The sequence below is a fragment of the Heterodontus francisci genome, chromosome 1, assembly GCF_036365525.1.
Source record: "Heterodontus francisci isolate sHetFra1 chromosome 1, sHetFra1.hap1, whole genome shotgun sequence".
Classification (NCBI taxonomy): Eukaryota; Metazoa; Chordata; class Chondrichthyes; order Heterodontiformes; family Heterodontidae; genus Heterodontus; species Heterodontus francisci.
Window position 1 is genome coordinate 114,191,576 of NC_090371.1, and position 220,665 is coordinate 114,412,240.

General features: G+C 44.3%; 1 protein-coding gene across 1 annotated transcript; it reads right to left on the bottom strand.

Annotated features, from left to right (window-relative positions):
- Positions 1-19,267: 19,267 nt before the first annotated feature.
- zdhhc2 (zinc finger DHHC-type palmitoyltransferase 2) lies at positions 19,268-208,540 on the bottom strand. Its single transcript, XM_068056501.1, has 13 exons — positions 208,492-208,540; positions 146,837-146,863; positions 143,362-143,456; positions 134,350-134,470; positions 126,404-126,473; positions 122,794-122,826; positions 99,134-99,254; positions 78,263-78,395; positions 55,504-55,630; positions 49,537-49,629; positions 48,351-48,466; positions 46,600-46,675; positions 19,268-19,325 (listed from the first exon to the last, which is right to left on the bottom strand). Exons 2-12 carry the CDS (start codon positions 146,856-146,858, stop codon positions 46,635-46,637), a joined length of 972 nt encoding a protein of 323 aa, XP_067912602.1. The 5' UTR covers positions 146,859-146,863; positions 208,492-208,540; the 3' UTR covers positions 19,268-19,325; positions 46,600-46,634.
- Between the last annotated feature and the right edge of the window lie 12,125 nt (positions 208,541-220,665).

A 220,665-nucleotide genomic window follows, 5' to 3' on the forward strand; every position in this document is an offset into this window, starting at 1 on the left:
AACAATTAACTGGAGAAGGTGGCTCCACAAATATCCCCAACTTCAATGATGGGGGAGCCCAGCATATCAGTGCGAAAGATACGGCTGAAGCATTTGCAACAATCTTCAGCCAGAAGTGCTGAGTTGATGATCCATCTCGGCCTCCTCCTGAAGTCCCCAGCATCACAGATGCCAGACTTCAGCCAATTCGATTCACTCCGTGTGATATCAAGAAACTACTGAAGGCACTGGATACTGCAAAAGCTATGGGCCCTGACAATATTCCGGCAATAGTACTGAAGACCTGTGCTCCAGAACTTGCCGCGCCCCTAGCCAAGCTGTTCCAGTACAGCTACAACACTGGCATCTACCCTGCAATGTGGAAAATTGCCCAGGTATGTCCTGTACACAAAAAGCAGGACAAATCCAACTCAGCCAATTACTGCCCCAACAGGCTGCTCTCAATCATCAGTAAAGTGATGGAAGGTGTCATTGACAGTGCCATCAAGCGGCACTTGCTTAGCGATAACCTGCTCAGTGACCCTCAGCTTGGGTTCCGCCAGGGCCACTCAGCTCCTGACCTCATTACAGCCTTGGTTCAAACATGGACAAAAGAGCTGAACTCAAGAGGTGAGGTGAGAATGACTGCCCTTGACATTAAGGCAGCATTTGACAGAGCATGGCATCAAGGAGCCCTAGCCAAACTAAGGTCAATGGGAATCGGGGAAAACCCTCCGCTGGCTGAAGTCATACCTAGCGCAAAGGAAGATGGTTGTGGTTGTTGGAGGTCAATCATCTGAGCTCTAAGACATCACTGCAGGAGTTCCTTAGGGTAGTGTCTTAGGCCCAACCATCTTCAGCTGCTTCATCAATGATCTTCCTTCAATCATAAGGACAGAAGTGGGGATGTTCACTGATGATTGCACAATGTGCAGCACCATTCGTGACTCCTCCGATACTGAAGCAGTCCATGTAGAAATACAGCAAGACCTGGACAATATCCAGGCTTGGGCTGATAAGTGGCAAGTTACATTCGTGCTACACAAGTGCCACGCAATGACCATCTCCAACAAGAGAGAATCTGACCATCTCCCCATGACATTCAATGGCATTACTATCACTGAATCCCCCACTATCAACATCCTTGGGGCTAACATTGACCAGAAACTGAACTGGAGTAGCCATATAAATACTGTGGCTACAAGAATTGTGGGGATGTGGTAGGGAATATGGGATTAATGTAAGATTAGTATAAATGGGTGATTGATGGTCAGCACAGACTTGGTGGGCTGAAGGGCCTGTTTCAGTTCTGTATCTCTCTATGGCTATGTCTATGTCTAAGAGCAGGTCAGAGGCTAGGAATCCTGCGGTGAGTAACTCACCTCCTGACTCCCCAAAGCCTGTCCGCCATCTACAAGGCACAAGTCAGGAGTGTGATGGAATACTCTCCACTTGCCTGGATGGATGCACCTCCAACAACACTCAAGAAGCTCGACACCATTCAGGACAAAGCAGCCCGCTTGATTGGCAACCCATCCACAAGCATTCACTCCCTCCACCACCAACGCACAGTGGCAGCAGTGTGTACCATCTACAAGATGCACTGCAGCAATGCACCAAGGCTCCTTAGACAGCACCTTCCAAACCCGCGACCTCTACCAACTAGAAGGATAAGGGGAGCAAATGCATGGGAACACCACCACCTGCAAGTTCCCCTCCAAGCCACACAGCATCCTGACTTGGAACTATATCACCGTTCCTTCACCGTCGCTGGGCCAAAATCCTGGAACTCCCTTCCTAACAGCACTGTGGGTGTACCTACCCCACATGGACTGCAGCGGTTCAAGAAGGCAGCTCACCACCACCTTCTCGAGGACAATTAGGGATGGGCAATAAATGCTGGCCTGGCCAGCGACGCCCACATCCCATGAATGAAGAAAAAATAATGATGTGTGACCATTTATGCTGCTGCAAGCATTTATATCAGGCACTAATATGACATTTCTTATCCCTCCACACGCCCCACACCCCTCGCACCCCACATTGGTAAATTGGGTGCATAAGAAATGGCAGTTGGAGGTGGGATTTCTACTGGGAACCAGTTTACATTATTTAACTTGAACTGAACATCGTAAATTCAGTGGGGTCATTGCTCGTTTGGATAGGCAATTACATATCCCTCCAGGGAGGCATTCCAGATATTTTGGTATTTTATCCTTAGGGTGATGCACATTGTTGCTGTGATTGCTATATATCTCATTGCTTTTTTCATATCAGAGAAGCGTAGGGCCTTGTCACACCAGAAGATACACTTTTTTTGCTGTTGGCAGTAAAAGCTGACCGTGTTTGTGTATTGCGTATGTGGTAATGGGCAGTGAGCATTTGGGTCTAAGGTTGTGAGATGGATCACAGCCTTTGAGATATTCCAGACCACTTTGCAATCTCTCGATCAGTGAGGGGTGGAACTTGTAGAGGGGTGCAATACATTTGGTACAAGACATTGGGCTGGATTTTAACAGCCAGCTCAAAAAATGGCAAGCCGCACACGGCAAAGAGCTGCCATGATCTCACGCGGTGGCTCATTTAAATAGCTGTGGTGGCCTGCCATTCCGCCCCCCTCCCAATCTCGTGGAGGGAACGGGCTGTCCATCTCAGGCAATGGAATCAGCTGCCTCTGTGCAGGCGTGGTGCCATTTTTAAAGGGCCACCAGCCCTGCCGGTCAATTTGAAGTTTTATAGATACACTGTTCCGCACATCCCCAAAATTTATTAAATAAATTTATCATGCCCCTTTCCCACCCCCCAAATAATAATTACATTAACTATTTGTCCTCTTCCTTCCCCCCCCCGCCTCAAAACACACCCTTTAAACCTGACTTTCCCCTCCCCACACCCACAGTCTGCTCAAAGTTTAAAGATCACCCCTTACCACCATCCCCGACACCCATTACACTTATTTGACCCCATTCCCACCCCCTCCCACCCTGAAAACCTTAACTCCTTCCCCCTCCCCACCAGTGTCACACCGGCTTTCCCTGGACGGGGAATTGAAGGCGCTGGAGTGCCGGACACCGCACTGAAGATCATGGCGGGCCGGCAAGATTGAAGGTAGGTTCATTTAAATTTATTCATGTCATTAATTTAAATATTGAAATCCAGGTCCCATCGCCTAGCGGTGAGGGGGCTGCCACGGAGTCTCACTGCCGCCAGGAGGATCAGGCTGGTCCCTGTCGGCGTAGCCTCCGTGGTGAACCATCTTTCGGCACCCCTGCCCCCCTCCCCCACCCCACGGAGCCCTATGTCGAAGGCTTGGTAAAATTCAACCCACTGAGTTGATTTACTGCATCTGGCAGTTGTGAGCGTCTGTCTCTACACTTGACCCTATTCCCTTTGTAATTATCTGGCACCCAAGGTATTATTGAGTACGATATTAGCATTAAATAAATAGCTTGTTTAATTACTAAATAAAATTAGTAAAAGTATGGTCCAAAGCAGAGAGGTAAGTTTTTTTTTTTTAAAATGCATGAAGAAAGAACTGCACATAACCCAGTGGTCACAATCAAAACAAACATGTTTTTATGTTGGTTGAGTAGTTTCCAGCATTACAGAGCATGGCAGACAGCACATCAACTCCCATGTATAATATATGTTTTGTAATAATACAAATGCATACACAAAATACTTCATTAAAATCCATTTTAACAACAAAATGCCACAGCTTGCACTGATTGTTTTTTGCAATCAAAACAGAGCAACACTTTTTATTAACAAGCAGAAGTTCTGACAACAAAGCTTTTTATCCCGAAAAAAGAAAATTGAGCTGGCTGAAATAATGGATACCAACATGCTCAATTTGTCTTCACTGCTCTGTTTTATTCTGCTTTCTGTAGGGAATTGTCTTATAAATTAGATTAGAAAAGGAAGGTTTTAAAAAATAACATGACTCTTTAGTATTAAGTACATTGTCTCAATATTTTCTAGGTACCTTTATCTGTTCATGAATGGAGGGAAAATTTGAATATCTGAATGAAACATGAACTACACTTTCTTGCTCTCCAACTTCTGCAGTTTTGTCATGCAGTTAAGATCCATTGATTTAGACAATCTGGCTGGAATACTCCATTGATAACTATTTTTAAAAATAATGGATTAAAAGTTGCACTTTTCAAAAGCTTACAGTATTTTAATTAATAGATTTTATTTCGGTTTGTACCAAAAATATCTTTTGATGTAACCAGCATATGAAAATGGTACACGTATTCACAGCTTGTGCTAGTTGCCTTGCGGAGGTTTCCTAACAATATGATTGTTATAAACAGTACAATAAATTTGGGATTGTATTGTTGCAAGTCAAAACAGATTTTCTCAAATATTATGAACACCGATGTGTGAAATTACCAAATCTCCCCATACTTAAACTGTAACTTGTGACAGTAAAATTGCAGTGAAAGTCTTGTATATAGCTAATGCACAAAGCATGAAGATACAGCAATTCAGCATTATGGAAAATGTATTGAGATATTCTCCACATTTAAGGAAGGATATACTTGCATTGGAGGCAGTGCAGCAAAGGTTCACTAGATTGGTCCCTGGAATAAGGGAGTTGTCTTATGATAAGTGACTGAGTAAATTGGGCCTATATTCTCTGGAATTTAGAATAATGAGAGGTGATCTCATGGAAACATACAAGATTCTAAAGGGGCTGGATAGGGTAGACACAGAGATTATTTCCGCTGGTTGGGGAATCTAAAAAATGGGTACAGTCTCAGGATAAGGGCCGATCGTTTAGGATTGAGATGAGGAGAAATTACTTCACTCAGAGGGTTGTGGATGCTCCATCGTTGAATACATTTAAGGCTGGGTAGACAGATTTTTGGTCTCTCAGGGAATCAAGAGATATGGTGAAGAGGCAGGAAAGTGGAGTTGAATCCTAAAATTAGTCATAATGGTTTTAAATGGCGGAGCAGGCTCGGCGGGCCATATGGTCTACTCCTGCTCCTATTTCTTGCGTTCTTGAGTATGGACCACAAGTTCATTTTTTGAGGCAGGGAACAGTCTGTTTAGGTAGTACACTGTGCTGGAAGTTAGTTTCAGAATTATTGTTTTCATTATTTCATACAAAATGGGAATTAATATCATCAAACATTGTTTTCGAAAAAAATCTGAAATTATTAAATGTCAAATAATGGGTCTTACTTAATTAGACTTGCGGAAATGCAACATGTGTTTAACTCTTAAGTTGATAGTCTGCACAATAGATTTTAATAAGTGGTCACATTGTTCTACAAGAATAGAGCCTTCCTGTTCAAAATTTCAACATTGGTGGGGTTTGGATTTTTTAAAAAAGGTATAGTTTTTAAAATTCCATTGAAGTCAATTGCTCCTGAGATATCCATAAATCATGTGCTACCCCTGCCAGGAAACATGGCACAGAAATTTGGGCGCACCTATTTTGGGCACATTAGGCAATCTCTGCACCTTAATCGTAGGGTCCGAGGCTGTGCTAATATTGGGCCGTGGGCCTGATAATAATGGAACCAGTGTGGCAGTGAGAACTTGCCAGTGAAGTGGAGTACAACATTGGGTAAGTGAGTCTGTGGGTTGGGGATCCAGGCTGGGGCCAGTTTTTAGGAGTTGGGTTGGGGATTGTGAATGCTGAGTTGGAAGATCCAAGTTACACTACATATTGCACCTCCCATTGAATTCTGCAACAAGAGTTCTGTCCATTTGCGCCTGGATGCATGCACTGGACTTCAATCCTTGACTGGGCAAATACTTTTAAAGTTCTGAGTGTGCAAGTGGAAGTATCTGCTTTATCCTAACAGTAAAATGTTGAAAAATATATTCATAAAGTTACAAGTGATCTATCAGACAACCTGGGCATTTTAAAAAAATACAGCTTTGCATTATAACTCTATTCCATTGTAAACTACAAATGATGTGAAATTATCTGTCGAGGTGGTTTTAGTACATTGGGAACAGATAAAAGGCCTGACTCAGAGGTTAAACGCACACAAAACAATTCTGTATTTTAAGCTTTTTTTCATGGGATGTGTGTGTTGCTGGCAAGGCCAGCATTTGTTGCGCATTCCTAATTGCCCTTGAAAAGGTGATGGTGAGCTGCCTTCCTGAACGACTGCTGTCCAGCTGGTGTAGGTACACCCACAGTGCTGTTAGGAAAGGAGTTTCAGGTTTTTGACCCAGCAACCATGAAGGAATGGCGATATATTTCCAAGTCAGGATGGCGTGTCACTTGGAGGGAAACTTGCAGGTGGTGGTGTTTCCATCTTTCTGCTGCCCTTGTCCTTCTAGGTGGTAGAGGTAGCTGGTTGGCAGGTGCTGTCGAAGGAGGCATGGTGAGTTGCTGCAGTGCATCTTGTATATGATACACACTGCTGCCTCTGTGCACTGGTGGTGGAGGGAGTGAATATTTAAAGTGGTGAATGGGGTGCTGATCTAGCGGGCTGCTTTGTCCTGGATGGTGTCGAGCTTCTTGAGTGCTGTTAGAGTTGCACTCATCCAGATCAGTGGGGAATATTCCATCGCACTCTTAACTTGTACCTCGTAGATGGTGGACAGGCTTTGGGGAGTCAGGAGGTGAGTTACTCGCCTCAGGATTCCTAGCCTCTACCTGCTCTAGTTGCCACTGTATTTATATGGCTACTCCAGTTCAGTTTCTGGTCAATGGTAACCCCCAGGATGTTGATAGTGGGGGATTCAGCAATGGTAATGCCATTGAATGTCAAGGGGAGATGGTTAGATTCTCTCTTGTTGGAGATGGTCATTGCCTGGCACTTTTGAGGTGTGAATGTTACTTACCACTTAACAGCCCAAGCTTGAATGTTGGTCCAGGTCTTGCTGCATCGGACATGGGCTGCTTCAGTATGAGTCGTCACAAAGGGTACTGAAAATTATGCAATCATCAGCAAACAACCCACATTTCTGACTGTATAATGGAGGGAATGTCACTGATGAAGCAACTGAAGAAGTTGGGCTTAGGACACTACCCTGAGCAACTGTCCTGGGTCTTAGATGTTTGGCCTCCAACAACCACAATCATCTTCCTTTGTGCTAGATATGACTCCAACCAGTGGGCAGTTTTCCCCCGATTCCCATTGATCGTGAGGGTGGCCCTGAAGCTGCACTATTGATTTGTTCTGAACTGTTGCTTCGCTGAAAGTATAGCAGGCTTGGCACTCTTGATTATTTTAGGGGTAATGCTGTCCTTTCGAGGGGCTTTTCCACTGGCTAGAGAATCAATGGCATCACTGAGTTCCGATTTTGTTGGTTGTTCGTCCAGCTCATCCATGACTGGCAGAGACTGGGCTGCATTGATGGCGGTCTCAGTGACAACATTTTCCCTGGACTACAGTTCTAGGTAGTGCTCCACCCAGCAGTTCATTTGCTTGTGTTGGTCAGTGATCGTGTCCCCTGATTTAGACTTGTGGGGGACGGTCTTCCTGATGGTTGGCCTAAAAGCTCTCTTAATGCCATCATACATTCTTCTGATGTTTCTGGTGTCGGAGGCCAGCTGAATACGACTGCATAGGTGTTGCCAGTAGTCATTTGCGCAGTGCCTGGCTGTTCTTTGTGCAGCGCTTCTGGCTACTTTAAGTGGTACGGATGTTAACTCGCTGGGGACTTTCTTGTAGTTCAACAGTGCAATGCGCTTAGCGGCTATGACAGGTTCCAGCTCTTCAACGTGAGATTGAAACCAGTCTGCATTCTGCTTCACATGTTTGCCAAAGGTGGTCATTGCTGAGTCATGGATGGCCAAACATCATCACCCTCTATAAAAACAAAGGTGACCGCGGTGACTGCAACAACTACCGTGGAATCTCCCTGCTCAGCATAGTGGGGAAAGTCTTCACTTGAGTAGTTTTAAACAGGCTTCAGAAGCTGGCTGAGCATGTCTACCCTGAGGCACAGTGTGGCCTTTGAGCAGAGAGATCCACCATTGACATGCTGTTCTCCCTTCGCCAGCTGCAGGAGAAATGCCGCGAACAACAGATGCCCCTCTACATTGCTTTCATTGATCTCACCAAAGCCTTTGACGTCATCAGCAGATGTGGTCTCTTCAGACTACTAGAAAAGATTGGATGTCCACCAAAGCTACTAAGTATCATCACCTCATTCCAAGACAATATGAAAGGCACAATTCAGCACAGTGGCGCCTCATCAGACCCCTTTCCTATCCTGAGTGGCATGAAACAGGGCTGTGTTCTCGCACCTATACTGTTTGGGATCTTCTCACTGCTACTCTCATGTGTTCAAGTCAGAAGAAGGAATTTTGCTTCACACAAGATCAGATGGCAGGTTGTTCAACCTTGCCCATCTAAGAGCGAAGAGCAAAGTATGGAAGGTCCTCATCAGAGAACTCCTCTTTGCTGACAATGCTGCATTAACATCCTACACAGCCGGGTGTCTGCAGAGACTTATCAACAGGATTGCGGCTGCCTGCAATGAATTTGGCCTAACCATCAGCCTCAAGAAATCGAACATCATGGACAGGATGTCAGAAATTCTCCATCCATCAATATCGGCGACCACGCTCTGGAAGTGGTTCAAGAGTTCACCTACCTAGGCTCAACCATCACCTGTAACCTGTCTCTCAATGCAGAAATCAACAAGTGTATCGGAAAGGCATCCGCTGCTATGTCCAGACTGGCTAAGAGAGTGTGGGAAAATGGCGCATTGACACGGAACATTAAAGTCCGAGTGTATCAAGCCTGTTGTGTCCTCAGTACCTTGCTCTACGGCAGCGAGGCCTGGACAACGTATGTCAGCCAAGAGCGACGTCTCAATTCATTCCATCTTCGCTGCCTCCGGAGAATCCTTGGCATCAGGTGGCAGGACCGTATCTCCAACGCAGAAGTCCTCGAGGCAGCCAACATCCCCAGCATATACACCCCACTGAGCCAGCGGCGCTTGAGATGGCTTGGCCATGTGAGCCGCACGGAAGATGGCAGGATCCCCAAGGACACATTGTACAGCGAGCTCGTCACTGGTATCAGACGCACCGGCCGTCCATGTCTCCGCTTTAAAGATGATTGCAAACGCGACATGAAGTCCTGTGACATTGATCACAAGTCATGGGAGTCAGTTGCCAGTGATCGCCAGAGCTGGCGGACAGCCATAAAGGCAGGGCTAGAGAGTGGCGAGTTGAAGAGATTTAGCAGATGGCAGGAAAAAAGACAGAAGTGCAAGGGGAAAGCCAACTGTGTAACAGCCCTGACGACCAACTTTATCTGCAGCACCTGTGGAAGAGTCTGTCACTCTAGAATTGGTCTCTATAGCCACTCCAGGCGCAGCTTCACAAACCACTGACCACCTCCAGGCGCTTACCCATTGTCTCTCGAGACAAGGAGGCCAAAGAAGAAGAATCATGGTTAGTTTTATCTATTTAATAAATCTAAGATAGCACACACCAACCAGGTCCTCCTCATTCCATTTATAAGCAAATTATCTGCTAAATAATTACAAATGTAAATCATTGATACCTATAAGTAAAGAAACATATATTTATTTAACATTCCTGTGACATTGTTCGGGTACTCTAGGACTAGGATCATGGTTTCCAATGCTTACTGCAACCTATAATTTGTGCACACTGTAATATATTATTTACTCAAGCAAATATCACATGACCAACAAAGTTTTAAAAAAATCACTTTTAACTGAAAGTAAAAGATACATGCTTCATAGATGTAATATTTGAAATACTATTTACCATATTAGAAAACGTGCTTAAAAATGCAAGTTTTAATGATTTTGTGCTTTGCCCCCCAAAATCTTTTATTTGCAGTTATTTACAATATAAAATTGTATGCCAACCTCTCATGGTAAACTTGCATTATTTACTTCAGATGTTTATTTGTTTATTTTCCTCCTTGCCTGAATGCCCTTTCCTCAATTATTCATATGTCAATAAAAGTGATTCGATAGTTCTTGCTGAAGCCATTGGTGGCATAACATGCAGCAAGGAGTATCCTTGGCCAGGGTCTTGACCAGATGGTTATTCACCCTGGTCTGGGTCTGACTGACTGACTCCAGCCACAACATCCTAGCTCAATGTCAAATTGTCACACGAATATCCTCTTTCAACCCTGGCACATCAATCCCCCTCAGCAGCATAAAAACCTTTTATTCAGCCAACAACTAAGACAGTAAAATAAAATAAAATCTTTTTGATTTCCCTCCCCCCACTCAGTGCTTGTACCTTAGTTATTTGTAAATTTTCAATCTGATTGTAATGTAACCTGGATTGTTGTGGTACATACTGGCGATTCTAGTTCCAGAAAAGCAGAATGACAATTACAATTCCCATGATGCAACTATCATCTCTCTTACATTAAATTTGTTTGAAGTGCCCAACAAACAAATTTCAGGTGAAATTGCCAATTGCGCAACTGCAGCAAAACTTAATTCCTAAGCCACAGGTAGATGGGATTATTTTCTTGGAGGCATTTTTCATAATAATTAATTAGTTTAATTTGTTTAATGCAGATTTAAGTTCGTATATGACTACATTTTAAGCTGAGTTGGAAACCAAGATTACAACTGGAATCACTTGGAAAAAATAAATTAAATAATTTAATTGGTTCAAATTGCAGTGTTTAAATTGATTGCTTTTCTGTGGAGTCTCTCATGATTTGTACTTCAACGAATATGGTTCTGTTCCTAGTTTCAGCTAAGCAAAAAAGTGTGATACTTTTTTTTTCTCATTCCAGCCAAATTCAATGCGCTATCCACAGAATTATTGTGTAACTTTCTAGACACATACCTTTAAAAAAAAAACTCTAGAAAGATATTGGACCCATTTTTTCTGTTTGCAAGACACATCTGATCAATTTTCATGGTTGGGACTCATTGTCATTCCATTAGAGAGCTACCAGTGTATTTGGCACATGGAAGGACTGACAGCAGGTGGAATGATTTTTGTGGGGTGAGGAGCAGTATTTCTAGGCCCATAAAAACTGTTACAAGAACTTACCTGCAGCATATTTTGAATGTTCTGCAGAGGTCTGCTTCAGGATCTGGTGGTTAGGCTGCTCAATGTCCAGAACCAATAGGCAGAGCTTGTATGGCACACAGTCCAACCGTTAATTTTAAACCCTTCTGGTGTCTGATTTAACTCCTCTTTCACCATTGCCTGGGTTGCATCTTCTTTCTTAGCAAAGACATATGCAAAGTCTTCATTTAATACCTCAGCTATACCCTCTGCCTCTATGTGCAAATCACTTTTTTGGATCCTAATCGGCCCCAATCCTCCTTTTACCATCCTTTTGCTATTTATATGTCTACAGAAAACTTTGGGATTCCCTTCTATGTTAAGTGCCAGTCTCTTTTCATACTCTCTCTTTGCTTCTCTTATTTGCTTTTTCACTTCCCCGCTGAACCTTCTATATTCAGCCTGGTTCTCAATAGTATTTTCTACCTGGCATCTGTTGTAAGCACACTTTTTCTTTTTTATCTCAATCTCTATCTCTTTTGTCATCCAGGGAGCTCTGGATTTGTTTATCCGACCTTCCCCCTTCGAGGGAACATACCTTGACTGGTATGACTTGTGCCCGAACTACCTCTTCTTTGAAGGTAGCCCATTGTTCAGCTACCATTTTCCCTGTCAACCTTTGACTCCAATTTACTCATCCTAGATCCGTTCTTACCCCATTGGAGTTGGCTTTCCCCTAATTAATGAATCTTAGTCTGGATCGTTCTTTCTCCTTTTCCATAGTCAGCCTTAACCTTCTGATACAATGATCACTGTCCCCTAAATGATCTCCTAATGACACTTGATCCACTTGGCCCACCTCATTCCCAAGAACCAGGTCTAGTAGTGCCTCCTTTCTCATTGAACTAGAAATATACTGCTGTATCAAATTTTCCTGAACACTTTCTGGGAACTCTTGCACCTCAATGCCCTTGACACTACCACTATCCCAGTCCATGGTTGGATAATTAAAGTCCCCCATTATAACTACCCTATAATTTTTGCATCTCTCTGTAATTTCCTTGCAAATTTGTTCCTCTACATCCTTCCCACTAGTTGGTGGCCTATAGACAACACCAAGCAAAATAATTGCACCTTTTTTGTTCCTTAGCCCTAGCCAAATAGATTCTGTCCTCGACCCCTCTGGGGCACTCTTTTTCCAGCACAGCAATGCTCCCCTTAATCAATACGGCCACCCCTTCCCCTTTTTTCCCTTTCCTCCCTTTCCTGAACATCTTGTGTCCAGGAATATTTCACACCCACTCCTGCCCTTCTTTGAATTGGGTCTCTGTTATTTTTTTTTATCCATTCATGGGATGTAGGTGTCACTGGCCAGGCCAGCATTTATTGCCCCATCCCTAATTGTCCTTGAGAAGGTGGTGGTGAGCTGCCTTCTTGAACCGCTGCGGTCCATTTGGGGTAGGTATATCCACAGTGCTGTTAGGAAGGGAGTTCCAGAATTTTGACCCAGTGACAGTGAAGGAACGGCGATATAGTTCCAAGTCAGGATGGTGTGTGGCTTGGAGGGGAACTTGCAGGTGGTGGTGTTCCCATGTATTTGCTGCCCTTGTCCTTCTAGTTGGTTGAGGTCACGGGTTTGGAAGGTGCTGTCTAAGGAGCCTTGGTGCATTACTGCAGTGCATCTTGTAGATGGTACACACTGCTACCACTGTGTGTCGGTGGTGGAGGGAGTGAATATTTGTAGATGGGGTGTCAGTCAAGCGGGCTGCTTTGTCCTGGATGGTGTCAAGCTTCTTGAGTGTTGTTGGAGCTGCACCCATCCAGGCAAGTGGAGAGTATTCCATCACACTCCTGACTTGTGCCTTGTAGATGGTGGACAGGCTTTGGGGAGTCAGGAGGTGAGTTACTCGCCTCAGGATTCCTAGCCTCTGACCTGCTTTGTAGCCACGGTATTTATATGGCTACTCCAGTTGTTTCTGGTCAATGGTAGCCCCTAGGATGTTGATAGTGGGGGATTCAGCGATGGTAATGCCGTTGAATGTCAAGGGGAGATGGTTAGATTCTCTCTTGTTGGATATGGTCATTGCCTGGCACTTGTGTGGCGCAAATGTTACTTGCCACTTATCAGCCCAAGCCTGGATATTGTCCAGGTCTGGCAGCATTTCTACACGGACTGCTTCAGTATCTGAGGAGTCGTGAATGGTGCTGAATATTGTGCAATCATCAGTGAACATCCCCACATCTGACCTTATGATTGAAGGAAGGTCATTGATGAAGCAGCTGAAGGTGGTTGGGCCTAGGACACTACCCTGAGGTACTCCAGCAGTGATGTCCTGGAGCTCAGATGTCCTGGAGCTCAGACCTTTGCGCTAGGTATGACTCCAGCCAGCGGAGGGTTTTCCCCGATTCCCATTGACCTCAGTTTTGCTAGGGCTCATTGATGCCATACTCGGTCAAATGCTGCCTTGATGTCAAGGGCAGTCTCTCACCTCACCTCTTGAGTTCAGCTCTTTTGTCCATGTTTGAACCAAGGCTGTAATGAGGTCAGGAGCTGAATGGCCCTGACGGAACCCAAACTGAGCGTCACTGAGCAGGTTATTGCTAAGCAAGTGCCGCTTGATGGCACTGTTGATGACACCTTCCATCACTTTACTGATGATTGAGAGTAGGCTGATGGGGCGGTAATTGGTTGGGTTGGACTTATCCTGCTTTTTGTGCACAGGACATACCTGGGCAATTTTCCACATTGCAGGGAAGATACCAGTGTTGTAGCTGTACTGGAACAGCTTGGCTAGGGGCGCGGCAAGTTCTGGAGCACAGGTCTTCAGTACTATTGCCGGAATATTGTCAGGGCCCATAGCTTTTGCAGTATCCAGTGCCTTCAGTCGTTTCTTGATATCACACGGAGTGAATCAAATTGGCTGAAGTCTGGCATCTGTGATGCTGGGGACTTCAGGAGGAGGCCGAGATGGATCATCAACTCGGCACTTCTGGCTGAAGATTGTTGCAAATGCTTCAGCCTTATCTTTCGCACTGATGTGCTGGGCTCCTCCATCATTGAGGATGGGGATATTTGTGGAGCCACCTCCTCCAGTTAGTTGTTTAATTGTCCACCACCATTCACGGCTGGATGTGGCAGGACTGCAGAGCTTCGATCTGATCCGTTGGTTATGGGATCGCTTAGCTCTGTCAATCGCATGCTGCTTACGCAGTTTGGCATGCAAGTAGTATTTGTAGCTTCACCAGGTTGACACCTCATTTTGAGGTTTGCCTGGTGCTGCTCCTGGCATGCCCTCCTGCACTCTTCATTGAACCAGGGTTGGTCTCCTGGCTTGATGGTAATGGTAGAGTGGGGGATATGCCGGGCCATGAGGTTACAGATTGTGGTTGAGTACAATTCTGCTGCTGCTGATAGCCCACAGCGCCTCATGGATGCCCAGTTTTGCATTTCTAGATCTGTTCGAAATCTATCCCAATTAGCACGGTGATAGTGCCACACAACACGATGGAGGGTATCCTCAATGTGAAGGCGGGACTTTGTCTCCACAAGGACTGTGCAGTGGTCACTCCTACCAGTACTGTCATGGACAGAAGCATCTGCGGCAGGCAGATTGGTGAGGACGAGGTCAAGTATGTTTTTCCCTCATGTTGGTTCCCTCACCACCTGCCGCAGACCCAGTGGAGCAGCTATGTCCTTTAGGACTCTGCCAGCTCGATCGGTGGTGGTGCTACCGAGCCACTCTTGGTGATGGACATTGAAGTCCCCCACCCAGAGTACATTTTGTGCCCTTGCCATCCTCAGTGCTTCCTCCAAATGGTGTTCACCATGGAGGAGTACTGAGTCATCAGTTGAGGGAGGGCAGTAAGTGGTAATCAGTAGGAGGTTACCTTGCCCATAAATGACCTGATGCCATGACACTTAATGGCGTCCAGAGTCGATGTTGAGGACTCCCAGGGTAATTCCCTCCCTACTGCATACCACTGTGCCACCACCTCTGCTGGGTCTGTCCTGCCGGTGGGACAGGACATACCCAGGGATGGTGATGGCAGTGTCTGGGACATTGTCTGTAAGGTATGATTCCGTGAGTATGACTATGTCAGGCTGTTGCTTGACTAATCTGTGGGACAGCACTCCCAACTTTGGCACAAGCCCCCAGATGTTAGTAAGGAGGACTTTGCAGGGTCAACAGGGCTGCATTTGCCGTTGTCGTTTCCGGTGCCTAGGTCGATGCCGGGTGGTCCGTCCAGTTTCATTCCTTTTTATTGACTTTGTAGCGGTTAGGTACAACTGAATGGCTTGCTTGGCCATTTCAGAGGGCATGTAAGAGTTAACCACATTGCTGTGGGTCTGGAGTCACATGTAGGCCAGACCAGGTAAGGAGAGCAGATTTCCTTCCCTAAAGGACATTAGTGAACCAGATGGGTTTTTACAACAATCAACAATGGTTTCATGGCCATCATTCGACTAGCTTTTAATTCCAGATTTATTAATTAAATTCAAATTCCACCTTCTGCTGTGGTGGGATTCGAACCCATGTCCGCAGAGAAATACCCTGGGTCTCTGGGTTACTAGACCAGTGATAATACCACTACGCCACCACCTACCTATATAGTTACATCATCATATTCCCACGTGTCAATGTGCACCTGTAACTCACCAACCTTATTCGCAATACTCCTTGCATTCACATACATGCACAGTAACCCTGATTTTGACTTTAGCTAACCTCAATTTTGATAACCAGCCACTTATGTGGTAATCTTCCCTTCCCGGGACACAGCCTCTTCCTTTCCCAAGGCCTGATGCTGATGCCACAACCACCAACACCCTCCCCACTACCCTTAGGCTTCCAGTCCCTCCCTGGCATCTGATGCCCCAAACCCTTTGCAGCCTTCATTTATTTGAGGACCACCATGATGCAGGCAGGGGGCTGATCTTGCTTTGCTCCTTCTTGGTAAGCTCCTCCCACACACGATGTTAATGAGGCCCAAGTCCCAATATTGCAGTCTCCTTGGACCTCACCATTCAGTTGCAGGGATTGTTTCTGCGCCCCTCCCCAGTTTGGTGAAAAATAGACGCACTCTAATTTTGAAGCCAATAAATGTCAGGGAATCGATGTCTATCTGATTTCCAAGCTGAATGACAAACTTGATGCACAGTATAACAACAAAAGAAGAATGGGAATTAGATTATAAGAAACAGATGATACAAATAAAAGCTTTGAGGGATGGAAGTTTAAATCCTTATATAATTATACTTTTAATTACACTGTTTTCATTACGGGAGATTATTTTAAGCAATAACATTTATTGGAGGCACTGATCTTCTCGGGTGATAAGACACATTTTAACACAGGCATGCTTAAATATGTGTCAAGACTGCATCGCTATATTTGATGTTGTAGTAAATATGAACTTAACTGCCATCAGCTGTGTGATGATTTAAGATGGCCATTTATCAGGCACATTACTGAAAACACCATCCCTTGTATAACAAAGATTTTCCTCAGCCTCATTAAACTCTAGGAGCTGGATCTTACAGACCCCTTAGTGTCGGTTTTTGTGGCGGGGAGTGGCGGAAAATGTCTCCGGGAGAGGGCCTCCATGCACCCCGACACCAGGAAGGCCCGGCCTGATATTGCCGGCAGTGGTGAGGCCTCATGGCGGCACCCCCACCCGCCGCTCGGTGATGGCACCCCCAATCTGCATATTCAAATAAATGTAAATGAATGCATTAATTATACTTGCGTCCCAGCCTGAGTTCCCGCTCCGATCGTTGGCCCGGTAGCCGTCATTCCTGCGCCTTCGTATCCTCATCTGGGGAAACGAGGCAGAACACTTGTGGGGAGGAGGTAAGTTTCTCAGTGCGGGTGGAGGGGGAGGAATGCGGTCAAAGTAACATCATTGGCGTAGGGGATGGTGGGAAGGGTTTGAGGTTAAAGTTTATGCACTTTGCGGGGGATAAAGGTCTGGTGGACAAGCTAAGTGTTTTGAAGGAGGAGAGGGCAAGTAATTAATTTGTTATTGGGGGGTGGGAGAGGGGCAGAAGAAATGTCTATTTATTTTTATTCCCTTGCACTTTAAATAATTAAATTTATCAGTAGGGCTCAAAGCCCTTTATAAATTTCCAGGACAGACAGCCCGCCCCCTCCACGTGATTGCTGGGGGGGGGGGGAAGGTGGTGGCGGCCCGCCCCGGCTATTTAAATGAGCCGCTGTGCTTAGGACCGCGGCGGTTCCGTGACGTGTGGCCCGCCCCATTGATTTAAATCGGCGGCGGGCTTATAAAATTCAGCCCAAGGTTTTAGTTAACTTTACTCCAGCCATAATTCTTTTTCTCTGTAGCTCATATCATATGGCTATTGTTATAGTATTTTCTCTGCATTTGTATATTTTTCAATGCAGTAAGTTGTTAAAGAATGTAACAAAGCTGAAACACTACGTGCATTTTTAGGGTCTTTAACCTTAGACACAAGAAGTTTGTTTTCATTGATATTTGAAACAGCACTGTATTGAGAGTACAGATTATACCACCAATTTCTACAATACTTGACAAGATGCACAATACATCATGTTGACGTCACTGATTTTTTTTTTTACTATACCATAACGTTACCCATTCATTTTAATGGGTCAGTGCCAGCAATACCAGCTGAATAACTAAACCATTTTTCACAGAAAAACTCCATAGTGCAAAATGTTTCAGCATAACACACAATCAGAAAACTAATCTGGCTATTACATTCATTCCAATGGCACTGTACCAACGTCACTCACCTTTTCCAACTGAGAATTGTATCTGCCTTTATTTTAAAAAACTGCAACTCCAGCAATACACATCCCTCAAAATTGTACCTACTTTTATATCAATCAAGTTGAATACGCTATAGTAAGATTGAATGATTGTGTTTGTTTACTGACCTGTTTTAAGATGGAGATGAAAGAGGGCTTTACACATTATGTTCTAAAAAAGCAACCAGCAATACAATAAAACCTAAATAAAAATCACTGTTACAGAACTGTACTGTAGCTTTCATCACAGAGTGAAAGCCTTTCATCCCAGTTACCTCAGTCATTTCTGGAATTTATTTCTGTAAACAAGTTGGGGAGAAAATAAAAGGGGTTTAAAATTTTAATCTGGTATTGGAACACTGCCGAACCATATCAAAATTGAGCAAACTAGATATTCCAATAATTTGTTTTAAATGGCTTACAACACTGAGCCCCACTTTTAATGAAGGCACTGTGAGGGGGCAATTTGTGCTTTTTCTACTTCATCTCCTCAACAAAGCATTTTCTGTATTTTAAGTCACTTTGTGTTAATCATGAAAAGGGCAATTTCATGTCACGTGCCTATTATGATGTGAAAGTGAATGGTGCACCATTCACTTCGTTCACTCAACTAGAAGTTTTATAATGGTGTACACATACTGTGGATATATCATGCTGACTGAATAACTTTTGTAGTGGTGGGGGGGGGAGGCCTATTTTCAAAAGGCCTATTTGTACCCACATTCATAAATTTTAAAGTAGTGAATGCCACAGTTGGGGTACATAAAACGTGACATTAGAAATAAAGCATAGTACAGAATACTGCAGTCTACAATATCTTTTAAAATAGCTGCATGTTTTCATCCTGCATCGTTCTGGCCCTATAGCCAGCAACTACTGCAAGAAGCTTTCAGCAAGACTGTAAAATATCTGCCACAGGAGAAGTTCAGGGAGCAATATCCCACAATATTATTTTCTTGCCCTAAACTTTTGCAAAAAATTTCAATATGAGCCCCATAGTGTATAAATGAGAGGCATATTCATATGTCATCTATTTTTTCTTAAATGTCACTGCTTAAAATTTCTAAGTTTAAAGTCCATACTTCCTATGAAATCCTTTACATTGCCTGTTAAAGGAAGCAGTTAATTTCCATTAAGACACAAAATGTTTTCACATGTACTGTTCCCAAAGAATATGTGCAAGTCAGCCCTTGTAAATATTGTATGATTTGATATGGAAATCAATGCAATACTATGGTATGAGCCGTAATACAACCAGTGTTGTTTTCGCACAGTTTCAATGGGTAAGGTACCATTTTTTCCCTCAGAAACCTCATACCTGCTGCAATGCCAATTATGCTTGCTATAAACGTTAAGCATGTTTTGTTAAGCAAATGCATTTGGAATAGAATTATATTCTCCATTATACATTTAAGGGTGACTGCACCAATATGTTATATGTGTTAAGCAGTGATAGTAGGAAAGCCAATTGGTCATGGGAATATTTCCTTTGGAGCATGCCCACAGAGGCACAGACATCTGACAGAGATGGTGGGCAGGTGAAGGTTGGGTTCTTGGAGAATGTTTCTTCCCAGAATTTCCTCCATTAGCAGCTGAACCTAGGGCTAAAACAGAGACAGTGTATTTAGATTTCCATAGCATCACAATGGGGTAAGTTTTCGTCTTCAACAACCTGGTAGAGCAGATCGCCTACGTGTCACAGAACCTATCTGTTCCACTCGACCAGATCACTGCTGAGGTGGTGAAGGCAAAAATGTAACCTTATCTCTCACATCAATTTCCTCCAAACTATGATGTATAAATAGAAATAGAGGAATTTTTTTCATAAGCTTATATAGCTTGCCCGGAAATTAGTGCCACCAATTTGCTCCATTCCATCTCTGGTTAGCAGAATAATCATCATAATACGATGATGTGTCCTCTAGGTTATTATAATATTTTATCAACATTTTTACTATAACATTAGATGTCATTCTCAATTATACTGACACAAATGCTGTTGAGCTAGTCTAAGGAACTGTTGAAACTGTATGTGGTGAATTTTGTTGAGAAAACAGAGAATCTTTAAATAACCTCTCAAGTCGCCTTCATTTTAATGCAGTCATTGGTCCCCAGATTTGCAATAATTGCCTGCTGCACCTCTTTCAGGAACATACCCAGAGGTCTGGAAGGTGGGTTTTTAGGTGGGTGGGGGTGGGGGGGGGGGGGTGCAGGGAGAATCGTGGTGGTGGGGGGGGGGGGGGGGTGCAGGGAGAATCCGCCATGGAACTCTATGCCGTAATGCTGTGTTCCCATTCTGTCAGAGGTGGTGAAGTGCCGGTATTTACATATGTTAAACACTCTTTAGCATACATCTGAATGTAATTCATAGCGATCTTACCAGGCGTTTGCAATCTTGTGTTGGGTGCGCAGCACTCGTGCCTTCAGCTTCGCGTCTCCTCAGTGACTCGAAAGGGTAATTCACTTTAACACTGCTATCTGGGGGAAGTGGTTGGTGGGAAGAACCCGCCAACTGCACTGTTTGTGAAAGGGGAAGAAACCATGATCAGTGGCCTTTGATCCTGTTCCAGGTGGTTTTTGAGTAAAATGGCTGTAACCAATTCTAGAGCTTCAGGCCAGGGAGTGCGTAACATCGTTCGGGTGGTGGTGAAGGACAATGAAGGAGGGGAACCTGTTGATCATACCTTCTTCATTAAGAAACTCCTTATCGCTTGCTGTGGATTCCAAGCTGCAGACGTCTTCTGCCTGCAGGACTTCCCCAGCAGTAGATATTTCGACGTGATGTTCAAGAATGTGGTGGGATGCATCAAGCTCCTGAAGGTGTTCAAGGAGAAGGGAAACCAGGTGCTGCTGTTGATCCTCACAGTGGAGCCACTCTTCACACTGCCGTCGTAACGCGACCGGGTGGTAGCATTCCACCTCTATAACCCCCAATGCTCCTGTCATGGATGTACTCACCTTCCTCGTCAGGTACGTCGAGGTGGCCGGCAGCAGCACTGATGTCAAGGACCCATTTTGGATTTGGACCAGCAAGCAGCAGGTCACGGTGACCTTGAAGGTTGATGCCAACGGAGCCATCATCCATCCTCCCTCCAGCTTCACTATCCGGGGAAGTCGAGGCTTCTTGGTCTATGTGGGGCAGCCCAGAGTTTGTCGCACGTGTGGCAGATCTGGTCATGTGGCGGCCAACTGCAGAACAGTCGTCTGCAAGAGTAAGTGCTGCAACCTGTGCGGTGGGGCAGGCCATTTCTACAAAACCTGCCCCAAACACTGCCTCAGTTATGCTCAGGGGGCAAGGTTCAAGGAAAGGCTGGGAGAAGGAATGGTGAACGCGTCTGGTGCTAGGAAGGAGACAAGCAATCTTCCCCGCATTTAGGAAAGTCTACCTGAGAAGGAGAAGAAAAGGGAGGCAGCTGCCACTAGTGACCCAACACCTACCCCTTGCCCGGAAACCCCTCCTCTACAGACAGAATCAATGGAGGAGGAAGCAGTAGATGGACAAACTGGTCAGTGGCAAGTGGTACAAAGGAAAACCACAAAGAAGAAACCTCCAAAAAAGGAACAGGCCACCACCCAAACCAGTGGCAAAAGGAGGCTACCGTCTGAGACAGACTACGGCAGCTCCTCCTCATTGGACGAGGAAGGGCTGGAACGACAGCACCTGCAGAAAAAGTGGCAGAACTTAAAGGAGCTGGAAGATAAAGCCCCCCAGCTCCGTTGCACTGGAAGCTGTGATGGGCCCAGTGCACCCCAAACCCAAAGCGCCGAACCCAGTGAGATGCCCAGCGCACCCCAGCTCCGGGATACTGACAGCAACGAAGGGTCTGGCGCACTCCAGCTCCGGGAAGCTGGGAGCAGTGATGTCCTTGAGGAGGAACAGAGGGGAAAGACACCAACAGCAGAGGACAGTCCAAGCCTTGCTGCCTACAAGACCTCCCCCTGATGTCACCCCAGGAGAATAAACCCCCCATGAGTAACGAGGAGGAGTTTCTGAGCCCAACGAATGTGAAACAGCTTGTGTACAATATGGGTATGCAGGAATATACCCGAGGACTGGGACTAGCAAAGCCACCTGATGTGGGAAGCAATACCCAACTTTAAAATGGGTATAAAGATTGTTTTGATTAATGTGCGTAGCGTTAAATCCACTATGCGATGTGTTTCGACCTTGGACTACCTCGCCAAGATCAAAGTCAACCTGCTGTTTCTGCAGGAGTGTGGAATACCACACCTCAGCAGCTACAGGCAATTGTCGCGATGGTGGTCGCATGGGCCATCAATCTGGTCAGGGGGAAATGATTCCCGTTCTTTGTCTTGGGTATTCTGCTGCGGGGAGGCAACTTCATCATCTCCGAAGTAGAGGTATGTAAAGGAAACCCGGCGCGAGCCCGAATTCCGGACCCGGCAGACTGACCCGACCTGAGCCCGACACATCATCGGTACCCGTCGAGGTCGGGTCAGGTGGCAGGCCTTTACATCAGTAAATGGGTAAAGGCCTGCTACCCAACCTGACTCCGACGGCATGTGTCGGGTTCGGGTCGGGCTGGGTTTCCTTTGCACACCTCTACTCCGAAGTTAAGGAGGTGGTGGGCGGTCGCCTCCATGTAGCAGATGTAATGTACAACAATGCTCCACTCCGGTTGATCAACGTGTACGCCCCTGCTCAATGCAGCGAGCGGCTGACTGTCTTCCAGCAGCTCCCACTGCTGCTGGCGACATCCAGGTCGGTCATTCCAGGCGGTGACTTCAATTGCATCATTAATGCACCTGGACGGTCCGGCAGGGACGACAGCAAACTGGACGCTACGTCTAGATTCCTAATGGAAACAGTAAAAGATTCCAAGCTGCATGACGTCTTCAGCAACCCTGCAGATGGAGCGTAGTGTAGATACACCTGGTCAAGACTGGACGAGTCTGCCCGTTCCAGGACTGACTTCCTGTTTGTGTCCTGTGCTTTCACGGTCAGATCCACCAATATCAGGCCGGTGTTCTTCTCTGACCACTGCCTCCTACTGGCCGACTGTCACTTACAGGATGACCAGCGGGTTGGCAGGGGGACATAGAAACTCAATGCTACTGCTAACCCCAGCGAACGTTGAGGAACTCAAAGGGGATTACAAAGGTTGGAGAACTGTGAAACCCCTCTTTGAGTCTCCAGTTCACTGGTGGGAAGCGATCAAGCAGAACATCAAGAGGTTCTTTATCTCCAAAGGTGTTTAGAGGGCGAGAGAGAGAGACAGAGGGAAATGTCCCGACTCCAGAAAAGAATGCAAAATCTATTCCGGCTGCAGTTGACGGGGGTCGAGGTCAAGGAGGATCTCCAAGAGGTGAAGAGCCAGCAAGCCTCGCTCTTTGTCACGGAAGCCTCCAAGATCATCTTCCGGTCCAGAGTCTCTGTTGAGCAGGATGAGATGTGCTCGCGTTTCTTCTTCCAAAAGATGTACACACAGAGCTCTGTGATCAGCAGCCTGAAGGAAGAGGATAGCTCGGTAACGTCTTCACAGTCCAACATACCAAGGCTAAGCAAATCCTTTTATGCTGGGCTGTATGACATGAAGCCCACGCACAGCACGGCCTCCCAGTCTTTCCTGTCATCTATCACGGAAGTCTTAGATGACAGCATGCGGGGAAAACTGAACAAACCGCCAACTCTGGATGAGCTGACAAACACCATCAGGTCCTTCAAGACGAGTAAAACTCCTGGAAGCGAAGGCTGACTGGTTGAGTTGTATTTGGCCCTGTGGGACTGGATCGACCCAGACCTGCTGGAAGTGTACGAGAGTATGCTTCTGGTCGGCAGCATGTCAGAATCCATGAGGAAAGGCATCATCACCCTCATCTACAAGTGGAAGGGGGAAGAGGGTGGAAATCAGAAATTGGCAGCCTACCTCACTGCTTAATGTTGAAAACAAGATTCTGTCCAAAGTCATCGCCAATCCGGTCAAGTCTGCTCTGGAGTTGGTGATTCACCTTGACCAGACCTGTACTGTACCTGGCAGGAAGATCTTTGATAATCTTGCGTTAACTCAGGGATACAATTGCCTATGTACAGGACAGGAGGGTGGACACCTGCCTCATCAGCTTGGACCAGGAGAAGGCTCTTGACAGGATATCGCACACCTACATGATGGACGTGCTCTCCAAAATGGGGTTTGGGGAGGGAATCTGCAACTGGATCAAACTGCTCTACACAAACATCAGTAGCGCAGTCTCAATGGGTGGGAATCAGAAAGTTTCCCGATCCAATCTGGAGTCAGACAGGGCTGTCCTCTCTCCCCTGTCTTATTTGTTTGCTGTATCAAATCTTTTGCTGAGTCCATTAGGAAGGATGCGGGCATAAGAGGGGTAACAATCCCAGGCAGCGGAGGTACTCGGGTAAAAACCTCCCTGGACATGGATGACATCGCTGTCTTCTGTTCGGATCCGCTGTCCATTTGCAGACTGATGAGCATCTGCGACCAGTGTGAACTGGCCTCGGGAGCCAAAGTTAACAACGGCAAGAGTGAGGCCATGTTCTTTGGGAACTGGGCTGACCGATCCTTTGTCCCCTTCGCCGTCAGGTTAAACTACCTGAAAGTGCCAGGAATATGGTTCGGTAGGGCCAGGGCATGCGCCAAAACCTGTAAAGAGCGAGTAGGCAGGGTACACCATAAACTGAGCATGTGGGAGCAGCTTCTCTCTCCATTGTGGGTAAGAACCTGATCATCAGGTGCGAGGTACTCACGTTGTTGCTGTATGTGGTGCAGGTCTGGCCCATACCCCACTCCTGCGCTGTGGCGGTCACCCGAGCCATTTTCCGCTTTATCTGGAGATGCAAAATGGACTGGGTCCAGAGGGACACGATGTTCAAACCTCTGGATAAGGTCGGAAAAAAAGTACCCAACATCGCCTTCATCCTGATGACCACCTTTGTGTGCGGCTGCATCAAGCTGTGCGTAGAACCCCAGTGTGCAAACACCAAGTGTCACTACGTGCTGAGGTTTTATCTGTCCCCGGTGTTGCAAAGGATGGGTCTGGTCACATTGCCGCGGAATGCTCCATCCAGTTGGACCGTGCCGTACCACCTATCCTTTGTGGGAAAGTTTCTGCGGGAAAACACCTTTGACCACCAATCCATCAGGCAGTGGTCTGCACGGAATGTCCTCAAGGCCCTACGGGAAAAGGAGATGGTGGATCCTGTCGGATGGTTCCCCGAGCAGACTGCCAAAGTCATTTGGCAGAATGCCTCATCATGAGAACTTTTAAACAAGCACCAAGACGTAGCTTGGCTGGTGGTGAGAAGGGCCATCCACGTCAAGTCCTTCCTGCACGCCTGGAGTCTCGCCCCCTCCGCACGCTGCCCTCGAGGTGGCTGTGGTGAGGAAGAGACTGTTGCCTACCTCCTTCTGGAATGTGTCTTTGCAAAGCAGGTGCGGAAAGAGATGCAGTAGTTTTGTTGAGGTTTATCCCAAGCAGTTCTAACACAGGAGTCTGTGCTCTATGGGCTGTTCCCAGGGGGGGACACCGAGATAAACATCAACAATTGCTGGAGGACCATCAATTTGGTGATAGACGCCCTTTGGTCTGCCCGAAACTTGCTGGTCTTCCAGCGCAAAGAGTTGTCCACGAATGAGTGTTGCAGACTGGCACAGACCAAGATCCAGGACTACGTGCTGAGGGACGCACTAAAGCTTGGGGCAGCGGCTGCAAAGGCTCAATGGGGAAAGACCACTGTGTAAGGTCCTCACGCCATAGTGAACTGAGGGGCTGGACCCATGGGAAACCCCTCGGGCTGTATACACCAAAATGGGTTTGCTGTAAAATGTACATGGCATGTAAAATGGAATGGAAGGGTTGTGAGGCAACTCACTCCTGTATTGAAGAAAACCGATTACCTTTGCACTTTTTGGAATGTCAACCTGGTGCTGTTTTAGAACATAGAACATTACAGCGCAGTATAGGCCCTTCAGCCCTCGATGTTGCGCCGACCTGTGAAACCATCTGACCTACACTATTCCATTTTCATCCATATGTCTATCCAATGACCACTTAAATGCCCTTAAAGTTAGCGAGTCTACTACTGTTGCAGGCAGGGCGTTCCACGCCCCTACTACTCTCTCTGTAAAGAAACTACCTCTGACATCTGTCCTATATCTATCACCCCTCAACTTAAAGCTATGTCCCCTCGTGTTTGCCATCACCATCCGAGGAAAAAGGCTCTCACTATCCACCCTGTCCAGCCCTCTGATTATCTTATATGTCTCTATTAAGTCACCTCTTCTCCTCCTTCTCTCTAACGAAAACAACCTCAAGTCCCTCAGCCTTTCTTCGTAAGACCTTCCCTCCATACCAGGCAACATCCTAGTAAATCTCCTCTGCACCTTTTCCAAACATTCCACATCCTTCCTATAATGCGGTGACCAGAACTGCACGCAATACTCCAGGTGCGGCCGCACTATTTTGTAATTTTTCCCCCCCGATTTTTATGAATAAAGTATATTTTTGGGAAAAAAAGAGGGGGGAGTTGGGAGAACTCTGCAAGTGGTGTGTCTGTGAAGGGGGTGGGGTTGGGTGAACTCGGCAAGTGTAGAGGTGGTTTTCTTTCAGAAGACCAGTGCAGGGCACTGAAATGCTGTTGGTTTGCTCATAATGGCTTGCACTTTTGGAAATGTTGCGGGTCCAACATCAATCCATACCATGGAGCTAATGTAGGCTTCCCGTAACCAAAATTCAAACATCTCTTTGCCAGATAGGTAAATTTAATGTTTGTTTATGTTTAGAGATACAGCACTGAAACAGGCCCTTCGGCCCACCGAGTCTGTGCCGACCATCAACCACCCATTTATACTAATCCTACACTAATCCCATATTCCTATCATATCCCCACCTGTCCCTATATATTTCCCTACCACCTACCTATACTAGGGGCAATTTATAATGGCCAATTAACCTATCAACCTGCAAGTCTTTGGCATGTGGGAGGAAACCGGAGCACCCGGAGGAAACCCACGCAGACACAGGGAGAACTTGCAAACTCCGCACAGGCAGTACCCAGAATCGAACCCGGGTCCCTGGAGCTGTGAGGCTGCGGTGCTAACCACTGCGCCACTGTGCCGCCCATTTGGAAGGAAGCTGAAGGACCAAAGAGGATAGAGATAGGTATGATTCACCCTGTTATCCTGGATCCCTGTGCTGTGCTGAGGCAAATCCTCCAGACGCGGGCCTAAGAGGCAGCTGCAAAGCAAGAGAAGTCTCCCAGACGTAAGCAGCAGCAGCCAGGAATGCAATGAAGAGCACAGATACAAAAGCTAGTATATAGAACTCGCCTGACATACCTGCAGCTGTCTGAGCAGAACTGCCACAGAAGACTGTGGCTGTCCAGAGAGGCCATCACAGAATCAATGACGATTTGCGACCATTGGGTTTTGGTGATCACCCTATGCCTGTGGCCCTGAAGATCACTGTGGCTCTAAACTTTTATGCCTCTGGATGATTCCAGGGATCCAACAGTGATGTATTGGTTCTTTCAATCTGCAGTGCACTGCTGCATCAAGGAGGTAACCAATGCTCTGTTCAGGATGGCCGGCGACTAGTACACTGCAGGACAGACCCCGAGAGTCAGGCCGAGAGGGCCATTGGATTTGGAGCCATTGCGGGATTCCCACAGATCCAAGGTGTGATCCAATGTGGTCATCAAGGCTCCCAGGACCAACCAGCTTCAATAGGGTTTTCATACCATTAATATGCAACTTGTATGTGACCACAGAAAGCGCTTCCCACAAGTGTGCACCCGCTTCCCAGGAAGCTGCCATGACTCATTCATACTTCGGCAGTCCCTGGTGCCATATCTTTTCACCCCCCCCCCCCCCCCACCCCACGCTCGCCTCCAAGGGTGTTCTTGGGCATAATGGCTACCCATTGAGGACATGGCTTCTGACGCCTGTAAGGAACCCCAGCAATGATGCGGAAGAGCATTACAACACTTGTCATGGCTCCACTAGAGCAAGCATTGAGCTGGCCATTGGTATGCTGAAGATGAGGTTCCGCTGTCTCAACAGATCTGGTGCAACCCTTCAGTATTCCACATGGAAGGTTGGGCATATCGTTGTGGTCAGCTGTGTTCTGCATAATGTAGTACTACAGAGGGGGGACGCATTGCAAGAGGAAGACGTGGGAGTATGAGACTTCCTCTGATGAAGAGGGCACATAAGGCCAAGGAGCCATGGAAGAACCTAGCAGAGTAATGGAGGGCAGGCATATTGAGCATTGTGCAGGGGAGGCAAGGCAGAGCTTTATAATGGAGCGTTTCCAAAATCCATGAGTGCAATAACTATACTTCTGACACAAACTCACCCTCCTGCATGCAGTATCAAGTTTTTTGCCTCTGTACTATCTTCCCCTCCAGCATGAATGGCAACATCCAATTCAGCCAGTGCCCACGTGACATAATTTGAGTAATGAAACAATCATGCTCATTCGCAAGTTAATGATGTCAGTGGTCACTTTGCCAACGGAGTAAAGCGTTTGAGGGGATTGCCGGAGTCACAATCACGCCATGGTGGAATGTGATTATCCATCAATCAAGGCTGAAGATTGGCACCAATGAACTTTTAATGACATTAAACATGAGATATCTATTTCACCCGTGAATAGCCATGTGTGTCAAGGTGTCTTTTTTATACGTTTGCGTGTGCTCCTGTGTGGTACATCCCCTGCGACAGTAGATGGACTGGAGGCAAGCTGCTGATCATGATACCCCTTGGCTTGGGATGACTTCAGCAGGTGTCCTCTGGGTGCCTGAGGCCTGGAGGGCCCCAGCTGATGAAGGCTTCCTGCTCTGGTGCAGGAGTGCACTCATGCGTCGTGGCTGCTGGAGCTTGACTCACTGGCGGAGGGGATGAGGAGCCAGTGTGCACACTTGAAACGCCTTGAGGGGAGACCCGAGATGTGGAGCGTATCCGCTCCTCCTCCCTCTCAAGGATCATTGGAGCCTCACTGCTCACCGGAGAAGGATTTGGAGCTGGATCATGCTCCAGCCTCCTGGACCTTCTCTCGTCCTGCCACTGCTGAGCAAACCTCATGGCCAAGGCGTAGGTTTGCAGGACATGGTGCACCTGTGGAATGAGGCTCTCCAAGAGGGTCGCCAACCTCTATGGATGAAGCCATGCACTCATATGCTTGGGACATAACAGCAGTCTTGGCATGGATGGAGTCTGCTCAAGGCTATGCATGTCCTCTGGCATCTCCAAAAGATGTTCCCTAATCTCTCCCTGCAATTCCAGCATATTCTGTGCTGCTGACACCAGAGGTTCATCATCAGCCTGGGGCTCAGCCTGGGCCTGGAGACCCACAGTCCTCCGACTGTCAGAGGCCTCAGCTGCCTCAGCCTCAGCCAGCTGGTCGAATGCGTGTGTTGTACTCTCACCAGCTTGTGACCCTGATTGTAAAGCTGAATGGATTCCCACCGAAGTGAAAGTAACTGCGCTGGTGGAAGGTGCAGGAGAGTCATGGAACAGTGCATCCTCTGAGTGATCCTCGTCCTCAGAGGTTGTCGTCAGTCTCTCGGGGTTTGTCGTTTCCTGTGAACACAAGAAATAGGAGCAGGAGTAGGTCATTGAGTCCTTTGGCAACCTGCAAGATACAATGAAAACAACATGTTGGGGTAAGGCTACACATATCCCATTAAGGACAGCATGCCAGAGCTAATTCACCATGATAGTTGCATTTTTATCTGATCGACAATAATCACACTCTTGCGCTGGGACCCCGAGCTCCACATCTGAGATGGCGCGTCCACTTTGGCTCCCAGCTTGTTCCAGTGCTTCCTCTTCAGCTTGACTTAAAGGACGCAGGTCGGGCACTCTGCCACTGATCCTGGCCGCCTCCCTCCTGTTATAGGCCCTCTTCTCCTTAAAGATTAAGGATGCAGATATTGAACATTGTCAAACATCAACATCACCTTTCTACTAACATGGGCACCTCATCAACACCTGGGGGCATACTGACTCAACTTGTCATGGCTCTAACATGGTCTGAGGTATTAACGAGGGAGACTTGTTTCACATATGCAGCCAGGCATTTGCCATCAATCTGCTATGTCCTTGCTGTCTTTGAAATGGCAATGAGACCCATGTGGCATGCCATTTGGTGACAACTAGATCACAACAATTGATTTTGGAATGTGCCACTTAGCTTTGCTAAACACAGTAGGTCATTGACCCTCTTCCTACACTGGACCCAGTTTTGTCGGGTGACCCCACGGCTGCTGGCCTCCTCAGCGACCACCGTCCAGGCTTGCTTGATCAAGCGGGAGGATCTCTTTTTGCCATTGCTGGGGAAAAGGACTTCCCATCTTTCTCTTGCAGAATGGAGGAGAATAAACAGGGAGGCATCACTGAATCGTGGGGCTAACCTTGCTTGGACCTTCGACATCATCAGAAGAATGCCCAGTGGGGCGGCTGGCTGGGTTTTAACTTTTTGGAACAGCACAGATGTGTTGCTTCAGTGAGCTTCTATAGATTGCAGGGAGATAATGAATTAAGGGCTGGCAAGCTTTTAAAGATGGTGCCAGCACCTGGTCCTACATCAGGTGACGCTGTGAACACTGACTCCATTTCTGCCCCCGCCAGGTGAAGGGGGGTGGGGAACGGTGGGTCCATTATGCAAAATGGTCGCACGCCATGTAATCGCGGTGGCACAGCCGATCACTGGACAAGTGGGAGCGTTGCCATTTTGCACAACCATGATCATAAAATTCAGTCAGAGTTCTTCACTGAAAGGAAGTTCTGGCACTTGATTCTAGATGTATACCTACCCTGTAGATCATAGTCAGCCACATGTTGTGTGAGAAGAAATGAGCAGCAGCCCATTAAGAGATGTTGCACTTCAGATTTCCCATATACCTTGTGCCATAGTGCTCCTGAGTACCTTGGAAATGTGCAGGGAGCATATTATTATGGTAATGAGCTGATTCTAGTGTGCTCAGCTCCATGCTCAGAACTGCAGGTGTGCACCATGATCTCAAAACAATTTTCCCCACAATTGGGAAATTGTCCCGAAAGTGCTGACAGTTTATTTCCCTGTAAGTGATTGGTAGATGTGTGTTTCATGTTTTCCCTTCCATATCTCTTCTCATGCTAATTCTCAGTGTTTCTCTCACGAAGGGATTATAAATTGACAGACAAGTCACTTGGGATTGAGGTGGCCCTGCTACTGCCTCTGACACATCTGATGTGGTGGGTCTGTTTGCTTTCTTTTTTATTATTCATTCATGGGATGTGGGCGTTGCTGGCTAGGGCAGCATTTATTGCCCATCCCAAATTGCGCTGGTGAGCTGCCTTCTTGAACCGTTGCAGTCCTTGGTGTAGGTACACCTACAGTGCTGTTAGGAAGGGAGTTCCAGGATTTTGACCCAGCAACAGTGAAGAAACGGTGATATAGTTCCAAGTCAGGATGGTGTGTGGCTTGGAGGGGAACTTGCAGGTGGTGGTGTTCCCAAGTATCTGCTGCCCTTGACCTTCTAGGTGGTAGAGGTCACTGGTTTGGAAGGTGCTGTCAAAAGAGCATTGGCGAGTTGCTGCAGTGCGTCTTGTAGATGGTACACACTGCTGCCACTGTGCGTCGGTGGTTATGGGAGTGTAGGTTGAAGATGGTGGATGGGGTGCCAATCAAGTGGACTGCTTTGTCTTGGATGGTGTCGAGCTTCTCGAGTGTTGTTGGAGCTGCAGCCATCCAGGCAAGTGGAGAGTATTCCATCACACTCCTGGCTTGTGCCTTGTAGATGGTGGATAGGCACTGGGGGAGACAGGAAGTGAGTTACTCGCCGCAGAATTCCCAGTCTCTGACCGGCTCTTGTAGCCACAGAATTTATGTGGATGGTCCAGTTCAGTTTCTGGTCAATAGTAACCTCCAGGATGTTGATAGTGAAGGATTCAGAGATGGTAATGCCATTGAACAGCAAGGGGAGATGGTGAGATTCTCTCTTGTTTGAGATAGTCATTGCCTGGCAATTGTGTGGTGCGAATGTTATTTGCCACTTATCAGCCCAAGCTGCAATATTGTCCAGGTCTTGCTGCATCTGGAAACGGGCTGCTTCAGTATCTGAAGAATCGTGAATGGTGCTGAACATTGTGTAATCATCAGCGAACATCCCCACTTCTGACCTTATGATGGAAGGAAGATCATAATAAAGCAGCTGAAGACGATTGGGCCTAGGATACTACCCTGAGGAACCTAAGAACATAAGAAATAGCAGCAGGAATAGGCCAATCAGCCCTTCAAACCTGCTCTGCCATTCAATGAGATCATGGCTGATCTTCTACTTCAACACTATTTTCCTGCACTATCCCCGTATTCCTTGATGTTTTTAATATGTATAAATCTATCGATCTCTGTCTTGAACATGCCCAACGACTGAGCCTCCACAGTCCTCTGGGGCAGAAAATTCCAAAGATTCACCACCCTCTGAGTGAGGAAATTCCTCCTAAATGGCCTGCCCCTTATTCTGAGACTGTGTCCTCTGGTTCTGGACTCCACAGCCAGGGGTAACATTCTTCCTGTGTCAACCCTGTCGAGCCCTGTAAGAATTTTGTATGTTTGAATGAGATCACCTCTCATTCATCTAAACTCCAGAGAATAAAGGCCCAGTCTATTTAATTTTACCTCATAGGACAATCCCTCCATCCCAGGAATTAGTTTGGTGAACCTTCATTTCACTCCCTCTATGGCAAGCATATCTTTCCTTAGATAAGGAGACCAAAACTTACACAATACCCCAGGTTCTCACCAAGGTTCTATATAATTGCAGTAAGACATCTTTACTCCTATAATCAAATCCTCTTGTAATGAAGGCCAGCATACCATTTGCCTTCTTAATTGCTTGTTGTACTGTTAGCTGTTAGTGACTCACGAACAAGGACTCCCAAGTTACCTTCTGGGAGACCACTTAGCTTCTGGGAGAGCAGCGGACAGGAGCAGACCTGCGGGAGGAACACGCCGCGGGGAGCAGTTAAATATAGCCCGACGATCACGGCCTGAAGCACTTACCTTCCAGGAAAGTAGCAGACAGGAGCGGACCTGCGGGAGGAACATGGAGCCGGGAGCAGTTAAATACAGCCTGAGGATTGCGGCCTAAAGCACTTACCTTCTGGGAGAGTGGCGGACAGGAGTCCAGGCATGCCTGAGTTTGAAAAAACAAATGAACAGTGATATCACAGGAAATCTGCAAGGTGATTGATTGGTGAGTAACTGCTGTTAGGGAGTATCAGTAAATAGTTGGGTTAGTGCACTACTGTTAGGGTGCGTGTGTAAATAGCTGGCTTATAGCGTCTCAACAACTGGCAGACTAAAAAAACAGTATAAATTATGTATTAATTATAAGGAACAGGTGAGTAGCTGGTGAATGTTATTTTTTTTCTGAGCAAGGTTTATTTTAACTAAGTGTTGATTATTAGTAGGATTTATCCGTACTAGTAACGTTTTATTAATAATTCTAAGGTGTTGTAGTATTGGTAAGGTTTCTTTTTTAGCAGTAGAAAAGGGTCAACTAATAAATAAAGGAATGGCAGGGCTACTTCAACCTCAAGGGTGCACCTCCTATGCAATGTGGGAGCTCCGGGATACTTCCCGTATCCTGGAGAATCATTTGTACAGGAGGTGTTGTCAATTGCAGCAGCTCGAGCTCCGGGTTTTGGAACTTGAGCGGCAGCTAGCGACACTGTGGTGCATTCATGAGGCTGAGAGCTACGTGGATAGCATGTTTATAGATGTGGTCACCCCACAGCTTAAGAGTATACAGGGAGAGAGGAAATGGGTGACCACCAGATAGTCCAAAAGAATCAGGCAGGTAGTGCAGGAGATCCCTAAGCACATCTCACTCTCCAACAGGTATTCAGTTCTGAATACTGAGGAAAGTGATGCTTCACCTGGGGAGTGTAGCCAGAGCCAAGTCCACGGCACCACGGGTGGCTCAGCTGCACAGGGGGTACAGGGAAGACTGGAAGAGCCATAGCGATAGGTGATTCAATAATCAGGGGAACAGATGGGCGTTTCTGTGGCCGCTGACGTGAATCCAAGATGGTATGTTGCCTCCCTGGTGCCAGGGTCAAGGGTGTCACTAAGCAGCTGCAGAGCATCCTGAAGGGGGAGGGTGAACAGCCAGCAGTCGTGGTCCACATCGGAACCAACGACATAGGGAGAAATGGGGATGTGGTCCGGCAATCAGAATTTAGGGAGATAGGTAAGAAATTAGTAAGCAGGACCCCAAAAGTAGTCATCTCTGGATTACTCCCAGTGCCACGTGCAAGTGAATATAGAAATAGAAGGATCATTCAGATGAATGCATGACTGGTAGATGGTGCAGGAGGGAGGGCTTTAGATTCCTGGAACATTAGGACCGGCTCTAGGGGAGATGGGACCTGTACAGTCTGGACGAGTTACACCTGAACAGAGCCAGTAAATCAGTGTCAGAGCAGTGGGAGGCATTCAAAGGGGAGATTCAAGGGGTTCAGAGTAAGCATGTTCTCACAAAGAAAAAGCGTGAGGTAGCCAAATCTAGAGCCCCATGGATTTCAAGGAGCTTACAGGGTAAGATAATGCAGAAAAGGAAAGCTTATGTCTGACTCCGAGAACGCAATACGACAGAAAGCTGAGAGGAATATAGAAAGTGGAGAGGTGAAATCAAAAAGGAAATTAGGAAAGCAAAGAGAGGGCATGAAAGATTATTGGCAAGTAAAATCAAGGTGAACCCAAAGACGTTTTATCAATGCATTAAGAGTAAGAGGACAACTAAGGAGAGAGTCGGGCCCATAAGAGACCAAAAAGGTAACCTATGTCTAGGGGTGGAAGATGTTGGTATTGTTCTTTGCGTCTATCTTCACAAAAGAGGGGGACGATGCAGATAGTGTAGTTAAGCAAGAGGGGTGTGAAGTATTGGATGTGATAAACCGAGGGAGAGAGGAAGTATTAATGGGATTAGCATCCTAGAAAGTTGATAAATCACCAGGTACGGATGAAATGTACCCCAGGCTGTTAAAAGAAGCAAGAAAGGAAATAGTAGAAGGTCTGACCATCATTTTCCAGTCCACACTGGATACAGGTGTGGTGCCGGAGAACTGCTAACATTGTATCTCTGTTTAAAAAGGGAGCGAGGGATGGACTGAATAATTACAGTCAGTCTAACCTCAGTAGTGGGCAAACTATTGGAATCTATTCTGAGAGACAGGATAAACTGTCACTTAGAAAGGCACAGGTTAATCAAGGATAGTCAGCATGGATTTGTTAAGGGAAGATCTTGTTTGACCAACTTGATTGAATATTTTGAAGAAGTAACAAGTAAGATAGATGAGGGTAGTGCAGTTGATGTGGTCTACATGAATTTTAGCAAGGCTTTTGACAAGGTCCCACATGGCAAACTGGTAAAAAAAAAAAAATATCATGGGATCCAGGGAAATGCAGCAAGGTGGATACAAAATTGGCTCAGTGGCAAGAAACAAAGGGTAATTGTTTTGTCCAGTTCTGATGAAAGGTCACTGACCTGAAATGTTAACTCTGCTTCTCTCTCCACAGATGTTGCCAGACCTGCTGAGTATTTCCAGCATTTTCTGTTTTTATTTCAGAGTTCCAGCATCTGCAGTATTTTGCTTTTATTAAAGGGTAATTGTAGACGGGTGTTTTTGCGACTGGAGGGCTGTTTCCAGTGGCGTTCCGCAGGGCTCGGTACTGGGTCCCTTGCTTTTTGTGGTATATAGTAACGACTTGGACGTAAATGTCGGGGCATGATCAAGAAGTTTGCAGACAACACAAAAATTGGTTGTGTGGTAGAAAGCGAGGAAGATAGCTGTAGGCTGCAGGAAGATGTTGATGGTCTGGTCAGATGGGCAGAAAAGTGTCAAATGGAATTCAACCCGGAGAAGTATGAGGCGATGCATTTGGGGAGGTCAAACAAGGCAAAGAAATACACGATTAATGGGAAAATACTAACAAGTGTAGAGGAAGTGAGGGATCTTGGAGTGAATGTCCACAGATCCCTGAAGGTAGCAGGACAGGTCGATAAGGTTGCTTAGAATGCATTTGGAATCCTTTCCTTTATTAGCCGACGTACAGAATATAAGAGGAGGGAGGTTATGCTGGAATTGTACAGCACAGACACGATGGGCCAAGTGGCCTCTTTCTGTGCCTTAAACATTCTATGATTCTATTATTCTAAGTCCCTTTGAAATTCAACACTTCCCAGCCTTTCACCATTTAAGAAATGCTCTGTATTTCTGTTTTTCCGAGCAACGTGGATATGCTCACATTTCTCCACATTGTACTCCATCTGCCAAATTTTTGCCCTCTGGCTTAGCCTCTCCAAAAGTCCTTTAGGGAAGGAAATCTGCCTCCTTACCTGGTCTGGCCTAAATGTGACTCCAGACCCACAGCAATATGGTTGACTCTTAAATGCCCTCTGAAATGGCATAGCAAGCCACTCAGTTGTAGCAAACCACTACAAAGTCTAAGAAAAGGAATGAAATTGGATGAACCACCCAGCATTGACCTAGGCACCAGAAATGACAACGGCAAACCCAGCCCTGTCCACCCTGCAAAGTCCTCCTTCATAAGATCTGGGGGTTTGTGCCAAAGTTGGGGGAGCTGTCCAACAGACTAGTAAGCAACAGCCTGACATAGTCAAACTCACAGAATCATACCTTGCAGACAATGTCCCAGACACCACCAACACCAACCCCGGGTATGTCCTGTCCCACCGACAGAACGGACCCATCAGAGGTGGCGGAACAGAGGTATACAGTCAGGAGGGAGTTGCCCTGGGAGTCCTCAACTCCAGACCCCATGCAGTCTCATGGCATCAGGTCAAACATGGACAAGGAAACCTCCTGCTGATTACCACCTACCGCCTCCCCTCAGCTGATGAATCAGTGCTTCTCCATGTTGAACACCAATTGGAAGAAGCATTGAGGGTAGCAAGGGCACAAAACGTACTCTGGGTGGGGGACTTCAATGTCTATCACCAAGAGTGGCTCAGTAGCATCACTGCTGACCGAGCTGGCCGAGTCCTAAAGGACATAGCTGCTAGACTGGGTCTGCGGCAGGTGGTGAGGGAACCAAGAGGGAAAAACCTACTTGACCTCCTCACCAATGTACCTGCCACAGATGTATCTGTCCATGACAGTACTGGTAGCGGTGACCAATATTGAGATAAATCTATGTCTGAAAAGACTTTATAACTTCTTATTCCTCCTAACCCTCATGCACACACACATATTCAAAAACTAGTTAACCGGTTCTAAAATTGTGTTTTAAATTGGAGCTGTTTCTTCGGAATAATAAAACAACTGGGTTGTAAGTCCTGGTTGGTTACTTTCCCAATTTGTGAGGTTTCCCAGAGTCGAATAGTCAGTTGCCACTCGTGGTCTCCAGGCGAGTTTGATGAACTGCCTGTAATGGACAGTCATTCACAGTAGTTCAGCTGCACTAGGCGTCACACAGATCTTTCAACAAGGAGTATAACAACAGGTCTATTTAGATTTCGAATTAGCAGTCTATCAGTAGAAACTTTACTGAGTTTCCAGAACTCCCAGAAACACAAAAGACAACAGAACTTCACTCCTGAAGCAGAGACTTCTTGGAGATAGGAGTAAAAAGGAATTTGCTACCTTAATAGTGCAAATATTCCTTTCCAAGGGTCTTTTCCTCTTTAGGCGAAACATAGCCTGTAGGCCAATGTAGATTTTCTGCTGAGAGAGACAAATTCTTCCTTCCTTCAGGAGAGCATGCTTCGCTGGTCTGCCCTTTCAAACTGGTTCCAGCCAATCTTTACACACAGTCTGCTGTGAACTCTCTCTCTTGCTATTGCTTAGGAAACAGGCTTGCAGCTTACACACTGTTCCCAGAGAATACAAAAACTGCCCTCAGTCTTAAAGGCACACTGACCCCCTTTAGTTTTTAAACAGAGAAAAAAAACCACTTCCATGACAATATCCAACATCGTGTACTTCCACCATGCTAAATGGGATAGTTTTCGATCAGATCTAGTGACTCAAAACTGGACTTCCATGAGGTGCTGTGGGCCGTCAGTAGCAGTAGAATAATAGTTAACCAAAATCTGTAACCTCATGACCTGGCTTATCCCCCACTCTACCAATACCATCAAGCTGGGGGCCCAACCCTGGTTCAATAAACAGTGCAGGAGGGCATGCCAGGAGCAGCACCAAAAGACAAGGTTGAAGCATTTGCATCCATCTTCAGCCAGAAGTGGCGAGTGAATGATCCATCCTCCCGAGGACTCCAGCATCACAGATGCCAGTCTTCAGACAATTCAATTCACTCAACGTGATATTAAGAAATGACTGAAGGCACTGGATACTGCAAAGGCTATGGGCCCTGACAACATTCCGACAATAGTACTGAAGACTTGTGCTCCAGAACTAAGTGTGCCTCTAGTCAAGCTGTTCCAGTACAACTACAACACTGGCACCTACCCAGCAGTGTGGGAAATTGCCCAGCTATGCCCTGTGCACAAAAAGCAGGACAAATCCAACTGGCCAATTGCTGCCCTATCAGTCTACTCTCAATCATCAGCAAAGTGATGGAAGAGGTCGCCGACAGTGCTATCAAGCGGCACTTGCTCAGCAATAACCTGCTCAGTGACGCTCAGTTTGGGATCTGCCAAGGCCACTCAGCTCCTGATCTCAGTACAGCCTTGGTCCAAACCTGGACAAAAGAACTGACCTCAAGAGGTGAGGTGAGATGGCAGTGACTGCATCTGATATCAAGGCAGCATTTGACCTAGTATGGCATCAAGGAGCCCTAGCAAAACTGGAGTCCATGGGAATCGGGGAAATCTCTGCTGCTTGGAGTCATTCCTAGCATAAAGGAAGATGGTTGTGGTTGTTGGAGGTCAATCATCTCAGTCCCAGGACATCACTGCAGGTGTTCTTCAGGGTAGTGTCCTAGGCCCAACCATCTTCAGCTGCTTCATCAATGACCTTCCACCCATCATAGTTCAGAAGTGGGGATGTTCGCTGTTGATTGCACAATGTTCAGCACCATTCGTGACTCCTCAGATAATGAAGCAGCCCATGTCCAAATGCAGCAAGACCTGGACAACATCAAGGCTTGGGTTTAAGTGGCAAGTAACATACGCGCCACACAATTGCCAGGCAATGACCATCACAAACAAGAGAAAATCTAACCATTTCCCCTTGATGTTCAATGAAATTTCCATCACTGAATCCTCCACTATCAACATCCTGGGGGTTACCATTGACCATAAACTGAACTGGACCAGCCACATAAATGCTGTGGCTACAAAAGCAAGTCAGAGGTTAGGAATTCTGCGGCGAATAACTCACCTCCTGACTCCCCAAAGCCTGTCCACCATCTACAAGGCACAAATCAGGAGAGTGATGGCAACACTCAAGAAGCTCGACACCATCCAGCACAAAGCAGCCCATATGATTGTTTATGGATGGGGTGCCATTCACTCCCTCCACCACTGACACACAGTGACAGCAGTGTGTACCATCTACAAGATGCACTGCAGCAATGCACCAAAGCTCCCTTGACAGCACCTTCCAAACCCGCGACCTCTACCACCTAAAAGGCCAAGGGCAGCAGATGCATGGGAACATCACCACCTGCAAGTTCCCCTCCAAGCCACACAGCATCCTGACTTGGAACTATATCGCCATTCCTTCACTGTCTCTGTGTCAAAGTTCAGGTACTCCCTCCCTAACAGCAAAGTGGGTGTACCAACCCCTCATGGACTGCAGTGGTTCAAGAAGGCAGCTCACCACCACCTTCTCAGGGGCTATTTGGGATGGGCAATAAATGCTGTCCTAGCCAGCGACGCTCGCATCGCATGAACGAATAAAAAAAAAACTGCCATTCAAAAAAATGGCCCAACTATTCTGACTCTGTTTTCTGTCCATTAACCAGTCCTCATTCCATGGTAGTGTATTACCCACACTCCTGTGAGATTAACCTTGTTAATTATCGAATATCTTCTGAAAATCCAAATATACTACATCCACTGGTTTGCCTTAATCACCCTGCTAGTTACACCCTAAAAAAAACTATAATACAGTTGTTAAACTATTTTTCTTTCATAAAACCATGATGGCTCTGCATAATCATATTACCAAAAGATATTACCAGCATGCAAAAGAAGTTTATTTCTTTGGGCTTCACTTCAGAACACTGTGGGCTCATAATGTGCTACATGGAAGATTGTAGTTTCAATAAGCCGTTGCGAAAGAACATTTTAATCCTATCACTATCACATCTAACCAGAAATTTAGGACAGTCACTATTTTCTCACATTCTTACTTGGTTTATGCATACCAAGAAATTGTTGTTACTCTAGAGGGCTGCCAAAATACCTTTACTGTGTGTTGTAATTAGCAAGTGTAATAAAACTAAGAGCACTGATTGTTAAGTGGGGAATCCACCAAACCCCAATCTTCACATGTGCAATGCCCCGAACACACCATATGAAGGAAATGAGAATTGTAGCTAAAGTTCTTGCATGTCAGGATCGAGAACAGAACGGTTACAGTTTCTCACAGCTTGGCCACGCATAGGCCTGAATTTTATTTGGGTGTCGCGCTCTGTGGTGGTGCCCTTTGAACTTGGCTGCTTGCCTGCATTCGCCGGCCGCCGCCGAACACCCACGATATTAATCATGGGGGCTCATTTCCATACAGGCTACGCACCGTCCCCCCAAATATTACATGATGGGGAGGTAGGACTGCCGGCTCCGTGCTGCACGCCGGCACAGCTGCGAGTCATGGGCTGGGGCCCTATTTAAAGGGCAGCCATTACAGCAGCTGTGCCTGCATCCAAAGAAGATACCTGTCACAGAGCGTTACATTGAAGGGATATTTCGTTATGGTGAGACAGCACCATACCAGGGCGGCACCACGGTTCAGTGATGCCTCCCTGACCGCCCTCCTCCAGGCTGTGCACGCAAGGTGGGAGGTCCTCTTCTCCAGCGATAACGGTGCTGTGCCAAAAAGCGGGAGATTGGGTGGGGAGGGAATAAGTGCCATGAATGGTGCAATGTATGACACAACCTACTGTTGTCCGGTGCTCAGGGAATGGCACCTCATGAGTAGCTCACTCAGAGGTGCACATCAAGAATCCCCCACCTTTGTGGCCAGCAACTGTCTTTTGACATGTGTCGTCCTGTTGACATGCCATTGTTAATAGCTGCCCCCTTGCCCCTCCAGGCGAAGAGGGCCCACAATTCGAGGGAGTCCTCCCACACTGGAGGAGGTCCTGCCAATCTGCTTAGACTGACGGATGCCGAGAAGGAGGCCCTGTAACTGGCACCAAGGCAGCAGGTGTGCTCATTCGGGCAGATTGACATCGGGCTCCAAGGTAAGCAGATGTCCAATTGAAATGAAAGATCTGCACTGTGGGTTGTTGGTTTGGTAATGCAATGCTGCTGACATTGTGAAGTTACATCAGAACTGACAACGTCCTCTTCCCATTGTGTCTTCCAGGTGAAAGAACAGAGTCTAACCCGGCTATGTGCATGCCATCCACCATCTTGGAGGAAGAGACATTCTCCGATGAAGTAGGGTCCCATGACACTAATGCATCTTCCACCAGTGCAAACACTGTCACCTCGGTGATTATCTGTTCGGCCTTAGAGTCTGGGTCACAATCTGGTGAGAGCACTGCACACGCGCCCGAGCAGCTGACTGAGGCTGAGACAGCCTTGGCCCCTGACAGTTAGAGGCCTGTGAGTGGCCAGACTCATGCTGAGCCCCAGCCTACTGATGACCCTCTGCTGTCGACAGACCAGGGCAGGCTGGAGCCATTGGATACGTTATGGCAACTGTAGGTGGAGATGCCACAGCCTATGCGCAGCCTTGAGCGGACGACGGGAGAGTCTATCCACGCCATCACTGCTGCCATGTCACAGGCATATGAGTGCTTGGAGTCATCCATTGAGGCGGTGGCGGCCCTTGTAGTGACCTAGAATCAATCAATACGCTCAGATCTGCAATCTCTTGCCGCTACCGTCACATCCATTGAGCAGTGGCTGTGCGAGAGAGGGACCAGGGGCATGGAGAATGCCCCTGCTCCTGGTCCCTCCCGGGAGGGCAGAGGGGTTCCAATGAACCCTGAGATACAAGAGGCGAGCCAGCGCACCATATCTTGGGTCCCCCCTCCAGGCGATTCCAATATGAATGCTGGCGCCTCCGCCCCTCTGCCTGTTGAGTGCAGCTCCAGCAGCCGTGACAGCTGAGGAGGGTTCTGTGATGACGCAGGATCCCCCCCATCCAGCCCCGGCCCTCCAGGCCTCGCGTACACAGTGGACGACCGCCGACATCATCCACAGCCAAGGGGCAATCAGGTCAGTAGCCTTCCTCCAGTCAGGCTGCTAGCGCAGAGGTTGCACCGAGAAGGGGCACCCCCAAGCATTTAAAAAGAGACCACTGACACAAATGGGAATGCACGGGTGTCACAGCAATGTAAATAATCATTGCACTAAATTTTATCCACTTTGCGTGTCCTGTTTTCCTCTGTGCATGATGCGTGCCAGCATGTATTGCCAATGTCACATCCCTTGCTCCGTTGGCCCTCCAGGAAAGCTAATGTATACAGTCAAATCATTACCATGCCACCATAACTCATGAGCCTCTAAACGGATGCAGTGACATGTAAATTGGCTCAGTAAGTTGCGGGCTCTAATGGTTTACAACAACATGCTGTAGATGTGGACTGTCGTACAGCAGGTGAGCGAGGCTGATGTGTGGCTTTCCAGAGCTCATGTCGGCTCATATGGAGCAGAGAGCCTTTGTCGGCTCAGGCACTGCCGTTTATCCCTAGATCCCTGCTAGCCCTGCATGCGGAGCCTGGGTGGCATCTGCCCTCCCATGCACCTTCCTGTTATAGGTCCTTATTGTCTTCATAGACTGTGGATGAATTTAGCTGATGTCTCTCTTCATCATTCCAGGCCTTCCCCCTATTGGGTGCGTATTTGTACAGATCACCGCAAGCAGGAAAGAAAGGTCATGTCCTTTTTGGCCCATTGTACAGGGCACCACCCTATCTATCCAGGCATCGGCTGCGCATTTGGAATATGCAGATCTCCTGCTCAATGGCAGATCTTTCAGCTCAGTGGCTGGCGTTTTTTTCACTCCTCTGCAGCAGTGATGGGGTCTTTCACTGTTGTCAGAAGCCATGTCCGCGAGGGATAGCCCTTGTCTCCAAGAAGCCACCCCTCCATATTAGCCAATTCAGTGAACAGCGGTCGCAGCTGGGACTGGCGCAGGACCCAGGTGTCGTGGCAGCTGCCTGAGAAGCAGTCATAGATTTGCATGAAGCATCTCTGGTGAACATGTACCAGCTGCATCTAGATTGACAGCATTCCTTTAATGGTAACATCTACCGGTAGTAGCCTGGCGGGAGGCCTGCTGGCCACATGGGTGCAGTCTATGAACCCTGAGGCCTATGGTTCTCCAGCAATGGTACCGAACAGCCTTATGGGCCTGGCTGGGAGAATCCGTCCTGAAGAGGACATGCTCCCTGGCCCTCCAGTGCAGGGCATCGGTGACCTCCCTGATGCAGCAGTGCACTGCTGACTGTGTGACCCCACAAAGGTCTCAGGTGGGCCCCTGAAATGCTGCATAGGCGTCAAGCTTAAGAGCCGCTGCCACTACGAGGACCGCAGGCATAGGATGTCTATTGAAGCCCATGGGCTGTAGGTCATCCTTGAGCAGGGCACAGAGACGCATCACCACCCTCTCTACATGCGCAATTGCCACTGACACTGGTGCACTGTCATCCGATGGCATGTCTTGTGGGGCCTATAGATGAATGGCGAGCTCCCCTTGGAGGCTGCTGCTCACGTCCGGGGGCCTCTACATGAACTACACCTGCCTATTGATCTTGCCTCTGGCCTATACGGATCCTCAGGAGAAGAGGATTGCACACTGTAGGATGAGCCAGTTCCATTTCTATCTGATAGATAAAGTTGAACCCTTCATTTATTGGAAGATTCCTAACAGGGCAAGGATTGGTGTTAACGGGTACATCAGGTGCTAACATGGATCAACTATGTGCCATGGCATTGTTCATCTTGACCAAAACTTAGAGTGGCACAGCATAACCACATCAAAATCCTCCCAGCTGCATCGATTGCCCCCACCATCCATATAACGTTAACGCTCCTACTTTTTCTGGCACCCTCCCCACACACACGGATGGTCAAGATCTCCCTCTAGTGCGATTGCCATAGAGTGCCATTGCTCCTTCACAAACACAAACAAATGCAGACTGTACACTGTTTACAGAGGGAGGGTACACAGTACCTCCCTTCATACCTAAGCTGCACTTTCACTCCAGTAATCCCAGAGCCCCTCCCTCTTCCCTTCCAGTACGCAGTGAGACCCCTGAATATCAGAACTTACCATCGGTAGCAAAACCTTCTGCCTCTGAAGACCCACCGGCTTTTTTGTTCGGGAATGGAATGGTACAGGACGTCTGCTCATTCAAAGTAAAATCCGGAAGTGTCCACGGAGAGGCGGCGGCTGCATAATTTGCCGAGGTAAGTACTATTTTGAATATGGTAATTGGGGTGCCGCCGGCGAGTGGCTGGGGGGCCGCACCAAGATCCCTCCCACCGCCGGTAATTTGCGGCAGGCCTTTCTCGACATCGCAAGTCGAGGCGGGCATCTCCCCTCAGAATTTTCCAGCCCCCGCACCATGAGCCGCAGCGCTGAGGGGCTGGTAAAATACAGCCCATAAAGTTCACTGTAAATGGTTTCCCTTTCATAACTCTCCTGAATTTGTGGAGGAGAACAGGCAAGCATAGAAAAGAGCCAGGAATGTCAGATTGCAGCTGTCCAGATTTGTCACCATGCTGCCCATTGCAACTACATTTCCGGGTCTGACTGAAGAGCACTGCTTCTGGTGGCTCAGATTTAGCATGGGATGCAATTTTAAAATGTGTTATCTGCTTCAGGAACATATGCAGACAAACTTGCACAGAGCACTGCTCCAACCAAACGCCATTAAGATTCCAAAGGCCCCCTATGTTTGTTTGTCCAACCTCTTTCAAGCTAGTGCAAAGGTTATCAGATGTATCAGTCAATTTGCTGTCAGAGTTGCAGCCAACCGTCAATTCCATTCCCAGTCAGAAAAAAAAAAATCACAAGGTTTACATGAAAGATATGCTGGGCATCAAAATGTATTGAAGCATTGAAAATGAACATCAAGTTTGGCCATAGAGTGTTAGTTAGAAGGTCCCTGAGCATCACTGATAAACAATATTGTCATTTAAAGTCAGATATTCAACTCTGTTCTTGCCACCCTTAACATGCCTTTACCTATGAACCTATCTAACTACTTATTTTTTGCATAGAGAAAAAGGTCACTATGGCAAAACTAAAAAAAATTCCTTTTCCTATTCTAATGTTACATTTAGATTGCTTTTCTAAATTCCAAATGAACTCTCCAATTCTCTTTGACACAAGCAGACATTAATAGAAATAAAGTTGAGGGAAGTTAAGATGTCTAAGGCCTGGAATTTCCTTGGGGATAACTTAGGCAGAAAATTAGCAGAACAACTGGTATAAATGGCTGAAAATTGTACTGACGCTATTTTTCTGGGGGTCCTAACCAAGATCAGGACAACTCCTGTAAAAATTCAGGGCGAAAATTTGTACATAAATTGAAATGGCACACAATGGGCTGGATTTTAAGAAGCCCTCGTATGTGATCCGTGGCGGGGGGACCCTGAAGATGGCTCCAGATGAAGCCCGCCACGGACCTCGATGCCGGCAGGGCCCATCCCGTCATCCTCCTGGTGGTGGTGAGGCTCCGTGGCGGCCCCCACCCCGCCGCTGGGTGACAGGACCACAATTAACATATTTAAATCAATAAAATGAATTCATTTAAATACACTTACCTGAGATCTTGAGGGCCTGCTGCAATCGCCGGCGCGGTGGCCGGTCCTCCTGCACTTTCAGATCCCCAGCCAAGAAAACGAGGCATGACACTGGTGGGGAGGGGGGAGGGGGGGTGCGAGGAGGTAAGTTTATCAGTGTGGTGGGGGGAATGGGGTCAAATACATGTAATGGGTGTAGGGGATGGTGGGAAAGTTTGAACCCTAAACTTTATGCAGTTTGGGGGGTGGGGGGGGAGGTAAGAGTTAAGTATTTTAGGGAAAAGGGCAAATATTTTTTGTAATTATTATTGGGAGGGGTGAGAAAGGGGCACAAGAAATATATTTATTTAATTTTGGGGAGTTATTTCTTTAAAAATTTAAATATGCTGGCAGGGCTTTAAAAATGGCGCCAGTGCCTGTGCACAGGCATCTGACACCATTGCTGGGGTGGACAGCCCACCCCCTCCACCAAATTTGGTGGGCGGGGGGGGGAAATGGGCTGCCCCAGCTATTTAAATGAGCTGCCGTGCTTGAGATTGCGGCGGCTCTTTGTTGTGTGGCTTGCTCGGGCAACCTGTTATTTTCTGAGCTTTCCGCTGAGATCGACATGTTTACGGACTTCTATGTAGGTTAATAGAGAAACATCGAGGCTATGAACTTACAAGTGGCTTCTGCTGATTTTATGTTGAAATCACAACAGGCAATCAGGAGAATCCAAGTGGAAATTCATGGCCTGAAAGCTTAACAAGTTTTCTACAAGGTGATAGTGATATTCAATAGGCAAGCCCTCTACCAGCTGTTTATATTCCTCCACTCTAGCAATGTGCTGTCTGGAGCTAAAAACCTAGAATTCTCAGTTCCATTGCACAGCAATGTGCACAATTTGGTGGAATTGATGGATTACCAAGACGTTCTAACATTCTGTACAAATATTATGACCAATGTGGACTAGTGATGGACAGTGCACAGTTATGATGCCATTTTGCTCGTCTACTTACATTTGCCAGCTGTTAAATGTTTGCTTGAAGAGCATCTAGGTCTCATTCTCTATGACCATGACAGGATTGCTCATACCTATAAGTTAACAACCAACTAAAAGGTCAGTAATGTAACATGTAATTTCTAATCATGCGTAAATTTATTTCCTGCAATTATTGTGGGACTTCCAACATCTTATATCTCTATACCCCACAGTACAAATATTTGAGCAGTTTGTGGAGTTTGAGGAAATAGGAAGCCAATATAGCAAATACAATTTTCCTTTTCAAAATTATGTATTCATAGCTGTAAAGGTTCCACAAAATAGAATTTAGTCTTCGCTAGAAATCCTAGGATTCCTATAAATAAGTTTTTAAAAAAAGTAAATAAACTTGGAACTGAAGTTGCACTGTGAGATCCTAGTGTAACCTTCCTCAACATGATGCAGTGAGGCAAAAAGATGGGGTATGGTGTGTTTCCATAGTGTGGTCAAAGGATGGTGGCAGTGCACTTGTACCTTTTGTGATGAGCTGTGCTGCTCATGAGCAGCTATTGGTAGCTGCTGTCTGCCCAGCAAGAATTTATCCCTCGCTTGCCAGTTGTGTGATAACCAACAATGACTATACTTCTTGGGGAAGAGGTGACTTCATAATAACATGACTGACGATGGAAGTCTGAAACAAAGTCATCCCTCTGTGGCAGATTTGTTAATCGGGTTTAGATACATTAGGAAGGGTTTCAAGCAGAACGACGATGAAAATTTCATGCCCTTTGGTCAAAGTTATGAAGAAATACCCAGTCAACAAACTTAATTACCCTAAAGAAAAGAAAACCAGGGAAGAACAGCTTAATCTTGTTTCTATATAGGTTTTTAAAATAGTGAAAAGTATAGATGAGGTAGAAACAAGAAAACAATTTATCACAGACAATGAGCATTGGTATAAAATATACCAGCATAAAATTTATAAGCCTTGAGCAATGATAGAGACCAGGAAAACCCCTTTTTGCCTTTATTGTGGAAATGTGAGACAAATTCCCAGAGAAAATAACTGATACAGCATCAATCCGCACCTTTAAAATACAGCTGAACTGATATTAGCTAATAAGTGGGATAGAGTCAGAGATATTTAACAATATTTGTTTTTTTTTAGGCAAGGAAACTAGTGTTCCCTACAGTAGGGGATCACGAATGATAGAACAATATTCTGTGGATCTGGTATCAAGTGGGCTTCATAGGGTGAATGGCCTTTTCTCTCTTTCGATTTCCTTATACCTAAAACAACAGACCCACAGCACTGCAGAATACTGACCAGTAAGCCTGATTCACTAATGAAACTTAGAATTGTAGACCTGTCGCTGGGGGCTGGAAATCTTCCCACATAGCTTTAGATAATTCTAAAAGAGACAAAACAGCTTTCACAAAAACTGTTGGCTGCTTCAGATTTCCTTTTTTGTGTAAAAAAATAGAACCTAATCACAACATGTTAAATAGTTATTTGCCCCCCAATAGTTGCCAAAGTAACTATTTTTTTGCACTTTGTTTTCATAAATTTAATTTTTATGATTCTAAAATGTCTGACCCTTTGCAGTCCCTCATACAGAAGACCTGTGGGTATAAACTAGTCAGTTTACTCACTTGAGCAATGATCAGCAGTGCTTCAGCCAATCCATATAAAAAAATTGCAATTGTATCAGTATTTTTTGTTTCAAACCAATATTGTGTGCTTTAGTTTTTGTGAAGTTATTAAATAGTAAAGTTCCAAACACTCACCAAGCTTGCCTTTCTCATCATCAGAAGCTCCTTCAGACCATGTTTGGCCACTACCGAGTAGATGGTTCTGGGACTCTCGTAACGGTTTGGCGGGAAATGGATGACCTTCAGTAATACTGTAAACCAGGCAATTAAAGAATTAGTTCACTATGTGGTAACTCCCTTGAATCAGTCTCTAGGTTACTGCACAATCCCAACACTCAGTAAAATTCACTCACTACTACAATGTACCATGTGTACTATACTATGAACTGTATACTATGGAAGTAATGACAGTAAATGGCAGAACCCTTAGGAGTATTGACAGGCAGAGAGATCTGGGCGTACAGGTCCACAGGTCACAAAGTGGCAACGCAGGTGGATAAGGTAGTCAAGAAGGCATACGGCATGCTTGCCTTCGTCGGTCGGGGCGTAGAGTATAAAAATTGGCAAGTCATGCTGCAGCTGTACAGAACTTTACTTAGGCCACACTTAGAATATTGCGTGCAATTCTGGTCGCCACACTACCAGAAGGACGTGGAGGCTTTGGAGAGGGTACAGAAGAGGTTTACCAGGGTGTTGCCTGGTCTGGAGGGCATTAGCTATGAGGAGAGGTTGGATAAACTCGGATTGTTTTCACTGGAACGACAGAGGTGGAGGGGCGACATGATAGAGGTTTACAAAGTTATGAGCGGCATGGACAGAGTGGATAGTCAGAAGCTTTTTCCCAGGGTGGAAGAGTCAGTTACTATGGGACATAGGTTTAAGGTGCGAGGGGCAAAGTTTAGAGGGGATGTGCGAGGCAAGTTCTTTACACAGAGAGTGGTGAGTGCCTGGAACTTTCTGCCGGGGGAGGTGGTGGAAGCAGGTACGATAGCGACGTTTGAGGCATCTTGACAAATACATGTATAGGATGGGAATAGAGGGATACGGTCCCCGGAAGTGCAGAAGGTGTTAGTTTAGGCAGGCATCAAGATCGGCGCAGGCTTGGAGAGCCGAATGGCCTGTTCCTGTGCTGTACTGTTCTTTGTTCAATCAAAGAAGAACTGCATAGAATAATAATCTTACAAAATGGTGGTTTATATCAAAGTTAGAAAACACAAAGACAAATATTTATTTGTGCTTATAAAAAAAATCATCCAGTTATGAAAAAAAAATCAACTATTTTTACATTGAAAAAGCATGGCAATCAATAAATAATAATTACTTTTTGGCAGTTGAGTTGTGAGCAGATGGAGTAGAGGGTTGCTCTGGATCCTGATTCACCAAACATGTTGGGAAGGAACAACCATCACCCAGACTGCATATGGAAAAAAGCTTATTTTATTTCACTTTTTCGAAATGCATAATTTATCACCTTTTAATTCAGAAAAGACATGCAATAATTTAACTTCGTGTCAGTGTTTAATACAGTACATTATCTTGATATTTTTGCTGTAATCAACGCCCTTCTTAACAAATGAACAAGCAGTGTGTTTATTCTTTAGTAAACAAAATTCTCTCAGTAAGCCCACTGCCCAGTGACCCATACAGACCAGAAAGATCCCATGTCCAATCACAAACCTGTGGTGGGTTCGCTGATCTTATTTGACTGGAAGAGCAGTAGAGCTGGGAATTCCAACTTTCATGTACGATTCTTCAATCTGCGCTCTTGGTGGGCGATGCTCTGTGCTGGAAGTCTTGTCATGCAAATTTACCCTTAAACCTCTAGATAACTTGTGAAGGAGTTGCCTTTCTGCTGGTTCTGCAGAAGTGTTAAGCACACACTCTCTCTAATTGTATAATGATTAGGGTGCTCAGGTTTTACTGACTTGACAAAAACACTAATGGTAAGCCTTCGCCTGCACACCTCAAATGTGGAACCTTGCCCACCAGGAGTGTGTATCTGGAAACCAGGAATATACAGCCCTCAATTTTCTGTCCATTAAAATCAGTTTCCAGAAAATTGTGGGTTGCAATCCTGCGATTCTCAGCTATAAACTGCACTGGGATCAGTAGAAAATTTACCTTCCAATAATTATCTTGAGGAGGGCGTCTCACTCTGTTTTGCTTTCTTAGCCCTGGATTTAAATGACCAAACTTGTAAGGGCCAGTCTTCCAAATATATAAAACCAGCATGCAGCCTTGTCCAAATGGGAGCTCATGTTGAGAAATCACAGAGCACTCCCTATGATTTTACATCCATCCACATCATGATTACACATCATCAGTCTCTCACAGTTGTTGTCTGTCTGGCAAAAATGGTAACTCAGGTTGCAGTAACATGGTACCAAGGTTGTTGTGTTTGCCTGTTCTTAGTACTGTGGTGAGACAACAGTTACCCATAGAGCAAAACAAAAAGATGCCTAGAATTTTCACACTGCTGCTGTGAAAATGTACAGTAGCAGCAGAGGGATGTTAGGATGTTATGTTACATCAGTGGTTATGTAATTAGGCTTATGCTCATCTTAAAGAAGGGAGATAAATCATGCTGTGGAAATTATCGAGGTATTTCCCTCTTGTCCATAGCGGGAAAATCCTGACACACATTCTCCTGAATTGCCTACTTCCTGTGGTTGAGGAAATCTCCCAGAGACACAGTGTGGCTTTAGACCTTCCAGAGGAACCTCCGACATGGTCTTTGTGGCCAGACAAATCCAAGAAAAATATCAAGAACAACACCAGGAACTCTTCATTGACCTGACCAAAGTATTTGACTCAGTAAATGGTGAGGCTTTGTGGATTGAGTTCCAAAGATTTGGATGCCCAAGAAACTTCATCACAATCCTGCAATTGCTCCATGATGATAGACTGCAACTGTTTTAAGTGGGAAATCTGAAACAGATGCCTTCAAAATCCAGACCGGGGTCAAGCAAGGCTGTGTGATAGCCCCCATACTATGTACAATCTATCTGACGGTGGCTATTCAATTCATCAAAGACCAGCTGCCCTCTGGTGAGTATTAAATACCGTCTAGTTGGAAAACCCTTTAATCTCGTGCCAAAACTAAAGTGACCACCATAGATATACATGATCTATACATGAGTTTACGGATGACTACAGTGTTGTTGCCCACTTTGCACCAATTTGCAAGTCACTCACGATCTCTTCAAATCTGTATTGTTATGAGCCTGTAGTTTTTTTCCTCTGGGAAATATGTGGTGTGTCTTTAAGACAGCAAAGGATCAGTACTGCTTTAAAAATAAGAAGGCCTCTGGAGTTACCGAGAAGGTGCATTTTCGGTGCCTTGGATACAGCCATTCGGAGACTGCGATTCAAAGAATGCATTCTGGTTACCTGGCAGCTGTCATTCAGGGACCAAGCAGCGTATATGCAATGTTGCAATTATTTTTTGAACTGGCTTTTTAGTTGAGACAGTCTGTTCTATCAGAATACAGACAGACAGCTGGTGTTAGCACCTGAAAGAAGAGCTCTCAGCCATTTAAACTGAAGGAAGAGAATTTAGTCTGCTTATTTATTATCTCTCAAAATTCTAAAAAAAAATGACAAGCCAAAACAGAGATCTCTGATAATTTAAACTGAAGGAAGGGAAGTTAGACGGTGACTATCTTTTATCCCTCAAAATTTCTAAAGTCAGATTGATTCTATTGAAAATGTTTGCAAGTTGTTAACTGTTGAAATCCATCCCTGGAGAAGGAAAGCATCACTTACTGCTGGAATTAGACTACAGACTGTTCTACTGTTGAAGAACCTTTTTTGCCGCATCGGTCGGCTGTCAGGACTTCAAGCAACCTTGGACTTTTTCATCTCCAGCAGGAACGTAAATTTGCAAGAACTCTAATTTTTCTATTTTAAATGTTGTTTCATTCTTTGTTGTGTTTAAGAATTTAGTTTTTCGAACTAAACAGTAAATTTGTTGGTTTAAAGACATCTGGTTTGGTTAGCCTCATTCGGGGATTAATAGATGGTACAATTTGGCTGGGTCTTTCTTTAATTTGGAAAGTTGCAATCTGTGGAGGAACGGGATTGAATCAACAGTGCATTTTTCCCACCACAATCAGAATCGTATATTTTGATTGGGGGCTTTGACTGGAGCGGTCGTTCGTAATAGTATACAAGAGACTCAGCCTGTCCTTGAATATTGCCAAAACAAAACTCATACATCAACCCACACCTGGTCTGCCAAATATTCCACCTCCCATATATGTTGAAGGAGAGACTTTGGAATATGTTGAGCACTTCCCATACCTTGGCAGCCACCTCTCTCAAAAGGCCACCATTGATGAGGAGATCCAACACTGGATCAGCTGCTCCAGCTCAGCCTTCTACAAACTACAGCAACGAGTGTTTGTCAACAAAGACCTCTGAAAGTCAACAAAAGTCCTAGTGTAGTGAGCAGTTGTTGTCACCGCACTCCGGTACTGCAGTGTGACCTCGACTGTGTATCAGCGACACACAGGACTGGATTTTGTGCTGGAGGTAGGGCTCCCGGCGCCGGGCTGAAAAGGCGGGGAGATCTCCGCCGCTGCCTTTTTGTGACCCCCACGCCCACCACCCCCACCACCCCACGCACCCCCCCCCCCCCTCCCCCCGGAGAGATCCTCCAATCTTTTTTTGAATTAAAATTTCAGGAGGCAGGACAACCATCCCTTTAAAGACTTTAAAGGGACGGGGATCCCACCTCCAAGAGCTGTCGAACAATCTGAGGGCTGGCAGCCCTCAACAAAAATACATAATAGGGGCCTGGGGTGAGCGGTGGCCACTGCTGGTACTGCAGAGGCCTCGGACCCAAGCCCAGCACTAGAACCCCAGAACAGAGGTAGGTGAGAATGGGTCACCGGGGCCAGTCCGGAAGGCCCTGGCGAGGTGGGATAGTCATGCAATCCAGGGGGAGGGGCGTTCCAGGGGTAAAGTTGTTCCCAGTAAAGGCCTTCTCGGTTATACAATTGAAACCTGACCCGGGCCTGACCCAACCACATCTAACCCGAACCCGATCTAGGCCCGAGTCTTTTGGTTTTTTTCCTGCGCCCGACCCGACCCGACTCGACTACCGGAAATTAATGACGCTTACTCTTACTTCCCTTTCCCTCCCTGATCAAAAGGCAGCACTGCCACAGTGTCCGACGCGGCCCAACCCGAGCCGAGCCCGAATGCCGGATCTGGAAGAGCAACCCGACCCGAACCTGACACATGTCGTGTCAGGTCCTGTCTGGTTCGGGTCGGGTAACCATGCCCTAGTTCCCGGTGGCGTCCTCCATGGGCCACAAATTACCAACAAAGGAGGGACACCCCCCCCCTCCACAAGCCTGCTGGGAGGGCGCCTCATTTTACAAGGTGTTCCCCACCCCCCCCCCCCCGTCACCGGTAAGATCCCAGACGTTCTGGGCAGGAAGGCCATCATCAGGAAGATTGCTGGGCAACGGGCTCTCCACCCTGCTGCCTCCCCCACCACTCGGCGCCATACTCCATGCCCACCCACCTCCGGCCCGCCTCAGGGGGTCTCACAAAATCCCGGCCAAATAGAAATTCCACCAGCAATGTCTCCACCACATCATCTGGATTCAATGGGAGGACCGTTGAACAAACGCAAATGTCCTTCTTGAAGCCACAAGCATTCAGGCAAAACTCCTGCAAGACCAACTTCGATGGACAAGACCGTGTCTGGATGGCTCAAAACCATCTCTCCCACCAGGTCCTGTTTTCTCAACTCGCAAATGGCTAGCGTTCCAGGGGAGGACAAAGAAAACATTTCAAAGACACTCTGAAACTCTCTTTGAAGCGTGGCAACATTAACATTGATGACTAGGAAGAGCTTGCTACCAATTGTTCAAAATGCGATAACTTGTCCATCAAGCTGCATCACACTTTGAGTCCAAATGCCTTAATGATGAGGCAGAGTGGCGGCAGAGAAGGAAGGAAAAGGAAGCAAATCCTGCACTCCGGATTTCAGTACCTTGTGGGACATCCTGTCCCCTGTGCCTAAAGATCTGCGGGTCAAGAATCGACCTGTTCAGTCACCTGAAGACCCATGGCAGAAACTCGCGACCTTCAATAGATGTCACCCTCGAACCGAGGGACAGCTGCCGCCAACATGTAATTAGGTTTATGCTCCTACTTCTAGTAGTTAGCTTGCAGTGAATGGTTGTTTGGAAAGGTGTTGAGGGGGAGGGGGAGAGAAAGGAACTCATAATTTCTTTTGCTATGAAATTGTAGTCCTAATTTATACCAAATTACTTCCTCCCACCCTGCTATTCTCTCTGGCATAGAGGCATTGAGTTGGCTTCTGCCAAAAACTCCACTCGTTTACATAGCTTCCATCCCCTTCCCCAGCCAGTCGTTCAGGCTAAGCCAGACCATATGAACCCTTGGTGACTCATCTGCACTACTGCTATGCTTTAAGGCTCATATCCAATCCATCACCAAGCCCATTTACTTCCACCTGTGAAACATCATCTGCCTCTGGTTTATTTTGCCACTACGCAACCCTTATCCATGTGTTTGTCTATCCCCATTTATCTAATGATTGACCTCCCCCCATAAACATCAACTTGCTCAAAACTCAGCCAGCAGTACCCAGTTCATAGTAAATCCAGTCATTCAGCACCCTATCCTCACTGATCTGCATCAGCTCCCTCTCCCCAAACAAACTGAAATTAAAATCATCTTCAAATTTATCTACAGCTCCAACCCACCCTAACCGTGCAAATTTTATTCTCCAACTCTGGCCCTCTGTGTATCCCTCCCTTCTATCACCTCACCATCATGGCAGTCTTTTCAGCTGCTCTCCCTACAACTCTTTGCAATTCTCTTCCTAAACCTCTCTACCACTTCATTTATGCTCTGCTTACTTAAAAATCTTTTTTCAAACCGATATTTTCAATTAAACTTTAGGTTGCCTCTTCCAACTCAGCTTTAATTCCTTTACTTCTCTTGTTGCCTTGGAATGTTTTCTGTATTGATGGCAGCATATAAGTGGAAGGAGTTGCTGTTGATCAGAATCTAACTAATCAATAAAGTCACTGAACTGTAAATGCCATGTTATGTGATTGTGTCACTGTTTAATGGAAGTCTACTGCAAAATAATAAAGCAAAACTAATAGACATAATAAATAGATTGTAAAGAAAAGGTTTAAGATTCACTGCAGTTTTAAAATGTTCTTTTTCATGATAATGCAGTCTTCATTCTGAATGAATATGTTTCAAGGATATGGAAACTCAGGAAAATGAGCAGTACCTCGTAAAGACAGGCAGCAACCAGTACTTCTTTTCATCTCCAAATACCTGCTTCATATTTTTGCTGCAACCCAAGCTAAACCCGTTCTTGTCTGGCCCATGTCGAAACACAGGTGCTCTGAAGGCCTCTGAAACAAAATATTACTAATTATAGCATTTGAATCGTTTTTAAAACAAAATAAAGTATTTCCATTCTTTTAATGTCACTTGGAACACTATCCCTCATACTCTGAGGTTTAACTGCAGAGTTAATCATCACATGATCACAAGAGAGATACAGTTGAGGAAGGCTATTTCACCCATTTTAGTTTAATCAATCCAGAAATAACCTACAGTCCCCCATCAGAGCAACTATTTGTTTCTTAAATCAGTCCAGGGTTCTTACCTCCATTATGATGTCTTTCTAACTTTGGCACATCAGTCTTAAATTTTCTTGTTACAATAACAGTATTAACAGCAACTTACTGTGCTTTAAACTTTACAGTTCAAAGTCAGAATTGAGCAGTAGTAGGGGTGGGGAGGGAATTAGTGGAGATGCCTGAAGGGACAGTTGAAGAGATAGATCTTAAAAGGGTTTTTGGTATGTCAGGTGAGGCAAGACAGAGAGGATTAGGGAAAGAGTTCCAGAATGGTTGAACTCTCTGTCACCAATGGTAGGGCATTAATCACAACAAATCATTTGGCTTATTACTTAGGCTGACATAACACTACTGATTAAAATCACTTCAGCCATTGCATTCTTGTCACAGTTAGAATATAAAAGACCTTTTGTTACTTGATGTGTAGGCAGAGACAAAAGTCTTTATGTCTACTGAGGGCACACTCGGAACATTACCGTAACATTTGCTCCCTGTGTTAATTTTGTCGTTTTCAAGCGACGCCTCATTGAAATATTTTAAGCAGGCCATTTGTCCTGTGAGCTGCCAGCAACATTAGAGTTACAACTGGTGTCACAGAGAGAAATCTCACCATTGCAGTGTTCATCCTGATCAGCAAAAATCAATCTGTTAACTCTGGCTAGCTTCAACAAATGAAGCATTTTGCATTAATTATATATCACAACTAACACTGCTTACTTCACTTGGAATCAAATTTTACATTAGTATGCAATGGAAATAAAGAGTTAAACATTTCCCCTCAGTGAATTCAGAAATCCGAAGGCAAAAAATTTGATATTTTTCAAGTATTTCATAAATTGAATTCCAATTTATTTTATCACTTCAGTATGCTATTTATTGAAATATGTTAAATGGAAAATATAGTACATACAACAAATTATTTATAAAATACATTATTTTGTCATCATTGCTGCTTTACTCAATATAAACCACAATGAAATATTGCAGATTGTGGTTAAGTGATAAGGTACTGATTCTGTTAAAAGTGTGCATTCATTTTAAATGTATTTTATTTTATTTTTGAGATACAGCACTGAAACAGGCCCTTCGGCCCACCGAGTCTGTGCCGACCAAGGCCCACCCATTTATACTAACCCTACAGTAATCCCATATTCCCTACCACCTACCTACACGGCAATTTACAATGGCCAATTTACCTATCACCTCCAAGTCTTTGGCGGTGGGAGGGAACTGGAGCACCCAGCGAAAACCCACCCGGTCACAGGGAGAACTTGCAAACTCCGCACAAGCACTACCCAGAATTGAACCCAGGTCCCTGAAGCTTTGAGGCTGCGGTGCTAACCACTGCGCCACTGTGCCGCCCATTGCGCCACTGTGAAGAAGTGGTCAATTTAGAGCCCTTTATTCAGTGGCTCAGGGAGGGAATTCTGGACCATGGGACCTCGGCCGGTAAAGGTACAGCCATCAATGGCAAGGTAAAAGGAGAGGTTGATGTACAAGAGACCAGAGTCAGAGGGAAGGGAAGTTTGAAGATTGGTTGTAGGGTTAGAGAATGTTACAGAGATAGGGAGAGGTGAGACTATTAGGCATTTAAATAAAAAAGGTTTTTAAACATTAAGATGGAAATTTGAGGCAATTGGGACTGTAGGGCAACGTCGGGCAAAGATAATTGGGAGTGGGACTTGGTGTGGAACAGGATAGGGGAAGCAATGCTTTGGAGGAGCTGAAATTTATTGAGGGTGGAGGCTGGTAGGCCAGCCAGAGAAGCAACAGTCAAATTTGGAGGTGACAAAGACACGGATGAGGTCATCAGAAGCAGATGTACTAAAGTAGCAGTTAGAAGCAGGCAATTTTACTGAGGTGGAAATAGATGGCCTTTGCGATATGTGGTGAAAGCCCAGCTTAGGGTCAAACAGGACACTGAATCTGTGAACAGTCTGTTTCATCCCATGACAGTGGCTGGGGAGGAGGATGGAATTGGTAGTAAGGTACAAAGTTTGTGGCAGATGCCTTCAGTCTTCCAAGTGTTTACTGAAGCTCATCCAACACGAGATATCAGACAAGCAGTCTGACAATGCAGAGGCAAGGGAGGAGTAGAGCTGGATATTGTCAATGCACATGTGGAAGCTGACACCATATCTGCAGGTGATGTTGCCAAGATCAGTGTAGGTCAGAAAATGAAAAAGGGAAGAGGTAATGGCATACAGGCCTGATTGGACAGATTCAAACAGAGAGTTGTGGGAAAGATAGATGGGCATGGATTAGGGAACCCACAAATATAAATAATGGGGAACAAAACTCATTTCCACTTCTGGATCCAATGTCAGCATCATGTAACTTTCATGAATTACTCTGGTAATTCTGTGTAGTGGCATTCGAAATGCATTCAAAAATAACATTTACTATTTTGTTACACATAGTGGCCAGGGAAGTTATTTCCACATACAGGTAGATGGTGGATAAAGCTGCCTCTAATCTGTCTCACCATCTGCTTCAATTCACAACACAGAAAAAAAAATCCAATATTACCAAAACGAGAATAGTATTTCCAGTCCCAACATCCCTCTGAGCTACACCTGACTGAAATTTTCAATCTAGGACTTATGCAGTCAGACAAGAGCTAAGGGCTGTTAAATTGATGACAGTTGTGACTGTTGCGTCAGAATAAGGTGAACTTTTGTCACATTGATTTGGGCTGATTGAAAACCAGTCCCCTGAATTGACAGTATTATGTGCTAATGCACTGCATCATCCAGTTAAACCAAGTGAGAGCAAGTTAAATTTAAATTTGCAATGAAATAACAAAAAAACCTCTGGAAAATTCAATTTTAAAATCATCAACAGGAGGCACATTTCTGATTCCACTGCTTATTCTCAACAGCAGTCCTATGCTAAAAGGAGGAGCGACGGGACAGGCTAGGTTTCCAATAGAAATTACATCTCTTGTTCCAGAAATAAGAGCCTTTTGGGAGGAAATGCAAATATCCTTGTCATTTTAATCCTCTCTCTTCCGAGGGGGGGCATAACTGAGATAGAAGTTTCCATAAAAAATGAATGTGTACTTGTTTGAAGGACTTGCAATGATGAGGAAAAGGCAGGAAGGATGCACAAGATACTTGAGTCAAAAGAATGGAGCATGTGGGGAAAGATATTGGGTTGTAAAAAGCAAGTTGGGTGAAGTCATGGAGGGATTTAAAGAACAGGATGAAGATTTCAAACTTAAGGCATGAGGAAATGGAAAGGCAATGTGCCTTGGTAAGGATGGAGTGATGGGAAAGCAAGACTTATTGGGGCACTGTGAATGAGCAGCAGAATTTTGGGCAGTTGTATTTTATGGTATTTATGCCACTTCCCATTGTTCCCATGGCTCTGTCACTGAAATTACAGTGGATGAGCAGGAGAACTTCCTCAGAAACTCATCCTTCTTCCATTGCATTCCGTGATATGAAAAAAAAGATCAGGTGCAGCAATTTAAACAGTTTAGTCACAAACACAGTTCCCATTGTGTTTCTCTGCAGGTAAAGAGTGAATGAGAATCAATGTGTAAATGTGTTTTAAAATTTGTCATCTTCTGTTTTTCCATTCTTTTTAATGAAACACATTTAAAAATGGCATTTCATGCCTCCAAGGAGGGTGAAGGTGATATGATTTTTTGTTATATTATGAGGATTTGTGCATTAAAACTTAAAAAAGATTCCATAGATGCTGGAACACTTTTTTAAAAAACAGGTCATCAGAAGGTCTTTTGGACTAAGCTTGTAAACAACAATTACTATAAGAATCAAGGAGTGCTAAAAACAAGCCCTACTGGAAGGCACCTGGCTTCAGATAATTACCAAGCAGGGGTTTTTTTTGACTTGGGGAAAGATGTTTAAAAAGATGTGACAGGTCAAGATTTATATGGGTCAGGAGGTTTGACTTCTGAGATGTTTTTGGTTTCACTTTGGACAGGCAGCTGGTGATATGAACAATGTTAAAACAAACAGTTGGAAATAGCTTGCCAAGGGAGCAAGTCCCAACTCAGTCTGTTCTAACTATTTGAAAAGCCTGCCAGTTTTTCATCTCTTTGAGAAGCTCTGAGAAACAAGTGTAAGAAACAGACTGAAACTGTTGCTGCATTTTTCCTGGAAAGCCTGCCAAAACTGATCTTCAAAGTCGCCAGACAAGAACTGTTCTAGGAAGATCCCAGTGACAGCTGTCTACATGTACTTGGGACGCCAAACCAAAACAAAGGACATCTGACATCTTTCCATATCTTTTCTTTTTTTCCTTCAAGAATAGCAAGTATCTGGCCAAAGTACTCATTTTGCCTGTTGTTTTATAATAGAGCTCTAAAGAGTAAATCTCTTTATTTTTTCAGTTAACCGGTGTATGTTTGTGTGAGTGTGTGTGAGGGGCCTAAGGTAAAAAGGGAACTTTTATATTTCAATCTGTGTGTTTATGCTTTGCTTCATTATTGGTTAAGACTTGTTTTTATAATAAACTGATAATTTTGTTGTTTAGTAAAGAAACCTGGTTGGTGTATTTTATTCTGGGATAAAAATAGAGTCTATGATTGACCGTATCGATAACTGGGAAAATTTTTTAAAAATATGTTGTGACCTGTGGGGAAGTGGGACTAGAAAAGCAGTGCACTCTTCCCGCCTCGGTCTTAACAACGTGCTGAAGAGTAACTGTTTCCCATGGAAGTGTACTAAAGAGAATCAGTGCCTTCAGACAGGAAGAGAATTTCAGATAAAAGTAGCTTTTAAAAAACCTTATACCAATCTGTATAAGTCAGTAAAACAGGCCATGGTCTAATAATGTAATTAAAGTTATGAAATTGAAAATTAAATCCCAATCTTGTGCACCTGCAGGCTAGTTAGGCTGATTCAAATACTTTTTTCACCTTTTCCTTAATTCTCCCACCTCCCCACAATTTGAGGGATTCCTCAGCTCCTGGTAATGTGGTTAACATAGTGGATAGGAATGTGCATCCACCTAGGATGGAAAAAGATTTGAGTTTTATGATAAGGTAGAAGTTTTAAAAGCAAAATTATGGAAGTTATTACTACCTGGTTTCTGTCATAATCCTAAAGTTATCATCACATCAAGTTTAAAACATGGTTTATACAAGTTTTATAAAACTTAAAAAATTAGCACTGCTTGTAAAAAGATTATAAACAGTAAACCAACGACTCTACTGCTGAGTGCTGGAATTTGATTACTTTGATTTCAGGGAACACGAAAGCTGTATTCTGTCAACAAAAGTAATTCACACTGAATGCTGTTTTGCTTGCTAGCTAGCTAATACAGTTGTACTGCTCTCCATTGATGTTTGTATGCCTAGGTACTTTATTTATAGGAAGAAATGTGTTTTAAATCAGACTGTGTTTTGATGGCATTAGTTTGAGCTAAACGCTTTATACACAGATTAATTGCCCCCACGTCCGTGGCTGAGTCAATAATTTTATCAAATGTCTGTGGTGCAACATGCTAATGCCTATCCCTGGCGTGCACAGAGGTGATAGGGGAATGGGACTTAGTGTGAGTCAAGAAACAGGCAGCAGAGTTTTGGATGACCTCAAGTTTACAGAGAGTAGAATGTGGGAGACCAGGCAGGAGTGAAATGGAATAGTCAATGAAGACACAAATAAGGTTTCAGCAGATAAGCTGAGACAAGGGCGAAATTGGGTGATGCTACGGAAGTGGAAATAGGCAGTCTTAGTGATGGCACGAATATGAGGTCAGAAGCTAATCTCAGGACCAGATGTGACACCAAGCTTGCAAACAGATTGGTTTAATCTCAGACTGTTGCCAGGAAGATGGATAGAGTTAGTAGCTAGGAAACAGAATTTGAAGCCATTGTTTTCAGTTCCCACTCCAGTCTTCCCAATATTTTAATTGGAGGAAATTTCTGCTCATCCAGTACTGGACGTGGAATAAGTAGGCTGATAATTTAGCAACAGTGGAGGAGTTGAAAGAAGTGGTGGTGAGGTGGAGCTGAATGTTGTCAGCATACATGTGAAAACTGCGCTGTGCTTTTGGATAATGTTGCTGAGGGAGAGCATGTAAATGAGAAATAGGAAGGATTAATGTTGGATCCATTTATCAAGGTAGAAATGCTGCAGGAGCAGGTTTCATCCTTTGCAAAGACTGTAGTTGGGAGCAGAATAACTGGCAGGTGAGATTGGAAGAGCAGGGAATTCAATGAGACGGCACAAAAAGGAATCTGAACAATTGTGATGGCAGTGCTGCCTCGTCCAGCCTTGTTTAATGAATGGCAAAGTGAACATTCTGCTATTTGAAGTGGGTACAAAGAAGCTCACCCTCACTAGCATTCCAGAGTACCCTCCTGCCTGCTGGAGGTGACAGCCAGACTGAGCACTGTCTAAAGTGGCTGCTCTATCTGGAAACAGATGTGGGAGAAGATGGCAAGGTGAGACTAACCAACTGTACCAGGTACCAAAGTGGAGGCTGTCAACCTGTTCCATGTAAATTATTTAATTGCATCCCATCATTCTCAGGATGCAGTGTACAATCAAAGATTTGCCACACTCTCATCTTCTCCGCTTTGCTTTGTAAACATTGCAGACAGCTGTGACCTATTGAACTTTGGGAAATGACGAATGTGGCAATATTGGGCAGGCAATGGCACTCAGCTTTTCGATGTTGACATAAACAGCATAGACCTACTGATACTGCAGTGCTAGGTGTAACTTTACCATAGGCAAAACATTTCAGGGTAGATGTTATCTTACCAAGCACGGTTACTACGGTCCCTATGTCGTAAGTTTACTATAGATGACAAAGCTTTGTCCTGCTGACCTGGAGCAAGCAGAGAGTCACTCAATTCCAGTTATACTTCTGCTCTCCCTACACACAGGAGTGGGGAATGAGCCCCACCATTCTTTCATTTATGCTGGAGGCGGCTGAGAAGGTCAGCAGCAAGATTATTGTGCCCTGTAGCTGGATCCAGTGCAGAAAGTGTTCTAACAAACTACCCAGGTCAAGGAAGGTGAGTACAGGTGCAGATTCATCTACTTGCTGTAGTGCATAACCTCCATTCCACTCTTCTTGTTAAGTGCACTCCAACATGTTACTCCTTACACCCACTTAAGTTTGAACAGACCCCATTGTTCACTTTGTATACATTTCCTGGCCTCCTCATTTATGCATCCACCTCTGCCACTCACCCCAATCCTTATGCAATGCGATTCATCTGCCTGATAGTCACCCTCACCGAATGTACTGCATCCATCAGGTGGACACATGCCTTACAGTCACTCGTAGGTCTGTCATTCCTCCTTGCAGGAAATGTGAGCACAAAACATGAGGTGGGGGAGAGGACTGGAGGTGGCTGCCACAGATGGTGCAGCTGACATCAGAGGAGGCTACACTGGAGATCAGTGCAATCTCTACATCCATGACCATCGGAGACCCTGGCCACCCTCAGGAAACCTGGCTGCTAAAAGGAGATGAGCACTGCTACATGGAACAGATAAGTGTTTTTCCAACAATGCTTGTGGGCCAGGAGAAGTAGGAGTGCTGCCCCCAGCCCACCGAGCTAACCTGCTTCCCCTCTGCACGATCATCAACCACCCACCTCCCAGGTTCGAACTTCCTCAACCCCTATTCTGCCCCAATGCTATCACTGCTTCAGCAGCAGGTTTCTTATCTGTTCCTGGCCTGTGACCTTCTCCAGAATGTTCCCTGCCTGATAGGGGAACCTGCTGGAAAGAAATGACACATACACAGCAGAAGCCTGGATTTCCTGACCACAACTCCTCCCCCAGCTCAGAAAACCTGCCTCAGTCAATGTCAGGCCAATAGAGTGCAAAAGCAAAGAAGTTATGCCAAATCTTATAAAACACTGTTTAGGCCCCAGCTGGAGTACTGTGTTTAATTCTGGGAACCACACTTTGGAAAAGATGTTAAGGTGAGAGAGTGTAGAGGCGATTTACAGAAATGGTACCAGGGATGAAAGAGTTCAGTTACATGGTGAGACTACAGACTAGAGAAACAGGGGTTATTCTCCTCAGAACATAGTAGGTCATCATCTCCAGGCCAATCCTGCTTAGCTAGACTCTCCAGTCTGTGTCCCACTATCACATGCTGCACTTGTTTTGAACTAACTTGGCATATATGATACAAAAGTACTCTGCTTGACTCTTGAGTACTGGTCTGTTGCTCTCTCATTCTCTTTTCTCCAACTCCCAGTCATGGTGATGAAAGGCTACTGTGAGAATGGGAATTGTGACAGCCAATGCTCTTGCTCTGTTTGAATTGTGAAGGCCCAGCTGCATAGGGAAAATCTGGTGTTCATACTGTTCCATCATCGATGAGTAGTTTTAATTTCATTGCAAGTACATAAATGGGGCTGTTGGACCAGGAGACTGGCTGGAGAGAACAGGAGGGTGAGACCAGGCTAGGAACAGAAATTTTGATAAGTTCAGGCTTTTCAATCTTCTCCGTGCACTTTGATACACCATGGCTGCAAAATTCGCTAAGCCCTGAAAACTGGCACGGAGATCACATGTGCGATTAAACTGCGCCTGTTGCTTCCACCGCAAGCAGCATGCAAACATTGTGCTGCTTGCTCATTTACATGATTGTGAGGTTAAGCCAGCACTTAGTGTGCCGTTGAGTGGCTGCATGTCTGAGCATGGAGTGCAAAAGCAGTAGATGCTAGCATGAGTTAAAGCTAGCATGCACTACTTGAAGCTAGTAGAATGTTGTATAATGTTTTTGGGACAGTTTCTTGGAGCAATACATTGTGGAGGCAACTAGGGATAAAGCTATCTTACCTAGAATTGTGTAATGAAGCAGGGTTAATTAGCAATGTCATAGTAAAAGATCCACTGGGAAACAGTAATCATAATACCACTGAATTCTATGTTAAGTTTGAAAGTGACATGCTCCAATCACAAACAAGTATCTTAAACTTAAACAAAGCCAATTACATAAGCATGAGGGGAGAACTGGCTAAGGTAAATTGGGTAAATAGACGAAAAGGTATGGCGGTAAATGAACAGTGGGAAACCATTAAAGAAACAATTCAAACTGTTCAACAAAAATACATTCCTTTGAAAAATAAAAACTCAGCATGAAAGACCCACCCGTTGCTCACTCAGGAAATTAAAGATAGTATTAGATTAAAAGAAAAGGCTTACAATGTTGCAAGTAAGATCAGCAAGTTTGAGGATAGAGAGTGTTTCAGCAACCAGCAAAGAGCCACCAAAAAGTTGAAGAAAAAAGGAAAAAATAGAATATGAGTAAACTAGCCAGACTGTAAGAGCTTTTATAGGTATATAAAAAGGAAGAGAGTCGCTAAAGTAAACATTGGTTCTTTAGAAGCAGAGACATGAGAAATTATCATGAGGAATGAGGAAATGGCAGAGGCACTGAACAAATATTTTGTGTCTGTCTTCACAGTAGAAAACACAAGTTCCATACCAGGAATAGACAGTAACCTAGGGGCTAAAAAGAGTGAAGAAATTAAGGAAAATCATATCAGCAGAGAAAAAGTATTGGGGAAACGTAAAGGACTAAAATCTGACAAATCTCCAGGATCTGATAGTCTATGCCCTAGGTTTCTAAAAGATATAGCTGCAGAGATTATGGATGCACTGCCCATGATTTTCAAAAATTCTTAGATTCGGGAACAGTCCCATCAGATTGGAAGTTGGCAAATGTTACACCACTTTTCAAGAAAGGAGGGAGAGAAAAAACAGGGAACTACAGGTTAGTTAGCCTAAAATCAGTCATTTGGAAAATGCTGGAATCTATTATTAAGGAAATTTTAACAATGCACTTAGAAAAGCACAGTATGATTAAAACAAGTCAACATGGTTTTACTAAAGGGAAATCCTGTTTGACAAATTTATTAGAGTTTTTTGAGGATGTAACTAGTAGAGTAGATAAAGGGGAACCACAGAACCATAGAAAAATTACGGCAGAAGGAGGCCATTCAGCCCATCGTGTCAGTGGCAGCTGAAAAAACTAGCTACCCAATCTAATCGCACCTTCCAGCACTTGGTCCATAGCCTTGCAGGTTACAGCACTTTAGGTGCATGTCCTGTAGATGTAGTGTACCTGAATTTCCAAAAGGCATTTGATCAGGTGCCACACAAAACGTTAATAGGCAAGATAAGGGCTCATGGAGTTGGGGGTAATATATTACCATGGGTAAGTGATTGGTTAACAGACAGGACGCAACAAGTGGACATAAAAAGGGCATTTTCAAGTTGGCAGGCAGTGAATAGTGGAGTGCTGCAAAGATCAGTGCTGGGACCTCAGCTATTTACAATCTATATTAATGACTTAGATGAAGAGACAGAGAGTAATGTATCTAAGTTTGCTGATGATACAAAGATAGGTGGAAAGGTAAGCCGTGGGGAGGACACGGAGAGGCTGCAAAGAGATATAGACAGGTTAAGTGGGTGGGCAACAAGATGGCAGATGGAGTATAATGTAGGGAAGTGTGAAGTTGCACACTTTGGTCATAAGAATTTATAAAAGCAGAATACTTTTTAAAACATGTGAAACTTGTAAATGTCGATGTTCAAAGAGACTTTGGTGTGTTTGTACAAGGAATGTAGAAAGTTAACCTGCAGGTACAGCAAGCAATTCAGAAGGTAAATGACATGTTGGCCTTTATTACAAGGGGATTGAAGTACAGGAATAAGGAAGTATACAGGTTTTGATGAGACCACATCTGGAGTACTGTGTGCAGTTTTGGTCTCCACATTGAAGAAAAGTTATACTTGCATTGGAGGTAGTACAATGAAGGTTCACTAGATTGGTCCCTGGGATAAGAGGATTGTCCTGGGTGTTTTCGTACACCAGTCGCTGAAGGTAAGCATGCAGGTGCAACAGGCGGTAAAAAAGGCAAATGGTATGTTGGCCTTCTTAGCGAGAGGATTCGAGTACAGGAGCAGGGATGTCTTGCTGCAATTATACAGGGTCTTGGTGAGGCCATGCCTGGAATATTGTGTGCAGTTTTGGTCTCCTTATCTGAGGAAGGATGTTCTTGCTAGAGAGGGAGTGCAGCAAAGGTTTACCAGACTGATTTCTGGGATGGCAGGACTGACGTATGAAGAGAGATTGAGTCGGTTAGGATTATATTCGCTGGAGTTCAGAAGAGTGAGGGGGGATCTCATAGAAACCTATAAAATTCTAACAGGACTTGACAGGGTAGATGCAGGAAGGATGTTCCCAATGGTGGGGGAGTCCAGAACCAGGGGTCATAGTCTAAGGATATGGGGTAAACCTTTCGGGACTGAGATGAGGAGAAATTTCTTCACCCAGAGAGTGGTGAACCTGTGGAATTCGCTACCACAGGAAGCAGTTGAGGCCAAAACATTGTCTGTTTTGAAGAAGGAGTTAGATATAACTCTTTGGGTCTAAAGAGATCAAAGGGTATGGGGCGAAAGCGGGAACAGGCTACTGAGTTGGATGATCAGCCATGATCATAATGAATGGCAGAGCAGGCTCAAAGGGCCGAATGGCCCACTCCTGCTCCTATTTTCTATGTTTCTATGTTCTATAATGAGAGACTAAGTAAATTGGGCCTATATTCCCTGGAGATTAGAAGAATAAGAGGTGATCTCATTGAAACATCTAAGATTCTAAAGGGGCTGGATAGAGTAGAAACTGAAAGATTATTTCCACTGGTCGGGGAATCTAAAACATGGGGACACAGTCTCAGGATAAGGGACCGATCATTTATGACTGAGATGAGGAAAAATTAGTTCACTCAAAGGGTTGTGAATCTCTGGAATTCTTTACCCCACAGGGTTATGGATGCTCCATCGTTGAATACATTTAAGGCTGGGATAGACAGATTTTTGATCTCTCAGATCAAGGGATAGGGCGAGCAGGCAGGAAAGTGGAGTTGAATCCCAAGATCAGCCATGATCGTTTTGAATGGCAGAGCAGGCTCGATAGGCCATATAGTCTACTCCTGCTCCTATTTCTTTTGTTCTTGTGTTCTCGTCTGCACTTCTCAAAAGGGAGGTGCATTTTGGCTTTTTTTTATTCTTTCATGGGATGTGGGCATTGCTGGCAAGGCCAGCCTTTGTTGCCCATCCCTAATTGCCCTTGACAACTGAGTGGCTTGCTGGGCCATTTCAGAGAGTAGTTAAGAGTCAACCACATTGCTGTGGGTCTGGAGTCGCAGGTAGCTCAGACCAGGTAAGGACGGCTGCAGCAGGTGCTGGAAGTTAACCTAAAACTGAATCTGACCTAGGAAAGACACAAGAATGGCATAACAAGGAAGAGAGCATGCTTCAAGCTCTTCCAGCGCTGTGCTGGAGGCTTTGGTGCAAGAGGTAAAGGAGGAGGAGAAAGGCCATCTATCTATAGGGGGCCAGACAAACTTTGCGAAGGCAGTGGAACTAGACAGGTGTGGCGGTCAATGCTAGGGGTCTAGCCCCAAGGAGCTGGATGCCGTGCCACCAGAGGTTCAATGACCTCACAAGAGTGATCAAAGTCAGTGATTGTATCTACCAACTGCACCACTAGCTTCACACTAAAGGCCTGCTACCCGACCCGAACCAGACGGGACCCGACAACATGTGTCGGGTTCGGGTCATGTCGGGCCCCTCTTCCTGTTCCAGCTTGCGGGCTCGGGTTGGGTCGGGCCGGACACACACAGTAAGTGCTCTGCTGGTAAGTATTAAAAATATAAAAACTTACCTGAACTGGGAGTTTGGGACAAAAATGAGTCTGCGCAGTGAGCGACTGACATCACTAAGACGTCATCACGCATGCACTGCAGCTTCATGGAGCTTCTGAGTTGGAAGGTAAGTAAAGGGATGGTCGGGTCGGGCAGAGTGGGGGCGGGCTCAGGTCGAAATTGGAGGGACTTGGGCCGGGTGGAGCTTGGGTCCGCTGTGGATCGGTCGGGTTCGGGTCGGGTTCTTTTTCCCGACCTGAGCAGGCCTTTACTTCACACACTGCTCAATGCACCACTCCCCATCATTCACCTACCAGCAATCTCTGTCAGTCATGACTCATACCTCACATTCATAGCTTCACCTCACCATCACACACTTAGTATTGCGACAAGCCTCACAAGCGCATCTCACAATTTGCATTAGCTGCCAACTATTCGACCATGACAGCCATATCACTCAAAAACATTGCACCACAGTCAATGACACACTTTCCTCTCTCTTGCAGGTCCAGGTGGTGTATAACTGGAAGCAGCAGGAACTAAACAGAGCAGGACAGGCACGGCTACATGTCCTAACCCCCATGGAGGAGACAGTGCTCGCCATGAGTGCAGCAGTCATGACTGAGGCTGTGGTTAGCAGTGGGGCTGAAACCATCAAAGTTAACAACGTGATGATAACATATTTTCCTTCTCACTTCCCACTCATTCCACAATCTCTTCTGATTTACAAGCTGCAGATGGTGTAAGCATGCATCTCTTACTCTCCCCAACCACAGCCCCTCCCCCCTCCCCACCCCACCACCCACCACAACACCTGTGCCTTTATTCTTTCAGATACCTGAGACCTGCAACCTGGCCAGGCAATGGAGGAAGAGTAAGAGGTGAAAGAGCAGGAAGACAGCCACCAGCTCAGTGACTGTCACTGCACGTACTTTAGAGGACAGCTTAGTGGTGGGTTTTGCACGTGGTGAGACACTGGGCAAAAGTGGCCTGCAGGTAGGGCAGGAGGAAAGGGTAATACAGATGCCAGCTCCCTGGAGGGCAAAGTCACACAGAATTTCTGCTGCTCAAGACTTCTGAGAAGACTTCCTGCATGAGGCCTTTAATGGGCCTACAATAGAAGGCTAACTCCAACCAGCGTACTTCTGACCCAACCAGGATGCAGAGACTGATGGCCCATGTCTCAGATTCCGTTGCAGCAAAGCAGAAGCCACCGAACATCTGGGTGCTGCAATCATGATGTCATGCAAGTCAGCTTGCTGTCACGCAAACTCCGACTGCTGCACTCACATGGTATGACATGGTTTGATTTATAAATGTGGCTTGGACTGTTTATTTTGCCGTGGCTTTTATTTTTGCAATGTGGCCAAGCAGACACTGTAACAAAAGGAAGGCAAGATATGGGACTGTTGATGAATGGTAAATTGGGGTTGTGTTTACTGGTATCGCAGTCAGATGAGTTGAGCACAGACAGCCCAGCCAGAAAAGGACTGTGTTGTTTACCTCCTCCTCAGCTGGTCACCATACAGTTGGTTTAAAGGCTGTGCCCTCATGATAGCGAGGGTGTGCTGCATGCAGCAGACCATTAATCTTGACACACACTCTGCTGTGTACTGCAGAGCTCCTCCAGAGTGGTCCAGGAGCAGGAACATTGTTTCAGCACCCCGACAGTCTGCTCTATCACATTTAGTGGCAGCATGGCTTTCGGTTTATTGTTACGACCTCAGAGAGATTGTTAACGTGAAAAATACAAAACTCCTGCTCCTAATTTGTAATGTTCGTATGAACCCCCAGACCAATTTAATGAACTACACGACAAGATTTCATGTTTTAAGACTTTTATTATAACCAATAAACTAAAATAAAATCCCTAATTAACCAATTGGTACTTTGTAAGTCACTGATATCCCAAATTACAAATAAAGGTATTTTCCTTCTTCAAAGTCTTGAAAACTTCACACCACACTTATACTTTACACAGTCCTTCTTGATGACAAAATCCTTTGCAGTTAAAAGTTCCACACTCCTCCCAGTTGCAATGGGTTGGATCTCCCAGACTTTTCAAAAAGAAAGTGATTATTGACAATGCAGCCGACAACTGACATCATCAGACTGCGCCAATCTGCAGACACGCGCAAGTTGGCTCCTACTCTCTACGCATGCACTGCGTTCCGCATTGCCAGGACTGGTTGGCGCATGCGCAGATGATGTCATTGCGTAACGCAGGCAGAGAGCGGGGGTGGGGGGGAGAGCGGGGAGAGGTGTGCTCTCTGCCTCCCCCCCCCCTGCCCACTCGCTTCCCCCTGCCCACTCGCTTCCCCACCCCCCGTCCCCGCCTGTTCCCTCCCCCCCCCCCCCGCCCACTCCCTCCCTCCCTGGCCCGCTCGCTCCCCAGCCTGCTCTCTCCCTCCCCAGGCCCTCTTGACCCCCTCCCCGGCCCGCTCGCACCCCTCCCTGGCCCGCTCGCCCCCTTCCCCGGCCCGATCGCCCCCCTCCCCGGCCCGAACGCCCCTTTCCCCGGCCCGATCGCCCCTTTCCCCGGCCCGCTCGCCCCTTTCCCCGGCCAGCTCGCCCCCCTCCCCGGCCAGCTCGCCCCCCTCCCCGGCCCGCTCGCCCCCTTCCCCGGCCCGCTCGCCCCCCTCCCCGGCCCGCTCGCCCCTTTCCCCGGCCCGCTTGCCCCCCTCCCCGGCCCGCTCGCCCCTTTCCCCGGCCCGCTCGCCCCCCTCCCCGGCCCGCTCGCCCCCCTCCCCGGCCCGCTCGCCCCTTTCCCCGGCCAGCTCGCCCCCCTCCCCGGCCCACTCGCCCCCCTCCCCGGCCCGCTCGCCCCCTTCCCCGGCCCGCTCGCCTACTGTCCCAGCCAGCTCGCCCGCCGTCCCGGCCTGCTCGCCTGCCTCCCAGGCCCACTCATCCTCTCCCTCCAACCATTGTGTGCTGCCATGTGCTTAGGTTGCCTTTGTGTGATAATTTCAGCAGCGTCATCTTTAGTCCTGGCAGCTGCCTGACGTTGCAGACTGTGACGTTTTAGTGGCACAGGCTGCATTTGCGCTTGTGCCACTGCAGCGCCACATTGTGGTTGTGTTGTCAGCAAATGCAGCCTTTCAAAAATCAATATTCTCTTCCCTCACTTCTCCAAGTACCTCTGAGCTGGACTTGTGTGGATAATATGATTTCTGGTGATCCCAGGGTCCTTTACGCCTCCACAAGCTTCATCTCTCAAACATGTTTGAGTTTTCACAGCCTTTCACTGTGTATCGAAAGAGCAGGCATTCTCTCTCTCTGTCTCTCTCTCCAGCTGTCACCACTGGGTATCTTCTCTTACAGCTTGTCATAGAGTCATAGAGTTATACAGCATAGAAACAGGCCCTTCAGCCCATCGTGTCTGTGCATGCCATCCAACACCCAATTATTCTAATCCCATATTCCTTGGCCCGTAGCCTTGTATGCTATGGCGTTTCAAATGCTCATCTAAATACTTCTTGAATGTTGTGAGGCTTCCTGCCTCCTCCACCTCTTCAGGCAATGCGTTCCAGATCCCAACCACCCGATGGGTGAAAAAATCTTTCCTCAAATCCCCTCTAAACCTCCTGCTCCTTACCTTAAATCTATGCCCCCTGGTTCTTGACGCCTCCACTAAGGAAAAAGTTTCTTCCTATCTAACCTATCAATGCTCCGCATAATCTTGTATACCTCAATCAGGTCCCCCCTCAGCCTTCTCTGCTCCAAGGAAAACAACCCTAGCCTTTTCAGTCTCTCTTCATAGCTGAAATGCTCCAGCCCAAGCAACATCCTGGTGAATCTCCTCTGCACCCCCTCCAGTGCAATCACATCCTTCCTATAGTGTGGTGAAGAGAACTGTACACAGTACTCCAGCTGTGGCCTAACTAGCGTTTTATACACCTCCATCATAACCTCCCTGCTCTTATATTCTATGCCTCGGTTAATAAAGGCAAGTATCCCAGATGCCTTCCTAACCATCTTATCTACCTGTGCTGCTGCCTTCAGTGATCTATGGACAAGTACACCAAGGTCCCTCTGACCTTCTGTACTTCCTAAGGTCATACCATCTATTGTATATTCCCTTGCCTTCTTAGTCCTCCCAAAATGGATTACCTCACACTTTTCAGGATTAAATTCCATTTGCCACTGTTTTGCCCATCATACCAGCCCATCTATATCGTCCTGTAATCTAAGGATTTCCTCCTCACAACTTACAACACAACAATTTTCGTGTCATCTGCAAACTTACTGATCATACCTCTGATAATCACGTTTAAATCATTAATGTACACTACAAACAGCAAGGGTCACAGCACCGATCCTTGCGGTACACCACTGGTCACAGGCTTCCACTCGCAAAAACAACCCTCGACCATTATCCTGTGCCTCCTGCCACTAAGCCAATTTTGGATCCAAAGAACAAACAAAGAACAAAGAACAGTACAGCACAGGAACAGGCCATTCGGCCCTCCAAGCCTGCGCTGATCTTGATGCCTGCCGAAACTAACGCCTTCTGCACTTCCGGGTCCCATATCCCTCTATTCCCTTCCTATTCATATATTTGTCAAGATGTCTCTTAAACATCACTATCTATCTGCTTCCACCACCTCCCCTGGCAGCAAGTTCCAGGCACTCACCACCCTCTGTGTAAAAAACTTGCCTCGCACATCCCCTCTAAACTTTGCCCCTCGCACCTTAAACCTATGTCCCCCAGTAACTGACTCTTCCACCCTGGGAAAAAGCTTCTGACTTTCCATCCTGTCCATGCCGCTCATAACTTTGTAAACCTCCATCATGTCGCCCCTCCACCTCCGTCGTTCCAGTGAAAACAATCCGAGTTTTTCCAACCTCTCCTCATAGCTAATGCCCTCCAGACCAGGCAACATCCTGGTAAACCTCCTCCGTACCCTCTCCAAAGCCTCCACGTCCTTCTGGTAGTGTGGCGACCAGAATTGCACGCAATATTCTAAGTGTGGCCTAACTAAGGTTCTGTACAGCTGCAACATGACTTGCCAATTTTTATACTCTATGCCCCAACCGATGAAGGCAAGCATGCCGTATGCCTTCTTAACTACCTTATCCACCTGCGTTGCCACTTTCAGTGACCTGTGGACCTGTACGCCCAGATCTCTCTGCCTGTCAATACTCCTAAGGGTTCTGCCATTTACTGTATACCTCCCACCTGCATTAGACCTTCCAAAATGCATTACCTCACATTTGTCCGGATTAAACTCCATCTGCCATTTCTCTGCTCAAGTCTCCAGCCAATCTATATCCTGCTGTATCCTCTGACAATCCTCATCATTATCCGCAACTCCACCAACCTTTGTGTCGTCCGCAAACTTACTAATCAGACCAGCTACATTTTCCTCCAAATCATTTATATATACTACAAACAGCAAATGTCCCAGCACTGATCCCTGCGGAACACCACTAGTCACATCCCTCCATTCAGAAAAGCACCCTTTCACTGATACCCTCTGTCTTCTGTGACTGAGCCAGTTCTGTATCCATCTTGCCAGCTCACCTCTGATCCCTATTGACATCACCTTTTGCACCAGTCTGCCATGCGGGACCTTGTCAAAGGCTTTACTGAAGTCCATATAGATAACATCCACCGCCCTTTCCTCATCAATCATCTTCGTCACTTCCTCAAAAAACTCAATCAAATTAGTAAGACACGACCTCCCCTTCACAAAACCATACTGTCTCTCGCTAATAAGTTTGTTTGTTTCCAAATGGGAGTAAATCCAGTCCCGAAGAATCCTCTCTAATAGTTTCCCTACCATTGACGTAAGGCTCACCGGACTATAATTTCCTGGATTATCCTTTCCACCCTTCTTAAACAAAGGAACAACATTGGCTATTCTCCAGTCCTCTGGGACCTCACCTGTAGCCAATGAGGATGCAAAGGTTTCTGTCAAGGCCCCAGCAATTTCTTCCCTTGCCTCCCTCAGTATTCTAGGGTAGATCACATCAGGCCCTGGGGACTTATCTACCTTAATGCTTTGCAAGACACCCAACACCTCCTCCTTTTTGATAATGAGATGACTGAGACTATCTACACTCCCTTCCCTAGGCTCATGATCCACCAAGTACTCATTTAGTACCTCACCCATTTCCTCTGGCTCCACGCATAGATTCCCACCTCTGTCCTTGAGTGGGCCAACCCTTTCCCTAGTTACCCTCTTGCTCTTTATATATGTATAAAAAGCCTTGGGATTTTCCTTAATCCTGTTTGCCAATGACTTTTCATGACCCCTTTTAGCCCTCCTAACTCCTTGCTTAAGTTCCTTCCTACTGTCTTTATATTCCTCAAGTGCTTCATCTGTTCTTAGCCTTCCAGCCCTTACAAATGCTTCCTTTTTCTTTTTGACTAGGCTCACAATATCCCGGGTTATCCAAGCTTCCTGAAACTTGCCAAATTACCCTGGATCCCATGGGTTCTTACCTTCTTAACCAATCTCCCATGCGGGACCTTATCAAAAGCCTTACTGAAATCCATGTAGACTACATCTACCTCTTTACCCTCATCGACACATTTTGTCACCTCCTCAAAAAATTCAAGTTAGTTGACACGATCTCCCCCTGACAAAGCCATGCTGACTTTCCCTGATTAATCTCTGCCTCTCCAAGTGGAGATTCATCCAGTCCCTCAGAATGTTTTCCAATATTTTCGCAACCACTGATGTTAGACTTACCGGTCTGTAATTACCTGGTTTATCCCTACTACCCTTCTTGAATAATGGTACAACATTCGCCGTCCTCCAGTCCTCTGGTACCTCTCCTGTGGCCAGAGAGGATTTGAAAATTTGTGTCAAAGCCCCTGCTATCTCCTCCCTTGCCTCACATAACAGCCTGGGATACAGCTTATCTGGGCCTGAGGATTTATCCACTTTTAAGCCCGCTAAAACAGCTAATACTTCCTCCCTTTCAATGCTAATATGTTCAAGTATATCACAATCCCCCTCCCTGATCTCTACACCTACATTGTCCTTCTCCATAGTGAACACCGATGAAAGGTAATCATTTAAAACCTCAGCTATATCCTCCAGCTCCACATAAAGTTTGCCACATTGGTCCCTAATGGGCCCTATTCTTTCCCTGGTTATCCTCTTGCCCTTAATATACTTATAAAATGCCTTAGGATTTTTCTTTATCTTGCCCGCCAGTGTTTTTTCATGTCCGCTTTTCGCTCTGTTAATTACTTTTTTAAGTGCCACCCTACACTTTCTATACTCCTCTAGTGCCTCCACTGTTTTCAGCGGTTGGGATCTGCCGTAAGCTTCCTTTTTTTTTGCTTATCCAATCCTCTATATCCCTTGACATCCGGTTCCCTGGACTTGTTGGTCCTACCCTTCACTCTGAACTCTTACTATTTCCTTTTTGAATGACTTCCATTGGTCTGATGTAGACTTTCCTACAAGTAGCTGCTCCCAGTCCACTTTGGCCAGATTCTATTTCATCATACTGAAATTGGCCTTCCCCCAATTCAGTACCTTTTTTTCTGGTCCATCTTTGTCCTTTTCCATAACTACCTTAAATCTTGTCTTGAGGCCGCACCCCAAAGGTTCCCTTCTTACAGCTGGTCAGAGGCCACAACCGTTGATTCCTGCTCTTACAGTCCCTTTTTCTCCAGAAAGTCTGTTAAATTTATCTGGACTTAGAAGTCAATAGTTCACTGTTCTGCTCCAAAATGCAGAGACTATAAGTTTATGTGCACAAAGACACTCGGGCCTTTTCATTGTCCGCAGGGTGTTTAGTTTAGATTTTTAGTTTAGAGATACAGCACTGAAACAGGCCCTTCGGCCCACCGAGTCTGTGCCGACCATCAACCACCCATTTATACTAATCCTACACTAATCCCATATTCCTATCACATCCCCACCTACCTATACTAGGGGCAATTTATAATGGCCAATTAACCTATCAACCTGCAAGTCCTTGGCATGTGGGAGGAAACCGGAGCACCCGGAGGAAACCCACGCAGACACAGGGAGAACTTGCAAACTCCACACAGGCAGTACCCAGAATCGAACCCGGGTCCCTGGAGCTGTGAGGCTGCGGTGCTAACCACTGCGCCACTGTGCCGCCCCCTGTTAAACCTGCCTGGTTGATTTGCATGTTCTGAATTACCGATTGCTTGTTTCATGACCCAAAAGTCTGGGAGGGCGAAACCCATTGTTATTCAGGTGTTAGCCCTGCAGTCTGTTTTTAGAAGACAGTCTTTGATCTGTATTCTGTTATCCTGGTAATCTTTCACAGAGTGGAGATGAGGTCAACTGACCTTCTGGACTCCATCTTGAACTTTTAAAAATCACAATTGTTAAGACATAATCATGTTACAAGATCCAGCACTCATAACAACATGGATGTTGCCCAAGTGTGTATGAGTTGTTTGCCGGAGTCATGAACCATGCCATTAAAGAACAGCCCGTATTGCCCAGTAGCCACCCTCTGGCTTGCTGTGGTGGCTGAACGAAGCCGGCACAGCCGACTGCGAACATAGGGATTAGAAGCAGGAGTAAGCCACTCGGCCCCTTGAGCTTGCTCTGCCATTCAATAAAATCATGGCTGAACTCAGTGTAACCTCAACTCCACATTCCCACCTACCCCCGATAAGCTTTCACTCCCTTGCTTTTCAAGAATTTATCTACCTCTACCTTGAAAATATTTAAAGACTCTGCTTCCACTGCATTTTGAGGAAGAGAGTTCCGAAGACACATGATCCTTTGAGAAGAAAACATTTCTCCTCATCTCTGTCTTAAAAATGGGCGATCTCTTATTTTTAATTAGTGACCCCTTGTTCTAGATTTTCCCACAAGGGGAAACATCCTTTCCACCTCCACTTTGTCAAGATCCCTCAGGATCTTACATGTTTCAATTAAGTCGCCTCTTACTCTTCTAAACTCCAGTAGATACAAGCCTAGCCTGTCCAATCTTTCCTCATAAGACAAACCAGCCATTCCAGGTATTAGTCTCGTAAACCTTCTCTGAACTGCGTCCAATGCATTTACGTCCTTCCTTAAATAAGGAGACCAATACTGTACACAGTAATCCAGATGTGGTCTTACCAATGCCATTTATAACTGAAGCATAATCTCCCTACTTTTGTATTCAATTCCCCTCACAATAAACAATAACATTCTATTAGCTTTCCTAATTACTTGCTGAATCTGCATACTAATCTTTTGCGATTCATGCACTAGGACACTCAGAACCCTCTGCATCTCAGAGCTCTGCAATCTCTCACCATTTAGATAATATGCTTCATTTTTATTCTTCCTGCCAAAATAGACAATTTCACTTTTTCCCACATTATACTCCATTTGCCAGGTCTTTGCCCACTCAATTAACCTATCTATATCCATTTGTAGCCTCCTTATGTCCTCTTCACAACTTACTTTCCTACCTATCTTTGTGTCATCAGCAAATTTAGCAACCATACCTTTGGTCCCTTCATCCAAGTAATTTATATAAATTGTAACAAGTTGAGGCCTCAGCACTGATCCCTGTGGCACACCACTCATTACATCTTGCCAACCAGAAAATGTCCCACTTATTCCCACTCTCTGTTTCCTGTTAGCTGCGCAGAATGAGGACACCCCACGACTGCTGCCTGGATACTGGGCATTGACCTGCATGATATGTTGCATATGGTTGCACACCTCTTGCATAATAATAATCATTTAAGTGATCTTCACAATCATAAACACTTGTTGAAAAGAAAATTCACAACATCTTACCGAGAGTAGACCTGTTTTTACTGACTAACCAGCAGTGATATCCAAACAGAGAAGACAGGCTGATGGAAAACATTGCAGCTGCAAAGAACAGGAACATGATGTGGAACTTAGCTTGGGTATCTGGCAGGCCATTCTGGAAACAAAAACACAAACATAATAAAATACGATGGAAACACTGAAACAATTTTGTATCTCATATAAGTAATTTTGGGGCTGCATACTGCAGCACAAAAACAAAATACTGTGGATGCCAGAGATTTGGAATAAAGAGAAATTGCTGGAAATACTCAGTAGATCTGGCAGCATCTGTGGAAAGAGAACATTTCAGATCGATGACCTTTCATTAGAACTGTTCAGAATGAACTCTGTTTCTCCTTCCACTGATGCTGCCAGATCCTGCATTTTCGGCATTTTCTATTTTTTCTGTTTTTACTGAAGACATGATTTGCTTTCATTTGTTTTCCACCTTTCAAAGGCTTTAGGGAAACATGAACAAGAGTAGACCATTCAGCCCCTCCAGCTTGTTCTGCCATTCAATTATATTATGACTGATCTGTACCTCAACTACATTTACCAACTCCTGATCCATATACCTTGCTATTCTTACCTAACAAAAATTTATCAAACTGTTTTGAAAATTTCAATTGACCGAGCAGCCACATCCTTTGGGGTGAGAGAGTTCCAGATTTTCTTTGCCTTTTCTGTGAAAAAGTGCTCCCTACTGTCATTTCTGAATGACCTAGCTCTAGTTTTTAGATTATACTCCTTTGTTCTGGATTCCTCCATCAGACGATTATAATATTTCTGTATCTCTTCCTTTAAAATTCCAAACAACACAAGGGATTACAAGCCAAGTCTATGTATCTGGTCTTCATAATTTAACGCGATAAATCTGAGAGCAGCCTGGGTCTGACTATCCCTGCTCCCCTCGCTATGGGGAAGTGACAAGGATGAAGTCAGAAGCTCTGCAGTTATTAGTGTGAAGGAAGAGGTGAATCTCACCACTGCCATGATACCAGAGCACTGCATATTTGTTTACATAATTAATTAACAGGGGCATTGAAAAGTAGTTATAAATATTATGATCAACTTGTGTTTTCATAGAATCATAGAATGGTTACAGCACAGAAAAAAGCCATTGATTAAAGCCATTAAAAATTGATTAAAACCCTAATTAACTAATTAATTAATAAGTAGAGTAACTAAACCAGAGGGAGGAGATTACTGTATTAGTTAGCATTTAATATTTATAGTAGAAATCTAGCACTAGGGACTATATAGTTAATTCTAACATAATTTAGTAAGGATTTAAGAAGTATTTATTTAGTTTAAATTAATTTATTAATTAGTGCTAGAAATGTCAGTTAGAGGGGTGAAGTGATTCACCTGTGAGATGTGGGAGGTCCGTGACGCTTCCACCGTTCCGGACGACTACATCTGCAGGAAGTGTACCCAGTTGCAGCTCCTCACAGACCACATGGATTGGTTGGAGCAGCAATTGGATGCACTTAGGAGCATGCAGGTGGCGGAAAGTGTCATAGACAGGAGTTTTAGAGACGTGGTTACACCCAAGGTGCAGGCAGATACATGGGTGACCGCTAGAAGGGGCAGGCAGTCAGTGCAGGAATCCCCTGTGGCTATCCCCCTCTCGAACAAGTATACCGTTTTGGATACTGTTGGGGGGGAATGGCCTATCAGGGGAAAACAACAGCAGCAGCCAGAGCAGTGGCACCACGGCTGGCACTGTTGTTCAGCAGGGAGGGACAAAGCGCAGAAGAGCAATAGTTATAGGGGACTCTATAGTCAGGGGCACAGATAGGCACTTCTGTGGACGTGAAAGAGACTCCAGGATGGTATGTTGCCTCCCTGCTGCCAGGGTCAAGGATGTCTCTGAACGGACAGGGAGCATTCTGAAGGGGGAGGGTGAACAGCCAGAGCTTGTGGTACATATCGGTACCAATGACATAGGCAGGAAGAGTGACAAGGTCCTGCAGGGGGAGTTTGGGGAGTTAGGTAGAAAGTTAAAAGACAGGACCTCTAGGGTTGTAATCTCGGGATTACTCCCTGTGCCACGTGCCAGTGAGGCTAGAAATAGAAAGATAGTGCAGCTAAACACGCTGCTGAATAGCTGGTGTAGGAGGGAGGGTTTCAGATATCTGGATCATTGGGATCTCTTCCGGGACAGGTGAGACCTGTACAAGAAGGACGGGTTGCATCTAAACTGGAGGGGCACAAATATCCTGGCTGCGATGTTTGCTAGTGTCACTCGGGAGGGTTTAAACTAGTGTGGCGGGGGGTGGGAACCAGAGCTGTAGGACAGCAGGTGAAATAACTGAGGGGGAACTAGTAAATAAGGCCAGTAAGACTAAGAGGAAGAGCAGGCAGGGAGATGTTGCTGAGCACAGCGGGACTGGTGGTCTGAAGTGCATTTGTTTCAATGCGAGAAGTATAACAGGTAAGGCAGATGAAATTAGAGCTTGGATTAGTACTTGGAACTATGATGTTGTTGCTATTACAGAGAGTTGGTTGAGGGAAGGACAGTATTGGCAGCTAAATGTTCTGGGATTTAGAAGCTTCAGGTGGGATAGAGGGGGATGTAAAAGGGGTGGGGGAGTTGCATTACTGGTAAAGGAGAATATCACAGCTGTACTGCAGGAGGATACCTCGGAGGGGTCATGCAGCGAGGCAGTATGGGTGGAGCTCAGGAATAGGAAGGGTGCAGTCACGATGTAGGGGGTTTACTACAGGCCTCCCAACAGCCAGTGGGAGGTAGATGAGCAGATATGTAGACAGATTTTGGAAAGATGTAAAGGTACTGGACCTGGTATTGGGGAATGAGCCTGGCCAAGTGGTCGAAGTCTCAGTAGGGGAGCATTTCGGGAACAGTGACCATAATTCCGTAAGTTTTAAGGTACTTATGGATAAGGATAAGAGTAGTCCTCGGGTGAAGGTGCGAAATTGGGGTAAGGCTAACTATAACAATATGAGGCAGGAACTGAAGAATTTAGATTGGGGGCGGCTGTTTGAGGGTAAATCAACATCTGACATGTGGGAGTCTTTCAAACGTCAGTTGATTAGAATCCAGAACCGGCATGTTCCTGTGAGGAAGAAGGATAAGTTTGGCAAGTTTCGGGAACCTTGGATAACGAGGGATATCGTGAGCCTCGTCAAAAAGAAAAAGGAAGCATTCGTAAGGGCTAGAAGGCTGGGAACAGCCGAAGCACTTCAGCAACATGAAGAAAGTAGGAAGGAACTTAAGCAAGGAGTCGGGGGGCTAAAAGGGGTCATGAAAAGTCATTGGCAAACAGGATTATGGAGAATCCCAAGGCTTTTTATATGTATATAAAGAGCAAGAGGGTAACCAGGGAAAGGGTTGGCCCACTCAAGGACAGAGGAGGGAATCTATGTGTGGAGCCAGAGGAAATGGGCGAGGTACTAAATGAATACTTTGCATCAGTATTCACCAAAGAGAAGGACTTGGTGGATGATGAGTCCAGGGAAGGGAGTGTAGATAGTCTGGGTCATGTCGTTATCAAAAAGGAGGAGGTGTTGGGCGTCTTGCAAAGCATTAAGGTAGATAAGTCCCCAGGGCCTGATGGGATCTACCCTAGAATACTGAGGGAGACAAGGGAAGACATTGCTTGGGCCTTGACAGAAATCTTTGTATCCTCATTGGCTGCAGGTGAGGTCCCAGAGGACTGGAGAATATCCAAAGTTGTTCCTTTGTTTAAGAAGGGTAGCAAGGATAATCCAGGAAATTATAGGCCGGTGAGCCTTACGTCAATGGTAGGGAAATTATTAGAGAGGATTCTTCGGGACATGGTTTACTCCCATTTGGAAACAAATGAACTTATTAGCGAGAGGCAGCATGGTTTTGTGAAGGGGAGGTCGTGTCTCACTAACTTGATTGAGTTTTTTGAGGAAGTGACGAAGATGATTGATGAAGGAAGGGCAGTGGATGTTGTCTATATGGACTTCAGTAAAGCCTCTGACAAGGTCCCTCATGGCAGACTGGTACAAAAGGTGAAGTCACACGGGATCAGAGGTGAGCTGGCAAGGTGGATACAGAACTGGCTCGGTCATGGAAAACAGAGGGTAACAGTGGAAGGGTGCTTTTCTGAATGGAGGGCTGTGACAAGTGGTGTTCTGCAGGGATCAGTGCTGGGCCCTTTGCTGTTTGTAGTATATACAAATGATTTGGAGGAAAATGTAGCTGGTCTGATTAGTAAATTTGCGGACGACACAAAGGTTGGTGGAGTTGCGGATAGTGATGAGGATTGTCAGAGGATACAGTAGGATATAGATCGGTTGGAGACTTGGGTGGAGAAATGGCAGATGGAGTTTAATCCGGACAAATGTGAGGTAATGCATTTTGGAAGATTTAATACAGGTGGATAGCATACAGTAAATGGCAGAACCCTTCGGAGTATTGACTGGCAGAGAGATCGGGCGTACAGGTCCACAGGTCACTGAAAGTGGCAACGCAGATGGATAAGGTAGTCAAGAAGGCATACGGCATGCTTGCCTTCATCGGTCGGGGCATAGAGTATAAAAATTGGCAAGTCATGCTGCAGCTGTACAGAACCTTAGTTCGGCCACACTTAGAATATTACGTGCAATTCTGGTCGCCACACCACCAGAAGGACGTGGAGGCTTTGGAGAGGGTACAAAAGAGGTTTACCAGGATGTTGCCTGGTCTGGAGGACATTAGCTATGAGGAGAGGTTGGATAAACTCGGATTGTTTTCACTGGAACGACGGAGGTGGAGGGGCGACATGATAGAGGTTTACAAAGTTATCAGTGGCATGGACAGAATGGATAGTCAGAAGCTTTTTCCAGGGTGGAAGAGTCAGTTACTCAGGGACATCGGTTTAAGGTGCGAGGGGCAAAGTTTAGAGGGGATGTGCGAGGCAAGTTCTTTACACAGAGGGTGGTGAGTGCCTGGAACTTGCTGCCGGGGGAGGTGGTGGAAGCAGGTACGATGGCGACGTTTAAGAGGAATCTTGACAAATACATGAATAGGATGGGAATAGAGGGATACGGTCCCCGGAAGTGCAGAAGGTTTTAGTTTAGACAGGCATCAAGATCGGCGCAGGCTTGGAGGGCCGAATGGCCTGTTCCTGTGCTGTACTGTTCTTTGTTCATTCGGCTCATTGTATCCTTGCCGGCTCTTTGCAAGAGCAACTCAGCTCATCCCATTCCACTGCCCTTTCCCCGTCGCCCTGCAAGTATTTTCTCTTCAGGTACTTATCTAATTTCCTTTTGCAAGCCACGATTAAATCTGTCTCCACCAAACTCTCACGCAGTGCATTCCAGATCCTAACCACTTGCTGCATAGTTCTTTTGAATGGTAATGAAATTAGTCCCTTGATTGAGTTACTGAACCTAAGAATGTGAATGAACATACACCACTGAATTTACACACTATCTTAAGGACCCTTAATAATGGCATCTATTTACATCAGTTCAGTTTTCTCATACTATTGTGTTCAGTTACTCAAGACATCAGTCGTCAATGTTGCTAGTGTTCACGTAAGTATTCTAAAACTACCCAGAAATAGGCAGAAAAATAATACTCTTCAGCCATTTCATTTTAAAAGTAATACTGATGGCACTGTGCAGTAGTGAGATTTGGGCTATCTCCAAATTACCCTCTTACTGAGCTCGCAATTGCTGTGGCTAAAATGTCTAGTGAGGCTAGATCTTTCCATAGTACAATTGTGGGTGCAGGAGAGTCACCCTTCTGTCACACCTGAGAATAATTTGGAATGACACAGGTGAAAGTTCTGTAGCAAGTTAGCCATATGCTATTTTAGGCAAAAATGTGCAAGCTAGAGAAACCATAGAATGGAAGATAAACCACTGGAGGAGTCTAACTCAAGAAACAGTGCAATGGTGAAAAGCAATGAACATGGTCACACAAAAACTAACATTGCATTGCAGCATCTGAAGGTTACCCAGACGCATTATTGTGGAGAAATCAGCAACGATTTTGATTGCACTAATCTCGAGCCTGTGTGCGTTGCATTGAACACTTTGGCAGGAAGAATAGCAAAGCAGATTATTTAAATGTAGCGAGACTGCAGAATACTGGGGTACAGCGGGATCTGGGTATCCTAGTGCATGAATCACAAAAGGTTAGCATGCAGGGACAGCAAATAATTAGGAAGGCAAATGGAATGTTAGTATTTATTGCAAGGCGTGTGGAGTACAAAAATAGAGAAGTCTTACTACAAATGTACAAGGCGTTGGTGAGACCACACCTAGAGTACTGTGTACAGTTTTGGTCTCCTTATTTAAGGAGGAATATACTTGCATTGGAGGCAGTAAGAGAAGGTTCACAAGGTTGATTCCGGGGATGAAGGGGTTGTCTTGTTGTCTTATGAGGAAAGGTTGAGCAGGTTGTGCCTAAGGAAGGATGCACTCGCCTTGAGGCGGGGGGGGGGGGGGGGGGGAGGGGGATCGTGCAACAAAGGTTCATTCAAAGGTTCATTAAATTGATTTCTAGGATTAAAGCACTTTCCTGTGAGAAGAGATTGAGTAAAATGGGCCTATATTCTCTAGAGTTTCGAAAGAATGAGAAGTGATCTAATTGAAACGTATAAAATTCTTAGAGGGCCTGACAGACTAGATACTGAAAGGCTGTTTCTCCTGGCTGAAGAGTCTAAATCTAGGTGTCACAGTCTCAGGAAAAGGGGTCAGCAACATAGGACTGAGATAAGAAAAAATGCATTCATTCAAATCTTTGGAATTCTCTACCTGAGAGAGCTGTGGATGATCAATCGATGAATATATTGAAGACTGAGATCGATAGTTATTTGGGCACTGAGGGAATCAAGGGATATGGGGATAGGGCAAGAAATTGGGGTTGATGCAGAAGACTAGCCATAATCTTATTGAATGGCAGAGCAGGCTCGAGGGGTCTTATGGCATATTCCTGCTCCCATTTCTTATGTTCTTATCTTAAACAGCTGGAAAACAGGCACGAGAACCAATTTCTCCCACATAGTCACTGCTTCAGTACCCATTTGTGGGAAAAAATGTAATGTTTGAATAAAGCTGCATCAATAATTTTCTTTCAACTTCATTCTTCTAGTAAAAAACCTGAATGAATGCCACTTGCTACAGATTTGGCAACCACTGAAACTATGCTATTAACATTTTCAAAACCTTTCAAAATTTGAAACCCTCTATTAAGTCTCTCTTTAATTTTTATTTGCTAGTTAAAATCTATACAGTATTTACTAGTTAAAATCTATACGGTATTGACCCACCAGTTGTCCTCTCTACTGTCACGATTCGCTGCAATACAGCTAGAATCAGTGACAAGTGGTGAAACTGACAGCTCCCAAACTTGGGCAAGCAGGCAAGGGAAACATTTCCAAACCTTCAATATGAGCATTAATGCTGTTGGCTGGTGAGTAAGCAATGCATCTGAGCTAGGAAAGTCTACAAATCTGTTTGTGGAATTAACTATGGAAAAAAACAGAGTAGAGAAAAGCAAGAAGCAATGTAAGGCAACCCACAAAAAACTCTGAAAACAGGTGCTATAAAGATAACTGAAGAGAAAAAGAGAGGAAGAGTAAGTTATAAATGTGCAAGTCACTTTTCTAGTAAACCACTGATTTTTTTCTGTTTCTATACATAGAAATTATATAAATGGATTAAAAAGTATTCTACAGTGATAGGGATTAGACTCCAATTAGGGATTAGACCTGCTGAGTGTCGGGAACCTACAACACAAAATTATGCTCCTCCAGCCCGCAATTTTCCAGCTAATATCTTTAAAGGATGCAAAATTGTGGGCTGAAAGTGTGTAAATTTGTGATACATAGACACAAACAGGAGTTTTACCCCTTGGTTGGTTCAGACTTCAGTTGTTGCACTGTCACTAGTGTGTGTACATAGAACAATATACAAGAAAGATAGCATTATCTGGAAATGTTGCAATTAATTGAATGAGAAATATCAACTCAGGGAAGTAAACAGTTTCAGATAATTGAGATACATCAATCCAAGCAATTTAGCCATTTACTTGGTTGACCATTAAGTACTGTTCATCAATATCTGTATTGTAAGAGTATATTTTACCCATGTAGATATTATTTAGAATGACCAACTGGAAATATCTTGAGATTCCCATAAACATAAGCTGTTCCAAATCCTCTGCTGCCCATGTCCTGACTTGCAAAAATCCTGTTCACCCATCACGCCTGTGCTCGCTGAACTACACTGGCACCTCAATTTTAAAATTCTCATCCACGACCTTGCCCCCTCCCCATCTCTGCAATCTCCTCCAGCCATACAACACCTTGAGATATTTGCGCTCCTCTAATTCTTGATTCTTGTGCATTCCCGATATTAATCACTCCACAGTTGGTGGCCATTCCTTTAGCTGCTGAAGCTCTGAGCACTGGAATTCTCACTCTGCTTCTCTACCTCTCTTCCTTCCTTTAAGATGCTCCTTAAAATCTGCCACTTTAACTAAGCTTCTGGTCATCTGCCCTAATATCTCCTTATGTAGCTTGGTGTCAAATTTTGTTTGGTAATGCTCCTGTGAAGTGCCTTGGCGATGTTTCACTACATTAAAGGCGCTATATAAACGCAAGCTGTCATCACCCTCTATAAAAACAAAGGTGACCGCGGTGACTGCAACAACTACCGTGGAATCTCCCTGCTCAGCATAGTGGGGAAAGTCTTTGCTCGAGTCGCTCTGAACAGGCTCCAGAAGCTGGCCGAGCGCGTCTACCCTGAGGCACAGTGTGGCTTTCGTGCAGAGAGATCGACTATTGACATGCTGTTCTCCCTTCGTCAGATACAGGAGAAATGCCGTGAACAACAGATGCCCCTCTACATTGCTTTCATTGATCTCACCAAAGCCTTTGACCTAGTCAGCAGACGTGGTCTCTTCAGACTACTAGAAAAGATCGGATGTCCACCAAAGCTACTAAGTATCATCACCTCATTCCATGACAATATGAAAGGCACAATTCAACATGGTGGCTCCTCATCAGAGCCCTTTCCTATCCTGAGTGGTGTGAAACAGGGCTGTGTTCTCGCACCCACACTTTTTGGGATTTTCTTCTCCCTGCTGCTTTCACATGCGTTCAAATCCTCTGAAGAAGGAATTTTCCTCCACACAAGATCAGGGGGCAGGTTGTTCAACCTTGCCCGTCTAAGAGCGAAGTCCAAAGTACGGAAAGTCCTCATCAGAGAACTCCTCTTTGCTGACGATGCTGCTTTAACATCTCACACTGAAGAATGCCTGCAGAGTCTCATCGACAGGTTTGCGTCTGCCTGCAATGAATTTGGCCTAACCATCAGCCTCAAGAAAACGAACATCATGGGGCAGGATGTCAGAAATGCTCCATCCATCAATATTGGCGACCACGCTCTGGAAGTGGTTCAAGAGTTCACCTACCTAGGCTCAACTATCACCAGTAACCTGTCTCTAGATGCAGAAATCAACAAGCGCATGGGTAAGGCTTCCACTGCTATGTCCAGACTGGCCAAGAGAGTGTGGGAAAATGGCGCACTGACACGGAACACAAAAGTCCGAGTGTATCAGGCCTGTGTCCTCAGTACCTTGCTCTACGGCAGCGAGGCCTGGACAACGTATGCCAGCCAAGAGCGACGTCTCAATTCATTCCATCTTCGCTGCCTTCGGAGAATACTTGGCATCAGGTGGCAGGACTATATCTCCAACACAGAAGTCCTTGAAGCGGCCAACACCCCCAGCTTATACACACTACTGAGTCAGCGGCGCTTGAGATGGCTTGGCCATGTGAGCCGCATGGAAGATGGCAGGATCCCCAAAGACACATTGTACAGCGAGCTCGTCACTGGTATCAGACCCACCGGCCGTCCATGTCTCCGTTATAAAGACGTCTGCAAACGCGACATGAAATCGTGTGACATTGATCACAAGTCGTGGGAGTCAGTTGCCAGCATTCGCCAGAGCTGGCGGGCAGCCATAAAGACAGGGCTAAATTGTGGCGAGTCGAAGAGACTTAGTAGTTGGCAGGAAAAAAGACAGAGGCGCAAGGGGAGAGCCAACTGTGCAACAGCCCCAACAAACAAATTTCTCTGCAGCACCTGTGGAAGAGCCTGTCACTCCAGAATTGGCCTTTATAGCCACTCCAGGCGCTGCTTCACAAACCACTGACCACCTCCAGGCGCGTATCCATTGTCTCTCGAGATAAGGAGGCCCAAAAGAAAGAAGTTGTTGAGTGTAAGACTCGCGATCCACCTTATTTCATAGAGTCGTACAGCATAGAAACAGGCCCTTCGGCCCACCGCGTCCATGCTGACCAGAATGCCTATCTATACTAATCCCACCTGCCTGCATTAATTCCATATCCCACTATGCCTTGCTCATTCAAGTACCTGTCCAGATGCCTCTTAAATGTCGCTACTGTTCCTGCCTCCACCACCTCCTCAGGCAGCTCATTCCAGATATCCACTATTCTTTGTGTAAAAAATTTACCCCTTCGATCCCCTTTAAACCTCCTCCCTCTCACCTTAAATCTATGCCCTCCAAACCAGGCAACGTCCTTGTGAATCTTTTCTGCATCCTCTCTAGCTTAATCACATCTTTCCTGTAGTGCAGCAACCAGAACTGCACACAGTACTCCAAATGCGGCCTAACCAATGTTATGTACAACTGTAACATGACGTCCCGACTCTTGTACTCAATACCTCGGCCGATGAAGGCAAGCATGCCACATGCCTTTTCACCACCTTTCCCTGTCTACCTGTGTTGCCACTTTCAGGGAACTATGTACTTGCACCCCAAGGTCTCTCTGCTCAACAACACTCCCCAGGGCCCTGCCATTCACTGCATATGTCCTGCCCTGCTTTAACTTCCCAAAATGCATCACTTCACACTTGTCTGCGTTAAATTCCATTTGCCACTCCCTTGCCCACTTTCCCAGTTGATCTATATCCTGTTGTAACCTTAGACAACCTTCTTCACTGTCCACTATACCACCAATTTTGGTGTCATCTGCAAACTTACTAATCATGCCCCTTACATTCACATCCAAGTCATTAATATATATGACAAACAGAGGGCCCAGCACCGATCCCTACGGCACACGACTGGTCACCGGCCTCCAATCTGAAAAACAACCCTCCACAACCACCCTCTGCCTCCTATCACCAAGCCAATTTTGTACCCAATTTGCTAGCTCACCCTGGGTCCCATGTGTTCGAACCTTCTGGACCAGCCTACCATGTGGGACCTTGTCAAAGGCCTTGCTAAAGTCCATGTAGACAACGTCCATCGCCCTGCCCTCATCAATCCTCTTGGTCACCTCCTCGAAAAACTCAATCAAATTTGAGAGACATGATTTCCCACGCACAAAGCCATGCTGACTATCCCTAATCAGACCATGCCTTTCCAAATGCATATAAATCCTGTCTCTCAGAATCCCTTCCAATAACTTTCCCACCACTGATGTAAGGCTTACTGGCCTGTAGTTCCCTTGATTATCCCTGCTGCCCTTCTTAAATAAAGGCGCAACATTAGCTATCCTCCAGTCTTCCGGTACCACACCCATGGCTAACGATGATACAAAAATCTCTGCCAGGGCCCAGCAATCTCCTCCCTTGCTTCCCATAGCATCCTAGGATACACCTGGTCAGGCCCTGGTGATTCATCCACCTTAATGCGATTCAAAACCTCCAACACCTCCTTCTTTGTAATGCTGATATGCTCCAGGATATCGGTGTTCCCTCTTTTGAACTCACTAGCTTCCATGACGTTCTCCACGGTAAATACGGACGAGAAATATTCATTTAAGACCTCGCCCATTTCCCGTGGCTCCACACATAGATTGCCACACTGATACTTAAGGGGACCTACTCTCTCCCTAGCTACCCTTTTGCTCTTAATATACTTATAGAATCTTTTAGAATTCTCCTTTATCTTATCTGCCAGGGAAATCTCATGGCCCCTTTTCGCCCTCCTAATTTCCTTCTTAAGTGTAGTCCTACATCCCCTATACTCCTCGAGGGACTCGCTCGATCCCAGCTGCCTATACCTGACATATGCTTCCTTCTTTGTCCTGACCAGACCCTTAATATCCTTCGTCAACTAAGGTTCCCTAAACTTGCCAGCCTTGTCCTTCCATCTAACAGGAACATGCCGGCCCTGAACTCTTCCTATCTCACTTTTAAAAGCCTCCCACTTGCCAAACGTCCCTTTACTTGTAAACAGCCTCTCCCATTCAACTTTTGAGAGTTCCTGTTTGATGCCATTGAAATTAGCCTTCCCCCAATTTAGGACTTCAATCTGAGGACCAGTCCTATCCTTTTCCATAACTATCTTGAAGCTAATAGAGTTATGGTCACTGGTCCCAAAGTTCTGCCCCACTGACACATCAACCACCTGCCCATCTTCATTTCCTAAGAGGAGGTCGAGCGTATCCCCTTCTCTAGTAGGGCCATCCACATACTGCTTCAGAAAACTATCCTGGACACACTTAACAAATTCTTCCCCATCTGATCCCTTAGCACTAAGGCAGTCCCAGTCATGCTTGCTTTATATTTTTTTAAAACAGGGATCTCAAGATAATTGAAGTCCTTGGGTAACAGAACCTACTTTAGGAAGACCCTATATGTTCTCAGACTGTGAAATGTCTGGAACTGCCACAGTGCCACTCACTGGATACTATGACACTCTAGGCAGCTGAAACAAAAACAGTTATAGGTTAGAAAACCCTACATTTACAGAGGCAGCGACTGCAAAAACATAACTACTGATGCCACAGTATTTCAACATTACCAACTGGACAGAAAATTAGCTTTTCAACAGATGTGATGCTGTATTATAGCTCAAAACATAAATGCAACAACATTTTGCTAACTACATGACTAATCAGTTTCCATCATGAAAGATGCGACTGATCAAGCATTTGGATTCCTACCCAATTTTCCTTCAGCCGCTTAATTAGAATTTCATCCTTGAAAAGAGATGAAAGGAAATGGTGGGAAGTCAATAAAATAGAATGAATAAAATGAACTTAACAAAATAAAGAAATAGCCAAAGAAAATGCCTGAACTTGTAACAGTTTAATAAAATACTTGCATTTATATAGCACATTTTACGACCTCAGGACATCCCAAAGTGCCTTACAGTCAATGAAATACTTTGTAAAGTGTAGTTACTGTTGCACTGTCGGAAATCCAACAGCCAATTTGTGCACAGCACATTGCCATGAAGAGCAATGTGACAATGACTAGATAATTTGTCTTTTGGTCTTGATTGAGCAAGAAATAAATGTCCAGGATGTCAGGGAGGCCTCCCCTGCTCTTTTTCAAATAGTACCATAGGATCTTTTATGAGAGGGCAGACAGGAACGATGGGGGGAACAGAACAGGAGCGAGTCACAGAGAGCAATACAGCTTGTCGAAGTAAAAGCTTTTTCAACTACACAAGCCTGATTACTATTAAGAATTTAAGGTACCAGAGTGCTTCACATTGCTGAAGATAATAGAATTCCTTGTAAGTAATACAATAAATACAATTAACACTGTTTATAAGGTTACTATTTACACTACCTTGCATTTAAAATATGGTGCACTGAGCGAGGGGCAGGCTCAATGGACCAGCTGATCTTTTCCTACCTTTTGTGCTTCTATGATTCTGGATCCAGAAAAAAAAGTATGCATCCCAAACCATAAAATCATTTCCCTGTTTTCATATTGTCAAATATCCACAATAGTTTCTTAGGGGAAGTATTTTTTCATTCAAGATAGCCTGTCTAACTGTTGAAGAAAATGGTGGTCATAAGGAATTAATTTAATTTATTAAACCATGAATAGGTTAATTTTCTTGCTAGGTGCTCTGATTTAGGGAGGCATCCATGCGTGGCCCAGTAAGCTCCATTACAGATAGCTGAAAATTCAAACTGAGATGGTACAGATAGGATGAGCCAATTGATTTAGTTATGCTGTCAACCACTTTAGTATCAAGAAAGCCAGACAGGATATGAGAAGGTAGTTGCTGAGGGTGAAGGGGTCAAAGGTAGTCTTTTTTTTTTAAGGAAGGGGTGAAGATGCCAGATTTGAAGGTTGTGGGGGGTGGACCTGTGCTTGTGCTAAGGGAGTAATTTGTAACATCAGATATTACTGGGGCAAAGTGAGGTAGTTAAGTGAGTTGAGTGGTGAGAGGATCAAGGGAGCAGGAACTAGTTCTCATGGAGAAAATGAGCCTGGTGAGATCTAAGCAGGAAGACTGATAAGGGATCAGTGCCAGGGCTGAGAAGAAGCTGGGGTGGGGGATGGGGTGGTGGTTGCAGGGAAAAGGGAGGACGAAGAGTCTATGGCAGCTAAGCTTATCTTGACAACGTTTATCTATTTATTTATTGCACTTTTTGACTTACTATAAAACTATCCCAGCTTTTCCGTGTTCTATTTTTAAAACAACTTATCACAAATCACAAGCAACAAAATAACTTAGACAAGTTTTCAAATCATTCCAAATCACTGGTACTGAGAACTTAAAAACAGCAAGTTGCCAGAGTCACAACACAGCTCTGAGATGGTGATACAACTGTGCAGCACCAAACAGGAAAACAGTGCCACCAAAGTTGGATCTGCTGCCCCTGGGGAACATTCCTGGCCAGTCTGACATGCAAGTTCTGCTTCAGAATTATTTTAACAACTAAAACAGAGCTTAATGGGCCCCCGGGAGACAGGCTGGGAGGCATGTGGGCCCACAGAACAGCGATGGAAGGTGAAGGTGGAGGAGAGGACCAGTCACACTGCAATTAAGTCAGGGGCGGGAAAGGTCAAAGATGGCTCTCCTGCCCAGAGCCCAATTGAGGCTCTTAAGTGGCCAATCACTAGCCACTTAAGAGTCTCTTCCCGCTGCTGGTGGAAATACACCAGTGGCAGGGGGCCTCCGCCGTGCGAGGAGGATGCCATGTAAAACAAGATGGCCACCCTATGGCCCTGGGGTGGAATGGGGGGGTCCTCCTCTGTCGACAATCGGCGGCCACAGAGGGTCCCCAGTGGCAAAGGCTGCTAACCCCTCCCGCCCTCAAAGACCAACCTCAACCGGCCCCCCACCCCACCCCTCGCCAAGGCCTGCCGAAATGGCCCCAGTGACCCACATCACACTTAGTTTGTGACCAGGGCACCAGCGTGGAGCCTGGTACCAACTTGGTGTTGTACTGGCAGTGGCCACTGTTCCTCTACTACTAGAGAATATAATTAAGGATAGGGTGACTGAATACCTTAAAAACTTTCTGCTGATCAGAGAAAGTCAGCATGGATTTGTAAAAGGGTAGCTATTACGGTCAAGGATGGAGGGGTCCAAGGGCTTCCCTCTTTTCCCTCTCCTTGTTTGACCACAACAGGTTTAATTCTTTCTTGAAATAGATGTACTGGTCAATTCAGTAGTTGTTTGATTACTTACATGCTATGATCATAACAAGAACCAATCAGAGAGGTTTTCTTGAGTTTAAAAAAGAAAGAGGTTAACTTTATTGTACCTAAACCAAACTAATGAAAATAATAGGAGAGAGAGAGAGGGAGAGAGAGAGAGATCCACTTGGGTCTGCACGTGTCTGAGTCCAGATGCTTCACCTTGCTGCTGCAGAGAAACGCAAGCTTAAAACCACAGATGGGGAGGGGCTTGTCACATGACAGTCACTCAGTGATTCAAGCATAGTCGTTAACAATATTTCTTCTTGCTAAAAGAAAAAGAACAAGCAGTTCCCTTAAACTTCCTGGATCTTGGTTCTTGCTGGGATGAGCAGACATTTCGCCTCTCTCCTCACAGGCCTTGCAATGTAGGATATAGTGCTGCAAATTAGGTGGTCATCTTAAGTTGCTAGCAAAATCATCTTTTATGTTCTTTTTCAAATTTCTTTAAAAATATATAAATTCAGATCTCCAGTCAGTAGATTAAAGAAAATTATTATTCGACAAAGCAGGTTGGCATGACAGTAGGTGAAGCCTGACAAACTTGTTAAAATTTTTTGAAGAGGTGACTGAAGTAGTGGACAAGGGAATGTCTATGGAAATGGATATGATCTCTCATAAGATACTGTTAACTAAAGCTGAAGCCCATGGAATTGAAGACAAATTATTGACCTGGTTAGGAAACTGGCTGAGCGGCAGGAGACATAACATAGGGTTATTGGTCGGGTACTCTAAATGGCAGAATGAGATCAGTGGTGTCCCGCAGCGATTTGTGTGAGGGCCTCAACTAGTCACCACAATTATTAACAGCTTGTTAACAGTGGAAATCCTACTTGAGCCCCAACTGCATGGACAATGATCCTTAACATAAGAGTATGCATTGGCCTATGATGGGGTGGGAGGGGCAGCCAGAAGTCCTGCTCCACTGCTACTCATCCCAAGCCTTTTGTTTGCCAATTCTCCTGTAGTGTAGGTCAACATGAAATCCATACGGAGATGAAGTGAAGCACTGCTTGAGACCAGGAGTGCCCAAAATTTTTATCTTCATAAACACTTATCTGCAAACCATGGAGGCTTGCAGGTCAAAAAGTTTGAATGAATGCTTCCATTTAGTTTACATATATATCGTGTTGCTGATAATCACAACTCCAAGGCCTGGATCTTCTTCTCCTGCCCCCAGGAGCGGTGGCAGCTGAGGAAAATGGTGGTCGCCACACACGGGCCCCGCACCGCTGCAATCTTGCGTCCGGTGGCTACTTTGCACATGCATGGCGGCCTCCCCCCTCAATCATGTAGCGGGGCGGCCTCGGCGATGCTGTTCACGGCGTCACCTGATGAAGGAACAGATGCTGGCACCATTTTTAAAAGGCTGCCAGCCCTGCAAACAGCACAATATAGTGCAGAATTGACCCCTTCCCCCCACCCAAAACAGTACATAGTGCACAGTTGACCCATTCCCCAGGCTCCCCCATACAATACATAATTACCCCTTCCCCACCTTGGTGGCAGCAGCTTTCCCTGGATGGGAATGTGAAGACGCATGACAGCCGCACGTCATGCTGAAGATTGGGAACTGAAGGTTAGATCGCTGCAGGTTACATTTAAATTAATGCAATGATCTAATTAGCATATGGAAAGCAGGGTCCCGGTGCAGAGCGGCAGAGGGGCCGCCATGGAGCTTCCCCGCCGCTGGGAAGATCATGCCCGGCAATCCCAGCATCAGGTTCCATGGCGGCCACTGCCGCTCCGAACCTCTGCGCCCCCCCCCGCCAAACCCTGCCATGAAACCGATCTCAGACTGGGAACAAAATCCAGCCCCAAGAGCTGTTAGTAAGGACTTGTCAACAAATGAAGAAACTGTGCTAAAAGCACCCTGTTCCACATTTCCATGCACAAAAAACTGGTGTGGTCCAGAAGCTATAGTGTAGATGCCCCTTGCTTCATTTCTACACTGCTGTAACAACAAGCAATGTTCCACATCACCCAACTGAATTGCAACATCAATTTTGTCTAGCATTGATTATTTCTGCAATGTTTGTGAAATTACTTGCAAATCTATGGTTACCAATTTTAAGTCACATTATGAATGTAAACCAAAGACCAAGCCTCATACTGTTACATGAAAATAACATATGAATCAACAATGTACAATCTTTGTTTGATAATCTCCCTTTAGCAAAATGGCAGTAGTACAATCAACTTTTTGCAAACTCCCACTAACAGACAGATTTATTTTTAGTACAAAGAACTTGAACAAAATATTGGTAAAAATCCTAGAATCTTGCAGTAAAAATAGAATTTGACTTATTCACTCACTGTAAAACCAGTAGTCTTTGTCCGTGCTTCTCGCCATAAACTTGGATCCCTAACCACTGACTCCATTCCTCTCCCTGGCAACTGCCTGAGCCTGAACTAGACTGTTCTCATTCTTGGTGTCAGATCTGACCCCGAGATGCCCTTCCGACCATATGTCCATGCCATCACTATGACCGCCAATTTCCACCACTGTGACATCGCCTGCTTCTGCCAGTGCCTCAGCTCATCTACTGCTGAAACCCTCATCCATGCCTTTGTTACCTCTAGAATTGACTATGCCAGTGCACCCTTGGTTGGCCTCCCAAGTTCTACATTCCGTAAACCTGAGGTCATCTAAAACTCTGCTGCCCGTATCCTTACTCGCACCAGGTTCCAATTACCCATCATCCCTGTGGGGCTGACCTACACTGGTTCCTGGTTAAGCAACGCCTCAACTTTAAAATTCTCATTCTTCTTTTCAAATTCCTCCCTATCTCTCTAATCTCCTCCAGCCCTACAACATCAACCCCCCACACACATGCACCCTGAGATATCTGCATAAATTTAATGTGATTGGTAGAAGGATTACAGGGGACATGAGGTCAAACTTTTTCACCCAGAGGGTGGTGGGTATCTGGAATTCACTGCCAGGAATGGTGGTGGAGGCAGAAATTCATCTGCGACCAGTTCGAACTGGCCTCGGGTACCAAAATTAACCACGGCAAGAGCGAAGCCATGTTCTTTGGGAACTGGGCTGACCGATCCTTTGTCCCCTTCACCGTCAGGTCAGACTACCTGAAGGTGCTGGAGATATGGTTCGGAAGGGCCGGGGCATGCACCAAAACCTGGAGGGAGCGAGTAGCCAGGGTACACCATAAGCTGAACATGTGAGAGCAGTGATCTCTCACCATTGTGGGTAAGAACCTGGTCAACAGGGGTGAGGCGCTCACGTTGTTGCTGTATGTGGCGTAGGACTGGCCCATACCCCACTCCTGTGCCGTGGCGGTCACCCAAGCCATTTTCCGCTCCATCTGGGGATCTAAAATGGACCGGGTCCGGCGGGACACCATGTTCAAACCTCTGGATAAGGGCGGGAAAAATGTACCCAACGCTGCCCTCATCCTGATAACCACTTTTGTGTGCGGCTGCATCAAGCTGTGTGTAGATCCCCAGTATGCAAACGCCAAGTGTCACTACGTGCTGAGGTTCTATCTGTCCCCAGGGTTGCAAAGGATGGGCCTGGTCATATTGCCGTGGAACGCTCCATCCAGTTGGACCGTGCCGTACCACCTATCCTTCGTGGAAACGTTTCTGCGGAAAAACACCTTTGACCACCAATCCATCAGGCAGTGATCTGCACAGAATGTCCTCAAGGCCTTACGGGAAAAGGAGATGGTGGATTCTGTCGGATGGTTCCCTGAGCAGACTGCCAAAGTCATTTGGCAGAATGCCTCATCACCAGAACTTTCAAACAAGCACCAAGATGTAGCTTGGCTGGTGGTGAGAAGAGCCCTCCCCGTCAGATCCTCCCTGCACGCCCGGAGTCTCACCCCCTCTGCACAATGCCCTTGAGTGGCTGTGGTGGGGAAGTGACGTTGCCCACCTCCTTCTGGAATGTGTCTTTGCAAAGCTGGTGTGGTAAGAGATGCAGTAGTTTTTGTCGAGGTTCATCCCAAGCAACTCTGTAACACAGGAGTCTGTGCTCTACGGATTGTTCCCAGGGACGCACACTGGGATAAACACCAACTGCTGCTGGAGGACTATCAATTCAGTGAAAGACGCTCTTTGGTCTGCCCGAAACAGGATGGTCTTCCAGCGCAAAGAGTTGTCCATGACCAAGTGTTGCAGACTGGCACATTCCAAGGTCCAGGACTACATGCTGAGGGACGCACGGTAGCTTGGGGCAGCCGCGGCAAAAGCTCAATGGGGAAAGACCACTGTGTAAGGTCCCCCCCACCAAGGTGAACTGAGGGGCTGGATCCATGGAAAATCCCTCGGGCTGTATCCAGAAAATATGGGTTTGCTGCAAAATGTACATGGCATGTAAAATGAAATGGAAGGGTTGTGAGGCAACTCGCTCCTGTATTGAAGGAAACTGATCTCCTTTGCACTCATTGTATTGTCGACTCGGTGCTGTTTTGAACTGATTTGTAATGTATTTTTTACAGATTTTTATGAATAAATTATATTTTGGAAAACAAAGGTGGTGGAGGCAGAAACCCTCAACTTATTTAAAAAGGTACCTGGACATGCACACCTGAAGTGCTGTAACCTGCAGGCTATGGACCAGGTGCTGAAAGGTTGGATTAAGTTGGGCAGCTAGATTTTTTAGCTGGCGCAGACACGATGGGCTGAATGGCCTCTTTCTGTGCCATAATTTTTCTATGGTTCTATAGTTCGTCCAATTCTGTCCCCATCAGTATCCACAATATTAATTGCTCCACCACTGGTGGCCGAGCCTTTAACTGGAAAGGCCCTAAGCTCTGGAATTCTCTACCTAAACCTTTCCACCTTTCTTTGCACCTTTAAGATGCTCCTTAAAACATACCTCTTGACCAAGCTTTAGGTCATCTGCACCAATATCTCCTTATGCGACCTGGTATCAAAATCTGTTTGATAATGCACCTATAGTGCTTTGGGATGTTTTACGATATGAAAGGCACTCTATAAATACAAGTTGTTGCTGTAGTAGCCCTGGTCAACTGTCACATTGCTTTTTGTGAACTTGGCTGTGTGAAAATGGCAGTTTACTGTATTGCAAAATAATACATGATAAAATGCTTTAGAAATGCTGGATCTTTTAAGAATTACTTTTGGCCCGTCTTGTTTTTATTTGCAACCAATGTTTCTTTTGCCCTTGTACTACTTCTAATTATCATCTTGCATATCTTCAGCTGATTTTTTTTATGGCTTCTAATGCTCACCACTTCTGTTCCATTGTATATATAACTAACATATCTACAGATGTTAGTTTTAACTTTAGCAACTTCAACAGCTCCTTCCACACCTGTAACCTTTACCACCTAGAAGCTTGAAGCTTAATCATGTGATTGAATAGATGTTACATATAAATTTTTTAAAACTGCATCCTTTAGTAGAAAACCAGAATAAATTAGGATAAATGTATAAATGTGTTAAACTTACCATCCAAAATTTGATAAAGTACTGCAGATCAGTGGCAGCAATAAACACACAGTAAAGCAGGGAGTAAGCCAAGAAAAGGAAGAAAAACTTGTAATTGGAGAATCCAACGCAATTGTTCACCCTGTAAACAAGGAAAATGCATCAACTGTCACATTTAATTCAGAGTGCTAAACTTACTAAAGAATGAATGACAGCAATGTAAATAAAAATCGGGATGTAAAACCGCCTGTCAATTCGCTATCAGCTGTTTTACGTTATCGCACAAACTCAAACTCTTCCCATGTTGTCTCTCTGTTTGTGGCTTTGGCAATATGTCTACTGGCTCCAATTGTGAAAAGTTCTCTGGCTCGCTGTGATAACCTTGAAATGATTTTTACCATTAACTTTGTGCTTTCCCAGATTTCCATATGATTACTGAAAATTTCATGTTTAGGATACTTAGAAGCATAAACCATAGAAAAGTTATGGCACAGAAAATGGCCATTCAGCCCATTGTGTCTGTGCCAGCTGAAGAAACTAGCCACCTATTTTAATCCCACCTTCCAGCACCTTGTCCGTAGCCTTGCAGGTTACAGCACTTCAGGTGCATGTCCAGGTACCTTTTAAATGAGTTGAGAGTTTCTGCCTCCACCACCATTCCTGGCAGTGAATTCTAGACACCCGACATGCTCTGGGTGAAAAGGTTTTTCCTCATTCTAATTCTTCTACCAATCACCTTAAATCTGTGCCCCCCTAGTAATTTACCTCTCCGCTAGGGGAAGTAGACCATTCCTGTCTACTCTATATAGGCCGCTGTCATGCAGGCCCCCATCTGCCAAGAATGAGGCACACATTATTTCGCCAAACGAACATTAAAACTTAAAATTGCTGCTGGGGAGAAAAGAGGGCCTATCACAACGAATTGCCAGGCCCCTTGCCGGAAAGACCTTTTTTGCATAGTAACAGACAAAGGGGCCACTCCCTGCTTCAATTTAATACACAATGGACTTTTGATTACCAAATGTTGAAGGTGGAGAGGTTAGCATTCCAGGTTAACTGCTCAGATGGCCGAATACACAAACAGACATGGTCAGACCAGTTTAATCACATGACTGAGTGTTGGAGTTTTTTTGAATTTGAACTTGCCACAGAGAATTTGAACACTGAAAGCTGTTTTCTCCTGGCCTGAAAAGACCTCTGTCCTGTCTGCTCTCATCTCACTCTCACCAGCTTCGAAAACCACTGAAAGCACAGGAACCCCAAGACAGAAAAGCCTCCTACAGTGAACAAAGTTTAAGAAGAATACTGGGCTCCAACGAAAAGCAAGAACTACCTGCAAAAGGACTACAGTGAGCTCAAAGCACAGTAACAGGAAACTCTTCTGATATTGCCTCAAACCTCTCTATTTTTTCTTCTGCTCTCTTCTGTCTTTACTTACATGTATGTTTCATGTATGCATGCTAGCGTTGGGCACGGTGTGTATCCGTAGGCGTTAACTGAATTAGAGTTTAAGTTTTAATAAATTTCACTTTTCTTCTTTAAACTTAAGAAGGCCTGTTTGTGCTAATTTCTTTGCCTTATAATTGGAAAGCGGTGAACCTGGATTCACCAAGGGGGAGCTTTAAACACAGTATGTTTAAAAATTAAACCCTGTTACAATAAGACCAGGTGAAGGCTGAAAGGGACCCATAGAGACCTTTCTCACTTGGTCGTAACAGAAATTTGGGTGCTTGCGTCTGGAATTTTACCCACAGACAAACGAGAGAAATTGGAAGTGGGAAGCCAAATTGTTCCCAATCGAAAAAGAGAAAGATTAATACAGGTTTTCTTGTGCTTGCGTGTGATTGAATACTAACATGTCTGCAACTGAAGCGTCTAGCTCTCCAAGCCAGGGTGAAGTAATTTGGGATAAGTTAAAAGCACTGTCTATGGAGGAGTTGAGGAAAATGGCTGAGCAGTGTCAGATCACTGTACGTGCCAAGGCTAGAAAGTCTGAACTCCTAAGACTAGTGGCCAACCATTTTTCCCTTGAATCTGAAGAAGCAGAAACAGACTTAGAAGCAGAATCCGACAGGGTAGTGTTAGCAAAGATACAATTGGAACAGAGGAAACTTGAATTAGAAGAAAGAGTAAAAGAGAGAGAGGCAGGAGAGGGAGAAAGAGAGAGCCTTCCAGATGGAACATTAAGAAAATGAAAGACAGGAGAAGGAACAGAGAGAGGACAGAGAGAAAGAAAGACAGGAGAAGGAACAAGAGAGAGAGGAGAGAGAAAGAGAAATAATATGCCAGAAAGAATCCGAAGAGAGAGAGCTAAAGCTGCTTGAGTTAACTAGGGGGTGACAGAGTAACCCCAGTGAAAGCATGGTCAATATGGAGGAGTATAGGGGCTGGGTACAAGATTGCTAAAATTTGCTCAATTAATTCCAAAATTCAAAGAGGAAGATGTGGAAGCGTTTTTTGTGTCTTTCGAGAAGCTGGCAAGGCAGCTAACATGGCCAGCTGAGACCTGGTCTCTGACTGCAAAGCAAGCTAATTGGAAAAGCCCATGAGGTTTATTCCTTGTTGCCAGATGAGAGTTCATCAAATTATGAACTGACCAAAAATGCTATCCTTGGGGCATATGAATTAGTACCCGAAGCTTACCGGCAAAAGTTTAGAACCCTTAAAAAGCAAGCAAATCAAACTTATCTGGAGTTTGAAAGAAGTAGCTGGCTTTTCACCAGTGGCTGAGGGCTCTTAAAATACAGCTCAGCTATGAGACACTCAGAGAAGTAATTCTGTTCGAGGAATTTAAAATCCCTCTACCACTCTCAATAAAAACTCATGTAGAGGAGTCGCGGGTTCAGGGAGCCTGGCAAGCGGCTGTTTTGGCCAAAGTATTTGCTTTAGTTTATAAGCCGGTTTCCCAGGGGAGAGCCTTTCCTAATCACCCCACAAATCTGAAAAAGACAAAGGGTGGGAGGGTGATATCCGCCCAGGCAGTCCTGAAAGAGAAAGGAAAGCAGGAGACACAGGGTACCTGTTCCAGCCAAAAAGGAAGATGCTGTGAGCAAGAGTGAGACCCGGAGACTTGTGTGCTTCCATTGTAAGAAGGCAGGGCATTTACAAGCTGACTGCGAGAAACTAAAGGGAAAACCGGTAGAGTTAATCAGGGCACACCCGCTCATTGAACAAGAAGACCTGATAGAAAGCACAGAACAAGCTGTGGCTTTAACTGCAGTAAGAGTGCAATCCAGGCTATGGCCAGTGCAGGAAAAGTTAATAGGATTCCTGAAGGTTATCAGGGCTTTATGCCTGAAGGGAAAGTGACCCCATATCCCCAGAGTGGAGAAAACAAGCTCATAGTAATTCGCAGGGACACAGGGGCCACCAGATCCCTTTTACTGGGAAAAGGCTTGACCTATCTCTCAGAGAGAGCAGTGAACACCAAACTGGTGGTGAATGGGAATGGAGGGCAGTGTATGCCTGTACCTGTACACCAGGTGCACCTGGAGTGAGACCTAGTTTTGGGACCGGTAACCGCAGGGATGGTCTCTAGTTTGCCTATGGATGGTGTTGACCTGCTCCTAGGTAATGACCTCGTGGGGGTGAAGGTGGTAGCTGCCCCCCTGTAGTGAAAGAAAGACCGCAGGAGGTCAGAGAGACAGGGCAGTGGCAGGAGACGGTCCCCTGCAGAGTCCCTGTATGTGTAGTGGATCAGGCCATGATCAATCCAGCTCCCCCAGAGGAGACTGCATTGGCACTGCAGGCAAATGACCATGAGGTCTGCCTGTCCAAGACTTTCTTTGGAAAGTGCGGAGGCCCAGGGAATGAATTAAATGGATTTTCCTTAGCTGAGGCTCAGAGAGTATTGCGAGAGTTAGCAAGGCTGCCCAGTCTGATATTGAAGCAGCGGGAATCCCTGATTGCTACTATTTAAAAAATGAAGTACTGATGAGGAAATGAAGTCTGCCTCACAGACCTGAGAGCAAGGAGTGGACAGTAGTTCAGCAGTTAGTGGTACCACAGAGGTACCGGAGAGAAATATTAAGAAGGGCCCATGAGACTACAGTGGCGGTACATGCCGGTATACGAAAGACCAAAGCCCGCATAAGACAGCAGTTTGACTGGCCAAAACTCCACAAAGATGTGGTGAAGTACTGCAGGAGTTGCCACATGTGCCAGGTTGAGGGGAAACACCAACCTACAGTGAAACCTGTACCCCTAAGTTCTGTACTGATATTAGGAGGATCCTCCAGCAGAGGGCTGGTGAACTGTAAGGGACCCACACCGAGAACAAAAGGGGACAGGCAGGCACACGGCTGGCAAGTTTAGAAAGAGAAGGAGAAAAAGTGACCAAGAGGGCAGGTTAAAGGAAGTCCGGGAGGAATCCCGGATGAAAATCCCTACTGTCTAGTCAGCCAACCCCGGAAAATGTGAAAAGGTAGACTCCACATCCTCTTATGTAAATGCAGACTCTAGAAGCACCCCACCAGAGTTGCTAATAGCATTTACAGGAACTAGCAGAGACAAAGAAAGACCTCTAGGGGGCAGAGAAACTGTGAGGGTGATGCTCCACCTAGTCGAAGTGCCACAGGAACGTGCAGCCAAGTTTGCACAAATACCTACAGGTAGCTACAGAGAACCAATGGGAGATTAACAAAGAATCCTACCCCACAGTCAGAGGAAAAGGGAACCACGCATCCCCTGAGGTCTAAAGTCTTTGCATGACTCAGTAAGTTCAGGATCGACCCGCCCAGTCCTAACTCTCCTGAAAGAAAAAATGACCTCAACAGGAACAAAAGCCGTAGGCAGTTATGGCAATGGGCAAACTGAAGAAAATCTTCCCTGAAGAACCACATGACTAGTGGGATGCAAAAAAAAGGGGAAATTAAAGCAGCACTAGCACCCAGAAAAGACCATTTTAATCCACTTGCCTGGATGGGTGCAGCTCCAACAACACTCAAGAAGCTCGACACCATCCAGGACAAAGCAGCTCGCTTGACTGGCACGCCATCCAAAAACTTCACACCCTCCACCACCAACACACAGTGGCAGCAGTCTGTATCATCTACAAGATGCAGTGCAGCAATGCACCAAGGCTCTTTAGACAGCTCCTTTCAAACTTGCGACCTCTAACAACTAGAAGGGCAAGGGCAGCAAATGCATGGGAACACCACCACCTGCAAGTTCCCCTCCAAGTCACACACCATCCTGACTTGGAACTATATTGCCATTCCTTCACTTACGCTGGGTCAAAGTCCTGGAACTCCCTTCCTAACAGCACTGTGGGTGTACCTACCTTACATGGAATTCAGTGGTTCAAGAAGACAGCTCACCACCATCTTCTCAAGGGCAATCAGGGATCGGCAATAAATGCTGATCTAGCCAGCGATGCCCACATTCCATGAATGAATAAAAAAAAGACTTTAAGATTGATGAATGAATGGAAATAAATGAGAGAAATGCATGGTTTTTCTTTCTGTATCTCATATTTCTCTCAAACCTTATAATGACATTTTTTTTCAAATTGCATTCCATTCCCCTGGCTGTGAGGTATCATGCAGGCCCCCATTTGCCAAGAATGAGGCACATATTATTTTACCACATGAACATTACAACTGAAAATTGCTGCTGGGAAGAAAAGAGGGCCTATCACAAGGAATTGCCAGGCCCCTCACTGGAAAGACCTTTTTTGCACAGTAACATACAGTACTTGGAACGGACAAAGGGGTCACTCCCTGCTCCAATTTAATCCACAATGGACTTTTGATTACCAGATGTTGAAGGTGGAGAGGCTAGCATTCCAGGTCAACTGCTAAGATGGCCGAATACACAAACAGATGTAGTCAGACCAGTTTAGTCACAAGACTAACTGACTGTTGGATTTTTTTGAATTTGAACTTGCCACAGGGAATTTGAACTCAGAATCCTGTTTTCTCCTGGACTGAAAAGACCTCTCTCCTGTCTGTTCCTACCTCACTCTCACCAGCTTTGGAAACCATTGAAGGAACAGGAACCCCAAGAGAGAAAAATCTCCTACAGTGAACAAGGTTTGAGAAGAATACTGGGCCCCAACGAAAAGCAAGAACTACCTACAAAAGGACGACAGTGAGTTCGAAGCACAGTTATAAGAAACGCTTCTGATATTGCCTCAAACCTCTCTACTTTATTTTTCCTTCTGCTCTCTTCTGTCACTATTTGCATGTAGTATCGCGTATGCATGCTCATGTGGGACGCAGCGCGTATCCGTAGGCGTTACCCGAATTAGAGTTTAAGTTTTAATAAATTTCACTTTTCTTCTTTAAAGCTAAGAAGGCCTGTTTGTGCTTATAATTGGAAAGCAGTGAACAAGGATTCACCAAGGGGGGAGCTTTAAACACTGTGTTCAAAAATTAAACCCTGTTACAATAAGACCAGGTGAAGGCTAAAAGGGACCCCTAGACACCTTTCTCACCTCGCCGTAACAGCCGCTCATAATTTTTTACATCACAACTAAGTCATCCCTCAGCCTCCTCTGTTCTAAGGAAAACAACCCTAGCCTATCCAATCTTTCCTCACAGCTACAATTTTCAAGCCATGGAAACATTCGTGTAAATCCCCTCTGTACTTCCACCAGAGCAATTATGTCCTTCCTGTAATGTGGTGACCAGAACTGTACGCTATACTCCAGCTATGGCCTAAGCAGTATATTTTCCAGTTCCAGCATTCCATCCCTGCTTTTGTAATCTATACCTCGGCCAATAAAGGAAAGCATTCCATATGCCTTCTTCACCACTCTATCCACCTGGCCTGCCACCTTCAGGGACCTGTGGACATGCACTCCAAGGTCTCTCACGTCCTCTACCCTTCTCAATATTCTCCTGTTTATTGTGTATGCTCCTGCATTGTTTGCCCTCCCCAAATGCATTACCTCACACTTCTCCGGACTGAATTCTATTTGCCACTTTTCTGCCCATTCAACCAAACCATTGACATCGGATCAGGTCTAAGCTCTGCAGTCCTGCCACATCCAGTCGTGAATGGTGATGGACAATTAAACACCTAACTGGAGGAGGTGGCTCCATAAATATCCCTATCCTCAATGAAGGGGGAGCCCAGCACATCAGTGAAAAAAATAAGGCTGAAGCATTTGCAACAATCTTCAGCCAGAAGTGCCGAGTTAACTATGTGTGATATCAAGAAATGACTGAAGGCACTGGATTCTGCAAAGGCTATGGGCCCTGACAACATTCCGACAATAGTAATGAAGACCTGTGCTGTAGAACTTGCTGAGCCCCTAACCAAGCTGTTCAAGTACAGCTACAACACTGGCATCTACCCTGCAATGTGGAAAACTGCCCAGGTATGTCCTGTACACAAAAAGCAGGACAAGTCCAACCCGGCCAATTACTGCCCAATCAGCCTACTCTCAATCATCAGTAAAGTGATGGATGGTGCACTGACAGTGCTATCAAGTGGCACTTGCTTAGCAATAACCTGCTCAGTGACGTTCAGTTTGGGTTCTGCCAGGGCCACTAAGCTCCTGACCTCATTACAGCCTTGCTTCAAACAAGAGCTGAACTCAAGAGGTGAGAGTGACTGCCCTTGACATCAAGGCAGCATTTGACCGAGTATGGCATCAAGGAGCCCTAGCAAAACTGGAGTCAATGGGAATCAGGGGGAAAGTTCGCCACTGGCTGGAGTCATATCTAGCGCAAAGGAAGATGGTTGTGGTTATTGGAGGTCAATCATCTCAGCTCCAGGACATCACTGCAGGAATTCCTCAATGCAGTGTCCTGGGCCCAACCATCTTCAGCTGCTTCAACCTTGATCTTCCTTCAATCATAAGGTCAAAAGTGGGGATGTTCGCTGATGATCGCACAATGTTCACTATTCGCGACTCCTCAGATACTGAAGCAGCTTGTGTAGAAATGCAGCAAGACCTACACAATACTCCACCTTGGGCTAATAAGTGGCAAGTAACATTTGCGTCACACAAGTGCCAGGCAATGACCATCTCCAACAAGAGAGAATCTAACCATCTCCCCTTGATATTCAATGGCATTACCATCGCTGAATTCCCCACTATCAACATCCTGGGGGTTACCATTGACCAGAAACTGAACAGGACTAGCCATATAAATATTGTGGCTACAAAAGCAGGTGAGAGGCTAGGAATCCTGCAGTGAGTAACACACGTCCTGACTCCCCAAAGCCTGTCCACCATCTACAAGGCACAAGTCAGGAGTGTGATGGAATACTCTCCACTTGCCTGGATGGGTGCAGCTCCAACAACACTCAAGAAGCTCCACACCATGCAGGACAAAGCAGCCCACTTGATTGACACCCCATCCGCAAACATTCACTCCCTCCACCACAGATGCACAGTGGCAGCAGTGTGTACCATCTACAAGATGCACTGCAGCAACGCACCAAGGCTCCTTAAATAGCACCTTCCAAACCTGTGACCTCTACCACCTAGAAGGACAAGGGCAGCAGATGCATGGGAACACCACCACCTGCAAGTTTCCCTCCAAGTCACACACCATCCTGACTTGGAACTATATCACCATTCCTTCACTGTCGCTGGGCAAAATCCTAGAACTCAGTGGCGCAGTGGTTAGCACCACAGCCTCACAGCTCCAGGGACCAGGGTTCAATTCTGGGTACTGCCTGTGCGGAGTTTGAAAGTTCTCCCTGTGACCGCGTGGGTTTTCGCTGGGTGCTCCGGTTTCCTCCCACCGCCAAAGACTTGCAGGTGATAGGTAAATTGGCCATTGTAAATTGCCCCTAGTGTAGGTAGGGAATATGGGATTACTGTAGGGTTAGTATAAATGGGTGGTTCTTGGTCGGCACAGACTCGGTGGGCCGAAGGGCCTGTTTCAGTGCTGTATCTCTAAATAAATATAAATAAATAAATAAACTCCCTTCCTAACAGGACTGTGGGTGTACCAACCCCAAATGGACTGCAGGGGCTCAAGAAAGAAGCTCAAGATCTTTAAGGGCAATTTGGGATGGGCAACAAATGCGGGCCTAGCCAGCGACGCCCACATCCCATGAATGATTTAAAAAATTGTTCTGGAATTTACAGTTATCCTTCTATTAAGTACATGGCCAATTTTTGTGTCATCTGCAAAGTTCCCAATCATGCTTCCCACATTTCAGTTCAAATCATTAATATATACCACAATCCTGAGCCCTATGGAACGCCACTGGAAACTGCTTTCCATTTGCAAAAACATCCATCAACCATTCCCCTTTGTTTCCTGTCACTGAGCCAATTTTGGATCCAAATTGCCACATTCCCTTTTATGCCATGGGCTTTTACTTTTCTGACCAGTCTGCAATGTGGGACTTTGTCAAATGCCTTACTAAAATCCATGTAGACTAAATCCACTGCACTACCCTCATCAATCCTCCTTGTTATTTCCTCAAAAAATTCAATTAAGTTGGTAAGACACGACCTTCACATAAGAAATTCATGCTGATGATCCCTGATTAAATTGTGCCTTTCTAAGTGACTGTTTATCCTATCAGAATTGATTCTAATAATTTGTCCACCACCGATGTCATACTGACCAGCCTATAATTATTTGGCCTATCACTCACACCCTTTTGAAACAATGGTACAACATTTGCAGACCTCCAATCCTCTGCTACCTCGCCTGTATCTAGTGAGGATTTGAAAATGATCCTCAGAGCATCTGCTATTTCCTTCTTGGTTTCCTTTAACAGCCTGGGATACAATCCACCCGGCCCTGGTGATTTATCTACTTTCAAGGATGTCAGACCCTCTAGTACTTCCTCTCTCATTATGCTTATATCTACTATTTCACACTCTTCCTCTTTAACTACAATGTCTGCATTAACTCTCCTTTTTGAAGACAGATTCAAAGTAGTCATTAAGAACCCTGCCCACATGTTCTGCATCCATGCATAAGTTACCTTGTACATCTCTGATAGGCCCTACCCTTTCCTTAGTTATTCTCTTGCTCTTAATGTACTGATAAAACATCTTTAGGTTTCCCTTGATTCTACCTGCTAATACTTTTTCATGTCCTCTCTTTACTTTCCTAATTTCCTTTTTTACTTCATCCCTGCACTTTCTATACTCAAGGTTTTCAAAAGTATTACATTTTTTGTGACTGTCATAAGCTTTCTTTTTCTGCTTTATCTTACCCTGTATGCTTCTAGATAGCCAGGGGGCTCTAGATTTGGCAGCACCACCCTTATTCTTTGCGGAGACATGTCTACACTGTGCTTGCAGAATCTCACTTTGGAATGCCTCCCACTGTTTTGCCATTGATGTTCCTTCAAGTAGCTGTATCCAGTCCACTTTCACCAGATCACCTCTCAGCTTCATAAAATTTGTCTTCCCCCAATTTAGAACTTTTATCCCTGTTCTATCTTTGTCCTTTTCCATAATACTGCTAAATCTAACTGCATTATGGTCACTATCTCCAAAATGGTCACCCATTGCTACTTCATCCATTTGCTCAGCTTCATTTCCGAAGATTAAATCTGGAATTGCACCCCGTCTCGTTGGGCTTGTTACGTGCCAGCTAAAAAATTTCTCTTGGATGCAGTTATAGAATTTTGTGCCGCCTGTGCCCTTCACACTATTTGTATCCTAGTTGATATTAGGGTAGTTGAAATCCCCAGCTACTATTGCCCTACTGTTTTTGCACTTAGAAATCTACCTACATATTTGTTCTCCTATCTCCCTCTCACTATTTGGGGGTCTATAGTACACTCCTAGTAGTGTGGCTGCCTCTTTTTTATTTCTGAGCTCATCCGATATGGCCTCATTTGATGATTCATTCAGCATATCAACCCTCCTCACAGCTGCAATTGATTCTTAAACCAGTAATGCTACACCCCCTCCTTTTTTATCCACCTCTCTATCCTTCCTGAAAACTTTATATCCAGGTATGTTGAGCTGCCACTTTTGCCCCTCATTAAGCCAAGTTTCCGTTACAGTAATAGGAACATAGGAGCATGAGTAGGCCATTCAGCCCTTCAAGCCTGCCCCGCCATTCAATATGATCATGGCTGATCATCCACTTCAATGCCTTTTTCCCACACTATCCTCATATCCTCTCCGCTTATGTCATTTGTATTTAGAAATCTGTCAATCTCTGCTTTAAATATACTCAATGACTGAGCTTCCACAGCCCTCTGGGGTAGAGAATTCCAAAGATTCACAATCCTCTGAGTGAAGAACTTTCTCCTCATCTCTATCCTAAGTGGCTTCCCCCTTATTTTGAAATTGTGTCCCCTGGATCTAGACTCCCCAACCAGGGGAAACATCTTGGCTGCATCCCTTTAAGTCTTTTGTAGGTTTCAATGAGATCACCTCTCATTCTTCGAAACTCTAGAGAGTATAGGCCCAATTTCCCCAATCTCTCTTCATAGGACAGTCCCGCCATCCCGGGAACAAGTCTGGTAAACCTTTGTTGCACTCCCTGAATGGCAATAATATCCTTTCTAAGGTAAGGGGACCAAAATTGCACACAGTACTCCAAGTGCAGTCTAACCAAGGTTCTATACATTTGAAGCAAGACTTCACTACTCCTGTACTCAAATCCTATTGCGATAAAGGCTAACATACCATTAGCCTTCTTACCTGCTTGCTGCACCTGCATTGTAGCTTTCAGTCACTTATTGACAAGGACACCCAGGTCCCTTTGTACATCAACACTTTCTAATCTCTTACCATTTAAGAAATACTTTGCACATTTATTCGTCCTACCAAAGTGGATAACCTCACATTTTTCCGCAATTATATTCCATCTGCCACATTCTTGCCCACTCACTATGTTTGTCCAAATCCCCTTGAAGCCGCTTTGCATCTTCCTCACATCACACATTCCCACCTAGTTTTGCGTCATCCACGAACTTGGAAATACTACATTTGGTCCCCACATCCAAACCATTGATATATATTGTGAACAGCTGGGGCCCAAGCACTGATCCCTGCAGTACCCCACTAGTCACAGCCTGCCAATGCAAGAATGACCCATTTATTCCTACTCTCTGCTTTCTGTCTGTTAACCAATCCTTAATCCATGCCAGTACATTACCTCCGAACCCATGTGCTTTAATTTTGCTAACAAACCTCCTCAGGGGGACTTTATCAAAAGCCTTCTGAAAATGCAAGGATACCACGTCCACTGACTCCCCTTTATCAATTCTGTTAGTAACACCCTCAAAAAAACTCCGACAGGTATGTCAAACATGATTTCCCATTCATAAATCCATACTCACTATGCCCAACTATTATCCAAGCATCCATTTAATCATATCTTTTAGAATAGAGTCTAGCATTTTCCCAACGACTGATGTAAGGCTAACAGGTCTGTAATTCCCTCGCTCCCTTCTTAAATAGTGGGATGACATTTGCGACTTTCCAATCTGCAGGAACCGCTCCAGAATCTATAGAATTTTGGAAGATGATTACCAATGCATCGACTATCTCCATAGCTACCTCTTTCAACACTCTGGGATGTAGAATATCAGGTCCCGGGGACTTATCAACCTTCAGCCCCATTAATTGCTCCAATACAACCTTCTTACGAATACTAATTTCCTTCAATTCCTCATTCCCCCTAATCCCTTGGATCTCTAATTCTGAGAGATTTCTTGTATCTTCCTCAGTGAAGACAGACACAAAATAATCATTTAGCTGCTCAGCCGTTGCTCTATTCCCCATTATAAATTCTCCTGACTCTGCCTGTAAAGGACCCACATTTGTCTTAGCCAAATGTTTCCTTTGTACGTACCTGTAGAAGCCTTTACAGTCCGTTTTTATATTTTTTTACCAGCTTACGTTCATTTTCTATTCTCCCTTTATCAGGTTCTTCGTCCTCCTTTGCTGTATTCTAAAATCCTCCCAATCCTCAGGTTTACTACTATTTTTGGCAACATTATCGGCTTTTCTTTTAATCTTATACAGTCCTTAACTTCCTTTGTTATCCACGGTTGACTGCCTTTACTTTTGGGGTTTTTGTGCCTTGAAATAATGTATAGTTGCTGTAAACTATGTAATATTTCTTTAAAGACTATCAAGTGCCTATGTGCTGTCATACCTTTTAATGTATTTTCCCAATCCACCTGAGCCAATTTGCCCCTCATACCTTCATAATTTCCTTTGCTCAAATTTAACACCCTGGCTTCAGGTTAAACTACCTCACTTTCAAACATAATGTAAAATTCTATCATATTAAGTATCATATCACTCATCCCTAAAGGTTCATTTACAACAAGATTATTAATTAGCCCTTTCTCATTACATAATACTAGATCAAAAATAGCTGTCCTCAACATACTGCTCTAGAAAACCATACCTATCACACTCCTGAAACTCACCTTCACAGCATTTGTGCTCATTAGGTTTACCCCGTCTATATGCAGATTGAAGTCACCCATGATTACTGTATTACCCATGCCACATGCTTCTCTAATCTCCTAATACCATGGCCCACACTACCACTACTGTTTGGTGGCCTATAAACAACTCTTACCAATGTTTGTTGTCCCTTGCTGTTTCTTAGCTCCAACCAAACAGATTCCACATTTTGTTCTTCCGATGTGAGATCCTCCCTTACTAATGTACTGATCCCATCCTTTATGATCAGCGCAACACCACCTCCTTTTCCTTTTTGCCTGTCCTTCCTAAATGTTGAATTTCCTTGAATATTCAGTTCCCAGTCTTGGTCACCCTGTAGCCATGATTCCGTAATGGCAATTAGATCATACCCATTTACCTTTATTTGGGCCTTTAAATTATCTACCTTGTTGTGAATGCTGCATGCATTCAGGTAGAGTGCCCTTAACCTTGTCTTCTTGACATTCTGCATTCTAAGCCTAGTTGATGCTCGCCTTTGTTTCGGCTGCCTTCTAATGTCGCTTGCTACTTTTCTACCTCCTATTACCAGCTTTACTTCCTTCCAATTTGAGTTACCCCTCAGGTTCCCATCCTCCTGACAAGATAGTTTAAACCCTCCCCAACAGCACTAGCAAATCTCCCTGCGAGGATATTAGTTCCGGTCCTGTTAAGGTGTTGCCCATCCATCTTGTACAGGGCCCAACTGCCCCAGAACCGGTCACAATGCCTCAAAAATCTGATGCCCTCCCTCCGACACCAATTCTCCAGCCACATGTTCAATCTATCCTCCTATTCCTATGCTCACGAGCATGTGACATTGGAAATAATCCTGAGATTACTGCTTTGGAGGTCCTGCTTTTTAATTTCCTTCCTAACTCCCTAAAATCTATTTTCTGGACCTCATCCCTCTTCCTACCTATGTCATTGGTACCAACGTGGACCATGACCTCTGGCTGTTCACCCTCTTCCAGAAGGATGTCCTGCAGCCGCTCTGTGACATCCTTGACCCTGGCACCAGGGAGGCAACATATCATCTTGGAGTCACGTTTAATGATATCATGCTGCGATGTGTCTATCTGTGCCCTCAGCTCATCGGCTTTATTTGCTATACGCCTTGCATTGAAATAAATACCTTGTAACACTGCCAAATTCCTATGCTGCACAGTTTTTAACCTTTGCTTCTTCTGTCTTTCAGAGTCACTTGCTAATTTTCTGCCTCCCATTGACCGCTCTGAATTTGCCCTATCTGAAACTGCCCTCAGGTTCCCATCCCCCTGCCAATCTAGTTTAAACCATCCCCAACAGCACCAGCAAACCTTCCTGCAAGGATATTCGTCCCCGTCCTGCTCAGGTGCCATCCATCGGGCTTGTAGAGATCCCACCTTCCCCAGAACCTATCTGAAACTTCCCTCAGGTTCCCATCCCCTTGTCAATCTACTTTAAATCATCCCCCACAGCACTAGCAAACCTTCCCTCAAGGATATTCGTCCCGGTCCTACTCAGGTGTAGGCTGTCCGGCTTGTACAAATCCCATCTTCCCCAGAAACGGTCCTAATGACCCAGAAATCTGAAGCCCTCCCTCCTGCACCATCTCTCCAGCCACGCATTCATCTGGTGTATTCTCCTATTTCTATACCCACTAGCACGTGGCCTTGGGAGTAATCTAGAGATTACTACCTTTGAGGTCCTGCTTGCTAATTTCTTTCCTAACTCCCTAAACTCAGCTGCAGGACCTAATCCCTTTTTCTACATATATCGTTAGTACCAATGTGGACCACAACCTTGGCTGTGCACCCTCGCCCTCCAGAATGCTCTGTAGCTTGGTGATATCCATGACCTTTGCATCAAGGAGGCAACATACCATCTTGGAATCACGTCTGTGACCACAGAAATGTCTGTCTGTTCCCCTAACTATAGAATCCCCTACCACTATTGCTCTCCTGTCTATTCTTCTCCTTCCCTGCACAGCTGAGCCTCCCATGGTGCTCTGGTCATGACTCGCTGCATTCTCCAGAGGAACCCTCTGTCCCATCGATACTCAGAACTGAATACCAGTTAGAAAGTGGGATCCCTCCAAAACTCCTGCACGACCTGCCTTGTCCTTTTGTCTGTCTGGCAGCCACACAGTCCCTTTCTGCCTGCGCTCTCTTAAGCTGTGGGGTGATCACGTCCTGAAACGTGCTATCCACGTATCTCTCATCCTCGCTAATGCACCTCAGTGACACCAGCTGCTCCTCCAGTTCCAAGATTCGGCACTCGAGTTTTTGCATTTGGTGGCACTTTTTGCACATGTAGTTATCCAGGACGTGGATAGGGTCCTGGAGTCCCCACATGGAACAGGGTGTGCATTCAAAATATGTGAGCAGCCCTGCCACGCCTCGAATTATTTTTATACTGTACTATAATTGGAATTACAATGAGTACAATGAGTAACATTTAATTAAATATTTATAATACATCAGTTTTTCTTGTTTACCTGTGAAACATTGTAATAATCCAAGGACATCATACAGAGTGAAATAAAATTACAGCTGTATGCTACAGTTCCAATGCCAACATTACCTTTTGTTGGAGTGGTGGTATGGGTCCAATCTTGCAATTCTCAAAAAGGCACCTTGGTAGTACCAGTCATTGTGAATAACTCTGTCACTGGATACTCAGTGAGAAGGAGGAAAGAATCGCAGGGATCAGTATTATACCCCCACAATGGGCTGCAGCAGACTGCGGGGAACGGTGAAAAATTAAGGATTGTGAAATGCAATCCTAATCTACTGAGTATGCGCCTGCCTCAATTTTTAAGGCAGTGGTTTGTGAGGTGTGCCTGTGTCCCACCTCAGAGAGGCTGGACACTGCATTACAATATTTAAATCAGACTCCCACAGTGTAGTTGGGAACAAGATTTAAATCTAATAGCTAACAGCTAAGATTCCCAGAGTCTGGGAACACAGCATTGGAATGGAGACAGGAGCAGCCGGCTACTGAAGCTAAGTGCTTTTTAGCCTTGTGACCCAGAATGACAGGATTGCTCCTCCCAAACCCTCAAGCAAACCTTACGCCAATCGCGATCTCTACTTTGTCACAATCAACCAACTCCCACCTCCAATCTTTGGTCACCTGCCCTGCAAGTTTCCGACCCCCCCCCCCACCCACAACTCCAATCTTTCCCTTCCTCCCTCCCTACATCAAGGTTCTGACTACCGCCACCCCCTGCAACCTCCATGAACCCCCAATCTTTCCCAATTGCCAGGGACTGTCGCCAATGGTACAAAAAAATTATAATGAGGTCCTGCCATTAAATCCCTGGGATTTCCGGATGAGCACAGTCCCCCAACAGCATGTTCCCCAGCTCCTTCCCTGCAAATATGGAGGCACAGCCCCTGAAATTCCAGGAAACCAACTGCATCGCTAGATCAGGGCACAACACAGTTCCTCCGAGGTTATGTCACCAGCTGAAAGCTAGTTTGGGTCCTGTTTCATCCTTTTGAAAGGCTCCAAGCCAAAGGGGATTGATTACTTAGGAACTGAAGATTAGGGCATTTTTTCCCCCTTTGGCAGAAGGCTTTCAGCATGGAGATGGAGCAGTTGTTAGCTGACAGGAGATCAAATTTATGAAATGTTATTCCACTTCTACTCTCTTATTTCTCAACAACAAAAACAACTTGAATTGTACAACAACTCCAAGTAGGTCAGGTGGGCATACATTGCCAGTGGTCGTCAAGGTCACCACAGCCCTGAATTTCTTCACCGCCGGCTCCTTCCAGGGATCTGCTGGTGACATCTGCAGGATTTCACAATCTGCTGTGCACAAATGCATCTCCCAGGTGACCAATGCCATTTTTGCCAAGGCTGCCAACTGTGCCACTTTGCTAATGATGAGGCCAATGAGAACATAAGGGCTCTCGCATTTACTGGATTCTTACAGGTACACGGAGTCATAGACCACATACATGTGCCAATCAAGGCACCCTCAGATCCACCAGGAGTACTTGTCAATTGGAAGGGATTCCACATCCATCAATGTTCATCTGTTCTGTGATCACTGGAAGGTTTTCATATGTCTGTCCAATATATATTGGAAGCTGCCATGATGTCTTCATAATGCACCAGTCACATCTCCCACAGATCTTCGCATCTCCAAAATCAGTCAGCAAATGGGTCCTTGGTGAAAAGGGTTACCCTCTGAGGCTGTGGTTGATCAATTCTTCTGAGGAGCCCTACCACTGATGCAGAGGAAAGATACAGCCGGAGCCACATGAGCACAAGAGCGGTCATTGAATAAGCCACTGGGTTGCTGAAGATGCAACTCGGGTGCCTCGACAAATTTGGGGTGACCTTCAGTATGCACCAGCAAAGGTGTCCAGAATAGTAGTGGCCTGCTGTGCCTTGCACAACATAATGCAGCAGGGACGACTGGAACTGCAGGAGGAGGAAGTTTTTTTTTATTCATTCATGGGATGCGGGCGTCGAAGGCCAGGCCAGCATTTATTGCCCATCCCTAATTCCTTGAGAAGGTGGTGGTGAGCTGCCTTCTTGAACCGCTGCAGTCCGTGTGGCGTAGGTACACCCACAGTGCTGTTAGGAAGGGAGTTCCAGGATTTTGACCCAGCGACAGTGAAGGAACGGCGATATAGTTCCAAGTCAGGATGGTGTGTGACTTGGAGGGGAACTTGCAGGTGGTGGTGTTCCCATGTAATTGCTGCCCTTGTCCTTCTAGTTGGTAGAGGTCGCGAGTTTGGAAGGTGAGGACTTCTCTGTGTCCTTGGAACAGGAGTAGGATGAAGAGCAGCCTGATGTGGCCAGGGTCCTGCAGCAGCTCACCTACCTGCTAAAGATGCCCACAATGGACTGGGACAAGTGTGGTTCAGATTACTTGAGTATGTGAAGCCTTATGGCACACCAATGCTGAACCCATCACCCACCTCCAAAATCAAATCATCCCACAGTTAAGAATCCCCTTATCACATTCACACCCTTTGCTTGTCTTCTACTCTGGTCATCTCCTCAAGGCTGATGGCCATTTGACAGGCAAGAAGCAACAATGACTGGGCAACGGAGATTTGAAATAAAGTTTATGCTTGATCAACATTTTCAAAACTATTAGTATGGTGACATTGTTACGAACAACCAAGTAAATCCTCTTCTGAAGCTAAAACATCTTCCTCTTCCATTTCCTATTAATTCTACGTGGTGCTACTGCTTTGGCCTCAGCAGAGCTAGAGACAGGCTGATCATTCCCCTGCTTTGATAGCTGAAATGCTCTTGGCTGATGTTCTCTATGATTTGGAGCCTATGATGCCTCCTGCAAAATACTGCCCCACAGGCACCTGTGCAGGGGCAGACTCAGTCATCAAGGCAGGATGAAAATGTGGAGCTTTGACTGAGGGGCGGTGGGGAGGGGGGAAGGCGGTGGCAAGCGATGAGAACTGGGAGCACCTTGAGCAGAGTACCCACTTCCATATGCCCTTTCGCGATCTTCCCTCTCATGGAGAAATAGCACTTCCCTGCTAGCAAGAGCTGGGGAGCACTTGTCTGTACATCAGTGAGGTGCTAAATGGCCCATGGCGCCGGAAGCTTTGCCTCCAGAACAATGGAGGATTGCTCTCAGGGGTGGGGGGAGGGGTGGGAAAAGGCTGAGGCAGCTTTCCCCTTGCCTTTTTGGCCTGGCGCTGGAAACCTCGCTCCCTCCACAAGATCCCAGCCTGAGTGTGCAGGCCATTGATCAGAGCCAGCATGCACTCGGTTGCCTACCACCTCTGATGCTTCATGCAGGTGGCCACTCTTTCCATGGAGATGGACATCAGCACAAAGGCCTGAGACATCCTGACACTGCACTGCTCTCCCTGTCTTTAACACGTGCTCCTGTTCTCTTGTAATGTGCAGCTCACCATGTGACAACCTAGTTAATTCTCTTCGAGGCCTCACCGAGGTGTATCTGCGATGGTGGAAGGTGCACATGAGTCGTGTGAAGGTGCTTCCTCAGAGAACATGATCTCCTCTGAGAACTCCTCAGCCTCCTCCTGTACTAGCTCAATTGTCACAGAAACTATGGGAGATGAAAGAGATGAATTAAAACTGACATGGGGAAAGGACCCAACGTCATCATTGTACAGTTGCTCCTGTTTCAGCTAGTGATGGCAGCAAATTGAAATTAGTGATTGTTATGTGTCATGTGACAGTGTAATATGTAATTCTGTCACCAGGTATCTGGGAGACCCCCATCTCTCCATCACTAATGTTCATGCACTCTGCTACCCTGTCGATCTCCATGGCTTCCACCTCTGCAGTGGTCAGAGTGGAGGGCCAGCCCTGGTTCTCTGCCTCTCTCTGGTGTTCTGTGCCTTCTCCTCCTGCAAGGAGAAAAAGTGGAAAGTTAGAAGTGTCAAAAATGGATTGTGTGAAGGAAATGGAACAAGAACACTTGTGGAGGATGACTGTGATGTGGCAATTAGGTGATGGTATCAGTGTTGGCTGTTCTGATGAGGATGTGAGGAGGTGCCTCAAGAGAGAGGAATGGGTAAACCTACGAGGTGTGTTGGTCTGAGAAATGCTGTCCAGGCTGGGGAATTCAGAGTGTGGGGGTTGTCACTTAAATGTGGACCTTTCCTGTCCTAAGGAGGTCACTGAACCCTTGCAGCACAGAATTCAGCTGCTAGGGAACGCACTTCTGTATCTCACTTCTTCAGCTACTTCAAGCCGTGCCTTTTTTGTTTGAGAGGCTGGCTTCTTCCTCCTGTCCACGGTGAACAGTACCTGGGCACTCACAGCCTGCAGTATGACCTCCAAGGAAGCATCAGAGAACATGAGGGATGGTGGGGAGGAGGCAGGCAGCTTTCCTACATTACACATCCATCCTTACGCTTGCTGTATCCTCAGTAACAGATCTGCAATGGAGTCATTCTGCAATGGGTCCCTTTAAATAGAGATCCTTCAATTGACAGGTGGGGGCCATCATCATACACAGAATGTCTGATTGGTCGAGAAACCTGATTGCCATAGCCGAGTTAAAAAGCCATGGCAAAGCCGGCTCCATGAACGATCGTATTCCCAATCCGCTGGTGCCACATCAAAGGTTACTACTCAAAATAAGAGCTTATGGTACAGGGGATCACATATTAGCATGGATAAAGGATTAGTTAGCTACCAGGAAGCAGAGAGCAGGGATAAATGGGGCATTTTTGGGTTGGCAAGATGTAACTAGTGGAGTGCCACAGTGATCAGTGCTGGGACCGCAACTATTTACAATCTATATCAATGACTTGGATGAAGGGACCGAATGTATGGTTGCTAAATTTGTTGATGACACAAAGATAAGTAGAAGAGTAAGGAGAGTTGTGAAGAGGACATAAACAGTCTGCATAGAGATATAGATAGGTTAAGTGAGTGGGCAAAAATTTGGCAGATGGAGTATAATGTGGGAAAAGTGTGAACTTGTACACTTTGGCAGGAAGAATAGAAAAGCACTTTATTATTTATGTCACGAATGAATGCGAGCCCCCTTGCAAATTATGTTGTGCATTTGAGTATTAATGTCAACCACCATTTTATACAGCATGTTTTAAGTTTGTTCTTCTGTGTTCTGGTTGTCAAAATGGAGCAGAGAGGTCAGGTGGGACAGCCACGTGAGAACAGTCTAGCTTAACTTGTGTGGACTTGAAACTGTAACCGTTTGTGAGTACAGCCTGTCCTCTATTATATAGCTGCCATGTGCTAGAGACACATCTCCCTACAAGAAACCACAGCCTGTCTTGAAGCTGCATTGACTTTTCTCTCTAAGGCATTTTCAACAAGAAAAATTAAAGAGAAGCCACACTTTGAAAAATCTAGAAAGAAACAAACCAAGTCAAAGACAAGCTGCAGTAACAGCAGAAAAGGTCTGATTTCTACCAGTTTCCTCTCCATCTAAAATAAGATGACTTCAGCAATTTAGTTGACTCCATTATTACCTTTGAGAGTGCAAAGAAAAGTAAATTTGCAAGAGAAGAGATATCTCCAACAGCGCCTCCTCTATTCAGCATTTCTAATCCTTGATTTCCAACTTTTGGACACTTTTTTTTGATATACATGGACACTAGTTTTAACTGAAATCCATATTAGCTAGTAGTTAAGATAAGTTTCTATTTAATAAATGTCCTTGCCTTTTATTTTTATGCCTTTAACCTTTCCCTGAATGCTTGTAAACGTGCGTGGCGAAGTTAAATCCCTACCTGAGTTTAAGGGTGTTTTAATAAACCCTACCTCTTTGTTTTAACTTTAAAATCCGTGTTGTTGAAGTGGTCATTTATTATTAGGGTTTAAGGGAGGGAAAGAAATTCAATCACTAATCTAGTTACGGATAGGTGGTTGAAAAAACAGGGAAATTTGATCAGAGGAAAAAAATTAACTGCCTGTTTGTAAACATTTAAATGGAGACAGATTGCAGAACTCCGTGGTACAGAGAGATCTGGGTGTCCTGGTACATGATTCACAGAAAGTTAGCATGTAGGTACAGTAAGTGATTAGTAAGACAAATTAAATGTTGTCATTTATTGCAATGGGAATGGAATACAAAAGAAGGGAAGTTTTATTACAGTTTTACAGGACATTGGTGAGACTACGAGCTGAATTATATTCTCCCACTGCCGGGAGCGGCGGCGGACGAAAAAAAATAGCTGCCGCAATCTAGCACACGGCGGCCCATCTGCATGCGCTAGGCAGCCCGCCCCCCCGAAGTCACGTGGCGGGGGTGGGCTCTGCGACGCCAGCAATGGCGTCAGCTGCCTCTGCGCAGGTGCCATTTTTAAAGGGCTGCCAGGCCTGCGGTGATGGATGTAAGTTGTCTCCGTTTCCCCCCACAACTGCAACAAAAAATAAAGTTTGACCCACCCACCTGCCCCTCCACTACACCAGAAAAGCCCAGATTACCCCTTTTCCATTCCAACTGCACTAATCGGGCCTGGCAATCCCAGCGTTGGGCTCTGTGGCGGGCTGCTGCCAGTGCAATCTTCTATCCCTCCTGGCCACAGAGCCCGATATCGTGACCTCAACAAAATTCCAGTCCGCATCTGGAGTACTGCGTATAGTTTTGATCTCCTTACTTAAGAAAGGATATAATTGCATTTGAAGCAGTTCAAAGAAGGTTCACTCGACTGATTCTTCGGATGAAGGGGTTATCTTATGAGAAAAGGTTGGACAGGCTGGGCCTGTATCCATTACAGTTTAGAAGATTGAGGTGTTCTTATTGAAATATAAGAGATCCTGAGGTGACTTGACAGGGTGGATGCTGAGAGGATGTTTCCCTTTATGGGAGCGACTGGAACTCAGGGGACACAGTTTAAAAATTAGGAGTCTCCCATTTAAGATGGGGATTAGGAGAAATTTTTTTCTCTGAGGGTTGTTAGTCTGTGAAATTCTCTTCCCCAGAAAGCAGTGGAGGTAGGGTCATTGAATATTTTTAAGGCTGAGTTAGATAGATTCTTGATTGACAAGGAAGTCAAAGGCTATAGCAGGTAGATAGGAAAGTAGAGTTGAAGTCACAATCAGATCAGCCATAATCTTATCAAATGGCAGAACTGGCTCGAGGGGCTGAATGGCCTACTCCTGCTCCTAATTTGTATGTCCATATGTATGGTGACCACCACCACCACCCCCAACAAGCGCACCCATTAATTAAAAATTCTACTCAATGGCTTTGGTATACCCAACGTTTAATTAGAGGAAATTGCTGCTCCTCCACTACTGGAAGTTGGACAAGCAGTCTGACAACATAGACAGTGGAGGGGTTGAGAAAGGTGGTGATGTAGTAGAGTTGAATGCCATTAGTGTACGTGTGGAACTTGATGTCATACCTTCGGATTATGTCACTAAAGGGCAGCATGTGAATGAGAAGTAAAGGGGGGGGTAAGGATAGACCCTTGGGGAACTCAGAGGTAAAGGTGCAGGGGTGGGAAGAGAAGCCTTTGAAGTACGTTCTCTGTCTATGACTGGAATAGGTAAGAGAGGAACCGGGCAATGTCAACTCATGTTGACTTTGATTAGGGCCATTTCTGTGTTGTGGCAGGGATGGAATGCTGATTGAAGAGATGCAAATGGAAAGATAGGCATGGATTTGGCAGGCAACAATATGTTCAAGGACTTTGGAGGTTGGAGATGGGATGGGTGGGGGGGTGGGGGAATGATGAGTTTTGAAAGGTAGGGGGACAGTACCCGAGGAGAGGAAACTGTTTACAATGTTTCAGCCTACAATATGTAAATCTCAAAATTCTGAGAAATTGCAGTATCATTGTGGAGCCGTGCCATTTGATGAAGGAGCCAGTATGAGACTGACTCAATGCAAAATACCAAAGCTTTTACATACCAAGGGCAGTGATGGTCCATCTTCAAAATGCATCTGTTGAAAAAGAGAAATCATTGATTTTAATATTTTATAATAACCAGTCGTATTGGGGATCATTGTCTGAATTTCTACTGCCAGCAGGAAACCTCACACATTGGCAGTGCATATCAAAAAAGGACCCTGCTGTGCGAATGTTAACAGCTTATGCTAAAGCTGGTCCAAAATAAAAGTGTTTCAGAGGTCTGATAAGAAGGGTGGCTCAATCGTGGCTTACAAAAGAAATTAGGGATAGTATTAGATCCAAGGAGGAGAAATATAAAATGGCCAGAACAAGCAGCAAACCTGAGGATAGAGAGCAGTTTAGAATTCAGCAAAGGAGGACAAAGGGATTGATTAATAGGAAAATAGAATATGAGAGTAAGCTTCCAGAGGACATAAAAACTGAATGTAAAAGCTTCTATAGATATGTGAAGAGAAAAATATTAGTGAAGACGGGGGAATTTATAATGGGGAACAAAGAAATGGCAGACCAATTAAATACATACTTTGGTTCTGTCTTCACAAAGGAGGACACAAATTACCTCCCAGAAATGTTGGGGAACATAAGGTCTAGTGAGAAGGCGGAACTGTATGAAATCATTATTAGTAGGGAAATGGTGTTAAGGAAATTGATGGGATTGAAGGCCGATAAATCCCCAGGGCCTGATAATCTACATCCCAGAGTACTTAAGAAAGTGGCCCTAGAAATAGTAGATGCATTGCTGGTCATTTTTCTAAATTCTATAGACTCTGGAACAGTTCCAATGGTTTGGAGGGTAACTAATGTAATCCCACTATTTAAAAAAGGAGGTAGAGAGAAAACAGGAAATTATAGACTGGTTAGCCTGACATCAGTAGTGGGGAAAATGCTGGAGTCCATTATAAACGATGTAATAGCTGAGCACTTGGAAAACAATGACAGGATCGGACAAAGTCAACATAGATTTACGAAAGGGAAATCATGCTTGACAAATCTACTGGAATTTTTTGAGGATGTAACTAGTAGAATAGATAAGGGAGAACCAGTGGATGTGGTGTATTTGGACTTTCAGAAGGCTTTTGATAAAGGTCCCACATAAGAGATCAGCATGCAAAATTAAAACACATAGAATTGGGGTAAGGTACTGACATGGATACAGAACTGGTTGGAAGACAGGAAACAAAGAGTTTGAATAAACGGGTCTTTTTCCAAGTGGCAGGCAGTGAGTGACTTGTGGGGTACCGCAGGGATCAGTGCTAAGACCCCAGCTATTCACAAACTATATTAATGATATAGATGAGGGAATTAAATGTAATACATCCAAGTTTGCAGATGACACAAAGCTGGGTGGGAGTGTGAGCTGTGAGGAGGATGCAGAGAAGCTCCAGTGTGATTTGGACAGGTTGAGTGAGTGGGCAAATACATGGCAGATGCAGTATAATGTGGATAAGTGTGAGGTTATCCACTTTGGTGGCAAAAACAGAAAGGCAGATTATCTGAATGGCAATAGATTGGGAAAAGGGGAGGTGCAGCGAGACCTGGGTGTCCTTGTGCACCAGCCGCTGAAGGTAAGCATGCAGGTGCAGTGGCAGTTAAGGAGGCAAATGGTATGTTGGCCTTCATAGCAACAGGGTTCGAGTACAGGAGCAAGGATGTCTTGCTGCAATTATACAAGGCCTTGGTGAGGCCACATCTGGAACAGTGTGTCAGTTTTGGTCTCCTTATCTGAGGAAGGATGTTTTTGCTATGGAGGGAGTGCAGCGAAGGTTTATCAGACTGATTCCTGAGATGGCAGGACTGACGCATGAAGAGAGATTCAGTCGATTAGGCTTGTATTCGCTGGAGTTTAGAAGAATGAGAGGGGATCTCACAGAAACCCACAAAAGTCTAACAGGACAGGACAGATTAGATACAGGAAGGATGTTCCCGATGGAGGGGGAGTCCAGGACCAGGGGTCACAGTTTAAGGATAAGGGGTAAGCCATTTAGGACTGAGATGAGGAGGGATTTCTTCACCCAGAGAGTGGTGAACCTGTGGAATTCTCTACCACGGAAAGCAGTTAACGCCAAATCATTAAATATATTTAAGAAAGAGTTAGATATAGTTCTTAGGGCTGAAGGGATTAAGGGATATGGGGAGAAAACGGGAACAGGGTACTGAGTTTGGATGATCAGCCATGATCATAATGAATGGTGGTGCAGGCTCGAAGAGCCGAATGACCTACTCATGCTCCTATTTTTTCTATGTTTCTATGAAGCAAAACATGGTTATGAGTTCCACATGAATCAGTTTATCCTGATGGTAAACAAGCAATTTGGTGCTGAATGATATAATAATTTAAATAATTAGCAGCCTTGGATAATGCACATGTGCCAATGGAAGCCTTTCAATTGCATGCCCAGGAGCTCAGATAATTAATATATGAGGTAACTGATCACAAATCTTACGCACCAAAGGTCAACCTGCATTGAGACTTCACTCTTACTGAAACAAGATGAGAAAAACCCAAGTGTCCTATGCCCCTTCTAAGCATGTTCTTGAATAACAGCATCTTGGCTGAAGTTGGCTTCCAATAGGATATTCAGGCACCAATATGAATCAACAGCTAGGACAAATGGCTCTTCTGCCTTCTAACCAGTACCTTCAAGATCTTCTTTTGAGATAATAAAAGCTATAATAGCGTAACTGGGAGCATCCATCAGCATATCCCACTGGTTAGCCTATTGTTCAAGGTAATGGTTAAAATGAACTAGGTCGCCAAGAGAGACCAAGATCCCACAACACTATTTGAAGAAGAACAGGAGAATTCTCCCCAGTGCCCAGGTAAATTTTTATCCCTTAATCAATTTCACTAAAATAGATTATCTGGTCATTATCTCATTGTGGGACCTTGTTGTGCACAAATTGGCTATAACTATTCCTGCATTACAACAATAGCTACACCTCAAAAGTACTGCACTGGTTGTAACAAGCTTTGGGACGTCCTGAGGTCATGAAAGTAGCTAGATAAATGAAAGTACTTTATATTTCTCTAAATGAAAATGGTGCATAATTTGTGTCAAACCAGCACCAAAACCTTCTGCTATGCTCTGTTGCAACGTTTCTAGAAACACATTTCTATTCTGTACCTATTTATAGCAGTGCAAGAACAACTTCATTCAGACAATTAAAATTACACCCAATTTCTTCCTGAATCTTTAGTCTTGAGTGAAATGTACTCTTCCTGCCATCTGACCCCGTAATATCCCTATCCAAATATTGTCATGTTGTAGAACACTGATCTTTCTCTCATGTTGCTGCATGGCTGCTATAATGGTGACTACCAGCAGTGCAAATCTAAGCTTAAACAGTGACTCTAGTGGGAAATGCCCAACGAAGTGAATAATAGTACATAGTGAATGAGAAATTCCCTATTATGTGTCACTCTGGCAGTCAGTTGAAAAAAAATTTATAATACTTTATGGCAGTGGAATTGTTTAATCAGTGTTTCCTTAAAAGGCAGTATATATGCAAATTCATATGATAACAGATATCATACATCACCGACAAGAGAAACCAGAAAAATGTATGCTGAACTGTTAGAAATGTTATAAAATGTAAATAAATGCTTACTTGTCACAGACTGAGCAGTGATGACAGCGATCTGGCTTCACAAGTTGACATCTGTCGCAGTATCGAATTGCTTTGGAAACAATGCTATACGTAAGATATGGAACAAAAATCTGGGCAAAAATAACACTACAGATACTTGTAAAAACATGTCAATCCAACTCATCACCTTCCTTAGTGTCATTGCTTTGAAGTAGGGGTCTTGATATTACACAGTCTGATGCTTATTGTATTTATACAAAGTTCATGTGTCTATACTTTGAATAAAAGAGCTAACCTCTTTACCTGAAAAGGTTAAATGGGTTATGACTTCATCAAAATAGATGAAGGAATTTTGTATGAATATATTAAGCATTTAAAAGCTGGTACTGCACAGTATAATTTCAAAGCGAGAGATGCAAGTCACCGGTGCAAAAGTCCACCCCCACCCCAAGTCGGTGGGTGGTTGCTGAGCAAACAAGATTAATAAAAAAAGCAAAATAATGTGGATGCTGAAAATCATTTTGCTATAATCTTTTACACCTCCTCTGGACCAATCTTTTGTTCCTTTACTTGTCCTATAACCATCTCCTTTTGCCATCATTCCTTCTGTCATTTAATCACTCCTGCCCTCCACTCTGTCACAGACCTTTCCTGTTATTTTTCCCTTCTCCCCTACCACCATTTCCTTGGTTCTGTACTTGCTTAAAAACTGTTACTCTCCAACATCTGCCAATTCCGATTAAGGCCATTGACCTGAAGCGTTAACTTGTTTCCCATGCCACAGATGCTGCAGGCCCTGAAGATTAATAACAAAGTTATTAAACTACCAAGTCAGTCCAAATGGGATGCATCCTAGTTTGCTGAGGGAAGTTGGGGTAGTGATAGCGAAGATCTGACAATTATCTTTCAATCCTCCTCGGCTTTTGGAGTGGTGCAGGAGGACTGGATGTCTGCACATTTTACATCTTGTTCAAAACAGGGGAGTGGGATAGTCTGGTAGCTACAGGCCAATTAGTTTAACATGAGTCCTGGGAAAACTAATAGAGATGATGGTCGAAGACAAAAATAATTCTCACTCCAAGAAGCATGGGCTAACAAGGGAAAATCAACATGGATTTGTTAAAGGCAAATCATGTCTGACTTACCTGATGAAGTAACAGAGAGGGTTGATGAAGGTAGTGCATTAGATGTGCTTATTAGGATTTTCAAAAGGCATTTGAAAAGATACCACATAACAGATATTTGGAAAATAGAAGCACATGGCATTAAACAGATGGTGGTAACTTGAGTACGTAATTGGCTGAGAGATAGGAGGCAGAGAGTAGTGGTGAATGGATGTTTTTTCTGAGTGGACAGAAGTATGCAGTAGGATCCCCAGGGCCATTGCTTTTCTTGATGCATATAAATGACCTGGACTTGGATCGAGGGAGTACAACTTTGACCGTTGTGGATGATGCAAAATTTGACAACATAGTAAATAATGGCATTACAATCGTTGAATCCCCCACTATCAACATCCTGGGGTTACCATTGACCAGAAACTGAAATAGAGTAGCCATATAAATACCGTGGCTACAAGAGCAGGTCAAAGGCTAGGAATCCTGCGGTGCGCAACCCACCTCCTAACTCCCCTCGGCCTGTCCACCGCCTCCAAGGCACAAGTCAGGAGTGTGATGGAATATTCTCCACTTGCCTGGATGGGTGCAGCTCTAACAACACTCAAGAAGCTCAACATCTTCCAGGACAAAGCAACCCGTTTGATTGGCATCCCATCCATAAACATTCACTCCCTCCACCACTGATGCACAGTGGCAGCAGTGTGTACCATCTACAAGATGCACTGCAGCAAAGCACCAAGGCTCCTTAGATAGCATCTTCCAAACCCGTTACCTCTATGATCTAGAAGGACAAGGGCAGCAGATGCATGGGAACACCACCACCTGCAAGTTCCCCTCCAAGCCACACACCACCCTGACTTGGAACTATATCGCCGTTCATTCACTGTCACAGGGTCAAAATCCTGGAACTCCCTTCCTAAAAGCACTCTGGGTGCACCTACCCCCCATGGACAGCAGCGGTTCAAGAAGGCAGCTCGCCACCAGCTTCTCCAGGGCAATTAGGGATGGGCAATAAATGCTGGCTTAGCCAGCGATGCCCACATCCCCTGAAAGAATATTTAAAAAATGAGAATAGTAGCAGATATCAAGAGGACAGAGACAGACTGGTGAAATGGGCAGACACACGGGGCTGAATATTAAGAGCGTGCCGTCGATCTTGACGACGCACTTCAAAGATAGCGGTACGCCCGCGTGGGCCGCCCCTCATGGATCCGCCATGATATTTTGCGCGGTGGCTCATTATCATGGAGGGGGTGGAACGACCACCCTTGATGACGTAGAGAGGGCTGGCACTCCGTCCTTGGCAACGGCATCCAGCGCCACTGCGCAAACACTGGTACCATTTTTAAAGGGCTCAGGGCCTTTTGGAATCATTAAAAATTTTAAAGTGACAGAATGCTGAAAAATAAAGCTAGATATTTATTCACATTCTCAATTCCCTCTCCCACACCCACAATGAGTAATAAATATGTAAATTGTCCTCTCCCAAAAAAAAACCTTTTTTCAGGTCTCGAACTTTCCTCCGCGAACTTCATAACCTTTGATCCTCAACCACTTCCCACCATCCCTAGAACCAATAGGAAGAGTTCTCCCTGCTTCAGCCCCCTCCTGCCCTGAAAATTTCACTCCTCGCCCTTCCCCAGCAGTGTTCCGCCTCGAATCTCCAAACAGAGATCTGAAAGCATGCGACTTCTGGCAACCAGCCGGAATATCGGCATGGGATGGCCATCGTGGAAAGGTAGATAACTATCCAGTGATTAACATAGATTTTTATATTGAAATTAAGGTTTCGTCGCTGAGTGGTGGGGGGCGGGGGGGGGGTGCAAGAGCAGAGGAACCTAGGTCTGCATAGTCACAAATCGTTGAAGGTGTCAGGGGAAGTTGATAAGGCAGTGAAGAAAGTTTATGGGATACCTGGCTTTGTAAATAGGGGCATTGCATACAAACACAAGGAAGTCTTGCCAAAACCTTACAAATCTCTGGTTAGGCCTTAGTTTGAGTGAGAATTTTGTACATCTGGGCACCACACATGTCAGGACCTTGGAGAAGGTACAGAAGAGATTTACCAGGATGATAACAGGAATGAGGGAGTTCAGTTATGTGGAGAGATTGGAAAAGGTTCTACTTAGAGCCGGGAAGATTAAGAGGAGGCTTAACTCTAAAATTATGAGGGGCTTATTTACAGAAAGTAAGGAGAAACTATTTCCTCAGAGTTCATAAAATTAAAATAATTGGCATAGAAGTGGAGGGAGACTGAGGAGCAAATTTTTCACACATAGGGTTGTTAAGATCTGGATGCACTATCTCAAAGGGTGGTGGAATCAGATTCCATAGGAACTTTCAAAAGGCAATTAGATATGTACTTGAAGAGGACTAATATGCAGGGTTATGGGGAAAAAGCCAGGTTGTGAGACTAAATTGGATAAGTCTTTCAAAGAGCTAGCACAGGCACAATGGATCAAATGGCCTCCTTCTAAACTCTAAGATTCTATTATTTGAAGTCTCCTTCCCCATAACTCTACATCTAAGCCTTCTGATTTCTCTTTGTTTATTCTACCTTTCTCTTTGGTCTGGGCTCTGACAATAATGTATGGTAATTGGAAATATAAGGTGAATACTAATGTGTAGAAAATTATGGAGTTCACACTAACTGAGCTTTTGTTCTCACACTCTTCAACAGAACCTCCAGGAGTCATCACAAACACATCTTTGCGCCATTAGTGTACAGTACTGCATACTCCAAAGTTAGATTCATGGGAAATGCACTGTCTGTATGGAAGACATGCTGATGATACATAGCTTTGTGTAACAAATGAACTGATGTCAAAGTAGCACACGGTGGATTCTGTAGAAAATCACCAAACCTTTTTTGTGACAGGTTAAGCCGAAGGTTGCAATCTTTCCTTTTTCTGCTACACATTCCTCTTTTGTGAATGAACTGTGTGAAATTTCTAACATAGATTGCATAATAATAGGCAACTTTCGTAAACGGAAATTACGTTTTTTGGCATTTTGCTCCTGTGTATTACAAGTTGTGATGATTCATGACTGATATCAAAGTTTAAACTATTCCCCAATGCCAAACACCTGAACTAAAACTATGATGTCATGTCTCCCCTGCTCCTATCCTGTGCTACTCAGCTTTGGACTAAAAGTTGGCAACTCTAGTTAAGCACGTGTGCTCTTGGAGTGTAACAAAGTGGGTCCTATAGTTTCAGCCAGACACAGGTTTTATAATGAGGGTGAATTCAGAAATTCTGTGATTCCAGTGGGGACTCTGATTCAGTGGGAGTTGGAGTTAGATACAGGGCTACAATACTGTAGCGCCAATTCTCCATTTCCACCAATAATGCTCCCAACAAGGGAGCTGACAATTGCTGAATGAACCCAACGATACCTGTTAAAAAGATGAATTTTTAAAAATTCATTCATGGAATGTGGGTGTCACTGGCTAGGCCCGCATTTATTGTCCATCCCCAATTGCCCTTGAGAAGGTGGCGATGAGCTACCTTCTTGAACCGCTGCAGTCCATGTGGGGTAGGTACACCCACAGTGCTGTTAGGAAGGCAGTTCCAGGATTTTGACACAGCAACAGTGAAAGAACAGCGATATGGTTCCACGTCAGGATGGTGTGTGACTTGGAGGGGAACTTGCAGGTGGTGATGTTCCCATACATTTGCTGCCCTTGTCCTTCTAGTTGGTAGAGGTTGCGGGTTTGGAAGGTGCTGTCTAAGGAGCCTTGGTGCGTTGCTGCAGTGCATCTTGTAGATGGTACACACTGCTGTCACTATGCGTCGGGGGTGGAGGGAGTGAATGTTGTAGATGAGTTGCCAATCAAGCTGGCTGCTGTGTTCTGGATGGTGTCGAGCTTCTTGAGTGTTGTTGGAGCTGCACCCATCCAGGCAAGTGGACAGTATTCCATCACACTCCTGACTTGTGCCTTGTAGATGGCAGAAAGGCTTTGGGGAGTCAGGAGGTGAGTTACTTTCCTCAGGATTCCTAGCCTCTGACCTGCTCTTGTAACCACTGTATTTATATGGCTACTCCAGTTCAGTTTCTGGTCAATGTTCACCCCTAGGATGTTGATAGTGGGGAATTCAGCGATCGTAATGCCATTGAATGTCAAGGGGAGATGGTTAGATTCTCTCTTGTTGGAGATGGTCATTGCCTGCCACTTGTGTGGCGCAAATGTTACTTGCCACTTATCAGCCCAAGCCTGGATATTGTCCAGGTCTTGCTGCATTTCTACATGGACTGCTTCAGTATCTAAGGAGTCGCGTCGCGAATGGTGCTGAACAATGTGCAATCATCAGCGAACATCCCCACTTCTGACCTTATGATTGAAGTTAGATCATTGATGAAGCAGCTGAAGATGGTTGGACCTAGGACACTACGCTGAGGAACTCCTGCAGTGATGTCCTGGAGCTCAGATGATTGACCTCCAACAACCACAACCAGCTTCCTTTGCGCTAGGTATGACTCCAACCAGTGGAGAGTTTTCCCTAATTCCCATTGAATCCAGTTTTGCTAGGGCAGCTTGATGCCATACTCAGTCAAATGCTGCCTTGATGTCAAGGGCAGTCACTCTCACCTCACCTCGAGTTCAGTTCTTTTGTACAGGTTTAAACCAAGGCTGTAATGAGGTCAGGAGCTGAGTGGCCCTGGCGGAACCCAAACTGAGAATCACTGAGCAGGTTATTGCGAAGCAAGTGCTGCACTGTCGATGACACCTTCCATCACTTTACTGACGATTGAGAGTAGACTGATGGAGCGGTAATTGACCAGGTGGACTTGTCCTGCTTTTTGTGTACAGGACAAACCCAGGCAATTTTCCACATTGCCGGGTCGATGCCAGTGTTACAGCTGTACTGGAACAGCTTGGCTAGGGGCGTGGCAAGTTCTGGCGCACAGGTCTTCAGTACTACTGCCGGAATATTGTCAGGGCCCATAGCCTTTTCAGTATCCAGTGCCTTCAGTCGTTTCTCGATATCACGCAGAGTGAATCGAATTGGCTGAAGTCTGGCATCTGTGATGCTGGGGACTTCAGGAGGAGGCCAAGGTGGATCATCAACTCGGCACTTCTGGCTGAAGATTGTTGTAAATGCTTCAGCCTTATCTTTTGCACTGATATGCTGGGCTCCCCCATCATTGAGGATGGGGATATTTGTGGAGCCCCCTCCTCCAGTTAGTTGTTTAATTGTCCACCACCATTCATGGCTGGATGTGGCAGGACTGGAGAGTTTAGATCTGATCCATTGGTTATGGGATTGCTTAGCTCTCTCGTATGCTGCTTACGTAGTTTGGCACGCAAGTAGTCCTGTGTTGTAGCTTCACCAGGTTGACACCTCATTTTGAGGTCTGCCTGGTGCTGCTCCTGGTATGCCCTCCTGCACTCTTCATTGAACCAGGGTTGGTCTCCTGGCTTGATGGTAATGGTAGAGTGGGGAATATGCCAGGCCATGAGGTTACAGATTGTGGTTGAATACAATTCTGCTGCTGCTGATGGCCCACAGTGCTTCATGGATGCCCAGTTTTGCATTGCTAGATCTGTTCGAAATCCATCCCATTTAGCACAGTGGTAGAGCCACACAACACGATGGAGGATATCCTTAATGTGAAGGCGGAACTTTGTCTCCACAAGGACTGTGCGGTGGTCACTCCTACCAATACTGTCATGGACAGATGCATCTGCGACAGGCAGATTGGTGAGGAGGAGGTCAAGTATGTTTTTCCCTCTTGTTGGTTCCCTTACCACCTGCCGCAGTCCCAGTCTAGCATCTATGTCCTTTAGGACTTGGCCAGTGGTGGTGCTATCAAGCCACTCTTGGTGATAGACATTTATGTCCCCCACCCAGAGTACATTCTGTGCCCTTGCCACACTCAGTGCTTCCTCCAAGTGCTGTTCAACATGGAGGAGTACTGACTCACCAGCTGAGGGAAGGCGGTCGGGGGTAATCAGCAGGAGGTTTCCTTGCCCATGTTTGACCTGATGCCGGGAGACTTCATGGGATCTGGAGTCGATGTTGAGGACTCCCAGGGTAACTCCCTCCCAACTGTATACCACTGTGCCGCCACCTCTGCTGGGTCTGTCCTGCCACCGGGACAGGACATACCCGGGGATGGTGATGGCAGTGTCTGGGACATTGTCTTTAAGATATGATTCCGTGAGTATGACTATGTCAGGCTGTTGCTTGACTAGTCTGTGGGACAGCTTTCCCAACTTTGGCACAAGCCCCCAGATGTTTGTAAGGAGGACTTTGCTGAGTTTGCCATTGTCGTTTCCAGTGCCTAAGTTGATGCCGGGTGGTCCATCCGGTTTCGTTCTGTTTTATTGACTTCGTAGCAGTTAGATACAACTGAGCCATTTCAGAGGGCATTTAAGAGTCAACCACATTGCTGTGGGTCTGGAGTCGCATGTAGGCCAGACCAGGTAAGGACAGCAGATTTCCTTCCCTCGAGGACTTTAGTGAACCAGATGGGTTTTTACAACAATCGATAATGGTTTCATGGCCACCATTAGACTAGCTTTTAATTCCAGATTTATTAATTGAACTCAACTTCCACCTTCTGCTGTGGTGGGATCCAAACCCATGTCCCCAGAGAAATACCCTGGGTGTCTGGGTTACTAGTCCAGTGACAATCCCACTACGCCACCGCCTCCCCTAATCTGCCTAATATGATTTGCACTTTGGCTCAGGATCAAACTTATCTTTCTGCAGTTGAACAATTTCCTTTGCAGCCTTCAGCTGTAATCTTCCTTTAATCAGATACTTTTTCAGATTTCAATATGCAATAAAACCTAAATCCAGCAGGCAATTTTCATTCCTTGCAACAGTACATGCTGTTTACCTCCAGATAAGGTTCTTGTGTAGATGGGTAACTCCTTGGCCATTCGTCTAAGGACTTCCTGTTGACCTTCACCTCGATCCTCACGTTCTATTTGTTCTCGGTCTGTGTATGACAGATGGAACTGTAGATTTGGATAAAAGGCAAAAAAAAAATGTATTTAAGGCCAAACAGGAAGCCTCTTTAGAATCTAATTCCTATCAACTCAGAATTAATTCACTGTGGATAAATTTGGCCCCAATCCTCAACAGTGATAGTTTATGCTCTACAATAGGTATTTTAAGAAATCCAATTCTAAATGACAGAATGGCAACTCTGAGAAATAGTTTTATGAATTCAAAGCTCTTATTCATATTACCTCAATGTGCTTAATCATACTGCATTTCCAATTATCAGTCCAATTAACAATTTTGGTGGGTTCCTGCCAGGATTCCTAGCTGTGTTGGCAGAATTCACAAAGAATCGAAAGCAGCTGCCTCTTGGGGCAGCTAACCAGGAGGCCCAGATTCTTAAAAAAAATAAGGTTGGAGAATGCAATCGATAGTCCATGATTGATTGCACACCTTTCACTCCTGCCATAGCAATGCTGGAATCCATGAACACGTTGGAATTTTTTTGCATCATGCATTGCTACTGTGGTAATGTGAGAAAATATGAAGTATGGCCACACTCCATCATTACCACTACTTTCAATATGCCCACCCATATTTCTGAGGCTGTATTCAAGGTTTGTTGCCATGTCCAGGGAAAGTTCCAGAAGCGATGACCATTGATGGGAACCTAATGAAACAGCCCCCAATTATCCATAGCCAGGTGGAATAGTGTGGACAATGAAGCTCAAGCATGACCCTGTAGTTCCAGCAGTAGAGTTGGGCTCTCAAGCTGAATTGCTTGTCATCACTGTGTAAGATGTCCTTGAGGCAGCCAACATCCCCAGCTTATACACACTACTGAGTCAGCGGCTTGAGATGGCTTGGCCATGTGAGCCGCATGGAAGATGGCAGGATCCCCAAAGACACATTGTACAGCGAGCTCGCCACTGGTATCAGACCCATCGGCGGTCCATGTCTCCGCTTTAAAGACGTCTGCAAACGTGACATGAAGTCCTGTGACATTGATCACAAGTCATGGGAGTCAGTTGCCAGCGTTCGTCAGAGCTGGCGGGCAACCATAAAGGCGGGGCTAAAGTGTGGCGAGTCGAAGAGACTTAGCAGTTGGCAGGAAAAAAGACAGAGGCGCAAGGGAAGAGCCAACTGTGTAACAGCCCTGACAAACAAATTTTTCTGCAGCACCTGTGGAAGAGCCTGTCACTCTAGAATTGGCCTTTATGGCCACTCCAGGCGCTGCTCCACACACCACTGACCACCTCCAGGCGCTTACCCATTGCCTCTCGAGATAAGGAGGCCAAAGAAATTTGTTATTTAATCCATCAGATTTATTGTGAGAACATTTCCAGTTGCTAGTTTTGATTTTTATCAGATGTACTAAAAGTTTAAAACATAAGATTTGGTGAGGGCTTTTAAAAGTTTTCATTCTGAGGAATAAAGAATTAATTTTGTGACTGACAGGTGGAAGTGTTAATGCAGCTGTTGATGACATGTAGTCATGGGTTTTTTAAAATCACATTCTTGTAAGTAATCTTTACAATATGAGCATTTTTATTTCCTGCTTTTTTTTGCAGAATGACTTTGCTGTTTTTCTTTGCAGGGTTTTCTGGCTTTCAGTGTTTTTGCTGTTACATGGTTCCTTTTGCTGTTAATCTGTAACTGATAGTATGGATAACAGTGGTTCAAGAAGGCAGCTCACCACCACCTTCTCAAGGGCAATTAAGGATGGGTAACAAATACCGGCCTTGTCAGCGACACTCCCATCCCATGAAAGAATAAAACAAATAGAGGTGGTCAGGTTCCAGCAGTCTTGTAGGAAAAATAGGATCCAAAATAACCTTGGTTGCTCTTGGGCCTACAGGTACCACCGTATTTTGTTCACACCTGAAAACTTTCTCTCCAGCCCATCTGCAACCACTGTTGCATCTTCAAGCATTTCCCAGCTCATTTCACTCTACTTATCCTGTTGCTCTCTTTACATTCCTGACTTAAAGCAGTTAAAGGATTAGTGTTGAGTTTGCCAACTTTTACATTTAATAAATATAAATTTACATGAACAACCTTCAACAACCAATGTTAGTTTCCCTCAACTCAGTGTTGTCTCCCTGGTGCCAGGGTAAAGGAATCACTTACAGAATACAGAACATTTTACAGGGGTAGGGAAACAGCCAGAAGTCGTGCTCCGTGTGTGAACCAATGACATAGACAGGAAAAGGGTTGAGGTTCTACAGTCAAAGTTAAGGAACAAGGGAGGAAGTTAAAGAGCAGGGCCTCTAAGGAAGTAATCTCTGGATTATTCCTAGTGCCATGTGTTAGTAAGTATAGGAGCAATAAGACAAAACAGCTTAATGTGTGGCTGGAGAAATGGTGTAGGAGGAACCTGTACAGATGGATAGGCTGCATCTCAACAGGGCTGGGACCAATGTCCTTGCAGGAAGGTTAACAAGTGCTGTGGGGGAGTGTTTAAGCTAATGTGGCAGGGGGATGGGCACCATGATGAAGCATTAAAGAGGAGATACAAAGTGCACAGAGAGACAAGAAGCAATGGAATAAAGAGTGGTTAAGAAATAAGAGGAAACAAACAGACAGATAGGGGAGCAACTTTGCAGGGAAACTGCAGAAATATGCAAAATCTTTACAGTAGTGATAATGAGGGACTTCGATTATCCTAATATAGAATGGGAAATTAATGTAAAGTACAAAGAGTTGGAGGAATTCCTGAAATGTGTAAAAGAGAATTTTCTTGATCAGTGTGTTTCCAGCTCAATGAGGAAAGGAGTTCTGAGGAATGAAATGGGGCAGATGGAGCATCTTTCAGTGGGACAGTATTTGGGGAACAGTGATTATAATATCATTAGGTTTAGAATAATTATGAAAAAGGACCAGGAAAAATCAAATGTGAAAATACTGAACAGGAGAAGGGCTAATTTTAGTGAGTTGAAAAGGGATCTGGACCAGGTGGACTGGTATCAAAAACAGGAAAAACACAGTCAATGAACAATGGGAGACCTTAAAAGAGGAGATGGGTGGGGTACAGACTAGGCACATTTCCACAAGAGGGGAGAAGAATAGCATCCAAAGCTGAAGCTCCTAGGTTGGCTAAAGATGTAGAGATTAAAATGAAACAGGAAAAAGATTACGATAAAAGTCGGATTCATAATTCAGTAGAGAACCAAGCTGAATATAAAACTGTGAAAGGAAATAAGAGGGGCAAACAGTGTATATGGATTAGCAGGTAACATTAAAAGGAACCCAAAAGTCTTTTATAAACATTTAGGGCTGAAATTTACTGACCCCCCCCCCCCCCCCACCAACGTCAGGAGTCGTGGGGGGGTGCAAAAATGCCTCCAGGAGAGGGCGACCATGCACCCCGAAGCTGTGAGGGCCCGGCCCAATATTGCTGCCTGTGGCAAGGCCTCGTGGTGGTCCCCATGCCACTCGGCGACGTAAATATACATACAAACATACAATATAAACATACGTTAATAAATTTAAATCACTGAATTAATAATCTTTACGTTCCCGCCGTCTGTCCTGGTTCGATCTTGTGCCAGTGGCCGGCACTCCCGCAGCTTTGGAACCAAGGCAGAACACTGGTGGGGAGCAGGTAAGTTTCTCAGTGGTGATGGTGGGGGTGGAGTGGGGAAGTGCAGGGGCGGAGGAGCAGATTCAAAGCCGTATCATTGGGGAGGAGATGGTGGGGAGGGTTATAGTGTATAGTTTATGCACTTTGGGGAGGTGGGCCGGCGGGGGAGGGGGGGGGGGAGGTGTCAGCTGGGCAAGGTAAGTGTTTTGGAGGGGGAAAAGGGCAAGTATGTAATTCTATGGTTATTGGGGGGGTGGGTGGGAAAGGGGCAGAATAAATGTATTTAATTTTTTGAAAGCAATTTTTCTTTAAATATGTAAATTGGTTGTTAGGGCCCGAAGCCCTTTAAAAATGGTGTCAGCACCTGCGCCCAGGCAGTTGACCCTACTGTCAGGGACGAACAACCCACCCCTCCACATCATCGGGGGGGGGGGGGTTTAAATGAGATGCTGCGTTTAATATTGCGGCGGCTCCATGACATGTCGCCCACACGGGCAGAGGGCCGTTGTTTTCGCCTGCCACTGGACTATAAATTTCAGCCCTTAAATAGTAAGAGTGATCAAAGAAAGGGTAGGGTTGATCAGGGACCTTAATGGAGATTTTGTGGAGGCAGAGAACATGGCTGAAGTATTAAATGAGTACTTTGTATACATCTTCACTAAAGAGGATGCTGCCAATGTCACAGTAAAGGAGGAAATAGTACAGAAATGGATAGAATAAAAATAAAGGAGGTACTTAAATGGTTGGCAGTACTCAAATTAGAAAAGTCACCTAGTCCAGGTGGGACGCTTCCTTGGTTACTGAGGGAAGTAAGGATGGAAATTGTGGAGGCTCTGGTCACAATCTTCCAATCCTCCTTAAATATGGGAGTACAGCCAGAGGACTAGATGAATGCAAATGTTACAAGCCTTTTCAAAAAAGGAGAGAGGGATACATCCAGCAATTACAGGCTAGTCAGCTTAATGTTGCTGGTGGGGAAACCTGTAGAGACAATAATCTGAAACAAAATTAATTGGCCCTTATAAAAATATAATAAATGAAAAGCAGCTCTGATTTCTTGAAAGCAAATCTTGTTTGAATAACTTGATTGAGTTCTTTGATGAAGTAATGGACAAGGTTTATGAGGGCAATGGGGCTGATATTTATATGGACTTTTAAAAGGCATTTGTGCAAGTACAAAAATAGTTTTTTTAGCAAAATTGAAGGCAATGGCATTAAAGGGATAGTGTCTGTGTGAATATGAAATTGGCTAAGGGACAGAAAGCAGAGAGAGAGTAGTGGTGAACAGTTGTTTTTCAGACTGGACAGCAAGGTGCAATAGGGTCCTCCAGCGCATGTTGTGGGGGGACCACTTTTGATATGTACTAATGACCTGGACTTGGGTATACAGGGCATAATTTGAAAGTTTGCAGAAGACACAATACTCAGAAATGTAGTAAACAATGAGGAAGATAGTAATAGACTTCCGGAAGACATTAGACAGACTAGTGAAATGGGTAGACACATGGCAGATGGAATTTAATGCAGAGAAGTGTGAAGTGATACCTTTTGGTAGGAATAAAGAGGAGAGGCAAGTTGAATTAAATAGTACAATTTTAAAGGGGATGCAGGAGCAGAGCAATCTGGGAATGCATGTACACAAATCTTTGAAGTTAGAAGGGTAAGTTGAGAAGACTTAATAAAGCCAAGCATGTCATATGCTTTTTTAATAGAGGCATAAAATGCAAAAGCAAGGAAGTTACGTCTTTATGAAACACTGGTTAGGTCTCAGTTGGAGTATTGCACTCAATATTGAGCACCACTCTTTAGGAAAGAAGTCAAGGCCTTAGGGAGGGTACAGAAGAGATTTACTAGAATGGAAATGGGATGAGGGAGTTCAGTTATGTGGAGAGACTGGAGAAGCTGGGGTTGTTCTCCTTTGAGTAGAGAAGATTAAGAAGAAATTTGATAGAGTTGTTCAAAATCATGAACAGTTTTGATTTAGATTAAATAAATGGAAAGAGTTTCCAGTGCAGTGCAATGTTTCAGGTCAAACAGTTCTGATGAAACACTGCAGACCTGAAACGTTAACTCTGTCTCTCTCTCTCTCTCTCCACAGATGCTGTCTGACCTGTTGAATATTCCCAGCATTTTCTGTTTTCATTTCAACTCTGTATCTTGTTAACCAAACTGTGTATCTTATTATAAAAAGTGCTGGAAATGCTCAGCAGGTCTGGCAGCATCTGCGGAAAGAGAAGCAGCATTAACATTTCAGGTCAGTGACCCTTTATCAGAACTTGTTGTTATCAGAACTTGTTAACCAATCAAATTGAGAATTTTTAATGAGCAGAACAAAGTCTGAACCAGGAAGTGTCAGAATGGTGAATTCAATGTCAAATCAGGTACAGAAAGTGAAATAAAAAGAAGGCAAGAATGATTGGATTGAGAGAAAAGAGGGACATAAAGAAAAGCAAAAAACACATTTTATTTTATTTTTTTTGGATCTCTGATAATTAAAATCTGAAGGAATGAGACTTGTTAAAGTTAATACTCAGTGCCAGAAGAGGTTTTTTGGCAGTAATTAAGGCTTATTGCATCATTAAAAATGCACTCACCCTGGAATGGACAAGCCCTAACATTTTCTGGCAAGTTGAGTGTGTATATACCAGGTAAGCACAATAACATCACACCGTTCCATGTGTTTTAATGCCGAGTCAGATGATGAGATAACGAAGTCACACAGCTTCTGGAGGAGCAGGGCATCTCAGACAGCAATTTCCTAATTTACACATTTAACTGCACATGTGCAGTTGCTGAAAGTGGCTGCCTAATGTACACATTAATAACTGAGCACTGTTAGCCTCACTGTATTTCTACCGCAAAATACAACCTATTAACTTTCAAAAAGGAATTAAATAATTGATGTGGAAATATTTGCAGAGCTTTGGGGAGAGAGCAGACGAGTGGGACTAATTAGATTGCTTTTTCAAAGAGACATCATGGGCATGATGGGTCAAATGGCCGCCTTCAATGGTGTATCATTCTATGATTCTATAAATTAGTCAAGACAAGCCGAGATCCATTCTTAACAAACAATTTTCCAGTTTCTTTCCTGCCAAATAAACCACACCTAGTCTAACGGCAGGTGTTATCTACGTAACAGAAAAGCAGTTGCTAATAACATTAAGTATTAGGTTTGCCTGAACTAAAGCTTTATGAATTAAATCTTCGGTTTGTTTCTGGGTCTTTTGGACAAAATCAAAGAAACCATCAATTCTGGATGGAATGAGGAGATAGATACTTTCAGAGCATTTCATGCAGCATCAACAGATTGCATGCTGGGAATATCTTCAATTTATACATGTTAGAATGCACAGACATGAGTGGAAATTCTTGTTAAATGTTGAGGTAATAGTAAAGCGGCAGAAAATCTAGAGGATCAAGTTTTGGTGTAAGTACCAGGATCTGTCCACAGCGGGACTCTGACACTCACCCCAACAAAGGGGTGGATTCTGTGCTCATCCCAATGGCGGGTTTCGTGGTTGTTTGGGGAGGGGGGGGGAAGGTGGGGTGGTGAGGCAGAGAATCGGGGCAGAATCGCCCACCACGGAACCTGACTCCGGGAATTCTGGTTCCGATTCTCCCAGGGGCAGGATAGGCCGATGACGGCCTTCCTGCCCAGAGGTCAAATAAGGGTCTCTTCCTGCCCCCACTGGGATCTTACGAGGCAGGTCGGGGGGGCTCCGCCACACAGGGAAGATGCCTTGGAAGACGAGGCGCCCTCCCTGCAGGTTTGGTGGGGGGGGGGGGGGGGGGAAGGGGGGGGGGTGGTGTCCCTGCTTCGTGGGAAATTTGTGGCCCGTGGAGGACCCCCACCCAGAACAAATGTAACCCCCAGGACCCCCCTCCCCTGGACTGAATGCCCACCACCCCCCCACCACCCCTTGCTGGGGACTTCTGGACTGGCCCCTGCGACTCCACCTCACCTACCTTGGGTTCCAGGTTCCACCGCTGGGCCTGGGTCTGAGGCCTCTGCAGTATGGGCAGCAGCCATTGCTCCCGTTGGTGCTGCCAATACTGCTAAGCTACCGGCCCTTTGATTGGCAAGCAGCTCTTGGGGGCGGGATCCCCGTCCCTATTAAGTGTTTAAAGGGAGGGGATCCCTCCTCCTTAAACTTTGACCCCAGAAGACTGGAGATTCACTCCAGGGGTCTGAAAAAATGCAGCGGGGGGTGGTTTCCCCCAAACTTTTTGGCCCGCTGTGGGGGCCCCGCCTCCTGCACAAAATCCAACCCAAAGTGTGTGAGGCTTGGAGCCAGTCCCTTCAGTCCCTTAATTTGGATGCCATTGATGAGTGCCTTTGCCACTAGTGGTGCATTTAGGGCACCCACCTATCCCAAAAAATTGTGTTATAACATGTGGTCACATCCGGGCCCCAGCTGCTCCCTGAGAATGAGAATAGGTTGCCCCAACCCTCTTTGTAATGTACACTGCTTTCAACAGGCATCCTATCAATGATAGCTGGAATTCGGGAACACCCGGCATTGGGATTTCCTAGCGCTGGCTGTGCCTTCTGGCCTTGTAAAAAAAATAGATTTACTAGGTCCATGAAATCCTCAATGCCACTACATAGGCCTTAATGTCTCACCTGGTAAGACTGTGAGTAACTGATCCAGGAAGGTGCTAGTTTGATCCTTGGTCTGTGTTGAATTCAGTAATCTCAGCCAAGACAGCACTAGGGACACTACAATGAGCCTTCATGTACCAGAGATAGAGAGTGAAAATTCTGTTCGGGTTTCTATTTCAGATTCTTTTGCATCAACCCTTATTGCAAGTTTACACTTGGAGATCAGGAGATGGCAGGATCGGGCCTGGTTGTGAGGCTCCATGCAATTGAATAGCCTGCTGACATACACAAACTCGGTTCACATCATGAAAGGCCACTTAGGAAAGCTTTAATTCAAAAGCTCAGTGTAGTAAACTTAGCAGACAACCTAACTCCACAGAAAATGTATTTAAAAATGAACTGCAACCAAACTAAAATCCCATGGTAACAATAGATAGCTTTAGATTGTATTCAATGCTGTAATATAAAATGCTGCAAAGCTAAAAACTGGAATTCCAGAAGAAAGCTGCATCAGTAGCCATTCTTCAGTACATTACTGGAATCAGTGATAAAATCATCATGGACAGATGCAGCATCAACAAGTGACAAAAAGACAAGCATAAAAGAACAGGATGTGTATCTTTTTGTTGAGCAAATAGTGAAAAATGTGATGGATTTACAACACTAATGTGCAAAGATTTCACATACAAGAAACATTGTTCTTTCCTTATGCTTACCTCTTTACTTGGATTCATTGGCTTTGTAAAGATGGTTTTCCAGTATGACCACACGAACATGATGAAAAGCAAATGATAAAATACAAGGCAGACAACTGGAAGAAAGGAGATCACAAAAGAAACACAAATATGATTCAGGTTGTTAAATAAAATACATAACTAGATAATTTAGCAGGTCTTTCAGTTTTATCTTTACTGTATGAACTATTCCAGAAGATCAAGATTGAATCTGGTACTCTGATGAATTATAAAAACAAAATCAGTATTTCTAACAATGTAAATTCAGATATTGTTTCACTGAAGATTAAGTGCACATATTTCTTAATCTGAGACTAAAACAAAAATATGATCATCTAAGGAACCATTACTTTACAGGCCTATGTATTCTTGCAACTTTTAAAAAGCCAGTTCAGAATTTCCTTTTCTGATTAGTCGATGTAACAATAACAAATCATGTAAACGTGCTGGAACTTTTAATATCCTCATGCTTTCCATTCAGCAGGAGAATTTTCTTATTTCACTCCAAGGAGATGGCACGCTCCAATATTTACACCTGAGGCCCACTTTCCAATAATAACTTGCATGGATTGGACAGTTTGCTCTAGATTGCTGTTAATTAACTGGCAACACAACTTGTATTTAGATACTGCCTTCCCATGTAACAGAATGTCTCAAAGTGCTTCACAGGAGCGTTATAAATCAAAATTTTATACCAAGCTGCATAAAGAGATATTGGATCAGATGACCAAAAGCTTGGTCAAACTGGAAAGTTTGAAGGGGTGCCTTAGAGGAGGAAAGAGAGGCAATGAGGTTTTGCGAGGGGATTTCAGAGTTTGGGGTCAAGGCAGTTGAAGGCACAGCCACCAATGGTAGAACAATTAAAATAGGGGATGGTCAAGAGGCCGGAATTGGAGAAGCACACATACCTCGGAGGGTTGTGGGGTAGGAGGAGATTACAGAGATAGGGGTGGGCGAGGCCAGGGAGGGATCTGAAAACATGGATGAGAATTTTAAAATCGAGGTGTTGCTTAACCAGGAGCCAGTGCATGTTAACGAGCACAGGGCTGATGGGTGAACAGGGCTTGTTGAAAATAGGGACATGGGCGGCAGGTTTTAGGATGATGTCAAACTTAGAGCGCAGAATGTAGGAGGCTGGCCAGGAGTGTGTTAGAATAGCGAAGTCTAGAGGTAACAAAGGCACAGATGAGGGTTTTTACTGGTAGCTGTAACACTTCTTTCAGCAGAAATTCCTGGTGCTTTCTATTCACTGCTGCGGATTGAGTGAATATGTACATACTTTTGCACCTTTATTGTTTCAGGCCATACTTGCTACAACATACTACAGATTTAATAATTCTTCCATATGTACCAAATGCAATGTCACAATTCATTTTTAACAATATCAATGGATTGCAAAGTAATACAGATGCACAGGGTAACTCTAGTTATCATAATTTTATTATTCTTATTTTCAGCTCTACAGTCATATATGGTAAACCAAGACAGGATAGAATTGGTAAACGGTGAAGATTTTGTGAGAGAGACATGCAAGTGAAAAAAGGAAAGACATGCAACCTTCAGTATTCTGGCCAACACTATTGGGTTACACCTGTGGACCTGTACAAATTAAACAGGCCTTATCAAAAAATAATTTTAACCAGCAAACTAAAATCACAATCATTTACCCACCCAAGTGCCATAAAAATGTTCTCACTGTACAAAGCAACTTCTCAGCCTTGACTATTTCAACCTTCATTTCAAGTCATCATGCTCTTTCTCCTGTGTGTTCCCTGCCCTCTGATCCTCCCTTAATTTCACCCTCCATCTAAACTCCCCAACCCATATTCATGGCCATCCCCTTGACTTTGCCATCTCCTGTGCTCTCGCTACACCCATCGTGCCAATCACAGATAAGACCATCTATGATCACTTCATTGTATTGCTCTCCACCCACATCCCGCTTCCCCTCCCAACCCTACTTCCTTTTGTGTCTGTCCCTGGAAACTCTCTCACCATTCCCCTACCACTTCATTTACAAAATCCCAGTTGTCTAACCCTTGGCCTTACATCCACGACAACATTTCTGCAGCTACCAATCATTAAAACCATTACTCTCTCTCACTCTCGCTGGTCCCCAGTACAGCCCTTATCTCCACTCCCTTAAGCCTAAAGGAATACGAATACATCAGACACCCTGGTTTAGACGTTCACTGCCAGCTCTGGCTGGATGGCATTAAGCCCAATAGGGTCCTGCACTCACCTGCCAAAACCTTCACTATTCCAGGATCATCCTCGGATGCAAAGATAAGCCCACCTTTTCTCTACTGTAAACTGTCTTCTTAAACCCCTCTCCTGTTTCCTCCACCCTCACCTCCACTTCTTTGTCACTAATTGAGACCATCTGATCAGCTGCCTCTGCCGCTTCCCTCACTTCCCCTCGCCCACCGGGCTAAACTTCCTCTAAGGTTCTCCCCTGCCATTGCCCTGAACTTGCACCTTTCTCTAGTTTCTTTCCTATCTTCCCTCATGCCCTCTCCAAGCTCATCCTGTTTATGAGATCCAACTCCTGTTCCCTCGACCCTATTACCACTAAATCGCTGACCACCCACTTTTCCTTGCTGACTCCCACGTTAGCTAATCCTGTTAAAGGTTCTCTCTCCTCAGGTACTATGTGCCCACCCCTAATATCTAAATGATTCCACTGTTGAGTTTGGGAACAGGGTCATTAGGCAAGGCTAGCCAGAAGCACACATCCAGTGCTGACAGATTGTCTATATTGGAGACTTTAAGTTATTCTGAACTTCCACCTAGTTTACCTAGATGCTTGAAGATCTTCACTCCTTGCTACTTAATGAGCCATGCAAACAAGTGTATAATGAGCGCATTTACAAATGCACATAAATACTGAATAGCTCAAAACTTCCCTGAGAGAAAGAGAGAGAGATTGTGTGTGCGTGTATGTGAGCGTGTGTGCCTACGTGCGAATGCTCACCCATCCGCCCACACTGGTTGAGCAGATTTAATACAATGGTTCAATTCTACAATATTCTGGCTATCTCTGAAATAACTCTCAGTATGTCACTGTCTAAAGATTTCTTCTATTATACAATGTACTTCCTAAAGCTTTGTGAGGGCTGTTGATTCCTTAAGGAAAGGATGCTTTACCAAAGGAAATGATCACGTTGCAGTTGAATAAGCATCTAAAAGCTCTAATTGTTAATTAATGAAGTAATACACTTCAGAATATCAGAACTGATTTTAACCAAATGCGCCTGGTGGGAATGGGACGGGTTTGAATCGGATTCCAATTTTACTTTGTATTGACTGAAGTGGAGAATATAAATTAGTTGGGACGTTTAACAACTGTCTGACCCAAACTCGCCCCAGTCCTGCCTGGTATTTCAGGTTAAAGTTGGAGATAACTTTTTATATTATTATATCTTGCATGATAAATAAATAGAAATGAAACACTTACCTTTTTCTCCAATATTTTTCATAGACACTGTCACAAAAAGAAAAAGAGATAAATTAGAAAAAAAAGGCAAAATATGTTATCATTTATGTATGTATTGTACACATCCTTCAGGACTTTTTTGTATATTGGGCCAGAATTTGCAGGAGCAAGGCATCTCCCACCATGCCCTGTGAGATTTTTTCCCCTCATCCTTCAGTTCACAAATTATTTGTGCCGTAATTACAAGGTAATAACGGCATAGCAAGAACAATGGAACCAACAGTCTACCTACTTAACCAATGAGAGTTAAGGACAGAGAACATAGAAACATAGAAAATAGGAGCAGGAGTAGGCCATTCGGCCCTTTGAGCCTGCTCCGCCATTCATTATGATCATGGCTGACCATCCAACTCAGCAACCTGTTCCCAATTTCTCCCCATAACCTCTGATCCCTTTCACCCCAAGAGCTAAACATAACTCCTTCTTGAAAACATGCAATATTTTGGCCTCAACTGCTTTCTGCAGTAGCGAATTCCACAGGCTCACCAATCTCTGGAAAGAAACAGCGGGATGACAGAGAAGAAAATAGGACTGAATTTGAGGGAGACAGTGGTGTACTGGTAGTGTAACTGAACAAGTAGTCCAGAGGCCCAGGGTAATGCCCTGGGGACAAAGAGTCAAATCCCACCACGGCAGTTGGTGGAATTTAAATTCAATGAATTAATAAATTCAATGAATTAATAAAAATCTGGAATTGAAAGTTAGTCTCAGTAATGATGCCATGAAACTATCATCGATTGTTCTAAACACCCATCTGGTTCACTAGTGTCCTTTAGGGAAGGAAATCTGCTGTCCTTACCTGGTCTGGCCTACATGTGACTCCAGACCCAAAGCAATGTGGTTGACTCTTAACTGCCCTCTGAAATGGCCTAGCAAGCCACTCAGTTGTCAACGGCAATTAGGGATGGGCAATAACTGTTGGCCTTGCCATATCCCATGACAGAATTTTTAAAAAATCAGATATGGAAAAAGGAGAAAAAATATTGGATTGCAAAAGAGAGAAAAAAGATACAGAAAGGAAAAGTGAGAAAATATCAAAATTTAAATTTTAAAAATCTCTAAGAATAATATACGACCTGCAGGTGGGAATATCACAGTTTAATTTTTCCCCTTTCTGGGCCTCCAAGATTGAGTAGCATTGCAGGAACTAAAGTCTTGCTGTTATTAAGAGTCCTTACATTGTGAAATACCAGCCCTAAATTTCTGCATAGAGTTTAACCCATACTCATGCCGCAAATCTCATTAACTGAAACTTGGGAATACTGACGGCCACATCTTGTTTTTGCAGATTTAATGTTGGAGCGGCACAAATGCTCCAGCATTTTGTGGTGATTCTCAACTCACTGCGTATTACTTCCTCACCACAAATTGTTAGGTTATTTACACTAATAAAAACAGTGTACGCATTAAAGCAAATTCAGTGCCATTATATTATACGATGTATTTACACTGTTATAAAAATGAAATCATATTTTAAAGGATTTTCATTGAAACAGATTTCACTCTGATATTGCTTTGGTATTGCATTTCTTCTTCCTCTGCAGCATCACAGGCTTAATGGGTGGAAATTTATAGGCCTGGACTTTAGCCTGGAGGAGAAATCTGTGCAGGCAGCAGAGGTGGGGTGGGGGGAGCGGTGGTGGGGTGTTGTGAGTTGTGAGGTCAGGAAACCTGCAAGAATGGGTTTCTGAAAGTATTAGTTTTTAACTGCCCGAATCCTTTAAATTTTTACCTGTCAGATTCTCGTCCACAGGCAGCCAGATTGGCAGGCTAGAGGCCTTTTGGGTGGGGGGTGGTGGTGGGGGAGACTGTGTGGAGGGAGCCTACTTCACAAGGCCAAAGCCGAAGTTTTCAGGTAGGTCTAGTGGTGGGGCCCTGATCATGTGGGGGGCTCGAAGAACATGTGATTAATCTGTTCGAGTTTACTGGATAGCTTGTTGGGCCTGGAGGACTCATTCCTGCTCCTCCTGGCTCACAAGCAGTGCTTCTCATCCCTTTGCAGCTGCTGGGTTTCCAGAAACCTGGGAAATCCAACCAATAGGAGTTAAAAATAGAGTGACCGTTAAAATGAAGGCATTTAGCCTCATGCCAATATTTAAATGACCATCCTGCTTCCTGTGAGTGGATTAGTCACCTGCCCCTCATCCCACCTCCATTAAAACAGAAGTGGGCAGGGTTCCTCTCAAACTTTTTTGAATTTTCACCCCTGACTTCACACCAACACACCTGTTTTTGGGAGTTAAGATTCAGCTCATTGCACCTCTTAGATACTGTCTAAACCTTTACAATGAAATAAAAATAAGTATTAGGATTGCTTTATAAATTACTCACCTAAATATAAAGTAAGATTATATATTTTTGGGACCACTAAACATTCCTTCAATCATAATGATTTTTAATCAAATAATGTATTGTCAGGTTTTTTTCACCAGCATAGACTAAGTTCATAAAGGTGGAAACAGGGTATAAGGAAGAGCCAGTACTCCTATGCAATGCAAAGCAATTACTGTACTAACACATGTCTGAAAAGGATTAGTTGTTGCGCATGACTAATTTCTTTATGTTCCATTATTTCAAACAAAAGCCTCCATTATTTAAAAAGAAGCTACTGAAATTCCTCAGCTATCTCATGTCCAGATTTGAACCCTTTAAATGTTAATCTTTCTTGGGTACCTCCTTCTCTTTGATTAGTAGATTTTACAGAAGCTAACACCCAATGTGGTTTTGTTGTTTTCACACCAGGCTATCACAAGGCTGAGTTCCAAGCAATGCTTGACTGCCAGATTTTCCATCTATAGTTACACCAAGCTTTGCTATGTCTTTGTGAAATTGTAGACCCCGAATCTTTGGGTCCTGTGATTCACACTGGAAGTGTGGCGGAGCAGGACTTAAGTACATGTATGTGGCCAAAGAAGCCGGCCCTGTCAAACATTCTCATTTGAATAATGCTGGCAGTCCTGGTAGCAATGGGGCAGAAATGCCCATGCAGGCCAGGAAAATTGGGGAGGTGCAGGAGGAAGGCAGAATGTTATATCAGTTAAAGGCAACCTCTGATGTGTGTCCTTATTCTTGAACTGGACATGGCAGAAGCAAGTGGGTAGAAGAGTGGGCTTATTTTTGACATTTGGACAGCAGAGCATGCTTTAGCCATTTTGAGAACTCAGCCTTGTTTAACTGGAACCAGTGAGCTACGGGTGCCAGAAGGTTGTCCCAATCCAGCTCACTGGATTTAAGCTGGCCCAATAATGGACCGGCCAGAGAACACACGAACACTAGAAATAGGAGTAGACCATATGGCCCATCGAGCCTGCTCCGCCATTCAATGTGATCGTGGCTGTTGTTCGGCTTCAACTCCACTTTCCCGCCTGCTCACCATATCGCTTGATTCCCTGAAAGAACAAAGATCCATCTAAATGTATTAATGCCTTAAATGTATTCAATGATGGAGCAACCACAACCCTCTGGGGCAGAGAATTCCAAAGATTCACAACCCTTTAAATGAAGTAACTTCTCCTCATCTCAGTGCTAAATGATCGGCCCCTTATCCTGAGACTGTTCCCCCGTGTAGGCGGTCATGTGTCACCTTTGGCATGTTTCCGGCAGTTCCTGCAGCCATACTGGTGCCAAACGTCGTGTCCTGCACTCCTTTGGACCCCACCAGAAAGGCCGAGAGGGGGGTTTTGACGACTGGGCAACTCTCAACCTCCATAAATTTGCCCAGGCATGCGCCATGGAGAGGTCACTCCATAGTTGCCTCACAGCGACTGAAACAAAAGAGTTCCCCCGTGTTGAAAATTTCTCAGTGTCTACCCTATCCAGTCCCTTCAGAATCTTATATGTTTCAATGAGATCGCCTCTCATTCTTCTAAACTCCAGAGAATATAGGCCCAGTTTACTCAGCCTCTCATCATAGGACTATCCCTTCATCCCAGGGACCAATTTAGTGAAATAAATGTAAAATACTGCAGATACTAGAAATCTGAAATTAAAACAGAAAGTGCTGGAAATACTCAGCAGGTCTGGCAGTATCTGTGAAGAGAGAAGGAGGGTTAACGTTTCAGGTCAGTGACCTTTCATCAGACCACCAATTTAGTGAACCTTCACTGTACCTTCACTTGCCTCCAATGCAAGTATATCCTTTCTTAAATGTGGAGACCAAAACTGCACATAGCACTCCAGATGTGGTCTCACCAAAACCCTGTACAACTGTAGCAAGACCTCATTATTCCTGTACTCGAAGTCCTTGCGGTAAAGGCCAACATGCCATTTGCATTCCTAATTGCTTGCTGTACCTGCATGCTAACTTTCTGCGTTCCTTGTATCAGCACACCCAAGTCTCTTTGAACATCAACACTTACAAGTTTCACACCTTTTAAAAAATATTCTGCTTTTCTATTCTTACGACCAAAGTGAATAACTTCACACTTCCCTACATTATACTCCATCTGCCATCTTGTTGCCTACTCACTTAACCTGACTATATCTCTTTGCAGCCTCTCTGTATCCTCCTCACAGCTTAACTTTCCACCTACCTTTGTATCATCAGCAATACATTACTCTCTGTCTCTTTACCTAAGTCATTAATATAGATTGTAAATAGCTGAGGCACCAGCACTGATCCTTGTGGCACTCCACTATTTACTGCCTGCCAACTAGAAAATGCCCCGTTTATTCCCATTCTTTGCTTCCTGTCTGTTAACCAATCCTCCATTCATGCTAATATATCACCCCCAACACCATGAGCTCCTTTCTTGCCTATTAATCTTTTGTGCAGCGCCTTATCGAAGACCTTTTGGAAATCTAGGTGTACTACATCTACTGGTTCCCCTTTATCTTCCAACTTGTTACATCCTCAAAAAACTCTAATCAATTTGTCAAACAGAATTTCCCTTTAAAAAAACCATGTTGACTTGTTCTAATCATACTGTGCTTTTCTACATGCATTGTTAAGACTTCCTTCACAATAGATTCTAGCATTTTGCCAATGACTGATGTTAGGCTAATTGGCCTGTAGTTCCCTGTTTTCTCTCTCCCTCCTTTCTTGAAATGTGGTGTAACATTTACCAACTTCCAATCTGATGGGATTGTTCCCGAATCTAAGGAATTTTGGAAAATCACAGCTAGCGCATCTGCTATCTCTGCAGCTATCTCTTTTAGAACCCTAAAGTGTAGGCCATCAGGTCCCAGGGATTTGTCAGATTTTAGTCCCTCAAGTTTCTCCAATGTTTTTTCTCTGCTGATATTAATTTCCTTAATTTCTTCACTCTTTTTAGCCCCTAGGTTACTGTCTATTTCTGATATGAAACTTGTGTTTTCTACTGTAAAGACAGACACAAAATATTTGTTTGATGTCTCTGTCATTTCCTCATTCCCCATGACAATTTCTCCTGTCTCTGCTTCTAAGCGACCAACATTTACTTTAGCTACTCTCTTCCTTTTTATATACCCATAAAAGCTCTTACAATCTGTTTTTGTATTAGTGGCTAGTTTACGCACATATTCTATTTTTTCCCTTTTTAATCAAATTTTTGGTAGCCCTTTGCTGTTTTCTAAAACACTCACAATCCTCAGACTTACTACTCTATTTTACAACATTGTAAGCCTCTTCTTTTAATCTCATACTATCCTTAACTTCCTGAGTGAGCCATGGATAGGTCTTTCTTGCTCAGTTTTTGATTTTCATTGGAATGTATTTTTGTTGAGCATTTTGAATTGTTTCTTTAAAGGTTTCCCACTGTTCATTTACCACCATAACTTTTAGTCTATTTACCCAATTTACCTTAACTAGTTCTCTCCTTATACCTATATATTGGGCTTTGTTTAAGTTTAAGGTTCTTGTTTGTGTTTGGAGTATATCACTTTCAAACTGAACATAGAATTCAATGGTATTATGATCACTATTTCCCAGTGGATCTTTTACTATGACATTACTAATTAAGCCTGGCCAAAGGGTTGGCAGCAAGTTAAGTCTGGGGGGTTGGGTGGGGGGAGAAATTGCAGAGGGAGGGAATCTGGGGAGACAGCGACTCAGTGGCGTGCTCCTCCAGGCTCCACAAAACTTCCTTTTTCATGGCTTCTTTGGTTCTATTGCCGATACAACTGGTTGGAGAATTCACGGTGCATGCTCCAAAAAGTTTTATCCTAAAATGGCAATTGGAGTTCTCTTTGTCATCGGACCCTTATTTGCAGATTAAAAGTCTGCAAACTGTGCTGTAAGAGCAAACTTGAAGGAAGTGGAATCTGGCTGATTACCAGGACATCCTGAAATACTGGAAAAGATTCACTGACCTGTCGAGGGCAGCTATAACAGATGCTCTGGCCTCAACACCAATTAGAATCGTGGAGTCGAATAAATGCAAGTCGCTGTTCTGGAGTCACAGAGACAAGGATGCAATCCATGCCATAAATGCGACAGCACTACCTTCTTGGTTGCAACAGTAAGAAAAAATGAATAAAGTACAGTATTTAGAGATGACAAATCCCTCAGGGGACAGAATCGACAGCCTTAAGGAGTGCTGAAATCAGATACTCTGAGAGCAAGATCTCATGGAGCGTGGGGGATATCACGGAATTAGGAAACAAATGACTTTGTTTGTTCTAACTTCAGTAGATCAGTGGGTACCATGATCTTACCCCTGCTTCCACTGGGGTTGCAGGAGAGCATTCCATAAATCCTGCTCTTCCTTAGGACACTAGTACAAGAAATCTCTCTAGACTGCCCACAGATAAATTCACAAGTGGAGTTAAGTATGCAGCAACAGGTTGCTGAAGAACCATGCCCTAAGGTGCAGCCTGCCGTGTTTAAACAGAGAATCTTTAGCACCGTATTCTAGCTTATATCACATACCGCCACATGACCTGATCTTAAGTAGGTCAATGAAATTACAATGCACTAGACCAATGGTCAGGCTATAAACCAACAGACAAAGTTAGTTATCGTTGTACAGAGAAATGAACTGTAAATTTACAAACTTTATTATTCTTCTTGAAATGTGAAAACAACAGAATTATGTGCTGCATTAAGTTTATCCTTGAAACACAGTTGCTCCCTTCTTATGTAGTGAAACAGTACCACAGGGCCACTGATCGAGGTCATGCTCTTTGCAGGCTTCAAGTGATGAGTTAAGACCAACTGCCCAATACAAGGCCACATTGCAAACTCCTGGCCACACAGTTGTCCCTTTCACAAACTTGATCTAGGTCTTCACTCCAGACACAGCTTTAATTACCACCATCCCAACATATTAAACACCTGGGATGCTTTGATGGCTTGACATGTTGATCTGTGCCAAATACCTAAGTGGCAATTAAACCTGCCAGGCAGAGGATTGGGGGACATTAAAATATAGCAGTGACATTACCCACTGGCTTCTCGCCCTGATTTTAAACAGCAGGAAGAAAGAAGACCTCCCTAAAGCTGGTGTGATCCCTCTTTAAATCTACAGATTACACTCCGATGTCATAATTGGAACCCAACTGCAATATTAACCTCAGGCTTGAGCAGGGGTGCAGTGACAATTGCCAGGAAGTGAATCCAGGGCTTGAAGGTAAGCTTTTTTTTTTAGGTTTCCTTATATGGGCCAGGTGGAGGCGTAACATTCATCTGGGCTCCACAGGAAATCTTGGGTCTCCTCTGTTGCAGGCATTACTCCCCCTCCCACAATCCCTAACAGGCATCCCTTCTGAAAACTGTTCCCTTTGGTGCCCGACAACAGCTCTCTACTGCCCAATTTAAACGTCTGGGGCAACTTTGTCAGTGTCCAGACTGTTTTGCTTGGGTAGTCAGCCAGCACCATGTGAATGAGGCACAGCTATTAAAATCAGCTAGGCCTCACTGCGCTACTCCTGGACAGGCTGTCCATTTAGCTAGGCCGCATTCCCACTCAGGACTTAAAATCCAATTTAATGATCAAATAAATGGGTGTCCTTCCAGATATAATGCAAACAATCAAATTATACATACCAAAAGCTTCCAGAACTATGCAAGGCTCTATGGGACCGAGGTGCATATTTTAGCGAGGCTTTTACGTAAACTCCTAAAGCTTGCAGAAAACAGTTAGCAATATCTGGCTGCAATTTTGTGTGCATATCATGGATAGCATTAAAGAATCTGATAGATAATCTAACAAAACCAAAATACTTCATTTTATTAAAAGCACAGTGGCTGTACTTGCAACAGAGTGCCTAACCACTGTGGAATCTAATGAAACCCCAGCAAGCAAGCTTGTTACAAATAGTATGGTTGTTCCTTGTACCCAGGATCATTAGAGGTTTCTCAGGTCCACAGATGCATGCACTATGGGCTGACGAGCTTGATATAGAAGCATGTGCCTCGTCACACTAGTCCACAGTGCAGGATGATCTGACTGGAATCATTGATTGGAGAGCCCAGAGATAAGGAGTGGGGATCTGAAGGAATTCAGGGGTGCAGCAGCAGAGGGGCAGGAGCCTGGAGGGAGCACGGGCATCAGGGATCGAGGTTAAAAAATACTAAAGTGACATCAATTCAAGGGAAGGTGCTGATTGGTGAGTAGCTGATGACATTTTTTTAATAAAAGTCTTTAATAAGCCTTTAGTTTATTTCTGTTAAGTTTAGTTAACCTAATAAATAGAGGCATGGTAGGTCACTTCAGTCCAGTGGAATGCACATTCTGTGTCATGTGGGAACTTCAGGACGCTTCTTGTGTTTTGTACAAGCACATGGGCAGGAAGCGTCGTCGGCTGGAGGAGCTCGAGCTCTGGTTTTTGGAGCTTGAGCAACAGCTGGCGTCACTGGCAGTGCGTCCATGAGGCTGAGGGCTACGCAGATAGTACGTTTCTGGATGTGGTCACACTGCAGCTTAAGGGTATGCAGGCACAGGGGGACTGGGCAATCGCCAGATAGTAAAGCAGGACCAGACAGGTAGTGCAGGGGTCCCCTGCGTCAATCTCACTCCCCAACCAGTATGCAGTTTTGAACACTGGTGAGGACATTGGTTCCTCTAGGGAATACAGCCAGGGCCAAGTTCATGATACCATGGGTGGCTCAGCTGTGGAGTGGTGAGCAGGGGAGGAAGGTCAGGAAAGCATTAGTGATAGGGGGCACAATAGCTAGGAGAGCAGACAGGCATTTCTGGGGCTGCAGACGTGACTCCAGGATGGTACATTGCCTCCCTGGTGCCAGGGTCAAGGATGCCACTGAGTGGCAGCTGAACAGTCAGAGGTCATGGCCCATATTGGTACCAATGACATAGGCAGAAAGAGGGAAGAGGTCCTGCAGGCAGATTTCAGGAAGCTAGGTAGGAATTAAGTAGTATGACCACAAAATGTAGTAATCTCCAGATTTCTCCTGGTCCCATGTGCCGGTGAGTACAGAAATAGAAGGTTAGTGCTGCTGAATATGTGACTGGAGAAATGGTGCAGGAGAAGAGCTTTAGATTTCTTGGGCATTGGGACCAGTTTTGGGGGAAGGGGGACCTGTACAAGCTGGACAGGTTCCACCTCAACATGGGCTGGACCAATATCTTGGTGAGAAGGTTTGCTAGTGCTCTTGGGAGGGTTTTACTAGCTTAGAGGGGTATAGGAACCTGACTGTAGATTCAGAAGGAAGAGAAAAAAAACTGGAAAAAGCAGGCAGAAATTTAGTAAGTATGGAAGGTCAAGGAAACAAAGACAAGAAAATAGATAACAAAGGTGTTGTTCAATAAATGGTGTATATTTCAATCAAGGAGTCTAGTGAATAAATCAGATGAGCTGAGGGCATAAACAGACACTCAGAAATATGATATGACAGCTATTACTGAAACATGGCTCAAAGAACGAAAGGAATGGCAGCTCAATGTTTCTGGTTGCACAGTTTTCAGCTGTGTAGTTGATAGTGAAGATGATAGCTGTAGACTCCAGAATGATATCAATGGTTTGGTTGAGTGGGCAGAAAAGTGGCAAATGGAATTCAATCCAGAGAAGTGTGAGCATTTAGGGAGGGCAAACAAAGCAAGAGAATACACAATAAATGGGAGGATATTGAGAGGGGTAGAAGAAGTGAGAGACCTTGGAGTGCATGTCTCTGAAGGGTGGCAGGACAGGTAGATAGAGTGGTGAAGAAGGCATATGGAATGGTTTCTTTTATTGGCCGAGGTATAGAATACAAAAGCAGGGATGTAATGCTGGAACTGTATAAAACGCTGGTTAGGCCACAGATGGAGTATTATGTACAGTTCTGGTCACCACATTACAGGAAGAACATAATTGCTCTGGAGACAGAACAGGGGGGTGCGGGGGGCACAGATTTAAGATGATTGGTAGAAGGGTTAGAGGGGACATGAGGAAAAACGTTTTCACCTAGAGGGTGGTGGTTGTCTGGAATTCACTGCCCGGATCAGTGGAGGCAGAAACCCTCAACTCATTTAAAAGGTACCTGGACATGCATTTGAAGTGCTGTAACCTGCAAGGCTACGGACCAGGTGCTGGAAGGTGAGATTAGATTGGGCGGCTATTTTTTCAACCGGCGCAGACATGATGGGCTGAATGGCCTCCTTCTGTGCCGTAACATTTCTATGGTTCTATGATAGAGGAGTGATAAAAAAAGGAGAGGTGGTCTCTTTATAGGTTGAAGAAACAGTCACAGCTACGTGGAAGGATGATATGCCAGAAGGAACATCAAATGGAGCCATATGGGTTGAATTGAGGAGCAAAAAAGGGCAATCAACTGCTGGAAGTATACTACAGACCCCCAAACAGTCAGAGGGAGATAGATACTTAAAAAAGTAATCAGGAGAGTGAAGAGAGAACATGAAAAAACACTGGCGGGCAAGATAAAGGAAAATCCGAAGGCATTTTGTAAGTATATTGAGGGTAAGAGGATAACCATGGAAAGAGGAAGACCCATTAGGGAACAAAGTGGCAAAATGTGTGTAGAGCTGAAAGACGTAGGTGAGGTTTTAAATGATTACTTTTCATCTGTGTTCACTATGGAGAAGGACGATGTAGGTGTAGAGATCAGGGAGGGGGATTGTGATATACTTGAACATATTAGCATTGAAAGGGAGGAAGTATTAGCTGTTTTAGTGGGCTTAGAAGTGGATAAATCCCCAGGCCCAGATGAGATGTATCCCAAGCTGTTATGTGAGGCAAGGGAAGAGATAGCAGGGGCTGACACAAATTTTCAAATCCTCTCTGGCCACAGGAGAGGTGCCAGAGGACTGGAGGACAGCGAATGCGGTGCCATTATTCAAGAAGGGTAACAGGGATAAACCAGATAATTACAGGCCAGTGAATCTAACATCAGTGGTAGGGAAAATATTGGAAAAAATTCTGAGGGACTGGATTAATCTCCACTTGGAGAGGCAGGGATTAATCAGGGATAGTCAGCATGGCTTTGTCAGGGGGAGATCATGTCTAACAGACATTGAATTTTTCGAGGAGGTGACTAGATATGTAGATGAGGGTAAAGCAGTTGATGTTGTCTACATGGACTTCAGTAAGGCTTTTGACAAAGGTCCTGCATGGGAGATGGGTTAAGAAGGTAAGAGCCCATGGCATCAAAAATTGGCTTAGCGGCAGGAGGCAGAGGGTGATGGTCGAGGGTTGATTTTGCGATTGGAAGCCTGTGACCAATGGTGTACTGCAGGGATCGGTGCTGGGACCCTTGCTGTTTGTAGTGTACATTAATGATTTAGATGTGAATATAGGAGGCATGATCAGCAAGTTCACAGATGCCACAAAAATTGGTGATGTCGTAAATAGTGAGGAGAAAAGCTTTAGATTACAGGACGATATAGATGGGCTGGTAAGATGGGCAGAGCAGTAGCAAATGGAATTTAATCCTGAGAAGTGTGAGGTGATGCATTTTGGGAGGACTAACAAGGCAAGGGAATATACAATGGATGGTAGGACCCTAGGAAGTACAGAGGGTCAGAGGGACCTTGGCGTACTTGTCCATAGATCACTGAAGGCAACAGCTTAGGTGGTTAGGAAGGCATATGGGATACTTGCCTTTATTAACCGAGGCATAGATTAAAAGAGCAGGGAGGTTATGATGGAGCTCTATAAAACTTTAGTGAGGCCACAGCTGGAGTATTGTGTACAGTTCTGGTCACCACACTATAGGAAGGATGTGATTGCACTGGAGAGGGTGCAGAGGTGATTCACCAGGATGTTGCCTGGGCTGGTGCATTTCAGCTATGAAGAGAGACTAGATAGGCTAAAGTTGTTTTCCTTACAGCAGAGAAGGCTGAGGGGGGACCTGATTGAGGTATACAAAGTTATGAGGGGCATTGATAGGAGAGATAGGAAGAAACCTTTTCCCTTAGTGGAGGGGTCAATAACCAGGGGGCATAGATTTAAGGTAAGAGGCAGGGGTTTAGAGGGGATTTGAGGAAAAATGTTTTCACCCAGCGGGTGTTTGGAATCTGGAACGCACTGCCTGAAGGGATGGTAGAGCAGGAACCCTCACAACATTTAAGATGTATTTAGATGAGCACTTGAAACACCATAGCATACAAGACTATGGGCCAAGTGCTGGAAAATAGACATATTTCTGTGCTGTATAACTCTATAACTCTAAGAACAAATATGTCAGCAAAATGCTGAAAAGTGCACAATCAAAATGGGCAGTAATAGTAGGGGACTTCAACTACCCTAATATTAATTGGGATAAATACAGTGTAAACGATACAGAGGGAGCAGAATTCTTAAAATGTGTTCAGGAGAACTTTTTTTAGCCAGTACATAGCAAGTCCAATAAAAGCAGGGACCGTTCCGGACTTAGTTTTAGGGAATGAATCTGGGTAGGTGGAAGCAGTATCAGTGGGAGAGCATTTTAGTGGTAATGATCATAATTCAGTTAGATTTACAGTAGTTATGGAATAGAATAAAATAGACCAAGTGTAAAAGTTTTAAATTGGGGAAAGGCCAATTTTACTAAGTTAAGATCTGATTTGGCAGAAGTGGACTGGAAACAGCTACTTGAAGGTAAATCAGTGTCAGAGCAGTGGGAGGCATTCAAGGAAGAGCTAATGAGACTTCAGAACAAATATTTTCCCACAAAGAAAAAGGATGGGACCACCCAATCTAGTTCGCCGGATGTCAAAGAGCATACAGAGTAGGATAAAGCAAAAAAAAACGTAATGCCAGATGCCAAAAGCTCAATACTGCAGAAAGCCTACAGGAGTATAGAAAGTGCAGGGGTGAAATTAAAAAGAAGTTAGGAAAGCAAAGACAGGGCATGAAAAATATTGGCAAGTAAAATCGAAGAACTTCCAAAGATGTTTTATAAGTACATAAAGAGCAAGAGGATAACTAAGGAAAGAGTAGGGCCAATGAGAGACCAAAAAGGTAACTTGTGTGTGGAGGCATAAAACATGGGCATGGTTCTTAATGAATACTTTGTGTCTGCTTTCACAAACAGGTATGAAGTAAACATTGCAGTTAAGGAGGAAGAGTGTAAAATATTGGATGGGATGAACATAGTGAGGAATGAGATAATAAGGTGTTTAGCATGCTTGAAAATGGATAAATCACCAGGCCTGGATGAAATGTATCTCAGGCTGCTAAGGGATGCAAGGGAAGAAGTAACGGAGGCTCTGACCATCATTTTTCAATCCTGTCTGGCTACAGGCGTGATGCTGGAGGACTACTAGCCTTGTACCGTTGTTTAAAAAGGGCGGAAGGGATAGCCTGAGTAATTACACGCCAGACAGCCTAACCTTGGTGTTGGGCAAATTAGTGAAAAAAATTCTGAAAGATAGTATAAATTGTCATTTAGAAAAGCATGGATTAACCAAAGACAAGTCAGCAAGGATTTGTTCAGGGAAGGTTATGTCCGACTGACCTGATTGAACGTTTTGAAGAAGTAACAACATGGGGCGAAAGAAAGAATAGAGTTTAGCAAGATTTTTGACAAGGTCTCACATGGCAATAAATTAAAAGCTCATGGGATCCAGTTGGCTCCAAAATTGACTCAGTGGCAGGAAGGAAAGGGTTATGGTCGATGGAGTTTTTGTGATTGGAAGGCTGCTTCCAGTGGGGTTCCGCAGGACTCAATACTGATTCCCTTGCTGTTCAATGTATATTTCCATAATTTAGACTTAATCACAGGGATGTGATTAAGAAATTTGCAGATAATATGAAAATTGGCCATGTGGTTGATAGTGATGAAGAAAGCTAAGGACTGCATGAAGTTATCAATGGATTGGTCAGGTAGGCAGGAAGATGGTAAATGGAATTTAATCTGGAGACCTGTGAGGTAATTAATTTGGGAAGCACAAACAAGGCAAGGTAATACACAATAAATGGTAGGATTCTGGAGAAGTGCATAGGAACAGAGGAACCTTGGAGTGTATGTCCACAAATCCCTGAAGGTAGCTGGACAGGTAGATAAGGTGGTCAAGAAAGCATATGGGATACTTTCCTATATTGACCGAGGCCTAGAGTATCAGGAGCTGTATAACTGTATAAAATACTAGCAAGACTGCAGCTCGAGTACTGCACACAGTTCTGGTCATTGCATTACAGGAAGGATGTGATCACTCTAAAGAGGGTGCAGATGAGATTTATAAGGATGTTGCCAGGAATGGAGAATTTTTGCCATGAGGACAGATTGGATATGCTGGTATTGTTTTCTTTAGAACAGAAGAGGATGAGGGGAGATTTAATTGAGGTGTATAAAATTATGAGGGGCCCAGACAGAGTGGATACGAAGGACCTATATCCATGAGCAGGGGGGTCAATAACCAGGGGGCACAGTTTTACAGAATCACAGAATAATACAGTGCAAAGAGGCCCTTTGGCCCATCGAGTCTGCACTGATGCATTAGAACACCTGACCTGTCTACCAAATCCCATTTGCCAGCATTTGGCCCATAGCCTTGAATGTTATAACGTGCCAAGTGCTCATCCAGGTACTTTTTAAAGGATGTGAAGCAACCTGCATCGACCACCCTCCCAGGCAGGGCATTCCAGACCGTCACCACCCTCTGGGTAAAAAAGTTCTTCTCAAGTCCCCCTTAAACATCCCGCCCCGAACATTAAACTTGTAACCCCTCGTAACTGACCCTTCAACTAAGGGGAACAGCTGCTCCCTATCCACCATGTCCATGCCCCTCATAATCTTGTACACCTCGATCAGGTCACCCCTCAGTCTTCTCTGCTCCAGTGAAAACAACCTAAGCCTATCCAAACTCTCTTCATAGCTTAAATGTTCCATCCCAGGCAACATCCTGGTGAATCGCCTCTGCACCCCCTCCAATACAATCACATCCTTCCTATAATGTGGCGACCAGAATTGCACACAGTACTCCAGCTGTGGCCTTACCAAAGTTCTGTACAACTCCAACATGCCCTCCCTGCTTTTGTAATCTATGCCTCGATTGATAAAGGCAAGTGTCCCATATGCCTTTTTCACCACCCTATTAACCTGCCCTTCTGCCTTCAGAGATCTATGGACAAACGCACCAAGGTCCCTTTGTTCCTCGGAACTTCCCAGTGTCAGGCCATTCATTGAATACTTCCGTGTCACATTACTCCTTCCAAAGTGTATCACCTCACCCTTTTCAGCGTTAAATTCCATCTGCCACTTTTCTGCCCATTTGACCATCCCGTCTATATCTTCCTGTAACCTAAGACACTCCACCTCACTGTTAACCACTCGGCCAATCTTTGTGTCATCCGCAAACTTACTGATCCTACCCCCCACATAGTCATCTATGTCGTTTATATAAATGACAAACAATAGGGGACCCAGCACAGATCCCTGTGGTACACCACTGGACACTGGCTTCCAGTCACTAAACCAGCCGTCTGTCATCACTCTCTGTCTCCTACAGCTAAGCCAATTTTGAATCCACCTTATCAAGTTACCTTGTATCCCATGTGCATTTGCTTTCTTGATAAGTCTCCCATGTGGGACCTTGTCAAAGGTTTTGCTGAAATCCATGTAAACTACATCAACTGCACTACCCTCATCGACACACCTGGTCACATGCTCAAAAAATTCAATCAAATTTGTTAGGCATGACCTCCCTCTGACAAAGCCATGATGACTATTCCTAATCAAATTTTGCCTCTCCAAGTGGAGATAGATTCTCTCCTTCAGAATTTTCTCCAATAGTTTCCCTACCACTGACTTGAGACTCACTGGTCTGTAGTTCCCTGGATTATCTCTGCAACCTTTCTTAAATAGTGAGACCACATTAGCTGTTCTCCAGTCCTCTGGAACCTCCCCTGTGGATTAAAAATTAGGGTCAGAGCCCCTGCAATCTCCACCCTCACCTCCCACAGCATCCTGGGACACAAATCATCCAGACCTGGAGATTTGTCCACTTTTAAGCCTGCCAAAACCTCCAATACCCTTTGACAATTTGCTCATGTCCCCTCTTTGCTCTCCTAATTGCTTTCTTAAGCTCCATCCTACACTTTCTGTATTCCACTAATGCTTCCATTGATTTGCTCTCCTTGTATTTGCTAAAAGCCTCTCTTTTCCTTCTCATCATACCCTGAATGTTTTTGGTCATCCATGGTTCTCTGGGCTTATTGCTCCTACTTATTACCCTAGAGGGAACATGTTGGGCCTGTACCCTCCCCATTTCCTTTTTGAATGCCCCCCACTGCTCTTCTGTAGATTTCCCGACAAGTAACTCTTTCCAGTCTACCTTGGCCAGAACCTGCCTTATTTTACTAAAATTTGCTCTCCCCCAATCCAAAACCTTTTTTTGCAACTTGTCTATTTCTTTCTCCATAACAAGCTTAAATTGTACCATGTTGTGGTCGCTATCACCAAAATGCTTCCCCACCAACACATCAACCACCTGTCCGGCTTCATTCCCCAGAATTAGGTCCAGCACTGCACCCTCCCTTGTTGGATACTCTACATATTGAGCTAAAAAGTTCTCCTGTATACATTTTAAGAACTCCACTCCATCTAAGCCCTTAACACGATGACTATCCCAATTAATGTTGGGAAAGTTGAAATCACCTAATATAATTACCCTATTATTTTTACACACCTCTGCGAATTGCGCACATATTTGCTCCTCAATTTCCCGCTGACTATCTGGGGGTCTATAATAAACACCGAGCAATGTGGCTGTCCCTTTTTTATTCCTAAACTCTACCCATAAAGCTTCATTTGATGCCCCCTCCAAGATATCATCTCTCCATACTGCAGTAACTGACTCCTTAACTAATATTGCAATGCCCCTCCTCTTTTATCCCCTCCTCTGTCTCACCTGAAGATTCTATATCCCGGGATATTGAGCTGCCAATCCTGCCCCTCCCTCAACCATGTCTCCGTGATGGCTACTATATCACAATTCCACGTGTCAATCATTGCCCTTAACTCATCCATTTTACCTGCAATACTCCTGGCATTAAAATAGAGGCCATCCATCCTGGTCTTACTCTCTTGAAACTCCGCTGTATTCCCTCTGACTTGTTTGCATTCCTGTGTTTAGCTGCGTCCCCTCCCCCTGCCAAATTAGTTTAAATCCTCCCAACAGCACTAGCAAACCCACCAGCAAGGATGTTAGTCCCCCTCTGGTTCAGATGTAGACCGTCCCGCTTGTACAGGTCCCACCTTCCCCAGAAACGTTCCCAATGGTCCAGGAATCTAAAACCCTCCCTCCTGCACCAACTCTTAAGCCACGCATTCATCTGTGCTGTTCTCCTATTTCTATACTCGCTAGCACGTGGCACTGGGAGTAATCCAGAGATTACAACCCGAGAGGTCCTGCTTTTTAGTCTACTGCGTAACTCCCTGAATTCTTGATGCAAGACCTCATCCCTCTTTCTACCTATGTCACTGGTACCAACATGTACCATGACCTCTGCCTTATCACCCTCCCCGTTCAGGATGCTCTGCAGCCGTTCAGTGACATCCCGGACCCTGGCACCAGGGAGGCAACACACCATCCTGGAGTCACGTTGACGGCCACAGTAGCGCCTATCTGTTCCCCTGACTATAGAATCCCCTATTACTATTGCTCTTCCTCTCTTTCCCCCTTCCTGTGCAGACATTTTAAAGTGATTGGTGGAAGGATTAGAAGTTGAGGAGCAATGTTTTCCACCCAGAGGGTGGTGGGTGTCTGGAACTCATTGCCTGAAAGGGTGGTAGAGGCAGAAACCCTTACTGCATTTAAAAAACACCTGGATATGCACTTCAGGTGCCATACCTACAATGCGATGGACGAAGAGCTGGAAAGTGAGATTAGACTGGATAGCTCTTTCTCGGCTGGCACAGACACGATGGGCCACATGGTCTTCTGTGCCATACTTTCTATGTTTCTATTGCAATGGTGTGTGGTCTTGTCATTTGCCACTGAAGTCACACAACTCTTTATTTTTGATGTGCAAAACACCAGCAGGCAGGGCAGGTAATGTGTGTGTAGCAAAAATAATTTAACTTAGATGTGATTTCCTAGTGTTGTGGTGTTCATCATTAGCCAGCCAGCTTGTGGAGCCCATCATTCTGCTATTTTCTACATGGCAGCAGTTTTTAAACCACTGATTAATTCCTCTAATATAACCCATCAAATGACAACAAAAGCTAATGAGGCAAGAAATGTTATAATGGAACACAAGAAAATTACGTCAATTGTATACATTCCATTCATATAGTGCAATATTCAAATATGCAAAAACACCAAGGCTGTGCATTAGACTTTGGATAGAAAGCCTGAAATGCCAATTTTAGCAGTTCTCCATTGTGGCATGGGGTAGAAATAATTAAAGTGTAGCTGTCCCTGGTGGACTTAGGCTATTAAGAATCTGTTTAAATCCCAATTAAAGACCACTCATCCTTGATTACAGGAAAAAATTCAGAAGCAGACAAGCTGAACTTTACAGTTGGTTGAACAGAGTAAGGATTAACATTACTGCATCTTCCCCAGAAGAATGCCTGGGAAATGGAGAGTGAATCACCCTAAAACCCATTCTTGCCTTATGATGGCCAGTTACACAATATTAACAGAGAATTCAGATACCACGCTGACATTCACTGATGGCCTCATGTGAAAACTGGTAACTTGGGAGAGATACTGGTGCCTGTCATTCAGCCAATTTTGTATCCTTGCTGCTGCTGTCCCTTTTATTCCATGGTCTCTAACATTGCCAACAAGCCTGTTAGGAAGAACTTTATCAAATGCCTTTTGGAAGTCCATGTTCACCACATCAACCGCATTACCCTCATCAACCCTCTCCGTCGCCTCATCAAAAAACTCAAGCAAACCAGTTAAACACAATTTGCCCTTAACAGATCTATGCTGGCTTTCCTTAATTAATCCACATTTGTCTAAGTAACTGTTAATTTTGTCCCAAGTATTTGTTTCTAAAAGCTTTCCCACCACCCAGATTAAACTAGCCTTTAGTTGCTGGGTTTATCCTCACACCTTTTTTTTTTGAACAAAGGTGTACCACTTGCAATCCTCCAGTCTTCTGGCAGCACCCCTATATCTAAGGAGGCTTGGAAGATAATGGCCAGTGCCTCCACAATTTCCACCCTTACTTCCCTCAGGATCCTTGGATGCATCTCATCCGGTCCTGGTGACTTATCAACTTTAAGTATAGACAGCCTATTTAATTCTTCCTCTTTAGCAATTTTTAGCCCATCCAGTGTCTCAACTGCCTCCTCTTTCACTCTGACTTCCTCGGTAAAGACAGATGCAAAGTACTCATTTAATACCTATGCCTCCTGCCTTCATGTATAAATCATTTTTTGGTCCCAAATCGGCACCATTCTTCCTTTTACCGCATCTCATTTCTATTTATATGCCTATAGAAAACTTTTGGATTACCTTTTATGTTAGTTACCATATATACTCTTTCTTTGCTTCTTTTGTTTTTTCACTTCCCCTCTGAACCTTCTACATTCAGCCTGTTTCTCACTTGTTTTATCCACCTGACATGTCATATGCACCCTGTTTCCACTTCATCTTTTTCACTATGACCTTCCCTGCATCATGAGGTCAAAAGTGGGAATGTTTACTGATGATTGTATGATATTCAGTTCCATTCGCAACTCCTCAGACACTGAAGCAGTCCGTGTCCAGAATGCAGCAAGAACTGGACAACATTCAGGCTTGGGCTGATAACATTCGTGCCACACAAGTGCCAAGCAATGACCATCTCCAATAAGAGAGAATCTAACCATCTCACCTTGACATTCAACGGCATGACCATCAATGAATCCCCCACTAACAACATCTTGGGGGTTACCATTGACCAGAAACTGAACTGGACCAGCTATATAAATACTGAGGGCTGGATTTTGTAGTCCTGCCGCAGGGAGCGGCAGGGGGCGCGGAACATAGTGGCCGCCCCCACAGGACCCACGCCGCCACAATTACATGGCGGGTGGACACTTTTTATATATTGACGGTGGCCGCTCCCACCAATCAAGTGGCAGGGATGGCGACGGCAACACTGTTCACGGCGTCACCTGTTGAAGGAGCAGGTGCTGGCGCCAGCTTTAAAAGGCTGCCAGCCCTGCAAATAGCACAACAGAATGCAGAGTTCACCCCTTTCTTCTCCCCCAATCCCCATCAGACTGCAGAGTTCACCCCTTCTGACTTCGGTGGTGCCAGCTTTCCCGGTGGGAAAGTAAAGGCGCGCCAATGCCGCACGTTGCACTGAAGACCGGGAACTGAAGGTAAGATCTCTGCGGTTTGCATTTTAAATCATGCAAATATGTAATTTAAATATGCTAATTCAGGTCCCATCGCAGTGCGGCGGAGGGGCCGCCACAGAGCTTCCTCACTGCTGGCAATCCTGACAATCCCAGCCTCAAATTCTCCAGCCTAACCCCGTCCTCCCCCCACCCTGCCACAGAACCCGATGTCAGGCTGGGAGCTAAATCCAGCCCTGTGGCTACAAGAGTAGGTCAGAGACTGGGAATTCTGCGGAAAGTAACTCACCTCATGACTCCCCAATGCTTGTCCACCATCTACAAGGCACAAGACAGGAGTGTGATGGAATACTCTCCACTTGCCTGGATGAGTGCAGTTCCAACAGCACTCAGGAAGCTTGACACCATCCAGGACAAAGCAGCTCGCTTGATTGGCACCCCATCCACCACCTTCAACATTCACTCCCTCCACCACTGCCGCACAGTGGCAGCAGTGTGTACCATCTACAAGATGCACGGCAGCAACTCACCAAGGCTACTCAGGCAGCACCTTCCAAACCCGTGACCTCTAACACTTAGAAGGACAAGGAGAACAAATGCATGAGAACATCAGCACCTGCAAGTTCCCATCCAAGTCACACATCATCCTGACTTGGAACTATATCGCTGTTCTTTCACTGTCACTGGCTCAAAATCCTGGGATTTCCACGCTAACAGCACCAGATGGACTGCAGCTGTTCAAGAAGGCAGCTCACCACCACCTTCTCGAGGGCAATTAGGGATGGGCAATAAATGCTCACCTTTCCAGCAATGCCCACATCCCATGAAAGAATGAAAAAAAAAACTATCTGTTTCATCATCCAGAGAACTCTGGATTTGTTTGTCCTACCTTTCCCCCTTGTGGGAATGTACTTTGACTGAACCCGAACTATCTCTTCTTTAAAGGCAGTCCATTTTGCTGTTGCAGTTTTGCCTGCCAATGTTTAATTCCTATTTAACTGGACCAGATTCATTCTCATCCAATTGAAGTTGGAGCTCCCCAATTAATTATTTTTTTACCTTGAATTGCTCCTTGTCCTTTTCCATAGCCAACCTAAATCTTATGATACTATGATCACTGTCCCCTACTGACACTTGATTCTCTTGACCCACCTCATTCCTCAGAACCAGGTCCACCAATGCCTCCTTTTTCAATGGACTGGAAACATACTGATATAGAAAATTCTCCTGAACGCACTTCAGAAACTTTTGCCCCTCTCTGCCTGTTACGCTATTACTATCCCAGTCTATTGTAGGATAATTAAAAGTATCCCATTATAACAACCCTATAATTCTTGCACCTCTCTGTAATTTCCTTGCAAAGTTGTTCCTCTATATCTTTCCCACTAGTTGCTGGCCTATAAAATACCCACAGCAATGTATTGGTACCTCTATTGTTTCTTAGCCCTAACCAAATAGATTCTATCCTTGACCCCTCCAGGACATCCTCTCTCTCCAGCACTGTAATGATCTCTTCAATCAGTACTGCTACCCCTCCTCCTTTCTTTCCTTCTCTATCTTTCGTGAACACCTTGTATCCAGAAATATTTAGTATCCAGTCTTGCCCTTTTTGTTTGAGCCAGGCTTCATTTATCGCCACAACATCATATTTCCACATGGCCATCTGCACCTGCAGCCCACCAACCTTATTTACCACACTCTGGGCATTCATATACATGTACACTAAACTTAATTTAGATCTTATTAAATTCCTTCTAACTCTGACTCCACCTAATACCTTACTATTTCCTACTCTAGTGCCATCTGTCTTTTACAATTCCTCTCTAATATTACCTCCTGGTTCCCACCCTCTGCCACATTAGCTTAAACCCTCCCCAATAGCACTAGCTAATCACCCCGTTGGGACATTGGTCCCAGCTCTGTTCAGGTGCAACCTATAAGGCTTGTACAGGTCCCATCTCCCCCAGAACTGAATCCAAAGTCTCAGGAATCTAAAACCCTTTCTCCTGCACCATCTCTCCAGCCACGCATTCACCTGCTATATCCTCCTATTTCTATACTGACCTTACACTTTAAATTCCCTTCACCCAAGGCCCTTTTGCGATACTGGCCACCAGGGACAACAGACATCCTTTGCACCCAGCATCGGTGGGGCACAAATCTTGAGGTTACCTAGAAGTGAGTTTTTTGCTACTACCGAAGTATGGGCAATAGTGAGCAGAAGGACCTGAAAACAGAAGAAGGGGCGAGAGATGTTTCCCACAAAGAAACCCTCTCCCTTTGCTGAGGACCCCAGGAATCCAGATGTCGGGGGTCCAGTCTTCAAAGCAACTAAAATCCAGGAGCATCAATCTCATTTGCAGGCAATCGAGAATTTTTTCATGTATATGATTGTGATGATGGATAATTGGGAGGCGTTCACTACACACATCTCAAATGCAACACAGAAAGTTTATGATGCCATGCAGAACACTCAGGAGATGTTTATAATGTTAAGGCACGAGCAGGAGGTTGGAATGATATTGGTGGCTTCCAGAGTGACAGCTAACACTGCTTCATTGGATGTTCTCACAGCAATCATTAGCACAACTGAATCTGTGCCTAGCACCAGTGGGCTGCAAGGATGTCGCCGACTCTGGTAACAGTGATAGTAAGTTTTTTTCCTTAAGGCCACCTGCAATGTTAAGACACTTCAGGTCTGGACCCAGCCCTCAGTGGTAATGGAAGAAAAAGGCAACCAGAAGTTGCACAGTCATTTCATTGAAGCTAGCTTCCTCTATGTAGCAACCAGCTCAGGGATACTGTTGTGGTGCTCATACCACTGCTTATATTCTGGCAGTGTTAGGGGGATTAATTGAGGACATATCCACCCATTTCTATTTCTATCCAGTAGAGAAGGTTCACGGAGGTTGGGTATCACAACTGCTGGAATTTTCATGGCAAAATTATGGTGGCCAATCTTTGAGACAGTATTGCAATTATAAGCCATAACATTTCATTTTAGTCCTTTTAGCATAGACCAAAATGAACAAAAGGAATATCCAAGCACAGGGCAGGGAAAAGCAATGTTATATACAGTCCTAATAAAATGTAACCTACGAATCAGAGCAAGGCCAGGGATATATGTCAACTGTCTAACAATAATTCACACAGAGAACAGCAATGATTTAAATACGAGGTATGAAGAGGGTTGTTCAGTCTTAGGTTAAGTTAGAAATCTGTTACCTATCAATTGACTGCCTATCAAACCAAATCATAGTACAAAGCTAAAGGCAGTGGTAATGGGAGAAAAAAAAAGAGGTGGCTAGAGGAGCTGTGAATGGCAGGATAGCAGCTGTCCAAATGCAAAGTAAAGGTATTAAGAAAGAAACAAGGGGGAGAAACCCAAACCAGCAAAAAATATACAAAACAAAATGGGGGCAGAGGTTATGATCTAAAATTGTTGAACTCAATGTTGGGTCCAGAAGGCTGTAAGGCGAAAGATGAGATGCTGGTCCTCGAGCTTGCATTGAGCTTCACTGGAACACTATAGCAGGCCAAGGTCAGAAAGGTCAGAGTGGGAGCAGGTAGAGGACTGAAATGACAGGCGACCGGAAGCTCAGGTTCCTGCTTATGGACTGAGCTGCCTGCATCTTTTGTTTCTTTACTTGCCCCATTACCAGTCCCTTTGGCTTCGTACCATAAAACCTTTTGTCATTTAATCTTTCCAGTCTTCCACCCTATCACAGACCATCACTTTTGTTCTTCTTCCTCCCTCCCCTTTCAGTTGCTCAAACCCTATTACATTTCAAATTTTTCTCAGTTCTGATGAAAAATCGCATACCTAAAACTTTGGCCAGGATTTTACTCTAGGCGGACGGGAGCCAGCCACTGACTGAAAAGTCGGTGGTGAACCCGCTTCCGCCTCGCCTGGGGATCTGACCCGTATTTTGCGGGTCCCCCGGCTTTAATTGCTATGAGGCAGGACTTCCACCCGCTTGAGGTAGGAAGTCCCATAAAAAAAATACAATCACATTACTACGGAAGACGGTGTGTTGATCAGCTGGCTGGATTAGCATTCATACCAGTTCATGGAAAATGGCAGAGAGAGATTACCACTGTAGTTTGCACATGAAACTCAACCCAATTGTGTATAATGGTTTAAGGACCTCAGGAAAACAAGGAAACTGAGCACAAAAAGACAGCAACTTGCTCCCAGGGACTAAAGAAAAAAAAGTAGGGAGAGGTGAATATCAACAGCAACCAGATCAGCTGTGAGTGGTGGCCATTGCTGGGACTACAGCCCAGTATGAAAAAAAACAGGTCGGGGAGCTTGGAACCAAGGTAAGTTTTGGTTGCCTTGCCGGGGGTAATTGGTTGGACCCCGGTGAGGCAAGGGCGGTCAACTTGGGAGAAGTGGGGGGGCGTGTTGGGTGTTGGGGGTGGTTGGGGTAGCAGGGGCAGCCCTCCATCGGGCACTGGGTGCCCGATCATGAGGCCCCCCCAACCTATCCCGGGCTGGTTAAGAGCTGCCTGCTTTTGTCAGGTGGCTTCTCTCAATCTCGGCTGCCCGACTAGCCTCGGGTAAAATCCCCGTGGAGGTGGGCGAAGGCCTTAAGTGGCCCTGCGTACAGTGGCTGTGGACGCAGGAGAGGGTCAGGAAGGGCCACCAGAGCCTCTCGCTCCATTTTACGCCACCATCCCCCAACCCCCGCCATCTTCCTGCTCTCTGGGGGAGTGGGGAGTTTTAAAATTCAGTCCGATAACTCTGTTTCTCTCCACAGATGCTGCCAAACCTGCTGAGTATTTTTAGTATTTTCTGTATTAATGAGCCTAATTTTGTCCTGCTTCATGGGGGTGAGAAGCCCTGCTGGTCCCAAACCCACCTTGTCAAAAATAGCCAGTGGTGGGAATGGGGTCTGGAAACTGGCACGCTGTTATGTTTGGGCCCCGTCTGCCTCGGTTCCTGCCCTCAGGAATGCTGACAGGGCAAGGGAGAGGAAGAAGCGTTTAGTAGTGGCATCACACTGGAGGTGGCAGAAATGGCTGAGGATGATCCTTTGGATGTAGAGGCTGGTGGGGTGGAAAGTGAGGACAAGGGGAACCCTGTTGCACTTCTGGGAGGGAGGGGAAGAGGTGAGGGTAGAGGTATGGGAAATGGGCTGGACGCGGTCGAGGGCCCTGTCAACCACAGTGGTGGGGGGGGGGGGGGGGTACCCTTAGTTGAGGAAAAAGCTACATTGAGTTCAATAAATTCAGAGCATGAAGGGGCCCCCATTTATATTTTTAGGTATTTTAAAATTTTTATTTTTAATTTTAGTTTGTTTCATCATTTTTTTTTACTGTGTGCCTACCCACTGTTTTTTTCATGTTTGTGTTTTGGGCCAGGGCTGTTCATTTTTCTGTCAATTAACACCCTCTCTGTACTAACGCTTTGTCTTTCAGCACACCATTAACATACCGGTTTCCTTTGCTGCATGACCTTCTGGTCAGCTTTTCTCTGACCCTCTGTCCTATCAACACCTTGCCTTTTGTTATCTCTTACCACACCCCCACTTTATTTGCTTAAAACCTATTACATTTCTAACATTTGCCAGTTCTGATGAAGGGTCACTGGTCTGAAAGGTTAACTCTGCTTCTCTTTCCACAGATGCTGCCAGACCTGCTGAGTATTTACAGCATTTCTTGTTTTTATCCCAGCCTATCCAATCTTTCCCTATAGCTGCATTTTTCCAGTCCTGGCAACATCCTCGTAAATCTCTGTACCCTCTCTCGTGTAATTACATCCTTTCTGTAATGAAGTGACCAGAATGGCACACAGTACTCAAGTTGTGGCCTAAGTAATGATTTATACAGTTCCAGCATAACCTCCCTGCTCTTATATCCTATACCTCAGCTAATAAAGGAAAGGATTCCATATGCTTTTTTAACCATCTTACTGACCTGTCCTACTACCTTCAGGGCTCTGTGGACATTCACTCCAAGTTCCCTCGCTTCCTCGACACCTCTCCGTATTCTCCCATTAATTGTGTATAGGGAAGGTCTTACGACGTAAGGCTGAGGGACTTGGGGGTGTTTTCGTTAGAGAGAAGGAGGAGGAGAGGTGACTTAATAGAGACATACAAGATAATCAGAGGGTTAGATAGGGTGGATAGTGAGAGTCTTTTTCCTCGGATGATGATGGCAAACACGAGGGGACATAGCTTTAAGTTGAGGGGTGAAAGATATAGGACAGATGTCAGAGGTAGTTTCTTTACGCAGAGAGTAGTAGGGGCGTGGAACGCCCTGCCTGCAACAGTAGTAGACTCGCCAACTTTAAGGGCATTTAAGTGGTCATTGGATAGACATATGGATGAAAATGGAATAGTGTAGGTCAGATGGTTTCACAGATTGGCGCAACATCGAGGGCCGAAGGGCCTGTACTGCGCTGTAATGTTCTAATTCTAATTCCTTTGCCTTGTTTGACCTCCCCAAGTGCATCGCCTCACTCTTCTCCGGGTTGAATTCCATTTGCCACGTTTCTGCCCACCTGACTAGTCCATTGATATCTTCCTGCAGTCTACAGTTATCCTCCTTGCTATCTACCACACGGCCAATTTTTGTGTCGTCCGCAAACTTCTTGATTGTGCCTCCTACATTTACGTCTAAATCGTTAATATACAGCACTAAAAGCAGGGGACCTAGTACTGAGCCCTGTGGAATGCCACTGGAAACAGCTTTCCAGTCACAAAAACCCCTGTCAACAATTACCTTTTGTTTCCTGCCACTGTGCCAATTTTGTATCCAATTTGCTACATTTCCCTGGTTCTCGTGGGCTTTTATATTTTTAACCAGTCTGCCATGCGAGACCTTGTCAAAAGCCTTGCTAAAATCCATGTTGACCATATCAGCTGTACTACCCTCATCTATCTTCCATGTTACTTCTTCAAAAAATTCAAATGAGTTAGTCAGACAAGATCTTCCCTTAACAAATCCATGCTGACTATCCTTGATTAATCTGTGTCCTTCCAGTGACAGATATGCGTCTCTCAGAACTGAATTCAAGAATTTGCCCTTTATATCATCAGCAAACTTGGATAGGTTACACTCAGTCTCTTCAAATAAGCAATTAATGTACATTGTAATTAGTTGAGGCCCAAGTACTGATCCTTGCGGCACACTAATAGTTACAGACTGCCAACCTGAAAATGTGCTGTTTATTCCTACTCACTGTTTTCTGTCCATTAAGCAATCCTCAATTCATTCTAATACATTATCTCAATAACAGGAGTCCTAATTTTGTGCAATAACCTTTTGTGTGACACCTTATCAAATCCAATTACATCACATCCACTAGTTTCCCTTTATCCATCCTACCAGTTACATCCTCAAAAAACTTACCATTTATGAAACATGATTTCCCTTTCATAAATGCATGCTGACTCAGAAAATCATAATATCATTAAGCAAAGTTCCCTGTTACCAGATCCCTCATGTCACACTTACAGAGAGAACAGTGATGAAATATGAAATGAACTAGAGGAATTATGACACAAAACTAAAAATGTATAAGTTGAACTAAGCTACAAGACAATGGAAACTTTGCTACCCGGAAACATGGAGGGAGAGGTTAGGTGATCCCCTCCTGCACCGCCAATATGCTTGTCTGTTGAAGACGGGACCATTATTAACGTTGGAATCGCCTTATGGAGACACATGGCATGGAAAGGGTTAGTCTAGATGTCAAATGACTCTTATCATCAAAAATTGGGTGAACAAAGGCTTTTGCACACAGACTGACTCTGAAGCCACAGCCATGATAATAGGGGTGAAACAAAACCTATTTATCAAAATGGACCACATTCAGACGCCATTATGCAACAATGGTCCCCACAACCTGGGACTTTGTATGAACACCTCAGGGGACAACGTCTTGAGTCAACTGACTAAAACCAAAACCTGATAAGTTTTTACCTTAAAAAAAAGTAACTGCTCTGGGGTGGGGGGTGGGGGGGGGGGAAGAGTGGTGAAAGAGAGAGAGAGAGAGAGAGAGAGAGAGAGAGAAAGACATTCCAGCCAGAGAAGGTATAAGATTGATCCAGCTAAGCAATAAGCTCTTCCAGAACCATCTTTAAACTACTCAGGCAGAGAGATTGCAAGATGACCTTGAAAACTCCCCATATGAGAAATTGAACCTAGACTTGCACCACCAACTTCAGACTGAATTTTAACCAAAGGAGTCTGCAAAACTCCATCATCAATTCCAAGACAAGGAACATTGAGGCCTGCAACACTGTTAAAAATTCCTCCTGGAAAATCCAGAGGATTTCAAAGTGAACTCTCTTTACAACAATCGAACTCTAATTGGATGCTACCCTCTACTTGCTATCTTTCCTTGTGTGTATAAATGTGTGAGTGGGTGAGGTTGCAAACATTTTCAGGTATTGTTTTAAGTAAGAGTTATCTTTCTTTTTAAACCTATGAGAAAACCTGTCATTTGTTTATTTGACCCTTAAACCCTCAGTGTTTTACAAACAGTGTTTTAGTCCCTATCTGCAGTCAGTTGAGAGGTGAAAAATGGAAGCCACCCATACCATTTCCCACCTGTCTATAACACACATAATAGATTCTAGCATTTTGCCCAATCCTGATGTTAGCCTAACTAGCCTGCAGTTCCCCATTTTCTCTCTTCCTCCTTTCTTAAATAGCAGGACTATGTTTGCTATCTTTCAATCTTTAGGAACTGTTCTGGAATCCAAGGAATTCTGAAAGATCATAACAAATGAATCCATCATCTCTGCAGTGACCCCTTTGAAAACCCTAGATTGCAGGTCATCAGGTCCAGGAGATTTGTAACCACCAAGTCCCATTAATTTCTCCAGTACTATTTGTTTACTTATACTGATTTAAGTTCCTCAATTTCGCTGGACCCTTGGTTCTCCATTATTTCCAAAATGTTTTTTGCTGTCTATTGTGAAGACAGACACAAAGTATTTGTTTAATGTCTCTGCCATTTCCTTATTTCCCCATTATAGATTCACCAGTCTCTGGCTCTAATGGGCCCATGCTTACTTGCACTAATTTCATAAGAATGCAATAACATCAGAAATAGGAGCAACAGTAGGCCATTCAACCCTTTGAGCCTGCTCTGCCATTCAATAAGATCATGGCTGATCTGATTGTGGCCTCAACTCCACTTTCCTGCTGGCCTCCCACAACCCTGGACTCCCTTGTAAATCAAAAATCTGTCTAACTTAGCCTTAAATATATTCAATAACCCAGCTTTCACTGCTCTCTGGGGAAGAAAATTCCAAAGATTAACAATCCACTAAAAGAAGAAATTCCTCCTCACCTCTGTCTTAAATGGGAGACCCCTTTTTTTTTTTTAAAACAATGCCCCCTAGTTCTAGATTCACTCATGAGGGAAAACATCCTCTCAGTATCTACCCTGACAAGCCCCCTCAGAATCTTATTTCTTCTAGCTGTCGTCCCAAAGAACCATAGGCATCTCTCTCCATTATAGAGACAGTCTGTAATGTATTCTTTGAGGGACATCACTCCTCAAGTGTAGGGCAAGGCAAGGAGGCAGGCCTCTATGAACTACCACAGCCGATACAGGGATAGAACTCGCACTGTTGGTGTCTTTCAGCATCACATGCTAGCTGTCTAGGTTGGCATGGACACGATGGACTGAATGGCCTCCTTCTGTGGCGTAATTCTTCTATGGTTCTATGCTTCTATGAGCTAACTGACCTTCTCAGAATCTTATATGTTTCAATTTACATATCTTTTACAATCCATTTTTATTACTCCAGCTAGTCTAATCTCATATTCTCTTTCTTTCGTAATCAATTTCTTTATTTTAGATTTCAAGCATTTGCAGTTTTTATTATTTGGAACTTATTGTTGTTTTCATGTAATTGCAGTTCCAATTGATTACAACCAGTGATGTGAGAAGATTAGAATCATGGAGATGGAGAGAAGTATTGGTGGCTGTTATGATTTACAACAGAAAGCAATTTGTATTGGGTACTAACAATCTATAAATATCTCAAATATTATTTTTCAATCCTTATTTCATTATGTGGATCTCTACTTGTTACCATTAAATCCTGTATTGAATGTTAACAAGTACAGATCCACATAATGAAATAAAGCAACAATTGTTTTTGACAACTTTTCTGGTCTTTTAATGTCTAATTTTAACAAGAATGATCTGTTCCTAAAAATTAGGTCTTGCAGCACATGTTTTTCACCTGCTATTCGATTTCTTGGCCTTTATCTTTTAGATGAGTTTTAACACCAGGACATGCAGTCAAATTAGTATCTTTATTGCAACAGTACTTTAAATGTAGGATTTCTAGTTACTTTTTCACCAAAGACTATAACAAAATCAAAACTTCTCACTCTGGAAAAAGATACATAAAGCTGTCCAATTCTAACAACAGGCTTAGAAATATAAGTACAAACTTGTCAATAGTCTGGCCTTGTGACTTGTCAAAGGATAGGAAAGTCTAGTTGCAAACTGTTTCCTCCTGAGTTGAAAAGGCAGGTTTACATCTGATGGCTCAATATTATTTGAGGAATTAAGATTCTTATTTCCTTGAAATCTGCCTGTCATAACTTCAGAATTTATCATTGAAGGAAACAGCTTCTCACTACTAATCTTGTTCCATGACAAAGTCCTTGTTTAGGATTCAATTTCATAGCAACATTATAACTACTCCTTCCTTCAGTCTATGCCTGTGCAGTGGCACGCCCTTTGGAGTTAGACTGTGTAGAAACTCGGGAGGGTATAGACTGTTATCATCTTCATCTATAGAATCAACTGATGTGATCTTTTAATTCACCTGACAGCTTTTCGAAAACATTTTCATTCAAATCTAGTGGATCATCGTTTTTAACACAAATAATAGCTTTCGAACAATAAGTTGTATCAAATAATTGTCCCTGCCATTTTGCCACTTTTAAAAAACATTAGTTCATAGGGATGTTTATTGTCCATCCATAATTGCCCTTGAGAAGGTGGTGGCAAGTCTCCTTCCTTGAACCACTGCAGTCATTGGGTGTAGGTACACCCATAGTGCTGTTAGGAAGGGAATGCCAGGATTTTGACCCAGTGACAGTGAAGGAATGGCGATATAGTTCCAAGTCAGAATGGTGTGTGACTTGGAGGAGAATTTGCAGGTGGTAGTGTTCCCATCTCTCTGCTGCCCTTGTCCTTCTAGGTGGTAGAGGTCGTGGGCTTGGACGATGCTGTCTAAGGAGCCTTGATGCTGCAGTGCATCTTGTAAATGGTACACACTGCTGCCACTGTGCGTCGGTGGTGGAGGGAGTGAATGTTTGTGGATGGGGTGCCAATGAAGAGGGCTGCTTTGTCCTGAATGGTGTCGAGCTTCATGAGTGTTGTTGGAGCTGCACCCATCCAGGCAAGTGGAGAGTATTCCATCACACCCCTGACTTGTGCCTTGTAGATGGTGGACAGGAAGTGAGTCAGGCGGTGAGTTACTTGCTGGAGGATTCTCAGCCTCTGACCTGCTCTTGTAGTCATGGTATAACTGGCTACTCCAGTTCAGTTTCTGGTCAATGATAACCCCAGGATGTTGATAGTGGGGAATCAGTGATGGTAATGCCATTGAATGTCAAGGAGAAATGGTTAAATTCTCTTGTTTGAGACAGTCATTGCCTGGCATTGTGCGGCATGAATGTTACTTGCCACTTATCAGCCCACGCCTGGATATTGACCAGGTCTTGCTGCATTTCTACACAGACTACTTCAGTATCTGAGGAGTCACGAATGGTGCTGAACATTGTGCAATCATCAGTGAACATCCCCACTTCTTACCTTATGATTGAAGGAAGGTCATTGATGAAGCAGCTGAGGATGGTTGGGCCGAGGACACTACCCTGAGGAACTACTGCAGCAATGCCCTGGGACGGAGATAATTGACCTCCAACAACCACAACCATCTTCCTTTGCACTAGGTATGACTCCAACCAGCAGAGAGTATTCCCCCCAATTCCCATTGACTCCAGTTTTGCTAGGGCTCCTTGATGTCATACTCGGTCAAATGCTGCCTTGATATCAAGGGCAGTCACTCTCACCTCACGTCTTGAGTTCAGCTCTTTTGTCCATGTTTGAACCAAGGCTGTAAATGAGGTCAGGAGCTGAATGGCCCTGATGGTACCCAAACTGAGTGTCACTGAGCAGCTTATTACTAAGCAAGTGCTGCTTGATAGCACTGTCGACGATACCTTCCATGACTTTACTGATGATTGAGAGTAGACTGATATGACGGTAACTGGCCGGGTTGGATTTGTCCTGCTTCTTGTGTACAGGACATACCTGGGCAATTTTCCACATTGCTGAGTCGATGCCACTGTTGTAGCTATACTGGAACAGCTTGGCTAGGGGCGTGGCAAGTCCAGCAGCACAGGTCATCAGTACTATTTCCAAAATGTTGTCAGGGCCCATAGCCTTTGCTGTATCCAGTACCTTCAGCTGTTTCTTGAAATCACGGGGAGTGAATCAAATTGGCTGAAGTCTGGCATCTGTGATGCTGGGGACTTCAGGAGGAGGCCGAGATGGTTCATCAACTCGGCACTTCTGACTGAAGATTGTTGCAAATGCTTCAGCCTTATCTTTCGCATCGATGTGCTGGGCTCCCCCATCATTGAGGATGGGGATATTTGTGGAGCCACCTCCTCCAGTTAAGTTGTTTATTTGTGCACTCCATCCACAATTGGATGTGGCAGGACTGCAGAGCTTAGATTTGATCCGTTGGTTGTGGAATCGTTTAGCTCTGTCTATTGCATGCTGCTTACGTTGTTTGGCACGCAAGTAGTCCTGGGTTGTAGCTTCACCAGGGTGACACCTCATTTTGAGGTGTGCCTGGTGCTGCTCCTGGCATGCCCTCCTGCACTCTTCATTGAACCAGGATTGATACCCTGCTTGATGGTAATGGTAGAGTGGGGGATATGCCGGGCCATGAGGTTACAGATTGTGGTTGAGTACGATTTTGCTGCTGCTGATGGCCGATGGCATCTCATGGATGCCCAGTTTTGCCTTGCTAGTTCTGTTCAAAATCTATCCCATTTAGCACAGTGGTAGTGCCACACAGCACGATGGAAGGCAAGTTCAATGTGAAGATGGGACTTCGTCTCCATAAGGACTGTGCAGTGGACACTCCTACCAATACTGTCATGGACAGAATCATCTGCGATAGGCAGATTGGTGAGGACAAGTATGTTTTCCCTCTTGCTGGTTCCCGCTCCACCTGCTACAGACCCAGTCTAGCAGCTATGACCTTTCAGAATTGACCAGTAAGGGTACTACCGAGCCACTCTGTGTGATGGACATTGAAGTCCCCCACCCAGAGTACATTCTGCACCCTTGCCACCCTCAGTGCTTCCTCCAAGTGGTGCTCAACACGGAGGAGTACTGATTCATCAGCTGAAGTGGACGGGGCAGTAGGTGGTAATCAGTGGGAGGTTTCCTTGTCCACATTTGACCTGATGAGACTTCATGGGGTCCGGAGCCGTGCTAAGGACTCTCAGGGCAACTCCATTCCAGCTGTATACCACTGTGCCACCACTTCTGGTGGGTCTGTCCTGCCACTGGGACAGGACATAACCGGGGATGGTGCTGGCGGTGTCTGCGTCATTGTCTATAAGGGATGATTCTCAGAGTATGACTATTGTTACGACCGACCGCTCCAGTCAAAGCCTCCAATGAAAGTATACGATTCTGATTGCAGTGGGAGAAATGCACTGTTAATTCAATACTGTCCCACCACAGATCGCCTAACACATCATTTTAAACTTTCCAAATTAAAGAGAGTCCCAGCCATATTGTACCCCCCGAATGAAGCGAACCAAACCAGGTGTCTTTAAATCAACAAATTAACTGTTTATATCTTAGTAGTGTTTAAGACTTTAATTTTTCTAATTAAACAGCATTTAAAATGGAAAAAATTACAGTCCTTGCAGATTTACGCTCCTGCCGGATGTGGAACAGTTCAAGGTTGCTTGAAGTCCTCACAGTCGTCCGATGGGGGGAAAAAAAGTTTCTTTAACAGTAGAACAGTCCGTTGTCTAATTTAGAAGTTGAAATTGATGCTTTCCTTCTCCAGTGATGAATTTCAATGATTAACAACTTGCAAACACTTTTTTTTTTAAATGAATCAATTTAGCTTTAGAATTTTTGAGGGATACAAGATTGTCACAGTCTAACTTCCCTTCCTTCAGTTTAAATTATCAGAGATCTCTGCTCTGACTTGACTTTTTAGAATTTTGAGAGAGAATAATAAATAAACAGACTAAATTCTCTTCCTTCACTTTAAATGGTCTGAGAGCCCTTCTTTCAGGTGCTAACACACAGATGTCCATCTGTTTTTCTGAGTTAGAACAGTCTGTTTCCACTATAAAAGTCAGTTCAAAATTAAATTGTAACAATGTATCTCTTGATCTCTGGTCCTGAATGGCTGTATCCTGGGCAACGAGAATGCATTCTTTGACTCAGCTTCTGAAGCCTGCTGCATTAAAGCAGTACTGCTCCCTTTCTAGCCTTAAAGGCACACTGCATTCTTCCCAAAAAATACCTTACAGAATCATAACACTATGTCAGGCTGTTGCTTAACTAGTCTGTGGGACAGCTCTCCCACCTTTGGCACAAGCCCCCAGATGTTTGTCAGGAGGACTTTGCAGAGTCAACAGGGCTGGGTTTGCCATTGTCATTTCCAGTGTCTAGGTCGATGCTGGATGGTCCGTCCAGTTTCATTCCTTATTGACTTTGTAGTGGTTTGATACAACTGAGTGGCTTGCTAGGCCATTTTAGAGGGCATTTAAGAGTCAACCACATTGCTGTGGGTCTGCAGTCACACGTAGGCCAGACCAGGTAAGGACAGCAGATTTCCTTCCATAAAGGATGAAGTGAACCAGATGGGTTTTTACGACAATCTACAATGGTATCATGGCCATCATTAGACTAGCTTTTAATTCCAGATTTATTAACTGAATTCAAATTGCATCTATTGCCGTCGTGGGATTTGAACCCATGTCCTCAGAGCAATAGCCTGGGTCTCTGGGTTACTAGTCCAGTGACACCACGCCACCACCTCCCTGCTATTTAACCAATTCCATCATCTCATCCACCCCTCCCATGCCATCCCCATCCCATTCTATCCATCCCTCCAATCCCAGGCCTCATGGAAACACTCTCTCCAGCCAGGTAACTTTGTTGTTGGGCTCCCCTTACCTTCCACTGTTTTTGGTTTCCACCAATTCCGCCCCCCCCACCACTAACTGTTGGCAGCTGTATATGTTTCACACGCTCCAGTCCTCTGTGTGCACCAGGTACTGCCCACCAAATAAACTCACTAACAGACATGCCCCTTAAAATGACCAGTTAGAACAGTCCGGACAGAAAAAACTGAGTAATTATTATAGATATTACACACCAACCATGTTTAAATGAGTTGAGGGTTTCTGCGTCCACCACCAGTCCCGACAGTGAATTAACAGGTAGATTAAGTGGTGAAGAAGGCATATGGAATACTTTCCTTTATTGGCTGAGGTATAGAATACAAAAGCAGGCCTGTACTGTATAAAATGCTGGCTAGGCCACTGCTGGAGTATTACGTACAGTTCTGGTCACCACATTACAGGAAGGACATAACTGCTCTGGAAAGAGTACAGAGGAGATTTACAAGAATGTTGCCAGGGCTTGAAAGTTGCAGCTATGAGGAAAGATTGGATCAGCTGAGGGTGTTTTCCTTAGAACAGAGAAGGCTAAGGGGTGACTTAATTGAGGTGTACTAAATTATGAGGAGCCCAGATAGAGTGGACAGGAAGGACCTGTTTCGCCTAGTGGAGAGGCCAATTACCAGGGGGCACAGACTTAATGTGATTGGTAGAAGGATTACAGGGGACATGAGGAAAAACTTTTTCACTCAGAGGGTGGTGGGTGTCTGGAATTCACTGTCAGGACTGGTGGTGGACGCAGAAACCCTCAACTCATTTAAAAGGTACCTGGACATGCACCTGAAGTGCTGTAATCTGCAAGGCTACGGACCATGTGCTGGAAGGAGGGATTAGATTGGGCGGCTAGTTTTCTTTTAGCCAGGGCAGACACGATGGGCAGAATGACCTCCTTCTGTGCAATAACGTTTCCTTGGTTCTATGGTTCTAAGAATGCTCCTGACCCCAAAAGATTATTAAGCAATAAGAAGCAGTGAGGAGTGTTACTGCCAAAAATAATATGCTGCTAGAAGTTGTTAATAGTTGGACAGCAACAACTGGACATAATATCCTGCATAGTGGTGGAAATAAAGGTGCAGCAGATGCTAGGATTCTAAGGGGTAATTTTATGAGTTGGCAGTACCTTGAAGCCTCGTGCACTAGAAATGCACTCTCGGTGTTTGGGTATGTTCTCCCCCATGATTTTCTTTTAATTGTCATGGGGCTCATGCACCTGAGTTGCCTGTATATCCTGCCAGTGAGTGATGTTCTGTCCCAGGAGAGCAAATTTGTAAAATTACTCATATAGCCTTTCCTAACATGCACAACTGCCAATCCCATCCTACCAATATCTTGCAGGTTTTTCCTTCGGCTTCTCTGTGATCAATTTATTTTATTTATGCAAGATTCCCACACAGTCCAAAGAACACAGTGGCTAGCACCGCAGCCTCACAGCTCCAGGGACCCGGGTTCAATTCTGGGTACTGCCTGTGCGGAGTTTGCAAGTTCTCCCTGTGACAGCGTGGGTTTTCGCCGGGTGCTCCGGTTTCCTCCCACCGCCAAAGACTTGCAGGTGATAGGTAAATTGGCCATTATATATCGCCCCTAGTGTAGGTAGGTGGTAGGGAATAGGAGATTACTGTAGGGTTAGTATAAATGGGTGGTTCTTGGTCGGCACAGACTCGGTGGGCCGAAGGGCCTGTGTCAGTGCTGTATCTCTAAATAAATAAAAAATAAATAAACCATATGTAAAATACAAGACCCATTTAGCAATATAGGTGGTGCGATAATTTACTTGAAAATCATTTTCTGATAAGAAAATCACAGATGAGTGACTGATCAGGGACAGAATTTGCAGTGATAAATATGGCATATAAGACAGCATACAATTGTTAGAACTCTTGCACGCAATGTGAGACGACAGCAAATTCTGATAACATACTGCTCACAGTTCCAATGGCACAGTGTTATCACACTGTATTTATCCAGTATGACAGAAGCACCAAGTTCCAGAAATCTAGTCCTATTGATCTTTGTGTTGGATGCAGTACAGCACAGCACACTAAATTCACTGTGCTGCTTCAGAATAGTGTGTAAGCCATAGATATTCTGCAGGTTTGAACTCTGTTGATTTGGTCCAAGATTTCTCTGAAGCAAAAATGTGTCATTGATTGTTCCTGCAAGAGCAAAAGCCAGGTAGCGCATCATTATGTTTAACTTCATATAATATGCTACCATTAGCTAATAAGATTTTTGCACTAACTGTATTGTAGAATTAAATGTTGTGTAGTTTACGAATTTGTTGAAAAAGCATAATGCTTGCAGTGATTTGGTATACAGTGCTCCCTTCTTTTAAGCTCAAAATAGACAAGAGATCAGTTTTCTAAACACATCCTCAGCTCTTAGAAGTTAATGCTCTCTTGTTGCTAACGTGTTGCTGCTTTTCTTTTAGAAAAAAAGCAGGAAATAAAACATGGAAATGATACCAGCATTATGATGAGAGTTAGGAATTTGTATTTCCAAAAGAATTTATTCCCTTCTGGATTCTGAACTGAGCTCTGTAACATATTGGGGATGATTATGTTTTTAATTGAACCATACTTGAATAAGATTTATCTTCTTTCCTTGCACCGTACACCATCTCTAGTCAATATAACAAGAAGGCAACCTCCTTCAAGTTGTTGACCAATGTGTTGGGAGGAAGAGCATGAAGTGATTCTCCCTCCACTTTTCCCTTCTTCCCTGTTGGAGAAATGATTGACCCCCAACTGTCCCAGCCTGAGACTAGTAACTCAAGAGTATGGGAAATCATGGATGCTAGTCTGTGCCCCACTACTCTGTGGCATTGCATTCTCTGAAATCAATGGCCTAAGCTACATACACAAACACCGATGCTGAAAATCTCTTGGATCTTCGAGCTCCAGTAAAATACCCTGCAGCTGTCACAGAACATTCATCAAGGGAGGATTATCCCCTTTGTCCTGGTCAATATTTATCCCTCAATCAACATCACGAAAAACAGATTATCTGGTCATTATCACATTGCTGTCTATAGGATCTTGCTGTGTGCAAATTGGCTGCCGCGTTTCCTACATTACAACAGTAACTGCACTCCAAAGTACTTCACTGGCTGTAAAGTGCTTTGAAATGTCTGCTGGCCATGAAAAGCACTATATAAATGCAGGTCTTTCCGTTTCTTTCATAGATAAACAAAAAAAAACTCTTGTCAAAAATGCACTTTTGGCTGCTTTAATGCCAGAATGTATACACATGATATTCAATTTAAATAAATAAAAATCCTGACAACAAATGGTAAAAGCTAAATAATTTTAGTTTCTCAAGTCATTCGACAAATGTTATACCAATAAAACTGTAAAGTCGGCACATATCTACAATTTCAACTTGACTCAGTTGGTAGTCAAAGGTCATAGGTTCAATTGCCACACCTGGATTTCAGGACATAATCAAGATGACATCTCAGTCCAGCACTGAGTGAATGCTAAATTTATCAATGTGCTGCCTTTAGAATGAGATGTTAAACTGAGGCCCAACACCATGTAATTTTCCAAGTGTCCTGACCAGTAGCCTCCCCTTATATGACATAATCCCCTGTTCCTTCGGGGATCGAGCCGGGGAGTGGAATTGACTGTACAGCTCCGTGGAGAGCCCGCATGGACTCAACAGGCCAAACGCCCTTCTTCTGTGTCATAAATGACTCTAAGATCACAAGATATAGGTTATTTGGTTATTTATCTCATTGCTGTTTGTGGGATTGGTGCACAATCTGGCTATTGTATGTGACTGTGTAACAACAGTCACTGCACATCAAAGTGATTAATTGCCTGTGAAGAGCTTTAGGATCTTTCTGAGATCTTAAGATCTATTTCTCTCTTTTCTTTATAGCCATACCTGACCCTGGCAATGACTGTATGATGAAAATACCAACACTGATACTGTTCACCTTGAAGAACATTGAAAGTATTAGAACTTACCAGAATAGATAAGTTTATAGGATTATTACCTGAGTCACAAGCAAATTGGCGTAGGATAAATAAGATTAGAGAGGTGAATGTGTGGCTCAAGGACTGGTGTGGTAGAAATGGGTTTCAATTCATGGGGTACTGGCACCAGAACTGGGGAAAGTGGGAGCTGTACCTTTGGGATGGTCTTCACCTGAACCATGCTGGGACCAGTGTTCTGGCGAGTTGCATAACTAGGGTAGTAGAAAGGGCTTTAAACTAAATAGTAGGGGGAAGGGATCATGTGAGAGGAGATGTGGTAAATCAAAGGGAAACAATGAGGTAATAGAGTAGGGTAGCGATCTAGGTAACAATAACCAGAGTGTGGCAGGAAGGGACAGAGCATACAAATATAAAACTGCATCAGTAGATAAGGCCAAAGATTGCAGAAATGGTAAAAAGTCAGAGTTAAAGGCTCTGTATCTGAATGCATGCAGCATTTGCAACAAAATGGCTGAATTGTTAGCAAGTGTAGAAATAAATATGTATGACCTGATAGCCATTACAGAGACATGGTTGCAAGGTGACCAAGGCTGGAATCTGAATATTGCAGGGTATTCAACATTTCAAAAAGACAGGAAGCTAGGAAAAGAGCAAGATATAGAATCAGTTTGGGTAGAGATAAGAAATAGGAAAGGTAACAGGGCACTTGTGGGAGTAGTTTATAGGCCCCGTAACAGTTGCTACATTGTAGGACAAAGTATACAGGAAGAAATAAATTAGGCATATAAGAAAGGTACTGCAATAGTCATGAGTGACTTTAATCCACATGTAGATTGGGTGAATCAAAAGTAGCCTGGAAAATGAGTTCATAGAGTGTATTCGGGATAATTTCTGAGAACAGTACATTCGACAGCCAACTGGAGAGCAGGCTATTCTAAGAACAAAGAACAAAGAAAATTACAGCACAGGAACAGGCCCTTCGGCCCTCCAAGCCTACGCCGATCCAAATCCTCTATCTAAACCTGTCGCCTATTTTCTAAGGGTCTGTATCTCTTTACTTCCTGCCCATTCATGTATCTGTCTAGATACATCTTAAAAGACACTATCGTGCCCGCGTCTACCACCTCCGCTGGCAATGCGTTCCAGGCACCCACCACCCTCTGCGTAAAGAACTTTCCACGCATATCCCCCCTAAACTTTTCCCCTTTCACTTTGAACTCGTGTCCCCTAGTAATTGAATCCCCCACTCTGGGAAAAAGCTTCTTGCTATCCACCCTGTCTATACCTCTCATGATTTTGTACACCTCAATCAGGTCCCCCCTCAACCTCCGTCTTTGTAATGAAAATAATCCTAATCTACTCAACCTCTCTTCATAGCTAGCGCCCTCTATACCAGGCAACATCCTGGTGAACCTCCTCTGCACCCTCTCCAAAGCATCCACATCCTTTTGGTAATGTGGCGACCAGAACTGCACGCAGTATTCCAAATGTGGCCGAACCAAAGTCCTATACAACTGTAACATGACCTGCCAACTCTTGTACTCAATACCCCGTCCGATGAAGGAAAGCATGCCGTATGCCTTCTTGACCACTCTATTGACCTGCGTTGCCACCTTCAGGGAACAATGGACCTGAACACCCAAATCTCTCTGTACATCAATTTTCCCCAGGACTTTTCCATTTACTGTATAGTTCACTCTTGAATTAGATCTTCCAAAATGCATCACCTCGCATTTGCCCTGATTGATCTCCATCTGCCATTTCTCTGCCCAACTCTCCAGTCTATCTATATTCTGCTGTATTCTCTGACAGTCCCCTTCACTATCTGCTACTCCACCAATCTTAGTGTCGTCTGCAAACTTGCTAATCAGACCACCTATACTTTCCTCCAAATCATTTATCATTTATTCTAGACCTGGTAATGTGCAAAGAGACAGGATTAATCAATAACCTCATAGTAAGGCAGCCTCTAGGTGACAGCAATCATAACATGATAGAATTTCACATTCAGTTTGAAAGGGAAAAGAGTAACTAAAGATAGAGCTGGTCTTCTACAAAGTGAGTCTGGAGAATTGATAATGGAAAACAAGGAATGGTGGAGGCGTGAACAGTATTTTGTGTTTTTTGTTATTCGTTCATGGGATGTGGGCATCACTGGCTAGGCCAGCATTTATTGTCCATCCCTAATTGCCCATGGGAAGGTGGTGGCCAGCTGCCTTCTTGAAATGCTGCAGTCCATGAGGTGTAGGTACAACAACAGTGCTGTTAGGAAGAGAGTTCCAGGATTTTGACCCAGTGACACTGAAGGAACGGCGATATAGTTCCAAATCAGGATGGTGTGTGGCTTGGAGGAGAACTTGCAGGTGGTGGTGTTCTCATGCATCTGCTGCACTTGTCCTTCTAGGTAGTAGAGGTCATGGGTTTGGAAGGTCCTGTTGAAGAAGCCTTGGTGAGTTGCTGCAGTGCATCTTGTTTACGGTACACACTGCTGCCACTGTGCGCCGGTGGTAAAGGGAGTGAAGGTTGAGGGTTGTACATGGGGTGCCAATCAAGTGGATTGCTTTGACCTAGATGGTGTCGAGCTTCTTGAGTGTTGTTGGAGCTGCACCCATCCAGGCAAGTGGAGAGTATTACATCATACTCCTGTCTTCTGCCTTGTAGATGGTGGACAGGCAATGGGGAGACAGGAGGTGAGTTACTTACCGCAGAATCCCCAGCCTCTGACCTGCTCTTGTAGCCACAGCATTTATGTGGCTGGTCCAGTTCAGTTTCTGGTCAATGCTAACCACCAGGATGTTGATGTTGGGGGATTCAGCGATTGTAATGCCATTGAATGTAAAGGGGAAATGGTTAGATTCACTCTTGTTTGAGATGGTTATTGCCTGGCACTTGCCACTTATCAGCCCAAGCCTGGATGCTGTCCAGGTCTTGCTGCATATGGACATGGGCTGCTTCAGTATCTGATGAGTTGCAAATAGTGCTGAACATTGCACCATCATCAGCCAACATCCCCACTTCTGACCTTATGATGTGGGGCAGGTCATTGATGAAACAGCTGAAGATGGTTGGGCCGTGGACACTACCCTGAGGAACTCCTGCAGTGATGTCCTGGGAGTGAGATGATTGACTTCAACAACCACAACCTTCCTTTGTGCTCGGTCTGACTCCAACCAGAGGAGAGTTTTCCCCTGATTCCCATTGACTCCAGTTTTGCTAGGGCTCCTTGATGCCATACTCAGTCAAATGCTACCTTGATGTCAAGAGCAGTCACTCTCACCTCACCTGTCTGTTTTCACTATAGAAGACTTAGAAAACCTGTTAAAGATACTTGAAAATCAAGAGGTGAAAGGGAGGGAGGAACTTAAAACAATCACCATCACCAGAGAAAAGGTGCTGGGAAAACTATTCAACCTAAAAGCTGACAAGTCCCCAGAACCAGATGGCCTGCATCCTAGGGTCTTAAAAGAAGTGGCTGCAGAGATGGTACAGGCTTAGGTTATAATCTTCCAAAATTCCTTAGATTCTGGAAGAGTCCCAGCAGATTGGAAAATTACAAATGTAACATCCTTATTCAAGAAATGTGGGAGACAGAAAGCAGGAAACAGTTGGCCTAACATCTGACATAGGGAATTTACTAGAATCCATCATTAAGGAAGTTATATCAGGATACTTAGAAGATCATAATAGGATCAGTCAGAGTCAATATTGTTTTGTGAAAGGGAAATTGTGTTTAATTAATTTATTAGAGTTCACTGAGGAAGTAACAAGCAAGCTGGATAAAGGGGAGCCTGTAGATGTGGTGTAGATTTCCAAAAGGCATTTGATAAGGTGCCACATCAAAATTTGCATTCCAAGATAAGAGCACATGGTGTAGGGGATAGCAAATTAGCATGGATAAATGACTGGTTAGCTGACAGGAAGCAAAGAGTAGGGATAAATGGGTCTTTTTCGGGTTGGCAAGCTGTAACTAGTGGAATGCCACAGGCCTCAACTATTTACAATTTATATCAATGACTTGGATGAAGAGCCCAAATGTCTGGTGGCTAAATTTGCCGATGACACCAAAACAGGAAGGAAAGTAAGTTGTCAAGAGGAGGTTAAGGGTCGACAATAAGATACAGATAGGTTAAGTGAGTAGGCAAAAATTTGGCAGATGGAGTATAATGTGGGAAAATGTGAACTTCTCCATTTTGGTAGAAAGAATAGAAAAGCTGTATACTATTTAAATGGAGAGAGATTGCAGAATGCAGTGGTACAGAGGGATGTGGGTGTCCTGGTACATGAATCACAAAAGATTAGTATGCAGGTGATTAGGAATGCAAATAAAATGTTGCCATTTATTGCAAGGGAAATGGAGTATAAAAGTAGGGAGGTTTTACTGCAGCTGTACAGGACCTTGGTGCGGCCACATCTGGAGTACTGTGTACAGTTTTGGTCTCCTTATTTGAAAAAGGATATAATTAGGTTAGAAGCAGTTCAAAGAAGGTTCACCCAACTAATTCCGGGGATGAAGGGCTTATCTTAAGAAAGGCTGAACAGGTTGGACCTATACCCACTGGAGTTTAGAAGAATGAGAGGTGATCTTACTGAAGCATATAAAAACAAGAAATGCTGGAAATACTCAGCAGGTCTGGCAGCATCCTGTGGAGAGAGAGGCAGAGTTAACGTTTCAGGTCAGTGATCCTTCTTCAGAACTGAGGGGACCTGACAGAGTGGATAATGAGTGGATGTTTCCTCTTGTGGGGGAAGACTAGAACTAGGGGACATAGTTTAAGAAAAAGAGGTCTCTCTTTTGAGATGAAGAGAATTTTTTTTTCTCAAAGGGTCATTAGTCTATGGAATTCTCTTCCCCAGAAAGTAGTGGAGGCTGGGTCATTGAATTTATTCAAGGCTGAGTTAGATAGATTGTTGATAAACAAGAGAGTCAATGATTACTGGGGAGGGTGGGAGGGGGGGGGGGGTGGGGGGAGGGTGGGGGGGGGTTGCAGACAGGAAAGTGGAGTTGAGACCACAACCAGATCAACCATGATATATTGTATGGTGGAGCAGGATCGAAGGGCCCAATGACCTACTCCTGCTCCTAAGTCCTATGTCCTATTGTTAGTCTCCCTTCTCCCTCCCTCATTATATTGTTATGAACGTTGAACTTTGTAGTATGGTCATGTTTTAAAAACTGTGATTTTTAATACAGTGTAAAAAGAATTTGGAAGAGACATGTGACCTCAGACCAAGTCAGAAACAAGCCAGGGGTCTTGGTTACCACACAAACAAGGAATCCAGATCGAAGACCCTTTCAAAAGGGGCGGCACAGTGGCGCAGTGGTTAGCATCGCAGCCTCACAGCTCCAGCGACCCGGGTTCAATTCTGGGTACTGCCTGTGTGGAGTTTGCAAGTTCTCCCTGTTTCCTCCGGGTGCTCCGGTTTCCTCCCACATGCCAAAAAGGCTTGCAGGTTGATAGGTAAATTGGCCATTATAAATTGCCCCTAGTATAGGTAGGTGGTAGGGAAATATAGGGACAGGTGGGGATGTGGTAAGAATATGGAATTAGTGTAGGATTAGTATAAATGGGTGGTTGATGGTCGGCACAGACTCGGAGGGCCGAAGGGCCTGTTTCAGTGCTGTATCTCTAACTAACTAACTAAAAGCAGAGTGCAGGGTTGTAACACCTGACAGACAATGGGTTTCACTCTCCCAGGCTTTCAGATCGTAAACAGGGAGCCAAGGGCTCTGAAAATACAAACTCAGTTGCAATTGCTAATAACTGGAAACAAAAGAAGGCCCTGGTGGCTTTGATATGGCCAGATTTATGGACTCTGAATACTGTAAAAGGAAAACTACTATTGATTTTTGATTCTGAATAAATTTGAGAGCCTTTCTCAAATCTGGCAGGCTGAAAAGGAATAAAGGAAGACATGAAGAAACCAACAGGAGTGGCACTGCCTCAGAAGAGAGAGAGAAAAATGATTGCTCTCAAAACACTGATACAGTAAAAGCCTGCTAAGACTTGAACTCCATTTGAAAGTAGAGGCTTGTGGAGGAGGAAAGACCAACGAGGTCACCAGAGATTGCCTTATTAACGGAAGGCCAGTCGAATGTGCTCGGAATAAGTGAGCAAAGAGGACATTGGTTTTTGAGAAGGACTGGGAGATCCAACCTACTGCAATGGGAGGAGTTTGGGACTTTTAATTGCAAAGATACCGATTCGATGAGAATGCTGAGGAATGTATAAATGTGATGTGGCATTTTCAAGTGTTTTAATAAGTTAGTGGGAAATACCCTTCTCTGTAATTTAGTGTATGAGCTACATACTAAGTATTGTTTAGGTAATGTGATTTTAGTTTAGCTGTCATAGTAAAAGTCTTAAAACGTGAAATCTTGTGTTAAATTAGTCTGGGGAGTTAATATCTCTTGTTTTTAAAGTTAACGATCTCTACTGAGGTCATAACAACATAGGTTTGATAAAAGATGAACCAGCGAATATAAATAAACATCAATAAACTAAGCGAACCAGACATTATTCCAGCAGCTTCACAGTGTTTAAAGATAAAGGCTCAGGCTAGATATGAAAAAGCTGAACACATTCAAGTAAGCCAAGACTTTTGTCAAGATAGTTCTCGCTATATGCACTAAGAGAAAGCCATTGCATAGAAATTCCAACAGTACCACAGCACCTCTGAAAGCATGGTAGACTGGAACTTCTCTCTGTCACTATCCCTTCTATGACCCTATTCAAAATCCATGGAACTGGTTCATTTACATATTAAGAGCAAGTGCTATGTAAGTGATAGTACTGGAGTTCTTTTGGACAGGGTGTGTAACCGGCGATCGATCCAAAATCACCCATTTTACACCACAGCTGGAAGTTGAAGTTATCACTACTTATACCAAAAAACATTTATATATTCTGCAAAAAATTTTCTGAAAGCAAAGGAGAAGAGTCACTAATGGGAATGTCATTACAACCACCATCATTTTCTTTGTGCTTACTATTGTTGTCTACCTTTCCAAGGATAGTGCTCATCTATCAGAAACATGGGAGAAATTTAACTGGCCCTAACAATCTGGCCTATCAAAAATTTCTGCAAGTTATGTGGTTGCAAGGTGTGGTTATGGTGAACCCCTAACCCCTGATCCAAGGCACCAATACTGTCGGAAAATCATAGACAATGCACACCCAAATTTCCAATATGCACAGCCAGAGGTGCTCCAGCTGTGCAGACTCATAAAATTACCTCTGATGTTGAGCAATCTAACATCATGCTATCCCAATACAAATCTTGACAACAGGACTTTTTTGTTGCTGAATAATCAATTGTATTCATCAATAAATCTGTCATCAAGGAATCTTGTACAATATATCAAAGTTTTCAGGAAATATTAGCACTAAATGGACTTACGTCAAGCAGTCACTATTTAAACTTTCACATTCCGAACATACGAACTTTTGGCCCCTCAAGCCTGCTCCTCTATTCTATAAGATCATGGCTGAACTGTTTGTGGACACAACTTCACTTTCCTGCCTACCCCCGATACCCTATGACTCCCTTGTTTGACAAGAATCAGTGCGCCTCTGCCTTAAAAACATTCAATGACCTTGCCTCCACTGCTCTCCGGGGAAGAGAGTTTCACAGACTCACAACCCTCAGAGAAAAAAATTCTCTTCATCTCTGTCTTAAATGGGAGACCCCTTATTTTTAAATGTGCCCCCTAGTTTTAGTGTCTCCCACAAGAGGAATCATCCTTTCAACATCTAACCTTTCCTCATAAGATAACCCTCTCATCCCAGGAATTCATCGAGTGAACCTTCTTTGAACTGCTTCCAATGAAATTATATCCTTTCTTAAGTAAGGAGACCAAAACTGCACACAATACTCTAGATGTGTTCTCATCAATGCCCTGTACAACTGTCGCAAAATATCTCTAATTTTGTATTCCATTCTCCTTGCAATAAACAACAACATTGCATTTGCCTTGTTGCATGAGTGGGCAAAAATCTGGCAGATGGAGTATAATGTGGGAAAATGTGAAGTTGTTCACTTTGGCAGGAAGAATAAAAAAGCAGAGTATTTCTTAAATGGGGAACGACTGTAGAATTCCGAGGTACAGAGGGATCTAGGTGTTCCAGTGCATGAATCACAAAAGGTTAGTATGCAGGTACAGCAAGTAATAAAGAAGGCTCATGGAATGCTATCCTTTATTACGAGAGGAATTGAAAATAAAAGTAAGGATGTTATGCTTCAGTTATATATGGCATTGGTGAGACCACATCTCGAATACTGTGTGCAGTTTTGGTCTCCTTATTTAAGCAAGGATGTAAGGAAGCGGTTCAGAGGAGGTTTACCAGATTAATACCTGGAATGAGCGAGTTGTCTTCTGAGGAAAGGTTGGACAGACTGGGCTTGTTTTAACTGGAGTTTAGAAGAGTGAGGGGAGAATTGATTGAAGTATATTAGACCCTGAATGGTCTTGACAAGGTGGATGTGGAAAGGATGTTTCCTGGGTGAGTCCAGAACTAGGGGGCACTGTTTGAAAATTAGGGGTAGCCCTTTTAAGACAGCGACAAGGAGAATTTTTTTCGCTCAGAGAGTTGTGCGACTTTGGAATTCTCTGCCTCAGAAGGTGGTGGAGGCGGGGCCATTTAATATTTTTAAGGCGGAGGTCGATAGATTCTTGTTAGGCAAGGGAATCAAAGATTATCGGGGGTAGATGGGAGTGTGGAATTTGAGACAGAAACAGATCAGTCATAATCTTATTAAATGGCGCAGCAGACTCGACGGGCTGAGTGGCCTACTTCTGCTCCTGATTCATATGGTCGTATGACCTTCTTAATCACTTGTTGTACCTGCATACTAACGTTTTGTGTTTCGTGTACTAGGACACCCAGATCCCTCTGCATCTCAGAATTCTGCAATCTCTCTCCATTTAAATAATATGTTGCTTTCCTATTTTTCCAGCCAAAGTGGACAAGTCCACACTTTCCCACATTATACTCCATCTGCCAAATCTTTGCCAACTTACTTAACCTATCTACATCCCTTTGCAGACTCCTTATGTCCTCTTCACAACTTACTCTCCTACCTATCTTCAATGTCATCAGCAAATTTAGCAACCATACATTCTGTCCCTTCATCAAAGTCATTGATATAGATTGTAAATAGTTCAGGCCCCAGCATTAATCCCTGTGGCACACCACTAGTTACAGCTCGCCAATCTGAAAATGACCCATTTATGCCTACTCTCTGTCTCCTGTTAGCTACCAACCCTTTATCCATGCTAATATGTTAGCCTATAACATGGGCTCTTATTTTGTTTAGTAACATTGCAACATTGTAAGCCTCTTATTGATGTTTCAGCATATATAGCTACATTTGAGACAAGTGTTTAATTAAATTTGCATTTTGATGTAGAAAGTGTTTTGAAACATTCTAAACTTCCTTAACTTCATTACTGCAATTAACAATCATTTGAAGACTCAGTTGCTTCATTTGAATTAAAATGTAATAATCCAATAAACAAAAATAGCCTGCAACAATGACTTAAACCTGTATTAAGCCCCTAATGTCAATCTCAGCAACATAAATGGAAGCTACAAAATGTACAACCAACTAAATTAAAATGTAAGGCCAAGTAATTTTACAAAATGGAGTCAAACTGGGAAATAAATTTTATTTTGTGGTTTAGATAATGCACTGATATTTTTATTTTGTTTGATATACACTTTTTAAAAACCACACGCACATTTAATGTTTAGAGTCAGATTCTTTTGATGTAGCAACACCTCCTGGTGGTATAGGAATATTGGGTGCTTTGTAAAGGATGTTTAATATGATGAGTAATAGGATCACATGATAGAGGGCATACTACACATAGTTGTGTAAAGATTATTGAAAATAATACTTAAAACTGCACATTATTAATTAAGCAATTGTATAGAATTTATATTGTTTTGGATTTCTTAAAATGCTCCACATTCGTCTCATACATATCCACTGGAGCTCAAACCTTCAGGCATTTATTTTAAATGAAAATTAAGTTAATAAAAATGAATAAGACAGAATGTGATTGCACTCATCTCTGTTTGTACGTGATTCATCTCTTTATGTTCCCATTGTAGCTGCATCAGCTGGAATAGTATGATCTGGACAACAGATAACTCCATGGCAACTGACAATGTTGCTCAGCAACTAGTAGAAAGGAGATTCAAGACTATAAACCACCACTTAGATCCTCCCTTCCCTGATCAGAATTTAAAAGCCAATCCAAAAAATAGTGAATATTGCTAACTAAAGGCTGCTGGTCATACATTAGTCAAGATTCAATTTTAAGATTAGTCCTGAAGTTGGAAATACCACAGCTTCACAATTCCTGATATTCTTCAGATTTAATATTTCATACGTTTTTCCTGATTTTTGAACATTAGGTCAAATTTTATTGTATCACCGATTTCAACACTTGTTTGCCATGTTTTTTATACTTTTTATATTACCACAGAATTCTGTGAGCAATATATTTTGGAGCTAAAATATAGTCAATTAAGCCTTGCAACAATATTATGTATGTCTAGCAACATATAAAGTCAAACATCCATTTAAGGTTTAATTCTACATGTAGAATCTTATTTTTTTTATTCACTCATGGGATGTGGGCATCGCTGGCTAGGCCTGCATTTATGGGCCATCCCTAATTGCCCTTGAGAAGGTGGTGGTGAGCTGCCTTCTTGAACCGCTGCAGTCCATGGGAGGTAGGTACACCCACAGTGCTGTTAGGAAGGGAGTTCCAGGATTTTGACCCATCGACAGTGAAGGAACGGCAATATAGTTCCAAGTCAGGATGGTGTGTGGCTTGGAGGGGAACTTGCAGGTGATGGTGTTCCCATGCATTCGCTGCCCTTGTCCTTCTAGGTGGTAGAGGTCGCAGGTTTGAAAGGTGCTGCCTGGGGAGCCTTGGTGCATTGCTGCAGTGCATCTTGTAGCTGGTACACACTGCAGCCACTGTGCATCTGTAGTGGAGGGAGTGAATGTTTGTGGATGGGGTGCCAATCAAGCAAGCTGCTTTGTCCTGGATGGTGTCGGGCTTCTTGAGTGTTGTTGGAGCTGCACCCATCCAGGCAAAGTGGACAGTATTCCATCACACTTCTGACTTGTGCCTTGCAGATGGTGGACAGGCTTTGGGAGTCAGGAGGTGAGTTACTTGCTGCAGGATTCCTAGCCTCTGACCTGCTCTTGTAGCCATAGTATTTATATGGCTACTCCAGTTCAGTTTCTGGTCAATGGTAACCCCAGGATGTTGAGAGTGGGGGATTAAGTGATCATAATGCATTGAATATCAAGGGGAGATGGTTAGATTCTCTCTTGTTTGAGACAGTCCTTGCCTGGCACTTGTGTGGCGTGAATATTACTTCCCACTTGTCAGCCCAAGCCTGGATATTGTCCAGGTCTTGCTGCATTTCTACATGGACTGCTTCAGTATGAGGAGTCGCGAATTGTGCTGAACATTGTGCAATCATCAGCGAGCATCCCCACTTCTGACCTTATTACTGAAGGTCATTGATGAAGCAGCTGAAGATAGTTGGGCCTCGGACACTATCCTGAGGAACTCCTGCAGTGATGTCCTGGAGTTCAGATGATTGACCTCCAACAACCACAACCATCTTCCTTTGCACTAGGTATGGCTCCAACCAGCGAAGAGTTTTCCCCCGATTCCCATTGACTTCAATTTTGCTAGGGATCCTTTATGTCATACTCGGTCAAATGCTGCCTTGATGTCAAGGGTGGTCACTCTCACCTCACCTCTGGAGTTCAGCTCTTTTGTCCATGTTTGAACGAAGGCTGTAATGAGGTCAGGAGCTGAGTGGCCCTGGTGGAACCCAAACTGAGCGTCACTGAGCAGGTTATTGCTAAGCAAGTGCTGTTTGATGGCACTTTCCATCACTTTACTGATGATTAGCAAATGAAAACAGATGTATATAGAATTTGTTTTGTATTTTACTTTTTCATTGGGCTATTTTAACACTAGCTAGGTTATCACATAAGGAGACAAATAGAATTATTGCATTCTTAATAGTTGGACTGAAGGTATTTTACAGAATGGTTTACTATTTGTAAGGTTTCAAAGCATACTACAGTAAACCGCTAATTAAGGTTTTGCATAAACTGCACTATATGTTTATTTTTCTACATTATACAATATGTGGCATATATGGTAAATTTCTATCGTTTATGCAACAACTTTCGTTTATATAGCGCCTTTAATGTAGGATTACATCCCAAAGCACTTCAAAGGACAGTAATCAGGCAAGAATTGGCAGGGAGCAAAAGGCGGCGATATTACGATGGGTGACTAATAACTTGGTTAAAGAGATAGGTTTCAAGGTGTGTATTAGAAGGAATGGAGAGAGGAGGAGGCACAGAGATGTAGGGAGGAATTTTCAGATCTTAAACAGAAGTGCAAAGAAGTCCATAGGTGTGGAGGTGTCATGCAGGCCTCAACCTACCAAGAATGAGGCACATTAATTTATCCACATGAACATTGATTTCTAAACTGTTTCTGGAGTAATGAAAGAACTTGCTTTTTTAAAAAAAAACCAGACCCTTGACTGGAAAGATATTTGCATATTTACAGACAGTGCTTAAAAGGGACAAAGGACCATGCCCTGACACATTCAATCCACAATGGACCTTTGACTACCAGACGTTGAGGGTGGAGGAGCTCACATTCCAGGTTGACTGTTAAGATGGCCGAATACACAAACAGACGTGGTCAGACCAGTTTAGTCGCATGACTAACTGACTGTTGCAGGTTGTTTTAACTTGCCACAGAGAATCTGAACTCAGAAAGCGGTTTGCTCATGCATTGAAAAGACCTCTCGTGGCTCGCTCGCCGCCGCCTCTCCTGTTTGCTCTCATCTCTCTCATCAGCTTCGGAATCCACTGAAGACACAGGAACCCCAAGAGAGAAAAGTCTTGTACAGTGAACAAGATTTAAGAAGAATACTGGGCCCCCAAAAAAGCAAGATCTACCTACAAGCAAGGTCTACAGCGAGCTCAAGGCACAGTAACAAAAAACCCTCTTCATAGATTGCGTCAAACCTCTCCACTTTATTTTTCTTCTGCTCTTTTCTGTCTCTATTTGCATGTGCGTATCGCGTAGGCATGCTAGTGTGGAGTGCATCGTGTATCCGTGGGCGTTAACCGAATTAGAGGTTAAGTTTAAGTTTTAATAACTTCCATTTTTCTTCCTTAAACCTAAGAAAGTCTGTTTGTGCTCATTTCTTTGTCTTATAATTGAAAAGCGGTGAACAAGGATTCACCAAGGGGGTGCTCAAAACACAGTGTGTATAAAATTAAACCCTGTTACAGTAAGACCAGGTGAAGGCTGAAAGGGCCCATGAGAAACCTCTCTCACCTGGTTGTTACAGGAGAAAAGAAACATTCATTGTGTTCCATGATGATCTTGGAGTAGTCAGCAGTTTTGGCAAAGGAAAGCAGTGCCTGGGAGTGCTTGATGTGATCCTGTCAGAGATGGTGATGAATGGCTAAACCTGTTGTGAGCCATGTATATCCAAATCTCCTCCGCCCCTTTGACTTAAGAGAGTGAAGATGGGGTCCGTACTACGAGAATCAATCAGGCTGGGACAGCGTGAGGGTTTACTGGAGACAAGGCATCAAAGGTGAACATGCAGATATGAAATAGGATTTATTCCAGGTTTGTGAGAATTGATAAGAATTTCTTGCCCGCCAATCAATGCAAGTTCATAAAATATTTTCAGCTGTGTAGTCAAGCTCAACACTAGTTGTAACCGTGGCAACTTGTGCCAAGTAACTGTTTAATTTCACAGTACTGAATTCTAGAGAGTTTCGCTCCACTACTGTAAAGCAAGTTTATTTTAGAAGTCTTTACAAAATAAGAACCTAAAACACATATGGCTCATAAATTGGTGACAGTATAGGAGGGCTGTTTCACGCAGGAACATTGCACAATGTGCCCTCCTTTACTCGAGGAACAAATTTATTAAATAGGTTCCTATCCTGCATCAGCACCCAGCAGTGTATGGATATATATAAAAAATATATTGCAAATAAACAATACATCAAAATATGTTCTTTAAATATACCAAATGTAACTCTTGCAAAGAAATGATGTATTGTGAAATTAAAATTTAAACATAAAATTCAGGTACAAAGTTTTGCATTATTAAATAAACTCTGTTTAGATCGTTTACGACTGAGTATACAACGTAAATGCATACCTAGGATTAATAAGAACAGACTAAACATAACAAAAAGGATGAACAAAATAATTGTGAAGTGAAATAATGAAGAAAAGTTAAACCTACAAATCCGCAGGAAGGAAGGTGAGGCGTACACTGGGATGAATATTAGAACCTTCAGAATCATGTTAAAGGATAATTTGTGAAATAAAATAAAGCAACTGACTGCCAAGAGTGAACTGGAATATTACTTGTATAATAGTAACCTAATAAACAACAGCAAACGGTTTCAGAGAAGGAAGATGGCAACCGCCTTGACTTTTTTGAGGACGTGACGTCCCAATTAGACTGTAGAAGGCCTTATAATAAGGTATACCTTCACTTCCAAAAAGCCTCAAAAGAGCAAGCCTACTGCACCATTGTGACAGTTTTTCCAATTCCCATGCCAGCCACCCTGTGACTCTAGATTGCCCCTTGTAAATGAAAGACAATTCTATACCGCTGGCCCATTCTACAGTTAAGAGACTGGATTGAGACTACAACTTCTGCTTTATCACACTCCTGACCTGCAGGAAGATGTCACAAAGCACTTTACATTCAGTAGAAGCTGAGTAGAAGGAAAAAATAGAAAACAGAATCAGTCAAGGTGGGTGATCTGAAGGAGCAGTTAAAAACAAGATGTTTCAGGAGGTTTTTTGAAAGTAGGGAGAGCGGTGCAAGGAACTTGGCTGTTCCAGAGAGCAAGAGTACAATGGAGGAAGTGGGACCAAGGAGAAGCCCAGTGATGAAGGAATGGGGTGCATGTGGAGAGATGCAAGGTTGGAGGTGATCATTAAAGTAGGGTAGGGTTTAAAAGCAAGGTGAGAAGTCTCAAGTCAACTTGCTGAGGCATGGAAATAAATGTTACTTGGATAGGATGGAGCTGATGGAATGTTGGACTTTGCAAGGAAGGATGTGAGCTTCAGTATTTTGAATGAGTTGTACTTTCTGAAAGGTTAAGGCACTGAAGCCAAGCTTCAAGGCTGATGAAGACATGGATTACCAGTCTGGTGGCAGTGCCAGGAAAGGAAGGTCTGGGCCAAACAACATTACAGAGGAGGAGAAAAGCTGTTTTGGTACTGCAGTGGGCTATTAAAGATAACACTAAAAGTTTTTACAACTATATTAAAAGAGGGTAGCTGAGGGTACTGTGTGTTCCTTAAAGATAGGTTCAGTTTATATTATAATTGAAAATAAGAAAATAAAAGACTTGCTAAATAATTACTTTGTATCAGTGGAGGAAGAGGATAAAGTATCAAAGATGTGAGGAAAATTAAAAACAAATCAAGAAGAACATAATAGATTTAATACAAGTTAATAAAAAGTAATAGAGAAAATAATGAGACTGAAGGGTGACAAACCTCCAGGATTCAATGATTTCCACTCCGGGGGATTAAAATAGGTGAGGAAATTGCAGATGCTTTTACTCATGATCTTCCAAATCCCTCTGGATTAAGGAAATGGGTTGGAAAATTGCTAATGTCATGCCATTATTTAAGAAGGGTGGGAGAGATAAACCAGGAAATTATAGACCTATTAGTCTAACATCTGGTTTGGGGAAGTTACTGGAATCTGTTATTAGGGATAGAGTTGCTGAGCATTTGAACAAATATGAACTGATCAGAGCAAGCCAGCATGGATTGACTAACCTAGTTGAATTTTTGAGGTCATTACCATGGTAGATGAGGGAATATAAATGGATGTTATTTATATGGACTTCTAGAAGGCATTCAATAAGATTCCAAACAAGAGACCATTAGCAAAAATGAAAGCACATGAAATTGGAGGCAACCTTTTGAGCTGGGTAAGGAATTGGTTAGGAGGTAGGAGACAGAAAGTAGGGAATTGGGTATGTAGTCCAATTGGCAGGATGTAATCTGTACTGGAGCCTCAGCTTTTCACGAAATCTATAAATGACCTGGATGAAGAAATAGAAGGCCAAATTTCATATCCAAGTTCACTGACAACATGACGTTAGGTGGCACAGTAATGTAGACAAGAGTAGAAAATTGCAGAGAGACTTTGATAGATTAAGTGAGTGGGCAAAAATGTGGCAGATGCAGTTCAATGTGAGGAAGTGGGTGGTCATGAACTTTGGACCTAAAAGAAAGATTTACATTTATATAGGGCTTTTCACAACCACTGGACATCTCAAACTGCTTTCCAGTCAATGAGGTACTTCTGAAGTGTAGTCACTGCTGTAATGTAAAAAATGTAAGAAAGATACAGTAATGTAGGAAATGTTAAATAAATAGATCAGAGTGTTTTCTATATGGCAAGAAGCTAGAACTTTACGGAACAGAGAGATTTAGGAGTCCATGTGCAGAAATCACTAAAAACTAGTGGACAGGTGCAAAAATAAATTATACAGGTTAAAGGAAGTTTAGCTTTTATCTCAAAGCAGCTAGAATACAAAGGGAAAGAAGTTATGCTACAGTTGTACAGAGCTCTGTCTAGACTGCATCTGGAATATCGTGTTCGGTTCTGGGCACTGCAACTCAGGAAGGATGGGGTGCAGTGCAGATTCAACAGAATAGCGGGGTTAAAAGGGTTAAATTATGAGGTTAGGTTGCACAGATTTGGCTTGTGTTACCTTGAGTATAGAAGATAAAGGAATGATCTAACTGAAGTATTGAAGACGATTTAAGGATTTGATAGGGTAGATGGCGAGAAACTATTTTCTCTAATGGGAGAGTCCAGAACAAGGGGCTAGAACCTGAAAATTAGAGCTCAGCCATTCAGAGGTAACGCCAGAAAGCACAACTTCTCCACACAAAGGGTAGTAGAAATCTAGAACTTCCTCCTTCAAAAACCTGTTGGGGCTAGGCCAATAAAAAATTCAAAATTGAGATTTTTGTTAGGCAAAGGTATTAAGGGATATAGATCAAGGCAGGTAAATGGAGTTAAGGATTATCATGGTCTAATTAAATGGCGAACAGGCTTGAGGGGCTGAATGGCTTACTCCTGTTCCTACTGTTACGACCAGGTGAGAGGGTCTAGGGGTTCCCTCTCAGCTTTTCCCTGGTGTAACCGTAACAGGGTTTAATTTTAGAAACACCGTGTTTTAGCTCCTCTCAATGAATCCTTGTTCACTGCTCCAATTGTAAGGCAAATAAATCAGACAGGTTTCCTTAGATTTAAACAAGAAAAGTGGAAGTTTATTAACCTTAAACTCTAATCCGGTTAACAACTACGAATATGCGACGCGACCATGCATACGCGATAAACACACACGCAGATAGAGACAGAAAAAGTAGAAGGAATAAAGGGGAAACGTTTGAGGCAATATCTGGTAGTTACAGTCCTTTGAGTTCAATGTGGAGTCTTTCGTTGCCAGTAAGTCTTGCAATTCGTTGGGGCCCAGTTCACGCTTCAAATTGTTCCGATGTCGGTGTCTTTTCTCTCTTGAGGTTTACATGTCTTCTGTGGGTCCGGTGGTTTAGGAGAAAGCGAGACAGAGAGCGCTGCTTCCTTGTTACAGCTTCCAGTTCAAAACTGCCTTCTGAATTCAAACTGTCCTGTGGCTCGTTCAAAAAACCTGGACCAGCCAGTTAGTCATGTGACCAGCTGGTTTAACCAGTCCTGGCTTTGTGGATTATATCATCTCAACAGGCCCTGGAATGCGCTTACACTGTCAATGTCTAGTGATCAAAATCCATTTGGGTTAATTGCAGCAGGGAACAGCCCTTTGTTTCCACAAGCTGTGTCTCTTAGTATGCAAATGTCCTTCCAGCCCAGTGTCTGGTGATCTTCAAACAAGTCATTTCTTCACTCCAGCAACAGTTTAAAATCAATGTTCATATGCCTCATTCTTGGTAGGTTGTGGGGGGGGGGGGGGGGGGGAGGGGGTTCTGCATGACACTACAAATGGATATAAGAGGGAAGCAGAGCTAAGTGTTGAAGCAATATGCCCAGGCATTGTACCTCCTGATTCAGCCTGAGTTGAAAACTGAAGAAGCTAATGCAGTCGAGGCCAGAGGCACCTACATACAAACCAGTGAGACTCAAAAAAAAGAGTAGTTTTGCTTTTTCTGAGATCAAGATATTTGGGCACATCCAGGTCTTTTATAGTCCAACAGGGTATTAATGAAAGGCAAATTTAGGACTAATGTCAAGGAGTTCTTCTCCACAGTGTGTGATGAATAAATGGAATAGACTTCCAAGTAGGATAATGATAGCAAGAATCTTGGAATAATTTAAGATACAGTTATTTAGCATAATGGAGAAAGGGGCAAGGAACCAGTCATTTATTTCTCTGGAAGGATGGGCTGAATAGCTTTCCAACATTCATCATTCTACAGTTAAGGAACGGTGTATCTCAAGCTTTTTCCTATATTAAAGCAATTGAAGTGAAGCAGTTTACTGTAATATTATGGGATGTTGAATCTGATGGACACCCATATGAAAGCCTTACATTTAGTGTTCGTTCTTCACACACCAGACATTACACTTTGTTACAGATACAAAACCACTTTTTAAAGAGGGAAAGAAAACCAATTCATTGGCCTTAAAACATATGGGCAAAGTAAGTAGCTACAATTGCCTGGATTTGTGTATATACAACAGTAGCTTCAAACGTTCAACTAAGTATCACAAAAATGCTCGTGACCTCAGACTACCTGGAGCAATGCCATTGGAGATCCACTAAGAAAATAAAAAGTTTATGTATATTAAAGATTTGCCTGCAAACTACTGACTAAGATATAACAGACTTTTCAGAACAATGTTTTGATACAAGATGCTACTAACAGCCATCCTAATTATTCTCCAGAGCCTTACGTGTTGGAAGATTACAATCTGTGAAGCATTTTTATCATTTAGCTTTGCTGTAACTCATGGTAACTGCTCATGTGCACTTCTCATCTGCCAGAAATCAATTGATGATTTCACCTAGAAATAATGGAACAGGACCACATTATCTGAAGTCAAATTCTCTTGTATACAATGGTCCAAACAGTTATTAACATTTTTAAACAATTATTTTAATATCTGCAATACTGACAATATTTTTCTTGAATCTGTAAAAGCTGCATTTTTAATCCACTGATTTTTGTGATATGAACAACCTTTATTGCTCCTCAGTGTTTATGAGTAAAGCCATGGAGAATATCATTGGGTACATTTTTGAATTCAGTGCTCCCAGCAGAGAACTTTTCGCACCAGTAACATAAATTAGATAACTGGGCGAGTGCTAAAGATAAAAATTTATGATTCCAGATCAGCTATTACCATATTGTCTATAATCCAGGTTAACAGATCAGCGAAGTACTGAGGAAGTGCTACACTGTTGAAGGTGCCATCTTTCAGATGAGATGTTAAAGGTCTGCTCTCTCAGGTAGATGTAAAAAAATGTCATGGCATTATTCGAAGACCATGGGAGTTCCCCTGATGTCCTAGTCAATACTCATCCCTCAACCAACATTACTAAAACAAATGATCTAGTCATGCATCTCAGGGGATGGGGACGAGATGAGAGGGATAAAAGGAATGGTATGGATATGGCCATGAGAGGGATCTCATGGACAGGATGGGATGGGAATTTAAAGAAGTATTGTTGCACTAAAGACACTAATTTCACCACAAATTTTTTGGGGTCTGTGCTAGTAAAGTATAATAGTTACTTACTCAGTGACAAGACTGATGCATTGTGAAATGAGCTTGAAGAAATGCCAGAATGTTCAAGTTTTCCAGGACCTGCTGCATTTACTACTTTACATAACACTGCATTTCTGCAGTGTTCAGTTCAAACACAAGATGCTGCGACTAGAGACATGAAGTATTGCAACAGTACAATATTTATATTTCCTTGCATGTCAATCTTTATAAAAATCAACTGCGAGTTGTTTCTGGATTCTTCTCTTCACCCTCACTATTAGTGAGTGTACATCTGCAAGCATATATGTATGTGTGTGTTTGTAAATACACAAACATTACTTAATAATAGTAAAAATGTAATTTTTTTAAAGTTGGCTATTTCAAAACTGCAATCAAGCAAAGGAACTTCAGGACTGCATGATGGCATAAACCTCATCGCCAAAAACCTAAAATACCTAGCATCTTCCTAAATAAAAAGTGAATGCTGGAAATAAATAACAGAGCCATTAACATCTGAAATGAGAGAAGGCAGGTTAATATTTCATAAGGAGCCTCTTCCAATGAAGAATCCACACCCAACCAACCTATCTTTTCTCTTTCAGGTATTGTTGGACCTCCTATAGATTTCCAAAAGTTTCTGTTTTATTTCACCTAGAATCATAACTTAGGTCAAAACAAACATGTCAGTACTCCGATGAAGGGTCACTGACCCGAAACGTTAACTCTGCTTCTCTTTCCACAGATGCTGCCAGACCTGCTGAGTGGTTCCAGCATTTCTTGTTTTTATTTCAGATTTCCAGCATCCGCAGTATTTTGTTTTTATTATTATGTCAGTACTCAGTATTGGTAAATACTTTGCAGTTTATGTAAGGATTAAACAAACATAGTACCTTGTAAATTACCATGGACCAATATCTGCCCTAAGTGCTGAATAAAGGAATAATATGTAATTAATTTCACAACCTCTTTTGATGGGAAGTAATTCAAATATATTTTCGTTAAAATGTTTATTAATGTATTTCATGGCAGCCATACAATATATTTTCCCTGGTGTTGCATTTGGTGCCAAGACTAAAAGGTACTTGGTCTCTGAAGTAGCCTAAATGCAGTTTCATTGATCTTTAGACTGACACAAATTCTATTTCTCCCTTCCAATTCTCCATTTCAATCCAGGTCACTTTGAGCTGAAATTGCTAAGTTAAAAATATTTTTTCACTATGAACTTATTCACGTAGCATTAAGTGACCCTTAATCATCAGAGTTTTCCTTAATAAGGATGCATCTATTCTAAAGCGAGGTAACTAGTATCTGCCTTTCTCCATTGATGAAATGGATATGTTACTAATACTGGGATGAAGCAAACTCTAATTCAGGGTGCAGTTTGGAATAAATGCCAATACAAATGTGCGGACACGAGTTGTACAGTACCTGGAATTGCTGTGTTACCCCGCCCCAAGCAACATTCATGGTTACTGGATTCAAATACAACAATGTCATATAATTAACGCAAATTGGAAACAGCCTCAAGTGTAATAACCGAGTCTACTATTGATATGACTCTTTTCCCATACAAGGGATTACCCAAAGCTTGCACTGAACTCAACTTAAACGCACCAAGCACTTCCACCTGCGCTTCACATGTGGAGCATCTCAACCTGTCAGCAACACAAAACAAATTAATAATTCAAAAAAAGGATTCTCTCTTTGCATCGTCTAATTTGCACTTTTAATTGAGGTTTGACTTTTCGTTTTACGTTCCTTGCTGACTGTGAATGTTAATAGAACACATTTCCAGTGGTTGTCGGATCTCTGGCGGCGACCACAGAAATGGTGAGGAGCCATCGCCTGTTTACAAACAGAACGCAACGGAGCGGGAGACCGGGGGAGGCGGCAGCAGGGGCGCTGTACCCCACCCCCGCAGGAGCTGCAGTCAGCCCGGTATTGGCTTGGGTTTTGGTTCGGCTCGGCTTCATTGTGCCCCGGTGAGCAAGTGATGCAAAGCTGCTTTGAATGGCTTACCCACACACAGCTGGATGACATAGGCGTAGTAGGACCAGCAGGCGATGAGCCCGATGAAGAGGACGGGGATCCAGTACAAGACTCGTTGACACCTCTTCAGGGTACGGGAACGCGAAGGCGCCATCTTCTCCTCAGCAACAGAGCTTTTCTCCTCTTTTGCTGGTGCTAGTGTTGGTGGAGCGGCGGCTGGGCTGAACTGAGCAACTGCTCCGTGCTGCCTGACTGAGAGCTGGGGCCCGCCACCGTGACGTGCGGTGAACACTGCACAGCGCAAACAGGGCTAAACCCTGTCAGCTGGCACTGCCACCCCGCACATCACATGCCATATAATAGATTATATTAATATAACATATAGAAATCAATCAGTGGAGGATTTTTTTCTTTTTTGAAGGCACATTAGCATCACGGCAACCATATTTAATGAATTACAATGTGTTTAGAATTCAAGTTGATTATGATAATTTACCTCTAAAATTGGCAACAATACAACGCATTATACCTGAGCTCATTTAGGACCCGCTGGTAAAGTTAAGTGGTTACATTTTCCCTGAAATAAAACCGCAGTCATTCCAGTGTAATTCATTATGTTTATGTATGTGAATGAACTCTACTTTAGCATCGACATGTTTTGACCATAATTCGATCTTTTTGAGCATCAGTGTTCTGTTCTCATTCCACGATGGTTAATTTATCGATTACTTGGAGGATGATACAGTTGCCCACTCGTCCCGGCTCTTCCCCCCTCCCCCTCCCCAAAAAAAAATCTTTTGGGGCTACCAATTTGCAGAAGACAACTGTGGTTAGCTGAAAACTTCAGTACGGAAAAAAGTAATGAAATGCTGGATGATTATAAAAATTGTCCTGTTTGCCATGTAAATGTCATCATGGATAAGAACTAAGCAATTTCTCATTATAGCCACACAATCATTAACTCTGCCTTAATAACTCAAGGTGGTATTGCTAAGAATCTGTTATTTTAGAAATCTTGTGATCGATTAGGTTGTTTGCAAGCCTGGTTCCCACTTGAACTCAAAACTGAACTTAAACCCACAAGTCCGACTATTATCAAACCAACTCAACTATGCTGAAAACATAATGCATGCCTTTATCAGACTTGACTATCACAAGGCTCTTGTTGTTGGCTTCCCATCCTCCACCCTTCATAAACTCCAACTTGCCCAAAATTGCCAGTTATATTCTGTCCTGCAGAGTCCTGCTTATCCAACATCCCCTCCTCCCTGGGCTGCACTGGTTCACAATTCCCCAAAGCAGTATATTTAAATTCCTCACTTGTCTATTAATCCCTCCACGGCTTCTTCCTAACCCAGCTCTATTATTACTTCCAGCCCCTCATTCCCTCCAGGTTGTTCCATTCTTTTGACTCTGGCATCTTGCGCATCCCTGACTCTCTCTGCCTCACCGTTGGCTGCACAGTCTTCAGTTACTTTGGTTCTACTCTCTGGAATTCCACCCTTTGCCCTCTCTGCTTCCATCTCTTTCTCCACCTTTAAAAATCTTACCCAAATCCATCTTTTCAAGCAAACTTTCAGTCACTCTACCTTAATCTCTCCCTTCCTGGCTCAATTTTGGTTTACTTATGCATATTTGTGAGCATCTTGGAACAATTCTTTACATTAAAGATGCTTATAGAATTGCTTGTCTTTGTTGTATATTGGGAGGAACTAGTAAAGCAAGACATACACCAAGATGGTCAGATCACATGTTTAATGATGTCATCACACACTGGGCATGCTCATAACATAGGAATACATTACACAGCTTCCCCCTTTAAAAACATGAATAAACTATTTACAGGTAGACTATACAACTTCAAAAACAAATAAATCTTTGAGAATATGCACACTTGGCAAAATAGCAACTGACACTTTTTCTTTAAATGATACCTATAAACCAAGTCTAACAACCGGTTTACAAAGGACTGAAGGTAGGCGGCGAGATTCAAAAATGGCGTGGCACACATGCGGGATTTACTCATGGGTGCGTCACGATATTAAACGCAGCAGCTCATTTACGTGGCGGGACGGACCGGCAACACCCCCCCCCCCCCATGACATGCAGGGGGTGGGCATTCGTCCCCGGCTACAGCATCTGGCGCCATTGTGCTGGCGCCAACGCCATTTTTAAAGGGCTTCCGGCGCTTCGATGTAATTTAAATTTTTAAAGGGAAAGTTCAATAAAATAGATTTTAAAAAATGACACACATGTTTCCAGCTCCTCTTCCATCCCCCCAATGACAATTCCTTGCCTTCTCCATCCCCCAAAACACTTATCTTGTGTACCTGACCTCTCCCCCAACAAAGTGCACAAACTTTTAACTTTACCCCTCCCCACCACCCCCTCCACCAATCACACTAGTTTGAGCCCATTACCTGACACCTACCCTGAAAACCTACCTCCTCCCCCCTCCCACCAGTGTCCCACATTGAATCTCTGGATGGAGATCCAAAGGCGCGGGAGTCTCAGCAACCGACTGGAATATCAGAGCGGGATGGCCAGTGGCAGCAGGTAAGGCATTAATTAATTCATTAGCACCATTAACATATCTAAATTTTGGCCCTGTCGCCGAGCTGTGGTGGGGGGGGCACCACTTGGCCTCGCTGTTGCCAGTAATATGCAGCGGGTCTTCCCGGCGGGCCTCTCCCGGAGGTATTTTCCGGGCCCCTCTGCCATGACCCCTGACGTTGGTGGGGGAGGGGGTGCAGCAGTAAAATTCAGCCCAAAGTCTTCCTGATCTTACAGGTTTTGGTGTAGAGTCAAGTTTTGAACTGTCTGGTTTCAGTTCAGGACTTACAGAAGATCTTGTTTTTTTTTCTGAAACTGGTACTTCAAACACTGAAGTCTAAATTGGTTCATACTCTGGCAAATGCTAGCTATCAAGTAGGTTATGCTCAAGTATTGGATCATCCCTCGCTGGGATCATGTGATCTATGTGAACACTTTTCCACCAATTTCAACTAAGTATCTCTTATAATCACAAACATCTATATTTCCATGTTCCACTTGTGTGACTTGTGAGGGGAGCTTAGAACACAAACGCTTCATTTATCCTGAAACTACATTCTCTTTTGTTTGTGTCGTACTGACATTTTTGACTGCAGTGTTTTCATTCAATGTTAGCAGTCAAATTTGGTAGAAATAAACTCAAAACGTGTTCTTACTCTTCACTTCCTTAAGAGCTCAGCAGGGGTATACCCTGCAGCTGAGGGTGAAGTTGTTCTATACTTCAGCAGAAAATTAGTTAATCTCTGTTTCATACTGAAACTTCAATATCCATGCAGCACTTGTTTCTTGAGTGCTTCCTTATCTATTCTTACAGATCTTTCTGCTGCTCCATTTGATGCCGGATGATATGGAGAGTGAGGGTATGTTTGTTGCCATTTTGATTTATGTAATTCTGAGACACAGCAGAACAAAATTGAGGGCCATTATCTGAGACAAACAATTCCAGTAAACAATGACAAGCAAAAATGGATCATAACTCGTCCAGTGTACTTTCAGCATTGGTGTTTTGACCAACATGCTTCACTTCAATTCACTTAGACTGACTGTTAATAAGCACCAAGAATTTCCTTTTTGCAAAAGTCTACATGCTGTTACGGCCACATGGTGCGATGTGGATGGTTCCCACTGTTCAACTGTCCATCTGACTGCAGCACGTGTATTTGTATGAAGAGTTTAGCCCATTGATGTTTTATTTTTCAAATAAACAGAGAGCAATCGGTTTTCTTGTAGGTTTTAAAAGCAGAAAGTCAATTCTTTATTGATCAATACGTCTTATCCTGAAATTGTTGCAACCGCATCCACTCATGCATTCACACACACAAAAAGAAACAGATAGAGAAGGAAAAGAAGTACGTGGGTTTTAGTGGGGGAGAAGGGTTACGATAAACCTGTTGAATTCTCTTGAGACTCAACATACGAACATACGTACATATGAACATATGAATTAGGAGCAGAAGTAGGCCATTCGGCCCCTCCCATCTGCTCCGCCATTCAATAAGATCATGGCTGATCCGTTTGTGTTTCAAATTCCACACTCCCATCTTCTCCGATAAGCCTTGATTTCCTTGCCTAACAAGAATCTATCTACCTCCGCCTTACAAATATTCAGTGACCCCGCCTCCACCACCTTCTGAGGCAGAGAGTTCCAAAGTCGCACAACCCTCTGAGAAAAATTCTCCTCATCTCTGTCCTAAAAGGGCAACCCCTAATTTTAAAACAGTGCCCCCTAGTTCTGGACTCCCCCACAAGAGGAAACATCCTTTCCACATCCACCTTGTCCAGACTGTTCAGGATCTTATAAACTTTAATCAAGTCTCCACTCACTCTTCTAAACACCAGTGAAAACAAGCCCAGTCTGTGCAACCTTGCCTCATAAGACAATCTGCTCATTCCAGGTATCATTCTAGTAAACCTCCTCTGAACTGCCTCCAATACATTTACATCCTCCCTTAAATAAGATGACCAAAACTGCACACAGTATTCAAGATGTGGTCTCACCAATGTCCTATATAACTGAAGCATAACATCCTTACTTATATTTTCAATTCTTCTCGTAATGAAGTATAGCATTCCATTAGCCTTCTTTATTACCTGCTGTACCTGCATACTAACTTTTTGTGACACCTGCACTAGAACACCCAGGTCCCTCTGTACTTCAGAATTCCGCAGTCGTTCTCTGTTTAAGTAATACTCTGCTTTTTTATTCTTCCTGCCAAAGTGAACAACTTCACATTTTCCCACATTATACTTTATCTGCCAGATTTTTTTGCCCTCTCACTCAACCTCTCTATCTTGGTCTGCAACCTCCTTATGTCCTCTTCACAACATACTTTCCTACCTAACTTTGCGTCATCTGTAAATCTAGCTGCCATGCCATCGCTCCCCTCATCTAAAACATTGATATAAATTGTAAAAAGTTGAGGCCCCAGCACAGACCCCTGCGGGACTCCACTCGTCACATCCTACCAATCAGAATAGGGCCCATTTATGCATACTGTCTGTTTTCTGCCAGCCAGCCAAACTTCTATCCATGCTAATATGTTACCCCCTACACCATGAGCTCTTACTTTAGGCTATAACCTTTTCTGTGGCACCTTGTCAAATGCCTTCTGGTAATCCAAGTACAGTACATCAACAGGCTCCCCTTTATCCACGACACATGTTACTCCTTCAAAGATCTCCAATAAGTTGGTTAAACATGATTTCCCTTTCACAAAACCATGCTGACTATTCCCGATTATCTTGGGTTTTTCTAAGTGCCCAGCGACAACCTCCTTAATGACACCTTCCCCACAACTGACGCCAAGCTAACTGGCCTATATAGTTACCTGTTTTTTGCCTCCCCCACCATCCCCCCCGTGAATATTTGCTACTTTCCAGTCCGATGGAACCTTACCAGAATCTAGCGAATTTTGAAAAATTAACACCAACGCTTCTACTACCTCATTAGCCACCTCTTTTAAGACCCTAGAATAAAGTCCATCAGGATCCAGGGACTTGTCAGCCCGCAGCTCCATCAGTTTAGTCAGTACCGTTTTCCTGGTGATTGTAATTTCACCAAGTTCCTCTCTTCCTTCCACCTCCTGATTTGCAGCTTTTGCCGGAATGTTTTTTGTATCCTCTATAGTGAAGACAGAAGCAAAATATTTGTTCATTGCATCCGCCATTTCCTTATTATCTACTATTAGCTTCCCATTCTCACTCTCTAGAAGACCAACACTCATTTTACTTACTCTTTTCTCTTTTAAATACCTGTAGAAACTCTTGGTACCCATTTTTACATTTCTAGCTAGCTTCCTCTCATACTCCTAATTTCTTTCTCCTGATCAACCTTTTGGTCATTCTCTGCCGTTCTTTATATTTTGACCAATCATCTGAACTTACACTCATCTTTGCACAATTATATGCCTTTTCCTTAAATCTGATGCTTTCCTTAACTTCTTTAGTTAGCCACAGATGGTAGGTCCTCCCCTTAGAATGTTTCTTTATAGTAGGAATATACTTATTCTGAGTATTCTGAAATATCCCCTTAAATGTCTGCTACTGTTTCTCTATTGATCTGTCTCCAAGCCTAGTAACCCAGTTCACTTCAGCTAGCTCAGCTTTCATGCCCACATAGTTGACCTTATTCATGTTTAAAATACTAATCAGACTCACTCTTCTCTCTTTCAAACTGGATGTAAAGTTCAATCATATTGTGTTTGCTGCTACCTAGAGGTGCCTTTACTGTGAGGTTATTAATTAATCCTGTTACACTACACAATACCAAGTCTGGTTGGTTCCAGAACATGCTGCTCCAAGAAATTATCTCAAAAGCATTCTATAAACTCCTCATCCAGGCTACTATTGCCAATCTGATTTTTCCAGTTTATATGTAGATTAAAATCACCCATGATTATTGCCGTCCCTTGTACACAAGCACCCAATATTTCTTCTTGTATACTGTGTCCTACATTGTGATTACTGTTCGGGGGCCTGTAGACCACTCCCACAAGTGACTTCTTTCCCCAATACTCCTCATCTTCACCCAAACTGATTTTACATCCTGATGTCCCAAACCAAGGTCATCTCTAACAATTGCACCAATGCCATCCTTGATTAACAGTGCTACCCCTCCACCTTTACCTAGCTTCCTATTCTTCTTGAATGTCATACACTCCTCAATATTCAGGATCCAATCCTTGTTGTTCTGCAGCCACGTCTCCATAGTGGCTATCTATGACTCTATCAGATCATATTTATTTACTTTAATGTGCGCTATCAGTTCATCTACTTTGTTATGAACGTTCCGTACATTCAGATACAGAGCCTTTAGTTTTGTCTTTTGTTATCTTTGTAACATCAACTCTCAACTGCTGGTGTGTTCTTAGATTTTTTCTCTCTGCCCCTTTCTGCCATTCTCTGACCTTCATTTCCCATATTACTATTCTGCATTCCTGCCTTGACTCTACCCCTTGATTTGCTACATCTACTCAAGCTTGTTCTCAGCTCCCTTGTTTAGTTTAAAGGCCTCTTTACTTCCCTAGTTATACGGTTTGCTCAAACACTGGTCCCAACACGGTTCAGGTGCAGACCATCCCAATGGTATAGCCCCCACTTTCCCCAGTACTGGTGCCAGTGCGCCACAAACCAAAACCCACTTCTCACACACCAGTCTTTGAGCCATGTATTAATTTCACTAATCTTATGTGCTCTCTGCCAATTGGCATGTGGCTCAGGTAATAATCCAGAGATAATTACCCTTGAGGTTCTGCTCTTCAATTTGGTGCCTATCTCCTCAAGCTGTCTAAGCAGAACCTCTTTCCTAGTCCTACCTATGTCGTTGTTACCTACATGGACCATGATAACTGGATCCTCCCCCTCCCACTCCAAGTTCCTGTCCAGCCCTGAGCAGATGTCCCAAGTCCTGGCACCAGGTAGGCAACACAGCCTTCTGGACTCACGCTCTTGGCTGCACAGAACAGTGTCAATCCCCTTCACTATACTATCCCCTACTACCACTACATTCCTTTTTGCTCCCCCCACTTAACTGTCTTCCTGTACCACAGTGCCATGGCCAGTCTGCTCTTCCACCTTGCAGACCTTGATTTCGTCTACACAGGTTGAGAGCACCTCAAACCTGTTTGACAATTGCAAAGTCTGAGGCTCCTCCACTACTGTCTGCTCAGTCCCTTTACTTGCCTCACTCATGGTCACATCCTCTTGTCCCTCACTGCCAACCAAAACAGATGACACTTTTCTAAGAGGTGTGACCATCTTCTGGAATAAAGCGTCCAGGTATTTCTCCCCCTCCCTTATGTTGTGCAGTGTTTGCAGTTTGGCTTCCAGATCAATAATCCAGATCCGGAATTCCTCTAGCTGCTTACACTTTCTGCAGACGTGTTTGTCCTGGATTGCCTTGGCATCCAAAAGCTCCCACATATCACAGCTGCAACATAACACCTGTCCTGCCATTGTTACTTATGCTATTAGTTAATTTACTTTATTTACTTTCTTAATTAACTTAGAATAATTCCTATGTATAGTAGAATTTACTGAGCTTATTAAATGCTAGTACCGCCTACAACTAAAGTTATACTTTTCTTAATTACACAGATATGTGTTTTAACTATTTATTTTAATAATTTTATCTTTTATTCATTTTATTTTATATTTTGTTTATTTCCTTTTCAAGTGTTAGTTTTTTTTATAGATTTACCTGAACTCCAGTGTCCTAAGCTAGCTATTCACACATTGTCCCTTGCAAGAAGCACTTACTGGCCAATCAACTCACTAATTTCCTGTGATGTCACGGTTGTTTTTTCACTCAGTTCTCCAGCAGCTTAAATGGCTCCAGGTGACTGCTTCTGCTCTGCTCCAGGTAGGTAAGGCCACGGTCCAATCCCCGGGCTGTATTTATGGTGCTCCCGACTGCCTCCGCTCTGCTCCAGGTAGGAAAGGTTCTAGATAGTTGCAGGCCTGAGATGATTGTAGATTTCTCTCTTGATGGAAGGGTCTGTTGAAGCTGGTGGGTCATGTACAGTTCTCTTTGCTGTATAATGTAGATGTTGGATTTTTTTTTCAGCAGGGCATTTGCTTTTCTGTCTTGCTGGAATGCCAACTGTTACAAGTAGCTTCACCTTCTGGGTCAGTCTCTCTCTCTCTCTCTGGATGTCTTTTTTTTAAAGGTAACACTGTGTCACCTCTCACCTCCTGTTAGGAGACACTCTGGTTTCTTTCCCATGGTGATCGCACAATAGCCCAGGATGTGGCTACTTCACACCTCCTTTGTTTTAGAAGAAGACAATCAATTCTGAAATGTTTTTAGGATAGGTGTCAGATGGGTTTCTGTCATGCCAACTTGCTTTGTTGAATGATAATTTTCTTTAATCCACTGACTGGAGATCTGAATTAATATTTTTTGAAGACATTTTAAAAAGAACAGATAAAAAAGATGACTTTGCTAGAAGCTTAAGATGGCCATCTAATTTGCAACACTGTGTCCTACTTTGCAAGGCCTGTGAGGAGGGAGACGAAATGTCTGCTCATTTCTCAGCAAGAACCAAGACCCAGGAAGTTTAAGGGAACCACCTGTTCTTTTTAGCAAGAAGAGAAACACTGCTACCATGTTTGAATCACTGGGTGACTGTCATGTGACAAGCCCCTCCCCATCTGTGGTTTTAAGCTTGTGTTTCTCTGCAGCAGAGGAGAAGCTTCTGGACTCCATCGCATGCAGACCTAAGTGGAGGTCTCTCTCTCCATTCTAGCTTGAAAGCTTCAAATCCTGCGTGTTGACTGAACACCTTTGCATGCTGTGGCACAATCAGAAGCCCCGTTGCGAGAAATCATCTGCATCACTGTCTGCAAGAGACCCTCCAAACCAGTTATTTACCTCCTCAAACTAAAAGCCTCAGGACCACTGAATTCAGCTAGAAGCCAGCCGAATCACCAAATGCCACAGGCTGTATAACCCTTTTTTCCCTCTGGATGCTAACTCAACCAATCTACCTTTCCCCACTCTTCAACCTATTTGTGTGTGTGTAAACCTCCAGTGTGTATGTGAGTGAAACTTGGTACTTAGTTTATTATTTTCATTAGTTCAGTTTATGTACAATAAACTCAAGAAAACCTGTCTGATTGGTTCTTGTTATGAACATAACAAGTAAGTAATCAAACGCCTACCGAATTGGCCAGTACATCCACTTTAAGAAAGAATTAAACCTGTTGTGGTCAAACAAGGTGAGGGAAAAGAGGGAAGCCCTTCGACTCCTTCTCACTAAACCATAACAGAAAGTTCGGGGCTCACGTCTGGGATCAAACCCATAGACAAACAGGAAATTGGAAACGAGAAACCAAATTGATCCATAGCAATAATTAAAAACCTTCGTTGCAGGTTTTCTTGTAGTTTTCAGTGCTAGAGTACTAAATTGTCCCCATTCAAGTCACTACTTTCCTCAAACAGAGTGGAGTAATTTGAGCCATGTTAAAAGCCCTATCTGTTGAAGAGTTGAGGAATGTAACTGGGCAGTTAGAGATTACTATCCATTCAAAAGCAAATCCTAAAACTTGTGGTCAACCATTTTAAAATTGAAACTGAAGAGCTGGAGACAGGCATAGGATCTGAAACAGACAAAGTAAAATTAGCTAAGGTACAGCTTCACTGTTGCTGGGTCAAAATCCTGGAACTCCCTTCCCAACAGCACTGTGGAAATACCTACCCCACATGAACTGCAGTGGTTCAAGAAGGCAGCTCACCACAACCTTCTCAAGGGCAATTAGGGATGGGCAATAAATACTGGTTTAGCCAGCGATGGCCACATCCCATGAATGAATAAAAAAAACTAGAACAGAGAAGACTAGAATTAGAATTCCAGAAGGAGAAAGTGCAGAGAGAGTTTCAGGAAAGGGAGAAAGAAAGAGCTTGCCATAGAGAGAAACAGGAGAGAGAATTCCAGGAAAGGGAAAAAGAAAGGGAGGAAAGTGAAAAAAAAGAGATTTCCAAAGGGAGTTAAGGCAGCTCGAAATGTATAGGGGAAGACCCAATACAACCGGTGAAGGCACCAACAGTGACAAAGTTACCCCTAGCTTAGGACAGGGTGCTGAGCTCTTAAATTTCTCTCAGTTAACACCAAAGTTCAATGAGGGGGATGTGGAAGCATTTTTCATCTCTTTTGAAAAGCTTGCAAAGCAGCTGAAGTGGCTGGCAGAGAGCTGTACAGTTATTGCAAAGCAAACTAACAGGAAAAGCCCAACAAGTTTATTCACTGTTACCTGATGAGAGTTCATCAGACTGTGAGACAATTAAAAATGCTATCCTGGGTGCGTAAATGCTAGTACCGAAGGCATACCGCCAAATATTCCGAACCCTCCGAAAGCAGTCTGAACAAAGTTTGAAAGAGGTAAGCAGCTTGCTTTTGACCAGTGGATGCGAGCACTTAAGTCCACCTATGAAAACCTTAGAGAGGTGATCCTCCTCAAGTAGTTCAAAAACTTGCTTCCTCTTTCCATAAGAAACCACGTGGAGAAACAAAAGGGTCCAAGAGCCAGGCAGGCAGTAATCCTTGCTGATGATTATACACTTATTCACAAGCCCTTGCGCCAAGGGAAATCCTTCCCGAGTCACCTCCAAAAGCCTGTAAAGGATAGAAGGTGGGAGGATGATAGGAGGATGAATAGCCATGAGCGAGAAGGGAGAGCTGGAAACATAGGGGGCCCTCCTCAGGCCAAAGAGGAAGGTGCTGAGAACAGGAGCCCAAAAGCCTGTATGTATCTATTGTAACAAAGCAGGTCACCTTCGAGCTGACTGCCAGAAGTTATGGGGGAAACCCATAGTTTTAGTCAGGGTACAACAGACCAGTGCAGGAAAAGGGGCCCTGATGGAAAGCACAGCAGACCGGTTAGTTACAGTTACAGTTACAGAGATACAGCACTGAAACAGGCCCTTCGGCCCACCGATTCTGTGCCGAACATCATTGATACTAATCCTACACTAATTCCATATTCCTACCACATCCCCACCTGTCCCTATATTTCCCTACCACCTACCTATACTAGGGGCAATTTATAATGGCCAATTAACCTATCAACCAGCAAGTCTTTGGCTTGTGGGAGGAAACCGGAGCACCCGGAGGAAACCCACGCAGACACAGGGAGAACTTGCAAACTCCACACAGGCAGTACTCAGAATTGAACCCGGGTCGCTGGAGCTGTGAGGCTGCGGTGCTAACCACTGCGCCACTGTGCTCGCCCGTCAGGCTGTGACTTTAACTGCGGCAGTAAAAGCCAATAAACCTACCATTGACAGTGCGGGAAACTTAACAAAATCCTTGAGAGTTACCAGGATTCTGTCCAGAGGAAAAGTGACCCCATACCCCTCAAGTGAGGAGAGTAAGCCCATAGTCATACTTCGGGATACAGGGCTATCCAATCCCTTCTGCTGGGAAAAGGCATCACCTTTCCCCAACAGAGTGCACTGAATGCTAGAGTGCTAGTGTATGGTATCAGAGGAAAGTATACACCCATAACTTTATACTGGATGCACCTGGAGTGCAACCTTGTTTCAGGACCTGTAACTGTAGAGATTGTCCCAAGTTTACCTCTGGATGGGGTTGACCTGCTCTTGGGTAATGATCTGGTGGGCGAAGGTGGTAGCTTCCACAGTAGTTTTAGAAA

Bases quoted from the DNA above. Each gene is read 5' to 3' on its own strand.
- zdhhc2 (XM_068056501.1), bottom strand. From the start codon at position 146,858: ATGAAAAATATTGGAGAAAAAG. The intron at 78,396-99,133 runs GTAAGTTTAACA...TTTTGTTTCCAG, and splicing joins ACTTTATCAAATTTTGGATG to AATGGCCTGCCAGATACCCA. The intron at 46,676-48,350 runs GTGAGTGTTTGG...GTTAACTTATAG, and splicing joins TGATGAGAAAGGCAAGCTTG to GTATGAGCAATCCTGTCATG.